The 219,251-nt window shown below is 30.8% G+C and overlaps 13 protein-coding genes, 1 long non-coding RNA gene and 2 other non-coding genes across 27 annotated transcripts; 3 read left to right on the top strand and 13 right to left on the bottom strand.

The window, feature by feature from the left end:
- Window positions 1-3,919: 3,919 nt before the first annotated feature.
- LOC113401383 (uncharacterized) lies at window positions 3,920-5,345 on the bottom strand. The gene is made up of 2 exons (XM_026641284.2): window positions 5,183-5,345; window positions 3,920-4,922 (listed from the first exon to the last, which is right to left on the bottom strand). The coding sequence occupies exons 1-2, from the start codon at window positions 5,271-5,273 to the stop codon at window positions 4,231-4,233; spliced, it is 783 nt and encodes a 260-aa protein (XP_026497069.2). The 5' UTR covers window positions 5,274-5,345; the 3' UTR covers window positions 3,920-4,230.
- A 17,972-nt stretch (window positions 5,346-23,317) lies between these two features.
- LOC135193602 (uncharacterized) lies at window positions 23,318-25,850 on the bottom strand. Its single transcript, XR_010309317.1, has 2 exons — window positions 25,624-25,850; window positions 23,318-23,531 (listed from the first exon to the last, which is right to left on the bottom strand). It is a non-coding gene; the product is annotated as an uncharacterized LOC135193602 (long non-coding RNA).
- A 1,226-nt stretch (window positions 25,851-27,076) lies between these two features.
- Window positions 27,077-28,823, bottom strand: LOC113401402 (uncharacterized). Its single transcript, XM_026641311.2, has 2 exons — window positions 28,614-28,823; window positions 27,077-28,207 (listed from the first exon to the last, which is right to left on the bottom strand). Exons 1-2 carry the CDS (start codon window positions 28,672-28,674, stop codon window positions 27,657-27,659), a joined length of 612 nt encoding a protein of 203 aa, XP_026497096.2. The 5' UTR covers window positions 28,675-28,823; the 3' UTR covers window positions 27,077-27,656.
- A 3,762-nt stretch (window positions 28,824-32,585) lies between these two features.
- LOC113401418 (fibroin heavy chain-like) lies at window positions 32,586-33,596 on the bottom strand. The gene is made up of 2 exons (XM_026641332.2): window positions 33,530-33,596; window positions 32,586-33,355 (listed from the first exon to the last, which is right to left on the bottom strand). Exons 1-2 carry the CDS (start codon window positions 33,594-33,596, stop codon window positions 32,619-32,621), a joined length of 804 nt encoding a protein of 267 aa, XP_026497117.2. The 3' UTR covers window positions 32,586-32,618.
- A 3,361-nt stretch (window positions 33,597-36,957) lies between these two features.
- LOC113401374 (uncharacterized) lies at window positions 36,958-38,304 on the bottom strand. The gene is made up of 2 exons (XM_026641270.2): window positions 38,233-38,304; window positions 36,958-37,629 (listed from the first exon to the last, which is right to left on the bottom strand). The coding sequence occupies exons 1-2, from the start codon at window positions 38,297-38,299 to the stop codon at window positions 37,088-37,090; spliced, it is 609 nt and encodes a 202-aa protein (XP_026497055.1). The 5' UTR covers window positions 38,300-38,304; the 3' UTR covers window positions 36,958-37,087.
- Window positions 38,305-40,438: 2,134 nt separating this feature from the next.
- Window positions 40,439-41,595, bottom strand: LOC113401375 (uncharacterized). Its single transcript, XM_026641271.2, has 2 exons — window positions 41,521-41,595; window positions 40,439-40,913 (listed from the first exon to the last, which is right to left on the bottom strand). Exons 1-2 carry the CDS (start codon window positions 41,588-41,590, stop codon window positions 40,537-40,539), a joined length of 447 nt encoding a protein of 148 aa, XP_026497056.2. The 5' UTR covers window positions 41,591-41,595; the 3' UTR covers window positions 40,439-40,536.
- A 2,852-nt stretch (window positions 41,596-44,447) lies between these two features.
- Window positions 44,448-46,060, bottom strand: LOC113401388 (RNA-binding protein FUS-like). The gene is made up of 2 exons (XM_026641292.2): window positions 45,818-46,060; window positions 44,448-45,710 (listed from the first exon to the last, which is right to left on the bottom strand). Exons 1-2 carry the CDS (start codon window positions 45,885-45,887, stop codon window positions 44,551-44,553), a joined length of 1,230 nt encoding a protein of 409 aa, XP_026497077.2. The 5' UTR covers window positions 45,888-46,060; the 3' UTR covers window positions 44,448-44,550.
- A 2,387-nt stretch (window positions 46,061-48,447) lies between these two features.
- LOC135193469 (34 kDa spicule matrix protein-like) lies at window positions 48,448-49,287 on the bottom strand. Its single transcript, XM_064216059.1, has 2 exons — window positions 49,198-49,287; window positions 48,448-48,878 (listed from the first exon to the last, which is right to left on the bottom strand). Exons 1-2 carry the CDS (start codon window positions 49,259-49,261, stop codon window positions 48,562-48,564), a joined length of 381 nt encoding a protein of 126 aa, XP_064072129.1. The 5' UTR covers window positions 49,262-49,287; the 3' UTR covers window positions 48,448-48,561.
- An 874-nt stretch (window positions 49,288-50,161) lies between these two features.
- Window positions 50,162-67,242, top strand: LOC113401376 (ATP-binding cassette sub-family A member 17-like). Its single transcript, XM_064216852.1, has 33 exons — window positions 50,162-50,267; window positions 50,340-50,572; window positions 50,762-50,868; window positions 51,732-51,902; window positions 53,817-53,972; window positions 54,377-54,593; window positions 54,709-54,888; window positions 55,216-55,379; window positions 55,539-55,649; window positions 56,082-56,205; window positions 56,471-56,631; window positions 56,844-57,017; window positions 57,283-57,348; window positions 57,463-57,598; window positions 57,710-57,961; window positions 58,153-58,233; window positions 58,474-58,589; window positions 58,783-58,887; window positions 59,373-59,458; window positions 59,566-59,641; window positions 60,038-60,142; window positions 60,229-60,381; window positions 60,868-60,981; window positions 61,300-61,453; window positions 61,689-61,811; window positions 61,924-62,118; window positions 62,284-62,559; window positions 63,083-63,253; window positions 63,325-63,395; window positions 63,732-63,879; window positions 64,069-64,279; window positions 66,084-66,285; window positions 66,398-67,242. The coding sequence occupies exons 1-33, from the start codon at window positions 50,179-50,181 to the stop codon at window positions 66,725-66,727; spliced, it is 5,058 nt and encodes a 1,685-aa protein (XP_064072922.1). The 5' UTR covers window positions 50,162-50,178; the 3' UTR covers window positions 66,728-67,242.
- On the bottom strand, window positions 52,807-52,879 carry Trnaf-gaa (transfer RNA phenylalanine (anticodon GAA)). The gene has a single exon. It is a non-coding gene; the product is annotated as a tRNA-Phe (tRNA).
- Window positions 67,243-68,529: 1,287 nt separating the features above from the next.
- Window positions 68,530-70,103, bottom strand: LOC113401391 (BLOC-1-related complex subunit 8 homolog). Its single transcript, XM_026641295.2, has 3 exons — window positions 69,883-70,103; window positions 69,624-69,801; window positions 68,530-68,934 (listed from the first exon to the last, which is right to left on the bottom strand). Exons 1-3 carry the CDS (start codon window positions 69,932-69,934, stop codon window positions 68,649-68,651), a joined length of 516 nt encoding a protein of 171 aa, XP_026497080.1. The 5' UTR covers window positions 69,935-70,103; the 3' UTR covers window positions 68,530-68,648.
- An 833-nt stretch (window positions 70,104-70,936) lies between these two features.
- On the top strand, window positions 70,937-73,549 carry LOC113401389 (epidermal retinol dehydrogenase 2-like). 2 transcript variants are annotated; one of them, XM_026641293.2, is made up of 6 exons: window positions 71,047-71,072; window positions 71,400-71,448; window positions 71,514-71,711; window positions 72,030-72,359; window positions 72,521-72,765; window positions 73,108-73,549. In XM_026641293.2, the coding sequence occupies exons 1-6, from the start codon at window positions 71,062-71,064 to the stop codon at window positions 73,298-73,300; spliced, it is 1,026 nt and encodes a 341-aa protein (XP_026497078.1). In that variant the 5' UTR covers window positions 71,047-71,061; the 3' UTR covers window positions 73,301-73,549. The 2 variants fall into 2 exon arrangements, with proteins under 2 accessions (XP_026497079.1, XP_026497078.1); XM_026641294.2 differs by lacking the exon at window positions 71,400-71,448 and having other exon boundaries at window positions 70,937-71,072; window positions 73,108-73,542.
- An 809-nt stretch (window positions 73,550-74,358) lies between these two features.
- LOC113401423 (protein lin-10-like) lies at window positions 74,359-194,518 on the top strand. Of its 11 annotated transcripts, none has more exons than XM_064220905.1 (25): window positions 74,359-74,537; window positions 92,635-92,692; window positions 161,792-161,820; window positions 173,753-173,902; window positions 175,512-175,637; window positions 177,070-177,235; window positions 177,458-177,698; window positions 178,195-178,547; window positions 178,748-178,912; window positions 179,006-179,149; window positions 179,326-179,515; window positions 179,946-180,034; window positions 180,244-180,340; window positions 180,408-180,540; window positions 181,121-181,185; window positions 181,838-181,917; window positions 185,077-185,233; window positions 185,556-185,689; window positions 187,810-187,965; window positions 188,499-188,753; window positions 190,081-190,248; window positions 190,592-190,745; window positions 190,995-191,188; window positions 191,892-192,032; window positions 192,281-194,518. In XM_064220905.1, the coding sequence occupies exons 4-25, from the start codon at window positions 173,784-173,786 to the stop codon at window positions 192,350-192,352; spliced, it is 3,399 nt and encodes a 1,132-aa protein (XP_064076975.1). In that variant the 5' UTR covers window positions 74,359-74,537; window positions 92,635-92,692; window positions 161,792-161,820; window positions 173,753-173,783; the 3' UTR covers window positions 192,353-194,518. The 11 variants fall into 11 exon arrangements, with proteins under 11 accessions (XP_064076975.1, XP_064076983.1, XP_064076986.1 ...); XM_064220913.1 differs by having other exon boundaries at window positions 74,364-74,537; window positions 185,568-185,689; XM_064220916.1 differs by having other exon boundaries at window positions 74,366-74,537; window positions 178,219-178,547.
- A 2,295-nt stretch (window positions 194,519-196,813) lies between these two features.
- LOC113401425 (ubiquitin-conjugating enzyme E2 N) lies at window positions 196,814-198,198 on the bottom strand. Its single transcript, XM_026641361.2, has one exon. The coding sequence runs from the start codon at window positions 197,972-197,974 to the stop codon at window positions 197,519-197,521; it is 456 nt and encodes a 151-aa protein (XP_026497146.1). The 5' UTR covers window positions 197,975-198,198; the 3' UTR covers window positions 196,814-197,518.
- A 6,171-nt stretch (window positions 198,199-204,369) lies between these two features.
- On the bottom strand, window positions 204,370-212,632 carry LOC113401424 (calcium and integrin-binding family member 2). The gene is made up of 5 exons (XM_026641360.2): window positions 212,485-212,632; window positions 211,739-211,773; window positions 206,601-206,718; window positions 206,218-206,345; window positions 204,370-204,627 (listed from the first exon to the last, which is right to left on the bottom strand). Exons 1-5 carry the CDS (start codon window positions 212,533-212,535, stop codon window positions 204,390-204,392), a joined length of 570 nt encoding a protein of 189 aa, XP_026497145.1. The 5' UTR covers window positions 212,536-212,632; the 3' UTR covers window positions 204,370-204,389.
- Window positions 212,633-217,152: 4,520 nt separating this feature from the next.
- On the bottom strand, window positions 217,153-217,224 carry Trnah-gug (transfer RNA histidin (anticodon GUG)). The gene has a single exon. It is a non-coding gene; the product is annotated as a tRNA-His (tRNA).
- Between the last annotated feature and the right edge of the window lie 2,027 nt (window positions 217,225-219,251).

The raw sequence follows: 219,251 nt of genomic DNA on the forward strand, positions 1-219,251 counted from the left end.
AACAAATGCTTAATTAGTGCGTTGCCAACTATTACATCAAATATAGTATATTTATCTGTAATGACACCGGCTCGTGTAACTCACACAAGTAATAAAAACAAAACTATTACATTTTCTTCGAATTTTAAAAGATCATGTTTCTAATTCATAGAAACATAATTGTTTATATGTTTCAATCAATATATTATGCTTTTCTACTTTGATAACAGTCTAAACATAAATTCACTGTTTACAAAATTAGTATCAAGAATAGCAAAAGCAAAATCGAAACTTCCTTATTTATGTTTATCAAATTATCATCACAGTGTTTTGCGTGCATCATAAATTATTTACATTAAAAAAATGGATAAACCTTTATATAATTGATAAAAACAAAAGATAAACCACGTTTTTAAAACGGAATTATAAGGCATTAAATAAATTGAATACTTGTAAGATTTAAAGTCCATCAGAGCTAGGTAAAACGTACGTAAGTTTAATTTTTCCGTAATAACTCTCCGGCTTTTAAGGCTTTTGTCTGTTTAATGTTGCATAGTGTCATCATTTCACAGAACAGACATAATCAAAGAACACAATAAATCAACTTAATAAACACAAGTAAAAATGAATTTAATACAACTTATAAATTTTATTTACCACTTAATGACTTATGTGGTTAATATTAATGTATTTCTAATCGTATATAAATCATTAAATTATTTATTTATAGTTCTTGATTACCGTTAAATAACCTCATTTATTAACGTTGTATAGCGGTGTTTTATTGAACAATGATTTCTCTCTTTCTTCCTTAATTTATTGGTCATTCGACAGAAGAAGACACAACATTGTTTAGCTAAACTTCGTTATGATTTTTTTTATTGTTAGAACTCTTAGCAAAATATTTAAGAACGTTTTAAGTCAGTGACTATTTCATCTATCAAGCTTTGTTTATAAGGAAATGTTGTATTGGCTTTTTTGAATTGTATCGGAATATTTTTTAATAGGTTTTGCCCTGTCGTGAGGCTTTTCTTAATAGGCTTTGTGACGTATATGGTGCCGTGCGAGTTTTTGTAATTAAGCTTCGCGAGTCATACATATAAAAATGATTTAATAATAGGCAGAAGACAAATTCAAATAGTTTCTAGGTATGTATTGCAATGACTATAGTGTTTTGTACTGTTATACAGTTTGGTTTCAATATTTAACATTTTTTTTAATTACTACTATCGACGTAAAACCCACAGACTAAACGGGTGGGTGTTATAGGATGCAAGTTTGCCGAGAATTCCTTATAGAACGGAGGTTTCCACTAAGAAGAAAATTCTCAAAATTAATCTCTTAATGGGGTTGAGTTAGAGATGAAAATTTGTATGGAAATTCGTCATTCGGCTGATGTAAGAAGTATGAGCAACAGTATTTAAAGTACTTAAATACAGATAGACAGACGATATTTTGAAAATTAATCGCCCAAGATGGTGAAGCTTAAGATACGTTTATAAGTCTACTTCTCACAAACTTCTCTCTACTTCTTCTCTTCTTCAACTACTTCTTCTCTACTTCTGTAGAAGTTCTACATTTTTGTTAGAAGTAAAGTAGGTATGGAAATCGGTATTTTATCAATAAAAGACACCTGCTGCAGTGCTTGTAAATAAAAAGTTCAAATAGAATTTAAGTAGTTTGAGTTCATTTAGAAATAACATAACTCGCCTATATTATCCAAAGAAATTCAATGACGGAATCAGTGTTTTACCTATATCGTTGAAAACCAAAATTTTGCGTGAAAAATATATATACAGAGCAAAGGCACATTAATACCTTAATTATATTACAATTTGTTTTATTGTATGTCTGTTCCAGGCCGAGTTTTTATAGGTTGTTAGAACATCGCCTTTGTTAAGTTAGGAAGAAATCTATTAAACATAAGTGAAATAGTATTTCATTCATCATATTATCGTTTATAATACGTTTCAGAAAAACGAGGTATTTCATTTATTATTGTACACAATTTTTAGTAGCAGGATTATAAAGAAAGTTTACCGGACCAGACGTAAAATGAGAGTACGCCCACGCAGAGCTAAATAACTTTAATACTTAAGAAAATTCGCGGAGTTTCTGTTCTGTTTACGATAGGATGTTCCTCAGATACATGGCTAATTTTGTGTAACTAAGAAAACTGACTCTTTCCAACAAAAAGCCAGCAAATGTGTACAATGTGTTATGCAATTAATGAGTATATAATTCGTAATTAATGTTTGTTTATCTGAATGCACTTGCATTTATATTTATATTATTGGTAAGATCTATGTGTAATATATTGTAAATCCGAGAATAGCTGATATAGCTCAGTGGTTAGAGCAATTGATTCTTAAACGAAGCTTGATTGAAGATTGAAGTTTTTCATACGCTTATTTGAATGAAAATATTGCGAGGAAATGTTTATGTATTGCATAAAAATCTTCCACTTATTTAACCAGCACCCCTAATTGGAGCAACGTGATCGAATAAGGTCCAAACCTGTTCCAAAAAACAAGGGTAGACCTAAGCCCAGCATAAATACATTTCAGGCCGTCACTATGAAGTATATCGTGACTTGAGGAATCATGTTTATTAATACTATTTCATAATAGTATTATTAGTAGTAGTAGTATGTTTTCCACAGTATTATCTATTTTCTTGAGTCTCTAGATAAGAGGGCAATAACTCGACTGCGTCCCACAGATCAAGGACTTAAACGTATCCCATTCCTTCCATCTGTAATCAGGCAAAAATTATTAAGTAACTTTTGGATGCAACTTTTAATGCGACCTGAGTGCTATTTTCATGGGAACATTGCAGTAATAATCTTAATTTTTTTAGGTCGCTTTTATATTTACTTTTTATTAATTCTTTCGTTATAGATGTATCTATTACTTTAAAGATACTAGGGATTTTATTAATATCCTGACCAACAATACTATTTACTATTTATACAATAATAATATTCATAAATTTTGTATTACTTTTAGGCATACTTTGAATTTACTTTATTAGTAACTCTTCAGGTAGTCTTAATTTTAAGTCGATTAAACTACATAGCGTAACTATTTATATTATAGCATTATTCACTTAAACCTTCTTCTAATTGCGCTGCATCTTCTGTTATAAGTTTTATGTTTAGTAATTAGATACAACAAGTAACTTGTCCTAATTTATTAGTATAGAAATAAAAAAGTTTTGAAACGGTATCACTGATATATATAAACACTGCACAAAAAGAAATTCAGGAAAATTTGTTGAATTCCCAAAATGTTTTGCATTAACCAATTAACAAATATTGGAATCGCAATTAAAAAGGTAAAGTTTTTGTAACTGACTTAAAGAAAATTAAAGTATTAAAAAGCCTTACATAGCAAGATCAATTTATAATATATCAATAGTAATTTTTTTTTACCATAAATAAATTTGAATCTTATATAAAATAGCGTGATTAGTATTAGTCATTTTCCATACAGGATGTAAAAACTTAATTGTACATACATAGTTGAGGCATTACAATTGAGAAAAAGGGTAACTACGGAGTTTGTTGCAAATTATTTTCTCGATAATTATTAAAATATATGATCATGACACGTTTAATTAATTACATATGGAACTCATATATGCTATGCTATATTATTGCTATCATTATGTGTTTTTTTATATAACATTATGAAAAAGGGTCATTTATGTTTATGTCTTAATAGAACAATAATAGTCGTAATACCACAGAATACCTACGAATAGTACAACTTTATAACATTACTTTATAACACATTGAATTAAGAACAAGGATAATTTCCATCTACAGAAACAAAAGTGTAATGTAAGTGTCTATTTTAAGTTCATATTATTTTAATGAAATAATATTATAAAATACATAACACATAATAAACACACTTAATATAAAAATAAAAAACACTTTTACTTAAAAATTCAATTTATTGTTTATAACAAAAATTGAGAGTTAAAGATGTTGAAATTATTCGTTTGTCACGAAACGTTGTTTAACAACTAATATATTATTTATTTAAAACAATTTTTATGACTTTTATCAATTGAGTATTACGCCATCTATTATCACTAAGTTGAACTTATGTACGGCAATAAAAAATATTTGTTTCTAGATTCATACCATTGATGCGCGAGTTATATGTATATACGCTAGATGGCGCTAAACCATCAGTGTGAATAAGCTTTTAGTCATATAAGTTTTGCTGTGTAACTGCTTTTTTAAATTTTACTGTCTTGTCTGGGGGGCCCGTATGCCGTCGCATGGCTGGTAGCTACACCTCCTCGTCCTGTGCTGAAAGCGTTGGCAATTGCAGTAGCACCATTAGGAGTACCACCACCTGATCTTCCACCGTAGCCGAAGAACATTGGGAAATAAGCTCCTGTTGGCATCCTAGGAGGATATTCTTCACCTTCTTCTTCATCATCATCGACTGGGCGCTTAACCTGCTTCCTTTTAGTGACACGTTTTTTCGGAGACGGTAATGCTTTAGGCACCTCTTCTGTTTCAGGCTCCGTCAACTCAGGCGTGATAACAGATTTCAGTGTCGTTGTAACTTGTTCTGTTTTTTCGGTTGGTTCAGCGATTTCCGTAGCTTCGGTGATAACCGGCAGTTCTGGTATTACAGCGGGCTGTTCAGAAAGTACAGCAGGCTGTTCGGGCAATGGTTCGGATTGTTCAGGTACTTGTGGGTAGTAGACTTCATTCTGCTGTGGGGGGTAATTGAACTCTGGTTGTGTTTGACGCCTCCTGTCCGGTAAATAGTATTGGCTGGTTTGTGGTTGATACTGTTCCTCGGGCTTGAACATGAAAGCAGCCATACCGGCTCCAATCGCCCTTGGATTATAATACGGGTTGTAGTAGCGGCTTAACGCCATGCCTCCACGGGAGCTGTCGATGGAACCGTAAGAAACTGTGAAAAAAATCGAGTTATACAAATGTGCATATGAGAGAGCTAAATATCTGACCAAATATTTAAAAAATATAGATTTTTTGTGACGAAAACCTTAGGGCTGTTATCTGCCATATTAACTAAACTGTTGTTATGATTCTTATCATTATGAGATGGCTAATCAACCTGTTATATTTTATTGATTTCAGTTATTTTTCTGAACGCACAAATTATTAACCAATAGGTAACTTTAATGTACAACTATTTTTAATTCAACTCACTTGAGTCCACATTTCCGTAATAGGGATAGGGATATCCTTTCGCTTCCAACAAAGCACTTGCAAAGACGAAGAACACGCAAAGTATCTTCATTTTTCACTGATTTACACTTGAATTCCCTTTGTGACTCGAAGGGTGCTGTGCGGTATAATGCTGTCGAGCTATTGTTGGTAAGGAGCAGACGGCGCGTTATATAGTCCAGTCTGGCTAGCCTAATTGGGATTCATGGCACGCTGGTTAGCTTGCGCCCGCGCATGCTACAATCGTCATTTTACACGATTCGGCAGTGTTCTCCAACCGTTATGGGAAACTGGACATCCTAGAGACGGCGAATGCTCGACACGTCTTCTATTTGGTGAAACATTGAACTTATTGTTTTGTTTACGTGCCGATGACACGTTTTTGCAGTTTCATTCCGATATTTTTTCCTCAAATCAGTATAATTTGGAAAAAATATTCTCTAAAAACGTGTCTTTGGTGTAACATTACTGAATTCCAGAAACTTTTGACGATAAAAAATAAAGGATCTATTTATTCGTGGCATAAACAGAGTAAATTTTACAATCCTTTTGAGTGACCTGAACTGAGACTGGTTTTACTAAATATTTATGTGTTTATATGTGTGTTTGTGTGAGAAGATTTTTAGAGAATATAGTAAAATGATAATAAATAAATATGTGAAAGGATTTAACAGTTTAAACAAAAGTTTATGAAACGTACATTACTAAATATGTCACAGATAAAATAAATATGTCCGAGTAACATATTTATTTGAAACCAGTTGGCATTATACCTCCAGACAGTCATTACATTACCGGGTGGGCTATCCGGGCGCCGGCGGGCTGTCTTCCTATCTAATAAATACGATTACGGTTACTTATTGTAATAAAACACAACCATACTCTGTAATCATTGTCCATTTTGTTTTTCCATAAGTTTATTTTAATTTTAAAATAGTATTTTTTTTTACAATTGTAAAAGTTTATAAAACAGGACGTATAAATATGTATAAAACTGTTGTTAAATTTCAATTATAATAAAACCATTTTCGTTTAACGTACAAAAATATTACAAAGAATTGGCGATGAAACATTCAAGTTTTCATTTGTCTGCGTATGACACGCAGCACGCATGTTTGCATAAATAGTTACTGGAATTAAAGTATATGTTTTTTTACGTTCCTACAATGTTCTACTCGTAATACGCTTATATAATTATTATTTTAACATTTTTAATTTATCATACTTTTATCTAACAATTAACACGAGAATATGTTATTAGTATTTGACATTTAACTTTATGTATTGTGTTGGTAAGAAAATAAATGGATATGAAACAATTATAAATAATTTTGACTTACTCGCTTTGACTGACTACAAAAATAAAAAAACACTTTTTAAAGTACTGATAAAATTATAAACGTTTTATTTAAAGGTTAGGTAACAGGCGTTTGAAATAGCGGCCCTTAGGATCTTGTATATGTTTAATATAAAACTTTAAAGTTATCTGTGCTTACATTAAAAGTATTAGTTTTATGCTAATTGTAAATGCTGCATAAGAAAAAAAAATCTAAGTTTGTCACTTGATTTTAATGGTAAACAAGTTTAATAACAATTTGTATATTAAATGTGAGTAGGACTTTCTGAAAGCAACACTAATGAAACAGCGCCAACTTACAAACTCTCATTCTAAGTTTCACCGTCTTAGGTGATGATTTTCAAAAAAACTTTTGTCATATGTTAGGAGTTAAAGAACTCCTAATCATAAGCCGAAACAACGATTCTCATACCTCTGGCTTTATACAAGCAAATTTCTATATAAATTTTCATCGACAATTGAACCTCCTTAAGAATTGAGTTTTGAAAAATACTTAATTTTTATCTGCGTTTCATAAGGAATTCCTGTGCCAAATTCTATCTCGTTAGACCTACGGGTTAGCTGTGAAACATTGTGCACTGTTCAACTTTACCTACAGTAGATTTTTTCTACAAAATAAAAAAAACCGTCTAAATCGATATCACAATTACAATCATCAGTGATGTCACGGAAAATAAATACACGAAAAATATGCATAAACAATTCTGTTCTTTCAGTCACTTAAAAAATGCAAATCAAGAGAATGAAATATTACATTTACAATAGAAAATAAATTATGTTAAATATTTACTCGATAAGGCTTTGTTCAGACCCGTCTTTGTGGGTATCATTTTACCAATTAGTCTACCGTGCAACGTGTTACATTAAATATATTGAGATGACATAAACATATTTGATTCTATAAGATGATATCAAATGAAAAAAAAAAACAAAAAATCACAATTTATATAAAAATATATTCGTCTTATTATGTAAGTAATTAATATTTGTATTGATTAGTTATAAACATTCAGTTAAAATAAATCGAGCCGAACTTAATATGTGAAAGCATTTTTTGCTTATATTATTTAAAATAAAATAAAAATAAAACCTTGTTTATCTAACTAATGACCCGCCCATTGCACGGTTGCACCGTTCTAAGTCGGGGCTGATCTAATAAAAAATAAATGTAGAAATGCGCCTATTAAGAAAATATTTAATCCGTATATTTATTTTATAAAATTTATTTATTTATTCGTTTTTAAATGGGAAATATGAATTTTAATTTATTTGTGAAACAATGATTAAAATACGTCGCGGATTGAAGTTTTAAAATTGAATAATTTGCTAGTCCGACCACCCGTTTCTTAGGGAATGATCTTTTTCTTCGCAAATAATTTGTAATGTAAAAGACAATTTTAATCTTTATTAAATACCCAAGGTAACTAAAATATTTATCTAAATAAAGATCAATAATTAATTTGTTAAAATTGATTCCCAAATAATCTATATTATTTTAGTAATTTGTTATTGATAAAAATATACATATTATATGTGTAACCTAGAAGAAGAATACCAAAATTTTAGTGAATTAGGTTAAAATCAATTACGAATCAATCACGAAATTTTAAAATACATTGCTTAAACAAAAGATCATATCAGGGTATCAGGTCTGTTTAAGTAAATCAACTACGTGGCTTGTCAAGAGTTCATTCATGACGATTTATTGCGCTAGCGCCCCTGCGCCAGCGCCTTGCACCTTTCTTAGAAACTTTACGATAAAAGCGCGCAGAAATCCTAATGACTAAGGAAATTCTTATTGTTTGTTGTCAGGCTTCGAATAAGCTGTATTTTTTAATATAGCTTACTTTATGGTCTTATATGTATGTATTTTATAGTTTTTTTAAATCTAACAACTCAGCGAATTGAATATTGAGTTATAGTAACATAACCGCTGAAAATTATTTCTAGCATCAAATAGTTGGTATTGTATCAGGTTTTGTATTTGTTTTTACTATTCATAACATCTAGAGGTCTACTACAAAAGATAATTCCATGAGAAAATTGGATCAGAGCTCCAAAGACTATGCTTTATACTAAACATTAGCTTTTTATAAGAAACGTTTTTGTCTACAATAGGGACTGTAACGGAAAGTTGAACTTTTTTTCTTTTTCTTATAATGAAAGATTTAGTATCATCAAAGAAACCTAATGATGAACTTTTAAAATTGAGAAGTAGAAAATGAAGCCACAATCGATTACGATCGTTCAATGAGAATGTATTTGAAGACAAGTACTTCAGAGCACACCGAAATTTTACTTTAGCCTAATCTCGCCGACATGTATCTATTACTAAATGAATGAGGTACGTCACTTTATTTTTAACTTACATATACAATTTGATTGTTATTTCAAACACGAAACTGCTACCTAGCTCTGATACGATCCTTTTCTACCGCCGCGATAGCATCGCTGCCCACGGCATAAAGTGCCTCTAAGTGGTTATAACAGTCAAATTTGCGAGTTTGCACGTACCGTACTTGTTACCGGAAACATTTATATGACCACCTGGTAACTTGACTCATCCATGATTGTATCTCGTAAGATGTTTATTGGGATCACGTAGGATTGGTTTGATTTATTATAATGCGTATGCAGTCTTTTTATAAAGACATTGTACTTAGTGAATTCGCTACGAAAGCGAGGTCTATGCCCTTTTTCCTCTATGCGAAATATTTCAAGTTCACTTATAAACGTTTAAGTATTTAATTTTAATTATAGTTTTATTTAAACTTTTAAATAAATTTATCTCCACAAAATCAAAATTAGCAACTATTGTACTGGAAGAACACTTCCATGCCAATAGCTGGAATAGTTCGATACTCTTAAGTTACAAATAATTTGATAATATGTGGTGTGTGTTAGATTAATGGGCAATTGCAATCACAGACATTTAACAACTATTTCAGTGGAAACGCACTTAACAATATTGTATTCGTTTATTTATATTTATGTAAGACTTAAGAAAATAAAAGCATTTATGAATTAAAAAATATATTTATATATATACAAAGGTACAAATTAAAAAATATATATATAATAATATTTTTATTACGTTTATTTTATATTCCAAAATATCACCTCAGCAATTTAAAATAATAAATCGTCTCTATTACCTGAATCCCTAGTTCAACAACGAAGTGGAGTGAGTTCCGACTCAACAAGAGTTAAAATTTGACTGAATATCACTTGCAATAAATCCATATAAAAACTAGCTCAAGAAATAACACATAGCCTTAATACAAAATACTGGAAACAAGTTGTGGACATTGATATTCCAAGAATAATGCAAGTCGATCGATCGTCTCGTAACAATAGGAAACAAAGGATAAACAATAGTAGGATTTCTTTATAGAGGGCAAAAGAGTCGCGACTTGATGCCATTGTAACGTTTGCAATGCATATCATTTAGTTTCAATCGGTTACATATTCAGTAAAATAATACAAATTCCACAAAAAAAGAACATTTTGTAAATAAAAATACGGATCAGAATTTAAATTACACTTTAAAGAATAGTTTCAATTTATTACTTTACTTACCTATTTTGTATTTTAACTTAACTTTAATTTGTAGTTTTATCTCAGTAATGTTTATAAAAAATGTTTATCAATAATTGCAATAATCTCCTAAACAATAAACACAGTATCACATAACTTATAATCAAAAGCTTCTGATTTGGCATCATATTACACATCAATCCTAGCGATTGCCAACAGCCTCACAATCAGAGCATATATATTTAAAATTATCAAACGGTTCCGAGAATTGCATGCATATAGTTACCTTGGTAGACATTCAGCCTGCGCTTCGCCTGTCAGATCGACCGATACAACATCAAGATAGTCTGATAACAGCAAAAGAGGTGCAGTGCAAGGACCTCTTTGAACCACCGTTAGCTTTGTTCTACTGCTCGTACCCTAGTCTGTGATCTATGTTTTGAAAGTCAATACTGTTATCAAAGTTTGAAATCGAAGATTCAAACAGCTTTGCTGGCGATATAGATCCTAATTGCCAACGTTGTGTAGACGGAGTTTTTGATTAAAATGTGTGAGAAATATCGTATGCGTATTTTGGGTATGTAAGATTATACTTTTTAATATATTTTATGAAAAAATTTAGACTTAAACGAAATAAAATTAAAATGGAAACGAAACAAAATATTTAGAGTATATTTTATGTGTAAGGTAAACTTATTAAGTACGAGCTGTACGTGACTTGTGCGAATATCTGGTTGTTAAAAGAATATGAAGCCATTGTCCTTAACTTATAATTTTCTAATGAAATTACGTCAGGATCGTGCTCTCTCCATGGCTGCGGCGTGACAGACGGTATTGAATGCTATTCACAGATCCAAATACGCAAGTATTCCATATTCAAACAAAAATTGACGTCAAAATATGAATTGCATCGAACGATTTTGTACGTGTTGCGATATTTCTATAAATATATATTAAAGGTGAACTTTGCTAGATTTATTAACGCTATAGATATGTTAAACGTCTAATAAGGTGATCAAGTAAAAGTTAACTCATCTAAGAGTATCAAGAACTCATTAATGTCCATTAGGTACAAATGAAACGAAAATTTACGATTACACATTTTTGGGCATGTATTCCGAATATTATTATAATTTTGTGTTATTATTACACCTACCACGTGTTCTAGCGGACGAATCAGACGTTTTCCTGTTCTTTGTACTCTATATGTTCATTACCATATACTTGCTATGGAGACGTGCCTAAGTTCACGATCGATATTGTTATTATTTGCTTCTAGATCACTACGTGGATCGCGTAGTAAGACTTCTATTCAATTTTTATCGGTTATCGTCTGGAGTATTTTTTGTGTTTTGTTTAATTTTTTGCATCGACTTTGACAAGATCCGTGCCATGTTTAGCAATGTCAATCTTTGTTATGATTTATGACTGCATTACTTCAGAATCCTACGAATATAAATAATCTATTAGAATTCTAAAATTCGGAAGTAGGAAAATTAAAATAGTTTTCAGATTACGGAAATGCTAGTATACTACTAATTACTATACTTACTTAAGACGTAAGACCTACCTATGTGCGTTGCAACTAGGTTACATCTAGGTCTGAAGCAAAAATGAAAGTGAATTAATTCAAGCTGACGATATTTTAAACTAAATTAAGGAAATCAATGTTTTTTTTAATTTGTACCATAAAAATATATAGTGAAATGACCGAATAGTATTCTAAGGACCTATTGGCAGCAGAATAGTGTTCTATAGTAAATCTTTGATTAGTTATTTTGTTACGTTTGTATAACTTTACCTTTTTATGAAAACTTTCGTTGATATTTATAATATTCTAACCTCAGGTGTTTTTAATGTTTTTTTTTTTTTATTCAACTATAATTACATATATGTTACATATATTGTAAATTTTTAAAAGAAACCAATTCAACTAAAACTGTTTATGTTAGTCACTTAAGAGTGAAATTGAAAGAAAATTCCATGTCGGAAAAGCTGAAAGGAAAGACATTATCATTATAGTATGGTCATGTAATACGAAAATAGTAGTCAAAGTGAATTGTGAAGTGAAGTGAAAGAAATTTACTTTATTAATATAGTGCACAAGACTAATAAATATGGGCACGCTCTCAGCAGCTTTGCATGCATTCGCAAGAGTGTCAAACTCCGGGCTGCTACTTCGAATTTGTTGCCAGATAAATCTATGACCTGTAATTAAACGATATGAACTTTTCGAAGCTTAGACCAAGGATATAGAAAAAAAATCGTATTCAATGAAGAATATTTGATCTGAATGTGGATACAGTAGAACGCCGATTAACCGAATCGCCATTTATCCGATCGGTTCTGAGCGAAATAAGAAATAAGAAATTAAAACCAAGTAATTTTTGTTTTGTGCTGTTGTAACAAATTGGAACTCGCTGGAGTCCAGATATATAACAATTGTTATGGTTGTAGAACTGTGTTTGTTAAACTTAATAAAGTTTATTCTATGTGTGATAGTTCGTTTTACTTTATTACCAGTTTATGTCCGATTATCCGAATTTTCGATTATCCGATCCCGGTCCCAATTAATTTGGATAATCGGCGATCTACTGTATTTATAAAATGAGGACGAAATAAATGAATAACAATTGTATATTTATATCACTTCTAACAATATTGTTGTCTTTGGATTGACACCTATTTATAAGTATAGAAATATTATTTCTGTGCCAAGAGTAGTACCATATCAACATACATGCATAATTTATAGCAATAATAATATGGAAGAAATAAATGATATCGTCACTGATGATATTATGAAGATTGAATACACTGTGTTTTTTATTTATATGTGGGATACATATAAATAAAATCGGTTCATAACAGGCTAGTGAAAGACGATGGACGTGGCAAATTGTAATTATAGCTATGCTAGCTTAACTATAAATACAATTTGCCTTCAACTTGCTTAGAATTAAACAATATACATTTATTCTGGACAAAGCATAACTGTCCAGGAGAAATACAGTAACTCTTATTTATTTACAAAAAAAAAAAAATCTATCACGTAGCGTCCCGATTGACATATTATGCGAGTATTTTCAGAAATACCGCGGCTCTTTGCGTCGGAGCAGATAAAGTACCTTTTTATTTGACAAGACGGTTATCACGACAATGATTTCTGTCACTTACATACGTACACAGACTGTATATTATGAAGATATTCTGCTTTTAATATTCCTAACATCTTTTAAAGCAATATAGACGATTTAAATATGTGCTTTGGCCGGTTAAAGAACAAATTGTTATGATGCAAATTGACATCAGTTGCATGTCGATTATTTTTACTTTTTGGGTATTTTAAAGATTTTAAAGCATACGAACTTTTGTAGTTAAAAAATTTATTTATTTTTTATTTAAAAATATAAACATATATTTTACGTGATATTTTTATGTGTTTAGTTGAAAAAACACATTATATAATTATTGTTTATGGCTAATAAAATATTCAACGTCGCTGATTCACTGTCTGTCAATGATTCTGTTGTGACGTATTTTACATCGGTTATATAATGCATAGTAATGACTTCCGTAGGATTTTGTTCTCAGACCAAAAAAATAAAACCTCGGGAATACCAGGACGGAAACTGTGATTCACGAACTGATTCATCGTCTTACTTTTAGAATTCCGTAAATACCTATTTGGTCTTCGCGATTCAAATTTCTTAAAGTATGCACTTGGTCATCTAAGAATTTAGCTGATTATGTTTCTGTGCCTATAATGTATAAATGGCGTTTTTATTAATACGAAATAGTTCTTTTTTTATATTTCATACATACATATATAACATTAGTATATATAAATATAAATCGGTCAAAACTTCTTTAAGTTAAAATGGCGTTTGAACGTGCGTATTTATAATTCAGTAATATTTTTTAAATACAATAGAAAATGACAAGTTACGTGGTGTATCAATATCATACGAAAATAGTAATTATTCTAGCACCTGCCTTATATAAAAAAACGACTTTAATTTTATATAATAATCCATTAATTAGGCAAAATAAATAAACACTTGATTTATTTATTTTATTTATTTAATTCTCGAGTCCACAACAAAAGATACACACTAAATACATATTCTTAGAATTAAACAATATAAGGATAACAAGTTGTGTGCTCTTTCAATTATAGGAGACCGCAGCATGCACTAAATAATAATTTAAATACAATTAAGATAAAAAGTGAAGAAAAAAAAATATATACGTAGCAGTAAAAAACAAATATACTTTAGTAACTTAAAAATTAAGTATAGCTTATTAATTAAACATTTTTTTGTGTTAGGTTAAGAATTTAGTTAGACACACTCTGAATTTGGACAAACTCTAACGATGAATATCGAGGTCATTATTATTTCTAGAAAGTATGTTATATTGTCTACAGAGCCTTGGAACAGCAGCGTTATGGCCTAAGTTTGATTGAAATGTAGGAATATTAAATAAGTTATATGCTTTTATACGGGGCATACGAGAAGGAGCATTAACTTGAATCTTTTGCAACAGATTACTACAATCTAGGACTCCATGTATTATTTTGTGCAGAAATATAAGATCTCTGATATGTCTACGATTTATAAAAGAGGTCATGTGATAATATTTAAGTCTGTCTTTATAACTCGTGATGAAGAGAGATGGTAAAGAAAGCGTTTTTGAACTTGTTCTAATCTATTTATGTAGACATCATACTGTGGATTCCATATAATGCTATTGTATTCCAGTATGGGAAGAAATAGAGTCATGAATATTTTAATTTTGGTAGAAATATTCTTGAAGTCCTTCATATTACGGAGTATAAAACCAAGAATTTTAAATCCCTTAGATACAATATTAAATATATGTGTGTCGTATCTCAGTTTAGAATCTAAAGTAACTCCAAGGTCTCGTATACAATGCAATGGTAAAATTTGTTGTTTGTTAATATAATATTTGTTTGGCTCAGCCTTTATATTGCGGGTAAACGGTACGTAGTGACAGTTTTTTTATATTAAGCATCATATTGTTAGCGCAACACCAAATCTCCAATCTGTTAATGTCTTCTTGCAATTTATTTACATCAGCGTTTGTAATTATAGGCATCATTAATTTTAGATCATCGGCAAATAAGAAATAGCTTGCGTGGTGAAAACATGTAGTGATGTCATTAATAAATACGTTAAAAAGAATTGGTCCGAGATGTGAGCCCTGTGAAACGCCTGACACCACTTCAAAGATATCAGAACAATGACCACTGATGACAAAAGTTCTATTCTGCAAATATGATTTAAACCAATTGAGAAGCGCTCCACCAACACCAAATTGTGATAGTTTATGTATTAAAAGCAAGTGGTCAACTTTGTCGAAAGCTTTGCTGAAATCTGCGTATATTATATCAACAGGTATTCGTTTATCAACATTTTCGGATAAAGCGGAAGTAAAACACAATAAGTTAGTAGTAGTGGATCTAGACTTTATAAAACCGTGTTGGTGGGGGGTGATTTGATGTTTCAGATACCATGATAATCTTTCAATGATCATCTTTTCAAAAACTTTGCCTAATGTTGAAAGTAACGAGATTGGTCTGTAATTACAAACAAGATGCTTTTCGCCAGATTTAAATATCGGGAGCACCAAAGCTTCTTTCCAATGGTCTGGAAATACTCCATCTTTTAAATAAAGATTAAATATTAAAGTGACAGGTAAGGCATAAAAAGGTAGCGCTTTAGCACATCTTTTTATAAAGACCGGTAGAAGATTATCACTACCTGCCCCCTTGCGTTCATCAAGTGTTTTAAGAGATTTATAAACTTCTAGTGTACTAAATGAAAAATCGCAAAGAAAATTTGATGAAGTGTTAATACTGTTAGATGTATTTATGTTTTTATCGGACTTTGAAAATACTTGTCCAAAGTTTTCAGTAAACAAATTACACATTTCTTTACCGTCAGAGGTGACTTTATTGTCAAGTTGCATTTTGGCTGGATAAGAACTACTGCCTTTTCTTTTAGCTTTGATAAACGACCAAAAAACTAGGGTTAGAACGAATAGATTTTTCAAGCTTTGCTATATACTCATTATAACAATTAACAGATAATTTATGGCAAATGTCGCGAAGTCTGTCAAAGTATAAGCAGTCAAGGGGATTGTTAAATTTTTTTATCTTACGATGGTGTTTATATTTTTCTTTAAAAAGACGAATCAGATTTAGAGAATACCAAGTGGGATATTTTGAGTTTCGTAGTCTTTTCATGGGTACGCATTTTTTAATTATTTCTCTTAGAGACTTGTAAAAGTAGTCTAACATTTGATTAACCGATGGACACTTCTGAAGTTCATGCTCAGTTTCATTTTTTAATGGTGGGGGTAAATAGATAGCGCATATATTTAAATATTCGATTGTTTTACATGAAGTTTTAATTTCAATGCTTACCCAAAGATCCTCACACGTGCTTTCGTATTCGGGACGTCTTACCGATTTAAGGTGTTTTGAAACTGCAATGAGGACTCCTCCGCCTTCTTTACGCATATTATATGAACTGGTTTGCGATCCCTCCTATAAACGATATATCTGTCGTCGAAGAGTTCCGAATCATAGACGCTACTGTTAAGCCAAGTCTCCGTAAGTACAATTACATCATAGTTAATAAGAAGACATTGATATAAAAATTCTTAGTTTTAGTTTTTAATACGCGTAAATTTTGATAATAAAAATTAAGATTATCGAATTTAAAAGCTAATAAACCATACTAACGTGCAAAAAAATAATAAGAAAATATAAAATTAAAACCTCAACTAGAAAATTGAATTTAACATTTCTTTACTATTAACAAATAAACTACGGGTAGTTTCGCTTTTTCTCATGAAAACTCTTCCGTTGCGTACCCAGACAAATCTATATCCGATGTCTTTTGCCCTAATCCTAGCAGCTGCATGTATAACTTTATTATGAGCAGAAAGGTATTCCATTAAATATATAGGTTGTTTTTTATCTACGGCGATTCCGATGTGACTGGTATTAAGTTTATTCTTAGCATTTACTCTATTGAAATTTATAGCAGCTGCAAGGTATCCATCACGAAGACGAGAACTAGAAAATTTTACAACAATCGATCGCGGTCGTTTGCTTTCGGTATCTTTCTTAGCAATTCTAGTGCAATGAAGAATGTCAGCATCTTTTAAATCATATTTAACTATTTTACTCAGTTGCAATACTGTACTTATTAGGTTTTCCGATTTACTTTCGGGAACATTTTGCAGTTCAATATTACAAGTTACAAGTTTACAACCTTGAATGTCATTAACTCGTACTGGTCATTAAAGAAGTTAAGGGATTGTTGAAAGCTTGATAATATATCGTTCATCTTAGTAAACTGTTCCGTCACTACTTCTTTAAGAGCATTCTTTATTTCCTGTTTAATTATATCTCTCACTGTGTTGATTGAAATTTGCGTATCGTTATCAGCATCACTAATTAAATCTTGAGTTTGGCTTACAGAAATTTTGTTTCGCAATGTTACATTAGAGTTATTCAACGAGGTTGTGACGTTCGAATCATCTTTGCCTTTTTTGGTAACAGGTATATTTTGGTACCTTTGGATTGTTTATTAATACAATCGGGACATTCATGGATTTTGAGATATAGTATTAATTTCATACTTATTGCGTTCTATTACATACTTGCAAGTAACTAATGAACTCTATTGCAACGAATATAAAAAGTATCTAATTACTAATTTATGTCTTCTCAGGTACTACTCGATTAAGATGCGCAGTGCGACATCAGAATTTTTATTGTTGTACGATGAAATAAATTCCACAAGAGCAGCTGCAGATCATGATATTTGAATATAAATCCTATGCGAGGTCGTGTCTAAATTCCGTTTCAAAAAAATAGTTCTCTTTCAAGTACTGTACTATAAATCTTGAAAAGACAATGGGTTTGCGGATCGGTCAATTAGGTTATGAATATTTCATTGATTTTTTACATAATTTAGTTAAAATGCGCAGGTGTTCTTACGTATTTTGCATGTATATCAGTAATTATAATTAAATAAAACACACGATTCGTGTATATGTGATACAAATAATGATTGTTACAATAAAACAGCTTGGCGCCGTCACGTCTTTTTAAAGATCAGCAACTTACGTCAAATTAGATCACTGTGCTATTTGTTATACAATATATACAGACTTTTTGGATATATTAAGAAATAGGAGTTTCTTAATGTTAACAGCACGAAGACAAGTGGGCAAGAGAGCGGAAAGACATCGGTACAGTGAGAAGTTAAAACCATTCCTATTGCAATTATATAAGTTCACTCATTCTTCACCTACCGCAAGGAACTACATAGATCCCTTTATCATTTATAACACAAAGTATCATTTATAACACACAGTTTTTATTTGAAAATGTTCGTAATATGTAAATAATGCATATGCTTAAGTAATGTAATTATGTTTTTATAATCCAAGGTATTAATAACCAGTCATACCTAATTTCAATTATATATAAAAGTATCGTGTGCTATCTAATAAATTCGCACATTTACAAAAAAAAACATTTTTGTAGTCTCTATGTAGTCACATTGTATTTAGAATTACAAAATTTTTCACCTGTCTCTTCCATTATAATAAATAATAAAATATGTAAAATGTATAGGTATATGTTTGGTATTAACATATTAATATTAACTTTATAAGCTTCAATATAAAGTAATTTATATCAGACAAACAGTAAGTAAGCATTCTCCCTGCAACACTTCCTTTATTTACCCTTATGTTAAGCCTAATCTATCGATAGGGTAATTTTATGACTGATCATCAACATAAACTCGAATCAATATACCTATTTTATTAAGATCAACTTCGGCTGCGCCGGGACGACGACTTTTGCATACAAATAGATATAAATTTATAAATCGCGTTTAAGCTTAGGCATGTAATTAATATAAAGGCTATAGATTCCAAATCTTGTCGCTGCCATGATGCATATTTTATTAGTGTTTACGGAAGTTTGAAGTTTTACGAATATATATTTTAAATATAATTTTATAGATACAATTTACGCGAACCTCCATTACGACAAACGTTTGTTTGTTTGCTAAATTTGATTAAAGTTAAATATTCTGTCTTTTCGACAGCTCTGCGCCACTACAATAGGAACTATAGTCATCTCAGAATATAATATCGATCATTACTCGATGAATAACGTATTGCAAGTAAGTGAAACTAGAATATTTAATAGAAAATATTACTTTATATTTTGTGTTTTATTAGCAACTAGCTGTACCCGCTTTAGCCGCTTGAAATTTACAAAACTGAACAGCACACAAACTCTAATCCCCATTTTACCATCTAACTCGCTTTAGCGCTTTAAGCGTAAGAGGTAACAGACAGAATTACTTTCGCATTTGTAATATTAATTGGGTTTTCTTCATAATTTGGGCCTTAATATTTTTTGTTGTTGACTGTGTATATTTTCTTACTTTTTATACAAATGACACTTTAAATGATGGTGAATAATATCTAATTATTTGGAGTATATTATATTTTCAATGAATAGCTAAGAAGTTTTTATCAGAATAATCTTCTTGTTTTAGTTGTTTATTTTGTCAATATTGTTTTTTTTTTATTATTGTTACTTTAGTGTCTGTGACACCTGTATCTTAAAAGAACCTGACCTTATTCTTATACTAGAAGCCAGGATAACTTCGTACGGGTAAATTCATACAAAGCTACTTAAAAATCATGGGCCATTTAGTTGAAATTTAAAAAATTCAATACATAGTCCATAATCGTACGTATAGTTTCAGAGATCTCATTATGAGATCCTACGATACGATATAGATTATAAGTCCACAAAATACAAAAAGGTATAACAGAGACAGTTTTATTGTTTACATACAGTATAATGAAGTGTTTTTTACATATATACACTTTTGTATTAATCATTTCTTAAGATAGGTTAGTTGACAAATGTCCTATTTCCGAAGTCGGAACCATATATAAATAATTTGATGTGTTGTGCTTCGGTAAGAAGCGTGAGGCAGTGTCATAACAGGAACATGAGACATATTATCATCTAAATTCAGCTGGTAATACATTGATTATTGGATGTATAGATTTTTTAAGTATTTTATTATGTCATTGTTGGTTAGCAAAACCAGGTGGCTTTGCATGTTTCTTCCTATTAAAAAAAAAAGAAAAATTTAATACAAAAAAAAGAATTTACATGCACGCGCATGCACTAGCGACTAATCTACAGTACAGTTCACTCTTGCACGTGTAATAGATTTTTCTTACAATCATCAGAACGTGTCTCATCGACGTCGTTAAATCGGTGATAAAGCGAATTCGTTTCAAACTTTGCCGAGGAATGGATGGAAAAATTGGCATAACAACAAATCAATGACATCTTTTGCATGAAAATCGTGTAATAAGTTCTCCGAAGCTGTAACCGTATTCTAGGCATACGTATGAAATAAGTAATCGTTGATGGTGCGCGCGCGCCTCTAACGGTGGTGATCCTTCCAGCTTGCCGACTGATTGTATTCAAATATGGCGTGATTCTTATTTATACAGCGCGTCCTTTTTGTATTCATTAATAATTAATTAATATAAAATTTATTTATAATTTTTAATAATACAATAACAACGTAGCAGTAGTCAAGCAATGCAATGTTGGTAATATTATCTCTATCTATCTATATATATTGCATACGATTATTTCTTAAATTATTAAACCGAATCTAATAATTATTATTTAGAAAGGCACGTTATCTAGAAATATAATAGGCATTTTTTATTTCAGTAATAATAAGATTTCAGACTGAGATATGTCGTATATGTAAAAAAGCCGAGCCCTTTTTATTTCCGTGCGCGTATATACATATATACTATGTATTATATACCTACTCTTATATCACAAATTGAATTCCACACGGACGAAGCACAACATAATACACTTTTAATGGAATCTATGAAATAAAACTTTTACTACCTGTGTTCTGTCGCTTTTAAATTAATATTATTGATCAGACTTTACTTAAGGAGAGCAGATTTTACTTAAGAACGTGGTGAGAGAAGAAAAAAATAAATATTTTAAATAAAAAAGTACGCTATGTCCAACGCTGCCTGAATATTTTGGCGTATAAAGCAATACTTCACACAGATTTATTTACGTGAAAATCCATCCTGTATATCCGAATGAGTGCGTAGTACATTATTCGCAGCGCGTGCGCATCTCATTGTCGTGTCTGCGCGCGTCTCGCTCTATGAATACCATTACTGGATTTGGCACTTTTTTAATCTATCATATATGCCGACTACACATGTAAGAGTTTGAAAAAATAAATGATTTTAGTTTAAAATTCTTACATAATCATTGAATAAGAAAAACATTATGTTTACGTATTTATTAAAAAAAGAAAAAACAAATATTTTATTTCAAATAATGTTACATTCAAATTAAACTTTAAATAAGTCTGTTAATTTTATGAGTGATTTACATTTTTTTTTCTGTTTTCTAAGCGGAGTAAGAGGAAAACACAGAAATGTTATATCTCTTATTAACCTACCAACTGACGAAATATAAACAAGTAAGTATCAAACATATGTTTATATTCATAGTTGGAATTAAATGAAACTTTAACAATATATAAAGATAAGTTAGTAAGAACAAAATACACACTGTAGACTGTTGCCTATTTTTTTTTTGTGATTAGCTTTATTATAAATTCCTACATTTGCACAAGTAACCATTGTGGAATTGGGATATGGCATAGTGTGGCCCAAAAATCAACTACGCTTAGATTTAAATAATAAAATTATTTTAATTTTCAAAATCTGAAAACTGAATTCTGAATTGCGTATCATAAAGACATGATAACTTATTATTAATAATAAAAAAAATACTGTAGTCTCAGAGTATTTACTAGGGAAGTTTTTGATTATTTTTTGTACATTATTATTTTTATTATTTATTTTATTTTTTTGGATATTAAAAACAATTGAAATAAATAGTAAAACTAATATAAATAAATATGTCAAGTATTCTCGATTCTCGGTAGATTTTTTTATTTATATTGGAGTATTAATTAATAGGATACCAAGGAAACCTTCTGCTTTTTAGCGGAATATATTATTTTAATATTTCAAAATTTCCATCGTAATGGATACGCGATGCAACCGCTTCTGTAAAACTTTTCACTCCAAATAAAGGGCACAAGGAGTGTGTAGTGAGTGAGTTTCACTTTAAAATATTATTTTTCGTATTCTTCTTTTTTGTATTTCATTGCATATTTTGCTTAATTTATTTTCTTTTTTATAGTAATAATCACAGTTTGCACCATTTAGGACTATAATAAATATTACTTTTATCTAATAAATTGTAAATGTTATAGTAATGTATATTTTCAGTTTTATTTTATTTTAATCTTCATTGAAGGGAAATATCCTTACGATAAATAATAAATATATATTATAATATATATCTGACATTATTACAGAGAAAAAAATAAAAGGAGTTTAACTCTTAAATTTATTTATTTTATGTTAGGTTGAATGCGTAATGGAAATTGTATGACGGGTTGAAAACTTGGCCTGAAGGGAGGGCGGTGGCTGGTCCAAACCAATTACAGAGCGATGGTATAGAGATGCAATGATCTTAATAGGCAGATTACCTTTAGGCACACGCTCGATGGTTTTAACATAAATAAAATTTAAGTCTGCTCAATGATGCGGTTGCAAAATTGGCAAAAAGTGTGGAGGTCTATATACTATATTCGAACCATAATAAGAAAAAAATAAAATAAATAACATTTAATAGCAAATTGACGCGATAACATTGGTCGAGAGCTTGATTAATCTATGATATTCACTATGGATTTGCGAAAAGATAGCGTTGTGAACGTCGACAAAACTGCTGTCGAAATATTGGAAGTAAAATTAAAGTAGTTAGGCAAGTGTAAATGAATATATAAAGATATATTCATCATAAACTCTCAGTAGTGCACAATATAGCCGGGCTATTAGCAAATCACATGAAATACGTAAATCTAAGGTTTGTTGATCTTTATTCCTATTTCGATTGGAATAGGCTTTATATACTAGTGGGTTGATTTGGACTACGATCCATAATGATTAAAATGATAAATTGATGATTGATCTTAAAAATATTTTTCCCCTTAATCAAATTGCTATCATCTATTACAAACATTTCTTCTTGTGTACTTGACTAGTTAGAAAATTACATTATAATGATAATGTTAATCGGTTAATAAATTTTCGTTTCCGCGACTCGGGCGCCATCTTGCAAGTTAGTTCTAGCGTCAGTCCTCGCTTGACGATTACCGGATTGACTCTTGATATGAAGAACTGATTCCACCACAACCTCTTCTACCACTTGCTTGTTGTTTTCTGTAAAATATAAGTTAATAATGTTAAAATGATTTATTTATACGGTATTAAGATCTGGTAAGGTTTTGACAGAACGGTATAAATTACTTATTTTAAATCAAAATTTATTATCTCCCTTTCTTGTTTGGTATAATTTGATATATAGTATACGGTAGAAAAGTCAGTAATTGGTAGAGATAGTTTATTAACAAGCGTATTTTAAGGTAACATCAAATAAGTGAAGATATTAATCTGCAAACCTTCATGCTTCATATCTATATTAGCACAGTACGAGAACTGCATCAACTATTTATATGATCTAAAACTCGCACTACATGTTACCTTTTGTTGCTTTTATGTTTAGCGATCGATAGACTCTTGGCGCCATTTATTTTTAGAATAACTAACTTTGCATTCTTCACACATACAACTGTGCTACTTCTGCTTATAGAAAAAAAAGAAATACCTCAGAGAATTCTACTCGCTGTAATATTAAATATGAGGTTAAATAATAGGTACGAAAAGTTTTGATTATATATTATTTCTTGACATTTTGGTTGAAATTGGATAGTAGACGAACTACAGTTAAAAACTAAGTTTTAAATTGAGGTTTGTATTTACCGAATGAGCTATGAGTCAGTTGTGACAGCGATATAATATGATGCAAATGACTCATTATGACAAGTTACGATTGTTATGTTACTTGGCGTCCGTTACACATTGTGCATAAGTTAAATGTCTATGATGTCTCCATGGTCGATTTTAGCCACAACTGCCGTACTCTAGGAATGCTAGCTCTAATTGCGCGGAACAATTAGTGAATCTGAGTGCGTAAAAACAAGTGCACTCTTATAATCCGATGAGGCGACAAATACGACCCGCCCAGAAAGGGTTCAGGAGCAGGACCGACTTGGACAGGTTTACGTATTTACCGATCCATAAGTGTATAGACATTGCTAACTTCTAAACTCGGAGTTACTACAGCGAATATTTTGTCAGAAAAAACCTAATCGCTTTTTAATGGCCAGACTTGCCGATCAAACCTTGGTTCTCGGAATATAAGCTTGTCACTAGACCAATGAGCAATATCATACGTATGAAAAATGCATTTGAAATGCAGTTTAAATTCTTATTGTTTTGTCATTGCGCTTTTTTAAATCAACGGCTTTGGACGTCTGACCTTTGACATATGTTTGCGTATTATACTTTCAAGGTAATTTTTTTTTATCACTTTGTTATCTTTTTGTATTAATAATATGCATATTTATTTTAAAGTAATTAAAATCATATAGCAGATAATATTAAAAGATAAATTTCGTAATTTTTTAAATTGTAATTTAACAGTAAGTATGTAAAATAATTGCGACGGTTTAAACATCAGTAAAGTTTAATAACGGTTAGCAATAATCTCAAATTATATTAATGAATAATTTTGTTATTTGCTTAATGTTTTATTAAAATCATTTTTTTATTATACTACATCAATTTTAGTATTAATCATATATAGGTATACATTTTTGTGTGAGAATAAAATAGATATCCATTCCTTTGTCTTTGAGTTTGCTAAAAAGAAAAAATCTTATGACGTAAAATATAGAAAAACTTATCGTGAATCAATTTTGACATTTCAAATTTAGAATATAAATGTATACAACACGACACTGATATTGGAGAATTAATGTTTATCAATAAATTTAGTTATTGAATTAAAAGTTACCACTTACGTAGCATAATGAATTATTTATGTAATGGTTGTAAGTCGTTACGTCACAATCTTTACCACGCAATACACTCGCGTATAATATTCAATTATTTTGCCATATTTATACAAAACGATTTCAATTAATAACAACAGACTTGCACAAACGTTATTCAGAATAATTAAAATGATTACTTAGTATTTTTTGTGCGGCTAAGCAGCAGTTAGCAGATTTTTCTGATGAATCTCAATAACGAAATAAAACTTATTTGGTAACCAAATTTAAATCGTCGAATATGAGTTCGATTAGTGCATTGTATAAATGCCATGGCCGTATTTAGTCAATAAATATTGTCTATCAATTTCTACTTTGTATGTGTTGATATAAAATACAAAATAACTGTTGCTACATACCATTGTTACCGAATTGAAGCTTAGATTGCGGTGCAGCGGACACGAAGACGACGTAGAGAAGGAATATCACAAATAGGAGACGCATGGTGAGTGGTGTTTTGAGTTAGTTGTTACGCGGGCGATTCTGTAGCGACTCGGCTGTGGACAGCGAGCGATTGTCAACAGTCTCACCTGCGTGCAATCTAGGACGCGGTGGGTGATTCTAGATTTTATTTAAATATCTTATATTATTATTTGTCTAGCGTTGTATATATCATAGTATTAAATGAATATATAAATATTAAAATGTAAATTGATACATGTAGCTACACAAGTATGTGCTTTTTTAAATATACCTGTAACAATTGATAGTGGATTTATAAATAAATAAGTAAATATAATAAAATATTTGTCTGTTCTTTACTTCTTTAACTTTAAAATAATTACTTATATGTTAGTTATGTTCGACATATAAATAGTTTTGTATTATTTTTTTTCATTTATTGGTAGATATGTCTTGTTCATGCGTTGTCTCATTTTTATTTAGTTACAATGTATATTTATGTTTTACCAGAAAATATATAAGTACTAGAATGATTTATTTTAATATTAGAGAATTGTCCACCCGATTGCATAAGTTGAAGAGGTGGGTGAGAACTTGAGAAGCGAGTGCGGGTCGCCTGGCCGCTTCGGTTATCGTGCGAACGAGCTAAGCGATTGAATAAACGTGTAAAGGTTTCATACGTACATATGTATATACAAATTGTTAGCCTTGTACCTCATAAGTTTGTCGAGTTGGCTGCCTACTTCCATATTAGAAAATTTTATATAATTACATTTTTATCAATTTTTGTCTGTCTGTCTGTTTATTCCGGCTAATCTCTGGAACGGCTGGACCGATTTTGACGAGACTGTCACTAGCAGAAAGCTGATGTAATAAGGGGTAACTTAGGCTACAACAATAACTTTTTTGTAAAATTCAAACACGCACGAAGTCGCGGGTACAGGTAGTCTTAAATAATTTATTTATAATTCTTACGGCCTAAGAAATTCTTCAAATATATCATTTATCATTGAGAATCTTTAACTATTGATTAATAACTTATTAAATGAAATCGCTTTTTCTTAAGCAGCGTGTGACAAGAACATAACCAGATATTAGTACTCAGGAGGCGTAAACTTATTCACTAGAAGTAATTAGCCTTATTAGTAATGGAGGCATATTGGCATATAAACTTGTCAATACAACTTCTGCATATGAACTAAATAAATAAGTCAATAAGAAATGGAATTTATTAATATAAACAAAAAAAAAAAACAAAATATTAAAAATTATAAAGAGATTTCCGTACAGTAACACTCATTTAAAAAATAAATCATTGATAATTTACTGCTTATTTTAATTTTTGAATAAAATTAACCTAAGATTATAAGTAAAGATCCTCACATTTATTTATTTTATTAAAAATCGTAAATAACAGTATTTTTAAATGTATTTATACTTTACCATTCAACGCATGAATATAATACAGAAAAAAAATGCTTAGAACTAATTATTGTGTAGAACGTGGAATTTTTAAGGTCTTAAGCCATTTCTTTCAAACAACCATATCTAAAGGGAATTTTTAACATGACCGGGGAGGTAGTGAAGCATTAACGTCACCTACAAATATGTACAAACTAAAACTTAACACATACACGCATAAAATTGACCTTAAATATTACTATTTACTATTTAGAGTACTGATAATTTCCAAGTTTTATATTCACAACAACAATGAAGAACAATTCTTCGAATAAGAAGGAGCATTAGGATTAAATTACGCACAGTACAAAAAATAATGCAAATTTCAGCAATAGCGTAGCCTTTTGACCCACAGGAGTTGACTTGAAGTTTTAAACAAAATTTTGGTACGTGGTATTTGGTGACATTTTCAAGTCATTCGAGCTTATTTAATTGGCCCTAAATTAAGATATCATACATCTGCATTCAAAATATTAACGGTGTGAATGTTTGCTAACATAATTTTAATAGGAGTTGGTAAAACATAAATTTAGTTCAAAAATGGGTTAAAAGTTGGATAGAGCCAAGTCCTTTTAGAATATAAATTTGGCGGCACGTAATTGTTGAACATATCCTTGTGTATCCACTCTAAACTCCCAGGATAGTTGAAATTTCTTGATGGTCCGCTAAAAGGGTCGTTCATTGGCCACATGATTGGATTAAACGGATTAGCCCACGGATTTGCATTTGACCCAATATTTCCAGATTTGGCTGAAGATGAAACAGCTACACCCCCTGGATAAAAGTTTATAGAACCTTCGGCTATATTACCATCAGAATCTTTCCTCCAATTTATATTATTTGGGGCCAAGTTTGCCATATTTTCATTAGATTCCATATTTCGCTTTAAAGTTTTTTCATCTTTTACTGCAAATGGTATTTTATTATTAACGGAAGGGAAGAACTGAATACCCCGAACTGAGGATACTCGGCCGTTTCTTGACAATATTCCAGCGGCACTGGCAACACCCACCATACCATATCTTGGCGCTATTGGTATTTCACTTTTATAAATATACGGCTCAGTTCCATCGAATTTATCTGTTAAAAGAATAAATTAATTAGATTTAATTAAATTATATCATTCTTCATTGCGTCAAACTTAAGTTTGAATGATGATATAATGTTTGTTCAGTCACGGTATAAAAAGATAATGAATAATAATATATTAAAATGTATATTGTTTTTTTTTATATTAAAATAATTGAAATTGAAAAGATTTATTAATTGATTTGAATAATGCATATTATGCTTGTTTAAAATAAAAACAAAAAAATATTATTTTAATATAATATTGTACGAAATAAAATACCTTATGTTTATCGAATACTTTTTAACACAAGCTCTTTGAGAAACATATAGAAATAATATAATCAAGTCGAGATGTGATCTTTCTGTGAAATGGGTTGACCCAAATATTTTCTAATATTAAAATAAATAATAATACCTGCATAAATATTTCCAATTACAAATATAGAATACAGAAACACTTTTGAAATGGGAGACATGGTGTGAAGCGAAACTCGAAATGCAACGGTTATACCAACGTCATGCTATATATTCCGACAGAAATTACATGTTTACCATCGCCGTTTTATGAACGGGACTTAATAACTTTTAGTTGACTTCAATCTGCATAATTGATTTGATATAAATCTCATTCAGTTTAAATGCGAGAAATGTTCAATTGATACATTGTAACCTATACTTCGGATTGTAATAAGATATAATAACACCATCAAGGTGGCCGTTTCCTTGTGGTGTTACTAATCTATTCGTGATGAGTGTATTGAATGTTCAATGATTGTTGTTTTTGCCTCATCTTTGCAAGCTTCTTTGAACTATAACAGTACTTTTATTGCTTCAAGATTTAAGGCTGTTCCTAATATGATAGAATCATAAATCTGACGGGGACTATCGTTTAATATATTATTATATCGGTAAAGTTAAATTCAACTTACGGTAACTTTGGTAAGGTTCTAAATATACCGATTATTTGAAAATGTCTTGAACAATTTAGATATTTTCAACTTTTTTATTAAGTTAGGGCCTTTTAGATAGGATGTTTTTCCTTTAATAAATTCTATCGTTAATAAAAACTATGTTTTAATAACAATAACATGAGACATAACGTTATCTCGGCACACGAAAGTTATTAATAAAGTATTTTATATAGCATTAAAAATTCCCTAAAGTAATATAACGAAAAATAAAAATAAAGGTGTGTGTGTGTGATCAAAGTATTACATTTCTTTTTAAAAAACTTTGGAATAAATAATGTTGAAATAATGTCTACGTCACCATGGCGATATCATATAGATAGACATATATGTGTTATTAATAGATACATACTAAAATCTTTTTTTATTATGTTAGTTATTACGGTTTATTCAAATTTTGTGCAATCAAACAAGGATATAAAAAGAAATATTTTGTTTAATGTAACGGTTCTTTAAGTTAATTAATAGAAAATAAAATATACTCGTGGTTTTATCCAGATTTGCCTGAAAATTCGTTTAATACAAAAAAATAAAAACTATTTTTTTTTACATTTAATGACAATAATTTAATTTGCTAATATTAAGGAATAACTTATATTACCATTTATCCTTCCAATCATTTAAGCTTAATTGGACGGGTAATTTAATAGCTTGTGCTAGGAGTGGGGACGACAATAGCCCAAGCGGTCAGGATCGATCCTGTGCCCTTTTATATCGCTAGACGGCCCCTAAACCTTTGCGCTATTGGCGCTTAAATTTATTAATAGCAGTGTGTGCAAAATTATAGACACAATCGTTTGGATGGAACTTGGATTTACTTGGTTGTAGGACTTTGTGCAAGCCCGTCTTGGTAGATATCGCCCACTCATCAGATATTCTATTGCCAAACAATAGTACTCAGTATTGTTGTATATCGGTTTGAAAGGTAAGTGAACCAGTGTAACTCTGTAGTTACACTGGCTCATTTGTGCATATGCACAAAGGACATAACGTCTTAGTTCCCAAGGTTGGTGGCACATTGGAGATAAGGTATGGTTAATATTTCTTGACTATGAGTGGTGGACCACTTACCATCAGGTACATTTGTTCGTCCACCAACCTATATCATAAAAAAACTGGTTTAAAATTTTGTTAGAAGATCCACACACACTAATAGTTTATGATAAAAGCTTTGTATGATTATATTTTCAAGTTCTTTTCCAGAAAAGTAACGATACATACATTAAATACTACATACAATAAAACGTCACTAGTATATAATTCGACTATTATTATTGACTAAATAAATCAATAAATATGAAAAATAAAATTTTAATATTGTGTCTGTTTTAGTTTCTGCAATCCGTTGGAGCCATCGACTGTATTGTACAGTTTGACAGTAAAAGTTCATGTTCAGAGAATTTAGATAAATCAAGATTTGTTGTTGTGGGTCCAGCAATAATTAAGCGGGTTGACTGCTTAACTCTTTTATGTATAACGGTACTAGCTTATCTGACTGTACTATCTTAGTGCATATTTACGGCTTACGACCGAAATAAATAATCAAACGTATGTATCTAAAATCTTTAGATAAAGATCTAAAATTATCATCCAAAAATGTACTAAAGTGTGTAAGCAATCTACAGACTGTAATAACGATTCAGTAATCAATCGGTAGTTAATAATGTCGAACTGTAGATTAAAGATTATTCTTTGGATAAAATCTTTAATTTATTCGAATCGATAACGATATCTTAATATTGATGTTTCATTTGAAGGTTCGAAAGATTCCAAAGTATAATCCTACAAAATCCTTGTATTTAAGATTTGATTTTGATGATTTTATACCATATTTTATGACAAATTTACAATATATATATATTTGATGTTTGTATTTTCATGAAGAAGGTATACTCAGATTCAGTATAGCCTAAAAACGTTGAATTCAAGTATACGTACATATTAGGTAATTAAATATTGTTATACGAATAACCTCAACAGTCAAATTAAAAAAAATAATAGGTAATATCATTAATAACAAATTAAAATTCAGCTTTTATATCTACTATATACTAAAATCTAATCTTCGATTTAAATTTAAGTAAAATTCGGTATTCAAAAATATAACGTTAATAGTATCATATATATATATATGCATTCTTGCCACCATTCCACGCGGTCAAGATTTATACAGTAACTATTTTTAATTCATATTTGTATATATATTTAAGCAATTAATGTTATCTAGTTTTTTTTTATCAGTATTTGTTAAAATAAATTTATTCAATACATTGAAAAATTCATATAGTATAATATCTTATAATTATGGAACTAAAAATATCGTAGTTTTTGACTTTTATCCGATTAAGTTTAAACTTTGTATATGTCTTGCTTTCGACCTACGTGAAGTTTATATGTATCAGTTTATATCTCAATACTCTTATAATCATCAATACAGTTAATAAACATACATATACATAGGCAAGTGCAACAATCAGTGATTTTTTTTTTATATAAATTTGATAATAAAATAAATAAAAAATAATAATTTAAAATAACATTATTTTGTTTTATCAAATATTGTGCAAATTATTTTTGAAATTTACTGTTATCCTTAGTTACAAAATTTGATTTTTGAATGTTATATTTATATTAATGAAATTGTATTTGTTTTAAGGAAATATAAATATATATAATACAATAAAATATTGTGCTATTTATTTAATTTTAGATACCTATTGTAGATGGATAGATTTATATTTTTAACTTTTGTGGTGCGTGATAGAAATCATATAAACGTTGCAAAAAGAAATTGATCATATATTGCAAATATATGTATGTGCCTATGCGGATCATCATCGTTCCTTTGCGTTTAAGAGATGGGTTGGTGCTAAAATAAACTCACGCGTACATATACCACTCGTCAAAGAAATATTTTAAATAAATATATTCGCTTATGGGTACAGATCTACAAATAACTAACTAAAGAATTATTGTGTATTGTAAAAACAAATATATTGTTTATGTTATTAAAAATATTAAGAAATATTAACCAAGTCGCCACTGCTTATGAATATAGTTTGTTTTTGGATTCGTATCTTCTTCAATTTGAAAAATATTAAATATTCCGTTTATACAATTAACTTATGAATTTATACATAATATATTAAATTTTTGAAACATGCAGAATTATTTTTTCTTTAGTGATAGTATACTAAACTTATTAAATTATTATACTTGTCTTTTATATTGTTATAAGTATATGTTTGGTAAAGTCACTACTAAAGTTATTTCAAATATGGCGATGTTTTACAATTTATATTTTAATAACAAAATAAAACAAAAGAAAACTTTTTACTATTCATTTAATTAGTTCTATTTAATATATAAAATGTTTCTACCAAAGACATTAAGAAAAGTGGCAAGCAGTCTTCTCAACGTCTTTTTTACATAATTTTATTTTTAAACCCTAATTAATAATAACCGTTATTAATGGCGTGAGACTGTGCCGTTTGAAGTCCAGGCCCATTGATGCTAGTGGCTCCACTGTGACGAAGAGAACCACCTTGCTGCTGAATAGTTTGTGCTGTGCTCGATCTATAGCCTCCAATGTTCTGGGCTGCAGAAATTGCTGAACCAAAGTTATTAAGGCCATGATTCTGTGCCATCGAAATAGCTGATCCGTATCCTCCGTTGTTTTCAGCGGAGGAAACAGCTGTTCCAAAATCTAAACCATTTGAGCTAGCGCTAGATACAGAAGATCCATAGCCTCGCAAGTTTTGTGCAGAAGAAACAGCTGATTGGTAGGGACCTACGCCGTTGTTCTGAACTGCGGAGACCGCCGAGCCAAACCCGTTTTGGGACTGAGAAGAAGACGCTGCTGAGCCAAAGTTTCCAAAGTTTTGTGCTGATGATACAGCAGAACCGTAGGGTCTTGCAAATGCGTTGTTATAAACGGGAGCGTGAGGCTGTTGTAATCCAAAGTGTGAATATGGTGAAGCATGTGCATAACCAACGCCTTTAGCAAAAGTATTGCCATCTGAGGATCCAATACCAGCACCGTATGCGCTGGCATCACCGCTTCGGAACGACGATCCAATGCTTGAGGAATGACTGATGCCACCAATGTTACTGCTGAAACCACTGCCAAATCCGAAGGCAACATTTGGGGCTCGAGCAACACGCCAAATGAGCCCTGGTAAATTTTCACCTAAAAAAATAAATTGAAAAATTTTATGAATCACAGTACCAAAGCAAAAAAAAAATTATAATAATTATTATATATATATATGTATATGCCTTTAAGTAATTATATATTTTGTATATTTGAGGTTAATTCAATTGGTTAAATATTCAAGTTCATTGTCACGTTATATCAACTTACCATATGGAGCAGGCGCCGCCTTGCTAACTGCGAGCACAGATAATACTACAATAATCTTAGCGTTCATTTTGATTAATATATTTTCATATATTTGATTAGACCTTTCGTCGATGTAATGGATACTTGTGAATCATTTCTCCGAGCTTATATACTAGGAAGATAATATCCCCCACTTCGACCAGTGGGTCACAAAATACACCCAAAAGCCATTGACACTCATAAATTCATCTCGATTCTTACGGTAAACCTGATGGATCCCAGTGGAGTGATGCTATAAATTTCAAATATGCACAAAAATCGCTAATTAATATGTAAAAGAGGATCTCAAATGACGAGTTTTATTCATAATTCTGATTTCATTTTAAAAATAACTGGTTGATCTAGTTTAGGTTTATAAAAATACTCTTAATTACGTAAAGCTGTAATTAGAGAAACGTATATTTTTTCGGTGTTAGATTTTAAATAGAGTAAGTATATATGTATACTTAAATTATATACACTATAAATAGGTTACGATATTATCAATATCAATATTATAGTATGATAACAAAAAAAAAATAGTTTTCAAAAGGATATAATAAAATATTTATTAGAATATTTTCAACTGCTTATAATGGTTCATATATGAAAACATAAGGTCTATAAACATCTTTAATATCATTTTTGGGAATGTAATTTAAATTATGAAATACTATGTATGATAGACGATCAATTACAAATATTGAACTAATATCCATGCAACATTTATTTTAGAGTTAGGGCGATAGTTATTTCATGAATTTGATCTTATTCGTTTAATTATTGTTTTATTTTAATTATTATTAACCGGGTTCTTCAGCAAAAGCTTATGAAACTATAACAATAACATTAGTATTTAATATGTTATTAGATCAGTTCTTGCTATATTTTATATTTCAATAGGAAACGGAGATGTACATTTTGGTTTACTTGTATAACTTGAGACCATTGTCATTGTCCATATACCTAAAATGTGCCCCAGACACATTTACGATACTTAGGCTATCACTATAAGGAATTTTATTTAAATTCGACATTTGATTTCGGCGTAATATAGCCAGGCAATAGCAGGTAGATGAAAAGGCAGAGGGATTTTATAATTTTAACATTCTCTCAATAACTAAACTTCTTGAGCGCTTTTTTCTCGTTGAGGCAACTTTGGTATACTTACATATTTTTTAAATTGAAAATAGTATAACACAGCAAAATGAATCGATAACATAAAATATTTTTTAAATAAATTTAAAAGGACACTTAAAAGTTAAAAATAACTAATTCGGATTGTTTTGTATATCATTGTATTTCGAACATAATTGTCATGTTATGACATCCAAAATTAATAATTTAATTTATAGCTTAAGATTTTACTTATTTCTAAGTTATCTGATCCTACGCATTTTTACGTCAAATTGATAGACGGATTGGCAAATGGGCTACCTGATGGTAAGTGGTCACCGCTGCTAATAGATATTGGTACAGTCAGAAACATTAAACATATCAACCTTTGAACTAAGATGTAATATCCCTTGTTCCTTTAGTTATACTGGCTCACTCACTCTTCAAACCGGATAAAAATAATAGTACATATTTTCCTGTTTGGTGGTAGAATATATGATGAGCGGGTGGTACATATCCAGACGGCGTTTCACAGAGCCCTACTACCGAGTAAATGTAAGTAAAGTAACGTTTGCTCTACCGACGTCAAATAAAACTCGTCGTACCCACCCACGTCGGACGCGACAAAAATAACAAAATACCTACTTGAGACAAAGGTTTATGAGTCAGGTTAGAGTTAAGATAAAACCTTAAAATATCACAAGGTATATCTAATTGTCGGTTATAATATACAACATAAATTGATTATAAAAACATGGAATTCACAGTCTAACGACTATTTGAAAGGTTATAATTAACTATAGCCGTACATAAATTAAGTCATAAAACTCTTAAGTTTTATTTATAATTATATCGTATTTATGTTGTTGTATTTAATTAGTAAAGGTGAATAAACCGATGAAAATATTTTAAAAAGTCCTCGTTGGAGGTCCGATGAATACCACGTACCTCCTTCTCAATCAATATAATATTTTTTAGTAATGACTAAGTATATTATAAACAATTAAACACTTTGTTTTAAAACATGATCAAAGTCTATCATGAGCTAGTAGAAGTAGGATTAAGGCACTTCTTTAAGGTACTTTAGGGTAACGACCCTAGCTAAGGCATATCATAATTCAGAGCCAAGTGTTTTAACTGGGTCTGCAAAATGCGCTATGCTGAATGTTGTGTCCCTTGCTGACCAGGCCGAAGACGCTGTTTACATGAAGACATAATATCATAGAACAAAGGTTGTTAGCGTTCTTACGTATTTTGAAGATTAATAAATAATTATAAACTTTTTCACTATAAAATCATATTACCAAACACAAAGACAAAAATACCGATGTTTGGACTCTACCACAAAGTGAATCTAACATTGCACGTATAATTAGTGTAATTGTGAAACTTAGCAATATATATAGTATTATAACGTTACGTTTTATATGATTGGTGGCTTTTTTTATGTGATAGGTGGCAAATGAGCAGAAGGCTCAAAGTGACTACTGCCGCCCATGGACACCTGCAACACCGGGGGGGCTTGCAGGTGCGTTGCCGGCGTTTAAGGAAGGAGTACGCTCTTTTCTTGAAGGTTCCCAAGTCGTATCGGTTCGGAAAAACCGCCGGCGAAAGTTTACCTTATTATAATAATACCCCGATTAATTTCTACAAAAATCTGAGCTATCTGGAGATATATAGAGATATATTTTTATAAAAATATTTTAAATGTAACTTTTTATAACATTTTCAAAAATACTTCTATTTTCATTAAAAATGTAGCGTTAAATAGAAGGATAAGAATACCCAAATTATTGTTAGATAAGAACCTTGTAGTTTTCTTTTAATTTCTTTTATAACTTTAATTTATTATTGTTAAAGTTAAGTTTACTGAAATACTTCTTGATTCAGTATAACGTAGGAAATAATAATTAGTCATATTTAATATTATAAATGTATATTTATTTAATCAATCTATAATTTAATTTTATTAAAATTTTCTATAAAAATTGAAGTTGTATATTGAATTAAAAAGACCTTTAAAATATCTAAACAATAATTTAGTTTATTCATCACCTTTTATTTGACACTAGTTACATTTTTAGCAATAGTACGAAAAATCTTGATAATTTAATAAAAAGTTGGTTTCGTGGCTTTAAAGACAACTCCTGAGTTCAAATTATGTACCAAAATATCTCCACTTCAATTGACACAAAGAACATCGTGTTTGATGAAATTCTGTTAGGAAGGTATATAGTATGACTACTTTGCATATATTATTATTTAATGTTCTAAAAAGTAAAACAATTAATAGATTTTTATGTTTATTTTTATAGAAACGTCATACATTTTTATAATTTACGTACACTTTGTTCCATTATTGTAAGTTCTTAAAAAACGTAGGTATAATTTTAATATCACAGATTAAATAACTAGTTATTGGACTTAGTTTTTATTCGATCTCCCATAATCACCATCGTATTCCTCATCAATCGGCTTGTTATCTTCATGATTATCGTCATCGTTAAAACCAAAAGGCCTCTGGAATCCATACCCTCCTTGACCACTATAATAGTTCCCATTAAACTGGTTATTATATGATCCATAGCCATTACCAAAATAACCAGGCCTTTTGTTACCATTGTAACCGCCATAATAAGCATTTCCGTTGTACGGGTAACCGTTGTTATATTGGTAGTTGTTTGGGTAAGTTTCGCTACCGTACCCTCCACCACCTGCGCTTGTTGAGGACTGAGATTGACTGATTCCAATATTGATGGGTGGGTATGGGTAGCCACCCTGATATCCACCGTAGCCTCCATCATGACCACCGTAACCACCCTGGTATCCATGACCACCCTGAAATCCATGGCCACCCTGGAAACCATGACCACCCTGATAACCACCGCCACCACATATTCCGTATTTAAAGCATAATTTGTTCTTGACTAAATGTCGTGGTTTTCTATTATTTACGTCACCGTTATCTGTAATTATAGAAAATATAAACATTTAATCTTACCTATTTTGTATTGTACAAATTATATTTATAAAGAGAAAATCTATTGCTATAAGCGAAAAAAAAAGTGTATGTGTGAAATTTTAATAATTCTAATTAAGTGATTCACAAATATAATATATAAAATACAATACAATTTATATAAGTAAACAATGAATTTATTGTTCACAAAGAAGCTATCGTAAACTTGCCATTTTAAAAATATTGAGTATTAAAAGAAATTTCCGGAGTACTGAACATTCTACATACACAAAGGTATATATACTACACGACATAGATGCATATTCAGACACTATTAAGAATACGTTTATGAGTTGATGCAATGTCTAATTTTTTAATAAATTTTAAAATTATAGTTAATTGGTATTTTATGAGTTCTCATTTAATCATGTAAGTATGTTAAGCTGATAAATGTATGGAAGTAAAATTTGATTAAAAGTTTGCGAATATAGCATTCGGCATTATATTTATAAAATCGTGACCGATATTCCGTTCATTACCTAACGGTACAGATAATATTCGATCGGAGGTGCCTTATAGATTAAAGCGATAAATGAAGCTAAATTACTACCTTCAGCGAATACAGAACTTCCCACAGCAATGGCGATGAAATAGACCAAGTACGAAAACTTTGCCATTTTGAATACAGTGTAGAGTATGTTAATATTTGCACGTAAAATAACTTTTATACGTTATGCCACGAGGTCGACTCCCACGTTTGAGACATTGAGAGCCTTATTAGAATTTCCCACGGAAGTATTTTGATAATAATGTTCCGATTTTAATACCTTATATGGCATAAGGAAATAATACGCTTCATTCATTTTGCATACATAATACCTATAACCACAAAAAGTTATTAGTTAAAAAAAATATTACTGAAGTAAAACAACCTGTATAATTATATCTTTCAACATCTTATAATTAATGGTTTATAAATTACCTATCAAAATATCAGTCAATATTTACCAAAGTATTGAGAGCTTGTACCATAAACAGCTATATAATTGATAAACCGGTAGTTTCGTAATTTAGTCGAATAGTATTCAGTGCGGGAAACATCTATCCTAATAAAATAGAGAACAGATAATAAATGTCCGGATTGATCGCTAGCGGAATACCAATTTAATTGAATTTTATAGGATTTTTTCAACAACTAAATAAGGAATCAATAGATAGTTCAATGAACTCCTACAAATGTATAATGATTATTACAACGGATTATATTTATAGATACCGATAAAAAAATATTTCTTGACGTTTATTAATTGTCTTTGTATTATCGTCATTGATGGGCTACGTTAGCCGCTTATGATGAATATTTGTAAGACTGAATGGGTACCGTGGTCAATAGTTGTTGTTATGCTTATGTTTAAATTTAAAACTCAAAAACAATAGACTGGTTATGGATTCCTTGAGCCCTCAGGAAAAAAATTATAAGCCCATTGCCGTTATCCCTCATATATTTAAATTAATATTATTGTTAATAAGAACATCTAATTATTATTATTTTTCAAATAAAAAATGTCAAAAATATATTCTGCTTTAATAGAAGAAATTATAGATGCCACGAATGAGATGTGTGAACAAATACAGATTGAAACTACACACAAACTTACGTAAACTTTGTTCGTACCAAATACTCGAAAATAAAAACTTATTAAATACCTATAACACTTTTAGTATCCCCGAACACAAATGCGACGAATTTTGGAATGAGGAAGCAAGCCCTGAATTTAGTAAGTAAATCTTTCAAAATAAATAATGAAAAAAAACCTTATTTAGTGTCAATACTAACAAGCTTAAAACCGAAAATAATAATTTATTTTCAAAATCTAAATTACGGACGAATATTTTAATTTTGTCGTAGGAATACGATATCACATCGCTTATTCATATTGAATATGATAAGTATAAAAATGCATCATAACTCAGGATAAAGTTAGAAACTATTTGCAACGACAGATGATTAAAGCAAACATTTTCTAAGTTCATTATCGTCACATAAATATTAAAAAATCTAGGATCTGGCCATTGAGGTCGATTGTATTAATATAATAAAACTTAAAATATAGAAATTCTAACGGTGTTTTATTTTAGCACATTTGTAATAAAACTGTGCCATTAAATTATTGTTGACAACAGGAAAGATTTAATTTAATTTACGTGTTTGTTAACAAAGTTATTATCACCGAAGTGACGCTAATAAAGTTCATTTTCGAGTGCGAATTTTAAAAACATTTTATTGCTATTTGCTTAGCGTTCTAAACATGCAAATAAATGATAGTATTATACTTTAGAATAATATTTCAATATTTAAACATGCAAACTTTGTGGAGAAATGACCATAGAACTGCATAATTAATACTTTCTTTTGGCTAGTTTATGAATATGAAACTTTTTATTTGAAATACAAAATTGTAACTACTACTGAATTTTGGCAATTATTGTCAAAAGGATTCATACACAAATTTTGGTGTAGGTATATATAATTAAATATTTTTATTTAAAATTAGATTTAATTTTAACTTAAATACTTACCTAATAATTGATATATTGAATAGACTGAGATTTAATATTGAGTTAATCATTTTGAATAGATTTTTTAAACATAGAAATTGTTTTAGATTTTTTATGTTTTTTAGAAGGGCTTTCCATAACTTTATGGCCTGTACCGAATTTAGTATAAAAAAGTACATTTGTGTAAATATTTATGCATATTGTTTTATTGTAAATAAATTACATTATCGGTTACTACCAATCAAATAAATGTAATTCAATAACTTTTTAAAAGTGTTTTATTTGAAATTGCACTATCTTAATATTATATAACTTTTCGAAACACGTTTCATGTCCCTTGACAAAAGTGTTCTATTTATGCTTTTGTTCTTGAAATTGAGATGGCTATAGCGTCTCCGCTGACACTTTTTGCATTGCTGACCGCTGAATTTTTTCCTTGACAAGTATCACAAGGTTCTTTAGGGGATTCATTTTGTCCGTCGGTGTATTGTTGGTACGAGGGTCCTTCTGGACCACTCGGTTCGTAGTGACGGTGGTGGTGATGATGCCCGAATGGCGGTGGCGGTGGTGGTGGCGGAGGTGGCCAGTACAGTCGCGGTACAGGTGGCGGTGGTGGTGGAGGTGGCGGTGGTGGTGGCCAATAAGGTTGATGAGGTGGCGGTGGTTGAGGCGGAGCTGGCGCTGGATCACAGTAATATGGCGATCTTTTCAATCTCTCTATTAGTTTGCCATCTGCAATGTTATTAAAGAAATAGTTAGAATTTCAGGAAACCAAATATATTAATTTTATTAATTTCTTTGTTGGAATCTATATCTCTCTCATCTCACAGATACTTCTTGGCTTGCTAAGTAATCATTTTTTCAGGGCCTACTTGTCACTTATGTCTGTGAATTGAACATATATAAAATAGAATGGAATCAAAACTTTTTTTTGCATAGACACATGTTTACACAATATAAACTCAATGACTACAATTATTTCCACATTTAAGAGTTTCTCCTAGGTATGATTTTAAATTATAAATAAAAACAAACTTTTGGGGATGATTAGTTAAATAATAATGTATCTGCTTTTTTTGATTGTTAAATCAATGATGACAAAAACAGAGAAAACGGCGTTAAACCAAACACCCACTAAAACTTTAAAACCTTTTATGTTAAAAAAATTAATGGTTAATCGGAAACTAAATATAAAAGGAAATATACAACACTGGTCCAATTCACAAAGGAGCAATCACAATCTTTTGAACTAAACCGTTATGTAACACATACAAAATATGTGGAATAAAAAAAGCTTTTTGTATACCTCAACATAATACGTAAATATGTCAATACTTACGATTCAAACTAAGCGATGAACAATGACTAACGAAAACGATCATAAACAGGACGAAACCAAGTCGAAGCATTTTGGCACTATGATTAAAAACTTCATATGTTACATTTTATATTCATACCAACTCAGTACAAACACTTAGAAACGTAACCATCACAAATGTGTGATAATTTATTATGTCAATTTAAACGATGTGCGAATTAATGTAACTTGTCTGTTTCCATACATTTCTTTACGTAATATTTGATAATACAAGTGGGAAATAACCCTAGGTATCTAGAAATTCTCCAAAGTCGAAGTTCTGCGATAATGCAACTAATTATTTGTAATATGTTATTTATTTAAGAAAACCAATATAAAAAATTTAAAAGTGTAAGAAAGTTTTATGGAGCTTACAATTAATTAATCAAGAGACACGACACCTGTTTATAAAAACTGATAGAGGAGCATGATCCATAAATTTAACTAACAATCTTGTTAAGTCCTGCAACTTCAATGTTAAGAGGTTTGACTTATTATGAAACTAACATACTTGTGACTGCAAGCTCAGTAAGATGAAGTCTTCAATTGTTGATTCGATTCAAATTCAAACGTTAAGTAAAGTCTTACTAAATGTGTACAACTACCAAAAAATATTCTAGTTTCTGTAATTATGTATATTATGTGTTTGGATGATTGGATAATTCGATTTTTCGCAAAAATCCTTAGGATATTGGCAAAAACGAATCTTAAAATTAGGTGGTTTATCACCAATTTCGAAAATCAGTGGTTTCTTAAAACACTCTAGGTCACACTTAGCCTTAACAAGACCATGTAGAGTTAACAGAGTCGGTTTTGTGTCACTTTGCCCAATCAGATATGTAATATTTGAAATATTTAAACTCTAGGATAATAAAAATAATAAATAAAATACATAAAATAATAAAAAAGTCGAGATGGCCCAGTGGTTAGAACGCGTGCATCTTAACCGATGATTTCGGGTTCAAACCCAGGCAAACACCACTGAATTTTCATGTGCTTAATTTGTGTTTATAATTCATCTCGTGCTCGGCAGTGAACGAAAACATCGTGAGGAAATCTGCATGTGCCTAATCTCAACGAAATTCTGCCACATGTATATTCCACTAACCCGCATTGGAGCAGCGTGTTGGAATATGCTCCAAATCTTCTCCTCAAAGCGAGAAGAGGCCTTAGCCCAGCAGTGGGAAATTTACAGGCTGTCAATGTAACGTAAACAAAAAAGTTTTAGTTTTTGTACTAGAATTAATATAATAACTTATATAAAATTTTCCATTTCACAATCTTCCACGTCTACAACAATCCCAAGTGCATCAATGATTCTTTTTTATTTAAAAGCGTATAATTCACTATATGTGAAATATGTTATATATAATTTTAGGCACCATATAATAAAATTACTTGCGTCTATTTGGTTTTAAATTATATTATTAGCTATTAATATTACTATACTAAACTATTATACTAAAACTATTGCTACTACTATACTAAATACAATACTACTATACTAAAACTATTGCTATTTTATCTATGAACTGATATTTTTTTTAAATATAAAATATATTTTTATTTGAAATGCAAAACGGTATGCCATTCGATAAAATGGAAGAGTCAAATTGGTTGCTTAATAATATTAAATAATTATTTAATCTATGAAGTTACCAAAGATAAATAAATTACATTGAAATTAACAGTATTTCTATATAAAATTAAAATAATTATTTAATCATGACGTGACACGTGAATTTAAGTTTCTCGAATTTTGACATTACCTATTAATTAAAATACGTAAAGCATATAAACGTTACGTTAATACGTTTTAATCATGTCTGGAATTTAGTAAAATGTTTGTATTGTCTACAACAAACACTGGCAAACAAAAGTTTTAATTGTAAACATTCTAAATGTTACTCGCAATATAATATAAAAATGAGTATCAACTAATTTTTAATCTTATTTAAGCGTTTCTGGATATGCTACCATAAGGGCTTAAATACACACCAATGTATACCACAAAGAGGTCTTCCATTAAAGTAATATTTTATGTTAATTTGTAAATATATGCATATTCTACGCGAGCAACGCTTTGGATAACAGCTAGTAGTTATATATGTTTTAAGTATGAGTACTAGTGTGTAAATATTCGATTGTAAGTTTAGGGCAACACCGCCTACCCAGATTACGTTTTTAAAAATCTCTCTCAGATTGGGTTGTCTGAAAGAAATAGCCATAAGGCCGCCCGTTGTACACACATCAAATATTCTTACATTTTTTATTTTTAGTTTTATTTCTTTTTTGGTCTTAATATTTTCGTACATTATTTTTGTGGTGTACAATAAAGTGCATTAACAATAACATTAACATTTTTTTTATAGAATTATATTATTTACTAATAACATTAAAAGAATTTCATGCAAAAGAAATTCATATATTTTTTAACCGTTCTTACCTCTTGAACTTCATACTAAAATATAGAACTTTCTTATAATGTTATTTTATTTGGTATCTGTTAAGGGAAAAGTTAAATAGTCTGACACTTACTGATGCACATATAACTATTAAATAAGTTCTAACAATTAAGGTATTTTTAATTTTCTTGCAAAAAAAAATGTCATATAATTGTATATGTTTTATCTTTTCACGGACGATATATGTACTACAAATAATTTCTTGACTATAAAACCCAATAGTTTTAATAGCCCGATTAATGGCTAAACCTAGGCATTTATAGCCCTATAAAGGAGCCGCTAGACAAACGAGGTAATTTATATAAATACTATAAAAAAGGTTTCGTAAGGAATACGTATATGCTCTTTAATTAAACTCAATTTTTAAGTAATGAAACAATAATATGAACAAACAGCAAATTAATTATTTAATTACTTAACAAAAAAAGATTTAAGCTCATAATGTTTTATTCACACTTACATTAATTGACTATATGTAGAATATTAAGAGACTTGTAACATTTCTTTACATTTATAAAATGAAGTTTACATCTTTGTAATAATTTAATTAACCTCCAATAGAAAGCGCGATTGCTGAACCACTGTGACTCTTGGCATTACTCAGTGCGTAAGTACTTTTCTGGCACGTACTGCATTCAGAATTCTTAGCAGCTTGTAATCCTTGAGATGCAAGCTCGAGAGCTCCATGAAGAGCAGTTTGATGTTGCCCATACCCTGCTCCATTATTACTACCAGACAGAGCCATTTGACCATCCACAGTAGCGCCATATCCAGCTGATTCTTCTGTGGATTTTAACTGTTGTGCCTTAAAGGAACCACTTCCATAAGCCTGATTTTCATAACCACGAACTTCTGAACGCCTATTGTCATTTCCATATCCATAACCTTTAGCACCGCTTTGCGCTGATCCTTGAGAAGTAGCATATTGACCACTTTTATCAGAAGATGAAGATTGAGCTTGTGAGCCACTTAATCTACCAGAATGAGATTGACTTCCTTCGTCAAAGTTTCTTTGGTTTCTATTAACACCACTTTGTTGAGATCCATATTGATTTCCCTCGCCATTTTGAACGTACTCCGATCGAGTAAGAGACTCTTTAAAGTTTTTATTATATCCACCTCCGTAACCTCCAGAACTTCCAGTGTTGTCTGAATTAAAACTTGACGATTGGCCATAGCCTCTGTTCAATTCTTGACTGTTTGATGCAGTATTTTGTTTTGATTGACCAAAAAAGCCTGATGATTCATCTCGTGTTATATGACTATTCAGTCCTGAGTACCCCCCATTGTCACTATGGCCTGATTTGCTCTTTGAATAATCTTCTGAATGACTTCCAAATTTATGAGAACTTGATTCTGAATTAGAATTATAGTGACCGGAGTTTTTGAAGCCATTTGAACCGGAATTGTCATCAGATTCAGCTGATTGTGCTTCAAATTGACCTTGGACCGCACCAGCTTCAGCCAACGAAAATGCTGCGTTTGCAGCTGGGATTTCACTTTGAGCAGACGCAGCAGCGCCACTAAAGATACCTCCACCAGCACCACCAATGTTACGACCTACACCACTCCAATTGTGTGTTCGGTAAATAAAAGGTGGTGGTGGTGGTTGAGGAGGAAAAGGTGGTGGTGGGTACAGTGGTTGATTATCGTGGAAGTGTTCTCCATAGTGCGGCGACCTCACCACTCTATGTGGTAATTGTGCGTCTGAAATAATTGCAAATTAAATTTGTTAAATATATGTTGCTCAATATAAAAACGTATTGATTACTAAACTTATTATTTTTTTAATTAAAGCGTTTTAATAATAATACCTCTATATGTAGCAGCCTGCGTGGCGACTGCAAGCAAACAAAATGCCGATATCAAAATCAACTTGGCCATTTCGTAGTCGCAACTTCTTGTTATGATTAAAAATTGAACATTCTTGTCATTATATAGTCATATTGAAGTGCGATAATAAAACATTTCTAAGAATAGTATTCTGATGTGATCTTCGCTAGCAAAACGATAATAACACGAACAAATATAACATTCAATTTATAAAATTCACGATATATTTGTATTTCTAACTAAGTCACTTTATAATAATTTGATTAATTTAAAAATAAATTGGGTACTTTCCAGCATTGCATCACGCTATATCTATTTTACGCTATTGTTTATGCAATCAGTTCGAATTAGACGCTAGTTGATATACACGTACACTTTAGTGTAAAAGGATTTTGTATGTTATTAAAAAGCCGAGATATTTATTTAGTTATGACAATACAATGTTTATTATTAAATATATATAACGGGGCGCGGTTACTTTGGTTGTTGATTTGGATAATTAATTAATCGAGTAGTTGGCAATAATGTTTGACGGCTGATTTACTTTTAAGAGCGGGTCACCCCGAATGGAGTTGTAAGTGTCATGGCAACGCGAGCCGTTATGTTTTTACAAGCGACTCGAATGCGATATTTGCTTGCAAACCCATTTGCTCTTAATCGAGATTAATTATTGAAATCCTTTGATATTTTTGTGGTGTACGATTATTGAATCAATTAATACAGTGATTACACGATATTAAATACGTTTTATTTTGTGAATATCTCCATTTCATGCCCACATAGTCTTCCAAATGTCAAATCAATTCCATCGGCATCCTGCTCCTCTGACATATAACACATGTATTTACATAATAGTTATTTTAATTAAGTTATATACAAATGAAAATTAGAAAAAATATTACAAATTCTGTCCGCGTAAATCGTAGTAAGAAACTTTTTCAATTGAATATAAATTCCGATCATTGTGCGTGAAAATTATTATAAGGACTGTACAATATGTTTTTATAGGCGTTAAGTAAAAACTATAACTTTGAAATTAAGGACACTTAAATTTTATTTTTTGTATAGACAAACGTGATTATGATTAAAAAATGAGAGATGATAAATTTTGCATTTAGGTTAGAAAAATGCTCACTATTCGGCAAATCTTGCAATTAAATAATAAGCCCTTTTAATCCAAATAATTGAGCAGAAGTTTTGCATACACTTTTAGAACAATGCATTCAACTATGATAAATTTCATTCGTTTTAGTACAAGGATTTAAAAATAAAACTTTGCTTTTAAAAGATTTATTTTATTTATTTATTTTTAAAAATAAATATATAAGTATAAGTATAGGTTAAATAACAAATATTATAAAGAATATTCAATAATAAACGATTACCCAACGTAAGAAAAGTGTTTGGTTTTGCGTAGCCGGAAACTTGGTGTTATATAACTTTATTTTCATTTATATATATTAAGAGACATGAGTGAATAAAGGTGATATGTCATATGAGTGGATGTAGGTGATATATTATATGTCATAATACCCTCCTTATGAGATAATATTATGCCTTAAATATATCTTTATCCACTCACATCTTTACTTATCTGAATCTATCAAAAAAAAGATGTATATTTAACGTCAATACGTATAATATCAGAGACGGATTTTGAGGTTTAAGGGAAACAAACAAATACCCTAATTATTTTGCAAATAAAATAAAACATTTTTTTATTATTCATTAGAATATAGTAAAATACAAATATATCAACATATGTATATATTTAAGTTGTTTACACGTCGAATTGTGATGTTATTTCTTAGAAATTTATGTTGTAGAGGCTCCAGGGTAGCCAGCATTTTAGCCCCAGATACTCTATTCTCAATCATAATACAATATATATGAATTGGCCGACTGTCATTCAGGCCGCTGGTTGAACAGCGCCGTTTAGTAAAATGGCTGGGCGTTCAATTGGATGGCTAATTAAGCTAGTTGCCTGCGACATTTTGTAAGTACTTGCATTAGCAGCCTGTAAATTTCCCACTGCTGGGCTAAAGGCCTCCTCTCCCTTTGAGGAGAAGGTTTTGAAGCATATTCCACGCTGCTCCAATGCGAATTAGTTGAAATTAGACACATCCAGGTTTCCTCACGATGTTTTCCTTCACCACCGAGCACGAGATGAATTATAAACACAAATTAAGCACATGAAAATTCAGTGGTGCCTGCCTGGGTTTGAACCCGAAATCATCGGTTAAGATGCACGCGTTCTAACCACTGGGCCATCTCGGCTTGTAAGTACTTATACCAACTTAATTAAAAGCACTTCTAGTGCAAAAGTATCTAGGCGTCTGCGTGAGTCATTTGGTATTTTATTTATATTTGATTATAATTTAACAAAAAAACTTATTTTGAATTCAGTCTCGTGTTTTCCATTGAATTAATAGAAAACTACAATTATATGTTTTTTTTTATTAATAATAACATATTTATTCATTTATTCTCCAAATAAATAAATTTGGAGATGAATATATTTGTGAAAAATATTGTTTGTCAAAATATATTTATTATATATTCATGAAACGTTTAATAAATTAATTGAATTCAATTAAATGTTTCAAGTGGATAAGTTAAGCTGTAAAATAAAAATCAAGTATAATCTAGAAAAATATTTTAATCGAAATCTTACAAATATCCTAACAAAGAAATGTCGTATAATTGTCTTAATATAAACACATCACTAGCCTCTTGAATTCGAACTTGCTTGAGACAACGCCGTACCACGACCACCAGTGCTGATGCTAACACTCTTAGCAATGTTAATATTGACACCCTGCCTTCCTGGTAGATTTTGTCCAAATCCTCTTTGGGAACCATGTCCAAATCCGGAACCTCCAAAGTTGCCACCTGGTCTTCCACTACCAAAACCTGGTCCAGGGCGCCCAAAACCTGATACAGGACCCCCAAATCCTGGTCTCGGTGGATACCTGTTACCTCCAAACGATGCTGCACTGGCACTTGCTTGACTAAATTGAGGTGAACGACGTTCTCGTAATCCTGAAAATTTTAATTTTCATTGAATTGAGAATGGTTTAGGTATATTACTAAATAAATAATTTTGGTTAAGTTCTAATTCCTATTTGTTTTATTAAAAACCTACTCAATTAATTAATAATTATTAACATAAGTGAATTATTATTTTTACAGCAGAATAGAATAACCAGTAAAAAGCAATGATATTAAGATCAAAAAAATTGGGTACCTCAGTGAAATCGAAACCTATACTTTTATTTTTTAGATTAATATAAAAGTAACTAACTCATAACCTCAAAATATACAACAAAATTTGACTAAAATACATTAAATAAACACAAACCTGCTTCAGCAATTGTTAAAAACACTACAATAACTAAGGCGAAAATTATATTAAATCGTGCCATTTTTGGACTCTTGATAAATGAAAACTGTGACCATACCAAAGATTGGACTCTATTTTATATGATCGACAACACTCACTTAGCGTGTTCGCGAGTATTAGCTCTGTAAACAAATCATGTCATTAAACTTTAATACGAGTATACAAGTAATGACAAATAGTACTGTATTAATCGGATTTGATTTTGTTAACTTTCAGGAAAAGATTATTTGATTTAATCTCCCAGCGGACGTAATTTGCGTTTAATAAATTTAATTAATTATCAAACAAATGATTTTATTAAATTGTTAAAAACAGTAATAATAAATAAATATTGGACTTCTATATACAATCAGTTACATTGTTATTAGTACAATGTAAATGCATTACAATAAGCAAAAAAGAGAGATTGTTAAAAATGATGACAACAAATTTACAGAAAAAAATGTGCCTTAGATACATTAAAAAAAATACGACAAGACAAAAACAAACATTCCGCTGAGTTACTTTCGCTAATTTTTCTCAGGTCTGGCTGTTTGTTTTCGTTCAATTCAATTGTAGCGAAAATTTTATTTTTATTAAATTACCTATTATAAAGACATTATAAACCTCTAAAAATTTAGAGGAATAAGTATATTTTATTATTTTAACAATTTTCTTCCACCAAAGATTGTCTGTAAGAAATGATGTCCGCCGTTTGGGTAGATTATTTTTTGATTAGACAAAAAGGTTTTATTTTAAATCGCAAAAAACTATAGCAATTAAACTTACGTGTGTAAAAGTTATATGTATAAAAAAAATACTTCAAAAAAGAAAAGTCATATTAAAATAATAATAAATATTACTCGTAAAGCAAAATATATAAAATAAATATTTGTCTGGGTTTTGCTCATAAGTAGCACGGACGTATGTACGAGTTCGTCACATAAAAAGATAAATATAATGACGGCGGAACTCATTAAAACTCCCGTCCTTAGTAAATTTCAACGGCAAGTCAGTATTCTTATTTGGAAGTCCTATCTTCAAAGACAGTAAGTACAGTTTGAAATTCTGTCTCGTAAATTAAATGAAACCAATACATCATATACAATTATGTATTGCAGGCGCAGATGGCGAATTTTACTCGCAGAAGCGCTATTCTCAGCTGTTTTATTTCTCATAGCGATATTCATCGCGAAACCGGTATTCCTTACTCCATTGCAAGCGGTTCCTACGGCGCCACTCACATCATCTGATATCTTAGCGTCCCTCAATAAGAAGACCCTACTAGGCTATGCACCCGACAATGCGCCATTTGACAAAATTATGATTCAAGCCGCGGAGAGTTTAGGAGTAGGTAAGACATATTTCATAGAAAAAAAGTCTATTTTTTTTTATTGTTTTTACCTCATTTGATTTATTCCGAAAAAAAGATCAAGTAAAAACCTTCACATATTCCTGCTAAATATACTAAGGTTTTATATTTGATTGTCCAATTCGTAAACAAATAAGTCGGTCCATGTTTGATTTTCTAAAATGTTTGCAGATATAATAAGCGCTCCGACTGAGGACCATCTTAACAACATATTGTATAATCGTTCTCAGGGAATCCCAATCACTGATCCGGTTATTTGGATAATTTGGAAACCAACGGTACTACTATTTTCAAGTTATTTGTATGAAGAAAAGCTGAGATTCTAAATTAATATTCGACGATAGATTTCAATTTCAAATCGTATTTAATATTGTGAAAGATCGACAGAATATATATTAAAACCAAACAGAGTACGTTAGAGTCCAGCTGTAGAGTAGAATTTTATAAATGTAGAAAGATAAAGTAAATAGTTCCTTTTTTATTTGGCTTTTATTTGTGCCAAGTCACTCTGTATCACTCTGTGTTGTGTAAGTCCTCTGTCACCTTCCCCATTGACATTGACAATGTCGATATTTATGAATTATATTTTCCTTATTTAAGCATCACTGGAAAATCTTCAACAAATATAAATAATTTGAATGATTAGATTTTTGTGGGCAGTTATGTGACATAAGATGTGACGTTTGCCTTGCATATATTGATATGACTCACGATAAACCGGAACTAGCTTGTAGAACCTAACATATGTCTTCGAAATCTTTAAAAATACCCTTGTCCTTATAACCTAAGAATTCGTAATAAGATATTTAGGTAATGTGAACTTAACAATAGTAGTAAATTAAAACGCTTTAATGGTCTAGTAAATAGAACACGAGGATTTCAAATATAGACTAGGAATCTAATCTAAGCCAGTACAACTGAGTTTTACATATGCATAATATTTGCGTATAATTATACCTTTAATTTACATTGAAGAAAAACCCCATAAAGAAACTTGCAAGAGGGAAGCCTCAAGAGGGAATCTTAAAAATACTTAATATAAAATCGAGACCTTTGCAACAAGCTGCTACTTTACTTTTACTTGTTTATTTTATTTATCAGTTGTATAAGTAAGCTTGGTGATTGGCTATTATTCTCGTAGGAAAATAATATGTGGAAATTCAGCATACGTAGTACCGAACGCGCCCGATATGTGACAAGACCGGAGTATTCTTCAAGCAATCCACATTTACGAAGCGGGCTATTGGCAATACAACTCGCGATTAGCCAGACCATATTAACTCACACCAGTGATAAAAAGCCACAATATGAGGTAATTCAAAAATTAAAAGGTACGTTCTATTTCTATTCTGTTCAGGAAACAAACAAAAGCGATATATCATCTCCGGGCTCTAGGGCTCTACAAATGTCATCTAATTATTTTCCAAATAAATTGAACATGTATTTCAATCGGATTTTTAAATCAATACAACAAATTAGGTTCCATTAACACGTTATGAATATACTATATTAAATAAGTTTACTCGGAATAGACAATACCCTCCCCTAATCCAAGCTCTGTATCGTCTTAAATGACTTACTTGGTAGCTCTTTTACGTGGTTAATACTTCTTGCAGTAGGTACCAGCGATTATGGCAACATACTATTAGGAAGCCTATTTCATCATACTTATTCCTAAAACAAACAGAAATAAAAGTATGTGACTAAGCTTTTATTCGTAATTTACTTCCCTAATGGATATACGAACTAATGTATATATCTATAAAGGGAGATTTGAATCGATTTTATATGTACCTATCTTAGATATCGGTATCATTATATGATTGAAATTGTTTTTTTATCTTAGAATCCATGCTTATGAAGTGTATTTATTCCTTTGAATTTCCAGTATCTATGTGCAAAGTTATCCATCAGGCTTAAGATGACATATTTACACAAAGGCCGTCTAATAATTCATTAAAAAAAAGGGGCCCAAGTTTTGTTGGGGTTAATAAATTTTATTATAATATCAACATGTTTAGAATATCTTGAGATAAAATCATGAGTTCGATTAAAGTAGTCTTCAGTGTAGTAACTGCATTATGAGTATTTAATTGGGCAAATAACTATTATCCGTTCTTTTTTCTATTGTTTGCATTTAATTTTTAAAGTAATAATAATACTATTAAAAGATAATTGCAAAAAAAATTATATAAAATGAAATTCTAAAAGAAAGATGCCGAAACCCGGGATTGAACCGGGGACCTTTAGATCTTCAGTCTAACGCTCTCCCAACTGAGCTATTTCGGCTTATGATAGACTGACGAAATTATTGTTTATATTCTCTATAAAAGCTATAAAAAATTATAATCATTATAATCATCTTCATTTTTGTTTATTAATCAGACTAAAACTTAGTTCAAGGATACACTTACGCGCATACATAAATAAATCTTATAATAGCATATTTGTTTATGGTAATTTTAAAAATATCAATGTTATAATAATTGTTTTTATATTAAATAATTTCTGATGATATCTTTACAAGTAACCTTTGTCTCCTGATTACAGAGATTATTAAAAACATTGTGAAAATACTGTGATATATTATATATACCTAAGTAATAATTTTATGAATTTTATTGCTTTTTCAATTGTCTCTTTACATTCTGAACTTAAATCGATTGAGGTGTCTGACTGGCAAATCCCATAATACTCCGTTATATTTTGCATTAACGGTTTATATTTGGAAATTTTTACTTAAGTATTACTTTCTAATAATTCGGTCTTCTTGTGTTAAATATTTATTCAATAATACTTATAACTGCTCACGCTCCGAGTCATTAATGTTGCCATATTAAATTATACTTTTCGATTAACAAACTGATGATTTGATAGATATAAAGAAAATACTACAAACAAAGATTAATCCTTTATATGTATCTTCTGTCTATTTTATGCCGGTTCTTTCCAGCAAGAAGTTGTTTTAGTGACTTTCGATAACATATATAGCGGTTTTTTTTTTAGTTTATCTTACAACAGCGAAAATTATTTAACTCTAAACGCCTCCGGGTGAATTTCGCGCCTCAATACACGAACTTGTTACAGTTCTTCTATTTATTCAATAATAAAACACATTTCAAGAAATCCGTAATATACAAGTACTTGTAGGTTTCTAGGATTTCTTCATATTGTACTTAAAGCTAATTGATAAAAATAATATAATATAAAGTTTCTGTATTTCTAGCTAAGCATGGCATCGATGCCGGTGTCGCCTTTGATGCAACAAGAACGCGTGCGCAGGGCGATCTCAGCTATATTATTGTGTTTCACTCTAGCTTTGCTCCCACCTGTATTGGAGACTGAGTCTTTGGTAGTATCGGAGACAATAAGCAGATTTAAAGTAAGTAATGAAGCTCAAAATCAAATATCTCTAAACCTTTACTTAATCCCTAGTTACATGGCAATAAAATTTGATGACAATCTTGTCAGAGAATCATAATTATTTACATTTAAACAAGATTAGAAGAAACACTTATTGTTTCTATTTATACATATAAGATCATAATTTAATATAATTATAAAATATCATATGGGACATGACAACTTATGACTATTTTTATCGATTAAGTAACTTTTATAGGGTTTTTTAAGGTGAGGAACATTTTCAGTATTATAAAAATCTATTGTGTTTTGGCTTAGTTATAATTAATATACTATTCACGTTTAGATTATGATCAAGGGTTTTTTATGATGTTAAAATTATTTGAGAGATGATTCATTTTTTAATACAATTTAAATCTTCAGCGTTCCCTTTGCATTCGTGGCGTAGATTACTCCTCAATGTACATCGGCTGGTTTGTTTTTGCATTTATGACTGCGCTGCCTGTGTGTCTCCTAGGCAGTATAGCTCTTATCCTGATATTTCGCTGGATCCATCTCCTATTCACCTTGATATTGGTTCTTATTTATGTGTCGATTATGACAATGCTAGCGTTGGTCATGGCAATGTTTCATAACGAAGGTAAGTTCAAATTTTAATGACTATTATGGTTTATTGTATCTCTACTAATTTGCATATTTATTTTCTCCTAACATACTCGTATAATATTTATAAAATAATAACGTTACGTTCGTAGCTTGGACTGCATGCGTATGGTCTACCTTATTCACATTACTGCAAACGTTTCTCGCTGAATTATTAGTGCATCATCAAATCGACTTGAAACATGAAGTCATGACTTTCTTTTTACATCTCATTATTCCGCCACTGGGTCTCATGCATGGACTCAATGAATTCGCCTTATTGCAAACTGAACGTTAGTACCTGTATGGCTATATCGTACATATAAAAACTGCCTATTTATTTTAGGATTACAAATGCCGAAACCTTTGGTTCGAACCCCAAGTCGGGCCAAAAAAAGTTATTCGGTTTTTCCGTAAAGTAATTCTCAGTAGTATCCCGAAGTTTACAATAACGCAGTATTAACTATTCCGCGTCCTTTGCCGTGCGCCTAGAGAATATACCTACATATTTAGCATATTTTGATTATTAGAATTGTTTCATTACCTAATGTTTGGCATTTTTCCATTTTTAATCAATATAAAGTTTCTCATTTTGCTATGATTTGACTATTACATTTTAGAGGAACAAGAATGGGAAGTGAATCGACTTCTATTCACGATAGTTTCTTGGTTAATTATGATTGTTATTTATTTCGGAATACTGATGTTATTGCAAAGAACAATAAAACAACGAGCTATTGGGGGCCAAGTCTCATGGAAATCTGTGGTTTTAAAAAAAACTGAGGTCGGTGTACATATAAAAAAATGTTTAAAATTTTATAAAGTTTACTAGTATATATGTTTTATAAAGTTTAATAGTATAGTGTATAGTTTTCAGTTTTACGATTCTAGATCAATTCGTTTCTACATCCTTCTTAAGATAATATATGAATAAATGTTTTAGGATCTAAGTAAGCTGCACCGAATTGAAAATCCAACGGGTAATGAAAGGGATAGATTGCAAGAAGTGGATGAGCTCGTCGCAAAAGCAATAAGTTTCCGAGGGGTATCAAAGGTAATTTTCTATTATTGAAAGACTTTAATATCAATCAACGCCATGCAGAATACTATTATTTGGTAAACAAGAGCCCACGTGAATACCATTGCTTGATACACTTTACTTTTAAAAGATCAGGATCCTACTCTAATATGGTAGGTACTTCCATTCAGTCAGATGAATTAAAAATGCTAATGCAACACAATAAAACTCGGTGGTTCTTCCTCAGATAAGAACTCGCGGTTTTTTTTGTTATCTGCTAGAGGTACACGACTGTTCGAAAAAGTACCTAATATTAAAAAAATGGAATGATGGCAAAAATTATAGCGATAATTTCGCTATAACATTAAATAGTAAATCCGGTAATCTATTCTTAAAAATAATTAGCTAATCTTATCGAGGGTGAAGAAGACGTAGTATGCAATTAATTGATGGGGTTTAAAATTTCAGAGTTTCATGGGTGGCCAGGTTTTAAGCGACATAACACTAGATATATACAGAAACGAATTTACCATGCTGTATTCCGAACCTATTCAAGCCCAAATGATAACAACAATTGAAGATCTATTAACTGGTAAAAAATAATTTGAATACTATAATAATTAGTCCAGTTATACTTATTTGTAGCTATTTTGTAATTATCTGTATTTTATGTTGTTGCTTGCTGTTCTGCATTATTTGCGTTACTGATTATATACAATTGTATTTGTTTTATATTATTACGTCTATAAAAGTACAATTAATTAAATATATAATAATAATTTGTTCAATTAATCCTATGCGAATGAAGTCTACAATTTTTTTTGATTAAACATATTTATTTATTATTGCATTTAAAGGACTTACGTACCCCGACAAAGGATCGATCAATGTTTTAGGTGAGATATTAAAACCTGGCCGTAGTTTAATGGCAGTCCCCAATATGATGGGCTACTGCCATCGCAGTGGCTGTCTCATTGACGACCTTACGGTTGAAGAGCATCTTACATTATATTGTTTTGTAAGTCCTTACTATTTATTATATAACTATAATAGAACTGACTATAACCAGTCTACTTTTATTACTAAGCAACAAAGAGGTTCGGTATATAATTTATTTTCTGAGATTGATTATATATGAGTCAGTGTACGCACAGTTACGTTAAAAAACATGAATAAAATGTAAGTGTTTAAAAAAAAAACTATTTTTTAAGTCTGATTTTATTCTTGTAGCTGTGTCTCTGGAACGAACCTACTAAATGTGTAATAGAATATGCTCACATTCGTACCAAACGTATTCTGTCGGATTGTGACTTGGAAGGCGTCAGACATGAGTTTGTGCGCAATTTGGACGATTACTACCAAGCTCTACTCTGTTGGGCGATAGCTATTTTACTGGAACCGAGGGTAAGTGAACTCGTAATATACTTTATTGAGTTGCACCCGCCAGCAACAATGGGAGCTTTTATTGTATTCCATTAATTCACTATTCTCTCCTTTTATCCTATAGTAATATCAAAAAAATTAGCTTCTCGACGAAATCTCAAGAATCCTTTTATGCAATGTATCGTAAAGATTAGCGTAATTAAATTTTTCATAAAATAAAAGACCATCGACAGCCTCAATACGGTCGTGAGAGTCGAAAATTTATGAATTTAGTGTTCTGTTTCAGATCATTGTAATACCTGCTTTTTTAACTGATTCAATCTACACATCTGTTATTAAGGACAAAATTATGGTAAGGTATTGTGGTATTGCTATATTATATTTAAAATACTATAATAATATAAGTATTACTACTTAAAGTAAATGGTTTTAATGTAAAATACAAAATTATAAATAAAAATTTCAGCGTTATAAAAAATACCTTACTATTGTAAAGTTCTGCTTCACGAGTATTTCCGTCGAATTCGCCGATCGAGTTTTTATTTTTGATCACAGGGTATTAGTCAGAGGTGGAACCCCAGCTTATATATTTTTTAAATATGGTAATTATTTTATATTTATAACCTTATTTAGTTCTATCTGTTACCACTTGATACGCTGGGCATTAAAAACCTTAAATAAAGGGTGAAGGATCGTCTGTAATGTTTATATAGGTCGAGAATACCGTGTTCGCTTAACCTTACGAAGCGCTGGAAGGTCCAATGAGGAAAAGGTGAACGAACTGCTTCGGAGGACATCAGAATCTGGTGCTACAATAAGAGCTCACTTAGGATATCTTCTCATTTTACGACTTCCAGCAAGTCCCACGGCTAATGTCGCCGCATTGATATCGGACCTAACAAAACATTCCAACAAATATGGAATCGCATCTATGAATATTAGTTTGCCTGATTCTGAAGAAGTATGTAATAGGTAAGAGAAAATATTTGACACAATATTTAGATTAAATCAATACAGTATTTATGGATAAATATTTAAAATCGATTATAGTGTATCTGAATAAGATTAAATCGAAATTTATCCGTTTGTATAGTTGAGCTAATTTTACATTACACTACTATATTATTTATTTTTATCTTCTTGTATAAATACAGAGCTATATCTGAGTCCAGGGCGACTGTGCACGGTACCGTCGAAGAACATGAAATTACGCGAAACGCCCTCAATAATCTGTCTGGTAAATATAATAATTGTAATGTCAACATTAATTCTCTATATTAATGAATGTTAAAACAGCCAAAAATATATATCTTCTTCTTTGCTAAGAACAATGTATTGTTCGTGCTCGAAATCACTTTGAAATCACTCGTGCAGATTTAAACAGAAGATCATTTCAAATTGAAATGTTTTAAACCATTATTACATGATATTATATTTTGACTTATAACATAAAATAAAATAGATATTATTTTATTAGAACCCATAGCATGGAGAAGGAAATCAAGTCCATTCGGCAATTTAACTCATTTAAGTTACATGGCATGGAAATTCATAGATTTTTATCGTCACTACAGATTCTATTTCATTGTCACGGTAAGAGTTATAGTGTATTATTATTTGTTGGTACAGATTAAGATTAACATATTTAATTAATTAAACAATGAAAAATTTAATTAAATTAATTAAATATTTTTTTGACCCTAATCATTAATATTAATAACAAATTTTGTTAGCTCGTGCAACTGCTATATATTATGTATGAGTATGTTTTCAAATTGTAATGCAGGTCCTTTCAGCACTTGTTGCGGGCGTATTTATCGGACTTTCTCTCTCAACCGTTTTAGGCGAATTGGAAAGAGATAGAGCTACAAAAACAATATTACATGGCGAGGTCATACCTTTTTTGTTATACATATTTAAGTTAAAAAAATAATTTCATATTTTTATTATTTATAAATAAATAAATAAATAAATATTAGACAACATCACATACATTACTCTGATCCCAATGTAAGTAGCTAAAGCACTCGTGTTATGGAAAATCAGAAGTAACGACAGTACCACAAACATCGAGACCCAAGACAACATAGAAAACTAATGAACTTTTTCTACATCGACTCGGCCGGGAATCAAACTAGGAACATCGGAGTGGTGTACCCATGAATACCGGTGTACTACTTGACCACGGAGGTCGATATTTATAAGAATGTAACATAGGCAATGTGTTAGATTAAAAAAAAACTCACAAATTTTACGACCCTACAAATAAATATATCTTCAATCATTATCATTATATTATTAATTCAAAACTAGTAGGTAGGTAGCTAAAATTTTTTGGTAAAATGGTTAAAATTGGTATGTATTTTTATGCTTCAGATATTAACTGTAGAGTCATTGGAACTAAAGACCAATTTAATATTGCGGTCAGACAATTCGAGCGACGCAAAATCTATTGCCAACTCGTGAGTAAAAATATAACAAATAAACTATACAAACAAATAAAGTACGGTTGGATATTGGAATTTATTTTAATATTATAAATATTTAATTGAAGTAATATAATTTTTAGTTACGTCTTCTCTGAAACAAACGCCACTGAGCAACAAGTTGAAAATATGCATTATACAGCTCTTTTATATCCTGAGGTAAGAACCAAACAATGGGAAATTATAAACTAGGATTAAGTACTAATAAATATATTTGAAAGAAATCTGTCTACATTCTGTGGTTTCAGAAACTTTTGAATTTCTTGAGGTTTCCAAGTACAATTGGTACATCAATAATGAGTTATTAATGAAAAGTTATTTTTTGAAGAATATATTTATTACTGCATGAGCCTGTCCTCAGAACGGCGACTCACTTTAATGTAACTTCAAAAAATATAGTACAATCATGTACATTACTCCTATAAGTATTCGGTAAGATTTCGGTTATGAATCGCGTAATCATACACGCGCCGTTCTGATCGATACGATTCTGTAAAAAGCTACCCAATTCCTACATTATTACATATTTTAATTTATCAAAAGCTATTGTTTTAGAGCCTCACTGAATATCTCGTCACTCGAGCGATAGATTCCCCTCAACAATACGTCTATATGTTTGCATATGGACTGGATGTTGCTTCCAAGAATGATACCCTTAGCGTAAGATCAATACATATTTTGTTTGCAGTACTTATTATACCTTTATATCATACTACTTTTCGTCTACAATCCAATTTAATATTCAGGTTCAAGTTCTATACAGTCCAATGCACTACGATCATGGTGCAGCTGCTAGATCTTTGGCTCGAGCGTTCATGGCACTCATACGACATTACACAAAGGCTTTAGATGCGACTATACAAGTCACTGATGACCCGCTTGCTTTGGATCTTACGACTGTAAGAATTATTAGTATATAATTGTCTAAGTTATGCTCTATTTATGCGTTGTGAAAAAAGATAGATGTGAAGGTAAGTTTGTCAGGGTAGGTACCGCACATTCATCACATATGGTAAGGACCAAACAGCAAACACTCAGTATTGTTGTGTTTATGTTTGAAACAGAAGTGAGTCAGTGTAACTGTCTTAGTTGCCAAGAATCAACCTTGGCATATTGGCGATTTAAGGTATGGTTAATTTTTTTCGGCGCCAATCTTTGAGAGTTGGGAACCACTTACCTATCAATGACCAGTCTACCTGTCTACCTACAACTACCAAAAGAAATTAAATTGCACCTTTCTAATTTATTTTCTCGATGACTCATTTATTAGGGTACATTATAATAAACGTTTTAAATGTTTATAAATATTCATCATAAAATCGACATGAATATATTATTTGTGTTTATATTACTTAAAGTTAAACATTTGATATTAATATTTACAGTGGTTAAAGACTGCTAACTCTCCTCCAATCTTCATACAATTTCTACTTATACTGACAATATCACATATAACTATTATGCCTTCTAAAGAAAGTGGATTTATAAGACACACGCAGGTATTGTCCATATACAATGAATCTCTTCTCTTGTCGTATTCATTTTTGGGAATATATCTAAGTAGTTTAAAAGTAATTATTGTCTTTGGGATCATCTCAATGTCTTTGATTATTTGGCAGTACGCCAGAAGGCTATGGATGTGAAGGGTCTATGCTGAATACTTCAATAATAATAACCAATGGGATATAGTGTATTAGGATAAACAAGTCCAATGACTAATAGTGATAGTATTAATACATTAATTTACTTCTGTTACCCATTTATCAAATATAAATTAAATCGAATATAGCTCATATGACTTTTATTATTTGCAATAGGTACATGCCATGAATTTCTCCCCAGCACGCTACTGGTGTACACTATTCCTATGTGATTTTATGCTATACTGCTTTCTCGTATTATTGATGACAGCTACAATGATTGTTATCATGGTATTAGTGGCACCAATGACTTTTTCTTACAGTGATTTGGGTAGGTGTAATTTATTGCTTATTATTAATTAATAGACTTTATTTTAGGCTTTATATTTTGATGCTACAGCTTATATAGATTGATAGCTATTTTTATATTTAGTACATTCGTCTTATTACTTACTTCATTTAATTATTATTATATATTTAGTAGTAAGGCGAAACTTTAAAATGTTAGTAAATTTAAATACAAACCTTTGACGTATTTCAGCAACTATATTATTATACATTTTCAGTTGTGGTCCCCCTCATGTTAACGGTTTATGGAATCGGTTGCATTCCGCAAGCGTATTTGTTTAGCTTGGGACCACAAGCTGCCCTCAACACCATGACATTTATTATACTGAATCTCGTTTTTGGTAAATATTTGCACATATCTCCACTCATTGTTAGAGATTTATAATAAATATCATATTGCCTATTCATAAAACAATTTACAATACAATTGTATGATTAAACATTTATCGCTAGGTGAAACTACAGTCATAGCAAAATTACTTTACGGCAACGCGCTCGACTACGTCTTGAATTTTATGTCACTTTCCCCACAATTCAACATGGCATATGCATTTGTGAAGATAAAGAAAATATTTCTATACAACAGCGAATGTATTGTATTCAAAAGAAAAAATCTATGTTCCTCTAAAACTTTGCATAAATGCTGTAGTAAGTACCCGCTTTGTATTATTTGAACGATATGTACGAGTACCACTTTTAGTCGTTGATGAAATTATTTTTTTATTGCTATTTAGCCTATGAATAATGGGTAGTTTCATCAATTATTTGATAACAGATATTATTGAAGACACAGATTTTTTACCATTTTTGCAGCTAAATGTGGTGTTTTGCAACAATGCTTCTCCAGAAGATTTTATTTAAATAAGAATATGGGAGTTCTGATGGAGATCATTGCTATATTATGCACCACTGTAGTATTCATGGCATTGTTATTATTATGGGAGTATAAATACATACAGCGACTATGGACATTTTTATTAAACAAATGGGTATATGCAAAAATACAACCATATGAGGCAGAGACGGAAGGCACTGTGCGCGAGAAAGAAAATGTTTTGAACAAGCAAAATGAGCTTAAAAACAAGCAGGGTTATTTTTTAATTATATTTATAATTAATTACTTTCCCGCGATGTCTAACGTTGTCTGTGGTCCAAAAGGGTTATGTACCCCAGACAACGGTTTTCCAAAATTTCATGTTGTTCGCATTTATAAACAATACATTACAATACATAACAATACATAAACAATACTATTAAGAAAGTTAAGAATCAACGATAAAGTTACCTTTATTTCATTTCAAACCAAATAAACAACTATTCATTGTTAAAGTGTTAAAAACAGTAACATCCCCGTAATATCTTACACTTGGAGTATGGAAAATTCATACTGATTGACTGCACTTTGCCCACCAAGCACGAGACGAAATTATAAAAAAGAAAGTAAGCACGTTAAAACTTATCAGTTATGTACATGAAACCCACATCTGTTCTTATTATAATATAGCGATCGAACAAATTATTATTTTATCATAAGTACAAATTAATAAATGCGTATAGTCTCTATTCATTTTATTAAAGTCATGTTTTATTAAAATTGTCTTTTAAAATCTAGAAGAGAAGATAAATACCTACGGCGAATACCTCTTAGCGTGCAACGTTTCTAAGAAAATGTTTGGGAAGAACAATATTTCCAACGTCTACTTTGGTCTAGGTAAAGGGGAAGCACTAGCCATTTCTGGTCTTTTAGGACATGGCAGACTGGAGTTATGTGAAATATTGGCCGGTCTGATATTTTTTAATCTAACAACACTATCAATATCTAACTTTGTTACCATATGAAATTGTTTCATACAGGATATATACTGCCAAGTGAGGGAGATTTGTGGTGCTCATCAAAATGGACATTAAATAAAAATCCCCATATGGTATGTACATTTTAAGAAAATACTCAAATGAACCTACTTATTATAAAAATAAATAAATCAAGAATGTTGTTTAAATTCTTGATTTTGTTCTTATCACAGTGTAAGTTAAAATAAATAATACGGAACTAGTTTATTGCGATGTGTAGCTATAAATTTTATTTTTAAAACGTATAGGTACCTACAAATCGCAATAAACTAGTTTATCGGATCAGATATCGGATATTGAAATATGTACGCAAATCCGACACAAAGTCGTCACAATACAATGCATCGAATCTGTGATCTAGATCTAATATTATTGGTAATCCTTTCAAACTTTGATGATGATGTTTTTAGTACGCTCGACAAGTAACCTTCTGTTGTCATCACAATCCTCTCCCCTTATGGATGACAGTTTATCGAGCTTTGGAAATGATAACAGTGCTGCGCGGCGTGCCACAAGCGCATGTGAAAGGGGAAGTCATGAATTACATTGATGCGCTTGGTAATTTTAAATAATTTTCTTCACTTTGAAATCCTTAATATTTATAAATTGTGTTAATAACAACATTTTTAAGTTTTGAGTCAGTTTCTGTTTCTGCTAATACAACTAACAATTTAATTCGTTTTAAGTACCTAGTAAATGTCCGTGATTATTCGTATTTGGTTTTAATATTTACATTTATATCATTAGAACTTCGCCAATACATCAATACACGTATCCACTATCTCTCGGCGAATGAACGCACTCGGCTTAACTTCGCTGCAGCCGTTGTCGGAGCCCCACCTATCGTTATACTGGACGAATGTACGGCGTACCAAAAGTATTCCGTGACAAGGGCTATGTATTATATTTTGTATAATTTAAGAAAACGTGGCCATGCTGTTATTATAACTTCGAGCAGGTATTCCACCTCCATTTTGTTTTTTGAAAGTTATAAATTAATAAAATGTATATAATTATTAAAAATATTATTTAATAAATATTGTTTAACCTCTTAAGCGGGAGCATTTTTATATAATTAATAAATATTAAAAATCTTACATGTACCCAACTGCATAGGTTGAACAATAATAATTAATTTTAAAATGAATACCAAGTAATACCAGTACAGTAGTATAAGTTTTCTATGGTCCTTTTTTTTGGATTTTCGGTTAACATAATACCTCGAAGCCGGTTGAGAACGTTTTTAATCTAAATTTGTACTCTATACAAGTTAAAGCCGCGCATAGTATGTGAACCGGCGTTATCAAACTCGAATATCTACTGATATATCTGTGTTTCATATTTAGTAAATTGAACGTAATTAACGTTTAGTAAATTATAGAATGTTAAACAAAACTAAACCTAGTCGACTTCAACCCCAAAAAGAAGCAAGTTTGCGCGTTAACCACTAAAAAATCACCATTTGTATACCTCCACGATTTGAGAACATTCCGATAGCCGCCACAGCTAGTATCGGAATACTTAGCGTTGATGTTCGAGCCTCGTTCAGTTCCGTGATCAATTGGAAAGTAAAGCCAAACTGGCATCAATAGAGCTCGATATGCTCAGCAAGGCAAGACAGTATTTCACGACGGCCTATCGCCTCAGACTATACAAGGCGTAAATTCGGCCTCACATGGAGTACTGCTCTCATCTCTAGGTGGGTGCTCGCCAGTACCAGCTCCTTCCAATAGACCGTATCCAACGCAGAGCGGCTCGAATTATCGATGATCAAGCCCTTTCCAACCTGCTCGATCCTTTGGCATTGCGTAGAGATGTTGGATCACTCTGCATCTTCTAGGGAATTTTTCACGGGGAATGTTCCGAGGAATTGGTTGGGTTAATCCCGGCTGCTGAATTTCACTTTCGGACTTCTCTTCAAAATTCCAAGTATCACCTGGCCATCTAGATGTCCGAAATTCCACAACAGCGTGATTTTTAAGACATTTTCTGCCTCGCACAACCACTCTGCGGAACCACCTTTCGCCGGCGGTTTTTCCAAACCGATACGACTTCTAGAAAAGAGTGTACTCATCCCTTAAAGGCCGGCAACGCACCTGCAATCCCACCGGTGTTGCAGATGTCCATGGACGGTCGTAATCACTTTTCATCAGGTGAACCTCATGGTCATTTGCCACCTATAATGTAAAAAAAAATATAATAATTAGACGACTTGCTATTTGGACGTTTTGCTTGACATACCCAATTCTAATCGAAGTAGTAAAGATAAACATACCTTAGATTTACCTACACAACATCCTATGCGATTTGCTAATAAGAATAACCTTACAAACGGCTCTTAATAAATATAAATATTTTTACATTTATTTATAATAAGTACTATTCGACTTAACTACTTCTATCTACTTTAATTTCACTTTAATAGTCCGATAACAACTTCGTTGACATTCAAATGCCAATGCCTTTTGCATACTATAGGTTTTTAGTGCTTACCATAAGTCAATTGATGAAGAACCAAAGATATCGTTTCTAATGTCAACTTTACTCTTACTGTGACTGGCATTATTGTAGATGTTTTGAATAACATATGCTGCTATATTGATACTATAACATAAACCTGATTAGTTTATGTTATGATAGATCATACATCTAGATCATTTCTTATTTATTTTGGTCATGGGTATATATAGTGTGTTCCTACTCATAAATATAGCTCCTAGTAAAATGTGTTTGATCATATAACGTGATTTTTATTTCAACAGTGTAGAGAGCCACCTGCCAGTTACTAGTCGGCTAGCTATTCTGCTTGATCATCACATCTACGACATTGACCAAGTCGATGCGCTAGTTGAACGATATAGTGATAAAGGCTTCACGGTGGTACTCCATCTCAAAGACGAAGTGAATGTCAACAAGATATTTTCAAGACATTTCAAGAATTTTGTCATTAATGACATATCCGAGGTTTGTTATTTGAAAATTAAGCCTGTAATGGAAATTATTTATAACTTTTATAGTACTTATCTGAATAGTATTTTTTAACATAGTAAATATTTTCAAACAAATATTTTAAAAGGTACTGGTGAATGTTCAAGTTTTCGATCCAGACTTAACATGGGCTACTATTTTTGAAAAAATGGAAGCACTCAAAGATGAAAATAGACATGTTTACTCGTACATAGTATCAGCGATACCGATAGACTATATTTATAATACAATATTAAGTCATAAAAGCAAACACAAATATGCCGATGAACAAAAATATCGTCGCTACAAATTTCTCTTTCCTAATAAGCCAATGGTAAAACCATCTACCGAAAAAATAGTCCAGCTGTTGCCCTTTGAAAAGAGATTCAATATTACCAAGTTAAAAGAACTACCATGGTCAGTGATTTTCAATAGGTAATCTTGTCGTTGATGTTACACGGGCTGCACATGAATTATTTTATCGTATAATATCACACCGTGATGCATTTGCACTGATATGACTCAGTGTTCAAATTCATCGTTTCCCGGGTTATTAACCAAACATTTGAGCTATAGTGATGCAAACTGTTTCGAATTTTAATGCTTCAGGAAAAGATTGATTTTAAGAATATATTTTCGTTAAAGTTATTACTTGTACAGTTAAATGGTGTGGAAAGGGATCCAGGATCTTAAGCTATAAAAGATGGATAACATTACCGATAAAAAAAATTGTCATTCGTATTAAATGTTCATTTTAGCACAGCTCAACTTATAATCGATAAAATTTTCTCGACGAGTCATGGCGCTCGTTGGTGACATTTTCAAGTCTCTTTCATTAGATACCGTTGTCTTTTTCTCACGAAAACATTACGGTTAAGAATGCTTTTTAAATAATGGTTCTCTAAAGGGGCATACCCTTCAAGAATCTATCCACCTTCAAAAGAAATGAATCAAACTATTGATACTGTTATTAATAGCATAACATAACAACTGAATTTCCGATTCTAAGCAGATTTTCAGATATTACGTTAATTCAGTCTTTAATTAGACCTTATTTATACGAATTTTACTAATTATTGAAATGTGAACATTATTCTTTAGATATCGGTAGTAAAGTATTATCAATAACTTATAAAAGGTAAACATAATAAGTTACGTTATAAAAATCATCTACTTCGCAATTTAAAGTGAACATTACGTTGAAATAGCTAATCTTGAAATATTGCATTTGTCGTTCCCGCAAATCCCACCGCAACCCATAAGTCGAACGAACTTTGGTGACTTCGAAACAGTACGACATGATTAACATGCGGTCTCTATTTGGGTTATTTGTGTATAATATAGTTATTTATTATGCATTATTTGCTATTTAAATATTTTTTATATAAAGTTATGTATTATTTAGTTTGATATATGCAAGCAGTGTTAAAGGCATAATTAGTTAAAAGAAAAGCATATTGTTAATAAATAGAATAATGTTTATTTAATGTATGCAATTGTTATTTATAAGCAAGATAGTGTACTTGCAATATAAGCAATAAATATTGTTTTAGCTTAAGCTGGTGTTTTGCTGATTTTCGTGAGATTCAATGATGACAGGGTTACTATATACTGTTAATATTTTGTGAAGTAAACATAGACTACCAACACCAATTATGAAGCTAAAAAATATTTACATAGTACATTCTGCAAAATACTATTAATATTTTGGCTACCCGTGATAAACTGTCATGACTATTGGGATTTAAGTAGATTTAGAATTAGATAATAATCACACACAACTAAATTCAATACATCATATGTATCAAGAATTTACAGTAGTTTTAACCATGCATACCCACTTGAAAATTAAGTGACTTACCAATTTACTCTTTTAATGGCACTTTCAAAATATATTATAAAAATTGCAGTGCCTTACATAAAAAAGCGGTATTTATATTTACCCCGTGGCCCAGTAGTGTGAGTTTTGGAAGCAACTGTAGCATAGACATTTAACTTTTGCTAAATATTTTTAAAAATTCTTGCACCTTTCCCAGCTGTTCAAGTATGTGATTCGTTTTAATTTCTAACTTACACCAAGGACCAAGGCTTGGCCAAGGTATGATAGTTATTCTAAACTAAAAATACTATACATTTAAATTATTGAAATTATACTTACTAATTTCTGGTTAAATTATGTTTCTAAATTGAATATGACTCATATATTGAGTTATGAAATTTATCTGAACATAATGTATATTAAATGTAACTCTCTTTGGAAAAAAATGATTAGAATGTTTGAATTACTTCATATTATGTTTTAGATTAATGATTCATTCAGTACATATGTGCAAATCATTAAGTTGATAATACCTATTATTCTAATGTAATGTAGTGTGGGACCTATGTAACTCATTATTAGAGCCTCTAGCTTGAGTCATGATGTTCTCTAATCTATTTGTTGTTTCACGGATCATAGAGAATTCGGAAAGGTCTGGAAGGTCTAACACAATGTGAGCAGAGAGGCGCTTATAAACAGAATTTGTATCTTTTTTATTTCTCCTAGCCTCCTCATATTTTAATTGTTGTTTTAAAAATATAGACTGTTTCAACATCTCCTGGATGTTTTTGAAGCTTGTAGCTGCACCATCCATTGACTTTACAGCACTGTAATTTGAAAAATATTTTATTAGAAATATATAATTTAGATCTATAAGTTTTGTTCCTTGGGATCATGTTCCAAATGAAACAGAATATATTAACTGTGCCAAACTTAGCTTTTTAATTTTCTTATGTTTTAACAAATTCTAAATGGCATGTCTATAAATATATTTTCATAATACCTACATGCAATTAATTTTTAAGACATTATTTTAATGTGTGCATAAAATAATTGTACAAAGTGGCAGATCAACTTCAGTGGCAGAACCAGATAACAAAAAGAGCCAGAATTTTATATGCAAAGGAAATGCATATTGTTGTATAAGAAATTATGGAATGATTTTTTTGCTGATAAATTATATATATATTATTTACTTTTAATCTAGTAATGTATGTTCAAGTACCCAATAGGTATTAAATTATGGTGTAAAGACAATTTCGCAATACAGAGCCCTTATGCGAAAATTATAAATGGCCAATCATCTTGAGGTCAAAATGAGTATCATTATAGGTACCAAATATTCAAACAAAGGTACTAAATAGGAACCAAATGCTGGCATTATTTTAAAGCTGATTTACCACTTTGTACAATCTTTCTGAATTATAGCTCTTTATGGTAAATTAATAATAACTGAAGAATTACATACATACAATAAATTTATAGATTAAAATTGTCTTGAATAACTTTATAATACCTTAAAGCATACTCCACATCATAGCACCTGCCTTGTAGTTCATGCTGCAATTTTGTGACTTCAACTCTTCGTTCAACCATGGGTGGTAAGGCTTTTCTTACATGTTCTTGCAATCTGTATAATGCTAGTGAAGGCTCATTTGCTACAATATGCATGTTTTCAGATATACGCTCAGCCGCTATGAAATCAAAAAAGAAATAATATAGCAATTTTTATGCTGTGATGTATAGTTGTTTAGAATATTTATTTATTTTACTACCTTTTTTTGCTTTTGATTCCAAGTCTGCATCCCCTTGATAGACGAATGCCATAGCGGTAATTAATTGTTCACTGATCAAGGGAATTACCAATATTTTATTAATTAATACTTCTACTAGAACTTCATTTCATTTCAGATCAGAAGCAATAAGAAAACATATTACGAAACACTTCTTGTGTTGAAAGTTGATAATAGATATAACATTAACGTAGTGATATACTCTGTGATAATAGATAGGTACATTACAAAAAACAAACTTATTGTAATTTACTTGTCATTCGCCCTGATGACATTATGAGTTGCTATTGTTTTTGCGTTGCGTTATGTTGACACTGCAATCTGCATGTGTCTTAATTCTTATGCCTTGTCACTGATTTACTTCCGTTGTTAATTTTAAATTTGAAACACATACCCGATTAAAATAGACATTTCAGTTGACAATAATTCGCATTGAGCTGAAAGTTGTCACAGATATTTGGTAATATTACAATGACAATATAATTTTTTTTTTATTTAAATGAAATTTTCTCATCTATAAGTGTTATGATAACAAATAACAATAGGTAGATCAAAAATGATAGATCATGTGATTATCAACAAAAAATAAAAATGTTCATTTACATTTGTACTAAGGGCCACCATTCTTGAGATATCACCATTAGAGAATAATAAAATGCATGTCTTATTTTGAAGAGCTTCAGCCTTCGGTTGTAGAAAATTAAAGAAGATTCTTGATTGCAATTTACTAAATTGTTATGATTTAACAAAGAATTAATATTAGAGAGTGGAAAAAATTACTGGTCGGGTAGAGAGCGGCGCTATGGCTGCATAAAAAAAAACGTAAGACGTGCGAACAGACGTCATTAGTTGACAATGAAATCAAATCAAAATAAAACCTGTCATAGGTTACAAAATTTGTAAAAATCTGTTGAATAAATGCGAAGTTTCACGTGCGTCCACTAGTAATAATTATTTATAGGTGGCTGTATAATCTATATATTACATTAAATAAAATGATCGGAGGTAACACTGCACTCTCCACTAATCACTTGTCATAATAAACAATGACAAAATTGACAATTATGAATACCTTAAAGGGTTAGTAGTAAATTAAATTATAAATAATATTAAATCGCTACGCTTTTACTTCAACAGAAAACCGAGATAAATACATCGGTTATGAACAAAAGGTAATTATTAAGTAATTATGAGATATGGGCATGGGATTATCGTATTCATTATCGTGATTGTATTCGATATTGTTATCAGTTTGTTAAAATAAAAATGCGCTTGAATTTAAATTCTAGTTCCGTTTGCTCAATATCTTTATAGATAACACAGTCACTCTGTTGAAACCATGTTTTATACTCACTAATAAAATAAAATTACTCTATAAAAGAATAGGTATTGATATTATTTTTTTAAGTATTTAATTTTTGTTGTAAGCATGTAAGTTAATATATTTTTGTATATATACCATGATTATGTAGGTATTTAGTATATTATTTTATTTTTAGATCGATTAACATCTCCTCTTGTCTTGATTTTAATGCTGTTTTAAAAATGGTGAGTAGTGTAATGTTAGTTTTTCAGTTTGATTTTAGAAAATAAATATGTCTATTTATTTTTAGAAGACTACAAGTAATATTTTACGAAATGTGTTGAATCCCATGCTTCCCATCAATATGCTATTAAGAGGATACTCCTTATGTGTTTTGATTGTGGATGTGCTGTGGGTAATTTTAAATGCCATATATGCAATCTTCCAAGCTGCTTACGAAATATTTAAGCCTCCACCTTTAAAATCGATAGAAGATGAAACAGTAATGGTAAGTTTCTTAAAATATTGAATTTGTTTTTAATCTACCCTAAATTTGAATCATAAATTTTTGCTTGCTTTTGTACAACTTGTAAAAATTAAAAAGTAATATGGGATGTGGAAAATGTGTAATCTTGATTGTACTGAACAATTTCCTTCGTTTCTTCAACATCACGTGTCATATTAGCTAGGTAATCATTGACCTGTCCGCACAACTAAAACAAATAAAAAAGAAAATAATAAAACAAAAAAAATATCTTTATATTATAATCATTTTCAAACCATTTATTGTTAAATAGAATTCTGTATTTAGGTTTTTCTTTTTTAGGTAATTGGCTCTGGAAGAGGTGTCGGTAGGGAGTTAGCTATACAGCTATCTTTCCTTGGTGCAAGAGTGATTTGTGTAGACCATGATGAGTCTAACAACAGTAAAACAGTGGCATACATTAACCGTAAAGGTGGTGTTGCACTGACCTACACTAGTGATATAACAAAAAAGGAGAATGTAGAATATTTAGCAGAGGAAATAAGAAAAGATGTTGGTTTTATCAGTATGATGTTCTATTGTTGTGGAATCCCTAGTCCAAGGGCCTTGATGACACAACCACCCCAGGACATTCATGATACCCTAGATCTGACTTTAACATCATATTTTTGGGTTGGTACCCTTTCCATAAGAAAGTCTATAAAAATGAGTAATAGCATATTTCATTCATTATAAAATCACTTTTTGTCATATTTCTTAAGTCGAAGTTAAGTTTATAATTTAATTATCTACATTTATTTTAAAAAATGTTATTTAATATTTACATGTTCCAGCTCATAGAAAGTTTTTTACCTGAAATGAAAGCTAGAAACCATGGCCATATTGTTGCTCTCACTTCTGTGGCTGGTCTCAGTCACATTAAAGATCAGATGCCACTCAGTGTTGCACAGTTCGCTGTGCAGGGGCTTGCAGAATCACTTATGGAAGATCTTAGGATTAACAAGATTAATAGAGTTTATGTCACTCTTATACATATTTATCCATTTATTGTTGAAGACAGTTCAGACTTAAGACTGAAGTAAGTATTGCTATATATATATATGCTATATATTAATATATAGTATACATTTTTTTATTGAATTTAATTGGTAGATGTGTTTACAAAATATTTAATTACTTCTTAGTTATTAAATATTAGTAGGTAAGATTTCAAAAATGCAACACAATTGGACTTGGTCCATTCTTAATCTTATCTGATGTCAATGTCCACAATAATCCTCAATATCTCATAAAGGTCAAGTACACACTTGTGTTTAAGTTATTAAAGATAATTTACTGTGAATTATTTTAATAGAAACTTAAATATTTTTATTAGTGAGCAGAGTTTTGTTAATAATATGTCTTTATTATCAAATTCCAGAATACCTAGTTACTTTGGCACAATAACGCCTGCTAGAGCCGCCAACTCAATTTTGGAAAGTGTTCTTCGCAACTATCCAGAAGCATCTGTCCCTAAACGTTTACTTTTTATGGGCAACCTACTTCGAATTTTACCGAGGAAAGCAACAGTGCTTATTAGAGATCTCCTGGACACTGGCGTAGATTTTGCATGATCTGTTTAATTTTTATTGTAGTTAGTCAAATATAATATTCTAAATCTTTGTTATAAAGTAGCACAATAAAATTTATTTGAATGATAAATTATTGTTTGTTACAAAATCTTTTCAATAAGTTATACAAAAATGTTATAAAATTTCCTATTTGTAAATTGTATGAAGATATTAATCGTATTTATTAGGTACTTATATATTTTAGCTTTGTATACTTTTATGGAAAATTGTTGTGTAAGAAATTTTAAGGTTTAATGCATACCATATATTTTATTTTTATGGTATGTAAGAGTAAAATATGTTATGAGATATTAAATTAAGGCTGAAAAAGATTAATTATTAAAAACTGATCACTTTTTTATTCAATTATTGTTTCCTTTTAAATATTTTTTTGTTCCTTTAGTGATAAAATAATTTAAAAAAATGAATTTGACATTAATAGTAGGCCAAAAGGTAAGAATTATCTAATTCAGAATGGTAAAAAGATTGTTTTAAAAGAAGTTTCAGTACAATTCACAATAGTTACTAGTTAATAGCATAATTTAGGTCTCCAAACTAAAACTTTTGTTAATACATGCACGCCATGTAAGAAGTAAAGTAAAATGCTCCTCTGGCGTAACAAACGCTTTTCTCATTTTGACGAAGATTTTGAGCTTATTTCAATATGTCGGTTGCAGGTTGGTCAATTTTAGCTGCATATCCGAGAAAAATCTCGGACACGAACCGGCAAATTTCAATTAAGATTTATGTGTCCTAACTACTGACCTATATTGGCTTATCAAGAACATTTTTAGTTACTAAATATTCTTACCTCTGGGTTCATTTCATTAAAATATGCAATAAACCATCTTTAAGGATATATATTTGTATAAACTTTAAAAATAAGAATCAAATAAAGTCTCTATGAATTATACCAGATTTTAATTGAACTTATTTGGTATATTATTCAATTCATTCAATATTTTAGTAGAAAAAAGAACAATTTTTATAAATGGTATCACACTTTAATCTATGACAACATTAATACAAATGTCATTATATTTACTTTCAATATTTGGTGGCGCTATTGTACTAGGTGTTTTTTGTTCAGGACCATTTCTGTGTATTATTTTTAAAGCGAATAAGAACTTTGCAAAAAAAACAATTTAGTGTTGTGTTATTTTAATATTATATTAATATAATATTTTTTAAAGATAGTGAGAGAAGCATCTGGGAAAATACTGCTGCAGACGCTTTCAAAGTAAGTTATAGTTTTTTATCCTAGCGCAGACTGGCACTAAGAGCCGATCGATATTACAAAATTACACTTTTATTGGTTATTTAATTAATTGATCACTGTAAATAAAGATAGGTAAGCACCTGTCCTTACTTAATAAAATATAAAATCATTGTATGTATGTTACAGAACCGTATATAGGTCAATCTAGTTATAATTTGTATGAAGTTATTAGCGACAGTTCAAATCTGGATTATTAGAAAAGTTAAAAAATATCAAAAGAATGTTCTTCAACTTGTATTTGATATCTATATATGCTGTACTAATACTTTTGTACCAATATTAAATATACTATAAAAATCTAGAGCAGATTTCAATAATATATTTTATACGTAACACTATTACATGTTTTACAATTATGAATTGTATATTCAAAAAGTATTTTTTAAATTAAATCTTTATAAAAAATATTATAATTTTTTCAAGGAAAAAAAGTAAATTTTTTCACTTTAGATCACAAAATCTGTATACAACTACCATTCATTTTCAAACCTGAGATTTGATATGAAAATAAAAAAAAATCTGAAATTAATTTAATTTTGTAATTTCTAAGTTCATGCTTATATAAATCAGTGTACATAAATATTTAACTTTAATTCAAACTCTTGACACCAATTGACAATTGATTTTGTATAAGACGATAGATGTCAACTATTTATAAAATTAAACCAAATATTCATTTCAAAAGAAATTGTTTTTTTTTTTAATTACGTACCTTTTTTAAGTTTTCTTGTAAGTTGGATATAATATATGTAAGTAATGAAGGATATTATTTTTAAAAGAAGCAGAGATTAGCATTTTACTTGATAAAAGTACTCTTATTGTTTTATTACTTTTTTATGTTAGACTATACTATATATTTTCTATACATTAGTATTTTTTAATATTTGCACATAAATATATAGTATGAACCTGTAATTGGTTATTATATTTCTTTATTTATACAATGGAATATAATCATATTTTAGCAATTACAAAATCATTACAAATATAATATTTGAATATAGTTTATGTTGGTTTTATTGTGTAATATTTGATGTTTTTTTTCATTAAAAAATTGTATTGTACTACAATAAGTACAAACAGGTTAAGTTACATACTTATATATTGTAAATAATTCAAAGTGACTTATTATTTACTAAATATTATATAATTATTTGATATACATGCTTATTTTTATTGTTAAAAAATCTGAGTGATTTTAAAGAACAATGGAAAGTGTCTTACCCTGACTGCAGTGACTTATGTATATGGTTATACAATTTAGGTAACTGTCTACAACATGTTTGTTTAATGCTATATATAGGTATAGCTAACCTAGAGATCATGCCTTGATCCAAGGAGGGAGGGCCACTTAGTACCACAGAAAGCTTTCTTTCTTAATTTTGCTGAACATATATGCTTAATATTATAATTTTAAACCCTTCCCAAACCAACAACCAATATAAATCACCAACCATAGTGAATCTGTACTATAGCCCTTTTAAACATTAGTGTCCTATATTTATTTCCGCCTAGTTTAATCTGTCTAATATTAAATCTGCTGCTATGCCCAGATATGTATGGCTAGCCGTTTGATTTAATCATTATGCCTAATTTTAAGGTTGTTAGTCTTATAGTCAAGGAGACCTCTGGGTGTAGTTTACTTAGAAAACTGGCTATTGTCTTGGCAATCTATGGAGATTGACAAATTAAACCTTTTCATAGAAAATAAATGATAAAAGCAAAACGAATAAATATTATAATTAGCTTAGACACGTTTCTACAACTACTTATCTTTAGAGTATAGTCTAAAAATCTAAGGATTGATAATGATGAAACAATAACTACATACATATGATGTCAATTCACCGATCATCATCGTCCATTTCATCCAATCATAGGACTTCACAATAACACAGTTCATCCCCTCATATATAATTTTCATAGATTACCTGAGGTCATCCTCAGTCTCATTTGTCCACAATAAAGTTTTATCCGCATAATCCAGCTAGCAAACCTGAGGGAATTTTACTTGTTTAAGATGACCCAAAGAAATTAATATATTTATCTGACGTAAATTCTTAATTGGGTTCTCATTAGATACGCGACATAGAGGCGAGATATCTAGATACACTTTATTAAAAAATTAACAACACTTATTATATGCACAACGACATCGACGAAGAGCAAAAGTCAATGATAAATAAGTTTCACTCTATAACACTTGTGACGAAATTAATTTAGATTTAAAAGAAGATGTATTATTTGGTTGAACGACTTTGTCAAGCTCGTCTGGATTGGTTACATCCACTCATCATATATTCTGTCGCAAAACACCAATAGTCAGTATGGTTGTGCTTCGGTTTGAAGAGTTTAGTGAGCCAGTATAACTACACATACAATATAACATCTTATTTCTACAAGTTGTTGCCTCATTGGTAGTATGAAGAATTATGAATATACAATTCTAATATCTGTGGGCAGTTTTGATCTCAGAAGAGACTCATACAAAAAATAGAACAGCAAATTTGGTCAATTTTCAATGGAAATTAGCTAACTATGGACGTAAAATTATAGGTCTCGAGTGTATGCTCAAACATTCTCTATTCTGTCATTCTCATAATCAAACTCAAACTTAAATTCCTTTATTCAATATAGAAGCATTACACTTACTTATTGATGGTCAAATTAATCCGATGGGATGGCAATCTGTTTTCCCAGACTCACATTAAATATTTGTTTATATTTTCATTAGAATTAATATTCTAGTGCTAAATATTTTCTTATATAAATAAGATTCGGTTTAATTCCATTTTGACCAAACCTTACACGGTGGAATAATCAATGATCGGAAAATATTAATTATACAACGAAACCTAGAGGTTCGCGAGCACAAAAAAAAAAACAGCGAACATATAATGCCGTCCCACTGATACCTTCTTTTTGTTCGTCGAAAAACGAAAAAGAAGCATACCGCTAACCTCGGTTCACATGCAGCTCGTTGGCGCTCGTGCTAATCACTAGTACCAGCCGCTCTTGTATAGCTAGCAAACGTAATGTAACTCTGTTTTGAATATCTAAAATAAAACATCCACCAGAATAATATCTTTAAACGTAAAATTCGTACATAAAAATTACAAAAAAGACAGTATTAAATGGGAATGAACGTTTACAAAAAGCTTATTTTTGAATTTTCATTTTTCGTTTGTTGATTAATTGTGTCTTAATGACGTAAAGCATTAGCTACCCGTAATTCCTTGTTGGGAATGCCGGTGGTAAGTTGTATTTACGGAGTATCATCTTCATCATCTTTCAATAAGTACTTAAATACTTTATATAATTCTTTTCATTTCGCTCATAAAAATTGTACTGACATTCTAAAGATATATTCTTTACAATATTACTGATATTGTAAATAGATACAGTATAAATGACGTTTGTTCGATTTTTGAAGTACGTATATTCTGACACTAATAACGATTACTTTTTATGTCAGTTGTAGTATTATGAATTAAGTAATTTTAGCTCTATTCATCATTGATGTCATTCATTTATCGTGAATTTTATTTTCAATAATTAAAAAAATAGAGTTTTATTAATGTTGTTTAAAATCTCGGTAGTAATTTTGCTTTTGCCGCAGGTGCGCCTTTATCGTTTCCAAAGGTGCGGTATTCCGACGTTAAATTTGAATAAGTCATTATTCTGGCTCTCTTCTCATTCCATTTCTTTCACGTTGAATCTACACTTACAACTTTTTTACGAGCCTTTCTTTAATTCAAATTATGTTCTCTGTTTATGTTACGAGAATATTTGTTTTGTGTAGGTATGTATATTATTTTATTTTGCTTGTATTCATAAATATCTGCTTAATCAAATAAATAGTTTCGAAATTTGAAGGCGGTTTTCATTATATATTGATGAGATTTATCATCGGCATCATCTCGGAAACCATACATAATTTCTTAAATTTTATAGATTTTCAGAAATCCCGTTCTTTTTCACCCTTTGGTCGCAGCGAAATGTTAGCTTCAAGTAAACAAATTAAAATAAAAATTGAAAGGAACAAGGAATTTTCAATATTACCAATTACAAATGACGAATTTCCTTAAAAATTAATCTTCGGTTTAACTTTGTAAATCAAAAATATTTTTTCGATATTTGTCAATACTTTTTTTTTGAAAAAATAAATATATATTTTCTACACAATAAGTTGTATGTTTAATAATTATTTTATATGCGGTGTACAGTGTATCAAATTATGAAATTAAGTTAATTGTGTTAACGTAAATTTTCAGGTCAGGCAAATCTTTATTCGCTTATGTATGCATGCATGTATGCTCCTGAGAAATGATATTTAATAATAAAAAAATACGGAGACGTTCTGTCTGTACTGCTCTTAAATATGAAAAATTGTAATGGTTGTACAAAATATGAATGTACTCTTGAATTTCTTATCGACTTTTTTGCTGTACACCTAATTATTGTATAATGAATTGTAAGGGACGTGCGGTAATGGTTTGTTATCGATTTAAAATAAAAATCACGATTTATTGAATTTTGATATTTCAGGTGAATTTGACGTAGTAAAAAAATAACCTTAATAGATTGAAAATATTACAAAATTCAAGAATAAATAGATGATAAATTTTTGATGTATGAAAAATATAAATTAAATCGTATATTAGTATCTCAATTTGAGAAAAAGTTTTAATACCGATTTTCTTCCCGGTCCAACTCTGTAAATTCTCCGAACCGGTGGTAGCTTTACAAAGGTCTTAAAGCGTAGCTTAGAATTTTGCTTATAGGATGCTGATTTAAACTAATTCAAACGTAATGAGTCAGTTGTCTTATTCAGATATTAATATCGATAAAATGTGGATTCGGATAAAAGTTGAAGAGAAAAAATTATTCAAAATAGAAAAGTTTGGTTCAGCTTTTATCGTTGATTGGCAACTGAACAAATATAACACCAGAATGCTTATGGAAACTTCTGACAGTTGAGCGTATTAAAGAACGGTTTCGAAATAACTTCGACTTTACTGGCAATTTTAATTGAGCACACATGACTCGCGGGAATATGTCCAGGATTACGGTTTAAAAGCCTATAAAAGGTTGTAAGTTCCTGTCTTCACTTCACTCATTAGTTATTCTACTGGTAAACATTTCTACTTCCATAATATAATGACTAAAAAATTGTAGTATAACTCTTATGATATCAATTTACTTACCAAAATTTTATTGATTAACCTATCTTCTTTCTTATATTACAAAACAAGCATCAAAGTAATTTAATAAAATCGTATTACCAAAACAAAACGAGCTCCATACAAGAATCAGCATTTAATAATATACTTTAATCAAGTGCATCAAAAGTTTTGAAGCCGGTATTATTTCTGATTTCATAAGCTAGTTAGAATTCCTTATTTCCATTTTATATAAACAAAGGTTTGCGATTATCATTTTAAATTGATGATGATCGTGTGTTCTGTCCGTTGACCTCTTATACCATCCAATTCGCCAAGGCTTGTGGTTAACGCTCCTCTGTCAGTAATAAATTGTTTTGGGAAACATCTGCAAGATTAATAGTGACTTGACACGTGCTAAGTGAAAACAGCAATACGTCGAATATATTTAGTCGAATTTGAACGGTCATTTCTCGAAGTATCGTTGAATATTAACACCCTTTTGAATACAATATTTTATCTCAATAATATTTTTTTAATGGCCCGGTTCTTGAGCGTTGAATTCGGTTAATAGCATTTGAACTGCGGTATAAAACGCCGCGTGTATCTGCGTCGGGAGAGCACAGGAGCGACGTTAAAAGCTTTTATGTTTTCCGGACAATGGCTCCTAAACGAAACTGTTGGCATAAATTATCAATGTCACACTCTATACATGAGAGTATGTTTGTTTTTGGTTGGTTTGTTGGTGGCATTGTCATTTATATCTTGTTTTTAATTCGACAAGCCCTTTTTGGGTCTGTGTAAAGATGTAAACCTTTATGACGTTTTAATTGAATATATCTACATAGATCACCGTTTGTTAAAAAATAGATAGGCGGACTGTCAAGTGATCTACCTAATAGTCAGTATGGTGATAAACGCCCATTGACATTGGAGCTTATAAAAATATTAAGCATTCCTTACATTGCGAATGTGCCGTCAGCCTCAAGTGTTGCTCTGGCTCACTTATACTTCCGACCAAAAATATTCATAATTTCTTTAGATTACACTAGTAACCCATCTTTGCTTCACACCAGTAGAGTAACGGCCTAAAAATAAAACGTTTATATTGAAGGTAAAAAACAAAGAAAAATTCGCGGGCTTACACAGAAGCCCCATATTTTCATGACAATCAGACCAATAGCTTAGGAACGCAGAGGACAAATATACAAACATGCATTTTATTATTACATAATTATGTTACGATAACAGCTGGTGTTATATATATATATATATATATATATATATATATATATATATATATATCTATTTTTGGACGGCAGGTGTGGCAATATTTTGGTGAGTGGTTATTTTCGCTCTTGGACGCTAACACTGTATGAATGATATATATATACAATTTCTTACTTTGACTTTTTTGTTTATATATATTTTTTACGTATTTTACATTTCAAGTAATAAATTTAATACATTGAACTGCAAGTTAATTATAATGACTCACTCTTTATTTTTTTCCATTGTTAACTATATTATTATAGTTTAACAAAATTATTGCTTTTTTTTTCAATTATTTCATATACTACTAACCGTAAATATGTAACTGATGAACGACTTGCAAATATTCTCCTTTCTCCATTTATTTAAAATTGTAATTACAAAAGACCTTAAGGCACATTAATGGGATCATTATCTAAATTTATTCAAAGATATTCATTCGTAGGCTTTCTAAACAGGACGAATAAGGCTTAAAATAATTGGTAAGAAATATGGGAGCCAGGTGGCTGTGGCGAGACAATAAATAACCGTCTAAATAAAACCCTCGTAAAAGTTACACCGAATAATATGATTCAACCCTAAGGCAGGCATCTTGCGTCTTTAAAATTCACAAGGAGTTATCTCATTAATTCATAGACTTGTTTGTTTGTTTAAACATTTAGTGTACTCGCATTCTGTAAAATAAACCAATTTCCAGTAACGAAAGAAGTTGGGTAGTAACGAAAGAAATAGAATTTATGTTAGATTTTGATTATTTTTTATTGATAACAAACAGGCTAGCAAGAGTGCAACAATTGACTCATAGTCACACTGAATTATTTGTATACAATTAAATTGATTAATTTAGATTCAGAGAGAAACACTTGATATGTGTTTTTATTCTTAGTTAATCTTTAGAACACCAATGTATTATGTGTACTAGGTATATACGTTATATGTATATGTATGCTTCGAATAAATTGTGTTTAAAAATAAAGATAGATGTATGGATGAGAAATAAAGATTAAATTACTTTCTTGTAAATAATGGTTTTATTGTTTTAATACAATTTTTCTTAACATAATTGACAATGTTATTATGTAAACAACGTCGCAAAATTTTAAATCATATTAACAGATGATCACAGATGTTGCATTTGTATGATGTTGCCATGAATAACCAATGTGGTATCATTAAATTGAAATCACGTACGGATGCAAGAACGAATGTATTGTATTCCTCGACAGGAAATAAAGCGCCATTAGTATTACGTCAATATTTAAGATTGATATTTAGATACGACTGTCTAAAATGTAGGTTATAAATGTTTATGCTCAACCAGCTATTGAGACTATATTGCTTAGTAATTTATATTGAATAATGGTCGTCATCGACAGTAAAATCATTGGACTCAGTTGTGCCAAACAAAAACTACAAATGTAATGTAATAATTTAAATAACATTTGTGTTGAGAAGCAACAATTAAAATTCAAACATAAATCTTTTTTTTTAATAAAGATTTTAGAAAGGAAATCCAAGTCTTACATTTCTGTCCAGGAACAAATTCGTCCATGCCCACTTATTAACAGTAACCCAACTTTCATTTAGTGGATATAATGATGGACGAGGTACTGAAATAAAGGATATTTCCGAGAAGATCGCCTAAAGCGGATTATTTCTCATTTTGGGCCCTTCCAGTTCATATTAATCATTTTTGTGCGAGTGCGAAATCTTGTCGGACGCACTTATACTTCATCCAGGGTCAACATATTTTGAAATACAATACTGACGTTATATGCCGTTATGGTATGCTTTGTAACATTACACAAGGATAAGATATGAACAGATAGATTTATTTTCATTAAAATTCTTTAAATTTAGGGTGCACTTTTTTTAGCATACGCTGACGTAATTTATTTTGTCAAAGAATTCTTTATATTTAAAATTTCGCAAATAATTGATTATCATCTGTCGAGCACTTACGATTTCGATAGCGGGTTCTATTATGATTACAAAAACTATATTTGCCTCGTGCATTGACGCAATTACTGAGATTTAGCATACGAATCTATACTAACATTATAAAAGTAACTCTGTCTGTTTCTCTTTCATGTCACGTGAATTTGATTCGGTAAGAAGCAAGCTTAAACTCCACGGAAGGACATAGGCTACTTTTTATGCCTAAAACCTGACGATCAATCCCTAAAACGCGAGCGAAGTTGCGGGCGATAACTGATGTTTTGTATTTGAGTAAATAAACTTCACTACACCCTTTATACAGGGCAATTATTATGTTAGGTCTTATATATTATCTATTTATGTATATGCATTTTTATTTTTGAAACAATTTCCCTTTTAAGTTGATGTAATAATTCTGTATGAATGTGTAGGCTGTCGAACTTACGTAAAAATGTTAGACAATATTACTATTCATAAAAATCGTTATACTGTTTCTTTACTATTTTGTTATCACTCAGATAAACATTGGCTGGATCCCTAGACTGAAAAGAAATAATGTCTGTTCATGGTCCGTTTATCTGCCAATATCATACAGATACGATCAATAGCCGGTCGATGTTCATGGAATCGTTTATGTATTCATCAACAATGTTAAATAAAGCGTGGAGCATATTATTTTGTGTTCATTTATGTGTTCTCTCCGTAAGTAACAATGATTAGAGTGGACAGCTCGATGTGAATGCTTTAGGTGCATAGTTACTAATGCTACTCCTATTCTACTGTCAACACAGGCAATGTATGGCGGCGTTTATTTACCCGTAGACTTTTATATTAAATATTGGCATACTAATTTTTGGGCGGTTACAATTTTAATGTTTTTTAAGATCATTGTGTTTTAGTCTTTCATTTGTAGATTTTGTAAATGTCGATAAGTTTAATCTTTTCCAACCATAACAGGAAAAAAGCTTAATAAACAACATTTGACAGCAAATTTACGCGATATCATTGGTTGAGAGCTTGATAAATCTATGATAACTATGGATTTGCGAAAAAATGGAGTTCTGAACGTCAACGAATCTGTTATCAGAACTTTGGAAGTAAAATTAAAGTGTAAATAAGTAGTTAAGTGTAATAGTGTTGTATTATAAATAAAGATACATTAATTATAAACTCTTAGTAGAGCACAATAAAGCTGAGTTATTAGCAAATCGCATAAAATACGTAAATCTAAGGTTTGTTTATCTTTTTTTCTTTTTTTTTTTTTTAACATTCATTCATTTAACATTTTCCATTGGAATAGACTATCGATAAATATACACTGGCAATCTATTTACACACATCCATGTATTGCTTACTTAAAACATTCATTATTGCCACAAATTTTAAACGTAAATTAAGGGTGGCGTCTACATTTTCTATGTACCCGCTAGGCGGGTCACAGCACTGCTGACTGGAAAAAGGGCACCCGCCAGGCGGGTACTCTTTCTTTGCTTTAAATCAAGTACTAATTTCTCGGGTAATTGAAGTTGTAACTTTGTTTTAGAAGCGTTTTCTCGCTCAAGTTTAAAGTAAAATTAATGTGTTTATCCATTGACGTGTTTTTGTGTGTGGTCATGGGCAAAATTGAATCAAATCTTTTTTTATTCATATCGTAATTTTCCGGAACCATCAAAAATTTATAACAAAAAAAAAATACATTAATTACTAATTTATATTTAGTATTAATAAGATTACAAAAATTAAGGATTTAAAAAAAAATAGCTATTAATATAACTCGCTAAAAATTAATGTTATATTTGCTCTGGCTATCCTGCAATTACGTTAATCGAAATAATAATTAATAACAAACCTGGTTGAAATGAGTGTATCTGTATTCCTTGTTTACCAATATCCGTTAATATTTTGATAAGATAATTAAGAATATTAAAATTTTACTAAATATGGCCAGTCAATGTTTCTGAATATATCACTGAGATGGAAATGCAGTGTTTCGTGAAACAATGTCTATTCTAAGCAGAAGAGGAATAAAGACAAATAAACAACATTTGACAACGAATTGACGCGATATCATTGGCCGAGAGCTTGAATAATCTATCATTTCATTTATAGATTCGTGTAAAAATGGCGTTTTGAATGTTGACAAAGCTGTTATCGAAACTCTGAAAGTGAAATCAATGTAGATATAAATAGTTAAGTGGAATAATGGTGTATTATAAAAAAATTATGTATTAATCAAGAACTGTTTGTAGTGCGCAATATGTCATACCTACAGGCAATTCAAAGTAAAAATATAAATCGCAGTTTTGTTTATCTTTATTCCTTCAACGATAGGAATATGATACAGATTCGGTTTCCTTTTCATCAAATAACAGCAATGAAGAAATTATTGGATCTTATGAAAATTACTAAGTATATGAAAAAGAAAACAAAGTTAACAAGTTGCTGCTAATAAAATTCAATCATCACCTGATTGTTGTACAGTAATTTTCATTGTTACAAGCCCAAGGATTTGTAAAAATTGTTTTCTCTTTTATTTTAATTGCATAAGGCCCAGACACAATATTTTCTTCTGCAACAGTTACGTTTAATATATTTTTATGATATTGTTGATTACTACTGATTTTCTTCGATTAATTAATTCGCCTAGCGATATGGTGGTATTACTTAAAAACTGCCAAATTGGCAATGAAGAAGTTTAATTGAAATACAACTTATTTTAGAAAATACTGTAAATATAATAAGAAGCCAGGCAATTATAAATCATTTAAAAAAAAAAACCGCCTAGTGGGTGACACTGGCTTTGAATATGTTAAGTGAATGAAATCAGCATAAAACTTAAATGTATACTTTAATATTAAATTGAAAAGAAGTAGTTTCTAAGTTTTAGTGTTAAAAGCATTGATTTGGTTGGAGCGATTTACATTATAAGCCAACAAAGATGTTTGGCATCGCGCGAAGTCTTGCTCTGAACTAGGACTGGATCTTGAAAGCCTAACTTACAGAGTAATTATATTATACAACTAAGCTTTAGTCTGTCTTAGATTAGATGTATTGTTTCAAAGTGAATACGTAGATAATAAACATGAAATCTCATTATAAGTTTAGTGTTTGACAAATCAGCTTTGCTAGTATAGTTACAAAGTCGACTTGATGAAATCTATTTATATTTTCGTGCGGATTATGCCAAAGATTTTAAAGTTAATTCGGGACTGACACTTATAAAATAAATTTGAATGAATTGACCTTTTTAATTAGTAGGTATCTAAACCGGTCAAAGTGAAAAATAAAATGGGTCCTTTTCACAAAGGGATATCACTTGATTGTGAAATAAAACCGATTACAGCTTTTAATCCTTGAGATTATTTTATAAAAGTTCGTTATTTGATTCAGAAAAATCGAGAGCCGTAATTTTTAACCAAATGAGTAAGTAATAACAAATCAAGGTAGCATGAAATCCCTCAGTTCTTTGAAACCAATGATTAAATGCTATTTTCCATATGATGACATTTCATATTTTTTAATCTATACCGTGATTTTATTTGATGTTAAACGATAATTTCGCGGGACGACTTTAGAAAGTAACTGTTTTACTTTTCTTATCGATTTTATCGAGCATTATATATGTGAGTGAGAAGAACTAAACATAATGTAAAAAGCGCAATCTGTAATGATACAATTTGTTTGCCATTGTAAAAGCAACTGACTCAACTGCAGGCGAGCATACAAAATGGAATATTAGATTGTTTGTCTGTCAATAAGGTAGTTCTGTAACGTAAAGCTTAAAATGAAATCTTAGATTGTTATATTACAGGAAAATGCTCCCAGCGAGGCACCTATTTTAGATTTTATTTGAGTTTAATTTATTTGGATTGCTGTGAGACTAGAAGAATAAAAAGAGTCATCGATTATTTTTCATAAATGTGATGCAATCTTACCCAAAACGTATATGGGTAGCGCAAACTATTTGTAAAAAAAATATTTCGTGTTTTATCTAATATTATCACGAGATAAGTTTTCTCCGTTTTTTTCCGAGTTTTAGATTGTTCATATACTATACAGTATGTAAAGTAGAGAGAAAATAATCGGTCCAGGTGCTTTTGAAGCGAACGTAGCCAAAAGTATATCGATCTCTGTCTACAGAAAAAAAAAATAAGATAATTATAGGGTTCCAATTTCTTCACAAATTCAGGTAAAAATATCTAGTGTTATCTATTAATGATAAGCTTATAACGCCAAGTTTCCGAATCCACAAAGTCAATAAATCCTTCTTGGGGCAAGGAATCCGTTTCTATAAAAAAAATCCGCATATATTTTAACTTTGCCGTTTAATAAATTCAAATCATTTGTAAAAAATGCATTGGTAAAGAAGGAATATTATTCAATACAAGATTATATAGATGATAAAAAGCTTGGAGCTAATACTGGTTGACTTTCTAGCAGGATGTATTATATACATATATAATTGTATTTAACTTTGTGCTTTGACTTTGTATTTTTAAAGCCGACTTGAATAAAGTATATTTTGATATTGATTTTGTTTTTGTGCATAAGTTAATCATATCTATCTGTTATAGATAACTCAGAGTTTCTTCTATTAATTAAACAAAACTTTCTCGGAACATTTGGGCGATGTTGCTTAATTTCTTCACGCAACTGACAAAAAATCGGATAATAATAAGTACTATGATAGTTCGATAATCGACCATAACAATTCTATTATTCATACTTGGTGTATTTGTTATTCATAGTCAACATTAATAGTCAGGGCGTGGATAAAATTAAACATTTAAAATCATTAATTTTATTGCCCGACCTCGTTTGAATTCTAGAGACCATTTTTGCTTATTATCACTATTACGTCTTCATAAAATTGATATTATATGTATCTTTGGCAAAGTCTTTAACTATAAAAAATAGAATTAAGAATGCACATGACAAAATAAAAATGACTTGGAAAATTATTAATTGTGAAACTGGTGGAGGTGGCAGTCGCAGCTCCGGATTGAACATAAATTATAATAATAAAGTCATAAATAGTGAACGGGAAGTTGCTTCAGTTTTTGAAAAAACAATTCTGACATACCAGTTTCTACAACTAAGTTACTTATTTCTTCTCCAGCAGTTGCCGAATCATTGATGAAAGAAAATGTACGAGAATGCAAATCAAAATTTAATTTTACCCCTGTAAACACCAATGACATAATTTGTACATTTAAGTCATTAGACATTAAGAAAATTGCTGATCTATGGGGTATTTCTGTAAAGGAGATTAATTCAATTATTGATGTGATTGCACCTTATCTTGCAATAATATTCAATTATTGTGTTCAACGTGGTGTATTTCCTGACCTGATGAAACATACTAAAGTCATTCCAATATTTAAATCTGGTAGCTCTTCAGATCCTAACAACTATAGGCCAATCTCAATACTACCAACTCTCAGCAAAATATTTGAAAAAAATATTTTAAATCAATTATTAGCATATTTCAATAGATACAATCTGCTTCATAGAAAACAATTTGGATTTACGAGGGGTCGCTAGACTACCGACGCAGGTATCGAACTTATAAGCCTGGGAGAGGTCGCAGGATGCCTTAGGGATTTTCTGCGACTTATCCAAAGCCTTTGATTGTGTTCAACATGAAACTCTGGTCAGGAAACTATATCACTATGGAATTAGAGAATGTGCACTCGACCTTCTGACTTCTTATCTTAACAATAGAATTCAGAGGGTTGACGTTAAAGGGACAAGGTCTCCTGGGGTCTCAGTTGGTATGTGGGTCCCACAAGGATAAATTATTGGACCTTTTCTATTCCTCATATACATAAATGACTTGTCCTTTCGTGTTGGGAACAAACATGATATAGTATTGTTTGCTGATGATACCTCTTTGGTTTTTAAAATTAATAGGAAACAGGTACAGTATGACGATGTAAACAATGCTATGTCTGGTATAGTACACTGGTTTAGCGTAAATAATCTTAGGCTGAATAATAAAAAAACTAAAATTGTAAAATTTAGCACACCAAACGTGCAAAATGTAAAACCCGATGTACTTATCAATGGGGAATCGATGGATCCAATTGAAACAACTGAATTTCTTGGCCTTACTCTTGATGCCAAGTTACAGTGGCTCCCCCATATAAACGAATTGGCGGGTAGACTGAGTTCTGCGGCATTTGTGGTCAAAAAAATTAGATTATTTACCGATGTTGATACGGCTCGCCTATTTTATTTCAGTTACTTTCACAGTATAATATCCTACGGTATTATGCTTTGGGGTAACGCAGCCGCTATCCATACTATATTTGTGCTGCGGAAGAGAGCTATTCGCGCAATCTATAACCTAGGAGCCAAGGAATCATTAAGGTATAAATTTAAAGAAATTAAGATATTAACTGTTGCTTCTCAATATATATTTTGTAATGTTTTGTATGTACGGAAAAATATGAATGTTTTTATGAGAAAATGTGATTCTCATAACATTGGTGCAAGGAACAAACACAATCTTGTTACTCCTGTTACTCGACTGCATAGAGTCAGTAATTCTTTTGTGAGGCAATGTATACGCTTCTACAACAGGATCCCAGAAAGCGTTCAAAATGCTTCTGTTGTCAAATTTAAAAAAAATGTTAAGGAACGCTTGTGTACGAAAGGTTACTATACAATTAGTGAGTTTATGTTTGATAGCACACCTTGGGGATGAAACGATCGCTTCCTGGCTGTTTCTATTCATATACAATTATGTATGTAATTAATTTGACAACAAAAAAAAAGACCCGCTGAGTTTCTTTCGCCGGTTCTTGTCAGGTCAGAGTGTTCCTTTTTCCGAACCGGTGGTAGTGTTTAATTTGACCATCAATAAGTAAGTGTAATGCTTCTATGTTGAATAAAGGAATTTGAGTTTGAGTTTATCGGCGTCAATCCTCTTGAAAGTTCCTTATTAAAGGTGTGCCGTTCGATTGTCCATAAAAAAAACTCTTTTATTATATCTATGTTATTAAATTGATGTTTAATAATTAAACAAAAATAGGCGCATCATTTATGGTAGAACGAACTATGTATTTTAAACAATATATGAAGGCTTGCCGTAAATAGAAGTCTTTCAAAGTCCGAGTTTAGTTAAAAATTTGTACTTGATAGAGATCCCTATATTAGCTCAGCGTGAGAGTTAGGTAAGTGAAATTACAGAGAACATTGTTTGCTGAAACTGTAACGTGGGTCGGTAGTGAAATAAATAAAGTTTTAGTGAAGGTACAAAGTTTGTACATGTCTAGATTTTTTGACTTGAGCTCCGGAGTTAATGTGTAAACTTATACCGTGAATAATTAAAAACGTACAACTAAATGTGGCCAGTTTTTTTCCTCAACATTAAAACTTAGTTAGCTGCTTCTCACAAATTTCTTTGCCTTTAAATTTGCCAAGGCAATTACTGTTTATGTCAGTTTAAAAATTATATGTTCTAATGTATTTTTTATTATAATTTTAATTTTAACAATAATGCATTCATTACGTGGCTGTTTTTGGAGCGTATTCATTTTTAGCGTGTTCTCATATCCGCTTATAAAATATAGCTTATGTATAACATTTTGAGGTATTTTGAAATTGGTCATTATTAATATTTTTTTATTTTAGAAGTTTAATCTGTTCAAATTTAATGTTTGTAAACATACTTTTAATGTTAGTTTTCCAATTATTTGATAATATTTACATAGTTAAGACACGCTACTAATCATGATGTGCTCAGAGAGATGTTTACAGTTCGTGACAAATATAATCCGATCAGGAATATCTGTCGCATCGAGATTGAGTTGATTAAACTTCGCTATCTTTCACAACTCACCGCAGTCGATTGATTGGCAATCTAGACGCAGCTATATAACATATTTTATGTTCATATTTTTGTACATATCATTCGTTTAGACTATATATTCTATCATTCCTTTATTAATTAATTAAGGTTAGTTTAATTACATGTATCTATAATATTGAACTATTGACCTAATGCTCATTTAAGCATCATTATGATTTATCTCAATCAGATAGAGTAAAGTATGAATTCTACTCGATAGGAGAAAAGACTAGAAGAACATACCTAAACGCTTTTTATTCACTTAAATAGAAAAAAAGCTAGTGTTACACGAGAAGATATGTTTTTAAATGATTAGTGACATCTTTTTCTCTCATGTGCATGAAGGAAGGAATCAAAATTATTTTATAATCAGGCCTCTTGATAGGTGTGCACTGCACTTTCATAATCGTTAAAAGCCTTTGCCAGAATCAAGTTATACAGTTACAAGAACTATAATATACCATAGAGAATTTAATATACTCTCAGTTAACACATTTGATCTTTTATAGGTTTTTAACAGGTAACATGTTATGATTACTATTGTAGGTACAAACAAGGTAGATCAACATATCTTTCAAATACTTTCAAATAAATAACGTAAAAAGAATTAACATTTTAGTTAGTTATGACTATTATATGACGAATTGTATACAAGGAAGATTTATTATTATTATTATTTTCTTCTATTATTATAAGAACTTGAATCGTCATGTTAAAGAATTAAATTGAATATAAAGTTATTACCGGTTCAAAATGTAGATTCTACCGGGAAACTCAGTAGTTATTTTATTCTCAAATAAAATATACTATGTATTGACAACTATATATATACATTTAAATTTAAATGTTCTGTGTGTTAATCAACGCATACAAAACTCCAACTTTATTTATGATCATTTACATAAATCTTTTTAAAATAGGCGCTTGACGGCGAATAAATAAAGGTCACCTACGCCTACAAACTTCGCCTTGTCAAATACATTAGCCATTGCATACATTGTCAATGTGCTTCCAATCATGGGATCAAACAAGGTTAAATCTAACCTAGGTACACAAATATTACATAAGTACATCTACAGCTAACAAACACGCGCATCCTTAGTTACAAACAGCCGTACCACGAACATTTCACATCTTGAACAAACTGTAGACATTGTTGGACCATAGTTGGCCAATATACTTACCTTTCTTTAAATTTAACGCAATAAAATTTTTGCAAACATTTCAATTTGATTTATGTTATAAAATAAAATACATGTATTGATTTTCGACGACCGAGACGATGATATTAAACAACCTCATTAAATACGAGTATATACATATATTTGCGTGTCATAATAACAGTAATAAAAAAAATAATCGTTAAATTCAACATTATCGCGTATTTTCACGAATATACAATAAATACAAACATAGAATATTGTTTTTCTGAGACATCTTTTGTGTTTTTCAACCAAATGATTCGATACCTACAATATGAATATTTGAAAGCGCTTAAAAGCTCTAACGTTTAATAGCGGTTAAAAGCTTGCATTCAAGGTTTATCGGTAAGGTTTTCGACATAGGGTAAAAGATTAGTCTAAAAATAGTGCATAATTTATATGTTGTTAAAAAACTTTAACGTTTATTAAACCTAAGTCTTAGTCCTAAGTATCATTTCTGATACATAAAAATATAATGTCTAAACTAAATACTTTACTCAAATTTATAATAGTTGTAATCTTATCTATCGCTTGACGATGTACATATTTCAATTATTTTTTTTACATAACCTTTTGTTTAACATTTTATGACTGAATTTATTCATATAATGCTATTTTCATCGTTTCAGAAATTTCGTTTCGGCTGTTTGAGGACTACAGCAAATTCATTCATTTAATGGGATTTATGTAAGTTTTAATATATTTTGATATACCGTCTACGTATTTATGAATAATATTTATATTTTTTATAAGCTTTTTCATTTTAATTTTTTTTTTATTTACCTTCTTTGTCTATTCAATATATTTAGGTACGATCGTATAGTATATATATTTGTTAATGATTTGAAAAAAAGGGCCTTCGTGTATTATAAATTGATTAGGAATGGCTTATATAACAGGCGTAACGTATAACTTTCACAAAGAGTTTCATAACTTTCAGTGCCGAGTTACGTTGGTTGAGTTAGTAGCCATCGTACTCTACTCAATGGCCGGAACGTTATGCCTGACCTGGTGCAGGTCGGGGCGGCATATTTACTGCCTTTGTCGTTCAAAGTGTTCTTGCTTTGTGACGTCTTTTTTAAGTTTTCATAATATATTTCTTTACGTAGTTCCTTTACCCTGTTTGATGATTTATAATTTATTCATTCGAAAACCTTTATTAATAAAATATGTTTTACATAATATGCAATGTAACAAAATGTAATTTAGGCTAGAATCAGAAGAATGTTTTTGTTTTTAAAACCAATCAATTATGTTCTTGTCGATTTATCTATGTTCATAATCTTAGATATGTATGATGTGCGCATTTTCGGACTTATATAAATTACGTACAGGATATAGTGTTCATTCATAAATTGATATGTTCTGGAACTGATAATTTGCATTACGTTACAATTTATTCAATTTTAACCTGTTCTAGAGTTAAAGAAATAATTTAACTTTGATAAGCACAGGGGCTCGGAGAACTCATAATAACTTATGAAGAATTAAGGAACGAATTTGTTTATATACGAGGACCTATGTGGTTTTAAACATTGCCTGTAACTTTTATTTACATTTAGATGAAAAGTAAAAAAAAATACATTTTTACGTAAAGGTTAAAATTACTTAAGTATTTATTTAAAATAAGCCCATACTATAACGAAATATTTGAATCAATTTTATGTTTATCATTCATTTCATCACATCATTTTTACTTTAATACAAAAGTTCGATTCTGCTTACGGAAAAATATTTCATTTACTTGGTGGTAGGGCTTTGAGCAAGCCCGTTTGTTTAGGTATCACCCAGTTATCATATATCCTACCGCCAAACAGCAATATTTAGTATTGTTGTGTTCCGGTTTGCAAGGGTGAGTTGTCATCTTACTTCCCAAGACATCTTAGTTCCCAAGGTTGAGAACGCATTGGTTATGTAAGGAATGATTAAGAGCCGTGCCAATGTCTATGTTGGTGATTACTAACCATCAGTTGGTCTATTTGCCCGTCCGCTTATCTACACCATAAAAATAAGATCAAATAAATACATTACAAAGTTATATGACATTTTGGGGAATCTTTATTAATAATAACATAATTGATCCCATTTAAATTTTGTGGGTACTGAAATACTAAGATTTTTCTAGATATTATACTATTCGGCTACATAGTATATTATTTTATTCAGTTGCTATTTTGTATTGAGTAATTATATGCTTAAATTAGAATGAAAAAAGAAAACGTTTCTAATATTTATTAAATATTGCGTTTTTTGTTATAGATTCAAATTTAAATAAAATATAATAGTTTATTATGTTTTTGTAAGCGAGGTATTATCCTTCATGCAGACTTTCGATTGTGATCTCAGGTACAGGTAAGTTTTCACTGCTCTACTGCAACATTAAATACACTATCCATTATAATATTGGATAATAAATCTGTCAATAAAACTGGACGTAGTTGCTACAGGTTTCATGTTTGCAGTAGTTTTAGGTAACGTATCCGAGTTTTAGATACATTTTACATTTATGTGAAAATTTTAGCTGATTTTCCGCTTCAGTAGTATCAATATTTCTTTAGTGCTGATATATGCTGGTTTGTTTGCAGAACTATTCATGCCAAATTTAAGATGAAATAAATAAATAATTTATCTAATTAGAATTTAATTGACGGAGCTTATTAACTATTAAATGTATTTAATAGTAATATTCACACACAATAATAATGCATTTAACAGAAATCCTGCAGTAAACACATTACCAACACGATATCATCATTAGACCAAAGCTCAGTTATTCAAAGTTGCAAACTCTCCATAAATGCCTTCTATACAAGTCCATTTCCGTTAGTATTGCAAGCCCTTATCATGAAAGTGCACTACGCTTCAAGCCGATTACGTGAACGCGTACTTCCCACGCTGCAACACAATGAACATCAGAACGAAAGCTTTCCGTAAAACAACAATGCTCATTGTTCACTATCTAATGAATTTTGCATGAAAGAAACGTTAATGCCCAAAAAGTATTCCAAAAATTTCGGAATTCAGACCATCATTGAGATCGGCGAACGTAATTTCCACAACCCTCGTCAAATCAAATCGTCCTTTCAGTGCATTTATATTAAAGCATCAGTGAAGCGTGAAAATTATCTTTGGTGGAACAATCATCGATTTGGGGGTCAGGCCTGGGTGGCTACATCGCTGCCAATTATACGATGTGCGTGCCCAAAGTGCTTTATCTAATTCACTGGGCAATGGATTTAAGTGACGGCTCACGATGGGCCTCCGTTTCTGAAGCGAATAAAGAATTTCGTAATGACTATTTTTCCATTATTTTATAGCGTGAGGAACTTTTACTTTAAAATAAAAGGTATATTAAACTAAAATTAGTATTTTTATCTGTTTTAACTTCATTTAAAATAATTGCGTCATTGCATAGTTGTTTTACAAACTCATCAAATCTCACAAAAATATACGCTAGAGAAATTTAAAATTAGTCAGAAGTATATTATTATTTACTTTTAGTTAGTTACTTTTATATTAAATAAGTTGGCTTGCAGGTGTGTTGCATATTTTCCTTCAGAATTTTTCTGCCGAGTTTCAGTATTTGCGTTGGTTGGCGTTGGACTTACCGATATTTTTTAATATTATTTTTTGGACCAATTATTGAGTGGCAGATATTTTTATTTTACGGTTGTGAATAATCTGCTTTCGATTGAAATAGTCTCAGCTATCTTCAATACAAACTATTTACTTATTCATACGATTGAGTATATAATATTTTTGTTTCGTTCAGTCAATTGTTCACTGCTGCGACCTGCCGAATCGTATAAAACAAAATATTTTAGACTGTTAACAGTTTTATTGTTTCTTCAAAACAATACAATATATACCGTACTATATTTAAGTATTTTTATATTACGAAAAATACGAATTATTTTATTATTATGTATGTTGTTGTAAATCATAAAAAATTGTCTAAAGTTCGCAAGCGTAAAATTTTAAAATCTAAATATAATGTGGTTATATATTTTCATATTCTTTTTTTTGCAATAGAATAAAATATTTTAAAATGTAATAAGTTATGGAGGTAGAAATTTATTTTCACTTTGGTGCTATGAGTGCTAAGTCAGTGTAAATGTTTCATTCGTTCCAATTTGTACGAGAGAAATTTTATTCAAAAGTGCACCTACAGAAAATATTGTAAGTGAAAGGGAAGAAATTCATTTATCAAAGATTTTATTCGTGAAAGACTTGAAAGAATCAGTAATTTTATACTTTCTAATGCTTTCAACAGCTCCTACAATGAAATATTGAGGTGCATATTTTTAATGTTCTTACAATTAGCCATAAAGCTAAAATCGATTTATGCGACTAGTAAATAAAGCACGTCTCATGGCCTTACTATATTTATAAATATGTCAACGTCACAGAGTGCTAGTTCAACTTCAGGGTAATTTAAATATACTGGATTTCATTTTGATTTTATAGTAATTATAATGATTAAAGAGTCAGCTATAATTGTGAGTAAAAAACAATTATTACTTGTGTGACTCATAGTTGTATGTACTGATATAAATTTTTTTGTACCAGACAGATGTTTAAATCAAGAATTTTCGTCGGCAGTCAGCCTAATAAAGGTGAGGGTGAATTTAATTTCGTTAAAGCGGCGACGAGAGACGTTTGTATCGCTATGGTGTCTAATTCGTACCTACGTTTCTTCCCTTTTCCGTTCTGTTTATTTAATACTGAGTTTCTTTCGTAGCCGGATTATCATTAATTATGATTGCTTAAGTCCTTCTTTCTTGGGCTTTTAGAAGATAATTGATACTAACTGTTGTTAGTTTTGTGCTTTATAAATTTATTGCGTTTTGTATTTATTACCTTTGAATATTTGGAAATGCTTAGATTTTATATGTTCCAGTTGGTTAAACAATATTAAAACAAAATCTAATTTGGTAGAGTCTGAACTTTAATAAAATATTTTCATGTCTTTTTTTTTAATTTCTTGTTGATTTCGTTTACGAATTGCTGATAAAATAAATGTAATTGTCTCCTGTTCTTTTCTACGCTTGAAATTCAGGTAAATAAAAGTAAATTATGAATTAAAAAAAAACAATAATAATAATAAAAAACTTGCAAATAGGCTAGTGTGCAGCAATATACGACTTATTTGGCTCGAACTATATAATAAGTAAAGTAGACCAACAGTCAGATAAACCTTGTCTGTTTAAAATCAAAGTCGATTTGAAGCCCAATTAAGTGTGATTCCGTAACTTGGTTATATACAATAAGTCAGAATTTCCCGTTAACACCATCATTTAATTTAGAGTTTGTAATTTCATCATTTTTAATAGTTTAACGAAGAAATATTTTAAGTTAACTCAATAATCCACGGACTTCAACTGAGTTTTAAGTCAAAGTTAGTAATTTCTTGGAAAAATGTTGTCAGTGCTAATCCTACCAAGTAATCGAATTAGAGACGACCATTGTCCTCACAACTCTCCTCATTTGTTTCTAGGGCACTCCGATTTTCTTCTTCCAAGGATTTACTGCTCATTTTAATTGGAATTTAGAGCATCGCCCCTTGTTTCATGGTTTACTTCGCATTGTTCGCTAGAAACATGACTCGGAATAAACGAATTAAATAATAAATATTGTTTTCATATTTCAGCGTGCTTTAATTAAGTGTTTTGTATTTTTTTTCATAGCTGTTCTTTTAATTTTACTGAAAATATTTCTGAGAAAATTATAATCTTGAACGTGTTAAGTTTCAGTATTTAAATTAGGGCAATGTTCTCAATTTTTTTATTACTTTGTACTAGGTTACTATTTATTCAAAGTTATACGAGTAACAAGCTTTCGTGTTTGACTATTCCCTTCAAATTTATAATAACTAAAAAAAAAAAAAAATCAAAATATACTTTATTCAAGCACTTTGAATATTCATTTTACAAAAAACTTTAAGTGAAGCCTACCTCAGGTAATATATTATAAATGTTAGCTTTTCTTTTTTATCTTGTGTATTATGTTTTTGTGGGTGTTAATAAAGTGCAGTATCAACATAGAAATATCAAAGGCATAAATTTTAGCATCAACACACCAATAATATAAAAAAAAAAACAATATTTTAAAAATAACAAGAGTAAATGTTGTTAGATAAGGCAGGATTTGAAGATGAGTCTGCTAAGTGAGGGCGTATCCGGACAACGGCGGACGGATGTCGACCCTAGTTACATACTATGTGAATTGTCTTAATAAAGAAATGAGTTAACAGTTAATAGTGTTAATTCGAGATAACATTCTAAAACGACACGGCCGTTGTGTAGAGCGTTGAGCTCAAAAAGGACACGTCAAAAATAGCGATCTCCTTACAAAGAATTGAATTGAAAAACTATTTATTTTCCCTCATTTTCTAGACTTAAATGTCCTTTTGATATTTTTGCATAGGTACGTACTACTACTATTAAACAATTTTACACTCCAAGTTTGTTCACTAACTTATTTTAATCTATGATCCGGATTTCACCACTAATTTGATAATTTATCTGGAAAGGTAAATAGTAAATTCTTATTTAATTTGCCAATAGTAAAGTTATTTAATGTTATCTAATCAAATCGTTACAACGTTTGTTACGCTGGCTAAGCAAAAAATGTACTTAAAATTACCAAAAATATAATACGGAATCATAAGTCTTAAATGTACCGAGAGCTAAGTCCCTTTGTTTAAATCTCATTCTATAAAATCATATCACGGGGTGAATTTCAATCGTCATTATTCCCGTGCGCAGTCAGGATGAATAGCTAGTAAATTATAAAAGCTGTTAAGAGAGCAACGTGGTTACGAAATGAATTTAAATAGCTCACATTTAAATATGTTTTCTGTAAGCCCTGCTCCGTACATCGAGATCGTGTTCAAGGAGTGTCTAGCTCCTCCTAGTTATTTGAAAATCGGTTCAATGATGAAATCTTTTATGCAGTTTACATTTAAGAGTTTGAACTAAACTATAAAATTTATTATTACAATTGATCGAGTAATTGACATTTTAATATATTTAATTACGATTGTATGAAAATGTATTTCTTGATCGATCGTTAAGAAAAATGTTAAAAAAAATCTGCATTTTCTGAAAGAAGTCCTGAGACGGGTTTTTAATACTAAAGCGGATTAGTGTGATGAATACATTGCAAATGCTCTCTATCGATTGAGAATATCTGTTTTTATAATTTATTACGTTATAGGTACTTCTTTCATTCGTAAGCGAAGATTGCCAGTTCGAACCCGCGCTAGCTCTACAGAGTTAATTTGTATAAGTAATTTCTGTTTGTGATCCATCATGTTCTCGATGGTGAAGAAAAACATTTTGAGGTATCCTACCACGCCATTGGAGCAGCATGGTGGAATATAACTGAATTTAACTAAATGAAAAGTTTAATTATAACAATAATCATAATTAAAGGGGCGTTGCATGATTTTAATAACATATAATTACTGATTTAATTATTAATATAAATATTATAAACGATTAATGTAGACCGAACGGTGATGGCTCAGTGTTTATATCGCGTAAATGTATCTTAACCAATGATTGCTGGTTCAGTCCTAGGCAAGCATCACTGAATATTCATGTTCTTAATTTGTGAATAAAAATATCGGGAAGAAACCTCTATGTGTTATTTCAATGAAATGTTGCCAATTTTTACCCATCAATCCGAGAAACTGTGGTGGAATTACTTCAAGCCAAAAAGCGACTTCAAAGGGAGAGGAAGCCTTAGCCCAACCGTGAGACATTTGCAAGCTGTAACACATTTAATTTAATATAGTTTATATATGACCTTTACGAGGAGAAACATGGCATTGCACTTTGTAAAAAGAATACTGAGTTATTTGTTCTCCACGTTTTTAATTAACTGGACGAAAAAATATAACAGGAGTTATTTTAAAAATAAAACAAAACTCGATCCTTGATTAGGCCACGTACACATTGAAAGAATATTGGCATTCTTATTTATTATTCAACATTTTTTGCCCTTTGCCCTGTGAATGCACTATTAATAGATGGTTGCCCGCGGCTTTGCCTGCGTTCTTGTGAGGGTGGACTAAATTATTGGTTGAGAAGTTAAGACATAATAGCGTAAGGAACATAACTTTAGCATTTATAATTTACTAATGTTATATATTATACGAAAGTACGGTTGTAAGGCTTAATTGAAATAATACATAAGTGTCATCTACAGTGTGTTCGCGTTACCAATGATACTTACAGTCTCATGATCCAGTACTTATGTTACACAACAATAAGAAATAATGTAGAATCTACTAAAACAAATACAAGGCATATTATGTATGTGAAAATAATTCGAAACGATACTCTTTTAAAGCTTTTAAGACTAACAAAACCCCTTGTCTTCTACGGAGATCTAAATTACAACCGGACACTAAATCTTACTATATTATTGCATTAATTATAGCATAAGTTTGTTATAATCTGTGAGGTAAAATTAAAAACTTGAGGACATTAAGTCTTACTTAGTATAACTTTGTACTCTACAAAGTATAATGATCTAAGTTTTTCCAATAAAATACGTACCCGACAAGTTATGTTAAATAAATATTGTATCGAGGATTCTTCTTTTGAAATTGCATATTTTAAAAGAACTATTTGCTTCATATCATTACAAATTTGTATTTATTTTTTAACTTTTATTTTGTTAATGTGTCGTGTATTCTTGAAGATTTAATTTTGTTGAAGGGATTTAATGTAAACCAATAAATTTATTATAAATAACTGTTATTTTTCCGTCCGACTGCGTACCATTTTATGCATGTATAATAATACTTTCCCTATTACGTACTTAAAGTAAATATAATATTTATATTATATCTATATAAATAAAATTTGATTGTTTTTATTTTTGTTCTCTATCAATTTTAAACATTATTCCGATCGTGTTAAGTTTTTTTTTTGCGTACTCCGATACTTTCTCATCTCCAAAAAAATATTTTTTCTTTGTAGTTTGACATTAAATAAACGTTTTATGAAGATTATATCCACGTCCTACCTCTGCCAAGCCGCACGGGTAGCTATACTATATAAAAAAAAGGAATGTTAGTATGTCAGTTCTCTATACGTTCTTAAATTATTCATTCGTTTCAGGTGGAACTTTAATTAATTGTTCTGCATACGCCTGCGAAGGTCCATGCATTTCTTTACACGTTTTTACTTCAATATATAAGTTTCAAGTAGATCAGTGTAACAGTAGATATTATAAAATATATAAAATGGGTAATGTGCATTTCGAACGTGTAAAGTGCACCTATAATATTTTATTATATCTTCAATAGGACTACACCTTTACACAATGTATCGAACCGGTTGTAATTGTTATCTGTAATATTATACTGTTGTATCGAAACTGTTAGCTGACCGACGACCGCAACGCAGCCGGCTTTCACATTCTGCGTGAGTGGAGTTTGGCGAAATTGTTTCATTTATTCCGTGATTCGTCATTTATTTTGGAAGCACCTAAAGGGTTTTTAGTGTGTCACGACTTTTTACGTTCAAAGATTTTTCCGAGATATTTTATTACACATGATATTCATAAATCGGGAATAAAATAAAATATAACGAATTAAATCGGTCAAGCAATCAAATGAAGAGGAACTACGATAACGAATATACGCGCATTGGAAAATTATATACTTATATACCTGTAACATTGATGGATATCATTAATTCGTTTGAAATGTTAATTGTGTACATACTTGGTACTAATTTGAATGATTCTCGAGTGAAGTGGCATTCGTTTGTTATCGAAAGTTTAAAAAGAAAGCGTCCGATTTAACTAAGCAAATTGGTTTTCATTAATGGTTCTGTAGAGCCAAGTAAAAATCTTAGGTGACTTAAGAATGATCGTCATGAATGATACCATAAAGTAGTTTTTACTAAAATCAATAATATTTCATTGTTTTGTAATGTGAAAAAAGGCCAGTGATTTATTATATAATTTCACCACTTATCGATTTGTTTTTGTTTTAAGTTCTGATTTATCGCTTATCCGTTTTTATTATATATTAAACGTATTATAACAAATGATCGCTCGCCAAAATTACGTAATAGTACCCGATCGCTGTGATGCTATCATATGCAATTCTGTAATTTACACGCCTCTTTGTTTGCATATAATTGGTAATTTACCCTTTATTCTATGATAATAAATATTTACATCGTTGGTACAAATTTTGTTTAAGTATTTATAATTTAATTTGTATAGGTTGATTTTATTTGTGTTTTATAAGTAATTTAGGAGAATAGCAATTAGGTAATTTGTACGAAGGGTGATTAAAAAAATAATAATAAATAAAAAAATAAAAAAAACATGTATACTAGAACCTTCTGAAGTGTAATACCACTTTAATGGAAGCAAGCTTAACAAAAGATAAGTATAATATACAGTGGACAGAAGAGCGAGATTTCTCAAAATTGTCGTCTGAAACTTGGGAAAAAGAACATTAACTATAGAAATTAAAAAAAATAAATAAATATATATATATATATATAAATAAATAACAGAGTAATTGATCAAAATCAATAGTAATCATTTCATGCAGTAATAAAAAAATAAAATAATGAACTGAATAAATAAATAATAAATTTAAATACTTTTTTTCTAGTTTCATTTTGTAGTAACTAAGTTAAAAAAAGTCACATGTGTGAACCTCTCTCAGTTTCGGGTAAAGGCCTTGTCCAGAGATGCATAGTCTTTATCCGCGGCTTTTTTGCAGCGGATTCTACAATGTCCACGTAGTACCTACAAGTAAATATAGAAGGTGGAGAATTCGACCGAAGAAATATAAGAACAACCTAAAATATATATCAGTTAAGACGTGGGTAAATGATAATACAAATACAATGTATAGATTTTTTTAATGTGATAGGAAACAGAACTGTTTATTTAAATTGTTAACTAGATCGGGAAATATTTTTTCAAGACGTTTTACATTATCATAAATAAATAGGAATGAAGCGTAACATGTCAAATAGATGAATGTTTTTTAAAAGCGAGTCTAATATTTTTTATTTAGAAAAGAGTTATCTACTAGTTTATCCCCCTTATATTTGATGTAGTCTAGTGGATGTAGTATCGAATTTAAATAAGATATACTAAGTACAATTCTATTCAAGCACCTTTAAGTTCTTTATTAGAGTTTTCGTTTTTTCTCGTCTGAATGAATATATTTTAATGTGTTTTCTGTGTGGCAATGCAAACCAATGCATAACAATGGAGCGTTATATAATATAAATATTGTATTTTTTTTGTAACTGGGACTAGTATAAGTGAGGACAACCGTATTAATCTTTTATTTTAATTAGGAAAGATTCAACACAAACTTAAGAATCTCATCACAGCCTAGTTAAATTTGTAGGTCGATAACACTAACGCATTTTTTAATTCAAGAGTTTTGCTCTTTAAAATTCCAAGATTCTAATAAAAAAAATTATCACTCCCTCAGCATTTTTCCGCGGCTCAAGTACCTGTTTCAAATCGAGAGACTAAAGCCGGGTTTAATTTGGACCTGGTACGGAATTTCATCTGCCTTCATATAAATTTTAGGGGGACATAGCTTTTATTTTTCATTATTTTAGTTTTTTTTTATTTTGTTAGGTTATATTGAATCACGATAAATTCTTCAAAATATGTATTTATTACATTTATGGACTCACACGAGCTTGTACGGTACTTTGGTTTTGACCATTGTTATATTATATATATAGGCTACATCAAAATTAATTCAACGTTAATTGCGTAACAAAGATTTCAACTTCTGCGTATGAGATAAAGGTCTCCCAAGACATGAGATATTAAAATATTTTATGCTTCCACTAAAGCCAGCATGTTACTGTCACAGCACTTAATTTACTCTAAAATTCGGATGTGAACGTTATAATTAGTTCTCATCTTAAACCTCTCATTGTCAAAGACACGTCTCTCAGTCTTATAAGGCGTATAATAAATCAGGCTGAGTGTGACGCAGACTGCGTCTCTAACTTTTAGACGCTCATGTTAATTCATTATTCGGTATGTCTTTATAACTATGCTCGACGTGATGTTAATTATAATTGCGTTAATGGTTTTCGACTTCTTTCAAGTAGTGTTGTTTAAAATAAAAGGACTTTACGTTTTTTTGTTTTTACTTATTAGGGTTTTGTGAAAGCCAGTCTGGGTCATATGATGCTGTCGTTCTGACCGATTTCGGTCAAGGAAGACCAGCCAATTACGCAGGACATACTATAATGTGTGCGCAAACACAAGTACACTCTCTATCCCCTAACTCTCATAATTCAATGGGACGGCAAATTCGACACGAACGGAAAGTGTTCAGGTGCAGCCTTTAGCAGGCTCGAGAGTGCTACGGGATCGAGAGCCTTTGGCTATCACACACTTCGAACATCCATACTTCATTATTAATGAGAATATTTCGACAGAAAAACCCAATAACTTTTTAATGACCCGATCTGGGCTTTGAACCCAGACCTTTGGAATCTGTTGCCTTGTGATCTGTGATCTTGTGATCATAGTCACTATATCAACGACGCACTCATTACTTATTCTACTGCCAAACAACATTTAGTATTGTGGTGTACCGGTTAGAAGTTTGACTGACTCATTTCACAAGGGATATAACCTCTTAGAATCCATGGTTGGTGGGGCATTGGTGTTGTAAGTAATGGTAAATAATTATTACGGTGCCAATGTCTTTGGGCGATGGTGTTTTTTTTTTTTTTTATAAAATATGATCGTTTTTGCCCTTTATATCTATTTCTCTACCTTTTTTCCGTTTTTACCGAATATAGCATATTTAGCTTAATGGATAATAGCAGCGATACAAATAATTCTATAACTTTGTAACATGATCAATTCTTATAATTATATTTCAAAGTGATATAGATGAATGTGGTTGCTTCTAATTCTTATCTATAGACAGCTATATACGAAGACGTGGTCCAGTAGACTTATCAAACTCTTGAAATAATTTAAATTGCCGCCTGCAGAAATAAATATGTAGATGATTTTAGTACTAAATTAAATTGATGTAGGTAGGTACTCGTATATATAAAGTCCTTACTAACAATGATAATCTCATCAGAGCTAATCAATTAAATGACTAATGGAGATGGCGCTTTATATGTATAGAACTAGAGATCGTTCAGCGTTTTTGAAAATACATATATTACAAAGTTGACCCGACCAAAGGTCGCTTGGTAATAGACATTGACCAAAATTTGTTTGAGCTTAGCGAATATTGATATAGTAATTAACAAATTGAAAGTATGAATTGAAAAGGACGTTGAACAAACTTAATTAGAATCCTTAATTATAGTATATCAAAGGATAATCCTAAACGTTTATTCAATAAAATGTTCGTGTATTATGGAATTGTTGCTTTGAATTATCTATACTAATATAATGTTAAAGAAGAAAAATGTTGTTTCCCCGATTCATTTCAATTTGAAAATAACCTTTTTGTCTGTGTGTGTGTCTATTTTTAGAAAAAAACATTTACATGCTAGGTGGCAGGGCTATGTGCAAGTCCGCTTTGGTACATGTCTCATTACATATTTTGACGCCAACATAAATTTTTACTACTGTTGTGTACTGGTTTTATGGGTCATAACATCTTAGTTCCCAGCGTTGCTGGTGCTTTGACGACGTAAGGGATGGTTAATATGGTTAGTGGAGGCAATCTACCTACTCACTTTAAATAAATAAATAAAGACTACAATACGTCACGTTATAGTTTACGGCGAAACCGCTCAGAACAGCTAGTGATACTATTAGCTAGAAAATAGTTGCCCCTCTTCTTTATTAATGCTAATAAATTAGAGTGCAACTTATTTGGATATTTTACTTTATTTGGATTAAATTTTTTGGTCCATCGAACAATTAAAGTGTATACTAATTAGTATCATTACACTTTAATCGTTCGATGGGATAAGATAAGGCCCTCTACATGATGGTCTAATCTAATCTAATTCTAACCTAGATTTATCTATCTCGTCAATACCAATGTGTAAATGCCGTAATAGTGAAGATCTTGGTTTTTTTATGTTAATCAATATCAATGGTGGATGCTTCTAGGTGTCATCGAAATAGAGTAGAGACCGCGGAGAGAAAATAAAATTATTCACATATAAATCGGCAAAGAAAAACCATTACCTTTTTCTGCTCTGATTGTAAACCGTTTTTCTGTTTGGTAGGTATTGACGAGCTCGTTATCCCTAAAAAAATAAAATAAAAGTAGAACAAAAATGTTTACAATAAGTATTTCGATCACGGGGTGAATTTAAATTTTAATCTACTAGACTACAATCTAAATTCCTTTCCCAGACAAGCTACAATGCACAATTTTAAATATAGATTAGAACTTGATAGAGAGATTGATTTTAATATCTGTATAATTCGAAAACCAATATTTGCATAAACAAGAAACTATTGAAAAAACAGAATAATAGGTGAAATAGGGAAATTCTATTGAATAATACCAATCAAAAACAAGATTTTATGATTAACTATTTAAGAATATAAAAACAATCGTCACCGATATATTTATTAAAATACTTACATTTTACATAATATAATATTAGAAAAGCTATGATAAAAACATTCTATGCTCTTGAGTGAAACTCGGATAAAAATACGAAATGTAATCCGATTTACCGGTTGCCAACTGACGCTGCCGGCGACGACTCGCATGATATTTCGATCAAATAACCGCTCTCGTGAAGTGCTTGCGATCTACACGTGAACTTACTAGATTTCTAGACTAATTCACTCGTGTAAATAATATAGTTTATACTTATACTAAAAAAATATATCTACATCGTATCTCTGTATGTTCTTGTGTCATGACTGCTATTTGACATTTTATATCTTAAAAATGCATATATCATCACCATCCACAACCTTCCCAGTGTTGGGTAGACCTTTCTTTCCATAGAAATCTGCCTCAGACCTGTGCCCAAAAAATGTATGCTGAAAATAATTATATACGTACCCATAACCATTACATCCATTTTCAACGTGTATCGGATTTTGAAAGGAGTATAAAAACCCTTTTAGAGTCATTCGATAGGCTCACTTAAAAGCGTCGCATGTTCGAATCCTTAAATCCGACAAAAATACGTAGGCACAAAAGCCTCGTGCGTATAGCACGCGATGAATGAATTTGTTTAGTTCAATTTAAATAAAAAATTAAAAGCTTGATGGTTACATTAAATGTATCTAGTACGAATTGTCTTACTTTGCTTAAAGTATGGGTCTCCTCTTCAGTAGGATGTTTGGAGCATAATTTCATTCGAAACATGCAGGTTTCCTCACGATAACTTTAATTTATTATAAAAACAAATAAATTTGCTACTAATAATTTGTTAAATACATCACATATAGATAATCCAACATCAGTGAAGCAATAAATTGTCAGTTATGAATATTTCTGTTAGTAAGTATCGAAAATAATAAATAATAATAATTATTTATTATCAGTGTGTTGTTGTTGCACTACGTAGTACTAATTAATTTTTTCGTTAATAGTGCTGGCAGGATATGCCCTTAATAGAGACACATGTGCAACCTCGATACACACTTTACGATTCTGTGGACATGGTTTATGTTGCCAATATATTTTATCCTCGCTCGGAAGGTTCAGGAACCCTACGAGACGAATTGAGTTTCCAAGATTTATTTGTTTCAACTGTAAACGTTTATTTCGACAGTACTTCTTAGTCGGTAATAATGTTTTACTTTAAGTTAATTTGTTATCGAAACGCCAACTTTGTTTTATTATTTGTTTTTAGTAAAAATAGGAAGTGAATTTTGTGTCTGTAATTTTCAGTAAATAAAAAAATGATATATTCGTGGAACGGTTTGTTATTTATGGATAAATATTAATTTATGTATCAAGCTCTCACGCAATTATAATTAACTACAATTATAACCTTTCTTTAATTAAAGCTGTTTGTTTGTTTATAGTCAAAAAGTTGTTGTATGTATTGTAAATATTGCATAATTGTGTAGCCGAGATGGCTCAGTGGTTAGAACGCGTGCATCTTAACCGATGATTGGGGGGTTCAAACCCAGGCGAGCACCACTGAATTTTCATGTGCTTAATTTGTGTTTATAATTAATCTCGTGCTCGGAGGTGAAGGAAAACATTGCGAGGAAACCTGCATGTGTCTAATTTCAACGAAATTCTGCCACATGTGTATACACCAACCCGCATTGGAGCAGCGTAGTGGAATATGGTCCAAACCTTATCCTCAAAAGGAGAGGAGGCCTTATCCCAGAAGTTGAAAATTTACAGGCTGTAAATGTTGTAATGTTGTTGTTGTGTAGATGCATGCATTAAAAGGTATAATGATACTTGATTTGTAGACTTATATATTTTTTAATAAACCTTATAAATCTGCACGCAGTACTGTCGTTTGTTTGAGTATAGATAGCAATATACTCGCACATATATTTAAGTTATTAATAATTTTAAATAAGTAATTAATATTTAATTTAATTATAAGAAATAATTATTAAATTAAGAAATATTGGAATTCATACTTGACAGACCAATTTACAAGTTACATTATTACTCTATGGCTTAGAAATAAAATAACAATTTAAATGTCAATAATTTCTTTTAACGTTTTGAGTAAGTTCGATTGAAAAGTTTTCTTCTCTCCAAGAACTTGAACCATTGCTGAAACCATTGAATCGTTAAACTTTTCATATAAAATCGTTTTCAACTCTAACATGGTTTGTTTACTTATAGATATATTCTTACTTCCATATTTTCTCTGAAGCTGCATCTGAAGAATTGATGCATTTTTTGTTAATCATTTGAAGTGAGTATGAAGCAAATACTACTTTTTATTTCGTGGAAACTATATAACCGTCAGCGTTATATCGTTTAAAACTATTCGATATTTTTTATGTCATTGTACAGATAATGGCCGGTGGTAGTCGCTTTCCATGAGGTGAACCTCCAATTCGTTTGCTACCTATACCAGAAAAAAATAGCCTTTTTTAAATTTATGTTTGTGAATGAGAATTCCTTGTTTTAGTTTGGTTATCTTGACTGCCTGGTTGATCTTGGGTTTAAAACCGGGTCCGGATCAGTCTAAAGTTAATTCCTTTTTGTAAAATCTCAATTAAAGTCCGCTAATTTCATGTTTTTTTACAATACTAATTATTATTTATGTTAAATTTGGTACTTATATAAATTGACGTCAATAGGTCAATAGATTTTAAATTACTTACGAGCAGTCGATTAAATAAAACAACTTTGCGGTATAAACATTTGTCATTGAAGGTGAACGTGCTATAAATATTGTCTCTACCTAAATTCAATATTACAAGTAATAACTCTTTACTCATAACATTTATGTAACAGTGATGAGTCGACATCTCCGCCGATGGTTTAAGACACGAATGGTACGAAACGTGAAGAAAATATCGAGCTACGTGATTCAACGTGAGAGAAACCAGGGGAGTGGCAGTAATCAAATATATCTAAGTAATGCCGTACTTGTTTAGAAGTTTCTATAAAACTTGTTATATATCCCAACGGTATCGCTGTCTTCGGATGTGAGGGTGAGGATCCGAGAGAGCCATTGTCACGGTCCGGCGCGTTTGAAATTTCACTGATATATTGCTTATGTGAAGGTTGTTTTTATATTCTTGCGTATAATTTCTTCTTTTATTTTATTTTTGGAATAATTTAGACATTCTGTATAAATATTAAGTGATGCCGTTCAATATAAAGGTTTTTGAATTATTTAGTGGCTTCTGATTGTCAAAGTAACAAGTAAAACTTGTGCTTGTGAGTTAGCTTTTGATATACTTAGTTTAAAAAAAAATAAGGATTTTGGAAATTCTTGTTTATAATAAACTAATAATTCACAAAATGTTTTTTAGTTTCAAAGTGTACCAGAAATTAGCTATTTTAACACTGAGTTCATATTTAATGTTTTTGTACTTGAATTAAATAGACTTAATATATCCACTGTACCGGACCACAGCTGGGTATATAAACTACTAGTCCGCCCGCGGCTTCGCTCGCATTTTAGAGGTTTGTCGTCAGGTGATAGGTATAAAAAGCTTATAAAAGTTAATAAGTGAAATAGCAAGAGACGGGCAGACAGACAAAGTTAATTTCGCATTTATAAATATAGTATAGATTTCACAACCAGTACCCTAAGACCTATCGTCGTTAGCTAAACGTTATCCACAGCTAGACTGCATAGCTCATATTAGAACTATATAAAATAGGTATTGTTAACGTGCGTCACACCTCCGGGTTCTCAGCTTTCAGCATTCCAGCTGCTACTATATCTACTAATACCCTAACCCTATTATGAAAAAAGTGAATTATACGTTATTATTATAGATTATTTCCAAAAATGTCTCTACAATAAAATTTCGCTAACTTAACTGTATACAGTATACAAGCCATCACGTCCAAGCTTTCCTGGCCGTGTCCCACCCCCTATAAATTGTATTGGAGCCATAAATCCAGCCGTCGATACCGACCTGGGATATAAAACTAGCTACCCTAATAGGCACTCTAATGAAAGTTTCCAACTTTCTATAGTTTCCCCCAAGGGTTAAATTACTACAGTTTGTGTTTTGAATTAATGTTCGCAATATGAATGCAAAAATTAAAATGCTTGTAACTGGTAATAATTTGCGTACTGACACATATGTACTTATTATTTACTATGTGTTAGTTAATTTAATGTTGGATATATATATATATTTATATTTATTTTGTGTGATAACCACTGAGCGATAACGGTATTTTGTGATAATCAAATTATTTTTGCTAAGTAACACAAATTACGTAATAATTATATTTTCTTTTTAACAGCGTTGGGCCTGTTAATTGCATTCTATTGTTTTTTTTGTATTCATAGCAGATATATTTTTATAATTACTAACAAACAAAGAAAAAAAAATCTATTGTTTTGACATTGGTTTCGCACATTTTCAACACGGTACGATACAGTACTTATAATAAAAAATAAGTCTATTCGAGAAAATCAAAAATACAGTAAGTAATTCGATATAAAATGTCGAATCCGCCAGATATCTGATTCAGCCAATCTTTTCCACTACTTTCCTTTGTGTTTTGTAGCTCCGACCCGCCTCGCCCGCCAAGGCTGCATTCGCTTTGACGCGTTTCTGAATGCATTTTTATTTCTTCTGACCGACTTAAAGTTACCTATTACTATGAGCACAGGAAGACACCTCTCCTCATTTTGTTTATTTGTGGGAAGAGATTACGATTTATTGATTTATTTTAGACATATCAGCTTTTGCGTGGCTTGCATTGCAATTACTCTTTGAATTTGTTTTTTAACTATTTTTAGATAAGACGTTCGGTAAAATATTCTCCGTGCTCAATTGTCTTGGATCGTTTCAACTCCATCTAGCGGCGAGCTACAACGTATTGATATTAAAACCTCCATGAAAATATAAGTGTTAACTGTAAGTTAAACTCAACCAGACATACCGATATGTATTTTTATATCATTTACGTATGTAAATATGTAAATTAACGACCTTGAATAGGAATACATGTTACCTAGCAACGTATAGATCTTAACACCTTACTAAAAGGTAACACCCTCATAAGGCTGAATTGCATGAGTTCAGAGACATTTCGCCGGTAACAGAAATGAAGATAAAACTTTATGTTTCAGTCATAACTGAAAATGTACACTAATATCTTAATGCTGCATTTACGATGTTAGAAGAAAGTTACATTATCATCACGTTATTTCTCATAACTAAATTACTTTTAATATAAAAATTATAAGTGGTCATAAATATGCTTCATTGGGTAATTGTAATTTTAGCAAAATATGGCTGTTCTAAATCTGGGCACCATTGTGATTTCATGTTAAGTAATTTATAGTCTTAAAATAATAAGGGGTTTGGGCGTACATTTTAGGTAACTTACATCATTTAAGAGTGTCGTTCAAATCATCTCGGTCTAGATTGACGTCTTGTGTGGCGTTAGCAGATATCCGATTCGCTATGCATACTAATGTTATGAATATTATATTTATATCCTCATATCATATATTAAACCTATTTAACTCTAATCTTGGAAAATAGTTTATTTTATTCATGTCCAAACTATTTAATTTATGTAATGATATTTAAACTATTGAATTCAGTTTATTGACAATAAGTGTGAAAACCTCAAAAGGCGAAGCAAATCACAAGAAAGTCATCATACGTCGACTTAATTTCGATTGTTCTGTTAATTAAAAATTACCATTTGTCATTTCGTGATCCAAAACTCGACCACCGTAAAAAATGTAATAACCATTGAAGCTCCATTAATCAACGTCAACCCAGGCGACTGCAACGTAATAATTGTCGATTACATACGCGAGCCCCATTAGTATTCAGAGTATAACTCTATTACCGAACATTCGTTGCTGCGTCGCTCGTCACATAGATTATATTTTATGCCTATTAGAGATGCGTATGCGGTAGAAAATGTAGCTTTGCAGACATTAATAAGGCTTAGGACGAGTATTTATTTTTGTATTATCATTTATTTCGATCAGATAGCATGGTTTCCTCGTTGTCTTGACATAGAGAAAAGTTAACTCATTTGTTATTCGCGCACATCAATCGCGTTGCGGCGTGCTATTGCTCTTTAATGGCTAATAAATAAAAATCGTTATCCGCACCGATTTCACTCGTTCTGACCACTTATCATTAAGTACCTACATTAATGGTACACGTAGTCATCTGAGTGTAAGTTATATTATTTAAAGGAATAAAAAATCGCGGATATCAGTAGTTATGTATGTATTAAGTACTTTTTTTCTCAATAAATACGAGAAGTCCATTCTAAGTATTTAGTTTTTTTTTAAATCGCGTTTTTTATTATATTTTACACCGGACAAACCACAGACCAGTTTTATTTAGTTTAGACTATTAATCAGATATTGTCTAGTTTTTTTTATTATAAGCGTATAAAATATTACAATTCACAACCATACTGTATTCGAGTGGGTCTTCATAGCGTAATTTTTTTCAAAATCGTCTTTCATAAATTATTACTATTTTTTATTTTATCATTTTACAATGGATTAATATAAGTATCTACTATAAATATTTTCAGCCCTAAGTAGACAGCAATTTCTTTTGTGATGGAATTTCAAAAGACATCAAGGATATTAAAAGTTAAAACGAGTTCTTATACCGAGTTTCTTTACTGTAAAATTTTAAGTTTATAATCTTGTTGGATTGTTTTCACTCACGACATCTTTTCCTTAAACATGTACAAATAGAAACTCTTACCGGCAGAATCAATAACTGAATTTAAGCGTTAGCTTTTTCGTGTTATAATACAATGTTATTGAAGTAGGATGCAGCAGTCTGCGACTATATTATTAATAGCAGCGATTTGCATATAATTGAATTAATGCTTCCATCATAGGTTCATCTCCATTGTTCGGGAATTTAATCGAAACTCAAACGCATTATGGTAGTACAATATTACGTAGCGATGCAGGCGTGCGGTTGTTAAGTCAAAAAGGATTATGCATTTTTAATTAATTTTCTCGTTCATTTTGTCGAGCGGTAGTCGCTAAGTCGATATTGGCCTTGTTCTTACATAAAATACCTACCAAGGTTTATAATATAGAAATACCATACATATATACCTTTATTTGAAATAAAAAGCGTTACTTATTATGTCGTTGATCTAAACACCAATACATGATTATTTTATTAATCGGATTAAAAATAGCCCTTGGTATATATTTTATCTTTTGCATCCAAAGATTCAAAAAGATTTATTTGTATCATCTATAGAAAGCCGCCAGTTAAAAAATGTCATAATATATGTTGGTACGTTATGAGTCAATATGTCATCGGTGTGTAGTGCCCGTATGTTCCTGACTTTACCAAACGAAGGCAATCAACGTCCCAGTTAGTAGCGCAAATTATTTTTGGGTTCTTGTGATTTAAAAGCATCAGGTCAGATACTACGTTATATTTGTTTATATAATAGTAACTAATAAAATGGTACCTATTTAAAAGTTTAAATAAATAAAGTAGTTCAATAAAACTTAAAATATATAATTACAAATGATTTACCAGAAATTAGAACAATAAGATACTTCTTTAAGGGTGGCCATCTGCTTTATCTCTGCCTTACCTTTCTGGGTATGGAACACTCACTTATTATTCTATTGCAAAACATAAACATTTCCTTATTCTGATTTCCTTCAAACCTCAAGTGAGCTAGACTGTGTAATTGTAAGCCTTAGACAGAACATCTTAGATTGCATGATTGGTTAAATTGACGGTGTAGTTCTCTTCTAGTGCTATGTCTATTGAATCTGAGCACATACAATTAGATGGCAAGTGGCCAGTAGGAGTAAATTAGAGCAATTTTTTTTATATTTGCATATCTGTTTGAAGCTACTGGACGTATTTAAACAAGTGGTGTATCTTATTGTTATATATTGTGTGCTAAATTTTATGTTTATCTTCTTAACTGACTTAGAAAAGGGAATACTATTTTAGTTTTAGGTTTTTTTTTATATAATATGTTCATCAATTACTCAAAAATGAATGAGCGATTTGGAAGATTCAAATATTTTTAAGTTACATGTTGGATTATATTTTATATTAAAATATCGCCAATGGTGATTTTCTTTTTTTTTCTTCTCAATAGTGTGTATCGATTATGCGTAACTGTGTTCATTGTGTTATACAACTATAGAGATACGGGTAACAACACGTATGTTTTGTCGCATTCGGCAAGTCAGTAGGTTCTTTATCATTATAATGCGGCTTGCTTTAACCCTCATTTACTGATGATGTTGGTAGTTACCGACTTTTATATTCACCAATTTTCAAATGATTCAAAATCTGTTAGTTTCGAAGTGGTTTTCTTTAAATTGATTTAAAACAAAACATCAAATATATGCGCTAAAATTTTGCTACTCTTTGCTTTTAAAATTTAAGAAAAGGGCAAGGAGGTTGACTCTTGAAATGTTCCATGCGCACCTTATCTTTATTTCCCTCCCTAATATATTTTCATTAGGCGTCTCGAGGCGACAACATTCGCTAATTTATTACTTTGCTCTAATGTTGAATTTAATAAGATACCTAAGATTTACAAGCGAATTTAGACTTTATTTGTCTATGCGCTATTATATTATACCTTCAAAATTGTATACGTCATTTTAAATAATCGCTTAAGTAAAAATAACGGTGGCATGGTACTTAAACCAATTACGAATTCAAGCAATTTCTAGTTTTGTAAGCTTTCAACTTAATAATGATAAATATATTTTTTTCATTTTATATCTTAAGCAGTTTTGCCCTAAAATATATATCTTAGCGTAAGTCTTAAGCAATTTCCATGGCAGCAATGGAGATAAAAATACTCTGCATTTAAATACTTAAATACGAAAAACGACATTGAATAAGCGATTAAATTTTGGAGTATAATAATTTTACGTGATAAACGTGATTATTTATACCGATAATTTGGCGACGGATTATAATTAATGAAATAAAACCTGTATTTCTTTTTTTTTCGTATCTACCTAAATGTTGTAATCTAATTTATAAAAGATTTAAAAAAACAACACAAGAGGTAGGTTTTAAATAGAAAGAATCATAATATCTAGGTATAAGTGTTCGTTGTTATAATATAATGGGTATACATATTACTATATATCACTAACGCTAGAATATTCTGTATGTAAAGCCGGAGTATAATTTAAGCGTTTATTTATTTCATTGTGAATATTTTATCATATAGTACAAAGGTATCTGTAAGGTAAATAAATGAATCGTCCAGGCATGTTATTTATTTTAGATTAACTGTGAAATCGACGAACATTTTTAAAACCCATCGGCAAAAAATTGAGATAGAAATTCCGTTTTTAAATGGAACAAAGCTCTTTACATAGGCGGATGGATCAGTTAAAAAAAGTTACCATACATTAAAGTGAATGAACTTTTATTTGAACATTTATAGAAAAATCTGTATATTTGTCAATAGGTACGTGAATTTTATAAAATTCGTAACGTATATTTTAATAGAAATTACTTGTTCATAGAACTAAACCCGATGAAACAATAGTATTCACGGACATGTTCTCACATCGAAGCATAAAAATACCTCTTATTTTCGTAGCGTGCGTATATTAAGCGCAAACAGAAACAATGATTTAACATTTACGCATTTGCGTATTTTTATTACTGTTCACAATTTGTAACTATGTACGGCGTACGTTTTTAATGACATTTAATACTTTGTCTGTCCGTGCATTACATGTCATGTTAATTTTGATGTTTCTAAGACTACAGGTGCAAGTTAAATTATTTTAGTTTAGTTTAGTTAAATTATTTTTTGGACATACGGGAAACGAAATAGGAGACAAAAATTAATGTCCCACTGTGAGATTTTTTGTCATCGAACTAAAAGCTAACATTTAAAAAATTATAAGTTTCATTAGAAAATTTTAAGCATAACGAGGACTCAACTTGTTTGTGGGTCGTTATTTTCGATCGAATCTTTATTAGTAGCATGTTCCTCCATTTCAAGCATAAACACATCTCCTGCATCGCTTCCTAAAATGCATGTCACTTATTCATCCGATAACAATGGTTCGATCAACTTTTTTACTTGGGTCTTTATAGATACAGGCTTTACGTTTAAAAAAGTAAGGTAGAAGGAAAAAGAATGGTATTATTGTTAAAATCTTAATAATGAAAAACATAAAATAATGTTAATCTCGGTAAAAGTGTACGAATATTTTTACGCAACTCATAGCACGGACGCAACTGGCGGTATCAATATATCGTTACGTATTCTGCGGTGCGATTTTTGTCGGCCGCTACGACGCCCCGGGGAAATCACAATATGACGACCATCTGCTCAATCGGTAGCAGTTTGCAGAATTATAGCGGTAATGTTATGGATTGCGTTAAACAACGAAATTAACCTAAATTACTTCAAATTCAATGAATAAGGTGAATACACTTAATCCGATTTTAGGTGTTGACGTGTGAAAGACGATTAAAATATCTGGCATGACAAACGTAAGACCTAATTACTATCTGTCGTATGCATATAGCAATAGTTCACTAACACTTTACGCAAAAGAATATTGTAATGAAATTAGTGTATGAGGCTAAATGACAAACGGTGTATTTTTATGAACTAAAGAAATATAAATCTATATAAATGCATATTTTATCAAACTCAAATAGTTATGATGAGTCCTTGGTTCCTTAATAAGTTTTAAGTCAATATGTACAATAAATTAATAACTGTTGTTTTTTCTTAAAGTTATTCTTTCTAAGTTTGTATTATTTTTTGAATACTTTATTGTATCAAGATGCAATTCTTGCCGACCAAAGCACCCGAGGGAAATCATGATTATGGCAACTCAATATAAAACAGCTATATATATATATATATATAGGTAGCTAAATTAAAAACAATAAATAAGGCAGCTTAAAAAAAGGTACTTAATAACATAGTTCCCATGTTTGGTTGCCCATTTGCATTGTAAAAACTTCGAAAAGTGAAATTTGATTTTTTGAAAAACTATTGTTACATTAATTGTAAAAATGTATGTGTGACCATACCGTTCTAATTATTTTTGCTCTGCGTTTTATCAGAGTTGCACCTGACTGGTCATTACTTATAATAATAAAAAAGGTACATATGATCGTGGTTAAAACCAGGATATAAAATAAATTTGTTACACATTGATGAAAAATACATAGGACCACCATAATCAAATAAAGTTTAACTCAACCGAAACGATCAAGCGGTATACAATATACATACATACATACATGCAAACGCATTGAGCATATAAGTATCTCCTTTTTGGAGCCGAATAGAAACTGTGTTTTATTTCAATTAATTTATAGAGTTATTGCGTGATACGCATAATATAACTTTATGAATTGATGAATTGGTCATCCGAATTCCCAGAGGAAATCATAAAATGAAGACTGCTCAATCTTAAATAATTAGAACCACTTCCACTTATCCTACCGAGTTGAAATTATATATGTTGCTTCAGTTCCAATGACAGTCAATTTTTATGGTTAGCATGACCTGATTCCTGGATTGACCCAGGATTGGCTCCAGGCATAACACCTCCTCAACGGTTAACAGTATAGATATGATTTTTTTTTATATATATTTTTTAAATATTTTTATACTATTCATTTATTCTTCTGAGAGTAAATATTAATTACTACCTAACTTGTTCGTTGTTGATGTTGTACTAAAATTGTTTTGTTAATCAACATTTCAATCACTTTAAAATGTTTAGTAAAATTTATCCGTTGCGTCATATTTGAAGTTATGACTGCCGTCTGCTAAATTGTTAACAATTTCTCGAAAACGTGACTGCGAATAGTATAATTTTGTAAACAGGTTGTTGTCAACTAAATTGGTTACTTATGTATTTCTACGTTTCAATACTTCGATTATATTAAACTTCATAATTGTTTATTTTGTTATAGTAGTAGAAAATTATTATTCCCTTATCGTTAATAATTTGAAAAACGTGACAACAATGTTATTTTGTCAACTGATTATAAATATGCTTTCTTAATACGCAATTTTCTCAAGCTTCCAACAATATTAAGACTCGTAATGAAACTCGTTGTTGGAGGTTTATTTATGTACCGTTTTTTTTAAATTAGTTTGTTATTCGAGGATGTATAAAAATGTAAGTATTATAGTGATTTTGTCGAAGACAAAGCCGTACAATGTTGATTAATATGTTGTCCTTTTGCATTTTTGTAAGCGTTGTCTTTATTATTTATTAAAAAGAAAATTTTGTGCTCGAGGGAAATCCTGTGACGGATATTACAAAGATGAATGAGGTTAGTGCTTATGATAGATGTTGTGGTAAACATTATACTATTGGTAGGGAAATAATTATAATAAAGTAACGAAAAGTAACACATTATGTGGTCTAATAACTTTAATTTAATAAGATCTTGTACTTATTTTCTCTAGTCTGCCTTGTATATTTTATTTCAACTTTTATATTGATGGAATTTTTTTGACGTATTTTGGATATTGTTGATTCATATTATATTTACCTATTCTTAGATTATATTAGTTGTTCTTATATCAATAAAACACCCCGTTAATGTCTTGCTGCTGGGCTGCCTTTCCGTTTAAGATGAAGAGTTGAATATTATTTACTAACCCGGTCCACTGCGGACCGGTGGTTAAACATGTGGCAGAGTTTAACCCGGCACCTACATGTTTCTATAAAAAAGCTTTACTAGTCTTCAGCAGCGGTGAATTAAAAACACCAATTAATTATTAAGCATATGAAAACTGAATGGTGTTTCAATTTCAAGATCTATGTACTATAATTATTGCACTATACCGCTAAGTATATTTATGTTATTACATAATATAAATTTTCCGAAGGAAAATGTCGTATGCTTAGGAAAATTTCGTTATTCAAAAATTTACATTTAATTTTAATAAGTATTGTTTAATGAATAAAAAGCTGTATACAATTAAATCTGTTTCCTTTCAATAACAAATAAACGTTTTAATAATGTGACTGTTTCTGGTATTTCGATATTTAATTAAATATGATTGTGTGGGAAAACTTAACCGGAATATTCTTAACTTTTGCAATTAACCAAGGAAGCTATTCGAACGTCTCACCGTTTAAACTTCCGGAGAATTGTCTATTGAGGACGATTAAAATAATACGAAAGGTGAGAATTATTTCCATTTATTTTATTAATGTTGCGAAGTTTATTTAAGAAAAAAAAATGTTTTGAATGCTTGAAAATACTTTTACCAATGAGAATATTATATAGTAAAAGATGAAAGCTAGTGAATTCGTAATTTCAGTTCAGTTAAGTAATTTAAAGCTATAATGTGAGATTAAATCAAAATTTCATTGTGTATATGAGTTAACTGAACCGTTTATGAAATGAAACCTTATTTTCGAAAATAAGATATTCACTAATAAAAGGCTATTATATAGCCTGTATCCTAGTCTATTATATAACAGATTATATCAGACTTGAATTGAATATCTTATGAGTTTCCGATTCATTTATTATTATTTAACATATTCAATGGTGCAAGATTCTGTAAAAAAATATAAATATATTAATCAGATAAAGTTACCTGAGAATAATATGTATTATTTTGCGATTAAGTTTTAAAAACCTAGTAAAACAGGTTATGCTTAATATTTACTAGTACTTTTCATATATTGTATTTATATGTTTATATACATGGTGACCAAATATGTATTCGTTTTACACGTAAATGCAAATTACTTATGATTTTATTACACAAAAAATATTTTTCAATCCAGTCAGCAAAAGTTTTTTTGAAAGATTCTACCTGTTTCAAAGATAAGAATTGATCATCTTAGATGACCACTAAACTTCTCTAAACTGAGAAGTAGAAACAAAAAGCAAACTCTAGCGTCTAACGTGTCGTGAAGTAAGACTCTTCCTGAACTTGTACGAGAAACGTAGTCGTTAATCTCTGATTCAGACGTAAACAATGAAACTTGGCAGTATTCGTCGGAAGTACTGGGCTTAAGTTTATACCTACTCTACATTAAATGATAATCCTTTTAAATTATAGAATTATTCTTTATTGTTTATTCTTTCTGTAATTAGGACATAAACAACTAGAAGCGCGTACTATTAAAATTATAGACATATTATGAGATTACCTTTAAATTGTTTAAATAAAAAATTGATTTAAAATGTTAGCATATTAGAAGTATAGTAGCTGGCAGCGTATTTTGAAATGGAAACTTATGAAAGAAACGTGTACGTTGGTGCAAACATAGCTCAAACATAAATGTTTATTTTTACGTTTTAAATCCGCACAGAACTGCGGTTTTGTGTCAGGCCTCAGGTTCTTGCCACATTGTCACGTTTCTATAGTTTTTGTGCTATATATGCAATATATTCGTTTTCCATATTTTGAAAATTGAAAATAAACAAAATTATGACGTTTAATCTGACGGCCGATGTTAATTGTATATGTGTGTGTGTGTATAATAAAGTAAGTTTCGGATAATTAATGTTTAATTAAAAAAAACATATAATATATTTTACATTCAATCACATTTAGCTTCGACAATTTTGCTATATTCATAAAAGTAAAAAAAATCAATCTGATGGTTGATATACGTAAATTGCTGATGAAAAACTGGAACTTTAACAAAGGATATTGTGTGTAATATCAAACAAAAGGTTGGAGAGAAAGCTGCTTATATGGGGATAACAGACTGAAATTACTTTACGTTGATATCAAGGGAAAAAAGTAAATTTTAACATAACCAATTATTTGTGATTAAAAGGGTAGTTTCAATATATATACAGGTGCAAAAATGCATTACTGTGCGGTTTTCAATCGTAAAAATTTGAACGCGGTGTGATTTCGCAGTGCGGTCTCAACCTTAGTCCTATATAGGCTGATTTGTTGTATACAGAGAATGCTTGGCACTATTTAAAAAAAAAAACCGAAATTACTTGACAGCCAATAAAGATTCGATAAAATTAGTCTTTATTAGGTAGAACTAACGAAAGCACAAATTCGGAAGGCACCGCATAACACTCGTGAAATGATAGAAAATCCTTTTAAATGTTGCACGGTAAGTTTTTTTTTATACCTATTAAATTCGTTACATTTAACCGCGGTTATAAAATGCATTATTTAAGTTTTAGCCGAGTTTGTTTCAGGATGATATATGTTTATATAGAGTGACTTGAGCTTGTCATTTTTTCAAACGACGCCGCCGCCGCTAGTGACAGCCTCGTGGCCCAGTTCTGTGACATATATGGAAAATTTTAGGTTTTATTCTTTTCGTTTATATATAACAAAAAAAAATTCATTCTCTCATACTTGAACATTGTTAATGCGTCAGCAAATTTTTGCTAATAATTATTTTCAATCATATCACAGTAATTTTCAACCATGAAAAACCATAGTATCAGTTGCTCTTTTATAATATATATTTTAATATGGTCGCGTCACAGACGTACCAAAATATAAACTATATAGAATATGAGGTAAATGATCATATAGATATAATAGTAAGGTAATACAAATTGAATAGAATTTTGAAAATAAGGTTTTTAAAACTATTGAATTTAAAGCAATAAGACAATATTAAAAGTGTTAAAATACATCATTAATTTAAATACTGACAGTAATCAAGTAACAGAAAACTAATAGTTCTTGAGTAATCCATTAGTAAAGACATACATATTTTCTATCTTGTAATTCTTATTTTTCTATTAACTAACATGGAGATTATTAGCACAGTCATTATTTGCGATTACCGCGGATTTTTCACCGCACTGTAAGACTAAAGGAGGGTATTGTTTAACTCTGTCTGGGCCGTTGACCCTGTGTATACGACACGAGTTCTTGGAAGCCAGCTTACGAGTCACAGGGGTAAGTTGGCCCTCCGTCCCCTCGCTAGACACGTAGGTTAGTTGTTCAAATTGTTTTTATGAAATGATACATGTACATTTGTAACAAGTAAATATATTTAAATTGTTCGTAATTGTTTTATTTTATGAAATAATATTATTTACCCAAAGCTATAAAATACTGTGTTTAATAGCAAACAAATTACCAAATACAATTATAACATTTGAGTATCATTAATTTAGGTAGGTAAACATAATTTATTTTTACGAAAAATATTGTAATTATCTTTATCAATTTTGTTTTGTAAGATCAAGATCAGTTCGTCTAAGACTAAAATCGATTCGAAGCGTAGATTTTATATTGAAGCTTTTATCATTTCAATATGAAAGGGATATATAAATAATATCGCTTTGCTATCTGTTTGTGCATAGACTAAAGCCTAACAATAGTCGTAATAGCTGCAGTATAAAAACGCATTCAATATTATCCTACACAATCGTTGCCATGGAACAAAGGGGAAACTTTTGAAAGCAATTAAACATGCAATTGCTTTGTGCTGTAATAGTGTCTTTATTCGAAACTGATCAGTTTATATAATTTAGAATCTATTTTTGGAAATTTAAATGATGAAAGAAAACCGGTATTCAAATGTAATATCTTGTAAGTATCAGACAATAAGTAACTTAAGTTAAAGAACGTATCCCAAGTATGCTTGAGCAAATTTTTATCTGTTTCATTTAAAATTGTTCCTTAACGTATTCTTAAATTAACATGAAATATTGAATGTATAAGAAGGCAGTCCACGAAGATTGAAGCAGACAGTTAAAACGCAAAACTAAACTATTTGTCGCTAGAGGTGTATGGATATTGTTGCTAATCGTGTCGTCTTATCGATTGTCGTAACTAAAAGATACCAAAAACATCTAATAATACCTGGCGTTAAATGTGTGTCGTTGTGTCAGTATTTGTCGTCATCTTCGTTGAATACCTAGTTTGAGCGATTCTTGTCGTAAGCGGTGATATGAGTGTCGTTTACCCACTTGACTTTGACGTGAGGTCTTTGAAGAGCGGAGTTGACATCATATGGGATTTTTTGTGTTACGTTTTAAAACATCTAGGTTAAGTTTCTGTTCTATTCTGTCTCGATTTTGAAATAGTTTTGTTTTGTTAGTAGTAGAGGGTTGAAAGTCTGAAGTATTACTTGCTTGCCGTGTTTCGGTACCAGTTTACCAGTTTTACGTTGTAAATTGTACATTTAAAATCTATCATATTATTTCTTTTCGAAATAAGCAATTGTTTTTTTAACAAATTAAGTACTTAAAATATCATCGATAAATGCTAGAATAATAGCCCAACACTAAAGTTGAAATGAGCCTGTGACGTCATAATCTCACTTTGATAATATGAAGGCTTAATCGCGTGTAAACACCGGCACGAGCGAAGTGTTCTGTACTTCAATTATGCATTCGCGTTAGCAGGCAATAATCTTTACAGTGCATTGCATATTATTTTATAACAGAAAATATACAGGATAAAAAATCTGTGATAAGTGTGCATCGATATTCGTTTAGAATATAAATTTCTGTAACTAAAAAAAAACTCAAAAATAAATATAAAATAGTAGCTGTGGTATGTCACCAGTGGCGTTATCTTCAAGTTTGATTTGAAATACGCTTATTGTTTATTAAGAGCACGTGTAAGAGGGAAATCGAATCAAACAATGCTTGTAGCATATTTTAATTCTTATGATATTAACAACTGCCTTCAGATCTCAATATTTGGTGGATGTGTGATCATGGAGTAAAGGAAATAAAGTTGTATTGTGTACGACACTGTGGTTTCCATTATTTAAGATTGAAGATATTCAATTGCTATGAATACGAATTGAACTAGTTTTAAAGTTCATTAAAGTCATTTTATTTGATTATATCTTATTAAAATTTCATTCTTTTTATTATTATTTATTAAAAAATCTAAATATACTTTATTCAAGTAGGCTCTTACAAGCACTTTTGAATCGTCATTTAACGAACTATTTTAAGTAAAGCTACCACCGGTTCGGAATGTAGATTCTACCGAGAAGAACCGGCAAGAAACTCAGTAGTTACTCTTTTTCATCATAAACGTTACTAATTCTACATTTTAGATTTATAGATATATATTAGATTTGATTTTGAAAAAGTCTTTTAATCTCAAATCTTATGACGTCTGACATCTGTACTTAAAGAAAAAAAACGCAATCCTATCAGAATGAAAATACCACTCTTTTGTGCATTTGCTAATTAAAAATGGGTTCATGGCATTGCTTTGTATGTAGATGATATGAGCTAGTATTACATCAGACAGTCTTTCACGAATACTAATAGTAATCTCTCAGCTGTGATAAATTGACTTCCATATATCAGAGGATTTTTAAACATTGACGCATCATATATTTTTTTGGCAAACAACATGAACAAGTTGTAAAATTTGCGGTCAAATGTTCCGCGTCGAAGCTACTTGCAACCATATTTTTTTGTTTAACGATTCCAACGGAATATTTTGTACATGAAATATGTGTACTTATTAATTAGATTTTGTCGTTTGGCGGTAAAGTAACTGCTGAGTGGGCCATACCTACCCTCACCAACTGTGGAGTAGTACCTATCTAGTCGAGTTTGCATGAAGCCCTATCACAAGAGAGTCTTTTATACCTTGGAAAAAATAACTCCAAAGTATATACGAAATATACGAACTTTTACTAAATAACTTTTACTGCTCAAACGCCACGTTTCTGCATGAAATTTAACATTGAACATTATTATAACATGTCTCTCATTCTACAAGCTTCAGCTTTTTGTAAATAAAATATGTTTAAATTGGATTTTTAAAACGAAAAATTATTTTAATTGACATTCTTCAAATACGTTATTCGTAGTTAAAATGATTTGTAAAATCGAATATTTTTAGGTGTGTCTATTCTAAATTTGTTTTAATCGGTAACCATATATATTTTTTATAAATGTATAATTTATATAATTTATACGATTTTATATTAGTGAGTTAAGTAAAATGTAGTCAAAAATCTTTATAACAGTCTCTAAATTATATTGGAAGAAGCATAAAATCTATACTAGTATTATACACGCGAAAGTAACTTTCTGTCCAAAAAAACAAAATCAAATACTTTATTCAAGTAGGCTATTACAAGCACTTTTGAATCGTCATTTTACAAAACTATATTAAGAGGAGCTACCACCGTCCGGTCCGTCTGACTGTTACTCTTTCATAACCTAACTAAAGCGAATTTGATAAAATTTTGTAAGAAGTAAGCTTGAACACCAAGAAAGGTCATTTATACATTAAACCTGACTTATGACTAACCCTTAAACCGCGAGCGATGCCGAGGATTGTAAGTTAATTAAAATATTTAAACGCATTCATTTTACTTTTGTTTAAAACCCATAACGAAAGGACATCCTAAGAATTATTTTGTCTACAAAATGAAACCGATTTTTAAATTTTTATATAATATTGAGATTTTACGACAATAATATTATCAAAATTTAAATCAAATATATATGGTCTAGAAAATAAAATTTAGAATCCGTTAAGCAGTTTTTTATAATGTTCGTATTATGTAAAATAATTATAGTCGAAAAAATAATTAGTCTTACCCTAATTTTAATTCGTTCTACTTTGAAAGTGTGAATTAAAATGCTTAAAGGAGGTTATAATTTATATTTTGTTTCTCAAATAAATTGTTACAAGTTTTTAAAGGGTTGATTACACACGAGCACCAAAGTTCAGAACAACTTACACATGTTGATGTGAGCTAAACTTTTATCAAGAGTTATGCAACAAGACCGAATAGTTTTAGTTTAAGGGAACAACTTGTCCCTTTGTCTTTTATATGTAAATTCTTGATGAAAAGATAATTTTATTTATTTAGGTTATTGGCTTGGCTGGTCTAGTGCCGATTCGATTTACAGGATAAGATTATATAAAATATTTGAATATACATCGTATATGTAATCTAGTTCTGTTGTAGACAACGTCGATTTTGTTCAAGATGAAATAACTTTTAATTATATAATTATCGTATTTTTATATTATTCGGCATTTATGTCATAAATTTGAGATATGAACTAAACGATAGAAAATTACTCAAAAATACATCAAATCTGATTGACTAAATGAAAAAATATTCATGTGGGTAACTAAGAACTAGGGGACGCATGAATCGATGGCTAGGCGCCGGTCGGCCGACGACCGCTCGGCATTCAACTACACGCCTCTGCCATTGCTACATATTAAAATGCTTAAATACCGAGATAAGAACTTGGTGAACGGAATTAATCTCGGCTGTTGTGTCCGGAGACATCAATATATCATAGAATTTTAAATTTTTATTGAAAATATATTTTAATTGTTTTATTGTATTTTTATTGTTCTCTTCCAATTTTATTCTATTATATTTAAATATGACATACAAGAAATGTGTTCTTTAAATTTATGTACTATTTTGGAAAAATAAATTTACTATACACGGTGCCACGATTGTTATGATCGAATATATAACTCGGTATCAAATATTTGATGTGCTTGAAACAAAATAAATACAAAGAAGCTAAGAAATGTTAACATCAAAGACGATTAAAGCTTATAGACATTTTCATTATGTTGATGACGACGTTTCTTTTTCTTATAAATAATTTAATAAATAACTTCGTCGGTTTGCTTTTCAAACAATATGATTCCCTCCAAACCTTTTCTTCCTTGAGTTAAATTGCATTTCCGTAAACACAATGAGGAGGACCGCTTGACGGCTCAATCTATTCCCGATTGCTCTATATCCTGTATAGTGCGGGAAATCTGATAGGTTTCAGTTGGACGGATTCGGCACCAATGTTTTGTACTTTACGTTGGCAAAATGTGGGCAGTGATTCGTCAATTTTAAAAGATACACATTTTCTATTGGTGTGAAATGTATGAAAAATGAATGAGAAAATCATCAAGTCGAAAGCTTGTGAATGTCATTATGGTATGTATACCGTTCATTTTTACTTAACCCTGTATTGTTCATTCTACTTTTCAAATATATACTAGCTCACTTACCTTCCACCAAAAGGATCATATCAGTAAAAATATTTCTTTAGCAGTGGAAGAGCTTGTAGAAATCGTTTGGGCGTACATATCTTACTATCGATCGGCTAACAATTTATCTTCATCATTAAACTACAAATTATTTTGATGATGATGGAGCAAAAATCTCATTTTTGCAAGTTATTGTTGCTGGTAAAATAAATGAACAAACAACGATATTTTCATAGTTCTACTTCGATTTTATGCAATTTGTAGTAAAAAGAGACAGCGCTATAACAAACACAAGGTACAAAATAACTCGTCCCGCAAAAAATATAACTTCGTGTGCCAAATTTCAAAATGACTAAGCTGTTTTATAACAATTTTAAGCAATTAACTCTACTTTCGGTGACATACGTTTGCAAATAGACGATATTATATATTTAAAGAAAAACGGTTTTCTAATTTTATCTAGTAACATTTGAAAAAATTAATATAACAAGGATTGTATATAAGAAACAGTATCTATATTTTTATGCTACAAGAATAAAATGTAATGAAACAGATTTTCGCGCTTTTATCTCAGTACCTACAATAATGTGTCAAATTACATTGATAAAATTCACATTGAGTAAACAGATACTTCAATGAATATTATCGACGATCGTATTACACGCTTATATCCGATAAAATTGATAAAGGCAAAAATAAATACAAACGAACACCACATTTATTTTGTTTATTATTATATACATAATATATTCTTGTTCAAAACTCCTCTCAGGTTAGGAAGTCTGAAAAATCACTTCCAAAATTGAGATTAGGAAAAAATCATTATTACCTTATAATTATCATAAGATTCAGGCTATATACGTACTTTACTTTAAAAATGATACTATTTTATGTCAGGCATACATTTTGCAGTGGTAAGATCACCAGAATTACATTCGTTTTAACCTTATAGGCAGATCACGTAGATCCTAACTAAAGTTTCACCCTGGGAAGCGTCGCTGAATATTTAATGTCTAATAGCTAGCGAATAAGGGTGCATATTTCGAGGTCCTGAATTAGGATACCATGTCTGGTCAATATATTTATTAAGATTGTTGTCATTGTCTTGACAAAAAGCCGAGAGTTCCTTAAAGACTAGACTAGATTTGCCGCCATTGCCGTCAGAATATTATTTACTTATAGTAAAGTGCGTATCTATCTATTTCTAAATCAAATATACCACCTCTGCATCTACGACGATATGTGTCATGAAATTAATAACAAACCGTATCTTATCCATTATCAGATATTTAAATGTGGATTCGGGACAGGATTCTTCAAGTCATCACAAGTTAGAGATATTTATTCAGGAGAAGGTTAGATTAAGGTATAGGACAAGTTTTTCTTTATCTCTTCAAGGAGGTATATAAACCTTACCAAACTTTTTCTTATTCTGTAAAATACGCAACTTATATTAGACTGATATTGATTTTATGATAACCGTATTAACAAACAGTCGTGCAACAAAAAACAATTGTTAACAATATTTGAATTGTAAATAAAAATATGGAAATAAAAGGCGTTTTTATTTTTTTATTTTATTCATTGACCTATAAAACTGGTATATTTACTACTAGTTGTCGCCGTTCTCGTTGTAGGGTTTAGTCTGGTGTTAGTCTTAAAACAAGTAGTGTTAGCCTGTCTTTCCTTGGAGTTCAAAATTGCTTTATGCTAAATTTCAACAAATTCGGTTCAGCAGTTTGGCCATGAAAGAGCGAGAGATAGACAGAGTTACTATTATGAATATTATTGCTTTTTATATTCAAAGAAAAAAAAAATCAAAATAATATACTTATTCACATAAGCCATACACAATGTCGACGAACTAAATGTCTTTTAAGAACTTTTTCCTTCCATTTGGTTATTCAAGCGAAAACACGATATATAACTATTGAGATAATGAAAATCAATTTGCATTGTTTCCTCCATGAAAGTAAATGTGGGTTGAATGATTTCGTGCCCTGCGAATCAGAGTGGATTTTCTCATCTTAATTCGATCTGCTGATTATCCGAAAGGGCCCCGTGGTTACAGCACACAGGTTCTTTATTTTAAGTGGCAGATTCCAATTCGAGTAAAGAACACCAATATTTTTTTATGTTCTTAATTCGTAATTCATTTCACGAAAGGGCACGTAATGAAAAAACACAGGCAATGAATAAAGACATTCGGATGTATGTATATATTTTTTGTTATTAAAAATTACCTTACCGATTAAACGTAACGAGTATTGAGAGATGAGAATTATTTACGGGATATAATTAATTATATGCAAATTAAAAATAGCTACTGTACAATGTACCTACATATCTTGCGCGCGTGGAATGGCGGAATGAATGCTAGCAGCATTTCCCTGTTGAATAGGAATTCCGAATCCCTTAGTGGAAAAATTAAACCAGTTCCCCTGTCACTAGTGGAGGCAATAAGAGTTTTTGTGCTTTGTAATGGTTCCATTTTGTCTTTAAATAATTATGTATTATTGTACAATGTAAAAATAGCATCTCACAGTGTGACTTACACTGAAGGTAGCTTGGCACGAGCTTTAAATTCTTCGGATAGGAGTCACTAACATCAGTAACTTCACTGTCTTGCTTCACTGATGCTTTTTCGTCGTATTTAAAATAATAAATATGGAGTTTAGTTAGTTGTTTAAAAGAAAACAGTTGCAAAAGTCTGGTATGTCCATAAATGATATTTTTTTAGCCTCTTACTATTTATATATTTCATACAAAATTAATTAAGTATCAAGTTCTTTGTTTGTAGCGAATCCTTAATGACAGTCTGCCGGCGAGCCGAATGCAATTGTTCTATTACCTCCAGCGAAATAAAAACCTGAGGGCCGTCTATAGTACTTCATTTCAAAGCGTTCACGACCTACTCTTGCAGTTCATTATGATAGCGTAATAGTAGCTCGGAAAATTCTCTAGACAAAAGACATTTCGAAAATTAAAAGTCGTTGGATCTGGCCGCGTCTCACAGAGTGAAGGAAAGCGGTATATCGATGACGTATTGGTATTATATTTACTTAATAAAAAAGTGATTCTGTATTCTGTTAACGCTTTAAAGTTTTAAATATTTAATGCGTCGTATGTCTATTAGGAGTATATCGTGGTAACCGGGTGTTAATAGTTAATATATTTATTACAAATATTGTAAAATACTGCTATGGAAATGAGATGAAACTGACCTTTATATTAAATTACAAGTTTTTACTTATTGGTTATAATAATTAATAAGAGCTTCATTAAACCTATGTTTGTCGTAAATCTAGAACAAACTTATTACTAAAGTAGAGAGGTTATATAGCGACAATTGTTCTCTTGTGTCTACAAGTGAGACTAGCAGACTGGCGAAATGCCAATTCTTGTAAAGTCGATAAAGATATAGTAAAAAATCTAAGGCACAGCGGTTTTGTGTCTGTGATGGTTTACTTTTTAAGTTTATGTATGACGCACAATACAAAAAAATATATACATCTAATATTCATCCCCTTACAACTATACAACTGCTATCATTATTAGAACACTTTATTGGAGAAATGTATACGGGTTGCAAAATAAGCCATGCCCAGCAAAGCTAGTTAAATAGTTATAGCAACAGGAAAATGGCAATTTCCGCAAACTATATTTAATGCCTTCGATCCTTTTCATATATAGATGAAAAATCTCACGGGAACTGACTGAGTTCAAAAGAGAGAACAAAAGAGTTCTAAAAATACAAGAAAAAACAAAAAAAAATATTGTTGACTGTACACGTATTTTATATTTCTTAAGAAAATTAATTATTCAATTATATAATTTTATCGATTGACAATGTTCTATATGTTAAAAAAATTCAGGCGGTAAGATTATTTTCAGTAAATGTGTTAGTAATAAATATTGAAAATCCGTAAAAGTACTTACAAATTAGTTACAGACATAATTTACCAAGCTGTTATATTTAGTCTGCGCCACGAGGTTGCACAGCACTCTGTTATACAATGACTTTTAAATTAAAATATAAAAATGTATTTTTAAACGAGGTGGCTACTTGTACTCATTACGAAAGTGACTACTTATTTAAAATTACTTTCATATCTAATACATATGAACAAAGGATAGGCTTTGTCTACGTTTTTGTTAGTATATTTTTAATGTTATTGAAAGTAGGAAAGAAAATGAGCAACTAATTATATTAAGACACTTATTCTCAAAGACGTCGCGCTGTCTGGGATCCAATTTAAAAGAGCTAAATATTTTTTTTTCTGTGTTACGCAATTGGCATTTTTCTAATTGACATGTACCTTTACATAATGAGATCTTAAGGTAAACTCAAGCTATAATTTATGTATAAGTACGAAATTTAGGCGCTTTGCTGGCAAAATTATAGCCGATATACCACAACATTGGGACGACTTGTGGTTTTTTGTTACACATGATGCCCATAAACTACGCATCATTGATTTTTGATGATAGATTGGAAGGTGTATAAAAGAAGACTCACATGTTTATGCAAAATACGAATTTATGAATTTCAAGAACACTTCTGCCAGAAAGAGTTTCACACAGTATAAAACAAACTCAAACGAAGTTTGTTATTAACTGTAATCATCCGAAAACATAACATTGTTTTGAATATTAATCTCGATAAAACAAAGCGCTATCGAGAAAATGAAGTATTTATGTAAGTTATGTCAAGGTTTGCCTCTCGAAGTTTTGTTCAGTGATCAAAAGAGGTCCATTAAGCTCAATTCACCGCTATATAAAAGAATGCCGACCCATGCTCTGAACCGGAAGAATCGATTTCAATCTTCTGAACTATTTCGACACAAAACTGAACGTACTGTTTTTTTTTGTACATTATTAATTTAAGTACTTCAAAAATATGCAGTCAACTGTATCCGCTTTTAAAAATGTATTATAAACAAAAGTACAATGTCGTAAGTTAGACAAAAACATTTAATAATAATAACAATAGTAGTATTATGATTACTTTCGACTACGCATAGTAAGTAGTTACGAAATAAAATAAGGAGGTGAGATTCTGGAGTACGTATAATTTTATTTTAGTATTTATAATAATTTTCTATTTTCAAAAAATATTTATTTGTCATTTGAACAAAATAATTTTCCAACTTGATCCAATATGTTATACTCACGGAGAAGTTTTATTTTAAATCTTTTGTACTACCCATTGTTTTGTCTGTCACTGAGTCATTAGTCGCTTCAGCTGGGAATCACCGCGTAGCGTCGAGTCTTTATTTCAGCCACATAACAACACTACATGACTACGTTCGCCACCAATGTATATTCCACTTTAATCTCTATTCTGTGTGGAATAAGAGTCACAGTCGATTAGAACTTCGACGATGTCTACTTCGTTCTGTGAGAAAGATAGCGTCCATTCTGTACTATGTTTTTCTTTTGACTCATTTTATATTCATATAGTTTGATATTACATATCTCTTCGTTGTGGAAGTAATATTGTATCTTTGGACAATATTTGTAACCAAGATTAAAACACAGTACTTATTCAGTCTGTATTCTTCTTCTAGATATCTTTACTTTACAAAAGAAATATTGTATAATACTTTATTCTTATTATAAAAAAACTTGGGTTGGTTTTTGACATTTTTATTGCTTTATAAGATATTTTTTTATATCTCAGTTCAATTATACACAAAGTAAACCATGATAGGTATAATGGTTATATTTTTCGGGTATAAATATATCTTGTATTTAAAAAATAGTGTGATTGTCTTTCATGTAGAAATTATTGCAAGTTATGTAAGGATTCGGAATTGTTGTCCTCGGATGTTTGCTGTTGTGTCGGGATGCGGGAATATGAAAATGTTTCCTGATGTTTGCCCAACCGTGTTAAGTTGATTTATTGTAGGTGCCTCCCACGTTGTAACTCGATAAGAGAAAACGGATTCTTTATAAAACTGCCACTAAAACATGTTTTAATGTATAATTGGCGTTTATTTGTAGTTTTCTATCAATGGTAGAGTTACTTTGTTGTCTTTATTCAACTTGTCTTGACTTTATATTGTCGTAATATTTGTTATTTTATAACAGGAAGTCCTTTGGATTTCGTTTCCACTTACTTGCGAAGTAATTTATTTCGCCAATTCAATTTCCAGTCAATCAAATCTAATATCGAGTAAATAAAGTGTCATAAAGAAGCCTCCGATGACCTTAATAAATTCTATCATCGAGCAAAAGCTTAGATGTTATATAAACGGTACTGCTATCAAGTATTCACCCATGAATTCTATCAAGCACGGACCCTTCAACACGCTATCGGAATTCGGAAACCTAGAAAGGTTTGACAAGACCATTATGCGAATCCATCCCCTACGCAGGGTGTTACGCATGCGCGACAGCCGACGCGCCGCCCGCAGTTGCTTCACCACACGTCACCCGTGCACACGTTACCAGCTACCACTCTGCCGCAGTTGTCGCAGTGACGTTCGATAACTTATCGACAATCGAAACGTGTTGAGGTGTTGTGTTACGGATGTGATGAATGCGGTGAATGGATTGCGCCCGTGAACAACTTGCTCGGATGTGATGTAAGTTTAAGTGTGATGCGCATGTTGCTTGTATGTTCATATGGTTAATGTGATGCTAAAGTTCAATTATTTCGTAATACATGTGGAATTGACAGGGGTGATGTTGACGTAAGAGTTAATATTCAGTCGCTCGGTTACATATGGGTCGGATTTCTGAAGGGCAAATGTTTCAGGTTTTGTTTTAAAATGGTTTGTTACCTACAAATATTTATGTTAAAAATACGTCTCTAGAGAACTTGTTATGAATATGAGTATTATAGTTTTTTAAATATATTTTCTTTATGATTTTCCTTCGTTAAATCACAATGTTCAGTTTTCGATAGTATGACGTAAATCGAAATAAAACTTCTCTAAGTATTTATTTCGTAACCCTGACCGATTTAATGTGACATCCTAAGAATTTCCTTAAAAGGAATTAATGTCGAATACCACTTATGGGATTTCGTGAAAAGGGTTACTTTGACATTTTATATGTGTTTGTTTTTAGATTTTTACTCAAAGAAAACCTTTTTTACGTACTTAACAATATAACTATGATATTTATTTTGTATTCTTACTAGTCACAATATTTACTAGTAATTTGCTTTTGGAGTTGTATAACTATTTCAAGTAGTCTTTTCAGTATTCAATATGTTTTTAAAACTGTTAAACGTTAAAGTCAAAAAATTAAGAAGAATTCACGAATATAAAAATATTTCTACGTTATCATAAAATTGAACTCTGATATTTCAAACGATATTAGACTGGATTTTCTTGTCGCTCAAATTTTATCAAGGTTAATAAATAATCTTGTTTTATTATATTACGTGTTTTCAGTTTAACATTTAGCTTTTTAAAAGTTACTTTCTATTATTAGCGTGAAAAGACTGTAGAGCTAACATTTTGACCCTGTAAATTACATGAAACTTAAAACTGTACAGAACCAAACCGGCATACGAATTTTGAGATTCACAGTCGTTTTCCTTCCCTATATAGTATCATCACTATAATATATAGTCAGTCAGATAATGTTTATTATAAAATTATTGTTTTGAACCATTTAACTATGAAAATGTATAATGTGTTTATTTAGAAAACCTACGTGGTTTTTCTAAATATACACATTATTTATACAACGAAGTTATGTAACTTTTAGAGTAGTCTGGTTATTATACGAGTAAGTAAGTGTTATTGCTTGTAACGTTCTGCTAGACGAAGCAATTAATATTTTATTTTCGTATGAAAAACGTCCTAATTATTCAGGGTCTAGGATTAAATGTGTTTATTATTTGATGAATAAAATTATTATATTGGAAGATAATATAGCAATTACTGAAAATAAAAAAGAAAAACCAAATGCATGAACCCTGTCTAAAGTGTATTAATCAACCTTATCAACTTTAGTCTAAATAATGAAGGCACAAAAGTGCAAAAAACTAAATTATACATGAAAATGTTATTTATATGATGCAATTGTCAACGCTACTCACGGCGACGCCCAGTAATTCAAGTCGTTTACAATTTGATCAAATTTCTACACAAATCAGCGGGTAACGTAACAATAATAGTGTTTGTGCTGTTAAAATGTTCGCTTAAAACTGAGCTTTGCACACACTAAAGTTTGCTGCATCTCTTCAAGTATGTATTATAAAAGATTGAATGTTTACTCTTCCGATGCTCCGATGATGAAATATTAAAATTCGATATTATGTTACGCGTTTTAATCAACGTGGATGGATATGATGAAAATGGATAGTCGAAAATATATTGTACCCTTGTTTTTTGATATTATTATTTTATAAATATATACATATTTTGTTTATAAAATATTCGAAAATATTTGAATATCAAATAGATCTGTTTGTTTAAAATTAAATTATCTATAAGATTTATTTATATTAGATTTCTAAATGTTAGTTTAGGGAATTATTTTTTATTTACTCTTGCTAGGCTGCGCATGTAATGCTAGTCTAGATTGTAAATAATAATAATCTTTGTAAAAACTATCCTTGCTCGGTCTCAGTCTTTTCATCCCGGCAGACAAAAGGAAAGTACGTGATCCCAATCTATGTGGATCCCAATCATCGTGGTGAGTCAGCATGCGAATGGTTTTTCATTATTCTATAAAATATAACTATCACATTTGTTATATATTTCCCTGGATAAATACTGTATAACAAATATTGTATTATTTAGAATTTTAATTTATGCTGTAATGAATATTTATATCATAAAATTTCTAGGCTCAAGTTTGTCCTTGATAGGATACCATAAATCAATACGTATTAGACGAACGATGACAGTTACATTATTATATTTATAAAAACTATGGAACAAATAGGGCGTATTAAATTTGTAGATAGATTTGACTTATAGACAATTTGAACACAGGTCACTTCATTGTCAATGCGATCCTATACGCAAGACAATACACTTGTGCTTCTGACTGTATCAATACTGACATATCCTTAATTCAACAAAGCAAGACATTTTGTACTTGATATTAAAATCCATATAGAAAATATTCCAGTTAAGGCCCTATTAAATTATATATATGATTTCAATTTAATATTATTAATTAAAATACATATAGCAATGAATGATTGTACGATGACTCATATACTGTAGTCAACTAATGGCTTTTGAAAGGGGCGCTACCCTCTAATCCGAATTACGAATCGAATAGCGAGGGGTAAAACTTGAGGGTACCTCTGCGGTCCACTGGAGAACGATGTAAATATTATCACTATGCAAGGATGATTGTTCATCTTGTTTCTTGGATTTATTCTACGAATCATGTGTTTTATATAAGTATACATTTATTAAATATTATTAATGACAATTACTAATTTTCTTTTTTATTTATAGCAAATTGTACAGTGAGTTTTGTGGGTTATGTTGTAAGAAATTTAAGTCTTATTAAAATTGGTTATAAATATTCTGAAATAACGATTAAAAACGAGAACATAGATGGTGTATAATTATAAATATGTCGTGTCTATCTGTACTTAGATCTGTAACAAAGGACAGATGTACGTAATTCAAAGTGTACGTGTTATTCGACAAAGTGGAGATTTGCGTAACCAATTAAAATTGAACATAGAGCTGGAATTGATTTATTTCATAGAATGTTTGTTATATTAATCAAAATAAATTATGGTATGTTTGTATATATATGTATGTTTATAGTACCTAGTTTATTATAATAATTTTCAATAGTATGATTCATTATCGTAAATGTTTTATAAATGATCTTTTGATAGTAGTGATGATAACTTTTATCTAAAAAATAAACAGAAAAGAACAGTTAGTGCCATTTAAAAAACGCTTTGAGAAATACTTCATACGAGGCTGTTGGCAGTGCTAGGAGATACCGGTTGACCTAGAAAGCGGGAAATTTGCATATCGGTAATACCGCTGTATAGATTGCAGCCTGTTCTGCGGGTCGTCTATTTCACGTTACACTTTCAAGTATTGGTATCTATAATACGATCACGGTATTATACTCAAATTAAAATATATTTTTAAACTAAGAATACTTTAAAAACAATTATTAGGTTTGATATTTTGGGACATTAAATACTATATTCAATGTCAATTGTACAAAAAAAAACTCGGTATTATAAAACCTACGTTAGTGCGTGCGTTACCTAGTTACGAGCCTCAGTGATATATTAGCTAAGTTCTGAAAAACCTCAGTGTTGACTTCAAAAATGTTAATACATTTATCAGTCTCCAATTACGAATTAGCGTAGTAAAATACTCCTCGAGTCTCAAAGAGTTTTAAAATCACTTATTCGAGATATATGGTTAAAATCTTCTTCTTGTGTGAAGGAGAACGAAGCTTCAACCAATATGCTTGCTGCACTGCGGATGGGCCTATATATGCACTTATGTTTTAGTACTTATTTAGACACATTCATTTTACCTTACGATATTTTCCTTTAACACTGAACACGAGATGAATTTGAATCACAAAACTAATCGATAGATTCAGTAGTGTTTCCATTTTGTTATATCGATTAGGTTATCTCGGTTGATTAAGTATTAAACATAAACAATATATTAGAAAATTTCATTAATGCACAACATAATTATGACCATACGTTATCATAATTTCGTTGTGAATTAATAATGACATTATAAACTCTGGGTAAAAGGTTTTGCGCTAGTTCGGCTATTTTCAACCTTCTTTTGTTTCCACATATTACATCCCCATTATTTATGTCTATTTTTAATAAATCATACTTTTTAAAAGCTGGGCGAACTATCGAAATGAACTCCTTTTAAAATTGAAGTATTCGTTTATCTTCCGTAAACCAAAAAAGAACGAATAAGAAAAAATTACAAAGCTTGAGTTTAAGGGTAATCTTTAAAAAGTTAATTATGAATAATGCACAACCTAGGGGTTTGAAATAAGGCTCTCCATGCCTGGGACTATATAAGATGTCCTATAGGTAAACTAGGTACTACACACACAATAATCTCATGATAGTATATGTAGTTCGTTCATTTACTTGTAAGTTTCATTTCAACCTTTGCTTTGAAAAGGGTAACATTCTAAGATAGTGTGCTTTCAGTTTAAACAATATATTGTATCGTTGAAAGCGTTTGCAATGAATGACTATGTTGAAACACGGCGATGTAAATTTAATCATTTAACAAGAAACATTAGTGTTCATATAACATTTAGATTGATATAAACACTATTAAGCGAGAATTCAATGAAATATTGCATTATGAGCCATCATAACTTAACAATTAGAACCGTTTTTCTAAATTATTTAAGTACGGATGAATACTCTTTGTCAATTGCTTAACATACACATGTGTGATTCATAACTGTTGCAAGATGATGGGAAAATTAAGGAAAACTCTCTTTTATGTATAAGGGTTAATACGTTACTAGCATTTTCAATTGGTTATTTTACTCAAATAAAATTTCTATAAGGTACTAAACTTTTAAGTAAAACATTATTTAATTTTAAATGACAACAGTCTTTTTATCTCAACTTTAGCCGCAGACCCCTTTTCAGCGGCCATCTTAACGGCGAGCTTTTATTTCAAGTGCATTTCCTTGTAAATCGCTGGGAAATATTAATGCCATTGACTTGTTCATTCTGGCTCCTTTAATGCGGCGTACTTCGCTGGAGACGGCGACGTGGTAACTACAGTGCTCATGTCTGTATAATCCGTGGACATGTGCAGTAAGTTTCTGTTTTGTATTTATTGTGTAAAATGTTTGAATGTCATAAAAATACCTGATAGTAAGGAATTTGTGTAATACATAACATAAAATTTAAAAAATGCGTCCCAATAAATAAAAAAAAAAATTCAATAGGTAGCAAATGAGATATTTTATATGTGGTGTTTTTGTTTCATTTTATTTTTTATAAGTGATTAAAAGTTTTAAAAGTATTTATATGTAACTGGCAATTATGGTGATAATTAACGAATTAGTCACTAAAATATATCTTATAATTTGTAATTATAAAAGTATGAACATGAACGATATTAAGCGACTAAAATGTTCTCAATAGCGGATATATTATTATATATACTTCAATTAATGATGCATATTAATGACTTAAGCGAGGATAAAACAAACATCTCCCAATGTTGGCGGATCGTTGTTCGACCCTCGTGATTGCGGAGCTAATGACTCAAAACATACCAATTTATTCTTATCATCGCCAAAATTCAAACAGGAACCCTGTCTACTTACATTGGAGTCATCCGTTACAAATGAAGCTGTTATGAAACCTTTCATTTTATACGGCTGTGAATATATATTTTGGTGCTCATTTCTTTTACAAATTTATAAATAAGATGTTTCAAATGAAACTCAATCATTCCAATTTTCAACCATTCAATCTTCAAAACTTCTACGCTTCGCAGTCTGCAGTCATTGCTTACGTCAACACTTTAGTACTGATAATATAGACTTCAACCTAATCCTATACGTAATTGTTTTATGTGAAAGTTCATACTAAATTCGATTTAGAGTATAGAGTATAGTAAGACTGACAAGTACAAATAACAATTGAAAAACGGTTTTATCATTGTTATTTTTAGGGACTCATCAATGCTCGTCAAATAAGGCTAATCTCGAGATTTTTACTAGGAGCCATTGAAGAGTTCCACTAACTCTACTTGCCATCATCACATTCACGATAGTAGTTGCAAAGTTTTGGAATGATACGACATTCAGAAACTCTGAATATCTTTTGTGTCTGCGTATTATTTTATTTTGGCATCATTTATTCTTTTTCAGGTGCGCTGATAGAAATATTTTAAAGAGATAATCTGGTCTTTTATACTTATTTTCTTGTGACTTGATCTCTGTAAATTTTTTCTGGTACATAATTTAGTGTTATTTGTGAAGTAATCTTGATTTGTTGATTTTTTATATCCATAAAAAATATAAGTAAACTAAGATGTTTGACTCGATACTAGTTGATAAAATTTGATATAAACTAAAGATCACAGGTCCTAATTCGCCCAAGCTTCACTGAGTTTTTATATCCCTATTTTTTACGTTGAAAGATAGCATCCTGAATAACGTTGTATGTGTGGGATGAAATTCTGCCACATGTACATTCGCACACTCACACAACTAATGCAGCTTAATAAAACAAGCTACTAATCTTTTTCTTAACAATGGGTAAGGTTTTCCTAGCTGTGAAATAAGAGAATATATTCATTAAATATTGTTACTTTAGTATCAAATAAGCAAATAACGATAGAAAAATATCTCCTAAGGCCCAATAATAACTACTTGTTTTTAAATCAAGTTTTTTTTAAATATATCATTTTGAAGAAACTGGATTTAAAGACGAGCAAAAATACGTAGTATAATTAACCCCGTTCAATTTATACTATTAATTACTCGTATTAATGTTTCGGTAATAAATACGGTTCATAATAATAATGCGAATATCGTACGGTCGGCGTGTGCTCGCGTCAGTCCACCTCGGCGATCAGGATAATATGTCGCACACTGGTAGAGCGATTACGTAGCAATGTAAGAAGTCGATTTATGTGTCCCAATATATCAGGATTAGTTTTTCAAGTAGATAAACCAAAACGGGAACATTAAGAAGATTTTACATTCAATTCATGACGGACGACTGTAATATATATTTGACTCGTTGACTCATGGGAGAGATTAGTATTCGAAACACTGTACGCAGACCGTTTATAAACCCATTTTTCTTCTATACCGGCAACATGCCAGAGCTGTCGTGGCTTATGATGTAGCTCTTACATACGTGGTTGGCCGCACTTGCATTTTTTCTTCCCGTCTACATACATATGTACATATTTTTCGTAATCACGTTCACTATGTGGGATATAAAAACATGGAAAATATATTTTTTAATGATGAAAAAAATTTAATATTTCAATTTGTTAATCATGCTGATAAGATAACTGTATGGCCAACTGTTGTGTAAATATATTTTTAATAAATAAATATACCATGTTCAGTAGACCACATATGATTAAACAAGCGATTATCGTACAATTAACCGGACCTAGCCAGTTAACTCCACAGCCATGTGTATCAACCGCACGATATGCCCTACGATCGTTAACAGGGTCATTGACTGCACTGCGGGGTTGGCAAACAACCCATTTCGATTGAGCTCAGTTCTCTATTCTGCATATTATGTGCTCCGTTTATATTAGTCGATCGACTCTTGAGCACCAGTCGAGACAGTCTTAAGGTATTGCCCCATTTACAATTTAATGGCACGAAGTCGTCTAGATTTAGGTACGATTGTTTAACGTAACAAATAGATGTAACTAAATGTGGTTTGATTGGTACTCTTCGTGGCATTTTATTGACATGCTTAAAAAGTTGTTATATAAGTTGAAAAAATTGGTGCGACTTTATTTTGATAAACTTTTTATTATATATTATTCTGTAAGTTTTTTTAAACCGATTTCAAGAAAATAACGATGTTATAAATTTAGGTGTTTGTTATTTCCGAACGGCGTCAATAATTAACAGATTAGAAAAAATAGTAGCGTGATTTTTTTCCGATAATATACACAATTTGTCATAATGTCAATGTCAAAACCGAGAATAAATTCAAGAAATGTTAGATTGTTTTAAGTGTTATAAGTTACTTCTAAGTATTTTGTTTTGTGTCACATAAAAGCTATTTCGCTGTAACGGAATATCACTTGTCTGGTTGTATTAAGTAAAATGTTTGTATTTACTAAAGTGAAATTTAGATTTATATTATCCTGTACATATTTGTGTGAAACAAACAGTACTTGATACCATTTGTGAATATAAACAAAGTAATTGTACATGGTTATAATTGTTTTATTATATATAGACACATGCCAACTCTAATATAGATAAGGTTCATAATCGCGAACTTGTTTAGTACTTTATTCTGTGTTACTGTTATTTCACTGACCCTCTCCAAACATTTATTATTCAACACTAAAATTGTTAAAAATGATCAACACTTTAATGTAACACTCAATGATAAGATAAATAAAAAATATGATAATTAAAAAAAAGGAATGTATAAATTATATGTTTTTTTGTAAATGTTTGAAAACACTTAAATATTCCAATCTCTACGTTTATAAATTACTCGTTATCACTCACAGCTTCGCTCACAGGACAGTAGTTTAGGGGTCAGTCGTCAGGTGTTAGTTTAAAAATAGTAGCTCCAGTTCTGTCCTTCCTTGGGGTTCAAGCTTATGACTCATATAAATATTATTTATATATATATATATATAAGATCGACATGTAGTAATCATTGTGCAAAAGAATGTTAAGAATGTTTAACTATTAAATATAATCCAAAAAAGAAAATTTCCTCAAATAATACGCCGTATAAATTATTATTATAAACGTCTTAATTTGAATCTGACAATTTACAATTTGACGTAGAAATGACGTCTATATTACTTTTATGAATGTTATTATTTCGTTTCTCATCCTTATTTTACTTCATCTACTCCATCTCCATTTTTTGAAAGTATGACAGGAACAAGTTGTCATGTCAATTAATATAAACAAGAAAGTCAATTGACTAACGAGTAAATATTGGGATTAATTTTACCAGTTTAATATGATTATGCTGGCGTAATAGACTGACTGACGTAAATGACAAGTAAAAAAGACAAAATTAACCCTATGACAACGGTGCAAAACAATATTCAATTATTAATTCGTTTGTAAAACAAATTGCTACAATTGGACAAGGCGTTCATGTAATCATTAGACATTTAGTGTCAATAATATTTATTGACTTAGTGTTAATGCATTGTGCATGCCCGTCTCGGTATATACCTTCCACTGATAACATACTCTAACGCCAAACAGCAATCATTTTTAAATTTAGAGGGCGAGTGAGTCAGTGTAACTACAGGCCCAAGAGACGTAACATTTTAGTTTCCAAGGTTGTCGGCGTATATGCGATGTAAAAGATGATTGATATTTATTACAGCCCCAATGTCTATGGGCAATGGTGACTACTTACTATCAGGTGGCCCCTTTCCTCGTCCATTTTCTTTTTAATAAAATAAATAGGACACATAACTATCGTACTTTAGTTGCAGCTCTATATAAAAATAATAACTACGGGATAATCGTTTCATTCCCGCTCGTACGGAAGCAATATGGCGTTGACATATCTATGTGTGGAGCTAATCTCCACCCGGCACTGCATTCGTTTAATGCGGAATACTCGCACAATTCCTTTTGTTCTGTACTCTGCAAAAAAGTAAAGTATTAGACAATCTTCAGGAATAAGCTAACGTAAGAATAGACAATTTTCTAGATAGCGGATCGTGTTGAACTTACACTATATTGCAAATATTTAACTTACAGCATCTTGAGTATTTAACATTTAGCTGGTTTTGGCAAAGCTTCTATATTTTCGTTTTGAATTTAGCACCAACATGTTACATAGAGCAATGACATGCTGTGTCTGGTCCTAAAATAATTATAAATGTATTTTTTTTATAATCGTTAAAAGTGAATTCCGTTTAAATCGATTAATATAATCTAATTTCAAATGTTTTTTTTTATACATGTTGGAAATCATAATATAATGTCTCTATTTTTTTATCTTAATAAGCTATGAATTTTATGAAGTGTTGTGTAACTTATGTTATTTTTTCTCTTATTTACAGGTGAGTATAAAAAATATGAAGCCACCAAACCTACCACAAAACGACAATAAACTTCGTTCCCAGCTCGTAGGTAATGTACCTCACACTAAAATAATCTAGGAATTATGTTCAGGACTTGAGTCCCAAGGCCAGTAAAGCGCTCATCTGCAATCTTATACAGTAACCGTTTCTTAATCTCTCCTAAGACAGCATTATGTCCTGTAGTGAGTTTTTTTGAAATAATGATTTATTAATATTAAAATATATTGATTTTATATAGCAAGAAATGTAAAATTTTCTGTGTCTGTGAAAAACTATCTGTTAGGATAATACACAACATTGTTCATTGTATGGATACTATGTTAGAAACATTAACGCAAGCGTAAACAAGTACTAAATAAAATTTCAAATTAGTCGGATAAACAAAGCTGAAATGCATAAAATCCAAACAAAATAAAATTTAAAAAATTAAGAAAAAAGAAATAAAATATTAAATCATTATTATTTTATATTTCGTATAGTAATAGCCTAAACTATAAATAACATTTTAGGTGTTCTATGTATTCTAAGATGTTACCCATGTTAAAATGCAAGAATTAATTTATATATGTATATAACTCGGTTTTATCAATATACGATGTACGGTTAAAGTAAATTTTATATTTAAGTAAAACTCTTAAAATAGATAATTAAAATACTTTATACATATAAATGTATCATACATACGTATATATATAAATGTAATTAAATTCAAGTCATTCATTCGTCTCGTATAATTTCTTACATTATACGTACATTGTATACATAACTCGAAGGGATTATTCACATCTCAACGACACAAGCTACACGTCATCCCACCCATCCCCCTACTCTTTCTTCCGCTTTTCACTCGCGTATCCTATTTTCAAGTCTCGCCAGTAAGAAATAAGATTTTTACACTTTATTAGACAAAAACGTGATTCTTATTTTAAAAATATAACTCAGGCAAGAGAAAGTAAAGATTTGTCCCATTATTTTTTTTCCTCATTCGAATTAAATCTGTATATATTTAAAATAAATGTTATGTACATGATATTCATAATATATACGGCATAAATAGCGTTGGTTCAAACAAACCCATACCATTCAAATAGGTACTAACTATTCTTAAACTGTTGTTTTTATTTTCTATAAAACCTTTATTTTAATAAAAATAAAATTTTAAAATTCAAGTTACCATACACGTTAGTTATATATTCTCGTACGACGAACATATATTAATAGCTTCCCTTTTTAACACCACACGGTCTAATCTTATTTTGTACATATAAATTCATTAAATTATAACTTCATGTAAAGTAACTACATCGAATTAAAAAGTAAGTATGTTGTATATAGTCTTCTGGTATACATTATGAAATTATTTCCGAGGCGACGCTATATATTTAAACCTCACAGAATTAATAAAAATACTGATTAATAAAACATATATACATGCTCGTCCGCCAACCATTGACACAAAAAAAAAAAAAAACATCTTTTATTTGTTCTATTAATATGATTACTCTATGTGATTAAAATATACATGTTTTGTCATGTATTCAACTCCAAGTAACACGTTATTTGTATTTACAATATGAATACTTTTGCACAATATCCTACAGCTACGGTCTCACGGTTCGCGAGAATTGAAAATGACTACAGAATATTCCCGTATAGATTGCGAACATATAACAAAGGATTTTCATTGATATTCAGTATCAAAAATATTTATTGTTGTTTTTATTTCTAAAGAAAAATTGGTGAGGTACGAACGAGTATTATATTTTGTATATACAATTTTGAGATGAATTTGTGCATTAGTAAATATTTCATTTAAAAATATTTTGGTGTCAATTATTTTAGGTTTACATGTAATACAATACACAATAAAAGTAAAATTAAATATGATATATGTCATTTAATAATGTAAACGCATAAACATTAATGCTTCATAAATTTTGTCATAGGTGTACTCGGGATTTGTAATTTAACGTGTCGCGGCTCCTTTGTGAAATTTATTGTGCGTATAGACAATATCGGGCACAGAGGCGCGTCGTAATGCAAAGTAAATTTTGCGCCTCGTTCATGTTTATTGGACATTTTGTACGAACGACGCGTTGCCCTCGTATTTTATAAGGTTTGATAAGTATATACTTCGTGTATTCTATACGTTCGTTCATGTTTTAATGTCCTTACTTATTTAAAGGATTTTTTTTTTAATGTCAGTATTTTTTTTTTTTTTCGTAACAGCAATAAAAGTCATCGTGTCAGTGGATTGGTTTTACATTATACTTTGACACTCATATATAATATATATGTATGTAAAAGAAAATCACATATGCAGTACTAAAATTAAAAAATACAGTACTATAAGAAGAATGGCTTTTAATAATTATTTTATGATTAAGAAATTAAACAAGATTTTTATTGTTGATGATCAAAATTCATTACTTTTCTTTATTAAAGCACAAATTCAATTCGCACGTCAGAGCCCATTTCACTCAAATACTAGTTAATGAGCTTTTCTGGAGCACTGGCTAACAAGTTTATTGGATTTGATAAGATATTAAAAAATAATCAGTAGCGAAAGAGTTAGTTAATCCGTCGTTGTAAAACCTAAAAGAAAGGCAACATTCACCAAAGAATTTGATGACGGAATCGGTTATTACTTATCTGGGCAATGTTTTGCTTTGTCTGTGAACTAAATAACTTTATTAATGATGTGACTCTAATGAGGACGTTTATTTGGGGATAAACATTTCATTAGGCTGGCGTGTTTCTCTAACAGTGTTATCCACCTAAGCATACATTGTAGGGATATATTCTATACATGTTATGATGATGTGAATAGTACTAGTTTCTGTATATTATTCTGTTAATTGTATATTTTTTCAGCAACAACTTCATGATAATAATCATTTTGGTTTTATAACATATTTTCGTTTTTGGGTTAAACTTGTGCTTTTAAATTTTGTTACTATGAAGTCAAATGTGAATCCTTCTCTCAAAGATAATTATGGATATTTAGTACTACGAAAACATGTCTTCTTTACTAAGACTTTTTTGAAATTTTCATGTTTATTTTATATAACCGCATTAAGAGACGAGATGGCTTAATGGTTAGAGACGAGTCTTAACTGTAGATTGCTAATTCATATCAGGGTAGGCACCATTTAAATTTCATGTGTTTAATTAGTGTTTTTAATTCATTTCGTACATTTTCAATGACAAAAGAAAATGTTTTTTGCATTTGTCGGATTAAAATCTGCTATTTGTGTATTAGTCATGTATTTACCAAGCCGCATTACAGTAGCGTGGTGGAATAAGCTCTAAAAGGTAGAGAGCCTTAGCCCAGTAAAGGAATATTCAAAGTTGACATATGTACGTTACATACATGACTTTCACTCATGTATTGTATACATCTGACAATTTGGATATCTTTGATGACTTTCAGTCATGTATGTAACGCATCAAACATGACTTTGTAGAAAATAGGTTAATTATTCAAAGTTGGTCGGTCATCAAAGGGCGGTCAGAGACACAAAGCTCTATGTTTGACTCAATGGTGACCTTTCGACATAACTAATTGATTTTTAATGATTAAGTATTTACACGGTATTCATAAGCTTATTATCAATAAATCAACCGACGCATGGGTAAATTATTCAACTTTTTTTTGATGTTATGAACAAATATTTTAATACAATCAGTATCAATTCAATCGATCTTACCGCCTCTAATGTAAAGCAAAAACACGCCTTTCCCCTCTTAAATTTATAAAAATAACTTATATAATACTAATCCCTTGCAAATAAAAAAATAGAGTAGTGGTTAGTTTTATTTATATATTAATAGGAAATATTTTCTTTAACTCTGCTGATAAGAAAGAGTAGTTACTATGTGACAAGAATATAATTAAAGTTTATTTTTTTCGAAACTTATTTATTTTTAAAGTGCGACTGGCATTTTTTTCAGTAGATATTTTCAAATTTTGTGCAAAGTTTTCGTGTTTCTTTAAGTTTTGGCAGCGTACACTTGGAACGCGCCAGGCTCGCCAATTTTCTTTATAATTATGTTGACTTAATAAGCATTATCTAACAAAGAATGTAAAATATACAATCTTGTCCTGGGTGCTTCCGATCATACCAGCTATTCTCAGAATTTCTTGAGAGAAAACCGAATTCATTCTAATTTTCTCGATACGTGGTTGAATCAGATACCACGGCACCTATAGCTAACAACTAGATCAGCGAAGCAGTTATTGTATACTACGTATAATCATGTAAGTCCATAAATTTACTTGTAATTTTAATTTCAGTGCTAAATCTTTGATTTGAAGGGAAATAGTCTGAGACAGTGAGAGTAATTTCAGTTTAAACAATATATCTCGTCGTCGAAAGCATTTGTAATGTATGACTATGTACAACACACACACATACATACACATATACAGCATATACAATACAATTTAATCAGGCACGAGGTACAAGAGCAAATAATGCCAAATTACAAACTCCAAACTGCTTCTGATATTTGTATTAATAAAAACTTTTCTGATAAACTTAGTTAATTTTTAATGAGCTGACTCGGGATTAATACTAGGATAATATATGCATTCCTCAAATTAGCCACCAGACCAACTATGTCTAGATATTAAATTTATTTCTGTATCGCTTTTACTAATGCTTGTATCTACTTAATATCCGTCACTGGTTTTAATTTTGCAAAAATATTACTTTTTGTTTTTGAAAAAGATATAGACAGAATACAGAATAAAATAACGTGATAAGTTGTATCTCGGTTGGCAATGCTTATAAATTTCTATAGCTTTAACGTGTTTGCGAAATAAAATAAACTTATCAATTTAGTACCTTAGTAGAAAGTATAGTTTAAATTTAAACAATAGGTTTTTTTAATAATTATGCGACTGAAATATATCCCATAGTAAAACCATAATTTATTAAAGATTGTTTGATGAATGGTCAAAAGCCGAATGTCGAATGTAATGCCCACCAATTTTTCATTTTAAATACCTTGTAAACGATTTTAATCTACTTTTAAATCGCTTTTTTTCTATCAATAAATAATTTATGAATTAAATGTTATTAAAGCTAGAACCTAAGTTGCTACGTCAGTAGAATTCGGTTTGTAATTGAATTCACGTATTTTCTTATCTATTAGGTGCAAGAATCCTTGATTAACTTAGGTACATATGTAAATCAAACTCACACAAATACATAAAAAGCGTCCGTATATTCTACTAAAATACATAATAATTGGACTATTGTATACTCAATAAACTCAAATTAATTTAATATCAATTAGAGACATTCTTAGATTCATTATAACTGCTAAAGAAGTAGTGTAATCAATGAAAAAAATTTAAACCATCATTCCCATTAAAGTTACATTCTAAATTAAAATAAATGCTTTAGATGAAATTTCTAACCTGAATATCTAAAACTAAGCGCTTAACTCAGTGCATACTTAACCCCCTTAGGAACAACCGAGTTTAATTATAAGTAAATAGTGCCAGCTATTAGTCGCTTTCAAATATACATGATAATAATGGAAGGCTCTATATTATTAACATTATGTCCTTTTATGAATAATAGTTAATGAACCGATCAGAATCATTTGTACTGTAATGTATTTAAATTCGTATTAAAGTTTAATTATTTCTAAGTTCAAAATTAAATGTAATAATAATATATTTATAGGACTGAGACCACGTGACTTGAATTTTTGTCGTAGAGCCGTGTAGACATGATGTAGCAATCGTAATCGGCTTTCGCATCTACAATCTACATAGCTTACATCGCTGCTACGCGCTTACACTAGATAATAGTGAGAACCTTAGTAGTGTAGTAAAGGGAATATCATTCATGATTTATTTTTCATTAGCAAGTTAACTCCGCTCGTAGTGTAATAATTTCAGTCAGTAATTAAAATCAAAAAAATATTATTGGCTATATCTTTGCTACCACTAAAATTAAAATAAGTTGTTATGTCTCGTAATTTATTATGACACTTATAGGTTTTGTCAAGCGAATACTTAAAAATTCAAGTAATCAATATAAATAATAAAAAATTATTGACATAAATTATTAAAGAAATTCAGATCGTACAAAATAAAAAAATAATAACAATAATATGCGTTCAGTCTTCCGTTTCATTGGATCATTATAATATAAATAAAAATGTAATCGGCATACGACTTTGCAATTGAATACTTTAAAAGTACCAGACAAACAGATATGTTATAGATAAAACATGTCAAAAGTACTTTAACGGAACGCTACTCGCAATAAAAGGTTTAAAATAAGAGGCGAAGCGAGTATGGTACTTCATTTACAACGTCGCCTCTGCAATGAGGAGTCAAGTGGATTCACTCGGCGCCGGTGCAATTTGCGTCCCCGCGTTGCGCCTTTCAATACGCGTAGATACTGTCATGATGAAATGTCAGTCTTATTTTCTAATATATTACCATCGAGATATCTGCGATTTGTAACAATGTAAACTAAAAAAAAGAAGTTTAATAATGATTTTTCTTACCGTAAGTAATAAGGATTATGATAGGACGGCAATCCGACACTACTAGCGAGAGCATGTAAAGCCATTGGTTTAAACTTAGGGCTGAGCCCGAAAACCAATGGCTTTACATGGTTTAAACTTAGGGCTGAGAATTCCCGATATGAACCCAGGACCTCATGGCACGCAGCTTTATAAGCAAGCCAATACACCAAAAGACCCTAGGGTTTTATAATAAATATATTAAAACACTACTAGTTAAAATAAGGTTGAATGTGGCACCAAATTGCCTTGAAATTCAAACATTGAATGATTATAATATATTTGTAAATCCCTATAACTAACACACACACACAACATTACCTAACTTACTATTATAATACAAATAAAAATATGTGCACTTTGATTTAGAAATATAGAGAAAAACTGACGTGATTGATAGAAACAAATATTATAAAATACTATTTTTATAGACCTCACGATCAACTTTAAATTAAACATTTATAAAACAAAGGCAAGGTCCGAAAATCCACAACAGCGCGATTTTTAAGACATTTTCTGCCTCGCACAACCACTCTGTGGAACCAGCTTTCGCCGACGGTTTTTCCGAACCGGTACGACTTGGGAACCTTCAAGAAAAGAGCGTACTCTTTCCTGAAAGGCCGGCAACGCACCTGCAAGCCCCCCGGTGTTGTAGATGTCCATGGGCGGTGGTAGTCACTTTCCATCAGGTGAGCCTCCTGCTCGTTTGCCACCTATGACATAAAAAAAAAAAATCAACAACAAGTATTATGTGATAGCTTTAAACATTCCAGTTTCCCGGAAATGACGGGATATGTGACTGTTATCAATAAAGCAACATCCCGGATATGTTCCATAACTTATGGTCGCGACTTTGTTCGCATGGACAAATGACGATTCATATTGAGAATTTACATAGATATAGGCAGATATTTTCATTTCCTGATATTGATAGATTTTTTTATTTGGCAACGCTAAAAGTGCTTGTTTTGGAAAAATATAGCAACTGAACTTTTAAAAATTTCTATAGAACTAATTTAAGTGAAATATTGCATATTTGATCCTTCAGGTGTAATCTAGGATAACTAATACTGTCGTTTGGTCAAATTAACAACTGGATTTTATTATTTTTCATACAAAATAATTTGGTGGTTTTGTACAAGCCCATCTGATTAGGTAGAACCATTCAACATATATTCCACCTCCAAGGAGTAATACATATTATTGTTGTGTTCCGATTTGAAGGATGAGTGAGCCAGTTTCACTTCAGGCACAGGGAACAAAACATCTTAGCTCCCGATGTCGGTGACGCATTGCAAGGAATGCTTAATATTCTCGTCTATGGGCATGGTGACCAGCTACCAAAGTTTAATAATGTTACTTTATGAAATAAGTTCGTAGTTGTTATTCATAACGATTTTTTTTTGTTTTTCAGGCTATTTTTAATTAGGACTGATAATTATTGTTTGTTATGTTTGTGTATTGTTATCAATATTAATTTTGATAAATAACCAGTGTTTAATCAGAATAAAAAAATAGATTTCAATTGATACTTTTTTTTAAATTGTAAAGTTGCATTTTTGACTTATTTTTAAAAAAGCTAAATAACGTGATAACTGAAAAATGGTTCACTTTTTCATAATGCATATTAAAATTATCACAAACAGTCACCCCTATTACCTCCTAACGGGAATACGTCGAATTATCAATAACCCTGTATATATGATTCTTAATTCCTATAACTTATTGATTTTATTTTTCTATAACATGATTAATTTTAGTGAGCAAACTCATTTTATATAGTAGTTATATATTTCATAGTTTGCGAGCTTTATTCCAGTGCTGTGTATAAATCTCAAACTACCCGCTACGTGGACCGCTGACACTTAAGTAAAATGAGTCGACCTCACATTCACAACTCCCTTCATTCTTATAGTATCTTAGCAATGCTGTCTTATATATCACAAAATACCAGCTAAGCGGATCGCCCGCACTGTAAGGTGAAATGAATGGACCCGGTACGCGTATCCGGTGATACCGTGTAAGGATAAAGTGTCTGTATTGTTTATTGTTTGTTGACCAGTCACTAATCCTTTAGTAAGTACTAAAGAGAAACAAATTAATACACGTCTATTGGGAATAAAAGCAAAAAGATTTAAATCAAGCTTAAGTCATTATTGTAGTTTTAGAACAGATTTGTAAACTTTTGCATTATTCACTATCAAATCAAATTAAAATATACTTTATTCAAGTAGGCTTTTACAAGCACTTTTGAATCGTCATTTAACACTAAACTATTATTAAGTGATGCTACCACCGGTTCGGAATGTAGATTCTACCGAAAAGAACCGGCAAGAAACTCAGTAGTTACTCTTTTTCAACAATTCAAAATACAGTCATGTTAGTTACATACAATACATATGTATGTATTATATCCTGCCTGGAAGTAAACAAGTATTAACACCACGCTTTTTATCATCTGTATAATCTTGTATTGAATAATATGCCTTCTTCTTTGGTTCGATTAATCCTTCATTTAATTTCAAAACATCAACACATGTCAAGTAAGGTTATTGATATATTTTGATGAATTGATAAATAACATTAAAATGTTAGGAGACGAATAATATTTTACTTAGTGTTTCCTTTTTGTTCTTATGTAACCAAAGGCAACGTTACAAACGCCAAATTGTCCAAAACCAACACTAACTGCATCTACTTCACTACAAATTAATATATTCGAGTTGGTGGGTCAAGCGCTCTCTGGCGGGTCGAGGAAGATACTCGCCTATTTGTTGCTGTGATGTTATTAATTTCTATCAAATTTGCTGAACATCCTTCATACACCGTTATTGGATTGGCAATTATTATTAGTTACTCGTTTGTGTAACATATTGAGATATTTACAATTTAAAAATCTCAATATGTTACACAAACGAATATAATACATAACAGTATAAAACAAATATAAATTAAATTTAAGAATAATTGTTGTCTTTTTGGGGTGCTAGATTCCTTAATTGGACTGGACGGTATTCGGCAGTCTCGCCATGAGCGGGTCATCACTTTATGGATAATTAATTTAAAAGCTTAAGGGTTTTAAGTATGAGATTTCTTAATAAAAAAAACATTATCGACGTATTCTTACCACAGTTTTTTAAACACTATAAAAGCATGTCTTTGAACACCCAATAGCTTAAATAAATATGCACATTCGGAGCGTTGCTCGTAAAACATTCGTTTTTATTTTAATTTTGTTTTTTTTTTTCAACATTCACTTTGATCTACGAGTTGATAGTTATGATTAGAGTTGATCGTAGTTTAGTACATCAGATACGGTATTGCTGCTTTAGTATTCAGCAAGGGAATATTATAATCTACCGTTGTTATTATTCATTGTTAAATAATGAGCCGCGGACAAGAATACGTACTCATATTTGACCTTGACTATTTCATCGCATTTATAAGGGAAAAATGGTGCGATACAAACTAATTTTTATTTCATAGTTTAATATTTTGACGAAGTATTGGTATGTACTAATATTTGAGAGACTAGAGAACCTTCATAAATAATAAATAAAATACCACTAAATATAAGGACGCTTGAAAATAATCTATTAAAAAGTAAATAACAAAACATCTATGAAAGCGATGACACGTAACTTTGGCTCTTGTTATTCGACCTTTGATGAGTATATTTTTATTATTGAAGAGATATCATAAATAAATTAAGTAATACAAACCATTTTTTTTTCTTTCAGTATCTATACAAACTAAAATAAGAATAAAGCATTAAGCCCTTAAAATAATTTTAAAAGAATAAATATAATTTTACAAAAAAAAATGCAAAGTTATGACCACGACGATGGAGGCATCGTAGTTGGAACAATTTTTATCAATTCCTCTTTAGGGACTAAACAAAATACATGTTACTGACAGAATTCAGTTGGCGAAGTATAAGAGTCGACGTAAATAACTTAAATATTACACAAAACCAACACATTTCGAATACTAAAAATGTCAGACTCCGTTGAACAAACGTTAAAGCGTGCCAAATGCATTCTGTTTTACCGCATACTACTAAATAGTGCCCACTACGCTCGAACTTTCTTCTCGACGAGTAAACCCAAACGAAATGCGATGTTTGGTTAGGTCGGAATTCGACGAGTAATAATTGTCTGTTAATAATATATATACTCGTAGATCGTTACCGTCATAATTTCCCCTTTTGTTTTATTTTGCAAAAATAAAAATTTCAATTTACGACATGTAAAAACTTTATTGAAAATAAAAACAATCGAAATGAAATAATTATTGTTTTTTAAATTTGTAAAATTTCGTGTAGGTAACGAACATTTGCTTTTATTGCATTTATAAGGTACAGTTCCGTACATAAAGTCAATCAGGAATTTATTATAATATTTCTAGAATTTTTATTATCGAATGTGGCGCGCTGAATTAAAGGCAAAACAATGCAGAACTCCAACTAGGTACGAAAAAACGTACTAGACGGTATAAGGAAGTCACTTCAAAGCACTAGAAGATGTTCTCGTCACGTCAATACTTTTAGGCGGATTACTGCGTAATTATTTTATTAACTTTACTATTATAAGAATTGGTGGTAGTTCTGGCTTCCCAGGAATATTGGAACATTAAAATTGGGATAATATAGAAAAAAAGCATGGTCACACAATTTTGTATGCGCTGTGCATGGGCGCAAGGATAACATACAAAATCGAAGAAGCTAATCACTTTTTATTACTATTCCCTAGCTTCTTTTCGTCAGTGACTTTGATCGAGACCATATGCTGATTGCTGATGTATATTATAACGATTTCGAGGATATCCTTGTGTGACGTGTGTGTTACGAGTTTTGACGCCTTAACAAATAGACGATATATAGGTTTCAAATTTGCGAAAATTTAATAAATGAATAACTTTTTTATTCTACGTCTTCTACTTCTAACTTTATTATTTATATATATATTTTTTTCGTAAATTTTCTATTTTCAGTTGCCTAATTTGCCGTATACGATTTAGTAGGGGGTTGTCATGAAGTGATAGGAAACTTTCAAAAGTTGAATTATTCTAAAAGGATAGATTAACCCTTCATAGGTACGTTGTACAAACATTGAAACCCCTTACTAAGGCTTTGTTGTTAAAACGAAACAAATATACAAAGTTGATTTATGTTTAACAATATGACTTAACGATACATCATATTCGAGAATTAGTTATAAAATAATATAATCTCGTTGAATCATAAATACCTACATAGCAGAATCTTTTCTCTGGCGGTTCTAGTCGGTCTTACATAATACAGCTTCCGCTAAGTATTTTAATATCCGGATTAGAACCTTGTACCGCGGCTCGGGTGCGGTCGTCGGATTGTGGTTTGCGTTATACTCCAGGCCCTTTCGCTATTAAATACCTTTTGCGGTCTGCGGTATTCTTCTTGAGAAATATTTACATGATCAATAATAAATATAAAATTGAATGTACATGCAGTATATAATACTATTTCCAATTTATGATGTATATAATTTGAGTTCCAGGTCTTGTTTTTTATTTTTATTTTGTGTACTTTAAGTGAAAATTACCTGAAATTTTTATTTAGTGTTGCAATTTCAAAACCAAATTTGGTTACACTTACATATAATTGAAATCTCTTAATAAACACAAAATTATATTTTGTTTATGGCATCAGTAGGCTGTCGGTCATATGGGCCACTTGATGGTAAGTGGTCAGCACTGCCCATGGAAAATGGCGCTGTAATAAATATTAACCATTCCTTACATCACCAATGCGCCACCAACCTCGGGAACTAAGATGTTATGTCCCTTGTGCCTGTAGTTACACTGGCTCACTCACCCTTCCTTCAAACCAGAACACAACAATACAAAGTACTGCTGTTTGACGGTAGAATATCTGATGAGTGGGTGGTACCTACCCAGACGGGCTTGCACAAAGCCCTACCACCAAGTAAAAGACATTGGTTTTATAAGAAAATATAACATATTACCATTGCGCCACCAACCTTGGATTATAAATCCAAGACGTTATGTCCCTCGTTTCTGTAGTTAAACTGGCTCAATTACCCTTAAATTGGAACACAACAATAGTTATGTTCTAGTTTGAGGTATTCCTCCTCTTCAAGTATTGCTGTTTGGCGGCAGTATATATGATGAGTAGATGGTAGGTATCACCTAATGTGCAAGCTCCTCGGATACCCAGACGAGGTTGCACATAGCCTTGCCAAGTAAACCTGTTATTTTATAATGATTCAATTTGATTCCATAGAGCAAAATTTAAAAAGTTACTAATTATGTAAACAATTAGTGTTTTTTTTATTTAAAAATCATAAAACACAATTGATAGAAAATAGATTATAATTGTCGCGTGTTGTAATACAAGTTATTGTTATTAGAGTCAAATGCGGTTAATTTGCGGTTATAGGTAATTGAATCATATCGTATTACTGGTGAAGAAACACACTTGTAAGAATACGTAACATTCAGACATCACTGACAGACCAGCTAATCTTTCATCTAAACCAATGCAGCGTGATGAAACTTCTCGGCAAAAACCAGTAAAATGCCAGTTTCCCAATAGTTATTAACCGATCAAAATCAAATAAAAAAAAAAAAATGTAAAATCTCGCCTTTATTCATGTTAAATGTATGCATAAATAAATATTATTCTGTTAGTTATTATTACTAATTTGTATAGGAAAACAAGGAATAAAACATTATCCACATCGCATGTCAGTATGTAATGAAGTTTTAATTATTTATCGGAATAAGGTTTGATGGATCTAGGTTAAGTTTTATGAAAATCAATATAATTATGATGAAGGTAACCTACATATTATGCCGAATTTTTTTTTAATAAAAAGTTGTATGAAATTTCGCGACAGAGGTGTGTGGTGTGTCCTGATGTGTATATGTGTCATATTTAAAAGTAATTGCTTAAAGTATTATTCTATATTTTTCGTAGTCAGCTATTTTATATAAAAAGCGATTGATCGGTTTCCGTACTTTTACTCTATCATTAGCCGCCGTTGCTCAGACAGATAATGTATAATCAATTTCTGCTGGCGTCGTCGGGTCAAGCAACTCTTGTGTCTCTATTGATTAATACAACTATTATGAGTAATGAAATGTGTTTATAGATTAAAATTTAATGTACGGCTGTGGATTAATTCTACCTACAATGTTTTAAAAATCTACAATATTCATGAGATATGGCACAATTGTTGGTGATAGCCAAACAATAATTTTACTATTATGAATATGTGTTTAAATGTTTGTCCTTCAATCATAGTCAAACGACTAAACGAATCTTTCATTTTAATTCACACCTAGAAGTATGGTGAAGGATCTGTGATAGTCTTAATAATCGTGTTGATTCTGGTTCTGATCGGATTGAGGTCACATTCAGACAATTGTTATGTCGAGTGAATGATTAAAAACTACCATACATCCGATTGGTTGGCTGTAGTTAAGTTAGTGCCAACACGCGTGGTAACTAATTATATCAATGTTATTTTCATATTATATTAATTCGTAAATTAATAATACGCAGTTGTCAATATATTATGGTACACCAATTTCAATTTGTAAATATGTATATTTTTTCGAGCTGTAAAAATATTTTTTTCCTAACAAATAATCCATTTGTTGGAAAAACTAGTAACAAGTGATAGATATTAAATTTGCTAGTCTACAATGCAGTTTTTTAGGAAATAAATTTCAAAAAAAATTTCCTCCGTCCTTTTCCTTGGCTGGATTTTGAACATATACAAATACAAAATTAAATTTAATACATTACGACCCAAACTTTATATAATTTTCTCATATAACGTAAGTACCTACTCATTAAAGGTTGTGCCTTTTATTTATTACTACCTATAATTATAAATTTCACTATAATAGCACACTTTAACATTTTCTTCAGAAGATTCTTGCTTCATACATGAGATTTACAGTGACTATTTTCAGTGAATTAAAAAGATAATCTCATGAAGCAAAGGTTTTAAAGTAAAAGGACACGCTGCGTTCGTTGCGGCTCCCGTGTGTGTACATGCGCTAATACGGCCTCACTTACAGCACTTATCTGCTTTAAAACCTTTCTGAAATGAAGCAATAAACAGGAGACAATCCCGTACGTATAAGCACGATGTGTGGAATGTTTACAATCAAGAGTGGATTTTTTTATTTCGAATTCATTTTCACGAAAATGACGTGAAATACTGCACATAATTATTGTATAAATAAAAAGTCATAATTTATAAATCATATTACTTGGTCATATTTATACCTGATTATTACAAATTTTGTCTTTATTTATCAACAAGAACATGAAATCCGCGCCTGATACGTCTATAACCTAAATTGAATTTCATCGCTGAAATTGCGCAGCGCAGATATTTATAAAATAATATCGTATAATAAAACTTTCTCCGAAACACACTGCATTTCTGTATATGTTTTACTTATACAGATTAGTATTTTTTAATTAGACATTACAAAAAAAAAAGTCTTCTCATTGGTTAGTACGAGTATGAGTGAACTGTTTTTCTTCAAAATCGGTAATCTTTTCTTTCGCACATCAATCGAAGTAACTAAAAGTAAACGGTCATTCCTGCACATCCTTTGAAGAAGAAAGAAGTTGGCTGATAGAAAATGCTTTTACCATTAAACCCACTTTATATATTTTGTTTTGTAATAAATCTATTTTATGTAATAATTTTTCTTTGTGAACATTTATTATCAAAAACCACAGCCTCTATCTCCGATGATGACAAATATTAGTATTTAATATAGATCTCACGATACGTGTTTGCGGTCTGAGTATTTATTTTATGAATCGCGTTGGTTTTATATCCCCAGACAAAGTAGTCTAGTGAGAACAATTCAAAGGGATGCCATTATTTTTTATTACTTTTTATAGTTCACTTATTTTCTGTAGCTTTACTAATTGCCTGGGTAGTAGCGTACTAAAGTAGAGTATTTTTTTTATGAAATTGATACATATTTAAATAAAGCAATACGTTCGTTATGTTCATATTATGCAAATGAAGTGCTAGCCCGAGAGCACAGGAACATTGTTTGCATGCAAACATTTTAGACGGGTCCGCATCAGCGCTATGAAGTTATAAGTCGAGTATTATATGAATTTACTGAAAATGGTAGAAGTATGAAAAAGTTTTACAGATTTCATTATTTAGTATATTATATTGTAAGTAAAATATCTATACTAAATACAACATCTTTATAATTTTAAATAATATTGATTTTATAGTTACATATCTAATATCTAATATTTAATTATCATTGTATAGTTGCAAATATTTTGTCTACTTCAGAAAGAAATAGTGAATTATATATATTTTAATTATATATATATACAGTGATAATCTATGGGTAAATGTTATTTTTCATGGATAGTCATGTAGGTATTGAAGCAGCGTCTTCAATAGTCTTAAAGCTTTCTTAAGAAAATCGCCTTGATTACAGCGAAAATCGAATCAGATTACCTACTTATATAAAATATATTTTAATTACATTAGTTTAAATTCGAATGCATTTATTTCTTTCATTCAATAAATATCTTTAGAACTTTATATGCGCATATGTAAATGGTATGAGTCATAATCCATTATCATTTTGTTTGTCTGCAAACATTTTAGCAGTGGCGTTGGCGTTATGAAGTCATAATTACCGACGCGTCGTACGCCAGCTCTGGACGATACTCAAAATATGTTTAAAAAGAGTAATCTGAAGCATCTATGATAATATTTATTTATTTATCTACGGTGAGATTTTAAAAACAGTTTAAGTAATGTATATTAATGTTAATAATTAAAATTTAAATATTTACTTTTTTGATAAAGGATATCTTAGACGTATTATATTTCATAGAACACGGGAAAGAAAATTGTTTGTTTGTTGTATTTTACCACAAAACAATAAAATTATATTGCTTTATGTCTCAAGGGTGGTTGAGACAGCCATTACAGTACTGACATTTAAGATGTTGCGGTTACGGTATTATTTGGCAATGAAAAGTACTAATATAAATTGTCTTACTGCAATTATCGCTATTTTAAAATTAGTTAGTATTTATTAGTATTTTAAAATTAGTTTTTTTTTAAACAAGAAAATATATATTAAAGACCTTAAAAAAAATCTTTGTTGCCTTTGTTCAGACCATTGTTTTCATCCTTATGAAACATCGCATGCGAGTAGCTTCAGTAGATGCAACAGAACGCAAAAAATATTAAGGTATGTTCTTATTTCTGAAAATTTCAGGACGTAATAAAAAAGACGCGAGCTCCCTCGTCTCTTTATGTTCAAAATGTAAACTTGCAACCAATTCTCCGTTAAGCAAGTTTTTACAGCTCGTCTCCTACATTAAGGAACCGAACACCTGTTTATGAAAGCGTACCACTCGGGCTGTTGTCATGAAATCTTCAAGCACAAAGCCTTGCTGTCCTTATTCAACACTCGCATTCAACGTACGCGCACTTGGCAGGAAATTTACATGACAATTTTCAAGCGCTGTCAGCGCTACGGGAAATGATTGCATTAGAAAATTAGGCCAGAGTGACATACATAATTTTGTTTTATGTATAGGCTGTTTTCAAAATGAAAATCCTTTGTCTCTTCGCTTCTATTGTACTTCGAAATGGAACGACTTGGCGTAGCATGTACGAGTAGGTATATAAGTGTAGATAGAACCAAGTTAAGCGGAATTGACAAATAGGTACATATACGTACGTATATACCTACGTATAATGGGGAATATCTACATATATAGAGAAAATTATTTACAAATTTATTAATAAAACATGCCACAAGCCGTCGATTATTATTATTTATAAATATGAAGGAAATACAAGACCTGTTATATAAAATGTATTCTTGTTTCAGGTATAAAGCGGAAAAAATGCTGAGAAAAGGTTTGTACCATTGAACGTAAATTTTAATTACAAAATTTTATCGAAAATGTGACTTAAAATTTAATTAAAATCTAAATTATGATGCTCTAAGTTATGCATGCTAGTGAAAATTGATGAAATTTTTGATGCCATGACTTTAAAAACATGGCCATATTCCCACATCGAACCTATTAACAAGCGAAAAATTCCAAATACAAAAGTAATTTCACTTCTAAGAAATTTCGTTTCGGTGCAATTCATTTCATATTCGACAGTTAAGGAAGATATTGCGAGAAAACATGTATTAGAAGAAATTTGCGATATTTATGTTATAAAGCGGTTACTGTTCCTTAGGCATGATAACAGAATTTTTTGTCCAGATGTGGGATAGATGGGCTGATATATGCATGTACAAATTAGCTTGAACTGGCTTTTGTAGAGAGATATATAGAGAAACAGAATATGGGTAGACACAAAGCTATCCATCATTACTTGTTAGAATTGTAGAATAGTTTAAATAGACTATCAACAAAATCAATGTTTTAGTGTAGCTGAGTAGTTCATAATTATTTTATAGTTATTTATTAAGCGGTTCATTTGTTTCATTGCGAGTCGTGTTGCTGTCATTGTTCACGTCGACTTTGGACAGGCTCGTCATATGCATTAAATTATAAATCAGTACAGGTAAGAAAAACAATCTGCGGATTGTTGGTATTGAAATGGATATCATACATGTTTTAGATCTACATTATTACTGCCAAGGTCACCCATGCACACATGTTGATTTAGACATTTTTTTGAAGCGAATATATATTTAGAAATCGGCTCACTAGCTGCTATGTGCGTTTTTACCCGTGTTAGAAGTTACTGCTCCGCTTCTGTCAATCGTTGCGTTATAGTCTTATAAGCGAATATCCTTTCTCAATAAATCAACTATCTAAGGCAAACATTTATTATTTTCCATCGGACTGTTAGCTCCTCATTAGCCATTCAAATAAGCCAACTTTTCGGGTCTATATATTAGTATAAATATTACCATTTCATCTAGGTACACTATTACTTAGACTCTGATAGTGCCCATCCACAAAAGTATTCTATTATTATAAATTATATATTTAAGCGTTCGTATAATATACATTGCGATAAAGATCGATTAGGTTTAGTACTTGCTTGAGTGTGGAGCTATATTAAAAAAAATGCGTTATTAGATATAGTTTCTAATTATTTAAAACTGAGATTCTCCATGACATCATTATCGTACGATTACTATCAAAAGGGTCTTGCCGTCCGCTTGACGACAACCCTAGTTGGGAATGCTTTCGTTGGTGGGTTAGATTCCCGTCTAATAAGTTCTTTGAGGCGCTAAATGCTGATGGCATTGATGAATGAGCTCAACACAAAAAAAAAAAAACATCACTCAGACGACTCTCAAGAAGACCCCAACAGCGTTGGGGTTGCTCTATTCTTTTCCGACTGAAATCATTAGGCTTTATAAAAGCAACACTCTTATTTATAGCAGTTAAAGTGAAAACCAGCACCAAATTCGCAAAAAAAAAATACACTAAATCGGTGAAAGAAAATCAGAAGAAAAGCAGGATTTTTTGTCCTATTTTTTAATCATTTACAATTGGAAATTGTGAATTATAATAAAGATATAGTCAGGAGGGAATCGATTCAACTCATATTTACGATAAAAGTTACTACATTAGAATTTAATTTTTCAACAAATATTGTACACAAATTACGAAAACAATGTCTTCGTTTCAAGCGGTATCTAAATATCATAATAATAGATGTGTTGATGTATGTATAAATTATGCTCCATGTCAAATTATCTCAAGAGAATCACTGTTGTAATTATATTTACACATACAATTTTTGCCCCCTTTATAGACTTAAATAGCATCCAATGAAGATTTTATAGATATTTTATTTAAAATGAAAGAACTAAAACTGTTTGAGAAAATTCCCACCATAGTCTTAATAACGTAATTAAAAAATTTACATACCGCCGTTAACAGCTTTCAAGATTTAAATCGAGCTTATAGTTCATTTTCATTCTTATATATTTAATTTAAAGTACAATTTACTTGAAACATTGTTGTCTTTAAACAGATGTATGTGCTTTAGAACATGCTTCTTGGAATCGGTTTCGAATTATCAGAAATATATGTAAGTGTTGTAAACATGCTCAACAACTCAAAGCGGTTAACCGATTATTGTATTTAGTTTCACTTGGTGAAAGGGCTTTGTGCAAGCACGTCTGGGTAGATACGACCCATCCATCAGATATTCTACCGCCAAACAGCAATAGTTAGTATTGTTGTGTTCCGGTTAGAAGGGTGAGTGAACCAGTGTAACTACAGGAACAAGGGCAAACAATATCTTAGCTACCAACCAATGTGTAATGTAGGGAATGGTTATTATTTCTTACAGCGTCAATGTCTATGGGCGGTGGTGACCACTTACCAAATGGCCCATTTGGCCGTCCGTCTATCTATTAAATAAAAAAGTTTTAATATCTATTGCTAGAGTTTCATAAGAGCCGGGATAGCCCAGTGCTTAGAAAACTTAATTATTGATTGTGGGTACAAACCCAGACCTCATAATCTCATGGTCGGTCATTAATGTTTTTATATTATTTAATGAGTTATTTTAAGTTATGTACGTTACTCAAATGTACATAACTCTCGTGTTGCCTACGATTGCGAAAGAAAACATAAAGGAATAGGAAAAGTATCTGATGAATTCTAAAAGAAGTTATTTTCTCTCACCCAAGATATATTTTCTTTATACTTAACAATTAAAAAGAGTTTTGAAACAAAAAAATTAAAGAACTTGTAGTAACCAGCTTTCTTTTAAACAATGTCTTCGGAACTTTACTTTCGTGTTTAATTTTTTTGTCTTTGTTTTATTTTTGATTAGAAAAAATTATAAATCTTAACTAAGCGTTAAGAAGTGGCTACGTTTATACGATCCAGTAAAGAGCCATATTTACTTAATCTTTTTCTATGTGTATAAGGCAACATTTAAACTGATTGATAAAAACATACATCATAGACTATATATAGGAATAGAGAAATTCTTCAAAAAAAATATTTTACTGTATCTTTATTTTAAGGACGAGCTCCGTAGGTGTTCCTTCTCAATCTTCAACTAAAAATAAAGTATAACTTATGAATAGGTATCGCTATTCCGATTGTTAATAACGCATAGAAAATTTACAAGCAAATAATGCTAAGTAAATGCTATTAGAACAAAAAATATGATATCGTTATTTATCAATACTTTGATAAATTAATTATCCATCATAATAAACAGTGCGTATGTGTATATACATGTAACCGGATATATACACGTGTCTCTGTATTATGAATAAAGTCTTACGAACATTTTCATTACTAGTATGGACTTTACGAATCAATCAGCACCATGTGGTTTTACGTCTATCCCGAATACGCCATCACAAAGTTTCACAATATGGCCGCGTCGTAAAGTGTAATCTTCTCGCCCGCCGTGTTTCGAGAATAGGTATAACTGTTCTCCGGCTTTCCCCACGTGCCGGTAATGAGGCTCCTTTATGACCGGTTTGAACGCCATAAGCAAGGAAAAATTCGCATAATTCCAGTTGTTGCGTTAGACAAAATTGTTTCCTTTTAATTTACTAGCATCGTTTTATGTTAATAGACGATTTTCATAGAAGTTAACCTTAAAAGATGCATCGACTCTCTGAGTTTTAGAGACCATATATCTATACACACCAACAAGATGTGAATAGTGTTGCTAAAAATATTACTAAACGACAAGTATTCCTTTTTTATTAATATTAAAATATAATGATAAACATAAACAAATACATTACTACTTACAAATAAATAAAATAATTTCGCGCCTCTCTACTTAAGAAAACGAATTGATTGATTGATTGATTGATTGACGGGCGAATGGATCACCCGATGGGAAGTGGCCCCTATACATTAGCGCTGTAAGAAATAATTACCATTCTTTACATTGCCAATGTGAAACCAATAATGGTATCTAAGATACTATGTCCCTTGTACCTGTTACACTGGCTCACTCAACTTTGAAATCGAAACACAATAATAGTAAGTATTGCGGTTTAGCGGTAGAATACTTGATGAGTTGTGCCACCTACCCAGGAGAGCTTACACAACGCCCTTGAAAGACAAGAAAGCTATGTGCTCTCTTAGCTCAGCTTATTCAGATTATAGTTCATGTATTTATTAAACAAGTTATTCAATTCTTTTACTCCCAACAGACTCAGGCGACCTATGCACGTCCTGAACGACAACGACGATAGCTTCACTATCGCAAACGCACCACTAGTAGTAGGGAAAACCACCACACTACACAACTCACACTCACAGCGTTTCCGCCGGCGGAAACGAGGACCCAGATTAGCGACGTCACGGAGGCGGCCGTGACGTCAGTAAATTCTTTCAGTGCTTAAATTCACACCCCACCGACTACGTTCTGAGCCGAGGTGCGATCTCATAGGAGACACCCTCAGGACGAACGTCACTTTCGAGCCCAAAAGGGTTCACCTTAAGGCAGAGTCTTAGCACTCGCCCCAACGTTCGGTGACGCTGTAAAGGCCAGTAGGGCCAACAGCAATACACAACCACAGATACAAAAAAAAAAAAAGATCTTTTACTACCACTTCTACTACTTCTTACCAGACCACATTATTTAACTAGAAAAAATATATTTAAGAAGCAACGGTTTCACATTTATTTAGTAAACCTTAATTCAAAAAGCAATTTCTCTTAGTGAAAATCTAAAATTCAAAAACAAATGTTTCCAGGCAATTTCCGAAAATTTACCGCGTAACATAACAACAATGAACTTAATAGCAATTATTTGTATAGTAAAATTATTTTAAATATTTAATTTAGAAATTACAGCATCTTTTTTCTTTTACATATTGTAATATTTTTGATACAGTTTTAAACTTATTCAGACTAGGAGTTCGATACGGTAACAAGACTTACTGGATTTAGAAATAACTCCTTCTTAGTAAATGCTTTTACGTATAGATTTCCCAATGCGGGTTGAAGATAATAGATTTACATGCCGTAGAAATTAGAACATCTTTCGGTATGAAGGTTATCTCACGATGTTTTCTTTATTCATGAGCATAAAATTAAATGCCAATGTGGATTTAGTATATCAGCTCTTGCCCATACTTGTGCTTAACACTTGGTTTCGCTTTATCCGTCAGATCATTTTTGGCTAGAATCACACATAAGCGTAAACAGGAAGATAGTAGCGGACAATTTTTAAAATGTGTATTTTAAAAAAAAGTTATTAAATTTGCTTGTTTATTCTATAGAGCCATCGTTTTTTCATACTTAGGAAATGTAAATATTACGAGTCACGTACAAAGATGCCCAAATTGTGCGTACAGGGAGCGTCAGAAATTTTAATTTTTTATATAATTATTCAAATACATTTAAAAAAAAATGTGTTGTTTAAAAGAATAATCTGCGTAAAGTAAATTTTCCCTATATTTTTTGTATTCAATAAAGAATATTTGTGTTAACAGAACCATTAAAACTGTTATAATGATTTCTTGTAAATACACGCTCAAGCATTCATTTACCCTACTTATTGGATGTTGAGTTGTAATAAGCAACAACTATAATCGCAAGCAAACTCACGATAGACAGCTAGTAAACGTCCATAACAATATTATCAATAACAAAGTATAGACACAAACTATTAGTTTGTTTGTGCTGTTTTAGCCTCCAAGCCTTAATTACGGCTCGTGAAATCCGGTACACGAATAGCTTGAGATTTTTTGCTTGAGATGAATTGATATGTATTGTTTATGTGTGTGTAAGTCTTAACACAGTAATATTTTTTGTTAATAATTATTCATAATAATTTTTGAATTTCAAAATGTAAACGAAAACTTAAATCATCTGTTATTGTATTGGTTAGATTTCAGACTTAAAAAAGGTAATTATTTTTATTTAGTATTGGTCTTTATTTTAGGTGCAACATCATTGTTCTTTAAGCGAATACAGTACTTAAAGAATTTCTTATAAATCAGCATACAAACCATTTTTACTCATGAATATTATGTACTTTAGTCTCAAATGTCGACATTTAAGGATTGATGAGGTCGACATCGCAGTTCTTCACAAGCATTTACGTTCGTCATTTCCAATGTGATGATCTATCAATTTTATTGTCAATATTAAAATTTTGATATTGACAATAAAATGAAATTGAAATTAAATTGAATTAAGTTTTAATACATTATTTGTATGACGATGATGACAATAATGTTACAAGTTTTGTCGTTGGTTTAAAATTTTTGTTAGGTATTTATTTAGAAAAATTGAGCCGCAGGTTGGTCACCTAACGGTCACTATGAGAAATAGTAAAAATTACTCGCTCCGTCGATGCGCCGCCAACCATGGAATACTGTATCCTTTGTGCCTGTAATTACACTGGCTCGCTCTCCCTCCGAACGGGAACACAGCAATACAGAATGTTTATATTTGACGGTAAAATTACTGAAAGAGAGTTAACATGTTATGGTGATCGTAGGTAAGAATATGTATGTTGATAGCAGTTTCCATTGTAAAAAGGGAAGGCGTGGGAATGAACAAAAAAATCTTATTCCTGATAGTAAAGTCATCTCATAAAAAACTATAATTTTGAAAAATATTTAGTAAGTATAAAATTGTATAAAATAAATCTAGTTGTTTTTTTATTACAGTACCGTGTTTTGCCAATTAAATATATTCAATATTATTTTAAAATGACTGCGTTTCGTCATTCCAATCGTTTAATATTGAAACTGAATAAATATAAGTATATAATTTGAAAAATATTTTGAATTTATTCTTCAACTGGTAAACGTTCAGCAGGTATTGTGTGTTGGTAACTTATTAGGAAAAAGAATTGCAATAAATTCAACAGATATCACTGTATTTACACAGTACAAGAAAGGTATTTCAACATTGAAACAAACATTTTTTGCTTTTTGTAAGTCATGACTCCAAATTTTATCGTGCAAAATATTATAATTGCTAATTAAATTAAGTTAATAATAACATGCTTCTCACCGAATTTTGGTTGGCCCGGTCAAAGTCAAGATTTTGCAGAATATTATTGTAAAAAAGTGTGTGGGTTAACACAGGTGTACCCTCTATTTCCTTTATAAACACACTTAGGACGTGAATTTTACGGGGTTTTCGAGGAAGAGGGGAGTGTAACACCCTAACTTCCTAAATCGGGCTTGTTACTGAGTTTTGTTTGACCCAAAACTCAATGTATTTTATAACTTTTAATGGATTGAACAGGGATTTGGAGGATTTTGGGATATGCAACTTCAAACGCTTTGGCGCGGTTGAAAAAGAGGTGTGATGGGAAACAATTGCTTTTGCTGTCTAATAAGTATTAAGTAACAGAAAATGAAATAAATCAAAAACGTTTGAGAATAATTATATGACAAGATATAACCCGTATGAATTAGAAATATAACAAAAAATAAGTTTAAATAATATTACATGAAGCCGTATATAACAAAAGAGATACAGAGAAAGGAACAAGAGGCAAAGGTTGCCTGGAGGTGGAATAATGCTTTTGCAAGTCACTCTCATGTAAGTCACGAAAAAAAACTTCGTTCCAAAAATTTAATAAATATAAAACAAAAATGTGAACCCGAACGAGCTGAACTTAGTATGTTTTTTACTATAACCTAAAATGTAAGCCACAGATGTTAGCATAAATTGTAAATAGACCAGAAGTTATGCTTAAGTTGTTACTTGAAGTTAAAGTGTAAGCGACGTCATAAAGAAAACTCGGGGAAAATTTCCCCCGGATTTTCTTCGAAAGCGCCGAAGTGTCCCCTGAGAAATAATTTTCCAATGTAATCAACGGTGGTATGGATTACGTGAATTAATAAACGGGAAAAACTCACGTTAAAAGGAAACCGTCATAAAATATTGAATATGCTATAATTAAATTATTTATAACATTTTCATTTCTTAATGCTTTCGTTTTTAGTTATACGTATATTATTAAGTTAATGCATCGGGGGCATTGACATCGACAGAACTACAATCTATTCTATTTTATTAAATAGTTTATCTACGAATTTTTACAAATTTTGTGTGTGTGAGTGTATGTGTTTTTGGTAATTTCGCACCTGTATAATTTGGACTTATTCTGCATTGATTGGAAGTATGATGGTAGACACTAAATAGTATATAGTAGTAATAGTATATGTAATACATTAAATGTTATAGAAAGATAACTAAGACGAAACAAGTCATCATTAAATAATAATTTAGGTAAAAATCTTTGGTGTATAACATAATGTGGTTAATAGTGTTTTATTCATTTGAGAAATAAACCGAAATAGAGAATAGGTACAAAATTTTTAAAAAGCGGGTGCTTTCTCTTTTGTGAAGAAACTGAATTGTATATTAACATGAAGTACTATATTTTTAAAAAATATTAAAAGGTCAAAATCGTTTTTTAAATTGTAAAGTTCACGTGATGTCTGTGAGCTGCGTGCACAACGGCTCTTAAAATTATAGTTTTTAATAATTCTTAAGTATAACACTTGATCTTTATGGTATTATTATATTTATAAACGAACTTTTTTATCATATACGCTCAGTAAGAGTTTAGCGCCACCAGAAACCTGGTCGCCTTTATGTAAAAACTCCACAAATACAGTAACATTATACTGAAATAATATTCTAGTAAAATTTGAAAATCATCTTAAGCCCGTTTGAAAGTTTTAAATGTCGGGAACTTCAACGCCTGTCTCTCATTGTTTCGTCCAGAAAAAAATAATCGTTTACCTTTTTTTAATATTAATAAAACAAAAAATCAAAGCACTAATCTACAAAGTATTTGTTTGTTGTTGTTATTTCATTCGGAACAAATTGTGAGCAAAAAATTAATTTGACGTAGAATGAGATATTGAATTCAAAATATTTTTGTTCAAAGAGATTCTTTAAAGTGTCATTGAATCGTCAAGCGTTACCACTTGTTTATAAAACTGATTTAACCAGAACATGGATACGAATCTAATAATTAATTATTATTGGAGCAGAATATCTTATTTTTACTATGACAAAAATATGTTGCTATGACAAAAATATGTCGTTATTTGCATGTGACTTCAGCATTGTAAACACAGTATTTTTCTTTTCTTTCTCAAATCTTTAATAAAATCTATAGTGATACGTATAATGTATTAATGATTGTATTATTAGAACTTTAAATAAACACCCAGAATTCAAATGGACAGCCTGTCGAAAAGCGATCAGCACTTTTAGAAATCATTATCATTCGTTGCCAACCGTGGATCTAAGATATCATATCCCTTTAACCGGAAATTACTTACTCGCATCTCTGACCGAAACCCTATTTACATTAAGTATTAATGTTTGGTGATAGAATAACTGATGAGGTACGGACCTGAACAGACTCGCAAAAAAATAACAACATTAAAAACCACCAGATTTTTGTTTACTTGGTGCAAGAGTCTCGCTTGTGTCACTGCGTATGTTATAATGATAAATGTGAAAACAGGTCAGCAACAACGTATAAGCCTGCGAAGTTAAAGTTCATAGCTTAACTTACGACCCCACCGGAGACGCACTAATTGGCGAAGTGCGAGATCTTAAAAGACAGTCATCTCGGTCACTCACCAATTAGCGAGAATCAAAGGAATTTAGACCATATTCCTTTCATTTTACCTTTCCATTTCGACCCTCTGATGAGAATTGTATAAAGCGTAATAACGCTTACTCAACCCTTAAATTTCATTGCTCAAAAGACTTCAATTTTATCTTCCGTACCCAAATGTCGATGTGTTTTATTAAAGTTTGCTTTAAAGGTACTTTTTATACAAAATTTTAGATCTAATTTTGCAGTAGTAGTAGATATTCTACTTACTAGATACTTCATTTTTTGAGAATTCTTGTAGTTGATATTAAAAGAACTGTCATTAAAAAGGAATATTATCCAGAATATTTTACAAAACAAATTGATGACAAAGGCCTATGGTTAGTAAAAGGCAATAAAAACGTTCTGTATAAATCTAACAACAAACCGCGCGTTACTCGACCCGCCTACGAGTTCGAGTGTGGCCATTAAAATAGTATATACGAATATTTTTAAAATATATGGACTATGTAGTTTTAAAAGCTTAATTTTTTGGTTCAAATCGAAAGGTCGCAATTTTAGCGATATACCCTAAATTAAATATATACCCTATATATATACCCTAATATGACTTAATTATATACGTGGGATATAATAATAATAATAATAAAGCCCTTTTTATTTCCTTAACACACATAGAAAAAGTAAAAAAAAATACATAAGAATACCTACATTTCTTCTGTTAAGGCCCCTAGCGGGTATAGGCCTCCTCCAACAGTTTCCAGGTTTTCCTTACCTGTGCTTTCTTCATCCATTCTATTCCAGCAATTTTTTTAATTTCATCTACCCATCTTTCTTTAGGGCGCCCTCTGGCTCTCATGCCAGCTTGTGTCCAATTTTGTCCACCTTCCATCAGTCGATCTTGCTAGGTGACCAGCCCATTTCCATTTCAGTCATTTCATATGCTGGAGAGCATCTATCACTTTGGTTTTTTGCGTATCTCTTCTGATTTCTGTTTATCCTTCAATCTTACATTCAGAATACTCCTTTCCATCGCACGCTGGGTCTTCTGTATTCTGTCCCTTGCATAGTTATTGTATATCCAAGTTTGTGATCCGTATGTCATGCAGGGAAGCAGACAGCCATCCATAATTTTCTTTTTCAGTTTCAAGGGTAGTTTTGATTTCATTATTTCTTTTAAACTCCAGAACTTAATCCATGTTTTGTTTATTCTTCTATCAATTTCGTCCTTGTGTCTGGAATTACTAAATGAAATGGTTTTCCCCACATATATATAGCTGTTTACATATTCTAGACTCTGAAATATCGGCGTTTTATATAGGTGTTTGGATTGAGTTGGTCATTACTTTAGTTTTGAATGTGTTTAATTGTAATCCTATATAGCTACAGTCATACGTGGGATATAGTCTTTAATAACTATATTTACGAATCTATCGTATTCGGTTTTTTTTTGACACGGTAGAGTCCAAAACGTTTTTATTTCTAAATGAATAATTTCTTTAAAGACTGTCGCTTGTTACCTAACGCTTTATATCTGCGCTGGTTGAATAGCCTTGATGCTAATGTATTATCGATCGCATAGTTTGGCAGAGCTGGCTGTCGTGCCATGCGGCACGCGTCGCCGTCCCTGCGAGACTAATGCGAAATTGCGTTTTTCTTTTACTCAATGTTTAGAAAAATTGTATTCGATTTTGGCATATGAATTGTTTTTTACTTCGAAATCATTGCTTTCATCAAATTTTTTGTTATAACATGTTTTATATTGATTTATAATTCCATCTTAAGATAAACAAAACATCTCGGGATATTTGAAAAAGCACAAAAGTGACAGATTGAATTGCACAGAGTGAAATATAATTAAATAAATAAATACTTAGAGTAATTAAATCATATCCTGTTGTTGGTATACGCTCGAATAGACGACTATTCGTTTCCTTTGTGAATAAAGGAGTTACCTTAAAAGCATTATATTAAGCATTAAATTTTTACAAAAAATATTATTATTCCGATATTCGTTCAATTTGAGACAAATGTTAATAATAATAATAAATAATTACATATGTACTTAGTAACACAATCGAAAAAATATCGAAAAAACAAATTAGAAAGTGAGTTAAAATCATACTTCACAATGTAAATTGACGAGTACAAATCATTTCAATATCCTCTAGAAAGAAAATTCTATTGTAAGAATGCAAATATCGGACTATAAAATAAACTTATTAGAAGTACAATCGCAAGTATCGCTAAACAAGTGGCATTGCCGGTAGAGGCGGCGGAGGCGTGACGTCGGCGCCGGCGACATGAGTGCGGGCGCGCTGCGGGACGCTGCGGGCGACTCCACGCCCGGCTCGGACGGCGGCGAGCGCATCACACGCCTCTTCCCAAAGTGCCGCCCAAAAATGCAGCACCAGCACGACAGGTGAAGCAGATGTCATTGTTATACTGTTTAATACAAATTACAAGGAACTTAAATAAAAAAATAACGGATAAAAGCTATTCTGAAGATGAGAAAATATAAAAAAATAAACCATATATTTGATAATGATGAAATATTATTTATCCCAATCTCATAAGACGGAGTCTTCATATTACTCATCGAACTTAAATATCCAACTTAAACATAAAATATCTCACAAAAAAATATTTTAATAACTATCTCGTTTCAGACGCTAAAACTAGCAGAAAACAAATAAAAAAACTAAAAACCAAACAAAACCAAGTTATCCGTTCGGAACATGATTCAAAGAGACCTACGCAAAGAACGCGTAATATATACCCAATTGTAGCTATAATATTGATCGGTTACGATGTACAGTAATGGAGCGTGGCTGTAAATGGACGTAATCACCTATTCGCGTGTCGGCGGCTAACTACCGGCGCACGACCTACTTGCTTAGAACTTTCTGATTTTCGAACTAACCGCAAGGCGAGCAGCCCTCTAATCAGGGCGGATGCGAAATGGTTAATCCATGATGTTCCAATTCACTAGATTGGCATGTAATTTGGTCTTAGTTTTGTATAGTAGAAGGATATATGATCGTAATAATTGTGAATGTTTCTCTTTATGGAAAATGTTTTATGTTTTTGTATGGACATAGTGGAATGTTTTCAGTTACGAGTATTTAAATTGAGAATATTTTCTTTTTCTATATACAAATATACATTGTCAACAAATGTCTGCATGATTTCGCTATAATATAACCTTTGTATGTTGTTACAGTATTAAAATAGTAATTGAAAATATGTATGAACATTTTTAGAAACAGCACTGCAGTAGAACATAGTCATCTTTTTACACTCGTCTGTATGTTCGGGTTGACACGGTATTATATGAATACAATGGACTCCGATCCTGGCGTTCATTATACGTATACACTCATCATCGTATGCATATACACTTCTTTCAAATAAAGTATTTACAAAGTCGCAATGAATTTCTAGTTTGGGCTAAGTTACTATCACAAAAAAACGATGACTATTACATATAATATTCTTTTTTATAACGAGCCTTGTTGACTTTCTTCTGAGAAGGTTTATAATATGATTAAATTATGCTAATATTACCAAGAGCAGTGTAGAAACCATGCAGGAAAAGCTGCATGAACGTAATAATGAATAACATTATCTTATCAAACGTACACTTGGAGCATCTGCTTTAAAGAAATATGTTCCCAAATATTTTAACTTTTGGTTTGCTTAAATTCTTGGCATAAATTCAACGTGTTTTATGTTATCCTGATATCGTACTCGTAAGACCTGTTATCAAGATTTATGCAACTTAAAATTTAGTAACGTCTTAAGATTCATTGGAATAGATGTCGCAGAAATTACTTTTATGTGAACTCGTAATAGTAATTGCTTTATTAACCAAATTCGTTAAAAAACTATACTTTGCTTTCAGAATATTTTTCGATAAAAATATAACTTATTTTATATTTTGTCATCTTGATTCTTGATAATCGGTTTTCTTATTTTAGTGTATAAGAGAGAACGCACATGTCAAATGAATATCTTTTGCATCCTTTCAGACTGAATTCCGGGCTGGAGGGCCGAGACATGATCAGTGTACACAACGTGTCCTCTGACGACGAGAGGGACGATCAGCCGGTGATCCTTAACACTAAAGGAGGAACATACAAACTTAGAGACTCTAGGTATTTAAATTATTTTTTATACTTATATAGCAACATTTTGAATACAAAATAATTATTTTAGATTTCAAATTCAAATTTAAATAAATTGACTATTAGTTTATATAAATTAATTCAAATTATTTGTTAAAGACCCAAATGGATATAGTTTAAATACGGACAAATACTACTAAGTTATTGCGTGTATAATTCAACCTGTGTCGGCGAAGAAAATATTGAAAAACCCTTCAATACATGCTTGTTTCATGCTTATTCTACTTATACTTCCTCTAATATTATAATAACGATTTAATCACTTTATCATGACTGTCTCTATCTATCACTATATTATTAAAGTAATTATAAATCATAATAACATTATTCGGAAATGTTTAAAAAAACTAATTTTAATCAGAATATCTTTAAAAATTATGAGTTCCGTGACTTATGACATATCATAGACATCTTCAAAATGTGATTATAATAGAGATTGTTTGAGATGAATATACAATTTTCCTATCTAATACGTGCCGATTCAGTCTTTGCTTACCGTAGTGCCAGTAGACACGGATTCCTATGCAAACATTTGCACAGGTGCCACTGTTTACACAGACAACACTAAAAAAACGGCTACTACTGAATGTAGAGAACGTTGATACTCGAAAGCGTTCATCGTACATGTTAGTTTACTTGCGTTTAAACATTTATAAAAGTTGTTGGATTTTTTCGACCTTTATTTCATTTTGATGGAAAAATTCTTTCGTTGGCGTTTTTATCACTTTTTCCCATTTGCAAAAGTCAAAGCAAAAGAGCTGTCTTTTAAGTTAAAGGTAAACCATATCTTTGTTAGTTTAATTTTATCCGGTGATTTCGGGCTCTAATCCTGGCACCGACAACCTCCATGTGTCTAAATTAACTAAAATTTAGTCACATGTGAGTCCACCACCTCGCAATTGAGCAGCGCGGTGCAAGTAGCTCTTAAACTTCTCCTCAAAAGGGATAGGAGTGGAAGACTTACAAGCTGTTATTGTTACTTTACTTTACTTATATCTTTGTCAATAACTTATGTATCTTATCGTGCTAGCCCGTCTATATAATGTAAGAAATGAACTGAGCATTAAATGCTATGCTATTTAGTATTGCCAGATACATTTACATTGCTGTTTTATCAGATGTCGTGTAGCAATGCCCACGCGATGTTGCAACCAAAAGTTGTTCGATTAAAATATTAGGACATTGTTTGCCCAAGTAATAATATCAAGTGGAATTATTTTATTCAACTAAGTGCTTTTTCTTTTTAACTTAAAAATAGTGAAAGTTAAGTTAGTATAAAAACTCGATATAATCGATTGATTTTGATTTCACCAAATGGTCAAAGTTATTACTTGTAAAACTGAATTATGTCTCTTACTCGTGGAAATAATAATAATAACAAATCCGTGACATTCACTACCAGGATAATAGAAATCGCAGGAGGTAGGGAGTTGTACTCACAGAGCCGCATGAAGGCGGTGCGGAAGTTGAGGCACAGCAACACACACAAGCACAACTTGAGAAATAAAGTACGCTCACTTACTAAAGATACTGTAGACTATGCTGCTGATAACAACATTACGAATGAAGTAAGTATGATTCGTGTGTAAACAATTAAATTAAATGATTCATACTTAGCACAGCAAGATGTTCAGCGGCGAAGTCCATAAATAATTAACAGTCTAAATAAATCAACATAACCCAATCTTTAAATTCTATTGCCTATAAAATAAAAGTATCGTTAATAAATGAAAATGTATTCTAAAATTAAAACATCAAATGTTAAGGTTCATAATTATTTAAATTTTCAGATTTCTATACACAGAATAAATAATGAACCAAAAAAGATGATATCTCGTCATACGTCACCCGTACCCTATACGAATGGTGATCGTGAACCGATGATTGAACCCAGTACTATGGGGATACCCAAAAACAGTTCTCCAATATTGGATCCACATAAGACTAATGATGTTAGTACCAAAAGCAGTCCCATCGCAGTGGTCGCTGATGGTGAAGTAATGGTTTTTGACGATAATGATGATTGGAAAGGTAATTTTTGGCCAACAAGCTTTTTATTGTCATCGCTTTATTCTGTATGAAAATTTATTATACAAACCAACATAGTTTCAATGTTACTCTGTAAAATATTAATTATTGATTTTCATATTATTTTGTTTACATATAAATAGTTTTGATTGTAGAGTTTAATTATATAATTAAAACTTTGATCCCATGATAATATTACGCACTTTGTTTATTTGAAAAGTTTTCGATATGCAAACAAAAACTTTAAAAGGGACAACTTTCTATTTTAGAAATTTGAAGTAATATTTCATTTTATGTTTTGCTTCATAGCTCTACTTGGGTTTTCGTCACTGTCCAAAATATACTTCTCTTCTGTTCTGCATCGCATTGACACCCGTCGTTATGCATCTATGTTTCACTGATTCTATACACATTTGCTAACACCTTTTTATTTCGTATTAATCATCCTTTCCCTTTATTCAAAACTCATAAATCTTTTTTTCTCTCCTTTTATTTTCAGTGATATTGAATTCTGTGTCTCTAGGTTTGAGGATGGACCCTGATGCTAGTGATGATGAAATTGATTTGAGTGTTAAAAGAACTTTAGACAATATGAAAAATGGTGATAGTGATATGTTGAACAATAAAAGTGAACTTAGTTGTGATGGAAGTGAATCGACGCGTTCGAGAGAAGACGTCAGACTTAGCGAAGGTAGTCCAACAGGTATTTGGCTTTCGGGTGACGAGGATAAAAGCAGGGTTACGAGAGTAATAGGGGAGTTACCCATCGCTGAATATGAGGGTTCACCCAGAAGATACGGCATTGGAACTCAGAAGGCGCAGGTCAGGTCACCAAGGCCTGGGTTTCCTCAGGTAAATGATAACACAATTAGAACGATTCATATTTAAATATATATATACCTTCGAAAGATTTCCAAAAATTATATAAAACAATTAATAATTGTGAGTTTCAGTTTTGTCTATAGAGATATATATATGTAGATTAAGTTAAGTTAAGTCAGCGAAGTAATACATTATCAAATATACCTACGCAGTTATATATTGTTTTGCAGAGAGTAGTGACAGAGAGCAGAGACGTTACACCGCCGCCAAGTTCAGCGGCTTTTGACTACTTATATGAGTTCTCTGAGACCAGAAAAGTTCTGGAAGAGTTTTTCCGGTGTCCAACATTATCTGGTCAACAGCAGAACAGTACTGAAGAAATTGTGAACTTTCAGGTTGATCTGCCATTTTGTTTTAGTTTAAACATTAAGATTAATATTATTTTTCTTAAATTGTGGTCGTTACAAAAAATTAAGTTTCTGTTTCAGGAGTTAGACTATGAGCTGCGAAGGCAAACGCAAGATTGCCCGTCTGAAAATGGCATTGAAGGCAGTGAATCAGACTGGCCACAGAACGATGGAATTGATTCACCCCATGCTTTAAATAACCATACCGACTTTCTAGGATTGCAGGTAATTATTGCTGATTCTTTGAATTGTAATTTGACGTATTTCGAATATTTGCCTTATAGTACGAGAAAGTATCTGGTTTGATACTAACTCCTTGGACCATCGTCGTGCCCACTCCCAACCCAAGCCTCATACATAATTCTATTATAGGGATTGTATAAAATGATTAATTTGCGCAGCCGAAGCATCGTGGTCGCTATCCGACACCAGACGTCGCAGCACTACAAGCGGGAGATAATGGAAGTGCGTGTGCGTCTCCCGCGCAACAAGTAGACGTTCATGTTGCACTCGCTCTATCGTCGGCTGCTAGTGATACTGCCAGCGAACTTTCGATGGCCATCATGGAGAACGAGCTGGTTGACATGAAAGGTATAAGCCGTGTTATATAAATATGTTACGCTGTGCGTACGTTATTTATTTATTTTTAAATTATTTATTAAAAAAGGTACACTATCAACTTATCACTAAGCACTTGAAATTAATATCTGATATGGGTAACATACTAAGTGATAGTATAAGTCTTTAAAGGTGTAAACAACATTGACCTACAAAAATATTTTTGATATAGTTTATATAAACCAAACCAACCTATGTAATATATGAAATCAAATTTTAATAACTAAATAATAATTGAAATTAAGACAACAAAGATAAAATACTATACTGCGGAATATAAAAGCAAATTACATGGTATCTGCCAATTTTTTCAATCTTCTTTTAATATTAAAGACATTGGGCCTACCGTAATTATATCATTTGTGTTGTCGTATGATGTTATTAGAAAATATTTTTTCGACAGAACCAAATCGCCGAACGTTGCCCATCGTGGAGGATGGACTGTCATCTGGACACGCGTCTGACACAGACAATAACAATCCATTGATACAGGTAAGTTATACGAATTAAAATATTCAAAATATAGGTAATACAACTATAGTTATTTGTTAGTGTTGCTTGTTATGTAAAACAGTCGGTCACTATATAAGTAATTCATTACAAAGCTCAATATTATTTATATAGTATAATTTTGAATATATATGTACGAATATACTTGCATATGTTTTTAATAATTGATCAAAATGTTTTTTTAATTTTAGACACACTCAGTCACCATTGAAGAAATCGTAGATAGCGGAACAAACACGGATCCCCACATGTTATCTGATGCCGATCTGCACTCCTTAGATCCATTAGGTAAGAAAATGAAAATCACTCTATTATGATTTAATTTGCTATTTCTATATCTGTGATCATCTCGCAGCGTCGGCGCCTCCTCCGCCCGCGCCGGCGCCGCACCGGCCCGACACGGCGCCGCACACGCCGCACTCGGGCCACGCGCTCGCGCACACGCCGCACCACCACCACGCGCCGCACCACGACGACGTGTACCCCAGGTGAGGGACTCGAGCACTCGCCGTCCGGCTAACAGGCGCCGCACGCGCCGCACTCGGGCCTAAGCCGCACTAAAGCAAATAAAAAATGCATTAAAAACGCATCTATAAAACACTCACGTGTTTTGGGCGATAGAGATTTAAGAACACGTTTCTGATCTTATCATGTGGCCAATGAAGAACTCGTCAGTTAAATGTAAACTTATTATCATCAATTTGAATTCCAAAAATTTAGATTGAAATGTTTCCTGGCAACACAAAAGAAAACGTACAAGCGCAATAAAATTATGTAAATAAAATATAACAACAGCACGAACGACACGTCTCGGGAGATACAATAATAACATTACAAAAAAAGATCTTTTCATATGATGTAGCTAATAACGTTTTTATTACAAAATAATATTTTCATAAATGTTAAACATAAAAATGCCTAAACTTTTTTATCGTCACGTTCTCAAAACGTACACTTACAAACATATGATTCGAATAAACACAAAATAATATTAACATGAAATTGTCGATTCATTATTCTTTCATCAATAAAACGCTAGTGAAATAAACTACTTTTTATTTATTTCAGAAAAAGGCCATCGTCAGCTCAAAGTACGGAATCAGTGGAAATTAAACCAGCAAGTGGTGACGAAGGTATTTTGATTTATTTTTATAAAATTATAAGAAACAAACAAATATTTGTAAATTTTTAAGATAATTATCTTATAAATAAATATATAAATAAATGAAATGACCTTGTCATTTGACGATAAGTCCAAAATTTATTTATATCATATTGGTGATTCTTAAACTAACGAGTCATTTTAACTATCATGTAAAATTTGAAGCAACCATAATGATGTATGTATTTATGTTAAATAAATAAAAAACAATTGAATAAATACTCGTTTTGAGCTAATAGTGGAATTAAAGCAACAAATTCGATGCTAAACACAATAAAGAGTCAGTGACATGCGATATGAACTATAATTTATTTATAACGTTTAAAGATTACTACCATCAACACATAATCTCCGTTAGTCGATTTTCAACATTTTACAATAGTTATAGCAAATAGTGTGTCAATTTTATTTCATATTTAACAGTTATTTTCTATTGATGTAATCCAGGATTAGAATGTTATAGTTTCATTACGACTTATGTTTTAAAATAATATACATACATATTTATGGCATTATCTGTAAATTTTCTAGGCGACTAACATTGCTGTTTTCCTCATCGAGTTTTAATTAATAATACAAACAATCATCTCATAACGTTTTTATCATTATCAATTCGATTCCAGACGAAGCAGACACGGATTTAGAGACAGACAGATTGCTGGGACAGCAAAGAACGGACGATCAGGGCTTCTTCGATGACAAAGTTAGTAAAGTTGTTGTTTTTTATTTTATTTTTACGTACAGTTTGATTAAAATTTTACTATATTAACATGGCAGTTAGCAAAATCGCCAATATCCTAAAGTAAGTAAAGAAGTGGTTAATGTATTGGATAAAATAGCCGAAAACACAAGCTTAAATGTAACATATACCAACTTTAATAAAAGACTTTATATGATGACTTCGTAATACCTTACCTACCTTCTGTCTGTGCCTGTCTGTACCTTCCATCTGTGTTTGTATATACAGATGTGCGCAATAATTGTAGGACCATAGACTATATATTTTTTTTAAATATTTTATATTTAAAAAATATTTAGGTTTACTATTATAATATCGAAATAAAAATACAATAAAGACATTATTGTATTTTTATTTCAATATTATAGCTTTATACAATATTATACTTATTTTAATAACTTTATATGTTAAAAAACATATCTATCAAAATAGAATATCTTTAAAATGAATAAAAGTTAACAATCTTATGTTAAGTTAACCAAGAACTTAATTTATGTTAAAAAATAAACGTAATATACAGTTCACCGAAATCATTGTATAATAAATAATTCCAAATAAGGAAACTTGTTAATTGAAAGCAAATTATACGCGAATACATTTTAAACATATATGTACATATATTATTCTGTATTACCATCTTGATTTATTTCCGTCCAATGTTCATTAAATTATTTAATTCTATATTTAGATATACATTTTAATATTATTTGAATTTAATATTGTATTAAAATACAATTTTAAATAAACTATATGATGATATATAGTAGTAGGATCGGTATTGTCGCTTAAGAAATCGATATAGAACGAAAAACAACAAGAAGTAACCATTAAGAAATAAGGTCAGATGTGACGATCATTTTTAAGAATTCTTATCATCTGTTTATAGTTTGAACGAAATACTTATACGTATATGGTAAATTTTCTTGATATTTACTAAATTAAATCTATGTTCGATTCGCGATGATTCAGTGGGGCATGAAGTAACTGCCAACTACTGACTGCAATAAACGGCATTTGGTACGACTCGGTAGCTTGCGACCTTGCTCTCCTATTATACTCGTTCAAAGATTATTATTATCCATATATTTAGTTCTATGCCTACAAATTATATGTCTCTTGAGTATTATATTTAGAATAACTGGATTAACGTTTTTATTAATATTTGTAGTGATACGTATTAATTAATGCTAGTCTATAATAACTTCGATAAGTTATCAAATAATCGTTTGGATTGAGATATTATCTTAGATTTATTCCTATTTTATGAAGTTAAATTATTGTTCGAACAAAATTAATATGGTATTTAAAGGGTGTATTATGGAAATTAGGACGAATTTATTGAGAAATTTTAAATAAAACATTGTTTCTGTAAATCAAATATTTTTTATAATCTTTGACCACACATGCACCAAGTCACCGACTCACTATGTTAACCGGTGGCAGACCAGTCGGTATTATCATACGTTAACGCGCACGTGTGTCGTTTAATTTTACTTAATGATAACATATCGCTGGGAAACGACCAAATGTTTCGTATTAATAGTTATACATGCGCCATTTCTATTAATATCAAAATCGAAACTTCCATAATATTATTTGCTTTAGGTAAATAAAATGAGTGAAGTGGAAAAAACTCATTTGGTATCGGACGTTGAAGAAAATATTGAAAATAATAGCAAAGATGAATCAAATACAAGTGAAACCTTTTTGATGGATAGTGTTCGTGTTAATATATGCGTTCAAGATAAAAATATTGATAAAGAAAATGTTAACGAGTCTGAATATGCCGAGTCTGAAAATATAAATATTGACAGTAATATCAGCGACCAAAATACTTCGGAGGGAACAATTGTTTTCAATGAAAGTGATAATGATTTAACTTCGACCAGTAATAGTTTAGATATAACGAATAATACGAAAAATAATGATTCCGAAGGCGGTAATTCGTATAGAGAACAATTTGATGATTCAATTAATGACAATTATGATTCAATTGTAAAGGATACAAGTGATACTGAAAAGTGTGAAATAAACAGTGATGAGTATAAAATAAACAAGGTTGGTTTCTTCGTAAAAACATTTAAAGTGAACATCATGTTTTTTGTTATCAATATTAATATTTGCAATTAAAATTGACATTCGTAGGTCGATCGCAAATGATAACACGAACGAAAGTAAACATTCAGATTAAACTTATATTATAAATATAACGGCATCTTTATTAATTTATTATTTTTATTTTATAATAAATGTGGTCAGACAAATGGACCACTTGATGGTAAGCTTTAACTAGCGTCAACCTTGGGGTGTCAGATGTCATGCCTCTTGTGCCTGTAGTTACACTGGCTCACTCACACTTCTAACCGGAACCCAACAATACTGATTATTACTGTTTGATGGTAGAATGTCTGATGTGGTATATACGCAGACGCGCTTGCGTAAAGCGTAGGGCAACAAGTAAATGGTAACAATTTTAACAAAATTAATTTGGTAGAATATTTGTATATTGTTGATAACGTCAAATTTTAATATATGGTGGGTGGCACTGATATGGTCTTGTAACACTTTAATTATATCAAAGTATGGTGCATAGGACGAATACTAATAAGCCAGTTAAATTTAAATTAACAAAAAAGATCCGCTGGAACCTAGCGTCCTCTATTTCATGCCGTATACATTACTGAATGCTAGATTGTATAATAATTGCGTCACGATTAATTCGCGTCGCGTCCATATTTGAAATTGTTTAAGCAACCTAAGCTCATAATCTCATAATCTACTCGCTAGGGATAACATATTTTCAACACTATTATCAGAATATCAAAAATAGCTCCATACTACGAAAATAATGAATGAGATAATAATTATATTAGTAGCAAATATATAATCCGTTTAGATTGATTTGAACAAAAAATATTTTTGTCGATATTCGTCTCTGTTCACGTACAAGTTATTGTTATTTATCTTTTCAAACAATATTTTAGTACAATTGTTAAATAATTTATGTAAAATGTTCAAATATAATCAAAAATTAAAATGATAAACATTGTCCAAACTTAGTTAAAGTTTAGTATAATAACGTTGAGATCTTTATATAAGTAATTACGTTTTATTTATAATTAGGGATGGCGCAAACCAAAATCCCGAACTGTGATGCCATCTGGCGGCTCAACGGGAACGAACCGCGACCATGCTCACGATTCTTCGGACTTGAGAGACGAAGAGACGTTGCACAATGGAAAGGACAAAGACGGAAAGAAGAAGAGTAAGAACAAGGAAGGTAAGTAAAAAATAATTATAAAATTAATTATTCATTTAATCGTATACCTCTGTAATACCGTTATAATTCCACACTTATTACTTTTTGCTACTTTTGGACATTTTTATGGTGAGTTGTATTGATACTATTATTTTATAACCCCCTCTCATTATATTTACTGAAGTTATAAAAATAAATTTGATTTTCATTTCCCATATCGTAATTATTATTGTTTTTTGTGTTCTTTTCTTATATAATTTTTATATTTTCGTGTGAACCTAATCGTTCTGTAATTGGCTGAGAGAACAAAAATCTCGGTTACCCATTGAAAACAATCTTGCAGATATGGCCTCAGTTCTCATCGAAGGAGTACTGTTCCGGGCCCGGTACCTCGGTTCAACGCAGCTCGCTTGCGAGGGACAACCGACGAAGGCAACCAGAATGCTTCAAGCCGAAGAAGCGGTGTCCAGAATTAAGGTTGGGCGATATTTATACCGGGATATATTACATTTATACGTATTGCAGCCGATATTATTTGGTTCCGTCTCATATGTAACACATTAATATATAACGAGGAACGCTTTTGAGATATATTGTTTGTTTATAACCCAAACTTCTCAATATATTATAATATTAATGAATTTATAAAGATAAGCTATCATTAACAAAAGTTTAGTTGAATGCTTACTTTAACAAAATCAAAGTAGTTTTAAATACACCCATTAAATTATTTTGCTTATTTATACATACATATGACGTTCTGTTACGGAAAGGTAAAGAAACGCATTCTCTATAAAATTTATTTTATAATAGACAATACTTCGCCCGTGTGAATCGGTAACATACCATACAGTACAATATTAAATGTAGATGTTTAAAAAAGAGCATGAAATTACTTCTTTCATACCTTCTTTTCTTTCTCTGGCTTTAAATGCGCATTAATTGTTCCCTCTGTTAAGTGTATTAAAAAAAATCCAATTACTTGTTATCCTTGTGTATTTTGAATGAGAATTAAGTTTCAGTATTATTATTATCATTATCACATCGGTCCTGGGGTAATGTCATATTTTTTTATCCGTCAACTTCTGTATTTCCTTGTATGCTCTGTACGTTGTAACGGGTTACATCGTTTGCTAAAGTTCCCGCGATTTCCTTATTGAATAAATTGAGCATTTATCGTGTGATGTAAAATAAAAAATATATGCATGACTCTACGACGGACGATTTAAAGTAACATGTAATTTCATGCTCATTAGGTATAGTGTTTTGAGAATGCTAGTGGGATATCCTTTTGTCCTTATGCCCTTAAAATAGGAACGAAGCCTATAATACTAGTAATAGACAAATGTATGCTCGAAGCCCTTGACGTGTGGTCATCTGCCAAACCGTTTACGGTCTTATTGACTTGGCATTAGAGTATTTTTTTCAGTGATATCCTCACCCCTCGACCCGACCCAGGAAGATTGTCGGATCCCATCTTGGCCGGCTAGCCTCCTCTGGACTTGTTTGTTAATCTATGGCTTGTGCTTTGCTATGCTTGGTAATTGTATTTTTTGCAACCCCTTTTAACCTTCTAGGTGGGATAAAGTAGGAAATTGTTGGAATTTAACAACATATTTTCTACTTTTTGTTGTGGAATTATCGTTCGATTATTTGTGAAAATCCATTTTTTTAATCACATCCTATCGTGCCCATTATCATGTTTATTTTTGTTATTTTTTAAGAACCGATATTTTTATTAAATCAATCTATTTTAGTCATTAATAATTCACGAATTATTTTCGTGACAATTATTATTTGCAACTTTTTTGCCAAAAACGTAATTTTTTTCTTAATCTACGCGCATGATCTCATAAAGTTGAGTCTACACTGTGCGATTTGCTGGTGCAACAACACGCGACAGTCGCGCTTGCCTCACGCACAATATCATATACGCACGTAAAGCATGAAACATACCCGATTCACACCGGCAAGGTGGTGTCCCACACACGGACGGACTAGCTTCGCCGCACAACACAAATCGAACCTTATGTTAATGGTCTGAAGGTTGTTTTTCCGGTAGGTTCGCTTTCATAATGACGAACGGATCGCTCGCTTCTCACATATCATTGTCGATTTGTGTGTATTCGAGTTGTTTTGCTTGCTTTTGCGCAGATATCGAACGAATTGGCTTATTTTTGTGATGCAATTTAAAATTACAGGCTATGCCAAATTATTGGGACGTCAACGAAGTAATGGTGTGATGTTTTTACTGCTAAACGCGTTTTGCAGAATTTTATAACGAATATAATTAATTGACCGGTATACGATAAATTTTATATAGCTTTTGTTATGCCGTCAACGAGAAAGCTTATGCTTACGCCGCCTTTGCAACAATGCGTGACAATAATAACAAAGTGAAAATTAAAAAAAAAAAAAACCAACGTATATCTTCGAAATAAATACTAAATTAAAAAAAAAAACAACCAAAACAAGCAAAACGACGCGGCCGCTGTCTCTCTCCTTAAACGATCTTAACCGAGTACGCGTACGCGAGACAGCGACATACGTGCAGCGGTATGTGAGAGCGAAAGGAGGTTAGCCGGTGTGTCCCGCAGTGGGGCTGCGAGGGCCCGTACTCTGGCGTGTACGCGGCTCCTGCGGCCGTGTTCCGCCTGTCCTTCCTCGGCTCCGTGGAGGTCGAGGAGGACTCGCGCCGCAGGAAGAAGAGACCGAAAAAGAATATGGTTGAAGAGGCCGTCACTAAGATTAAGGTGGCGAAACACGTGTCTTATTTGTCGATTTTTTAGTATTGAAAATTACAACACAATAAATGTGTACTCAATATACATACGTGATCATAAGTCGGATTTATTGTCAAATTTAAATTTGATATCGTATTTATGAATACAAATTGGATATAAGAAATTACGACCAAATCACACTAGCCGTCTCAAAAACCTAAAACTTGTAAAATGTCTTGTGCATGCTTCTAACATTTAAAATTTGCATGTAAAACATTATAATTCCTAACATGTATTAATTTGTATACGTTTTCACATGCTTTCATTGGAATGTATTAGGCTCTGGTAAGTTCGATAATCATTTTGTTATTATTTAATAATATTCCAAAATATATGTATTCCATTCATAATCTCAAAAATCTATTTTTATTAATGTTTTTTATATATATACTTATACGTATTTACAGTATATAGGCGTACGTCAAGTTATGTGAAAATTAAATAAACTGATATTTCATATTAAGCCGTTCTCTTATAAATAAGGTAATTATTTTTGTTTTTAGGCTCCTGAAGGCGAAAACCAACCGAGCACCGAAGTGGATCTCTTCATTTCAACAGAAAAAATAATGGTCCTAAACACGGAGCTGAAGGAGATCATGATGGACCACGCATTGAGAACGATATCCTACATCGCTGACATAGGGGACCTCGTCGTTCTAATGGCGAGACGACGCTTCGTCCCGCATGAAAATGACTCTGATCAGCCGAAACTGAACCGTACGCCGAAGATGATATGTCACGTTTTTGAAAGCGAAGAAGTGAGTGGTTTTATGTCCCGAGTAGAATAAATAGGTCATCAAATCTTTTCTTGCATTACACATTTCATTATAAACAACTTATATTAGGCATACTCGACCCCGTCAGAAATTAAGATATGGATAATATTGTTGTGAATATATATTGTTGTCTCGAGCTTCTTGAATGATTGAATAATGAATACAGCTACGATAAGACTTTTCATATGAACAAAATTAAAATATACTAATCGAACAGTATCAGAGATAGTTTTTGTTGTCAAATAATTGTTTGACTTTTGTAATCGCGTATGATAGTCTGCCAGTAAGAAATGACGAATAAGAATTTGATTAGAGTATTACATAAAAAATCTTTAATTATAGAACATAATTTTAAAATGTTATTTTATCTGGTAAAATTAATACATCAGGTATAAAGCATATTTGGCTTTTATCTTCCAAAAGCATATTATTTGCATTAACTATATTGTATCGGTGATAAAGCATTGTTTACGTTTTTATTTATATAATCATCATAATTTGTTATTAGTCAACTTAAATAACATAAATACCGTTAACATAGAAATACTATTTAGTTACGTATATCAAAAGTAGAAACAGACCTAAAATTGATCCTTTTGGAACGCTCTTTTTAACTTATGCCCAGAATACTTTACTTTTTTCAAAAAATCTTAATTTAACTAAGAATCATTGAGATCTATACAATTTATTCCAACCACGAGAGGACAAAAGCCAAATAAACATCATTTGAACTTGAATTGACGCGATATTGATATCGAGACCTCGAATTATCTATTATATGCATAATTTGCGGAAAAACGTCGACAAAACCGTTCTCGGACTTTTGGGAGTAAAATTAAAGTGTATATAAGTAGTTGAGAGGAATAGTGTTATATTATAAATAAATATATATTAATCGATATGTGTTTATTCCTTCTTTGATTGGAATAGAATATAGGTATTTATTACGGACCTAAATGTTTATAAAAACATTTAGTGTGTTACACATTGGAATGCCTTAGATAGATTATTATCATTAATTTCCAGCAAATTATGGAATACGATTACATCAGCCCTTATTAAGTTGTTATTATTAATTACGTTATGTATTATATGTATGTTTGTTTTTAATATGTAACCTCACATATAACGATGCTCATTACTAATTACTTCTTTAATAGTTTATATAATTACTCTGTTATTAAATACGTATCTTTATTTTTATATTTGTATTAAAAATTGTTTGTGTTTCACTGACTTCACTGTATAGCCTTATATTTTTTTATAATTAATTAACTCTATTTGTTAAATAATATTAAATCATTTACAGGCGCAATTTATAGCTCAATCCATAGGGCAAGCGTTCCAAGTGGCGTATATGGAGTTTCTTAAGGCTAATGGCATTGAAGACCATAGTTTTGTGAAAGAAATGGATTATCAGGAAGTCCTAAACAGCCAAGAGATATTTGGTGATGAACTTCAAATGTTTGCGAAAAAAGTGAGTATTATTTATGTTGTTCATATATTATTATTATTAATATTTTTCTAATCGTTTTTGTCTCAGCTTCGCTGGGTGTAGATTCGTTGACAATTTTTATGTTAAAATAATTAACCCGCATGGCTACAGTAATATTAACAAATACTCTTATTATACGGTCGTTCCTAGTTTTGGGCTCAGAAATCCAATAATAGACTCATTGGATTTCTGAGCCCACTACTGAGTTTTACAAATGAATTTTTTTTTTATTTTTAATTAGGTTTAAAGATAAAAAATAAAAACTTCTTTACTAGGGTAAGAAATATGATTGATAAAATCTTTGAAATAAATTTCTTTGCAATAGGAACTACAAAAAGAAGTGGTAGTTCCGAAAACGAAAGGTGAGATCTTAGGTGTGGTGGTTGTGGAATCTGGTTGGGGGTCGATGTTGCCCACCGTTGTGATCGCTAACTTGGCCCCAGCGGGTGCCGCTGCGAGATGCGGACAACTTAACATTGGTACGTTGTAACCACCATATGTCAAATTAAACTTATATATATAGAATCCTATACATTAAACCCATTTCACTGTAACTAATGTCAACAGGAAGGGTTTTTTAATTAAGTTTGCACCAAACTAGTGTTTGAAATAAAATATTTTGAAGCACGTACAATAATTTTCTGTATTTCACCTTACGTAACATATATAATAATAAATTAAATAAATAAATCATAATTGCAGTTGAATTATTTTTGTTGTATCTTTAGGTGACCAAATAATAGCGATAAATGGAGTTAGTCTCGTCGGCCTTCCCCTCTCCACTTGTCAGACATACATCAAGAACTCCAAGAATCAGACTGTGGTGAAGTTGACGGTGGTGCCGTGCGCTCCGGTGGTCGAGGTCAAGATTAAAAGACCGGATACTAAGTACCAGCTAGGGTTTAGCGTGCAGAACGGTGTGGTAAGTTGTGTTACTCTTCGTAGACTTTCTCTCAACCAAACTCGCAACAGTTTGTAAAGTCTGTATAAAGATGTATTTTTTTTTCTTCAATAAAATATCTGTAACAGTCCGTTGCAAGGTCTTTGCCAATGTCACAAGGCCGCAAGTGCGTTTGCAAATGTGATAGGCTGAATTGTGTGAAATTTGGTAGATTCTATTTAGCTAGTAATTATTTAAAAATATATAGTTTTGTATATATGGATTTAAATGAATCTAGATTACTCGTAGTATCATTAGAAGTAAATATTAACCAACGAATCTACAATTCAATATCTTGTGTAAATATAATTGAACGGTTTGTAAATATAAGCAAGTTTAAAAAAGCTTATGTCGTAGAACATAATTTGACCAAAAGTGGTATAGTACGACCAAGATTTTGATATCATAATTGTAGCCCTGCTTGAAATAGTAATTAGGCATTCTTTTATGACCCAACGCCTCCCCAACGCTAACCTCGTTGGGAATTAACTGTGATTGCTGGGCTGGTTTCCCGTCATCATACTGTAGCAATATGGCCAAGGCGGTTAAATGCTCAACATTATTTAGTTATGCGATTAAAAATAACTTCCTCAGACGGCTCCTCCGACGCATACGGATTAGGATGAGTAATCTTATTACATATAATAATTTCGGATGTAACGTTTGTCATTACGTCCCGTCGCAGATCTGCAGCCTGCTGCGCGGCGGCATCGCGGAGCGCGGCGGCGTGCGCGTCGGCCACCGCATCATCGAGATCAACTCGCAGAGCGTGGTGGCCGTGCCGCACGAGCGCATCGTCAACCTGCTCGCCACCTCCGTGGGCGAGGTGACGCACGCACACGCTCTACTCGACTCCATACAGACATCTATTGTAAATTAATCATACCGAACGACTGTCGTTATTTGTCGTTTGGGGTGTAAGAACCGCCTTTCACTTGTTATTGAGTCTATGTCCTGTCGTGAAGGTGTTAAATTTAAATTTTGTATATCGAAGTTACGATTCATATGAAATGTGTGATGAATTATGGAATGTTTTTAATGCTTCGATAAAAATGTTATATAAATCAATTTCAGATTTTAATGAAAACTATGCCGACGTCGATGTTCCGGCTGTTGACGGGTCAAGAGAATCCTGTATTCATCTAAACGCGACGCGCCACAAGTGCCTGCTTCACGCTCACCGCCAGGGCTCTTACACGCGTATTTTGTTACAAGTTATATAAAATATATCATATATATAACAACAATTTTGACCAATGGACATGGACACACTCTTAACTGGCGAAAATTGACAAATTTCTCAGAATAAATATTAAAATTTTGTTAATTTAACAAAAAATATCATAATCGTATTACGAGTATTTAAATTTAGATATAAGAATTGAAATAAAATTCAATATTTTATATTCATTGAATATTTTATGATGTATGTACGTATTTATGACTCGTCTCGTAATTCGTCATGTATTCAGTCTGTATTTATCGCGTGTAACTGCCCTGATAATTGCATTTGGATAAACAACTAAAATAAAATCCCGTTGCGATTCTTCTACGAGTTCCATTATACAGAAAAAAAAACAATATATTTTAACTATTTTAAAATTGACTCCTAAAGCATATTTCATACGAATCATTAAAAAAAACCACCATAACTTATGAAATTCGTAGATTATCTCCAACGTGATTTTTACCTTAGCTATGGAAATAATACTCAAAATAAAAATGTGATGTCCAAGTTTCAAAATGCTTAATATGCTTAAGTGGCTAAATAAGATACTTAGTTCTAAGTTATTGTATTTAATTACAGAAATTTTGCGCTCGTATGATCATAATTTATTTATTAAAAATTCGAAAAACGTAAAAAAAAAGTTTTATATCATCATTAATAAAAATAGTAGTCGAATGTAACCGTCAAAACGTTGAAATATATAAAATAATTATTTAGAAATACCAAATACATTAATAAAAGTTATTTAAATATTATGTATGTATTTCATAAATCTAGAATGCCTCATTGAGATTACTTGTCTTAATTTACATTGCTGTCGAGTGCAAAATTTCTGAAAAACGTTATTATCACAATGTGTATACATAGTTATTCCAGTCAATAATTTATTAATTGTATACATATTATTATTGAGAATCAAAATGGCTCATATCTGCTTAGATATTATTAAAATAAGTTAAAATTATCGTCATATAAATATTTCTATTATAAATTGTCGCGATAAATTTCTACAAAATGCACTAGCCGTTGCCTTTCTGCCATAGACAATAAGTGTCTCTCTTATCATAGTTTCTAGATTTTAGTTCATGTTGCCATTATAACTTATAATATTTTTTTAATTTTATTTTTTTAAATCATTCCATTGTTACTTGTTTATTTTACCTAAAATAGTGTTTTTATGATTTATACTTTTAGTGTTTTTTTTACATTTTTATATGTTCATCATTATGGAATGTTAGTCGATATAAAACATGTATAGCTGAATAGTGTGACTGAGGAGTCTTGATCTGTAATGACTCGGATAGCATATGCATGCAAATTATCTTGAATATCCGAGACATAAAGTCTCGGTCGAGTTGAATCTCGATGTGATCATTGATAAATAAATGAATTGATTAGTGGATATATAAAAAAGCATTATTTCGTGTAGCGTTTCAAAAGATATGTCATATTTTGTAAATTTTATAGTGTGGCTATAGCGTAACTATGTAACCTATATATGTATGTCCTGGTCTTAGCTAAGCTTAGCGCTCTGAGGACGAGTTTTATTTATGTATAAAAATCGATATTTTGACAACCTAATATGATAAGACACCTTTTAGTATTCCTAAATTTATTCCGCTTCTATATATCATGTCCCGAGTTTTGATGCTTTTAAATAATTATTATTGTAGGTATGTACTTCTTTCTATCGTACTCGACGTAACCCTTCTGTATTGTGTTGCTGTTAGGATCAGTGTCTATTTTATCATTTAAAAGATATCTTCCATTGACACCAAATCGATTAATACGTTATTTTAATTACAATAAAATTAAAAAAGACGACAAATAGTCACTGGTCACGCCCTTTAAAACAATGTATTATTTAAAAAGATAGATAGTACCGTCTGATGTGTAATTTTATATTGCTAGCTGTTGTGAATAAGATTTATTTACATTGAAAACACAGATAATAAATAGCATTTTATTGTGAAAGCTGATATATTGTAGGTACACTATAACATGTGAAATAACTATTGTTGTTCTCATTTCTAAGAGTATTATTCTAGTCTGCATTAAAGTTAAGAATAAACTGAACAAATTGATTCATTTCTTTTATTTAAAACCACATAAACTTTTTGAATTGTCTTTACTTACTTAGGCTTTCATTGTCAAATCGCCCACGAATTTTACTGAGGAACGAAGATCATTAAATAGTTAAACTCCAAAGTATGGTATGTAAGATATGTATCGGATTGAATTTTGAAGAGTTGTTGGAATGGTTCAGCCGTATTCGAGCAAATAACAGGGGCAAACTAACCGGCCAGACTGCAGATAACTACAAGTGACTGTGCAGAACATATTTTTAGAATAAAAGTGCGCGTGATACTCTGGTTAAAGATGCGAATACTCATGTACAATACAATAACGGAAATAGTCGATTTTAATTAGTATCGTAAAGTGAATCGAATAATTTACTGAAAACATTCAAGGAACTCCACTCAACGCCACTCACAAGAAATCGTCGATATTCAATTACATATTTTTTAGCACACAATCATATTCGTTATTATTAAAAAATCCGTTTTTATTTGGTAGGACTAAGGGCATCATATGTTTCGGGCACCCACTTGACATTTTTACATACGAGTTTTCCAATTTTCAGTTATACCATAGAGTCAATTTGATTTTTATTAGTTTATTGAGACAAAACGCACTGTTTCCGCAACTATTGTAATGTAAAAATGTAGCATCACCTATTTTATTTCTAGATGCTCTCGAGGAATAATATTAATTTCAAAGACTACTCGTACATGTGAAAACTTCATGGAGAGCAAGCTTACATTGAAACTTACCTAAATCAAGTTACAAATTTAAGAGTAAGTTTTCAGAATGGCGACTGACGAAATATTTGTGATGCTCAGCTGAATTATCCCAACGCGGCTTATATTTGTGTTATACGCATTATTTGTTTAGTCTAACTTTAAGAACGTAGCTGCCCATATTCCTGGTATGACATGACATGACTAACAGGGTAGGGTAAAAGCAGTCAAGTTAGCCTTAAAATCAAATGTTTTCTAATTAACTTTTACTTCAGAATTTTGTCAGTTCACATTGCTTTCTATATTAACTATTAATAGGTATATTACTGTAATTACGAACCAATGAAAAAAACCCATAAAATAAGAATCCGTTGATAATAATAAATGATAAATGTTTTTTTTTATAGATGTCTTATAATAAAAAAATATTAAAATATAAATGTTTTATCCTGTTGAACACATCTAAACAAAAAAGGTTTGGCATTTCTAATTTGACCTTAGCTGCTGCTGCAGAGGTCAGATTCTTATCACGTTGAACAAAAAATCAAAGTGACATTTTCTTCATATGGTTTAGCGAGATAACAAATATATTATGGTATAGAAATAAAATTTTAATATACCTACAAACAGAAAAATCACACTGCCTTAAAAATATTGTATTTTATTAATCTGTTTTAAGGTATACTTTAATTTAGTGATTTTATACTTACTTTAGTGATTTGCAGTTTCCTTTAATTAAAAACCGATGCTTTAACCCGATTTGAGTCCGAACCATGAAAAGTTTTCGACTATGCGAATAAAATAAAATATTTAGATAACTTTCGAATATTTGCATTTTTATCGATCGACTCAGTACTCATCTTTCATCAGTTAAAAAATTAAAACTATACATAAACATTCAATGATCTGGCAACACTAATTCTTGTTATGACTTTGACACTTTACATTTACCTTCCAAAACTCTAAAAACATCAAAATTTTATATTTTAAATTATAATCAAACTTACCATTAGTATAGGTTACATAGGCCCCTGATCGCAGGGTGACCTGTTATTCGTTAAACTTTGAAATTGAAATGAGAATTCCTTTTTAAAAACTACCTATTACATACCAATTAATAATTTTTTAAGGTGTAGGGTAGTAAAATCACATTAATTATAGCCTTGAAAAAGTACAAATAATGACTTAAAACAATTTCTTAACACAAAATGTTTGAATGGTTTCCATTTCATTTTAATCTATAAAGATTAAAATCAGTAGCTCACACAGAAGCCAATATACTTCTCAAGGTATTTTATGTAATGCCCACATACCATCTTTATTTAATTAACTCAATGCAACCTCACGATATAGAAATGTTACATGTTACAAAAGTGTAAAATAAATTTCAAGGCTATAAAATTGTTTAAGTTTTGACTATTTATACACAGAAAAATAATAATTTTATTAAGTATTAATCTAAAAATAAATAATTATTGGTCAAGGTTTAGCTGCATTATAAGGAAATACACAACAAAATTTGCATCATTTTAAAATTATATTTAACAACAGGGATGGCTATTGTAAATGAAATAGAGATTAGCGTTTGTTTATTATGTATTTTCAAGTTGCTCACAAAGCCAAATTAAATTTACATAAATACAATTTAATGATAACCTTTTTATACAAGACGTAAATAGTACTTAAGATTCATTTTAAACCATTTTATGCAGATAATCACTGGAAAATAAATTAATTAATAATCTTCCACATTCTATGATAAAAAACTCAGTATTCATAGAGATCAAAAACTGATATTATAGCATTGTCCTAAACATATGACACTGATAAGATTTACAAAGGTGTTGAACTTTGTGACAATACACTATCCTTTGTATAAAATTAACCAAATTTGATCAACTATGAAATATATACATTAAGGTCTTAGGAAATTCATCATTTAGCTATTATAATTATAGTAAAAAAATATGCATACCTAATATCATAACGAAGCTACATGTGATAGGGTAAACAATAATCTGTGGGATGTTCGGACTACATTGAGACAATGAAGGGCGAGGCTATGAGGAAATGCAAAAGATTGACCGGAGCAGGTTGACTGAGGCATAAGAGCCGCAGGGCCGGCCTCCGCCAATAATAAAAATTTATCCACAATTGTCTCTTCACAAGTTACTCGATCTAGGTTGTAAAACATAACTTGCACTCTTAAAATCATGATATATATGTTAGTTTCGTCCACTTCGTGTAGCGCGTAGGGGAGGCACTGGGTGCGACGGCGGGCGCTCAGTTGTCCATGGCATACCTCCTGGTCCACTCCTTAGCGTTTCGGATAGCTTCGCTTTCGTTCACTTTCCAAAGTTCGGCCACATCGTTTGCTAGCGGGTCGTCGGGGTTAGGAGCAGATAGTAACGCTTGAATCGAGAGTAAAACCGTACGAATCTGCAGGGCAGGGCTCCATTTATCTTTCAAAATATCCAAACATATACGGCCCAGTCGATCTATATTCGGATGATAAATTTTTGTAATAAACCTAACCTTAGGCGCTGACATAGGATAGTCCTCTGGAAGGAATAGTTCTAATTTGAATAGACCTCCTTCGAATGGCGAGTCTTCCGGGCCGGTGACAATTACATGAAAATAACGTGCATTGTTTTCGCTAGGCACCGCGCTGATACCCGGCACAGGTTCCTGCATCAATCGCTGTGTCTCTTTGATTATTCTACGTGGTAGGGCTGCCATTTTATTTATGCGGTCTAGCGCAATTTGTCAAATAAAAGCAGGTAATCATATAACTGTTTAAAATATCAAATTGTCTTAGCACTGCACGTGTTTAACGAAATTTGAGGCACGTACTTTAGACTTATGAATTATAACAGCATATTAGCCATGATAATGCTGAAAACGCAACTACAAAAGCGATGGTACGGTACCAACTTCAATTTTTTTTCTCATTTTACATAGACAAAATAGAATTTTAATTACCATAAAGAAAACGTGCAATATAGAGTAAAATGCGTTCACGTTGGTTACTAGACTTAACGAAAAATTAAAATGACTGAAATAATAAATATTTAAGATATTGCATTATATATATTGTTTCAATACTTTTCATTACTTAGTTTTTCAAGAAATTTAATATTATTATAGATAGCAATATGACAACATATTTATATTTAATTTCTTTATAAGAAGGTTTTGCTATTCTACGCTAGATGTCTCTAGACAATACGAGAACTGAGAAAAATGAAAGTATAAAAACCGATTCACACAAAAACAGAATGTTATTGATTACCTTATTGCCTGCAACATAATTTTTGTCGATGTAATTAAATATAGTAAGGTTATCAAATATAAATTTTTTAAAAGCAAAATTTCAAGTAAATATTGACATGTCTTAAGAAAGATACTTATTTAAGATTTTCCAAGTACATAAAACAAGTGCTAAATTTCTATTTATACATTATTTTGTACTCAACAGTGGCTACAAGCATAATAAGGTAACAAGGCGAAATGTGAAATTGAACAAAATAGTGAAATACTTTCACTTATCTTAATCCTTAATACCTCATCATCACGTATTTGCACGCCTTAGGTAACACGAAGACAAGACCGACTCGTAAGCCGTCACGGTCAACGGTATGACGCTCGCTTAAGCCGTCATGTTCTCTCCGCAACTGCTCTTTACTTCCTAATGTGTGCATGGCGCGTATACTACTTTGCTATAATATATTATTTGGACCTCACTGTCCCGGCTTCGCACATAAGAATATGGGTCTATACAAAACTGTTATAGCGTTATACATATTATATAGTTGTATTTTTATTTACTTAGCGCACACCAGCAAAACTCCTAGTTGGAATGATTTTTCATCGTCATATTTCAACTAATTTACGAATAATCTTAATTAAATATACACCATATCCTTCCTCATGTATCACACCACTTATTGGTAAAAAAATAAAGAAAATCTTTTCGGTAGTTTTTGAGAGTAGCGCATGGTGGCTGACTAAGCCCGTCAGAGGCCCGGGGCGGCAAAGCTGAATGAGGCCACCAACTTTAAAAATAAATTAGTTTTACAAGCTTTTTATTCAGTTTACATTTGTGTGTATAAATAAGTCTCCATGTTTATTTATTATATATATTTTTGTGTGTAAAAGGTCTAGATGGCTGTAGAGTGTAGCGTTTTGATCTTGAGGAAATTATATTATTAGGTACTAAGCACATTTTTAAGGTCTTCTTTAGGATTTGAGCAGGGGAACGCGCAAGCATTTGGGGGACAAACAGCATTTATAATATTAGCATAGATTAAAACGACCTACTCATTTCAAAGTGATATTCTTGTGATGGTAATAAAATAATGACTGCCTTATTGATTTAGTCTCTGGACTCTAATAGCTTGATGAGGCTAGACTGTAAATATACTGATCCAGAGTCCTGGGTACAAACGTCGGGTTGGGCTATTAATTGGGTATTTCTTTCGAGAAATTTTCAGTAGCAGCTCGGAATTTGGAAATTAGCCTTCTTTACATTTACGTGCCTTGGAAAGGGCGTAAAGACGTTTTCCACCTACATTTTTTCAAGTTTGTCGTATTCGCCGTTCCATCGATTTATATACGGCTTCAGAATATTCATTTCTAAGAGGCCGGCGATGCACCCGCAAGCCCGTCAATAGGCGATGGTAGTCACTTTCTATCAGATGAATGTTTTTCACCTATGCCAAAAAATAATAATTAAGAGGCTTGTTATGCAGACACGTGCACAATATGTGCTTGGGTTGAGTAGTCTCCTTAAGATTGGCGACTGTGGCCGATAACGATCAGAAATCGTCGTTTAAAATCTCATACAACACACATCATATATTAAATAATAATACAATACATGTCATCATTTAAAAAACGTGGTACAAATACGTATTAAAATCTTTAGATAATATTCTATTCGTATTTTAATCTCTACCACCTGGGGCTAGTAGACGTAATAACGGAGATTACTAGCTGAATCTCGTCGTACGAGCGTGCTGTCAACTCGTGTCGAAATTTTATTTCCTTGAAGGGATTTCACTCGGAATATTGATATATATGTATTCCATAGGGTTGTTAAATATGTATTTAGAAGTAGGTTTAATAATTGCAAATGCAATTTTAATATAATATAATAATAACTTTTGAAATATAATACTTGACAATTTAGCTACGATTATTAAGAGCGTAGTTTGTAAGCGTGGGAATTAATTTTAGAACACACACATAGGTACTTTTCAATAATACAGTTGCATTGTGCAGTGTATCGTACGCATCCCCGGAGATAATCAGTTGCTTGTTTTCGGTGTAACGAATAAATTAAATTTTCATTGCGCGTTCATAACGTAGGATTTATAAAAATACATTTAATTACGAGTAATGTATTAGCTATAAGGTTGTCACTCGCAAACGCAATTATAAATTATTTGTTAGCATAGGGTGCGGTCAGAGTGCATTAAGATGCCAAATATTCATTATGATTTTTATTGTTTCAACTGCTTTCGTCTAACTAAATAATAATAATTATTTTCTTGATATTTTAAGGTTGGTAGATATACCGAATTAAATTAAAGTAAAGACACATTAAATAATCACTTCTTAAATTTTATAAATATAAATAACGAAGTTAAATATAATTTTTTTCAATACTCTATTTTTAAGTAAAATATTCGAAAAAAATATTTTAAATCAACTTCTCGTCCATTTCGGTACAAATACTATTTTTCATAGTGAGCAATTCGGTTTTACAAGAGGTCGCTCGACAACTGATGCGAGAATAGCACTTCTTAAACATATTTACGATGCTTGACAAAAATCACAGAATGCTATTGGAGTATTCTGTGATTTGTCTAAAGCATTTGATTGTGTAGAACACGAGACGCTTCTTTATAAGCTCAAATACTACGGTATTAAAGGTAAAGCTCTTGATCTCATTGCTTCATATTTAAGTCAAAGAGTCCAGCAAGTTTTCATTAATGGCATAAAGTTTTCTGGATCTACGTTATAAATGAGTGTTCCACAAGGATCAATTTTGGGTCCCTTTCTATTTCTACTATATATAAATGATCTTCCTTTCTATGTTAAAGGTATTTGTGTTATAATGTTGTTTGCTGACGATACTTCACTGATTTTTAAGGTAGACAGGAAAAAACTGACTATGACGATGTGAACGGTGCATTATCACAGATACACGATTGGTTTACAGTAAATAATTTAGTTTTGAATACTCAAAAAACGAAATGTGTAGTTTTTACCCTACCAAAGTTTAGAAAGCAAAATTATAATATATCTTTAAATGGTTGCCGTCTTGATGTAGCCAATATTACGGTTTTTTTTTGGGAATAGCATTGGATTCCAAACTTCAGTGGAGTCCTCATTTATCGTCCCTGACAGGAAGACTCAGCTCCGCAGCATAAAAATTAACAATTGTGTCCCACGACACTCGCGCCCCACCCTTATGCTAACTTGTCTATGTGTGTGTAGACGTTTTGCGAAATTATAAGAGTCGGCTCCAAATAAAAATTGACGTGCTCTCACCTTGGGCTCTGGGGAGGGACTGAAAATTTATTGACAGCGATGTCGAATAATAAGTCAAAACCGTCAAATTATTTTCTCCATACTAAAATGTATGGACGACGAATGCCAAAAAGTAAGCAATATTTAAATAAAAATTACTATAATATTGTGAGATATAATAGAAATTGAACACGGTGAACTTATTATTTACACTTTCGTGTTCCCATTTAACCAAAAATACATGTATAAACTAGCCGCTAAATAGCTTAAAAAATTCTAACAGAAAAGGTCGATTTCAGTGTTTGGAGTGATGTTGACGATTAATTTACCAGGTTATTGATACAAATTTTATAAATATCATGCGGTGAAACTTGAGATATATCTATTGAGATACTGAATGTATTTTTTTATCCATAACCAATGCTCCAGTTTTAAGATATTTTAAAAATAGTAAGCGCTATTTTGGCGTTCCGCAAGGACTGTCCTCTTAAGACGAATTAAAGAAAACTATTTTAAACCCTACTCTTATCTCCAAATCGTATTTTATCTCTATCTAACTTATATTTAGCACACTTTCTGTGCTTTAAGTTTCAGGTAAAACCTTTTTGATAACCCTACTGTTTACGAGTGACAATTGTCAACCCCCAGCTTAAAGGAGACAGGTAAGTTATGAAAGAATCCCTTATTAAACTTGTTCTGTCTATTATATTTTTTATTAAATAAATCTACGCATTTTTTATTACTGTGCTATAGTCGTTCTACAAATAATACCTTGAATAGTAATCAGTTTAATAAGAGCCCTTATTGTGGTATTATGAGGAATAAACATGATTGTTCGGACTCGTATACATTGATTATAAGTACTTATATCATAAATATTTTTTATCTGTTCTTTTACAAACTGAAGCGAATAGTAATTTGTGGGTAATAAGTATTGAAAAGGATAACATTAATTGTTATTTTTATGCATTCCGATTCTGATAGTCCTAAATAATTTGCCTTAAAATGTAAAATTTTTCATATTATTTTAGACGTAAAATTTAAATTGCTTCGTATTTTTAAATGACAAAGTTCCGAGAGAACGCAAACTTTGGCAAGTCCATGATGTCTTTTTAATTAATATTTGTTTTTCCGTCTTCAATCAGCCTAGCGGTCTTTGCAGAACATGTTACGAGTGTAATAGTTCGACAAATTGATCTTATTAGTACAACACTCCAATGACATAACATAATATGCACGATGTTAGTTAGATGTTATAATCTGTAATAGGTTCATCAGTTATTATGGAGTAAGTTACTTCACAACACAAGACAGGTACGGATTTATTTAAAATCAGTAAAAGGACAGCTTAAAGGACTTATACGAATTACTATTTTTTAAACTTTGGTTTGCTCTGCCTATGTTTTGATCATACAGTCCTAATGGACTAATGGACTCCTCTTTCCTGTAGCACTTCTTAATAAGGTAAGTTTTCAACGAGATTCTCAAATGTTTTTAAACAACACGTGTCTTTCATAAGAATAATCTTTAGGAATATTGTGATCAGGAGAGAAAAATTGTGAAACAAAATACAAAACAAACATTGTAAACTAAAATTAGATATATTCAAATAAAAGTTTTTATCGGTATTATCCATGTCATCGAAAAATCCATATAAAACAAAACTACAATAATAAACTAATTATTTTATAATTGCACAAAAATCCATACATTTCAATGCCAGTAACCGTCTTTAAAAGATAAAACTACCACATAAGGTTGCATGAAAAAATAAATATAATCGTTTTACGAGGCAAAAATTAATTTTAAGCGGTCACGAAACATCCAGCGCTATAAAGATTTTACATCCACTTTTTATATTATATCGTAAAGTGGACAACGAAACAGCTATAAAATTATGGGGAGAAGAGATATTATTGACTTTATGACGTGAACTTAAAGTTATGCTACCTCTCAAGGCAAATGATGTAAAATATAATGAATTCAAGGTGGAATTTATAAGCGAATTATATAGACTTTTTCTTTGTACATGTGACAATGATTTGGAATATGTCTTCTATAGACGAGATCAGAAAAAATCCCTATTGTTTTGTTTTATATAAGTAGGAATGGTGAGTGAGGCAGTCTCATTACAGGTAAAAATTATATAAAATTAAATATAAAAAATTATATAACATCTTAGACATTGGGGCGTATTGGTATTTACAAAGAGAGTCGTATACTTCTGTGGGCTAAGATAACTTATTAATTTATAATTAAAATATTTCTTTTGCTAATGTCTGAGCTGACCACCTACAATAAAACCATTTGGCGCATTTATAAAACAAAATATATATTCTTAAACCCTTTTAGGTATTATATTTATGACATCTGACTACGCTTATTATAATCCGAAAGGTCTGAGAAGAAACCTTTTATCAACCATTCCAATTTTAAGAACCTTTGACTTATATTTTCTTTCCATATATATTAAAATAATCGTATTTTTTTTAAAAAATCTTTGGGTAATATAGGAAGATATTATAGCGTATAAGTTTTTAATATATCGACAAAACGAATGTATGAAGAAATAAAAATAAGGTGTAAATAACTTTTCCAAAGTCTTTATTATAAAATATTAAATGCGTATATGAAATGTGGATAAGAAATCCGGAGCGCGAACAACGACGTGTTCAAAGTCCATAAACGATAATCTTCCGTCACCATCCACATCAGCCTCGTCCAGCACACTGGCTACTATTTCGTCACGCTCATGAGGATGCAACTCTCCCTTGGTGAGGAGTCTCGTCGCCTCTAAGAGGTCCTCGCGACCGATGAACATGTCGTCATCCAAATCGTATATACGAAATGCGTACCTGCAACACAAATAACTAATGGTTTCGATTGTAATACTTAAAGTTTGCAATTGTGTTTTGAATCGCTATATTTTTTTTTCTATCATCTTGCAAATTTCTCTTTTGCTCAGTATATCACCAACTTGGTCTAGTAATTTCCAGATTATACAGGCAGACAGTTATTATTTTCAAGACTCGTAGTTTTAACTTACTTTTTTGTATACAGTATTTAACATTCAGATACAGTTTTTGTAAATTAAAGTATTATGTGTTTTTATTAAAAGTAATCGATTTTCATTATACTTTCGAAGGCTGCTTAATTATAACTGTTCGATTAATTTTATTATGAAAATCAGATAGTTAATTTGTGAGTCAAAATTGCGCAAATATAATTTGTGTAATGAACACAAGCATAATATTGACTCTAATTTAATAGTTATTCAAATGGAAAACGCTTCCTTTACGCCTATAAATGAAGATCCATTAAAATTACTAAGAATATCTTAAAATGTATAGTTTGTTATATTCGGTGCTAAATTCCGTATTTTGATGTGATCAGCGTCGACGATCGTGGTGGTGTTTAATGTTATTATGCCATGTTGTGCGTGAGGTTAATTTCCACTCATTAACGACATGCCACTAATCTGTCAGTTTACGATGCCGAATCGTGAACCACATAATTGGTTGCAATAGTTGGTTATATGATATCATATTTAATAATCAATATATAAATCGTATAAATAAATTATGAGTTTGTAGATCCTCTGGTAAATCCGAACAGCGGGTAGGTATATGCAATATATAGAACCGAGGAAACGAGAGAATAAGTAAGACGAAACTTTAGTATACGTCTGTAACATTATTTGTCATTTTAACATAGCTCCGAATATGGCACAATACTTATGGTTATCGTGTAAAAATATCTATATTCATGCCAAGGTTTTTTACTTGGTTATGCTAAAGGATCATCGGGTCACGTGTCATAATTGCTTTCCAAAGTAGGTACTTCAATTTAATACATTTTATTTAGCCTTCAATTCCTCATTTTATTTAATTATTTAATTAAATTTACTGTAGGGATAAAATACACACAATTATTCGTATTAAGATATGAAATGACAAAGGTCGAGGGTCTTATTCTGTATTGTTAAAGAGCGACTGACCCTAACCATCTTGATATAATGGGATAAGCTTTTAAAAATCGGATACACTTGCACGTCCAAGCAATGTTAAAAAGAAACGATGCGAAATCTATACATCTTATCTATACGTATGAATATGTATATCTAAGTTAAGTGAATAGAGTCGATAGAAAAACCACGATCGAATTATAAAGCAACTATCACGCCTTTGAGACTACATGTAATTTATAGTAACTTTGTTTTTTTAAATGTATCTTTTATCATTTTTGAGTTGGTACGCAAAAAGTCTTAGGAATAGGGTCAAGCCAGCGACTTTAATATTAAAATATATCTGTAGTTTACACCTTTCCTTAGAAAAACAAATCGAAACAGGCTGAAACACAAATAATAGATATATAAATAATGTTTCAGTTTTTGTTTTTTTTTCATGAGCACAGAGTATAAGTATATAAAGTTTAATAATTTATACCAAGCCTTAATATCCCGCGGCGCAGCTTCGCTGAATACTGACATCATGTCTAAGAAGTCTTCGAAAGTAAGATTACCGGAACCATCGTGAGAAAATACTTCGCAAATCCGTCTTTTAAAAGGATTTTCCTGTAAAATATAATGTTAGTTTTTAATAGACATTCTGAGGGTGTTTAATTTGTATATTTTTATTTACTAGTTATGTTATGTATAAAAGTTTTCTTTTCCGATAACGTAGGGTTACATAAGAAATACCGGAAAGACTATTTTAACAAAGAATATTATAAATATATTCAACTTATAATAAATAATGCATCAGTTCCAATTACTATTAAACATGTTAATTTCTCTTATAAAATGACAAAAAATTATTTACTAAAATACCTTTAGCTCGGGTAACTTTTCTATTTCTTCAACTGGCACAACAATTGTATGAGCTTGGTTTTCTGTCATTCTCTTCGGGACTAGTTCCGGGTTTACTTCTCTGAATCTTTTGAAAACACTGCAATGACATCGGTATTGTGTGTGTTATATTTCTGCATACATTTGAAATATTTAAAACTTTCCTTATATTCTCATTTTATAAGAGTTTAATTACATATGTACATATATTATCAACTTAAAGAAAATAGCACAGATTATACGAGTCGTTTAACGAGAAACAACAGTGATAGTGTAAATAGGGATATATAAATATAGGATAATTACACGTGGAAAATGTTGAACATTATATAATAATTTAACTATTTGCTATTTGTTTTATGTATTGTTAAAATTAATTTATATTATATCTCAATCATGTTCAAATGAAATGTTTAAATGGAATGAGTAACGAATTAATGTATCATATTTAATTATTAACAAAGCTCAAAGTAAATAGTATAGGCTTTATTACGTCTGAATTACATGTTCGAAGGTCTTTAATTAATTGTTTTCAACGCAATATACCGAACTGAATTTAAAGTATCCATTTTTGGGAAGAAGGTATTTTATGCGGCTTACAATAGAGTGAACTGGCAGATTTTGTCACGTAAGGAAAAAGCCGCCTCCAGGCGCCCTTTCCCTCTCTTTCTTTTTATCTCTGTGTCCTTCTGTTGTTGATGTTTACATATAATCTTATATATTAGCAATAAGTATAATATTAGCGTAAGCCGATTTTTGTCCCAGTGATTATGGAACGATAACTACACGTAGAAGATCGGTTAAGGTCTTATTTTGAAGAGCTCCAGCCGTAGATGTACCGTAAATTAAAGAATATTCTTGATTATTGCAATCAAGAATATTATTTAATTTTACTAAATAGTTACTAATATATAAATAATTAATTTTGGAGAGCGAATATATGTACTGGCTACGACAAACCGTTGACTACCGAAGAATGAAATAAGCCAATCTGATTCTTGAAACTTAGTTTGTCTGTTCATACTACGATCATAATTTAACATCTGACAAGATATTAAAATGTTATGTTATATTAAGTATATACTAGTCGTTTACTTATATGTACATAAATATAGAGTAATTTTGGTTTTTACTCATACACAGAATACTAAACACCGATTTGCAAGTCTCTAACTTAAAGTATGGATACACCCTTAATACCGATTTCCATATTACAACGCTGAAAAAATGTGAACTTCGATACAAACTTTTATCCCTAATATCATCCAAAGGTCAAAAATATTCAAAAACTCATTTAACTCATTTACATAAGCCAAAATACCAATTTCCATATTGCTGAAATCAAAAATGACGAATTTCCATACAAACTTTTATCTCCCTTTAATCTTAAAGAAATAGCAGACTAAATTAGTATATACATAATTGTACATATGAAAATAAAAATATATACAATTAATTGTTAATCTCTCCCTTTATAATCAACATTATTCGCTCGTCCTTCTTTTGTTTATTTGGGCTCAGCACAGTGTGTGTGATCACTATGCGAAATAGGAATTGACACACTTTTACGGTCGGCCGCCTGCACGACGCCATGACTCCTTGGGAATATATTTACTGATGATGGTTTATCCATCACTAAACGGATGGAATGGATGACTTAATGCTCTTAAATACATACGTGCACAGGAAGGTTAATTAAAAAATATGTTTTTTTGAAATCGGCAATGAATATTAAGTTTGTACAAGAATATTTTACAACTTTATTATAATAAGAAGTACAACGAAATAAATTTATCTTCGTAGGAAATATTCATATTCACACTTACTTTAATATATATCAAATAAGATTATTTAAATAAATATCTATCACGCACAAAGGTATGCGAATTACATGAAGAGTAATTTTGTTATATTATACGTATTTAGTTTAAAACTACAACTTGTTACTTAACTGGGTCGGCATTGCACGTGTAGCAATTAGTTAATTGAATTTTACTATTCGATTTAAGTTTGTCGTACTTAGTAATAGAAAGTTTATGAGCTTTACTAGTGGAAGGCATTTATACAAGCACGTCTGGGTATGTATAAATTTAAAAAAATATTCGAATTGAAAAAGAGTCGAATTTAGATTATATTAAATTTGAAGCTAGTATAATTGCACAGTATGATTTAAATATAAGAACCCATTGTTCGCAACGCATTAATGTTTTAAGATATGGTTTATATCTGTACAGCATCAATGTCTACGGATACCACTTAAGACTGGACTTATACAGACATATTTACCGTCTGTCATCGAGTTCTAAACCAAAAATAATTGTTGCCTATGTTAACTATCACTTTTAAAGTTTGTGGACATCAATGTCGTGAAGACTGATACATTAAGGTGGCAGAGGTAAATTTCAAGTATTCATCAACATCTAAATAATAGCACCGATTCCTTATTCATAATTCATATAGTACGGAATGATTTCCATACTATATGTATGTTATTAGTATTCATACAATACATTCTTGTACAAATACAGAAATTTAACAACATCTAAAAACATCTGAAACAAATATTATTAAATATATAATTTGCTAAATTAACCTTTCTTATTCAACTATCAGGATAATTTGATTTCTCTAATATCCTTATCGATGTTAATGGCCTAGTTTATGAGGTTACTAATCCTTGGATTCGAGGTCGAAATTTTGATTCAACACAATATCAAGTTATTGGGCTTGTTCCGCCAAGAAATTATCCGTACCAGCCTGGAGCTTCGAAGTTGGCAGTGCATACATTCCCGCGCCCCGAATAGCTCCTTAAGCTGTTGGTCGTCCACTTGAACCTTAAACACTCTTAGTCATATCGTATTTCCGTCCCATCGAAATATACGACATTTCGAAAGGAGAGTGAAACTGTGAATTGTGATATAATATTTTCGTAACAGGACAGCTCAAGTAAGATATGCAAGTAACATGAGAATCCTCTGAAACTTAGAACTTGTGATTTCCCCTTACATAATATGAGTTTTTCGTATTTTCTTAGATTATAAAAAAACACAAGGAATGACATCATAATCTCCTCTGTTTATCCCTAATCCGATTTTTGTGTGGAACTTCACGTGTATCGTAACTGTTTACGTGTCGTAAAACTACAAATCGTACAACTTTAGCCGCTTTATACCCATTTTCGTTTCATTCTATTATAACTCTTACAGCTATAGGGTGAAAGGCCAAACTCTTATGAAGCTATGCAGGATTTCTTACATGTGATAGCAGTGAATTCGATATATCTATTGTTGTTCTTATTGCTATAACTATAAAGATTATTTTCACACAAACATATAGTGTTCCTATAATTCGATAGACTGCAGATAGTTTGTTCTTCGGAAAATGTCCTTCATTTGGTATTAAGTCCACAAAACGTGTTTGCGTTAAATTCGTTTATTACTTATTTATAAATTGTCAAATTACTATTAGTTGTAAGTATTCTTACTGACTTGTTTGTATAAATATCCATTTAAAAAAAAAGTGTAAATGTGTATGATAAGATATCATTCTTAATTCAATTAAATATGTTTTTCGTTATTCTAAAATATTATTAAAGTCTTTCTTCTATCTCAAAGAAGGATATGATAAACATACATTTTATTTTTCTCGGTCAATTTATTTTTCCAAAAATAATGTTTTGTGTTTATCTAAATAATCTGTCATTAAATTAAATTTGAATTTGATTTGTTTTGTATTAATTAACATCTATTCAATTGCAGTGCTGATTGCGGTTTTGGCGCGTGACGTTTATCTGTTTTCTATAATTATTTGTTTATGTGTGTAGAATACTGGTTTGATAATATTGAACGTTTTGTTTTGGTCATATTCGCCTGTTTATTCAGTAGCCATCCGCTCTAAATTCCTACAGCTATGTATAGCAAAGCTAATTAAAAAAATATATATAAGAAAAAGTTTTACTTCAGTTTTTTTTTACGCCTTTGACTTTTTGTCAACGTTCTTTTTATCACTTTTGAGTTTTAACTCATTTATATCACATTTTGTAATAATAATTATTATAAAATTTTATAAACTCAAAAGTTGTTGCTGTACCGTGCATATTTTTATGAGCTTACTATATTACATTTATTGCTTATTAGAAGACAATTTTTAAAATTTTTGAGGAAGGAATATGAGTAAATGGGCCATCTTATGATTATTAGTCTCCTTATGGTCTATAAGAATTAAATGCGGCATATTAACCACAAAATTAAACTCATCGTTCAATTCAACTCATTAAATCAGCAAATTTGTCGCTGTTAAGTAAATTACGAATCATTTAAACAAATTAAATTTTTAGCGATAGTTCAGAAAGATTTTTCATGACTTTATTTGGCTGTGGAAAAGCATTCGATATGGTCGGATTGAGAAACACGGGTTTCTAATCAATTCAGGGGCAATAGTTTTGATCGTATCCTTATAATTGACGTATTAATAGTATTGCTCAAATAATTTCATTTCTCTTTTATTAATTTTCCAAAATAATATTTTTAAGATTTAAGTTAAGATTATTATAGTTACATGGTAGAGTATCAAATAAACACTTCATTATTATTTTTTTAAACTTTTTAAGTAATATATGTGTGCTATAGTTTTAGTCAATACAATATTAATGTTCATGTACAAACACTGTAAACATTGTTCCTTTTTTGTTATTTCACTTGGCTACACTTGCGAAGCTGTAGATGTACAGATTATATCGTACGAGAATCGCGTTCACTTCCCTTATTCTCAGGATAAATTTCAAAGTTATTTTAAAATAAATAATTTCCTAGAAACTATATATATACTATAATAATGAGGGAAACGAAATAAGTGACAGTTGATTGAATCTCTCGGAATCTAAACGTTAATATTAGGTAACTAACATCAATCAATACTACAAACAAATACAGAATATACTCTAAGAAAATTCTTATCATCCAAGTTGTGAGGTCGTTAAGAGTCATGGACTTGCTAATTCTTGTTATACTTACATCACTAGGAATAAAATCAATTTGCAAAAAGGTATTCTTATTTAATACAACAATAACTGGGGAATAAAATAAATAGTAATGGAGTTTATTCAGCGACATAAGGCTCACCGTAGTATCTCCTTCCTTGTGAAAAAAGTACAGTCCTGTTTAAAATGAGAAATGTGTTTTTTGAATAAAGTTTTATGAACAATTATTTTTTTTTTTATTATTCCATTTTGCATACATTCTCATGTATATAAAATATTAAGATATTTTTTCTAACAAGTCGACTTTTTTTATCTATTTAAAAAAGTAAGTCAATTATAATTATTTGAGATAACATTATATATATATATATATATACATAATATTTACATTTATTTTTAATTGATACACTTAACGGTTTGGTATTTCATGACATTTTGAAGTTTTGTTGTTATTCCTATCATCAAAATGATTTTCAATAAAATTACTCATTAAAAATACGAAAATCAATACTTAAAAATATACTGTAATATTCTTTGTATAAACATAGCAAAATGTACGAGTATTTATTTTGTTTAAAAAATCTAACAAATTCTAGCCGAGCCTTCAAATTTCGTTTTCAATTTTAGTCAATACATGAGATTGTAAACGTCATGTCATTCAAGGCGCTATGTTTGTACTGACATTAATAAAGCTATGTGATAATCTATCCCACTAAGATTATTTCTCACAGTTTTAATGTAAGCAATTATTTTAAAAGTTTGGTGTATATATTATTTTTACATAATAAAATATAAAAATACATATGTTCGTAAAAAGGCTTATTGACAATATTGACATATTTATATTTGAATCTAGGCTTGAAGGCTAAATTATAGAAATATGCTTACCTGGTAATCCTCTAATTGTTGTTCCGTAAATGTAACAACTTTGTTTCCCATTGCCGATATTTAAATATAAACAAAATAAAAGTAGTTTTATACAAAATAAAAATAGGAGGCCAAAGCCAGCCTGTTGCCTCGTCAACCAAACACTGCCGTTATTAGCACGATCGTTTAGGGAGTGTTTTGCATAGAGTAACTGATGTTATAGAGAATTCATTCAAATACTATATTTCGTTTAAATAGCATTTCACTTTTCAAAGATACCTTTGGTAATTTTTTGTTTTATGTTAAGTAATTATTGATTCAGATTATGTAATTCAATTTGTTAATTAACTATTTAAAAAACTATATGCAACGAATAACGCAAAGCCTACATTTTAAGAATATTTAGTGGTGTGTTATAAGTTTGACATACTACATACAATCAATACTTAGATGTCAGTTTTAAGATGTAAGTGATAATAATATTCTCTTTTTTAATTTAAATAATAAATAAGCTGTTAGAATATTGGTGTAAAATTAGTCCATAATAATAAACTCTAATCAGTATTTAGAGCATGAAATCCGAATATAACTTCTTTATAAGAGGCATTTTTATCTAAATAGTTATTATGTATTGCAACATATTAAACTCATTATTATTTATTTATTACCTATATTTATTTAATTTATTATTTTTTATATTTATGAATGAAGTCTCTAATAATGTTTTGAGAATTTTCTCTATACGTTCATTATTCTATGATTAAAATGAAGGCGGGGTAAGATTAGCGCCGCGCCCCGTCCTCGTCTAGTTGCATGCTATCTGTTGAATAGGATATTTATCTTTTAATAAGATAATAAAATTGTTATTAGCTAGATATTTTGATCATATTTATTAAACCATGTCACACCAAAATAAAATACATTTTATTTAATTCTGATTATCATTATTTATAAGATATTGATGACAAACATATCTTTGACATTTTATTTATTAATCATGTTTTTATAGATGATGTAATATAGCCGTGATGGCTCAGTCGTTAGGCCAAATGAAAGAATACGGACGAGCAAATGCATAACTCATTGTAATTGGTCTCCATCGACTATAAATACGACACTATAATATACATTAACTATTTGTTATGTCGTTAATGCGCTGCCAACATGAGACATCATATTTTAATGCAGTTTTTATCAACAAACAGAGTCATTCATAATGATGGTTTATATGTGTATTGCATACATATTATTGTAGAGAAAATTTCCACTTCCTTAGCCGGTATTTTTTTCTTTCTTATGTTTGTTCTTCAATCTAAAAGTCGTATTTATTATAATATTGTACTCGTGTGCAGACGGGATGGAGAGCTAGTACATTATAAACAGATGACATCTACCCAGGTGGGCTTAAATAACGCTTTAATGATGTATCAATGTTACATGTGTTATATTCTTTTAGAATGTTTTTAATTTGTAAGATTTAAATCACATAGTGATGATTTATCGATTTATCAATCAAGCGAATACAATAATGATAATTTCAACATTAGTTGTTTTTCTTTCATACAGTGACGTCCACGAACGATGAATACATTTTCCCTTGGGGTTGTATAGAATTCACTGTAACCAAAAGTTCTAGTTAGTTTCTATTTCAGAATTCATCAATTTACGCATGCGAAGTTAGGGCGGGTTTTTAATGTTTAGGCGATCCTAGTCTTAGGTATAGAAGTTAGATAAAGAAGTCATCATACGCAAGCCTCGAAGTAAATAAAAATGTATTCAGATGAATCAAAACATCTGCTTTGAAATAGATGTAACCTTAGAAAACAGTTTTGATAGGAAAATCAGGAGAAGCATTGGTTCAAAAGAGATGTATTAAAACGCCGGTCGGCAATTCAAAACATACGAAGAATAAGGCATAGACGTCTATTGGGACTTGTCACAGGGGATCCAAACTGAAATAAACTAGACCCTATGGTAATCACAAGATGGCAACTAGACAAATGCATGACTCATGGTTCTAAGTATCAGAGAGAGCTTGTCGACCGAAAAAATTATTGGCCTCATTTCGGCTACTATATCTCTTTCTGGTTAATGTAATCAATATAATTTGTATAACCTCGTTAAGATAATTTAATGTATATCAATTCTGCACTTTTCAATAGTTTATTTAATGTGATAGAAACGTATACAAAAAAACAAAATAGTCCCAAAACTTTTCCCGTCGATCAAGTAGGAAACTTTAAATTCGTTTCGTTTCTTCTTATTATAGCGGATCCGCTTTTTTCCCGTTCAAGTTTAACTTTATTAACTTTATTGCACTAAGTATTTACTAAATTTCATGACATAGAACTTATTTGATATAATTTGTTGAGATTCATTATGGATTATTGAAAATAATTAAAGTGGGGATAGGTAGTTTTGGAATATATAACGAAGCAATATAATATTAACATCTAAGGTTTGTTTACATATTTAATAAATTTGTTTTTACTTCTAATATTGGAAACGGCTTTATATATTCTGTAAAAATGTTCATGACGTTACAAATCATTCAGATATATTAGATAGATATTATTTAAATAATAACTATTAATACACTGTATTATTTTTATTTAAGTACGTAAGTTGATATTTTGTACCTGAAAACTGTATACAAAGATATTTTTATTTATAATTTTATTAAAAATATTGGATTGATTTATTATATAATTGCATTAACAGATCATTACTTCTAAGCCCATCCGGAACATTCGGTTAAGCATTCGCACTCCGATTCGAAATTATTGGTATCAGGCTTCGGGTCCGGGCAGTGGTTAGCCCAACGGATCGTGTGACAATTTCGATGACGCCAATCGTAAACCCATCTGAAAAATAAAATAAAGGTTGACATGAAAATCCAATATACTCCATAAGTAAACACTGGAGCAAGATTATATTTAATTTCCTACTTTGTATACGAGTAAGCAAATACAACAGTACATTAAAGTAAAACAAACTTTATGATTTGTTGTTATTGAAAATATAAAGAGACGTAAGAAATGAAAATCGCTTCCATTGTATTCGTTTCGTCAACATGTCATATTGCATGCGCGTTCTTCACGAGGGAAGATGTTCCCGTGAATAGAACACATGAATCTAACACGGCATTAAGTACAACTTAATTTTCATTAGTGTTGTGTAATAATTAATGTGGGGCATAATGGGTGAGGTGGGGCAGTAATTTGTGGAATGGACACTCACTGGACAGTTTATTTAAAAGGAGATAAGACCATTGGCCAAAAATCGAAATTAGAACTTAAAAATTATGACTGTATCTGTTTGCTTTTTTTTTTAATTTTTTTTATCTGAATCTGATCACTTGCAAATCTTCGTTATTAAAGAGTATAGTACCTCTCTTTATGCGGCCATCTGTCTCGTACAACCCATTCAATTTGACAATGTTTCTCAATCGGTTTGACTTGGCATATTTCAGCTGAAACTTTTAACAAAACATTACAATCAATAAAGTTGACATGAAAATTCTATGGGTTGCTTTTGTACTGGGTATAATAAATAGGTCGGTTAGATGATAAAAATATTAAGTGTGAAGTTAATAACCTAAATATTAAATATAATATAATGCTCGTTTTCCACTAAATATTTTGATTCTTATGTATATGCAATGCAATTGTTTCATGGAATATATATTCTTATATAGGTATATTGTACGAAACAATTACTTGCGTTTATTTTTGATTGTCTTTTTTCACTGATATTTTTTAATGCGTCATTTTGTTAAATAATATTAGAGCAAGTCACAGTAGATAAAACACGTGAATCCTTATCGAAGGTCGCGGGTTCAAATCCGGCCAAGCACCTTTGAGTTTTCACGTGTTTTCTTTGTTTATATTTACTGTGCGTTTGTGAAGGAAACTCGAGTAATCGAACGAACTCCAAAGCATCGGAAAGAGAAGAGAAATGGAAGCCTTTGGTATTGGAACATTTACAGACGGGTATTACCATTAGTTAGATATAACAAACCAAAGTAAAAAGTATAACGCAGAAACAATAAAATGCAATAATTTAACGGAAAAATATTAAAGATTGATTAAGTTTTATTTCATAATTAAACTTCTAATTTTAACCATGAAAATTATCTATTCATAGTGTATTATTGCATGAAATAAAAAAATGTATTATTTGTCAACTCTATGTATTGTCACTATTTAAAATAAACATAAGTTAAAAAAATATATAAATAATTAAAAACAATAAATATGTACTACTTACCACGTGGTTCAATAAAATTTATAAAACCAGCAACAAAGATAAGAAATAAAATAAACATACTTGTTATTGAGGTCAATTAATCTCCCGCACTAATATATAGAATGATTTCATCGTATTGTTCTGATTTTGAAAGCGATTATAGTTGTGTGACATATATAAGTGTTTATTGTTTATGTGTGTGTAATATATTAAAGAAGTTATGTCGTTAATTTCATCATATTTGTTTACAAGTATAGACACAATAGGAGTATATAAAATATAGGATATCGTAAATTTTACGTAGGTATAGATTGTGTAGGAAGGTAATAATGAATATAATTTGTGTTATATCCTAATGTGTAATTTGTGTGTAATAGAAGCTTAAAATTAAATAGGAAAAAGACTAAAAATAAAAATAGCCCCGCCATGACAGCTTTTAGCTGCCGTGACCAGGATTCGAACCTGGGTTACTACGGCCACAACGTAGGGTCCTAACCACTAGACGATCACGGCTATCGGAGCTCTTAACGTTCCTTCTCAAAAACTGCAGTAGATTATTTCTTATATAAAATCATAATAAAATGAAAAGGTAACAATTTTAAAACACTTTAAATAAAATGTCTTACATCTCATTTTGATCGAGTTATTTCAAACTGGAGCACTTACTTTCTCTACTGCGTAACGATCTGTTGTGTCATAAAAGTCAGAGTTATTAGTCAAAGTTTGCTTATTATAAATGATTTAATAACCAAGAAATAAAATACTTAGCTTAATGGCTTCGTATATCCAATCCTTTATTCCTGGAATGCCGCCACGGATGAGATAACTTTCTTTCTAATTCTATCTTGTAAAAATACCACATCAACATTTTAAAAGCAATAACAGATCAGCAAAAAAATTTTTCAACATATGACCAACCAGATATCTTTGGACTCGAAGGTAGCCACACCACGGTATGGCGATGTGTTGCCATTTACTATACTTATTAATATGTTGCTGTTGTTGTACATATCACTGTAACAATATAAACAGAATAAATGTGAAATCTATATGTTTTCTATGCTCATTCCATGTTTAGCACATTCTTTTTTCAAAGTAAATTTTCTACGAGGAAATAATTAAAATAAAAAAATGAATCATTTAAAATGGTTCACAATCGACGAACCCAGGGAGGATCATAAGCATTAAAATATAATGCAGAGATAATTAACTTAAATTAATTTCTTTTTGCAGTCGACAAACGAGAATGTTACTCAATTTTTATTTTTTGGTGAAGTGTTGTAATTCGTACAATACTATCACTCACAATGTACAGGTGGCGTACAAGTTTAGATTTTTCTGAACTCAAATCTTCTTCAACTAATTATAAGGTTGTACATTTCATTACTTATACATGAATACGTGAAGCAATAACTTTGTACCCCTTTTTTTACAAAAAAGACGCGGAAGGAGGTGTATGAAATATGCCACTATTAAAGTTTATGTGGAGAAGGGGTGTAGAAAGCTAATATTTGTACTAAATATGCATTAGAAATGCATTAAAATTATAAAAACATCGAATTTCGACCAATGGATGACCACTAGTCTTTGTAAATCCTTTTCTAAAACTTAATATAACTACACTTAAAATAAATTCTTTAATATCCCATATGATAAATTATCTTCAGCTCACATATAAATCTTGTCATTAGTATAACTTAATGCATGTAGTTTAGAATGTAAAGCCCTTAGTTCACTTGATAAATCTTAGTACCTAATATATTATTACAAGTTTGTAAAAATACTTTATAAAATCCAAACATTGTTAATTTGTAAACGATGTAATCATAAAACTATGTAAAATGATTTTGTTATTTCAAACACAACAGTCGTATAGACTGGTTACTAGACCGATTATGACCTTTTCCAACCACAGGTGGACTGGTAAACAACATTTGACATCAAATTGACGCGATATCATTGGTCAAGCTTAAATGATTAATCTATGATAATAATTATGAATTCGCGAAAAAATTGCGTTTTATGTGTAGAAGAAGCTGATATCGAAACTTTGTTACTATAATAAAAGTGGAGATGATTAGTTAAAATCCCTATCAAGTCAATTTTACAATAATTTTTAAATTAACAATATTTTAACTCTACCATCGTTTCGGAAAATATTTCATATAAGTGAAATAGTGTCTTATTATAAATAAACACACATACATATTTTAATCAAAAACCGTTTGTAGTACACAATGTGTAAATTAAAAAAAAACTGCCCACAAGCAATTTATTTATTTGATTCATAAAACAAATACAATTTGGATTGTAGTGTCACCATAAATTTTATATAAAATAAAGTGACAAAAAAACATACCTAATTACGTTTTTAATTCTATTCTCTTAAGTTTTGTTTAAATATACCATGCATTAAACGAAAATCGTGAATCTGTTTGCAAGTAGACTTGTGTGAATTTATTCTTCTGCTTTAATTATTAATTTTATGAGCATCGCGTTTGACCTTTATTGTTTGCATAAAAAAATATGTAAGCCCTGCA

The sequence above is a fragment of the Vanessa tameamea genome, chromosome 2, assembly GCF_037043105.1.
Source record: "Vanessa tameamea isolate UH-Manoa-2023 chromosome 2, ilVanTame1 primary haplotype, whole genome shotgun sequence".
NCBI lineage: Eukaryota > Metazoa > Arthropoda > Insecta > Lepidoptera > Nymphalidae > Vanessa > Vanessa tameamea.

Excerpts from the sequence above, each read along its gene's own strand:
- LOC113401423 (XM_064220905.1), top strand. The coding sequence starts at position 173,784 with ATGAGTGCGGGCGCGCTGCGGGACGCTGCGGGCGACTCCACGCCCGGC. Across the intron at positions 177,699-178,194 it reads CGATAATGATGATTGGAAAG|TGATATTGAATTCTGTGTCT; the intron begins GTAATTTTTGGC and ends TTTTATTTTCAG. Across the intron at positions 179,150-179,325 it reads CCGACTTTCTAGGATTGCAG|CCGAAGCATCGTGGTCGCTA; the intron begins GTAATTATTGCT and ends TAATTTGCGCAG.
- LOC113401374 (XM_026641270.2), bottom strand. The coding sequence starts at position 38,299 with ATGGCAAAGTTTTCGTACTTGGTCTATTTCATCGCCATTGCTGTGGGA. Across the intron at positions 37,630-38,232 it reads AAGTTCTGTATTCGCTGAAG|ATAACGGTGACGTAAATAAT; the intron begins GTAGTAATTTAG and ends CTATAATTACAG.
- LOC113401376 (XM_064216852.1), top strand. The coding sequence starts at position 50,179 with ATGACGGCGGAACTCATTAAAACTCCCGTCCTTAGTAAATTTCAACGG. Across the intron at positions 55,380-55,538 it reads TGGTTTTAAAAAAAACTGAG|GATCTAAGTAAGCTGCACCG; the intron begins GTCGGTGTACAT and ends TAAATGTTTTAG. Across the intron at positions 62,560-63,082 it reads TGAGCTTAAAAACAAGCAGG|AAGAGAAGATAAATACCTAC; the intron begins GTTATTTTTTAA and ends TTTAAAATCTAG.
- LOC113401402 (XM_026641311.2), bottom strand. The coding sequence starts at position 28,674 with ATGTCTCCCATTTCAAAAGTGTTTCTGTATTCTATATTTGTAATTGGA. Across the intron at positions 28,208-28,613 it reads AATTGGAAATATTTATGCAG|ATAAATTCGATGGAACTGAG; the intron begins GTATTATTATTT and ends TTCTTTTAACAG.
- LOC113401389 (XM_026641293.2), top strand. Across the intron at positions 72,360-72,520 it reads CTTTAACATCATATTTTTGG|CTCATAGAAAGTTTTTTACC; the intron begins GTTGGTACCCTT and ends TACATGTTCCAG. Across the intron at positions 72,766-73,107 it reads AGTTCAGACTTAAGACTGAA|AATACCTAGTTACTTTGGCA; the intron begins GTAAGTATTGCT and ends ATCAAATTCCAG.
- LOC113401418 (XM_026641332.2), bottom strand. The coding sequence starts at position 33,596 with ATGAACGCTAAGATTATTGTAGTATTATCTGTGCTCGCAGTTAGCAAG. Across the intron at positions 33,356-33,529 it reads GGCGGCGCCTGCTCCATATG|GTGAAAATTTACCAGGGCTC; the intron begins GTAAGTTGATAT and ends TTATTTTTTTAG.
- LOC113401424 (XM_026641360.2), bottom strand. The coding sequence starts at position 212,535 with ATGGGAAACAAAGTTGTTACATTTACGGAACAACAATTAGAGGATTAC. Across the intron at positions 211,774-212,484 it reads AACAATTAGAGGATTACCAG|GACTGTACTTTTTTCACAAG; the intron begins GTAAGCATATTT and ends CATTTTAAACAG. Across the intron at positions 204,628-206,217 it reads CCGCGGGATATTAAGGCTTG|GTACGCATTTCGTATATACG; the intron begins GTATAAATTATT and ends TTTGTGTTGCAG.
- LOC113401425 (XM_026641361.2), bottom strand. The coding sequence starts at position 197,974 with ATGGCAGCCCTACCACGTAGAATAATCAAAGAGACACAGCGATTGATG.
- LOC113401383 (XM_026641284.2), bottom strand. The coding sequence starts at position 5,273 with ATGAAGATACTTTGCGTGTTCTTCGTCTTTGCAAGTGCTTTGTTGGAA. Across the intron at positions 4,923-5,182 it reads TTACGGAAATGTGGACTCAA|TTTCTTACGGTTCCATCGAC; the intron begins GTGAGTTGAATT and ends TTTTTTTCACAG.
- LOC135193469 (XM_064216059.1), bottom strand. The coding sequence starts at position 49,261 with ATGGCACGATTTAATATAATTTTCGCCTTAGTTATTGTAGTGTTTTTA. Across the intron at positions 48,879-49,197 it reads TTTAACAATTGCTGAAGCAG|GATTACGAGAACGTCGTTCA; the intron begins GTTTGTGTTTAT and ends TAAAATTTTCAG.
- LOC113401375 (XM_026641271.2), bottom strand. The coding sequence starts at position 41,590 with ATGCTTCGACTTGGTTTCGTCCTGTTTATGATCGTTTTCGTTAGTCAT. Across the intron at positions 40,914-41,520 it reads TTCATCGCTTAGTTTGAATC|ATGGCAAACTAATAGAGAGA; the intron begins GTAAGTATTGAC and ends ATAACATTGCAG.
- LOC113401391 (XM_026641295.2), bottom strand. The coding sequence starts at position 69,934 with ATGGCATTCGTCTATCAAGGGGATGCAGACTTGGAATCAAAAGCAAAA. Across the intron at positions 69,802-69,882 it reads GGAATCAAAAGCAAAAAAAG|CGGCTGAGCGTATATCTGAA; the intron begins GTAGTAAAATAA and ends TTGATTTCATAG. Across the intron at positions 68,935-69,623 it reads GATGTGGAGTATGCTTTAAG|TGCTGTAAAGTCAATGGATG; the intron begins GTATTATAAAGT and ends TTCAAATTACAG.
- LOC113401388 (XM_026641292.2), bottom strand. The coding sequence starts at position 45,887 with ATGGCCAAGTTGATTTTGATATCGGCATTTTGTTTGCTTGCAGTCGCC. Across the intron at positions 45,711-45,817 it reads GCAGGCTGCTACATATAGAG|ACGCACAATTACCACATAGA; the intron begins GTATTATTATTA and ends CAATTATTTCAG.